Below are 288,358 nucleotides of genomic sequence, written 5' to 3'. Positions count from 1 at the left end.
AGAGAAAATAGCTGTAAGAGGCAGTAGAAGTATTGTTGTCCGTTAGTTTACTCCAATCAGGGGAAGGATGAGAGGGTTGGGAAAACAATCAAATAAAAAATTTGAAAAGATGCAAACAATGAATTGGATAGAACCCAACCCCCCCAGCCCTGCCTCGCCCCCACCCCAAAAACACTATCTAAAATGGTTGTATATAAAATCTATAAATGTTTTAAATTGTTGATTTTTACCGTAATGTTAAATGATTGTGGTGAACGTCTTTGTTGCAGTTTTATCCTTATAAATGATTTTTTATTATAATTTTGGGTAAAAGACGTAACTTAAGTGCTCAATTGGGTCAAAGAGATTTAAACCCATACACCGGTACATATCTTTCTAGTGCACACATGATTAACATCATGCTGAAAAGGTTTTCATCCCACTCACAGAAGTGACCTAATGGCATATCATGACTGTACTCTACCATCGACGTATTTCATCCTGATATTGAATACAAGCTAATTGAATACCAGTAATGGGGCACGGTCATTGTTAGAAGAAAACAATGGCTTTTAACATTGTAAAAGAAATATCTGTCACATTCATCTCCCCTCAGTTCTAAACCGTCTCAATTATTCATTAATATGAAATTGTGTTTGTCTCAAGTGGAACCGTGTGATTTTCTCCTGTGACACACAAACATAGTTTGGCCCTCTCAGGGGCCCATAGTGACTCCTGCGCCAATTCTCTCTGAAGACCCAAATTGTTTAGGAATCAATTTCCCACAAGGACGTTTTGAAAACCCTGATTTGTCCCTCATCCTAGGACCATTTGTATTACAGAAGACTGGGATGAATAATACATTGTGTATGTTGGAGCTAAAGGAACAAAAACGGGAATACGAACACATGATCTGCTCTGTGTTAGATAGAAACTTCTCATTGCATTATCGAATCATGTTGTATATTCACGGATAATTTGAATAGTATGAATAATTGTAAGAGGAGTCAGAAAAAATACAACCACAGAAATTGTAGAACACATTATTTGGCTATGTAGGCAAAATGATTACGATTCAGCCGTACTGTGAAAATACTTGATTGATTATTAATTAAAATGGTATTATATTATATTTAGTTACATCATATTATTTCAAATATGATACTTAAACCATGAACATTTGCAGAATATTGTCAGAAGTAGCATGATCTTCCTTGTGAAAATATATTTTATTGTGTACATACTGTCAGTGTTAATACCTTAATGATAAAAAAAAATCAGTAAATAGTTCTTTAAAATCAGTAAACGTCATAGTAAGCTCCTCAGATCAATAAAGTACAGGACGTGGCCAGAGGTTACAGGTCCCCTTTTATCCCAAAGTATGGAGGGGACATACTGATCCCTAGATATGCAAAATGTACAAAAGTATAAATCTACCTTGCAGATATCTTCAACATTCATCCCTAATTTTACTTCTAGAATAAAATAAAATGAAAGTAATTATAATATGTGATTGGGTTCATTATTGGCTCTGAATCTTACCAAGGCAGCTATATTGGGATCATAGAAGATAAGGGACAGAACGTGATGTAAAATATATTTCATGCGAGAGCCCAATGAATAAAATAATAGTGGCTTTGCAAATGACCCACAGTGGTTGAAATGTTCAACATCTTTGAACCTTTTCATATTAACTTGGATACTTTGATATCAACTGTACTTATTTAAATTTCAACATTGAAGGTGGTTTGTGGCGAACAAGAGATTTTGATTATTAGTTTAAGAGGCTGAAATTAGTCAAATAAAAAGGGTGAATTTTAGAGATAAGGCAAGAATTTACTGAAACATATATGCCATGATAATGACTTGTTTATAAATGCTTTACTATATTATCTAATAGACTGTGGATGTATGCTACTTGTATGTATATTTACTATACTATATCGACAGTTGGTGAATAAAAGTTCAAATAAATTTCATGACTTCCCCCCCTGCATTTGTAGTCGTTTCACATGTATTTTCCAAGCTATATATTGTTTGTCATCAAATTCATAAGCCAAAAATAGGGTTAACCAAATATGAACCACGAGAATGATGGAATTACATGTATTCATGGGTTGAATAATATGAATATAAATCAGGGGTATTCAACCCGGGGTCCGTTTTTGCTAACGTATGATGGGGGTCCCTGGGTTGCCTGGGAGGGGGGTCCCTGGGGTCCCTGGGCAAGAAAAGGTTGAAGACCCCTGATGTAAATCATTCACTTATGTGCTATACTGCAAAATGTATACTTGTGATATATTTGACTCAGCGCTCTCTGACGATCAATCAATGATATTTGATCTACAAAATTGTTTTACCATTAATACAACACAGTATCATTACTGCAACAAATATGGTAAATGCACCAATCATTGCTGTTAAAGTTTTTTTATTTTATTCTGCCATTTAAATCCAATAGCTTATTTATTTGTTTTTTGTCAGTAATTGCACAAGACTGGGGGAAAATCTATAAAAATAACATTTGAGAGCACAATGAGACAAACCACATATTGTTCCTAGCTTTTTGTTGCTATTGTCAGCTTTTACTTATTAATTGAGAAGAATCAATAAAACGGGCTGAACATTTGTTTCCTTTCACACTCTTTCATTATGAAATTCCTTCCTTCTCTCTTTTTTCCTCTACTGTTTCATGTTTTGGAAGGGATGACATGATGTCAGCTAATGGTTTGACATGGTCAAGTAATCACAGAGATGAAATGTGGGAATGACCTCTCTCAGCAGTTTTTCCCACTAGCCCTGTTTTGTTCTATGAAATGCTGCACTGTGTGAATTCCTACATAATTTGGGGCGGGCTTCTGTCGTGTGATCTTCTGTAAATGTCGTTCATTCGCATTCCAGTAAAAGGCTAGTGGATAACTTTAATGAAAGTCTATGAAATGAGAGAAAAGATTCCCTCGTAAAACAACACTCATCCATTTTAATGTCTACAGAAAATTTCCATTTCTGGTTTCCCTTTTCCCTTTGTAATTGAGATTCATTTTTGCAGAAAACTAAATTAGTTTGAATAGTATAATTTGTAAATATATGTTAATTAACCCCCAATCCTACATCTTCTGCAATGTTCAACAGAGAAATGAACAGAGCCAAATGAAATTCAAACTTACCTGTAAGGCACATAGACATATCTTATTAAGGCTCTAGTCTATGAATTAAGGCAAATAAAAACACTGGCTCATAGTTTACTTTTTTCGCTTACTCAGTTGTTCTGAGGAAGAACAAGAAGGCTGGGGTCTTAATTGCGTTGTCGTTAGTGGGTCTAATAATTGCCAAGGGACATTTGGGCTTCTGTGAACCTACACAGGGGCCGCGTCCCAAATGGAACCCTATTCCATAAATGGTGCCCTACTTCTGAGCAGAGCTGGTCAAAAGTAGTGCACTATATTGGGATTAGAGTGCCATTTGGGACAGAGATGATAAGAATGCCGTATACCCCTGTATGCAAGTGGATATAAAACCTGAAGAAGCAACCCACAGGAAGAGGACGGCCCAACCACTGCTTTCTAATTGAAAGAGAGATTAATCAAGTAGTTGCAGTTTGTTCTCCCTAAGGGTTGTATTTTAATCATCTTGGAGACACTAGAGTTCATGTGTGGACATTTCTGCCCTCGCGGAAAGACCCACAAAACTTAAAAGGCTTGTCTTAAAAGATCCCTGAATTGGTGCAGTTACTCGTCTTCTATAATTTACTGATAATTGTATGCAGATCAAATGTTAAAAGAAAAAGTATGTCGTCACTGTGTGAAATATCACCTATTGGACTCAGACTGCTGCTTAGGGAAATGGGTCCCGAATGAGTGAGGAAGGAAAGAAATGAACATATAAAAGACATGAAGTCCCCAGAGATGGAAAAGACGATGGTGGTGAAGAAGAGGATGTAGGATCATTAGAAATGTAGTTGCTACAGCTCCTGAAACATGATACATGGGTCAAGGTATAGGAAAGTGTGACATCTACGACTACGCAAGCACTCCATACACACTCAACTGCTCTGCTCATCTGGTGCCATTGGTGCCCCATCCTGTTCTCCCAGAGTAATGCTTTCCAGCACTCCCCATGCTGTGAACTAAACTGTGCTATGCTAGGCTAACCCCACAAGTCTCCAAAACACTGGCCACATAAGCCAGTAATACTGACACTTTTCCTGACCTAAAGTCTCCAAAATATCCCTGTTGTTTCCTCACAGTATCAAGGCTTTGAGGCAAACAGAAGTCAAAGGCCTTATGGAGGATGCGGATGCCACTACCTTGGCTCATTATGGAATCCTAGTTGGCAGATACCCTATAGTCTTGTCCCATAGGAACTGCTCATCATTATACCCAAGACTAAATGACCTGGTATGACCGTATAATACTGAACAAAGTCAGCTTTAACTTTTGACAGCTCAAAAAAGTATTTTTCTCTCTTTTCTGGTCTTGCGTCAGCATCAATAGGGGAGAGAAGTGAAGGAAGGGTTTTTGTGGTGAATGTGTAGTTGATGAAATGTGGATCAAAGAGAGGCATAATCGTATTCCAGTGTATTTAAGAAAATACCCTGGACACCTAGCAGCTGGCAATCCAGGTCCCAAACGTTAATCAATTATTACTTATCCATGAGAATTCCATTCCCCGCAATCACCGACGGAGAAAGGGTTCGGAAGTTTTTGGATGCATCACACTTTTTTAAACCATAAGAATGGTCATATGTTGCCTTCCCATCCAATGAAGCATATTCTTCTCGGAAGGGGATTGCTTCTGGTATGAAGCCACGCGGCCCCAACGCGGAGAGCCTGGATACAGCCCTCAGCCGTGGTATATTGGCCATATACCACAAACCCAAGGTGCCTTATTGCTATTATAAACTTGTTACCAATGTAATTAGAGCAGTAAAAATAAATGTTTTGTCATGCCCGTGTGTAATGAAACTCAGGGAGAAAAAGGTGTAGATTCACGCGCAGAGCGCGGCAGGTGTTTATTTCACCTTCGCAGAAGGCAGGAATCGTGGTCACAGGCAGGTAATGGTCATACACAGGCAGGCAAACAGGCAGGTGAATCAGAACTGGGACTGAAGGCTATAACTGGTTCTCACAAACAAGCTAGGAAAAGGCTTAGTAGAGTCGAAACGAACAATACCTCACAAAGGCACAGACAGAATGAACTGAACTAAATAAGGAGCTGATGAGATCAGGTGAGTAACTAACACAGGTGAAATCAATGAACAAAAATGAAAGACAGGGCTACGTTCAAGAACACAACGAAACAGAACATGTTGACTAAGAAAATAAATACAGAACCTTACACCGTGGGAGACGATCTGATATACCATGGCTGTCAGCCAATCAGCATTGGCGGCTCGAACCACCCAGTTTATAACTCTATGTGAATGATAAAACTCAAATTCCCCCAAAACATTATTTTCTGTTAAAAAAATATTTGTAATTGTACCAAAAAATGGGGGAATTCCAAGTAGGCCTATAGTACACCAGACATGTTTTTACATCATTTCAAAAGCACGCCTTCCATTTCTCGATAGATTCCTCGTAAGCAGCCCTCCTTAAAAGCAGTTAACCAGAGCCATTTATCAGTGATTAAGTTTCTCATAAACATTTATCTAATTGTAATTTAATTACACCCACTCCAACACATACATTTTCTGTTGGATACATTTCTCCCTTTCTTTTTCAATTAGAGTAAGAAAAAAAACTAAATGCATATTTGCATAAGTACAAGAGGCATTCATTATTAATTGTAATCAAACCATAGCCTTGCATTGCACTCTTGACCACCTGTTGGGCCCCACGCTAAATATTTCACAGCTTTCTGTTTTTTTTGTTTTTTTCCCCCCCTGTTCTTCTACGCCTCACTTTGATGTTTTTGTTCCACATTCTTCCCTTTTTCCATCCTCTGTGGAATAGCCTCTGAATAATCCTACAGTTTTCGCCTTTCATGCTCTGAAACTTAGCATTTTAACAGTTGTCTGGAGATCCCTTTTTCCTTCTATGTGAAATATCATATTTAATAAAAGTGGAAGGCAGAGAGAAGCAGTAAGTCTGTGCTAACCACACAGCAGCGAGGTCTCTGGGAGACTGATTAGCATCCCACAGTCGGTCGGCGCTAGGCACTGCTTCTCAATAATTAGAGGATGTGCTGGTTTGCAGCCGTGACTGCAACGGTCTTGATGCCGTTTCCCAGGACAGACGGCAATTATTATAGACTATACACTTCTTTATACGTTCTCTTAGCCCTCTCAAAGCCCTCCAGTCACTCAAGATCTTTTCACTTTCAAAGGTCCGTTAATTTCCTGCAATCGGGTCACACAGGAGAGTGGCCAAGGCGGCTAAGATATGGCCCGTCGTGGGCCTGCCTGCATGCCAGTTCAGAGGGTGGCTACTCACTGTGGGGGTGTGTGGCACAATCAGACAGCCACTGAAGAGGACAGTGACCAATCAACCAAAAAGTTATCCCTCAATGGCCACATCTCAGACTCCACTGCAGTTACACAGGGTGTCCCCCAGGGCTTTGTGCTGGGCCCCTTACTCTTAATCATCTACATCCTCCACTTATTATTAAGTTTCAAATTCTGAAACAGTTAAATGATTGGTAATTCAACTATGCAATCATGAGAGAACAGGAAACAGTAAGGACTCTTTGTCCATATTTTCTCTGAAATCAATTGACAGACATATGATTCAACACATACTATAGTTGAATGCGGAAGAAGACTCAACTGCTGGTTCCCAATTGACCATAAAATCGAATCCACATGATTTAAGTTCAACGTAAGAAGGTTTGTTAGGGCACACATTTAAATGTGTATCTACTGCCACCTTGCAGTGAAAGACTAAGTTGGGATAGATCCTTGTGTAATGGACGTCACGTTGCTTGCTTAGCGAGTACCCCTTCTCTCCGATATCGGCTCATATCTGGCAGGAACTCGGGACCTCTGCTTAGCGAACAAACGTGACGCCCTCCTTGACAACATTCCAACTGTTTGAACCCCCCAAAAGGTAACAATTGGATGCCGCCCACAACATTTCAGGCTGGCTTTGGAGTGAGCATACGGTGCATCCTTAACTCCGTTACGCTTGCGTCCTACAACCTTGGAAAGCCAAGGAACTGAGATGTAAAAGATGGGTACTCACTTCCTCCATGTTGTGAAGTGTGTTCAGTAAGGGTTCGATAACGTAGAGCGGTATGTAGCGCTGTAGGCCAATAGCTACTAAGACAGATGAACAGCATAACCAGAGCTACATCCAGCAGCATTCACACTTACAAAGTGGAGTGTCAAGCTTAGGTTTCATAATGCAAGTACATTAGATTTGGCTAAGTGTTTTCGCTTAACTCTGAATGTGTAAACATCATTCTATGGCTTGGTCTTAAATGAACCCTGTCGTTTCCATGATTACGACTGTTTTTGATACAAATTTAGAAATGTACATCTCATTCAAAATAACATCATATTTAATCAACATTAAGGCAATTAAGGCAGTAATAATTAATTACAGCTTCTTATTACCCAAAGGCATTGATCATTACTCGTGCTCCTCAGGCATTCATTTAGTCACGATTATCGTACACAAATTAAAATGATTCCGTTGCTAAGCTAATCATTACGATGGACCACTCAAGACTTATAGATGTTTCATTACTGGACCTGAGTCCATTAGGTCTTCTTCATGGTGCACAGAATTGATATTTCATATCAAGGTCCCTCTTTTTCCTAGCAGGTATAAATAGAAGCCTATATCGATCTCGCTCTAGATGATAGCTTTGATTCTTATTAGTGAGTGTTCTTTCACCTTCAGGCCTGGGAATCAGCTGTGAAATGTCACGGTGACAGTTTCAATTTGCCTCAGGAGCTCACCGTAGCAACCGTGGCAATAGCCAGGCCCCAAGGTCAGCTGGTGAGGTGGCCTGTGACTTCTCTGTGTCGACCGGGTCCTGTCTGACGCCTCTAATGGGACATCACAGGTAAACGAGGTGGCTGTGTCAGTGCCAGACAGCTACGGTACTGCATGTCCTATTCTCAGGTAATTTCCAATAAAACAATACACGGCACAATCAGACCGGTAGACAGACAGACAGAGAAAGAGCACTGTTAGTTGTAGAGACCTTGTGTTATCTTAACACGGCTATACCTGAATAGTATTCTCACATCTTAGAAACAAAATATGATCACAGAATATTCACATTGAGATATAACTTAATCTTTTGCAGTTAGAGATGGTTTTAGTCTAGGAAGCCATATTAAGAGATTACACACATATAACCTGCGGTAATCTGCACCAGGGCTTCATGTAGGCCTACATTCTATTGAAATTTAACCAGCCTACGCTCCTCGTCAATAGACAGGTTTCCACTGACCCAGATTTATTCAACAAAAGCAATGTCGCAAATTATGCGACATGTGGAATGGCAACGGCAGATATAGGAGAAATTATCTAAAGATCGACAACATTTTTATCTGTTCGACAGGGGTGGATTTTTCTTTCATCAAAATGTCTTTATTGCAACACCTGATGGTGGAAACTGTGTTTTTAGAATAAATGATGATTGCCGAATACTTTTGAAGGTATACAGGGCACGTCATGCAATCATGGCACTATAAGCTCCGCTCCACATTTAATAGAAAATGGCTACTGCTTGCAACCATCGTTTTTCTTTTCTTTGCAGGACAGGGATTGTGTCCTGACTTTCAAGAATGCCTGAATTGCTTCACCTTGCTTCTCTGGTAGGCTGGCAAGCTTCACCATCCAATTATTACAGATCTACAGGAGTGTAAGTTTCCCCATGGCACGGACCGTGGCGATACGTTGACACATGATAATTAATCGAATATGGCAAATATGAGTAAATTACTGCGTTCTATCCATGCTGGCTTTGGGCAACCTGAGACATGAAACAGATAAGTGGGAGGGCATACAGGCTGTCGCCAATTTATTAATGTGCAATTTGCCTAAATGGTTCATGGAAAAACTTCAACCACTACATTTTTTGGGGGGTGTGACGTTCCAGCTGTTTTCATCGACACAAGATTGTTCAATGGAAACTCTCCCTAGCAGACAATTGTTGAATCTATGTCCTATTCTAACTTTCTAAATGTCGACAGAAAATCAATGGACAAGTTAATGCCACATAGCTACTGTCTCCTCAGCCAAGCTACATCATACTGGGGACCATTATTAATCATTACAATCATCAATAATGTAGTTAATATTCACTTAATCCTCCATGAACGCCCCACCGAGGTGTCATTGATTGAACAAAATGGCCGCCACCGACCGACTCGGATCAGTCACGGCTTCCAGTTGAAACTCTCCCTCCCTCTCAGCCAATTAGAGTTAGAGACTAGGGAGAATTAGTATAGAATCTGTCAGTCTATCAGATACCCCAAAGCCCCCAAGGGCGGAAAGGAAAAAGAAATGTGAAAACGGCTCCCATTCCAAATAAGACGCATAGATAAGAAGTCTCTGGGTGCGTCCCAAATGGCGCCCTATCCCCCAGATAGTATAGGGCTCTGGTCAAAAGTTGTGCACTAAAAAGGGAATAGGCTGCCATTTAGGAGCCAGACTCTGACTGCGATTAGTTTGGCCCTGTAGCTGATGTTGATCAATCTCAGGGCCGGGGACGGTGTGGAGGTGAGGTCCGTAACGGATGGCTGAATTCCCCTCTGTGTTGGTGGATGATCATGGAGCGTATCAGTGGACTAATGAGGCACACGGCTGTGATGATGGGATGCTCGATAGGGCCTTGGCCCCTCTGTACCTGTTCCATGACACCACAGACCCACTGAGACCTGGCTGATAGTAATATGAACTGTGCAGTGCAACTCCAAAGGTGGAAGATAGAGGAATGGCTGGAATATCTACAGTATGATAATAATTGTGGTGAAGTGTTGTTTAGTATGGGCAGCATGTTGGAAGCCATCTTGTTACTTTTTTGTACTCTGGCTATGTTTGTGTGTTTGTTTCACCTCTTCCATAGACGGCCTATAGTACATATGACCATAAGGCTTGGCTATGTATATAATAACTCTATAAATAAAATAAGTTATTCTGCTAATGTTCTATTTCTTCCACATCTCTTTTTTTGTTCAAATCACTGTGGTATGAAATCGTACTGAAAAATGATGTTTTTTTGGGCCGAAGCTTCTTATCCACACTGTGATAAAAAACAACATCTTAGAGCAGGGGTCATAGCACTAATACAACCTCTGAATGTTAATTACACCAGTACACCTGATTAACAACACAGACATGGTGTTGAGAAGCCATGTGACTTGTGGCTGTCAAACCCGTTGGCCCTGGTGTCAGGTCTGACTTTATCCCCCATTTTCTCCTTTTGTCATATTCCCAGAACCCCCCCCCCCCCCCCCCAAAAAAAGATCTGAACCTTTTCTTTTCGCCCGAATTTACATCTTTCCCTCATTCCCGTGCTTTCTTATCAAGAGAATTGTAATGAAGGGCAGAGCAGGAGGATCTGCAGGGAGAAAACTTGGAGTCAGGAGGAAATGCACTTCATTCATTGATGGAATGAAATTTCCATAAAAGTACAATCAGGTTTGAATTTTAAAAGTGAAATTTTAAGTAGCCTAAGAGATAGTGGTTTGGTTTGCAGTGTGATCAAGCCCAAGACATCTCACTCAGAGAATAATTATTTTTGCTCCCTTAATTTCAACCGGGTTTCTTTCTCATCTCTGAGCTTACAGGTAGTGGCAAAGCCCGGTGGTATTGTTTCCCCCAAGTACTTCAGCAGCCAGGCAGCGCAGTCTTTCTTCTGTGCTAGATTAGAAACAAGGCAAAAAGAATGGCAAATGCAGATATGTGGTCTGTGGAGTCAGTCATTATAGGAATTGTAGGATTGTCGGAACGGGGCCCGAAACCAGCAAATAAATTAATAAATAATGTACTTTAGCAAAAAAAAAAAAACACAGCATGTAAATAAATATGTATATTTCAGAATTGAAAAGTGTAAAGGATTCTTTTTGTGCATATTCACTGTTGAGTCGTTGCATATTAAATGCAGATGTTATGACACATGGAGCAAGAGAGATGGACAGTAATTAAGTTTGAATGTGAGGCGTGCAGCAGCAGACATAGAATTCAACTAAGAAATTCTATTATACATTCTACTATAAAAACAGAGCTTCTTCGTTGATATTTTTAGACGTCGATTTTTTTTAATGAATATGGTTGATTAACAAAGGCAGTTGAACCACATTCTCTAAAATGACAAACATATGCAGATAGAATGACCAAGCAAATCAAACACAGCAAATTGCTAAGAACAATATCAGTTATATTATTCTCATTTTCTTTTGCTTTAGGTGTTAAAAACACCAGTTACACCCAATGAATTTAAGGATTTTGGTTACTGTGTCAACCGAGCTAGTAGACTGCAATTTTTATTAGCCCAGGTCCAAAATCTGTGCCATGCGATATTTGAAAATAAACATTCCACTAGCTGGTGAGCTAGTTGGGCACATTTTCTACTAGTCTGTTTTGAAATGTACTAGCCACGGGCTAGTGGCTAGCTTAATTTCCATCCCTGGTTACACCTCTTCCAGTAGAACACTACGGCAAACTTCTGAAAAGTTACCTTAGTGTTAGTAAAACACATATACATTTTCTGTATCAAATGTGATCTGTCAGACCTGTGCATCTTGCCTGGAAGCTATTAATCTAACATGACCCCTTTTCTGTGAGAGAAGGTGCCTGACCAATTATTTTCAGGCAGATGCAGGGATGCAGAATGACTCCAAGCATCAGTTTATTTTTTTTCCAGATGATGCCTAAGGTAAGGGGAGAATGGCCAGAGGCTACGGCAGGCCCCCAGGGACAAACAGAGCTCATAAACTGTGAAACTGACATCTCTCATCTATTGCCTTTGCTAACTAGACCTTTAAAAACCTTGATAGGGCTCTATGTGCCAAGCTCATCCCGTATGTTTTCCGAACATTATGAATTTGAAGTAATTTCAACGTATTGACCCGTGTATAAAGATGCACATAATCATCACGTATCAAGGATGAGTAAAAGTGATTTAGCTTGATATATCTACACCTCTACTTACTTTCATATATCTTTCACCACTTCGTACAACTAGGAAGTGTTAAAAAATACATACAACTTCTATACAACTTTCCCCAATCAATACACCACTACCCTTGAGGGATGTTTTCTCATATCAAGATACATTTCCTTCACAAGTGTAGCTGGTTTTCTACTACATTCATCGAAGCTGGCTCAGTGTGCGTGTGTGTATGCGTATGGTTGTGCGTGTGTGTCCGAGTGGATGTGGGCTGCCACGGAGGGGTCACACTAAGTTTGTTTTTGGAATGCCAGTGGGTGGCGGCAAACACACACACACACACACAATGGTTGCCACGGTAGCGGTTTCCCCTGGCGACGGGTCCTCGGAATCAGACAAGCCTTGCAGGGTGCCTCCAGGAATGTTCCTTCAATCATAGGGTGGCTCGTCACTCCCGTCACTGTGTGTGTGTGTGTGTGTGTCACCTCCTGTCACCTCCACAACAACCGTACTCCACAATGAAGCCACGACGGACAATCTGACAAGACAGGTCTGGTCTACTCCATATGCATTTTATGTGGGAGGTGCAGAGTGGTATTATAAATATAACACTCATTTCTGTGGTGGCTTTGTATATTCCCTCTTCCTTTTAGGGGAAAAATGCTAATAGGCTCCAAAAGGGCCCAAAAGATCACTTGATATGCATAGCTATGGCGTTGAAATGGTACCAAACTGCAACCCTATTTGTCTGTCGTAGCTCTTGTTTTCCGTATTGATAAAACTCCTCTTGACACAAATGCATTTAGTTGTACAGCTGCCTATCTATGGAGTAGATATCTTTGGGGTTGAGACAACAGGTAGCTGGGTTAAACCTGACCGAATGCTGCGGCTACACTCATTGTTTCACTTGGTGAGTGCAGTGTTCAGTCTGGTTAACCAGGCTACACAGGTGTGCTCTCATAATTTGATCACTCTGTTGTCACAGAGAATTTTCCTGCGCCGCAGGAGGAAATGCAAACTTGTAGAGTATTCAAACTTGATTTGCCCTAATGAAAAATGTACCAACCCCTACAAAAATGTCCATTAATTATAATCCACATAATAATTCACATTTCCTGTTGCAGCAGGATATTGTAATTTTCCTGCTGTGTGAAACTGATCTAAACAAATTTAGATCTTACATCTGTAGAACAGTGTTGTTGGTATAGGAGGAAGTGGCTCACATTGAGACCGGCCTGAGAAAAGCCCTGGTCCTACCTGTGAGGTACTGTAATGAACTGTAACACAACAATAGTCATTGAGGTAAATAGCATACATTCGTGATCCTCAAACCCAGGGGCGAAAATCTGACATCAACCTTGGAGGGGACAATTACATGAAATTTTCTCAGGAGCAATTCCTGAGGGGGACACCAAAAGTAGTGCTGTAACACATAGACTATGTTGTAATATGTTAAATGTATATTGAGGGACCATAATCACTACTACTGGATAATTGTTAGGTACAGTAGTTAACTGAAGGGTTGTCCCAACTTGTTTAAATCATTATAATACTACTACTAATAATAGTTATAGCAATGTTCCTTATCAGTGCAGTGTTCCTCTCTCTTGAAACGTCAACACTCTGTTTGCAAGAGTTTGCGGTTCTATAAATTGTGGGTGTGGCTGATATGGTTTTGTGTCATCACTGAGGTAACTGGACGATGCTGTGCCACTGTCCCCTATACTGGTGCTGCTGGCAACAAGGGTGACACCTGGTCCTGCCGTGGCTGTGACACTGTCCTCTGAAGTCTCTCTCCCTGGCTCTTTCCCTTTCACCACCCTCACTGACTCACAGTCTGTCTCCTAGAAAAGAAATAAGGTGTTTGCTGTACTCCTAACTACCGGTACCCAAAACTACACAATTAATCACAACAGCAATACCATTGCCTTAAACAAATCTTGGTTCAGTCACCAGTTTAAATTGAGAGTGGGGGTATTCATGGCATTTTCCAATTATGTCCCTATTTTACAAATCAAAAAAATTGAGAACCTTTCATAATGTTGCCAAACAAAGACTCAACAAACTTACCTGAGACTCCCTGTCTCTGCCAGTCTGTCCCTGCATATCTGTCCCCAGCTCTGCTGTCTGTGTGCCATCTGTTGCCTGCTCTGCCTAATGACATCATTGTGAAATATTTCCATTAGCATTTCACTTCTTTCTTATGAACATTTTATCAACTGGTCTTTGAGATATTAGGCTACTAGAGTTCTTACTTTGCGTTTTGGTGTACTGAAAAATACTCTGATGTCCGTCTTTTTACTTTTTTCTGACATTTTTCTACCTGGCTGGCTGGCTGACCGGTCTAGCTGCACACACACATTTACACAACACATGCTGCAACGTTTTGAAATTTTAACATAGTTTGTTTCATATTGGCAGGCTTCCAACAATAGCTGAATTTGCAAAGCTAGCGAGCACCAATTCCGTTTCTGTGGTGTTTGCTATAATCTTTGCTACCTGGTTAAAGGTGAAAAAAATAAAAAATTCACTAGCGACAATTTAGCTTTTGCAACGAGACCATTAAATATATTTAAGACAACGGTATAAGAGAGTGTAGTTCTGTTCAGTTTGGACTTCAGTTTATCGCTAACCTTATCACAGGGACTTTGAAGCACTACAGCTGCATGCTAATCTTGGAATAAACTGACGATAGCAAATATTCCATCTTTGACGACGCCACATAAATGGAATAGGTACTAGCTAGCTTGATAGTTAATGTTTGCTTTAGTTTGCGCGCTAGCTCTGCAAATTCAGCTAGTGTGTGAACCCTGCAACATTAAAAAAATATATACATTGCTAAGGCGCGATTGACTGGATTACCTCACGTCAGTTACGTACATTGAGTGCCTTTCGGACAGTAGATACGAGCCCTCTATTACCTTGCAAGCTAAAGAACTGGCAGTGGATCAAATCATTGTGAGGCAAAGGGCGGGGGGGTCGCAATCTTGTGAAATTTAAAAACGCGCTATTAAGTGTCTATAATCAGCACAAGTGCTTTCATTGCGTATTATTAATATTATTGAAATTACATAGTTATGTTTACAGTGATATATTGGGGGGACAAATCATATTTTCCCCAGGATGGGGGGGTCGTGTGTCCCCCGTCCCCCCTGGGATTTCCGCCTATGCTCAAACCACTGGCATGAAATCAATCCATCCGAGTCAAATAATGAAAAACAAAACAGAATAATTGGCTTGCGGTCGATAGCCGTTTGAATATAAGCCTTCCTTTAGCCGTATCAAGAGGCGTCCAAATGAGTTTATTGGGCCGTCTACAGAGATCAATGTCTACAGGGTCACAGTTTTATCTGGGACTTGTGCTGTCATTAAAAGAGTTTCAATAATTCATGGCACCCAGAGGTATACAAACACAGCCAACTGTTCCAACCAAGAATGAAAACACAAAAGCAGGAAAACACCCATTCCCCGGATGGATCAACATTCTAATACACAGGAACAGAAACACACTCCTTTCTCCTACTTAGGATAATAAACTATCGTCAGATAGCGAAATGGACCGATATACCATAGGTTTCCTTGCTTATCAGGTTTTCCTATTGCTGTTTCAGATGTGGCTTGTGTTCTGTTCCTACCCTCGGAGGTATTAAACGTGTTCATTATAATCTGAGCAGAGATAAATAGACTACCGATCCTTTCAATTGGCCTCCAGTACACAGGAGAGGCCAACCGTGACTCTGTCTAGCTAATCAATAGACCAGCAGCCGATGCCGTTGGAGCGCCCGGAGGTTGTTATATAGAGGCATTATTATCATTATTAGAAAAGATTAAACATCACCACTCTGGGACAACAACACATGCAACATGTTAGAATTTCAGAAATACTGTGGCAATTTTGGGGGTTTTGCTATGAGAAAGGGGTTAGATCCTTCCACAAAAAAAAACTATTATAATGTGTATTGAAGACGAGGGAAATGATACATTATACAACATTGATCCTTCAATATGTGATGAAACAAATTCTGCATTTTTAATTAAGAACATTCTGGAGGAAAAATGACAATGACAGCAAATGCTGTGGTGAGAGGAGAAAGCTGATCAATGAGCAGTTCTACTACTTCTATTGGCCTGTATAGAAAGAGTACAATTATGTACTGAGACAGACGTGGAAAGATAGCCGCTTCGAAAGGATCCACATTACAAGGAGAGAGATAATGACATGACTTATAAATAAAGAAATAGGTTATGATTGAACGTAAGGATTTAATTATACAGCAACAGTGAGGTTTATTGATAAAAGAGTGAATTATTTAATAAGAAGGGTCATTTTTACCAAGACAGCGCCAGTGACAAGTGTGCCAGGAAAAAGAGAAGGGCTCACATTCGATATTTATTATCACTCCGACGACATTAACGCTCACTATATGAGAATACTGGATTAAAACATGTAGAGACCATACACTAACCGGGATAGAGACGGAATCGGACACATTCGTCACCTTATAGTTAAAATAGCACAGTATCCGTCAGAATATTTGACTTGCAATGACACTGCCCTGTTATTGGAGGCAAAGTAGACAGCTGTAGCTATAGACACTGAGTTTCAAGTTGCGGAAATGTTCAGTGTATTTTGCTACATTTGATATTTTACAATGGCAGTGGGATCTAGGCCTATAAACAAGTTATATGCAATGCATAGCGTAGTAAGCTAGCCAACAGAGCTAAATGTGGTTATACAGTGCCCTCCGTAATTACTGGGACAGTGACACATTTTTGGTTGTTTTGGCTCTGTACCCCAGCACTTTGGATTTGGAATGATACAATGACTATGAGGTTAAAGTGCAGACTGTCAGCTTTAATTTGAGGGTATTTTCCAGGGGCGCTACTTTGGTTTTAGAAGTGGGGGGGACATCATATATATATTATTTGACCGCTGGGAGGCGTCCTCATGGTCCACACTGTTGCCTCATTTTGTACCATATTCCAATGATAAAACTGGGGGGGGACACAAATGCAATTTCAGAATGTGGGGGCCCCTGGTTTGCGCCCCTGGTATTTGCGCCCCTGGTATTTCAACCATATCAGGTGAACCATTTAGAAATTACAGCACTTTTTGTACATAGTCCCCCCATTTTAGGGGACCAAAAGTACTGGGAGAAATTCACTTATATGTGTATAAAAGTAGTCAAAGGTTAAGTGTTTGGTCCCAAATTCCTAGCACGCAATGATTACATCAAACTTGTGACTACAAACCTGTTGGATGCATTTGCTGTTTTGTAGTTGTGTTTCAGATTATTTTGTGCCCAAAATAAATTAATGGTAAATTATGAATTGTGTCATTTTGGAGTCACTTTTACTGTAAATAAGAATATAATATGTTTCGAAACACTTCAACATTAATGTGGATGCTACCATGATTACGGATAGTCCTGAATCAAATCAAATCAAATATTATTGGTCACATACACATGATTAGCAGATGTTAATGCGAGTGTAGAAAAATGCTTGTGCTTCTAGTTCCGACAGTGCAGTAATATCTAACAAGTAATCTAACAATTCCCCAACAACTACCTAACACACAGACATCTAAAGGGGTGAATGAGAATATGTACATATAAATATACGGATGAGCGATGGCCGAGCGGCATAGGCAAGGTGCAATAGATGGCATAAAATACAGTATATACATATGATATGAGTAATGTAAGATATGTAAAGAGTATTAAAGTGGCATTGTTTAAAGGGGCATTGTTTAAAGAGACTAGTGATTCATTTATTAAAGTGACCAGTGATTGGGTCTCAATATAGGCAGCAGCCTCTCTGAGTTAGTGATTGCTGTTTAGCAGTCTGATGACCTTGAGATAAAAGCTGTTTTTCAGTCTCTATTTCAAGGCCATCAGACTGTTAAACAGCAATCACTAACTCATAGAGGCTCCTGCCTACATTGAGACCCAATCACTGGCCACGAATGAATCGTGAATAATGATGAGTCAGAATTTTACAGACGCAGAAATAGCATTCCCCAAGACATGTTAACCTCTCATGATTACAATAACAGGGGTGGTTAGCACATTTTTTGTTTTTGGGGGGGGGGGGTGATATTTGTGCGTCTGTAACTTTCTCACTCATCATTATTCACGATTAATTCAGGACTATCTGTAATCATGGTAGCATCCACATTAATGTAAAAGTGTAGTCATTGTATAATTTCAAATCCAAAGTGCTGGAGTACAGAGGCAAAATAAGAAAAAATGCTTCACTGTCCCAATAATTACAAAGAGCACCGTATAACATATACATTTAGCAGACACTCTTATCCAGAACGACTTACAGGAGCAGTAAGGGTTAAGTGTTTTTCATCTAGTCGGCTCAGGGATTCGAACCAGTGACCTTGTGGTTCCTGGCCCGACCCTCTTCACCGCTAGGCTACCTGCAGTCCTATTTAGCTCATGTAGCTCTGTTGGCTAGCTTACTACGCTATGCATTGCGTAGAACTTGTGTATTGGCCTAGATCCCACCGCCATTGCACAATATTCAATGTAGAAAAATACACTAAGCATCTCCGCAACTTGAAACTCAGTGTCTATAGCTACAGCTGTCTACTTTGCCTCCAATAACAGGAGAGTGTCATTGCAAGTCAAATATTTGGACGGATACTGTGCTATTTTAACTAATTAGCTAGCTAGCTCTTCAGTCTCACTGGCACTAGAACCCATTAGTACCCTAATGTGTATGTACAGTACAGTGATTACAATCTTTTAGGGGAAAGAGAGGAGGAGACGATAGAGAGATAGAGAGAGGATAGAGGATTACACTGGAGACACTTCAACAGATCCCTGGAGAGATGGCTACGGTTTATACCAGGACTAAAACACTGTGTATAATGCACTGTAATTAGGCCCATGTAAACAGGGTGATATGTGGGAAACTGTTTGTCTCCTGAGTTAGCAACGTAATTAAGATTGGGGATCATCGTGAGACATTGAGAGATCCACTTTGATAAGTAGCAGACTGTGCTTTTAGATGGCAATTCAAACTGCTGATACTGCATATCACCATCAATTACTGTAGACTCAATCTCTACACCAAACTAAATCAATCTAATGGCCTTTGTATTTTAATCATTGGCCTGAACACTACAAGACACAACCATATGCAAATGCAGCATTGGCGCAATCTTCCCTAGTTCTTTGACTTCAGTAAATTCTGCATTCCATTCCGATGTGTCTGCCCCGTCCATTCGGATCAACAGTACACCAACAACAAAAAAGATCCCCACCAGTAACCAGCGCTACAAAGCTCGCTCTGTGTTTGAGCTTCACAGAGGCACGGGCAACTACATCAAATATGTAGCTCTACACCTTCCCCACATATAAAAAGTGAGTTGGGAAGAGTGGGGTAGGGTGGAGCGGCAGAACAAGTACACAAGGAGATACCACTTCCTGTGTTGCTAATTATCCCTGTTTGCTTTGTGGGCCCAGCCGCTACTTCTCATCCAGCCGTTTTGATTGGTTTACTTGACCAAATAAATAAGTGAAGTTTATAAAAGAGTAATGGCTGCCCTTCCTCCTGACCTTTCCTTCATGCTTGTGCTAGAGCAGAGGTTTGGTGGACCATCCTTCAGTTCTGCCTGATCCCTTGGAGAAATAGTGTATGTGTGTGTTTTTTATCATTCCGGCTTCTCCAGCTATATCGCTCTCTCCATGCATACATACTTGCATGAAGGGAGTTACTCTTTGTCTGTAACGATGGTAGAGCGCTTTGGAAATAGCAATGAAGAACTTTCAGCTGCTCTGTTACAGAGTTAAAGGGGACGCATCCTTCAACAAGATTTCAGTAGACGCTCAGCCCTTTTCTTTGGCTTGTGATGTGAAACAGGTGCCTCAGACTGTATAGGAAACCCTCCTCTACATTGGGCCAGTAATGGAAAGGTCGCTGGTCCGAATCCCTGAGCCGACCAGGTAAAACACCTGCCGATGTGCCCTTTGAGCAAGGCACTTAACCCTAATTGCTCCTGTAAGTCGCTCTGGATAAGAGTGTCTGCTAGATGAGTGAACTGTACCACTCCTCTACTGATGGTCAGGTCAGTATCTCCACTTTCCTCCACTCAGAAGGCCTCAGGTGGTAGCGTCAACGCTGTGTGGTTCTTCCATCCGTCTAAAATCCTGGAGGAAGCTTGGAGCTGCCACTGACTGTTAGGGAGTAAGGGGCTGCCTAGCCCTCCAGACTCCCCTCTAGAAGAAGTCTAGCTGTCACACAAACACACACTTCCAGGCTCCCTTTATTGTCCCTGTCAGTTGTGAGGAGCCGGCGGTTAGCCCCAGCTCACCGTCACCCTCTGTCAGTAGCCTGACCGCTAAAGCTAACGTGACGCGTCAATCTCTCCCTCTCCTCCTTCCCGCTTTCTGTTCTGGACTCCGTTCCAACGCTAATTAGCTCACTAGAGACTTCTCCTTGTGGAAGAGGGGAGGAGGGGAATAGGAGGGAGGGATAGAGGGAGGTGGGGGTAGGGGTGTTGGGGGTCGTGCTGGTTGGTTCAGTAGACGTTGAGCTAGTGGTAGTTGTGGTACTGGTACTGTAGAAGACCTGGACTGCAGATGATGAAAAGTTCGAGGGGTTTGGGATTTATTAGAAGGGGGCAGCCAGTCCCTTTTTCACCTGGCTCTGTTTCTAACAAGATGGGGGTTTAATATTGGATCATCAGGTTGGGCAATGTTGGATATGAGAGAGGGGCGATTTGATCAACTCTCCCTCCCTCCCTCTCTCTCTCTCTCTCTCTTTCTCTCTCTCTCCCACCCTTTCTCTCACTCTCTCCAGCCCTCTCTCTCTCTCTCTCTCTCCCTCTCTCTGTCTCTCTTGCTCTCTCTCTCTCTCTGTCTCTGTCTCTCTCTCTCTCTCTGTCTCTCTCTCTCTCTCTGTCTCTCTCTCTCTCTCTCTCTCTCTCTCTCTCTCTCTCTCTCTCTCTCTCATGATGGGAGGCCTTGACCAACGAATGGCCGGCTCTGTCATTTTCCTCCTCGTCTATCCCTCCATCTCTCTGTCCATCCCTCCCTCTCTCCAACATGACCAGGTGATCAGAGGGTCTTCCAGGAGATTAACCAGAGCTCTTCGTCCAGGTCTGAGCTCTCGCATGAAAGATTCACCCTGTCTGTCTTCTGGTGTGTAAATATTGTGCTAGCGGAATATGAAAGTAGTGCAACTATAAGGTACAAAAACATAGGGAGAAGAAGATCAAGAGCGGGTCTTACATCAAGAGGGACCCCGAGGATGTCTTTGTTGTCAACTTCAGAAGAGGAAGAGAGGAGCCGAGGAGGAAACAGACAGAAGGGAAAGATGCCAGAGTCAAGCTCAAAGGATTGGGTCTGGGCAAGGTGATCGGTATTCCTCGGCAGTCTGCCTTCTGGCTCAGATCAGTGGGAATAAGCTGGCAGCCAAGCCAGAGGGCATAGCAGCACAACACACCTTCAGCACTGCACTGCTAGAGGCTCGCCTCGGCCTCGCAATCTGGTGGGGCGGGGGAAGGGGAGGAGAGATCGCAGGAGAAAATAAATACTGCTGTAATTACCTTACCTACCACCGCCACATTGACAGCCATTGTGTGTATGTGTGTGTGTGTGTGTTAGAGAGAGTGCATGCGTGTGTGTGTGTGCCCGCGTGCATGCGTGTGTGTGTGTGTGTGTGTGTGTGTGTGTGTGTGTGTGTGTGTGTGTGTGTGTGTGTGTGTGTGTGTGTGTGTGTGTGTGTGTGTGTGTGTGTGTGTGTGTGTGTGTGTGTGTGTGTGTGTGTGTGTGTGTGAGAGAGAGTGCATGCGTGTGTGGGTGGGGTATGTCTGTGTCTCGAAGTGAGAGACATATTGCACTGGCACTGCACACTCAATCCATTCATTGTACCAGAAAGAGAACAGTTTTTAAATGGGACTGAGCCTTGGGCTTGGTTCATGAGGGTGAAAGGGCAGAATGCAGTGGTCAGACTGAATCCTCCTCAGGCCAGCATACGTCAGGTCCACTTACATCAGCATGAACTCCAAATCACACGGACTGACGGACCCACAGAGAAATCCACCATAGATCCACTATCCTAAAATCCACCATCCTAAAATCCACCATAGATCCACCATCCTAAAATCCACCATAGATCCACCATCCTAAAATCCACCATAGAGCCCCTATCCTAAAATCCACCATAGATCCATCATCCTAAAATCCACCATAGATCCACTATCCTAAAATCCACCATAGATCCACTATCCTAAAATCCACCATAGATCCACTATCCTAAAATCCACCATAGATCCACCATCCTAAAATCCACCATAGAGCCCCTATCCTAAAATCCACCATAGATCCACTATCCTAAAATCCACCATAGATCCACTATCCTATAATCCACCATATAGCCCCTATCCTAAAATCCACCATAGATCCACTATCCTAAAATCCACCATAGAGCCCCTATCCTAAAATCCACCATAGATCCACTATCCTAAAATCCACCATAGAGCCACTATCCTAAAATCCACCATAGATCCTACAGTATATCTTGCGCTACTGCATCCCACCTTGATACCAGAACAGCGGTCTGATTGACTCCCACTTTGTATGAAACACCAGTTTGGCCCCGTAGCTTGTCGAGTCGCTGTGCAGACCAAAGACATAAGCAGGTATCTGATTAGTGGGTGGTTGTGACAAGCCCCAGATGCCCTGGTATAGGCCAGCTGTCTCCACGGTAACCGCCCTACACTTGGCAGATGGCCTGTTGCATGTATGATATTTACACTGGACCTCCGGTGCACCTGTGTTCACTATCACACTCTATCAGAATATCTGGCACTGCATTAGGTGGGGAGGAACACCCACACACTGGTGTCTGTTTCCCACTATAGGGCCTTACCAAACCAAACCACGCCACCAACGTGTAGGAAAGCACTTGTGAAAAGGCCAAATGAGCAAGCACGTTTCGGGTCAGCCCTGTAATGTGAATCAGACTCATGCATTGTATAATTGAGCAAATGATTTAGTCAGTAGAAGAGAGTCAGAACGGGCTTTTATAGTGGAAAGAGATACAATTTGTAAATAATTACACTGTTGCTAATTGATTCCTGCAAATCATTCACTAATCGATTACACATTCAGTTAGACATAGAGTCGATAATGGTGTTATCTTACGCTGCTAAGTTAATAGTTTTCCGCAATCCTCATATCTCATATTCACCTCTGTTTTGAGGAAAGGCAAGGAGTCTAGAATGGATTTTTATCAATTCCCCAAACTTGAAACGTTAACTTGTTTTCCTAGGTAGAAATCATAAGAATACACAGCTAGTTTCTTAGCCTCTTCTCCCTGCAATCACCTCATCTAAAATCATATATTCCTGCCGCAGTGACCTTGGGTTTATGTTAGGGCCGATACGTCGATAACATAAATTAAAGCTACATTTGGCTACATATTTGATGCATTTAATCCAATTCCTGATCTGTTTTAATGATAAATAATTGTATTATTATCCATATCATAGATAATGTAGTTGGGTAATTGATCAATATGAGGAAAGGTTGGCATCCTGGTTTCTCCCAATGAGCTCCACAGAGACCCAACTCAGACAGGAGCCTCGAAGATTTTCAAGGCTGTACCGTCGAAGTTCATCGTAAAATAAAATAAAAATCATTCAATCTTGTCTAATTTGGCCCAAATTGGCATTCTGTTTGTGGTCTCAGAACTCATGAACATAACATAATGACGTTCCTCTCTCAGAGTGAGGCGGAAAAACACACAAAAAAACTAGCTGTTGAATCAGTTTCTTAATGTGTGTTTTCCCCCAGTGTACTTCATCCTCCGTCCTCGTTCCTGGGCTCAAGGTTAACATATTCACATTGGTCTGGAAAGTGAATCAAATAAATAAATCGCTGCAAACAATTAGCGACGCATCGATACTCTCGGATCAATAGCCATGTTGGTAATTATCACTGTTGGGATGAGGGAGATGGCCTTAACCTTGTTGATGCTGTCTAGATCACAGCATGTTACCTGCCGCAGGGCTGGTGTGGACAAATCAAAACACATCAAGATAATGAAATATATTTCCAATTCATTATTATAGAGAACAGGGATAGTACATGTTACATTTTACTCATTTAGCAGACGCTCTTATCCAGAACGACTTACAGGAGCAATTAAGGCCTTGCTCAAGGGCACATCAAAAGATTTTTTCACCTAGTCGGCTCGGGGATTCAAACCAGCGACCTTTCATGCAAGTTGAATGAGTCTAAATAGGTACAGTATAATACTTCCCCAGTTTATGATTTGCTGTTTCAGTTTTGATCATTTGACTTTGACAAGAGTAAAAGCAGGTACTCCTCAAGATGTAAGTATGCTAATAAGTGCTTGGTTGTGGGTTTGAGTGTGATGACTGTGAGAGCATCAATTCACATTGATATGCGTGGTCGTCACAAAATACTTCTTCTTTAAATCCCACAATTTTTTATTGGATTTGGATAGAACGAAAACACTTAATCAAATAAACTCCTCTGAGAGGCTGAAAGTAACTGAGGAAAATATTGAGATCCTATTTTTCATTTATCATGAGAAAGTTTTCAAAGAAAGTTATTTTGTGAATAATTTGATTAGTTTTCATTTGATAGATATTCTTAAGAAGTTTTTAAAACTCAAATACACTACAAGTTTGCATTTCCTGCTTTACAGGAAAATTCTCAGCAACAAAATAGTGACCAAATTAAGATCCTACATCTGTAGTGGTGTTAGAGGTCTATACAACAGCTTGTAATCGGCAGAAGGATTTGGGAAGATTGACTATAAAAACAGTATTTTCCCCACACCCTTTTACATTTAAAATAAATATTTTTTATAAATCATTCTAAAGTTTGTAATTTCCACTTTGACATTTCCAACTTGATTTGCCCTAACAAAAAATGTATAAACCCCTACAAAAATGACCATGAATTATAATTCACATAATAATTCACATTTCCTGTTGCTGCCAGATTATTTTCCTGCTGCAGCTAACTGGCTCAAATTAAGATCCTACATCTGTAATTGAAAAGTAATAGGCATCATAAGAACAGAAATAGCCATGTGCTCAAATCCCTGAACACTTAAACCATTCACTTATTCTGGGCAGTGGTGGAAAATGTACCCAATTGTCATACCTTAAAAGAAAATGACTCAAGTAAAAGTGAAAGTCACCCAGTAAAATACTACTTCAGTAAAAGTCAAAAATGATTTGTTTTTAAATATACTTAAGTATAAAAAGTAAATGTAATCGTTAAAATATACTTAAATATCAAAAGTAAAAGAAAAAGTATAAATAATTTCAAATTCCTTAAATTAAGCAACCCAGATGGAATGATTTTCTTGTTGTTTTATTTACGGATAGCCAAGGGCACAGTTCAACAGTTAGACATAAATACAATCTAAGCATTTGTGTTTAGTGAGTCCGCCAGATCAGAGGCAGTAGGATGACCAGGGATGTTCTCTTGATAAGTGTGTGAATTAGACAATTTTCCTGTCCTGCTAAGTATAAAGTACTTTTGGGTGTCAAGGAAAATGTAAGGAGTAAAAAGTATGTTATTTCTTTAGAAATGTAGTGGAGTAAAAGTAAAAGTTGTCAAAAATATGAAAAGTAAAGTACAGATACCCCAAAAAATGACTGAAGTAGTACTTTAAAGTATTTATACTTACAGTAAGTACTTTACACCACCACTGACTCTGGGCCAAGAATCACTCTAATTTAGCCCACTGCAAAATGCTAAGGTTATTTGGAGATTGTACTTACAGTTGAAGTCGGAAGTTTACATACACTTAGGTTGGAGTCATTGCAACTCGTTTTTCAACCACTCCACAAATGTCTTGTTAACAAACTATAGTTTTGGCAAGTCGGTTAGGACATCTACTTTGTGCATTACACAAGTCGTTTTTCCAACAATTGTTTACAGACAGGTTATTTCACTTATAATTCACTGTATCACAATTCCAGTGGGTCAGAAGTTTACATACACTAAGTTGACTGCCTTTAAACAGCTTGGAAAATTCCAGAAAATGATGTCACGGCTTTAGAAGCTTCTGATAGGCTAATTGATTTTAGTCATTGGAGATGTACCTGTGGATGTATTTCAAGGCCTACCTTCAAACTCGGTGCCTCTTTGCTTGACATCATGGGAAAATCAAAAGAAATCAGTCAAGACCTCCATAAGTCTGGTTCATCCTTGGGAGCAATTTACAAATGCCTCAAGGTACCACGCTCATCTGTACAAACAATAGTACGCAAGTATAAACACCACGGGACCACGCAGCCATCATACAGCTCAGGAAGGAGACGTGTTCTGTCTCCTAGAGATGAACGTACTTTGGTGCGAAAAGTGCAAATCAATCCCAGAACAACAGCAAAGGACCTTGTGAAGATGCTGTAGGAAACAGGTACAAAAGTATCTATATCCACAGTAAAACGAGTCCTATATCAACATAATCTGAAAGGCCACTCGGCAAGGAAGAAGCCACTGCTCCAAAACCGCCATAAAAAAGCCAGACTACGGTTTGCACCTGCACATGGGGACAAAGATCATACTTTTTGGAGAAATGTCCTCTGGTCTGATGAAACAAAAATAGAACTGTTTGGCCATAATGACCATCGTTATGTTTGGAGGAAAAAGGGAGAGGCTTGCAATCCGCAGAACACCATCCCAACTGTGAAGCACGGTGGTGGCAGCATCATGTGTGGGGTGCTTTGCTGCAGGAGGGACTGGTGCACTTCACAAAATAGATGGCATCATGAAGTAGGAAAATTATGTGGATATATTGAAGCAACATCTCAAGACATCAGTCAGGAAGTTGACGCTTGGTCGCAAATGGGTCTTCCAAATGGACAATGACCCCAAGCATACTTCAAAAGTTGTGGTAAAATGGCTTAAGGACAACAACATCAAGGTCTTGGAGTGGCCATCACAAAGCCCTGACCTCAATCCCATAGAAAATCTGTGGGCAGAACTGAAAAGCGTGTGAGAGCAAGGAGGCCTACAAACCTGACTCAGTTACACCAGCTCTGTCAGGAGGAATGGGCCAAAATTCACCCAACTTATTGTGGGAAGCTTGTGGAAGGCTACCCGAAACATTTGACTCAAGCTAAACAATTTAAAGGCAATGCTACCAAATACTAATTGAGTGTATGTAAACTTCTGACCCACTGGGAATGTGATGAAAGAAATAAAATCTGAAATAAATAATTCTCTCTACTATTATTCTGACATTTCACATCCTTAAAATAAAGTGGTGATCCTAACTGACCTAAAATATTTTTACTAGGATTAAATGTCAGGAATTGTGAAACTGAGTTTAAATGTATTTGGCTAAGGTGTATGTAAACTTCTGACTTCAACTGTAAATGGCAAAGGCTATTCTAATATATGATATGAATGATATTAATCAGATTAATTGATAAAAAGTCCTTAGTAAAATATTAAAATATACATTTTGATCATTACTGGCCATTATTCCTAAGAGATGGATGTGCTCCACCCACAGGATATAGGAAAACCAGCTCCTCACATCCCTTACCTTCTGCTCTCTTCTCACCTTCGAGTTTTCCTCTCTCATATTAATTACCATTCATTCATTCCGTTGTGCCTTGTCTCTGTGACAGTGAACAAATGGGAGGGAGGGTCCATGGCTGTCACCCTAAAGAAGTCCTGAAGTGGCCCTCAATTATTAAAGCGTCAATATGTAGTTGCCCTCTCTCTCTCTCTCTGTGTGTGTGTGTGTGTGTGTGTGTGTGTGTTTTGAAGCCTGGACCAGCAGTGTCTTGAAGACCAGCTGCTCCCCCTGTCTCCCCAGAGGGACATCATGCTACCATTCATTTTCAATTTAAGGCCAGGCGTTACTGTTTGTGTTCTGGCCCAAGCTGGCTTGCTAGGCCTGGATGGTTCATACACAGAACCTCGCTCCTCTCCAGAACTTCCCAGACACACAGAGCCACCTAAGCCAGAACACCATTTGAGTCCTGGTTCGACGGGCCTGATTCAGTCCACATTTCCTCCCAGTACCCCCCCCCCCCTCTCTCTCTCTCTCTCTCTCTCTCTCAGGCAGGCAGAGAGACAGACAGACCCATCCCCATCTAAGGAGCCAGGGGCCCTGGAGGCCCCATCAATAATACAGCCCTGGCCACGCTGATTTGAGGAGACAACTGGTATTTAGTAGGCTGCTCGCTAACCCAAAAAAGCGCTTCTTCCTTCGCACCAGTTAGCCTTGTTTTCTGTCAGCGATCAACGCTGATTTAGATGTACAACCAACCGGTAGAGTGATTCAGGAAATCAGATCGTCCCGGTACAATAGTATAGCCGCCGCAGTGGAGCGTCAGCGCACATGGACACTCACAACACACGGGCACACACACACACACAAATACAAGGGCGCCCAGGTGAGGGCTCCAGGATTGACGCATGCTGGTCATGAAACACGGCCCCCATTGATTTTTGAAAGCTTCACTTTTTCTCTTTGCCGTTTTCTTTGATTATTAATTCACGGAGGCAAAAGAGAACTGCCCGATGCTCTTAAATCATGACTGCTCACTGGCTTTATCATGGGTTGGAGAAATGCTATATCATTCATGTACAGCACACTCCATAACTGCTGCCTATCTTTGCAAACAATTTGCATACATGCACTGTAGAGGAAGATCCAAGAAAATGATCTTTCACTGTAGATTATGAATATCTTGGATGTTTCATTTGTGTGCTGAGGCAAAATTATCTTGGCCAAAATTTCTCACAATAATTCTATGTTTCATATCAGAAAACTTTACCTGTTTTAGAGTGAATGTCATCAATGATTAACATTTCCTCATTGGTTTGAGTGTAATGTTCCGATTATATAAGTCCAGCATGATGATGAAACCGACTTGTAGTAAGGCAGATTTCTGCTACTGGGCAATGGACAGACTGATATGTGCTATAGGTCCAATAATAGTGTTCTCTGGCCTCTCAATGTGCTTTGGACTGCAAAGGAGTTATCTTAGTTACAGTATATCTACATACTCTATCCTCCTGCTTTCACGGTAATAGAGTCACATGTACAATATGTATTTCTTGCTAAAATCCTCAGTGAAATTAAGTTACTAAGAGTATGTGACTAATCAGCATTCAGTTATCAAGTTCCTGGGTGTTTTCTTATCTATCCTAATAGCCTCTTTCACTCCTGATGAAGTGTCCAGCTTGTCCATTCCAAAATAATTCACTAGAGGGAGCTAACACTAAAGCTCTAGTCTAAACAAAATGTCTTCCTTCCCCTACTTGGACTATGTACACTGAACTAAAATATAAACGCAACATGCACAATTTCAAAGATTTTACTGAGTTGCAGTTCATATAAGGAAATCAGTAAATTGAAATAAATAAATTAAGCCCTAATCAATGGATTTCACATGACTGGGAATACAGATATGCATCTGTTGGTCACAGATACCTTAAAACAAAAAGTAGGGGCGTGGATCAGAGAACCAGGCAGTACACATCTCCTTCGCATAGAGTTGATCAGTCTGTTGATTGTGGCCTGTGGAATGTAGTCCCAATCCTCTTTAATGGCTGTGCGAAGTTGCTGTGTTGGCGGGAACTGGAAAACACTGTTGTACACTTTGATCCAGAGCATCACAAACATGCTCATTGGGTAACATGTCTGTCATTGGTATCTCTGCATTTAAATTACCATCGATAAAATGCAATTGTGTTCTTTGTTTAGCTTATGCCTGCCCATACCATAACCCCACCGCCACCATGGGGCACTCTGTTCACAACGCTGACATCAGCAAACTGCTCGCCCACATGACATCTGAAGCCCTACCTCTTCAAACAGTATCTTAAATAATCCTCCTCCTCACCTCGACCCCCCCCCCCCCCCAAAAACAGCACTTGCACTTGACCCCCCCCCCCCCCACCCTCTTCTAGCTCTGACTCTACTGATAGCAACGTTATTAAGGAGACATATACTTTCTATGCCTGTGATATGTGGCTGTCCCACCCAGCTATCTTAAGATGAATGCATTAACTGTAAGTATCTCTGGATAAGAGCGTCTGCTAAATGACTCAAATGTACATGTTATGACCCCATACATCATACATACAGTTGAAACCGGGATTCATCCATGAAGAGCACATTTCTCCAGCGTACCAGTGTCCATTGAAGGTGAGCATTTGCCCACTGAAGTCGGTTACGACGCCAAACTGCAGTCAGGTCAAGACCCTGGTGAGGACAACAAGCACGCAGATGAGCTTCCCTGAGATGGTTTCTGACAGTTTGTGCAGAAAATCTTCAATTGTACAAACCCACAGTTTCATCAGTTGTCCGGGTGGCTGGTCTCAGATGATCCCGCAGGTGAAGAAGCTGGATGTGGAGGTCCTTGGCTGGCGTGATTACACGTGGTCAGCGGTTGTGAGGCCAGTTGGATGTACGGCTAAATTATCGAAAACAACGTTAGAGGTGGCATTTGGTAGAGAAATGAACATTAAATTCTATGGCAACAGCTCTCATGGACATTCTTGTAGTCAGCATGCCAATTGCACGCTCCCTCAAAACTTGAGACATCTGTGGCATTGTATTGTGTAACAAAACTGCACACTTTAGAGGGGCCTTTTATTGTCCCCAGTACAAGGTGCACCTGTGAAATGTTCATGCTGTTTAATCTATTTCCAACCTGTCAGATGGATTGATTATATTGGCAAATGTAAAGAAATGCTCACTAACAGCAATGTAAACACATTTGAGCAAAACAATTTAGAGAAATACGTTTTTTGTGCGTATGGAACATTTCTGGGATCTTTTAATTCAGCTCATGAAACATGGGACCAACACTTTACATGTTGCATGATATTTTCGTTCAGTTTATTGTGTCGTAGGCCTATGCATTATTTTCAATTTCTCAAATTGTTGTTCATGTAGTGAGTTCGCAACTCTTTGAAAAGTTCTATTTTGGATGAAGAACATATTTTCAAATGACGAGTGAACATACACCGTTTCCTCCCAAAGACCAGTTCAATATAAAGAATTATTCAAAACATCATCATGTCCATCTGTTTTGATCAGTTGACTATGTCATGTTTGTTTGTCCCATGTTTTGATGCTGTTGAGTAAGGAACCAATAAATGAATCATTCAACCTATTAGTGGTATCATCTCTATGGGACGCCGTCATTCATCTACAGACGTTCACACGAATCAATTTTTCAGTTAAGCATAATTAGCTATGTTTATTAATATTTACAATTAAGTCTTTCAAACATCTTATCTTATCTAACGCCAGCTAAAGACCGGAGACCGCCGCTCTTAGCGGATAAATTCTTGACGATGCTCCTCTCACAAGATCTAAGAAGATCACCCAGAAGGATCTCCACGCCGTTTCCTCCTCCTCCTCCGTGCTTGTTGATCTCTGCTCCCTCATCCCCACCTTCTCCCCATGTTCCCTCTTTTCTCTTTCCCCACTCTATGCTTCCCTCCACTTGTTTGATATATATATGTCCCCCCCACGCCTCCCACCCATCCACCACCACCATATAATAACGCCTTATACAAAATACATGATCCATCTGGTCAAACTGGGTGAACTTAAATATACCTGTCAAGTGGAACAACTTGGAAGTTTTTCCCCGCTACAACCCCTCTCTCTCTACTGGGGTCTGAGGGAGGCGAATCCACACGGGTTTTAATTAAAAAAGAAGAGGAACCCGGGTTCCAGGATGTACAGTGCTTCTTCTAAACGAGGGGAGCTTGTGCTCGCCGGCAGGCGAGAGCAAAGAGCCGAGACCCGAGACCTTGCTGCAGTGGGACCCGGCTTCTTGTGGCTTTCATCACTTCCACTTCGTATATACCTCCTCAGAAGTTTCCGGAGAGAGGTATCTGTCTCTCTGACTTGAGTGTTGAATTGGAAAGATGGCGAGTGGGGGTGGAGAGGTTGGTTTGGAGAGGGGGGGGGGGGGGGGGGGTAGAGAGAAGGGTTAGGAGAAAGAGAGAGAAAAGGTGGGGGAGAGGGAGAGAGAGTGGAAAGTGGAAAGTGAGTGATACTCTCCAATTGTTCTGACTGCACAGAGGGTGACTAAAAATGTAATGGGTTGATTTTGCTATCTTAGTTAATACAGGATATTGGTCGATACACCACTGTAAATGATTGATGATTGTGTATTGCGACAGCGTCCAGAAAGTACAATTAGAAGCAGAAACATCATATGAACCATTCCGTGGCATGTTTAAAATGTTTTACTTATTTGGACCTCTTTGTTTTCTTTCTTGGATCCAGATTGTTCATTGTTTGTGTGTTTGTAAATATGTTTTTAATAATTGAGCTTATTGAGGTTCTGTTTCCAATATTTTCCTTTCTAGTCCAATAGCCCCATAAAACCATCATCATAAAATATCTATGATTATCATCATAACAAATGCAATGATAAAAGACAGATAAACATTTTAACTGTAGATCTTATCCACAGAATATTTACAAAAGGGTACGTGCTATGTGTATGTAAAAGCAACATATTAGAAAAACCATTTATCACCACTGTACACGTTGCATCAGTTTGACCCAAACAGAGATGTTCAAATAAACAGAGATGTTAAAATGACTCTTTAGGTCAGGACATTCTCTAGCAGTCATCTTCCCATCTTTTGCTGCCTACTGTCTCCTTCTTTTAACAAGCAGAAATCTGTAACTTTGGTTGATTTCTCTTGATATATATTAAAGTACATTTTAAAAAACCAAGCAACCATGACATCTAGTGGAGATTTGTCCATCATACAGCATCTACAACCCGAGAATGTGTTGGATGTATGGAAGTGGTGAATGACCATAAAGACCAAAAACATACAAACTAAGATCTAACATCAATATGTTATGTACAATTTCATCTTAAAATGTCAAAACTGTTAAAACAATACAAATACAATTTCTAGGCTACCCCAGAAAATTACAATTTCTTTTGAATCATTGTTTAAAATAATATGATATAACCAAGCCTTTGAGTATGTCGTAGTAACATTTTAAGTGTTTCCTTATCATTTTCAGACTAATAACAGTCCAGGAATTCATTGCGCCCCAAAATGCATTCAGAACGTTGCACATCTAGGCCAGGAGCCAGAGACTAAAGAAACGTCTGAACCTTACAAAAGGTTAAGCTTTTCACATGCTAGTCTCCAGCCACTCTGTCAAGACATCCTTGTAAATCTGAACGGGAATTTAAGAGGTAGCAACACTCACCGTTGGACAATAAAGTAGCTAACTGACAATCAGTCAGTTACTGCATACCACAACAAGACTATAAGGTTAAAGTGTGTGAGATTGGTAAAGAGAAAGGAAACCACAGAAGGTAGGAATTGATATTACTTTAAAAGTTTTCAATGTCTAAAATGTTTGACCATTTCCTCAGTGCTCATTCCATTGTAATAGATATGCCAGTAAGGACAACTCATGTTCCCATGTTGCTTTTGTAAACACTGATGTCAACACAAAGACAACTGTGCTAGATTGTAGTATTCCCTGAAGTGTTCTTATTCTGTACTCCCCATTATGAGGTCATCATATATAGCTGTTCATATTTGATGAGGCTGGAAGAGATGGATAATAACTTAAAATGTGTTCCAACTCAAATCTCAGCTCACCAGTCTTTCATAATAATACATTAATAAATTACAGACACAAGTGAAACACGTAAAGGGGTGATTCATTGCCATCTTCAAAATGGCTGAATTGATAACCTGTTATATTGAGTAATTACTATATATTGCAATGTTAGCATTTTCCATGTGCATTGGATGAGACATACAAGCCCTGTGGCCAATGGCTTATGCTAGCCCTCATGGAGTGGGGACCTCATGGGTAGCCTGCCTACCCTACGTACGTACCCCTCCGAGGGGGTCGGGATGGGAGGCGAGGGGCGAGGGCTTCCACCATCTAGAGATAATGGATTCCAGGTGGTCTCCTCCTTCCACCCTTCCCTCACTCCTTTTTAGAGAGGTATGTGCGTGTTGTAATTATACCGTTTTGATTATTTTACGGATTTAGGGTTTTAGGATGATGTTTTCATGAGCCTAGAGTTCTGGGATTTGTTGAAAACTCCTATACACTGAAATCCTATACACTGGAACCTCCCACTAAGCAAGGTAAATAAGCAACATAAAGCTGAAACTCAATCATCAATGACAGCAGTTAACATATCCTCTGAATATTTGCATGAATCCATACAAATATGGTTTTACTTGAAGCCAATGTTTTGATTAAGGATTCATTAAAGAATATCAGAGAAAGGTCCAATATTATCTTTATAACTCAGTTCAAACCTTTAATGCTCCCTCAGATGTATATTTATATTCACTTACTCCCTTTTAAAGCACGGTTTACTTCCTTGTGCTATTTGATGGTTAGATGTTGTTTCTACAACAGGGGGACTCTTTCTTGCCAAGTTCACACTCCCTGGGAACAGTTTCAACCGTAGTCATCAAGCGTTTTATTCTGTTACCCGATTAAGTGTTAGCATCTGTAGAACGGTAAGGGTACTTTTGAAGCCGGCCCAGGTCACATGTTCGTGATCATACACTATTAAATGAAAAAGAAAACAAAAGGCATCAAGGCATTAAGATAAAAAACGATAAGAGATGAAATGAGTTGTGAAAAATAATAATGATAATAAACCGCCTTTTCGAGCTATATCAGTTTTGGTCTGTTAACAAGCCCTGGAAAGAAAATCACTTCTACCTCTTAAAACATTTCTGCGACGAAATTACATAAACTACTATTTGCACTGTTTAAAAATGATGAATGTGTTCTTAATGCTTGGAAAGGGTAAATTATTGGCACTTCATTCTGTCCATCCAGGACAGCCATTTATAATTATCTTACAGAAAAGCAACATGTCTTCCAAAACATTATTCGCATCATTCTGTATTTTCACTTCTGTGTTCTAGCCAATAGTCTCAAAGACAGAATCGCACACTGCACTCGTTGCACTTTCCAATATTTAATTTATATCTGGATGTCAGAATGTTTTGGTTGTAACTTCATTAATGATGATTAATCCCTGAACAATGTTCCACTTGTTTGTGTTGGATGATATTCAACATGGACGCCAGAACGCTGCTCTTATCCAAATCAACGCTTTCACTTGAGTCCTGACTGTTAGTCAGCCGTACTGCTGTCTAACAGTCTTCTATGTCATCATCTGTCTTGGTTTGTGACCTCTTTGTATATCATGGCAGTCGAATAAATCTGTACGTTTACTATCTTAGCGTCCAAGCATTAGACATTATAATTCACTTAGCTACATCCGGACAACTTTTCTTTCTGTTAATGTTTTGGCGTATAGCTGAATAATTTGGCTGTAAAATTGATGTAAAATGCCCAACTCTTTTTTTTTAACAACAGCCCCCTGTTGCTTGTTTGCAATTACAAGGGTCCCGCCGTGTTTCCTGTTAGAAAGGTTTGGCTTGATGAAAGGAGTAATGGAAGACAAATGTAATTGAGAGAAAACATCAAATACTTAGTAAAAGTTCCCTTTTAGATGTTCATAATGTAGTTGTATGAACTTCATGAGGGTTTAGGATCATGGAAATGGGGGCTATAGGAGCAGTTATCGGGGAGTAGTGAAACAAGATAGATTACACACCCATCAAAGACCCATTATTTATGACTTTATGTCCAAATCTCGTAAACAGAGATGTTAGAGGGAAGCGTTAGCACACAGATAATGTTAAACCACACAGTTTACACACTGACGGCCTCGGTGTAAATTATTCATATTGCTGCCGTAGTTTGTTATCTTGGCTTTAAAGTGGGGATTGACCCTGACTGAGCTCTATATCTCTCTGTACATACCTTTAGCATGACCTCTGTCTTGTCTGGCCAGTGTGTGTGTGTGTGTGTGTGTGTGTGTGTGTGTGTGTGTGTGTGTGTGTGTGTGTGTGTGTGTGTGTGTGTGTGTGTGTGTGTGTGTGTGTGTGTGTGTGTGTGTGTGTGTGTGTGTGTGTGTGTGTGTGTGTGTGTGTGTGTGTGTGTGTGTGTGCTTGTATTACTATCCTTTAAAAAAAAAATCTTACTATCCTTGTGGGTACTGGAAATCCCCCAAAGTCCCAACAAGGATAGTAAAATAGGTCCCCACGAGGACAAAGGCTATTTTGGCTCAAGGGTTAGGTTTAGGGTTAGGGTTAGGGTTAGGTTTAAGGTTAGAAATTAGGGTTAGGTTTAGGGTTAGGAGTTAAGGTTAGGCTTTGAGTTAGGGTTAGGGAAAATAGGAATTTGAATGGAAATACATTTTAGGCTTAAGGGTTAGGGCTAGGGTTAAGGTTAGAAGTTAGGATTAGGTTTAGGGTTAAGTTTATGATTTGTTTACGGGACACGAGTTTTCCAAACGTTAAATGACACTGAGTGCACAAAACCTTAAGAACTCTTTCCATGACAGACTGACCAGGTGAATCCAGGTGAAAGCTATAATCCCTTAGTGATGTCACTTGTTAAATCCACTTCAAATCACTGTAGATGAAGGGGAGGAGACAGGTTATAGAAGGATTTTTAAGCCTTGAGACAATTGAGACATGGATTGTGTATTTGTGCCATTCAGAGGATTAATGGAAAAGACAAAAGATTTAAGTGCCTTTGAACAGGGTAAAAAAATGGGTTATGGCTTTTCAACCTCTGCCATATTATGGATTCAGAGCTATCTATCTAATATAACTCAAAGGGTTTTCCTTAATGGAAGCTTCTCTAATGTCAAACATGTAAAGTGTGTTGTAGCGCAGGGCAGCTCTCTAGGCCCTCTACTCTTTTCTATTTTTACCAATGACCTGCCACTGGCATTAAACAAAGCATGTGTGTCCGTGTATGCTGATGATTCAACCATATACACATCAGCAACCACAGCTAATGAAGTCACTGAAACCCTTAACAAACAGTTGCAGTCTGTTTTGGAATGCGTGGCCAGTAATAAACTGTTTCTGAACATCTCTAAAACTAAGAGCATTGTATTTGGTACAAATTATTCCCTAAATTCTAGACCTCAGCTGAATCTGGTAATGAATGGTGTGGCTGTTGAACAAGTTGAGGATACTAAATGACTTGGCATTACCTTAGATTGTAAACTATGATGATCAAAACATATAGATTCAATGGTTGTAAAGATGGGGAGAGGTCTGTGCGTAATAAAGAGATGCTCTGCTTTTTTGACACCACATTGACACCACCAGTCCTGCAGGATCTAGTTTTGTCTTAACTTGATTATTGTCCAGTCGTGCAGCTGGCCCAGAACAGAGCGGCACGTTTTGCTCTTCATTGTAATCAACGGGCTGATATAGAGTGCATTTGGAAAGTATTCAGACCCCTTGACTTTTTCCACATATTGTTACGTTACAGCCTTATTCTAAAATTGTTTAAATAAATAAAAACCATCATCAATTTGCACACAATAGCCCATAACGACAAAGCAAAAACAGTTTTTATTTTATTTTGCAAATGTATTAAATACAAATAACAGAAATACCTTATTTACATAAATATTCAGAACCTTTGCTATGAGACTTGAAATTTGCTCAGGTGCATCCTGTTTCCATTGATCATCCTTGAGATGTTCCTACAACTTGATTAGAGACAACCTGTGGTAGAATTAAATTGATTGGACATGATTTGGAAAGGCACACACCTGTTTACATAAGGTCCCACAGTTGACAGTGCAGGTCATAGAAAAAAACAAGCCATGAGGTAGAAGGAATTGTCCAAAGAGCGCCGAGACAGGATTGTGTCGAGGCACAGATCTCAGGAAGAGTACCAAACATTTATGCACCATTGAAGGTCCCAAGAACACAGTGGCCTCCATCATTCTTAAATGGAAGAAGTTTGGAACCACCAATACTCTTCCTAGAGCTGGCCGCCCGGCCGAACTGAGCAATCGGGGGAGAAGGGCCTTGGTCAGGGAGGTGACCAAGAACCCGATTGTTACTCTGACAGAGCTCCAGAGTTCCTCTGTGAAGATGGGACGACCTTCCAGAAGGACAACCATCTCTGCAGCACTCCACCAATCAGACCTTTATGGTAGAGTGGCCAGATGGAAGCCAGACCTCAGTAAAAGGCACATGACAGCCCGCTTGGAGTTTGCCAAAAGGCACCTAAAGGACTCTCAGACTATGAGAAACAAGATTCTCTGGTCTGATGAAACCAAGATTGAACTCTTTGGCCTGAATGCCAAGTGTCACGTCTGGAGGAAACCTGGCATCATCCCTACGGTGAGCATGATGGTGGTAGCATCATGCTGTGGGGATGTTTTTCAGCGGCAGGGACTGGGAGACTAGTCAGGATCAAGGGAAAGATTAACGGAGCAAAGTATGGACAGATCCTTGACGAAAACCTGCTCAAGAGTGCTCAGGACCTCAGACTGGGGCAAAGGTTCACCTTCCAACAGCACAACGGCCCTTAGCACTGAGCCAAGACAATGCAGGAGTGGCTTCAGGACAAGTCTCTGAATGTCCTTGAGTGGCCCAGCCAGAGTCCGGACTTGAACCCGATCGAACATCTCTGGAGATGCCTGAAAATAGCTGTGCATCGACGCTCCCCATCCAACCTGACAGAGCTTTAGAGAATCTGCAGAGAAGAATGGGAGAAATTCCCCAAATACAGGTGTACCAAATCAAATCAAATGTATTTATATAGCCCTTCTTACATCAGCTGATATATCAAAGTGCTGTACAGAAACCCAGCCTAAAACCCCAAACAGCAAGCAATGCAGGTGTAGAAGCACGGTGGCTAGGAAAAACTCCCTAGAAAGTCCAAAACCTAGGAAGAATCCTAGAGAGGAACCAGGCTATGAGGGCTGGCCAGTCCTCTTCTGGCTGTGCCGGGTGGAGATTATAACAGAACATGGCCAAGATGTTCAAATGTTCATAAATGACCAGCGTGGTCAAATAATAGTCACAGTAGTTGTCGAGGTAGTTGTCGAGGGTGCAACAAGTCAGCACCTCAGGAGTAAATGTCAGTTGGCTTTTCATAGCCAATCATTGAGAGTATCTCTACCGCTCCTGCTGTCTCTAGAGAGTTGAAAACAGCAGGTCTGGGACAGGTAGCACGTCCGGTGAACAGGTCAGGGTTCCATAGCCGCAGGCAGAACAGTTGAAACTGGAGCAGTAGCACGGCCAGGTGGACTGGGGAGTCATCATGCCAGGTAGTCCTGAAGCATGGTCCTAGGGCTCAGGTCCTCCGAGAGAGAGAAAGAAAGAAAGAGAGAAAGAGAGAATTAGAGAGAGCATACTTAAATTCACACAGGACACCGGATAAGACAGGAGAAATACTCCAGATATAACAGACTGACCCTAGCCCCCCGACACATAAACTACTGCAGCATTAATACTGGAGGCTGAGACAGGAGGGGTCAGGAGACACTGTGGCCCCATCCGATGATACCCCCAGACAGGGCCAAACAGGCAGGATATAACCCCACCCACTTTGCCAAAGCACAGCGCCCACACCACTAGAGGGATATCTTCAACCACCAACTTACCATCCTGAGACAAGGCCAAGTATAGCCCACAAAGATCTCCGCCACGGCACAACCCAAGGGGGGGGGGGGGGGGGCGCCAACCCAGACAGAGGCCACGTCAGCGACTCAACCCCCTCAAGTGACGCACCCCTCCTAGGGACGGCATGGAAGGGCACCAGTAAGCCAGTGACTCAGCCCCTGTAATAGGGTTAGAGGCAGAGAATCCCAGTGGAGAGAGGGGAACCGGCCAGGCAGAGACGGCAAGGGCGGTTCGTTGCTCCAGAGCCTTTCCGTTCACCTTCGCACTCCTGGGCCAGACTACACTCAATCATATGACCTACCATCATACCAAACTTGTAGCGTCCTACCCAAGAAGACTCGAGGCTGTAATTTCTGTCTAAGGTGTTTCAACAAAGTACTGAGTAAAGTCTCTGAATACTTATGTAAATGTAATTTCAGTTTTTGTATTTTTTTTATAAACTTGCAGAAAAATATATAAAAACTTGTTTTTGCTTTGTCATTATGGGGTGTTGTGTGTAGATTGATGAGGGGAAAAAACATTTGAATACATTTTAGAATAAGACTGTTGTTACGGCTGTCTTCCTCCTCCTCAGACGAGGAGTAGTAGGAAGGATCGGAGGACCAATGCGCAGCGTCGTACGTGTTCATGCTCTTTAATAAAACAATCGAACACAGAAACAAAACAATAAACGACACGTGAAATAACCAACCGAAACAGTTCCGTGTGGAACACACAGACACAGAAAATAAACACCCACGAAACACAGGTGGAGAAAGGCTACCTACGTATGATTCTCAATCAGAGACAACTAACGACACCTGCCTCTGATTGAGAATCATACCAGGCCAAACGCAAAAACCAACATAGAAAAACGAACATAGATAACCCACCCAACTCACGCCCTGACCATACTAAAACAAAGAAATAACAAAAGAACTAAGGTCAGAACGTGACAGCTGTAACATAACAAAACGTGGATAAAGTCAAGGGGTCTGAATACTTTCCGAATGCACTATAAATGCTATGCATGCCAGTCTCTCTGGCTAAGAGTTGAGGAGAGACTAACTGCATCACTTCTTTTTATAAGAAACATTAATATGTTGAAAATCCCAAATTGTTTGCATTGTCAAGTTACACACAGCTCTGACACACACTCTTATCCCACCAGACATGCCACCAGGGGTCTTTTCACAGTCCCCAAATTCAAGACAGTGAACAGTATTATATAGAGCCATTATTGCATGGAACTCCCTTCCATCTCATATTGCTCAAATGAACAGCAAACCTGGTTTCAAAAAACAGATAAAGCAACACCTCACAGCACAACGCCTCTCCCCTATTTGACCTAGAAAGTTAGTGTGTATGATTTGGTATTGATATGTAGGCATTTATTTTTTATTGATGTAGTTCTGTCCTTGAGCTGTTCTTGTCTATTAATGTTCTGTATTATGTCATGTTTCATGTTTTGTGAGGACTCCAGGAAGAGTTACTGCTGCTTTGCAACAGCTAATGGGGATCCTAACAAAATACCAAATGCCAAATGGTAGGAGCACCGGTTTGTGTCAAGAACTGCAACGCTGCTGTGGTTTTCACACTCTACAGTTTCCCCGTGTGTATCAAGAATGGTTCACCACCTAAAGGACATCCAGACAGCTTGACACAACCGTGACACAATATTAGGAAGGTGATCTTAATGTTTTGTACAATCGCTGTATGTTAAGTTCCCAGAAGCTCCTACTTGGGTAATACTTTTGGTTTCTGAACCAGAATATTGCTCAACATTGGAATAATACAAGATGAAATGCATGAGGGTTAAATATGTGATGTCATAGCTAAAGGATTACATTTGAAACATATCCCATGAAGCCGACAAAGGCTCTTACTCATAAGATGAAGGGTGAGCTTGTTGGTTGATCTCAGACACATTGTCATCGACTCTTCACATACATAGGAACTGAAGCCACATTTGCCTCTGAGCTATGGGTGCTCAGAGCTGAGGGAACACAGGCCTCGTGAAGAGAGGAGCTTTTATCCAGATCAAAATCAGCTCTGATCTCATCTGGACCCTTCTGTTCCTGGAAAACAACACCGTGTCCTGTAAACACACACCAGTGGGATGGGTGGACGTCCACATGAGACACACACACACACAAAGGCATGGACACACACACAAAAACATACACTCTCTCTTTGTCCAAGTCCATTCCTCCTGCAATTCCCGTCTTTCCCTCCCCTGGTGCAGCACACCCCTTCAGTACTGTAATTAGGGGACAGATGAAAGCAATACCGTCATGTGTGTCAATGTAGCTGGTTACATCGAGCCAATCAACCCAGGCCATGGGGCCAGGTAAGCAAAGTATGGGTACATCAGCTGTGAACATTCACCCCCTCTCCCCCGGCCCTCTAGCCCCATAAAGGCGACTGCCCGTAACCCCTGGTGACACGTGATGTTGTCTTTGTGTAATTAAATCATCCTGGCTCTCGGGTCCATCCCATGAGATCTCCTCTGAGGATTTGGAAACCTAGCTGGGGCAATCCCCACAGGTCAGGGTCCGCTGTTTTTCTTGGATGTGTTTCATGGGACCGCATGTTCTCATTGAGACCTCGGAAAAATCAACCCCTTGGAAAAACAAAGCAGAGAAATTGGGATTTGGGCCTCGGTCGGACATTGGGTACACAGTAATTTAGGTCCTGTGCCTCGCCCCAGAGGCCCGAGTAGCCAAGGCTATGCATGGAAAGGTTCCTCCGGGCTCCTCCATAGGTGGTCTCCCATTTCAAAGAGGCTGGAGGTCTAGGCTTGTTTCCTGAATAACAGGCCCTTTATTTATTATTTAAGGACACACTGACTGGCTGTAGTTCCTATGCTTTGCATCAGACCCGTAACAGGATTTGGTCTGAGAGGTCTTTGTGATGACAGAACTTCTTGTTGTTGTCTACTCCTCATTGTACCATTGTTATGGGGACGGAGGAATACAGTCATACCCGGCATACTACTCCAAAGAGAACGTGATAAGACGCCTCTGAAGAGACCCTCTCCGTCAATTAATTAGGTCGACAAAGAAAGGGGGCCGTCTGAAACACCATAAGGGGTGTGGAGAATAAGCGCAAAATAGATACTAGAGACAAGTCCTCTTGTACTCTTTCCTTTCAAAAGAGCGCAGGCTACTCTTCCTTACCTAAACACTACAGGCCACCTCCTACTCTGGCTACCATGGTGTTCATGCACCTTGGAAGTAGATGGAACATATTATTAGAGTATCAAGTTGCAGTAAGTGGCCATTCTCTGTCTGGTCCTAAAACAACACTTTGTCATTATCATCGGTTCGGACTATGTTACAGTGCAGATTGACAATGTAGGGCTTTTTTAGGAAATGTCATCCGCCAGGAGAAGTACATTTCCCAGAGAGCTCCCTTCTGTATTCAATTCCCTGAGCTAATATTGAGTTCCGAGGTTCCCAGCAGAACCACATTTCTCGGGGTGAAAGATGACGGTGGAGCCCCTTTCAACAACACACACAGGAAGTAGAATAGGCCTGATCGTTCCTCAGTAAAACATCACTCTAAAATCAAATCACATTTTATTCGTCACATGCTTCGTAAACAACAGGTGTGGACTAACAGTGAAATGTTTACTTACAGGGCCCTTCCCAAGAATGCAGAGAGAAAGAACATAGAGAAATAATAGAAAAGTAAAACATGTAATAATAGTAACGATAACCTTGTTCTATACACGGGGTACCAGTACCAGTTGATATGCAGGGGTACGAGGTAATTGAGGTAGACATGTACATATCACTGGAATAGAGTGCAAAAAGGGTTAAGGCAGATTCTTAAATAGTTAACCAATAGCTACACAGACTAACTATTTAGCAGTCTTATGGCTTGGGGATAGAAGCTGTTCAGGGTGCTGTTAGTTCCAGACTTGGTGCATCGGTACCGCTTGTCATGCGGTAGCAGAGAGAACACTCTATGACTTGTCAAATCACACACCGGCAGCCGTCCACTCGTCCAGACAGACTGCCCAAGACAAGGGTGGGTCCAAAATAGCACTGTAGTGCATTACTTTAGACCAGAGCCCTATGGTTCCTCATCAAAAGTAGTGCACAATATTGGGAAATAGGTACCAGACTAAATCACACACCAGCAGCCGTCCACACAGACCGCCCAAGACAAGGCAATTGCATAATTCTGTCATAGAGCCATTTCTCATTGGTTGTTCAGATCAGTGCCCTCTGACACACTCTGACTATAAATACAGGGTATATGAATCCAGTTGACCTCTATGTCTAGCTGTTGATCACTTTATATAGAACTTTATACTGCCTCGCAGACAGATCAACGGTTTCATGTTGAATCAAAACTACCATAGGGACCAGTAAATGTCTACAGAACAGTATATTTTCCTCTTACATGCATATTTGTCGATATTTACGGTGGTTTTACGGTTTGTTGAAATGTCTGTTCAGTTCAGCCACTGGTAAAGCCAGGAGACTTGTACTGGACTGGACAGTGTCCAACCTAAACACTATCCTCTATGCAGCAGTGGGCTGGTATGTAGGCTACTCTGATGCCAATCTGAGTGTAGGCACTTAACTCGTAACACATGGTGGAGTTGACACTAGCATTGAAAAAACTTGAATAATTATAAGCACGCTGTACAGTAGGCTACGTTATTTTAAAGGTGTTGTTTGGCATCAATCAGATTGTTACATTGGGATTTTTGACATCACCCATCAATGAAAGCAAAAAGGTAGATGAGCAAATTGAACCGCACGTACCAAGGGCTTTTTCTACACGGTTGTATAAACTGTTAGAAGAAATGCGTCGACAAGATTTGACAAACAAGGGTCTTAGGCACTAACAGCATCCTGATGTCATGGTGGTTGAGGACTATCCCCCAGGTTATTAGCACTTTTAATGACTCCCCATTTGACCATGGAGCCAGCAAGGGGCTGGATCATTAGCAAGGCTACTGGGGCTATGCTTCCAGGTGGAGGTATGGCTGTGGGGTGATCCTCTATACTGGTGCATGTAATCTACTCTCCTCAGAGGGTCGCTAACAGCAGGACGTCCCCTCTCTCATGCTGTTCCATGGATGATGACCTCAGTGAACCCGAACAGCATGTTGGGTGGTAATGAATGACACTACATTTTCCGTAGCAGCTGAGGAGCGTTGGTAGCAAAAAAAAGCCGTACATATTGTGCTGTTCTATCGTGCATGCAGTGATGTCTGCTGGGGGAAAATGGTGTTTGTTGTTTGCAGTAACTTCTTTGTTGTTGTAATATCCCAAATGGACACGGCTGTTTCACCATTAAAGATTCCAGCTTTAAGCCACGGGTTCATATTCAACAGCTACGGGTTCATATGACACATCGTTTTTTATTTTATTTTATGACGTTTATTTGACAGAGACCATGTACAATTAAAACATACATCTCCCAGACAATGTTATGCGTTGTATTGAATAAGGGTTTGAATTTGGCGACATGCGTCATTTCATATTATTTAACTGTATTATATGAAAGCTTGGAGTGAATATATGAACATTATGAATATAATATAATTAGGTTTAATATTCCTATGTAATAGAAGAGGCTGCCCAGGTTGTATAAATACATCACTTAACCGATGTTACCTGAGTCCTGGCTGGAGATGCTTAACTCAAACTGATGCACAAATCGAAATCATTGATTCACATAAAAAAGTGTGTTATGCAGAAATATTTCACAGTCACAATCATAGTTTTTCTTCCCTTTACACAATAGCATGTTCTCAGCCACTCTCTTGTGCTTTAACACTGAACATTAGAAGCCACCTACCAATCCACATTAACATAAGAGTCATTTTCTGTAACGCTTCTCATGATGTATTTCTTTTCAGATGACCCCAGTGGGAAATGTTATAACGTGAGGAACAGTAGTTCAATGGCTAAATAGACAAGTTTTATAACATGTATATTTTGATTTCCAGCAATATATACATTTTAATCTCTCATCTAAACTGTGTTGCATATCTTCACAAGTTCCCACACAGTTTTTGTCTTCGTTTGGCATGTCGTGCTTAGAAAGCTGACATAACTGCTGGGGCTAGTATGCTCTGTGGTTAAAGGAGCTATCCTGGATTCAAAAAAACAACACAGCTATGGATGCAAGGACTGACGCAAAGACTGATCCAAAGACTGACCCAAAGACTGACCCAAGGACTGACCCAAAGACTGACCCAAAGACTGACCCAAAGACTGACCCAAGGACTGACCCAAGGACTGACCATCCATCCAAAAATGGATGACTTCCGCTGTAAAGGGAGTGTCATTTAGGCTCTCTTTAGACTCTAGTATATACTGTATATTTCACTTTCCCAAGCCACAGTTCACTAGTTCCCTGGGGGACCATTTACTCAGTCACGTAGCCCTGTAGAAATAGTTAGGTTGCATCCCAAATGGCACCCTATTCCCTATATAATGTACTAGGTTTTGAACATGGCCCTTTTCCTTAGTCACGTAGACTGTAGAAGTAGTGTACAACATATGGAATAGGGTGCCATTTGGGATGCTGAAACCTTAGTCGATCCATCACAACTTCACTAAAGTAAGCCTCTATCTTCTTTTCACGATGTCATGTGATCAAAACACGTTTGGATAGCTAAAACATAATATTTGTCCTCGCTTGCATAGCAGACGTGCTCTGTTCCGTCAGGACATGTAAACAACCACAGGAAACGATGAGGACTTCCTCAACACATGGTTCTGCGAGGAAGACAGTTTCTGTGCTCTCTCTATCTCTCTCTTTCTCCGCCTTTCTCTGCCTTTCTTTCTCTAGCTCTGTCTCTCTGTCTCCGTCTCCGTCTCTCTCACTCTCTTTCTCTCTCTCGCTCTCTGTATGTCTGGAGTTTGTTCCATGTGAACCAACCATCGTCAGATGATCTAAACCATCCGCCAGGAGACATCTGGTTGTCTGAGTCATTACTGACTGAACCAGACTGTATATTATTGAGTCATGACACTGTGTGGATATACATAAATGCTATTTACACAACTAAAAAGCTCAATCGTCAAGCCTGCTCTTGCTATATCCAATTGGAAACTAGGAGAGGAGCATAGCCTCCAGGATCGTGTGTGTGTGTGTTGGCATGCGTGTGTGTGAAGGATCGCCTCCAGGGCTGAACAAGTTGAATGTCATACGTACATATCTTTGTGAGATTTACACAAGCATGAGTCATGACATGATGCAGCATGCTGCAAAATGGCAACTAACCCCGTTATCATAGCCCAGAACTCCCCCATATGTAATTGAGGTCACAAAGCTGTTTAAGTTAATGTGAACTAGGTTTCCTCGTGCCAGTTTGAGCTTGCTATGTGAGTACAGTGGTGAGACTGCGGCTCTGTTTTGTTCTCATAAATCCAGGAAATGGTCTGATGATCTTATAATATCTGTTCTTCATCTCTTTGCTTCTTCTTTTGTCTTGCCAAATGGCACTGTCCTTAACTTCCTCTCAGGATGTGGGGAAAACTGAGGTTTTTGAATGTGTTTAAATGTGCGTGTTTCCACAGTTCTCTCTCTTCCCCACATGACATACTGTGTTTTCCTCCACGGTGTCACACAAATTCCTATAAACAACAAAAACTGGCCTCAACATTTCAACATTCTTCAAGTCTTGAATTGTCTTGAAATACTAGAGTGGGACAGGTCAAGTTCAATGCACTTCTCCATCAATCTGAAACAACCAGGCGACCCCAACAGACCACTGGCAGGCTTCTGGAAGGAAACACCCAACAATAAGAACACAACGATTAAAACAGCAGCACGAAATCTATGGTCAACATCCCACATCTGCATGACTGTGGTACTGTGTAGCAGACCTGGGTTCAAATACTATTTCGAATCTTTCAAATAGTTTCAGCATTTGTTTTAGCCTTCCTAGAGTGCCAGGTGGGCAGGGTGTGCATGCACAATTAGTTCCATTGCAACAGGTAAGCTCAATCGAGCTTAGCTAAAGTATTTGAAAGATTTCAAATAATATTTGAACCCAGGTCAGCTGTGTAGCTCTGCCCGTTGTAGGATTGGCTGTGCACGCCATGCCCATTTCCTACCCTTTGATCCCTTAACACAGGAAACCACTGGATATAACAGGGTTTAGTCTGCATTACTCCCTCCAACCCAGAGACTGATGGACTCAGATGGTAAGACTGGGTACTGGCACAGTCTATACGGCAGATTACTCATATCCTAAAGGCAACCACCAAACTGTTGAGGAGATACTGGCATCCGACCAGCAAATGGGCAGTACTGTTCTGTCACAACACTTAACTGTCACTCAATCCTTCACAAACTTAAACAATGGAGAATGCAATTCATTGTGTGTTAGAATAGATTAATCTGCCAGGGTTTATACAACGGGTGGTTCTAATCCTGGACGCTGTAACGCTTGTCGTGGTTGGAAGAAGAGGAGGACCAATGCGCAGCATGGTAAGTGTCCATATTGTTTTAATACGAAATAATGAACACTGAACAAAAACAATAAAACGACAAACGTACACTCCTGTACGGTGAAACAAAAACACAGAACAGAAAATAATCACACACAAAACACAATGAAAAACAGGCTACCTAAATATGGCTCCCAATCAGAGACAACGACTGACACCTGCCTCTGATTGAGAACCATACTAGGCCAAACACATAGAAATAGAACAACAGAACAAAACATAGAAAAAACAACATAGAATGCCCACCCCAACTCACGGCCTGACCAAACTAAAATAAAGACATAACAAAGGAACTAAGGTCAGAACGTGACAGACGCTGATTGGTTAAAACCGCATTCCAGCCGGTGTCTATTCCACAAGTTAAAGCTATGATTTATTTTTGACTAGCAATTGGTTTTAAATAGTCCCCAGATTTGTAAAAACCTTGCTGTCTATCTAATATTGTTTCAATATTGAAATTTACATTTAACATTTACATTTACATTTAAGTCATTTAGCAGACGCTCTTATCCAGAGCGACTTACAAATTGGTGCATTCACCTTATGATATCCAGTGGAACAACCACTTTACAATAGTGCATCTAACTCTTTTAAGGGGGGGGGGGGGGGGGGGGGGGTTAGAAGGATTACTTTATCCTATCCTAGGTATTCCTTTTGATATCCATCTGAAATTTGATATCCATCTGTCCCATATTAATGAACGTGTATGAGTCGGGTGTCGGAACTATTCTTAGCCAGTTGAAATCATGAATCGGCATCATTTTTCATTATAAACTCAGCAAAACTCAGTCCTTTTTCAGGACCCTGTCTTTCAAGGTCAGTATAGATCAGTATAGGTGCATCAAAGTGGGGACCGAGAGACTGAAAAACAGCTTCTATCTCAAGGCCATCAGACTGTTAAACAGCCATCACTAACATTGAGTGGCTGCTGCCAACATACTGACTCATCTCTAGCCACTTTAGTAATGAAACATTTATGTAATACATGTATCACTAGCCACTTTAAACAATGTCACTTTATATCATGTTTACATACCCTACATTACTCATCTCATATGTATATACTGTACTCTATACCATCTACTGCATCTTGCCTATGCCGTTCGGCCATCGCTCATCCATATATTTATATGTACATATTCTTATTCATTCCTTTACACTTGTGTGTATAAGGTAGTTGTTGTGAAATTGTTAGGTTAGATTACATGTTAGATATTACTGCATGATCGGAACTAGAAGCACAAGCATTTCGCTACACTCGCATTAACATCTGCTAACCATGTGTAGGTGAGAAATAAAATTTGATTTGATTTGTTCAATGAATCATAAACAATTAATGAACATGCACCTGTGGAACGGTCGTTAAGACACTAACTAGCTTACAGACGGTAGGCAATTAAGGTCACAGTTATGAAAACTTAGGACCCTAAAGAGGCCATTCTACTGACTACAAAAAACACCAAAAGAAAGATGCCCAGGGTCCCTGCTCATCTGCGTGAACGTGCCTTAGGCATGCTGCAAGGAGGCATGAGGACTGCAGATGTGGCCAGGGCAATAAATTGCGATGTCCGTACTGTGAGACGCCTGCATGTGTCACAACACCTGCACAGGATCGGTACATCCGAACATCACACCTGCGGGACAGGTACAGGATGGCAACAACAACTGCCCGAGTTACACCAGGAACACACAATCCCTCCATCAGTGCTCAGACTGTCCGCAATAGGCTGAGAGAGGCTGGACTAAGGGCTTGTAGGCCTGTTGTAAGGCAGGTCCTCACCAGACATGACCGGCAACAACGTCGCCTATGGGCACAAACCCACCGTCGCTGGACCAGACAGGACTGGCAAAAAGTGCTCTGACAAGTCGTGGTTTTGTCTCACCAGGGGTGATGGTCGGATTCGCATTTATCGTCAAAGGAATGAGCGTTACACCGAGGACTGTACTCTAGGCGATATGTCACAGCATCATCGGACTGAGCTTGTTGTCATTGCAGGCAATTTCAGTGTCTTGCGTTACAGGGAAGACATCCTCCTCCTTCATGTGGTACCGTTCCTGCAGGCTCATCCTGACATGGCCCTCCAGCATGACAATGCCACCAGCCATACTACTCGTTCTGTGCGTGATTTCCTGCAAGACAGGAATGTCAGTGTTCTGCCATGGCCAGCGAAGAGCACGGATCTCAATCCCATTGAGCACGTCTGGGACCTGTTGGATCGGAAGGTGGGGGCTAGGGCCATTCCCCCCCAGAAATGTCCGGGAACTTGCAGGTGCCTTGGTGGAAGAGTGGGGTAACATCTCACAGCAAGAACTGGCAAATCTGGTGCAGTCCATGAGGAGGAGATGCACTGCAGTACTTTATGCAGCTGGTGGCCACACCAGATACTGACTGTTACTTTTGATTTTGATCCCCCCCCCTTTGTTCAGGGACACATTATTCCATTTCTGTTAGTCACATGTCTGTGGAACTTATTCAGTTTATGTCTCAGTTGTTGAATCTTGTTATGTTCATACAAATCTTTACACATGATAAGTTTGCTGAAAATAAACGCAGTTGACAGTGAGAGGACATTTCTTTTTTTGCTGAGTTTACAAAGAAATGTCAATAGAAAACAGGTAAAACGAAATTAAATGCAGGTAGTTTGCAGTCTTTCCAGCTTCAGTATGAAGTGACTGTGTTAGCTGTGTTGTTGGCTAGCTCCTCTGAACAACAGTGTCCTGACAAGAGAGCACATTTTCTATGCCAGGTGAAATCGCACATTATTAGCTCATTGTTATGGATGTATGCAAATAAACGTCACTAGACCACAGCTTAAACAAATGCAAATTCAGCTACTTTGTTGTTATTCTGGCTGCACTGTTTGACGTGACTGAAAGTTAGCTGTAGTTGGCTAGCTGGCAAGCAAGGGATAAGGACGTTGCCAGCCAGTATGGCAATAGAACATTTTGAATGAATGACTGAGTCACGTCCATAGACACAGAACAAAGCCGAACTGATAGAACGAATGACCAGCCGGCTTGAGTAGGAACCCTAGATTTGTGTCGGGACTATATCTCGTGGAAGGATGAAATAGTATGAGCATTTTCTTTTATGAAAATACAATATGTAAATAATTATTTAAATATGTTGGTAACCCATTGTGAAACAAAGTGATGATGCCCTTGAAGCCAGTGTTTGGAGGATGTACTCTTCTTCGTCTCAGGCCTGACAACACCCTGCCAATATATCCTCCAAACACCGGCTTCTCTGGCATTATCACTTAAATAGACACATAAGCGCATCTTTATGACCATACAAAATTAGGGTCATACCCTTTATAATTTTAAATCAGTTTCATTTATTTATTTTTTTCACCTTTATTTAACCAGGTAGGCTAGTTGAGAACAAGTTCTCATTTGCAACTGTGACCTGGCCAAGATAAAGCATAGCAATTCGACACATACAACAACACAGAGTTACACATGGAATAAACAAAACATACAGTCAATAATACAGTAGAAAAATAAGTCTATATACAATGTGAGCAAATGAGGTGAGATAAGGGAGGTAAAGGCAAAAAAAAGGCCATGGTGGCGAGGTAAAAACAATTTAGCAAGTACAACACTGGACTGGTAGATTTGCAGTGGAAGAATGTTGTCACGGCCGTCGAATGAAGAGGACCAAGGTGCAGCGTGGTGAGCGTACATATTCCTTTATTTATATGACGCCGACAAAAACAATAAACAATCCAAAACAACCGTGAAGCTAAAGGGCTATGTGCCACAAACAAAGTTAACCTCCCACAAAGACAGGTGGGAAAAGGGCTACCTAAGTATGGTTCTCAATCAGAGACAACGATAGACAGCTGTCCCTGATTGAGAACCCTACCCGGCCAAAACATAGAAATACAAATAATAGAACTAAAGAACATAGAATACCCACACCAAATCACACCCTGACCAAACCAAATAGAGACATAAAAAGGCTCTCTAAGGTCAGGACGTGACAAATGTGCAAAGTAGAAAGTATTAGGGGGATAATATCAAAACAGTCATTTAGCTAGTGAGCTTGTCGGGAAAATATTATATTTTTGATTAATGAAGTACTTTCAACTGCCATGGCTTATTCCCACTAAAACTTTAAACCACAGCTGTGTCAGTACCCTGGGTTGCGTGTTGATGTTGTGGCGGTCAGAGTACTGAAGTCTTAAGTGTACAGGCAGTGTTAAGGCAGGTGGGCCCTTAAGCATGCTGTGACCCTCAGGACTACTCAGGACCACAATTATGAAGGTCAAAGGTCAGTTTAATGCCGGGGGCTAATCGGCCTTAGATATGCATATCCCCTTGAACCAAGGCAATCAGTGCTGATCAGCCAGATGTTACGGTATTGGGAGAACTGTGCAAGTCTGTGAGAAAGTAATGAGAATGTACTGGAATATAAGTTACGAGAAATAAATATTTTCCATGAAGCCAATTTGAATTACAGAAAATTCATAGGCTTTTTTAAATTGTGTTTTTCAGTTAATTACCCCAATAAAATATTCTAACATTATTTTGGTTTCCTTTTATTTATCTATAAAGTATAGGAAGTGACATTCCATCCTGGCATCGTGTATAAAATGTCAAATGTGTTGCACTAACCATCTACATGTAAATCATTACATAACCCTGTCTCAATTCACACTTACCTCAGAGCTTTTCTTACTAACATGCTCTAATTCACATTTATGTGGCATTTAAAATGATCTAGCCATCACAGTCCCCATATAACTCTCATTTAACTGTTACCTCAGAGTACCTCTCAGAGTACACCTCAGAACACAGTTGGGTGTCTTAATAAAGTCACAGCTTGTCCACATCACATCCACACAGGTCTAGCTGTAACACACACCGTGATCTCTCTCTCAGCCTCTAATCACTGCCAGATAATGTGCGTCCTCTCCCCTCTGACCTCTCACCTATGGCCTCCTCCTCTCTCTCTCACACTGGCTGTGGCGATTCTGGGAAGGATTACACCCTGGAGGTTACTACCCCACTACCCCAGCACGCTGGAGGATCCAACCCCAGGAAGAGGTCACATGTTGGGGCAGGGGAGGCAGGGGGGCTGGAGGGGATTCCCTGTGGTCCAGTAATCACAGAGCAGGATAAACACAGCTGTAGCAGGAAAGGGTGATTGATCATACATAGAGATTCTGTAGGAGACAAGAGGCATGCCGAAATCATACTAGTGCTATAGCATGCCCTCCGTTTCACAACGTGACGTCTCTGTCTCTCTTACAGGTGAATCAACATGGAGGTGAATGATTATCATAATATAGCTAAATATAACATTGTTATTTTGGTGGTCTGGCCTGTATTCAAATGTGTTGGTCATTTCTTGTGTGTTTAGATTAGGATCGGACAATTCCTGGAACGTTCAATAAATTCCCTGGTTTTCCAGAAATCGTGTTTGGATTATGATGTATCCTGGTTTTTCTGGTAAATTTACATGATTTATTCCTGCTATTTTGAACATCTTTATTATCTCCAAAAGAAACTTAGTAGACTTTGCCACAGACATAGTCATTCAAATAAAACAACCCAACAGTTACCGTGTTCATAAAGCAAGACGTGGAAGCGAGCTGAACCATCGTGTTATCTGGAGCAGGATGACAGACTTGTTATGCAGCTTCTCCAGTTAATGAATCAGGTCAAGTAGAGTTTCTCTCAGTGTGAAATATAGTCAAGCATTCTCGCTCTTGCCTTATAAGTAGACAGTTCAGTACTTTCTGTCCTACATTACATTCTTTTATGGAGCGTTTCAGTACAGAGGCACCGGTGACTTTTCCGGTAACTTTTCAGTGTATCAAATAGCTTGTGTAACATCTAATATGGAGTAATGTCCACTATTTATTGATTTTAGTACTGTAGCATTTTTGAGTCAAGATACTTCATCAGACAAAATAATGATCAATAAGTGCTAGGCCTACCTACGTTTCTTGTTATTTATTTATGTGACAGATGTTTGTGCAACTTTGAACTTTACCCAATACAGAAATCAGTTGGGATGCCCGTATTATGTATAGCCATAGTATTTTGTCGGTACAGGCAGGTGTTTCCACCTTCGCAGCATGTGAATATGTGTTTAGGTGTGTTTAGATCGCAGAAACAATAGACTGGATGTGCAGCCATTGAACGTCATTCGGAAGACAGGAAGGGCCTTATAATTACAATGTTTTAACTGTATTGGGTTCTCACCACTGTTGTCCTAAATGACTTTTTAACCTCCAAGACATAAATATTTATTTTACCTTCAATCGCTTCTGTCTTGGTTCATGTTTCAGTCAAAAAGCCTTTGGGCCTGGCATGAAGCAACACTGTCATAAATGACAGAGGCTACATCAATTCCCATCCCAAAGTTCAGTAACCTGATACATAATTGTGTTTATTTGGAGCCAAGAATTTCCTTACAACAATACGCCCGTGCTGCCATGCATTCATAAAATAATAATACAATTCTAGTTTTGAATGAGCGAGGAGAGGCTTAGCTACATTTGGCCTGCGTTTTCAGCTTTCAGCTTTCAGCTGTCGCCTCACTCCAATAGCCTGACTAGGGTTTGTAGCCGAGCCAAGGGAACCAACCGCAAGACCCAAAGCTTATGTTTTACCCTAACCCCCATACAACAGAGAGGAACGTTAATCAACTCATATAAATGTCAAGGGGCTCAAATAAAATGCAAAAGTTGCAGATAAAGTCATCTCTAAAGGGTTTCATAACACGCTCCAATGAATGAGCGTTAATGGCCCATGTGCTACACATCAAAGCGGAACTCAACACTGTTTGCAATCTGGAATGATTAAAAACAAGGGGAATGAAATGTTCTGGATTGATAAACAAAGCAGAAGGACTGGCTCAGATGAAATACCAGCTTGCGGGATTGCCTTTTAGGCTAGGAAGGATACAGTTTATGTCAGAATTGACCAGAATGGACTTTTTGTAGCAGGTTAGGAGATCTTACGCAGCAGGTTAGAAGGATTAACAAAGCAGGTTAAGATAATTAGGTTAAGGTTAGGAAAGGGTTAGGGTTAGCAAAAATGCAAAACGTTTTTTCTTTTGACTTGAATTTGATATAAACTGTATCCCATCTAGCCATTAGTTTAGAGAGGGACGGGTGGGCCCCATTGACTGATTACCATCATTAGCTACTAGCATGATGTCGTTGCTGCGGTAGCCACAGAAGAACAAGGGGGCGTTTTGTATCGGCTTCTCTGGGGCACCTGTACTTGGCTAGATAAGCCACACAACCACCAACCAACTGTTCTCATATGATCAGTACAGAGTTTATCTGCTGTTTCCTATAGCCATATTATTACATATCATGATACATCCATATCTAGCAGGCTTTTAGCCTTTCATCTACTACACAGGCCTCCGACAGACAGATTCTCGGAGTTCGCTCCACAAAGGCTGCTTTGTTTACCAAGCAGATGGATGCAATTGAAGGGAAAAATACATTCAAAGACTTCCCCCTACCAATTGATAACAGATCTTTATTCAACCTCTCAAACAACAAACCCAGCATGTGGCGTTCATTTTACCTGTGAAATCTCTTTTCTCCTCTATCTTCATCCAACCGTCTGTTTCTCTTGGAGTTGCCATACTTGTGATCTCTCTGCGTTGGCCGGTGCCGTGGTTTGCGGGTGCGACTCAGCTCTGTTTATAACTAGCACGACATGCCCCGATCGTCCCCAGATGTTTCCAGAAGACCCAAACCTGCCCTGAGGTGAAGGTTTCTGACCAAAGGAGCAGTTCCTGGATCTTGGATCACAGCCCCAAATCCTGTTTGTTTTTTCCCCATTGATGTCATATGGGATTGGATTTCTGAATGGAGGCTTTCTCTGAAACCTTCTCTGTTGTGTTGGTTCAATTTATCTGTGTTTGTATCGCCCGTAACATTGAGCAAGGAATGAGGGCTTTCTCTTGGGATGGTCAGCGACTAGCGGTGTTGTGTTGATTCAACGCAGGGATGGACAACGTTGATGGGGGTTACAAAAAATCTGAAGTCATCATGAGTGGCCGCAGTTTGTCGCGGGTCTGCATACCCACGTATATACACATTGTGATCAAAACATTTTAGTGGCCCCCCTCTTGACAGTAGAGGGCTGTAGAGAAAATGTTGCCGTTTTAAAGCAAGTTTGCTGCAGTTCTGCACATTTTGCAATGGGGCGGAGAGACAAGATTTAGCAATTGTAAACTAATTTCATACAATTCTACAAATTTTGCCATAGGGTAGAGAGAAATCTTTGCAGTTTTTAATATGATATCTGAGCGAGACTGACTTACAAAATCAATGGGGGACCCCCGGCCGGTAATTTGTGTAGATAGCTAGCCACTAAATAAACAATTTAAAAAATAGCAATACAAAATAACTGAGCTGACATGGGCTAAATGAGTGACTGTCAGTGACTGACATAAGAGAAAAATGGCTCATGCACAACCAAATGTCGAAATTGCACCTTGTGCACCTTGTGTATTCTACTATTCTTACTCTCAACAGGAAGTTGAGACCCCGACTGAGTTCCCCTCCCCAAAAAATAAAATCTAAATATTATATACGGTACACACACACACACACACACACACACACACACACACACACACACACACACACACACACACACACACACACACACACACACACACACACACACACACACACACACACACACACACACAAAAAAAAAAAAATTGGGGGGGGGGTTGCTAACAATAAGCAACGGAGAAAGATGGTATTGTGTTAGACTGCTGGAGATAGCAAGGGAGGTGCTGGACTCTAATGCAGGGAAATAGTGCTGGACTGCGAGAAGATATGGCTTGAGAAGATATACCTTCTACTTTGAGAAGACAGTCAGTCAGTGAGCACCTTGTCACGATAAGTCATGATAAGATCCATTGGCATTGGCTGGAGGTGGTTGGTGAAGACTGATGTCTGGGGAGAGGATTCATCATGGGGTTGATGCATCACTGGCTTGTCTGTCTGTAGGGGCCCTCTCATTTCCTCTACACAGTCTTCAAAGAGACAATGCGGCGGCACATACATTTAGATTATAGTCATTTAGCAGACGCTCTTATCCAGAGCAATTTACAGTTAGTGCATTCATCTTATGATACAGTTGAAGTTGGAAGTTTACATACACTTAGGTTGGAGTCATTAAAACTCATTTTTCAACCACTCCACAAATGTCTTGTTGACAAACTATAGTTTTGGCAAGTCGGTTAGGACATCTACTTGGTGCATGACACAAGTAATTTTTCCAAGAATTTTACACAGACAGATTATTCCACTTATAATTCACTGTATCACAATTCCAGTGGGTCAGAAGTTTACATACACTAAGTTGACTGTGCCTTTAAACAGCTTGGAAAATTACAGAAAATGATGTCATGGCTTCAGAAGCTTCTGATAGGCCAATTGACATAATTTGAGTCAATTGGAGGTGTACCTGTGGATGTATTTCAAGGCCTACCTTCAAACTCAGTTCCTCTTTGCTTGACATCATGGGAAAATCAAAAGAAATTAGCATAAAACCTCAGAAAAAAATTGGAGACCTCCACCTCCACTGAGAGAAGAAAACAAAAAGTGCTCCATTGTTTCAGTGCTACATTTACTATGGAGCACTTTTTGTTTTCTTCACCTCAGTGATCCCAATCTTTTCACTTTTAATGTGTGACATGAGTTAATCTGATACATAGTTGGAGAGTAGCTCCATGTTATGCTCACTTCATATTTGTTTTGGAACCAGACGTTGGACAAGTGAAAAAGCCTGAAAGCGTCTCCCAGCTACCTACAGCAGTTACAATGCTATACGCATATTTCAATCAATGCATGGAGAGAAGTGAACAGACAATATTAAGCTATGCTCATAATTCTTTCTGGCTATACATACGGTAGTGTGTTTTGGTAGCAGACTGAGACTGGGGACTGATAGTGTTGTCTTGGACATGGACATGCCGGGAGCCGGCATGCTTGTCATAGCTGACAAGGTTCAGCATATTTCGGTGTGTGGGGGGGGGGGGGGACTGTTCTAGGGATGTGCTGTCCTCTTTCCGGGAACTGAAATGAATAATCTATTTTTTTTCGAGTTGTGAGACAGCGAGGAGCCACCCTTCTCATGGCATTTGACCCTGCTCTGTCCCTAAGAAGACAGTCAAAACACAAAACTTCCTGTTCAAGACAGAATTGAAAGTCTCATCTTAGTCCGAGTACGTATTTCAGCCAAAATTAGCCACGTCAGATTCAGAGGACATGAGGATTTTGGGATCCTCTGCAAAAGTCTGACATACGTATTTCACAACAGTACGTGTTTCTTCACAGGCTTGATGAGTAATTTCCCATCATTCCTTATTGACTCAACCTCAGCCATTCTGATCTTAATCCAATCTGAATTGGATAACGGTCCGATGGCATATCGTAATGAAATAAATTGAACTCATATGCTTACATGAATTACTCGATCACAATTGTGATAATACTTCCATCATTGAGTTATCCTGCATTCCCTTTTCCAAGTATATCTGTTTTCACAGTAATCCCTCTCTCCAATAAACCAACAAATTCAGTCAAAGTAGAAAAAGTCACTACAGTTTGTCACTGATTGTCACAATAAAATTGGCCTCTAACTTCTTTCCCATTTCTCTCTCTCTTTTCCCTTTTTGTCATTTGGAGCAAGTGCCCCAGATAAGAAATTGCTTACATCCCACTCAGTGTGGGACTGGGTGGATTGCTTCCCACAGGGTATGTACCAATGTGCAGAGAGCACACTTCGACAGATGCCATCAGAGAACAAGCATATGAATTACCAGGCAGCCTGCCATCTAGCGAGTTCACACAGAATGCCATTAATACCTGATGAACAGTCAGACAACAACACAACAACAACATGAAAGCCGTGGCAACTGGGACCCAGGTAAAGGTTCCATCATTTATATATTAATGGTTTTATTAACAAAGACTTCCAACTAGCAGCTAGCGAAACCCCTCAAAAGTTACAATGATGGAGGCGTCGAAGCTTGATGCCAGGCTGCAGCAACCAGGGGACCCGTCAGCGAATCACGTCCCGATGAATAAAAGATAACGGCACTGTTGACCAATAACTAATTCAGAAGCCATGAGATATTTATGGATACAATTAAAGAAAACACAATCCTTTTAAATTTAAATTGCGGTAGATATTAGCATTACCCAATGAAGTCACAATTCATATTAAGTAGGTAAAGTACCTTTACAAGTGTACTATAATTGGATGAGATCAGTGAATCTGTTATTGGGGCTTAATTAAAAAAGCATAAAGGAAAGGCTTTGTTAAGTCTTTAAATGTTCATTACTAAAATAGGGCACACGATGTTATGATCTACGTGATATTTCTCATTATTATTATACAATTAATAGTCAACCAATGATTAAATGCATAAAATATCTGAAACAATTAATACTAAGTGATGTATTTACACTATATATAAAAAGTATATTTTCTCTCATATTCCATCTCTTCCTGGTACAGGGCATGACATGGCACGCAAAACATAATTACTTGATTATCATAAATATTTCCACTTTTACAAGGTAATATTTTCCACAGGAGACTCTGATAACGTCAGACACACTGTTTTCATTAAAATGACGATGTGATCCAAAGTGTTGTTTAATGAGAGGATTGCTACAGCCTGACCTTAATGGAAAGAAGCCTACCCTTAGGCCAGGAGAATGTACCAGCGAAGGGCACGGGGGAGGGAAGGGAATATTGGAGTGCTGCTGATACAGAAAACACTACTTTGCCCTCTCGGAGGATGTTCAATCAGCTTTTAGGAATGGCCCTTGACTTCGACAAGGCCTGGGGGCCCACAAGTAATCAAGCGGTGTGTGTGTGTGTGTGAGTTTGTGTGTGTGTGTACCTTATCTGTTTGCACATTATCTTATCTTCCTCGTGATATGGAACTCCATTGTCCAGGTTCTTTATTTAGCTAAACAGTTGCTGTGTCAGCTCGTTGGGAGAGAGAAGGGCCGACCTTGGCCTGCTTGGATAGCCTCTCTTCCTGCTTTTAGACAATGTATTGATAAAGGGCCCATTTGCTAAGTGTATAGTTATGGAACGAGTAATGGACACCGATGGAGAGGCACTCACATTCCTCATCATTATTGACATGCCTCACTCTTCTTTGTTACCTAGCACAACTCACAACATCTATCTGTCTGGACATGATGTACTTTGTGCCGTACATGTCTATGGGACAATATATCAAACATTCCTTTCTTTAGTTTCAAACTAGTTTATTTACTGTTTGGTGAATATGACAGCTGACAAACCTAATTAAGTGGAATAATCATGCATATGACCCTATTTAAGGCAAGCTACAAGAGATTGATACACTTGCAGCTTGTGTGGCTCGTACAGATGTGGTGATTTAACTGGCCTCTGCTTTGGCCACCCACAGAGTTGTGATTGTAAACAGTAATGCTTCAAAGAAATTTTGGTTCCGCTCTCTTTACTACCCTTCCCTTTCCATCTCAACATGTTCAAATCAACACCACTGGGACATGCACATTTAGTTCCGACTGCCCTCCTCACATTTCCTTACCATGTTGATCTCGGTTTCCTTTAGTGGGAAGAAACAGTTGAGCCGTATACAGGGCTAGAATCTGATCTGGGATCTGAGGAAAGGAGAGAGAGGAGCATACTGACTGGGGACTGTGTGGTTCCCAGATACCCGGTGTGTGAGTGTGGGAGTGTGTGTGTGTTTGTGTATATCGGAGTGCGTTGTGCCCCTGAGATGATTTTCGGCAGGCGGTGCAGAGATGAGAGAGAGACGAGAGGAGGAGTGAGAGAAGGAGGGAGAGAGGAGAGAGAGAGAGAAAGAGAGAGAGAGAGAAAGAGAGAGAGAGAGAGAGAAAGAGAAAGAGAGAGAGAGAGAGAGAGAGAGAGGAGAAAGGAGAGAGAGAGAGAGAGAGAGAGGAGAAAGGAGAGAGAGAAAGATAGCGAGACAAAGAGGAGAAAGAGGGAGAGCGAAAAAGATAGAGAGAAAGAGTGAGAGAGAAAGAGGGGCTGCTGTTGCTGTTTCCAATGGGGGGCCTGTTACCGAGGGGAGGTGGAGATTTACACTCCCTCTCAGTCAAAGTGCTCCCTCCACTCCTGCTGCGCTCTGAGACACACACAGACACACACACACACACACACACGCTCCCAACTCTCCACAGGAAAACCCAGAGCCTAATGCGCAGCACCTCACAGGCAGCACACTGCCACGTACGTTGGGCAAACCAAACCAAGTGGGACACTAACTCCGACTCTGCGACTTTGATAGTTGGTTAATTACTCATGTGATGTGATTCAGATGTCTAGGGGCTTCAGCAGAAAGTTCGCCTGACGGTTCCAACAGGGGAGGCAGGAGCAGACATTTTAGGAGAGCAGAGCGGTAGGTGAAAACCAAAGCTATTTATTATTTATCAATATATCAGTTTACGTGCCGTCACACAGGGTCCCAGTAGTGTGGTGCCTGATGCTAAACGGTGATGCTACATGAAGTGCTGGATGCTAAATAGGTTTCTGTGTACTAACTAGGTGACATCTGGGACTTTGAACAGGATGAAACACTCTTCATGGCTAGCTGGAGAGCCACTGTGTTCTGTTGTGATGAAAAAGTATTCAAATGTAGATCTCAGTTTTCTTTACCTCCTTGGTCTGAATTCAGTGAGTCTAAATTGTACATTCATAGAAAGGGTTTTTAACTACTCTGTAAAGTTTTACCTGAAAAACACTATGATATTACTTTGAATATAACCTGGTAATTATATAAATGTAAGTATTTGATTTACATATTGATAGTAGGGTTAATTTCCAACTGGTTAAAAAATATATTTTAACATTTTGAGAGAACTTAAGATTTGTTCATGTAACATCTTCACTTAACTCTCAAACAATACAAAAGCTGTATTGTGTAATATAACACTGACTAGACATGGGGCTGATCTGATTCTTTCATGTTAAAATGTCTCATTGTTTTCTAACCGCTAGTCTGAGTCTTTAAATTAAAACCAGAAGGGAGAATGCAGGGCAGAGGAAACCACACTGAAGAAGCCACACAAGGGGCGCATTGTCAAAACAATATGAAGCCCTGCCTGGCTCTCTCTCTCTCTCTCTGTGTGTGTGTGTGTGTGTGTGTGTGTGTGTGTGTGTGTGTGTGTGTGTGTGTGTGTGTGTGTGTGTGTGTGTGTGTGTGTGTGTGTGTGTGTGTGTGTGTGTGTGTGTGTGTGTGTGTGTGTGTGTGTGTGTGTGTGTGTGTGTGTGTGTGTGTGTGTGTGTGAGAGCTTGCGTGAGTGTGTGTAATATGTGCTTGTAGCCCACACACTCCTATTAGCACAAAGGCTGTGCTGATTATTACTTCCAGAAATGACAGAGAAGAGACTCTTCATAAACTCACCCATCATATTGTTTGACTGTAACCAGTCGTGGCATCTTCCCATCTGTGCCCCCTTGGTAAAACCTGTTTGAAGTCTGAAGGAGGTTGTTTTACTTCCTCTAGCAGTTGGAGAGGATGGGAGAGGACCCACTGTGATGTGTAACTTTTGACTGACACATTATGGTTTTGGCTCCATTTCTGAGGAGATGTTCCTGGATTGACATTTCAGTTGTGGCGGGGGAAATTAAAAGATTCGGACAAAAGTTTACAGTGGTTACACAGTCAATTCAATTGAGGAAGTTTTGTTTTGTTGCTTGCAAAGTTTGCTGGCTGAAATAACCCATATACTTTTTTCCCTGTTTCCCTTCATCTCTCTCTTTCTGTGTCTCTCTTCTCTCACTCTCTCTCGCTCTCCCCCCCTCTCTCTAACTTGCTCTCCCCCCCTCTCTATCTCTCTCCCCTCCCTTGTCTCTCTCGCTCACCAGCTCTCACCACCAGTAGTATATGGGGAACCCCTACACTATCTGTCCATCTCCTGAGACAAAGCGTGGAATGTGTTCTATAATGGGCGCCCCAATCGTACATGTGTTGGTGCTAATGGCCGTCATGGCCGCCCTGCCTGGCCCTGGAATGTGTCAGATAAACAGCACCACAGACGAGGGAGAGAAGAACTCCCTACCAGACCAGGGCCTGGTCCTCCACAACACCCACATCACCCTCCAACCCCTGGGCTTCCACAGCACCAGTAGCCCCTTCCTGGAGCATGGGAGCCCCATCTCCACCAGGGGCCACCAGGGGCCGCAATGGCCCAGGGTCGGAGCTGGATCTGGGGCCACAAACATCACCAGGATAAGGGCCCCTCCACCATGCACCATCGCCACTTCCATTCAAGGCTATTTCAAATACATCAACACAGTGATTTCTATCATAGTGTTTGTGGTGGGCATAGTGGGCAATGCCACCCTGTTGAGAATTATCTACCTGAATAAGTGCATGAGGAACGGGCCCAATGCCCTCATTGCCAGCCTGGCGCTGGGAGACCTCATCTACATCACCATAGATATACCCATCAACGTCTACAAGGTAAGAGACACATATCCATCCTGTACACTGGACATCACAGTGAATTGTGCATGGATATATTGAAGCATAATTGCATCTCAGAGAGAACGAGAGATTATTTCACCTGTTTTGGCAATGTAAACATATGTTTCCCATGCCAATAAAGCCGCTTGAATTGAATTGAGAGAGAGAGAGAGAGAGAGAGAGAGAGAGAGAGAGAGAGAGAGAGAGAGAGAGAGAGAGAGAGAGAGAGAGAGAGAGCGAGAGAGAGCGAGAGAGAGAGAGAGAGAGAGAGAGAGAGAGCGAGAGAGAGCGGGTGAGAGAGGGAGAGCGAGAGAGTGCGCGCAAGAGAGAGAGAGCGAGAGAGAGCGAGAGAGAGCGAGAGAGAGCGAGGGAGAGAGAGAGAGAGAGAGAGAGAGAGTCATTATTTGCCAGCCTAAGGGATGTGGTCGCAACACGGGCCAGATGGTATACCAACAACAGACTGAAAAAGGCCAACCTATTAGAATCCTCTAAGAGAGTAGCGGAGAAAAGAAAGGGGAGAACAAATAAATAAAGTATTCATTAGAATGCTCCCCAAAGATCATGTTGCTCTCCAAAGTTGATTTCAGTAGTAGTAGTACTACTTTATCTTCATTGGGTGGCTCTTTGTGATGAAGGAAGCAGGGAGAGGCCCAGACTTAAATAAACAATGGAATCAGACCAATCAGACTGCGGTCACACATATCAGTGGCCCTGCTCTGACCCGTGGTTTGTCACAGGACCAGCTCTCCTCTCCAGCCCTCTTATCTGCGATCACACTTGAACCTAGCTACACTCAGAATAAATGGGTCTGGTTAAATGATGAATCACGTGTCCAGTGTGAGTCATTTAAACCCATTAGACTGTACTCCATTTACCCCCATGTGGGCTCACTTTAACATTACCTAGATAGATCTCACAGATGATTTACGGCGTTATCTTACCTGCTGTGGTATTATTGCTTGAGAGTAATGAGCATATTTTTTCATTGGGTCCACATACATTGGTTGAACAGGTCAAGGTTCTTAATAGGATGTAGTACAGTACATTGGGAATGCTCAGTTCATTGTGAAGAGAAATGGTGAGGCCACCTGTTTAGTATTACCGGTATATAGTTTCATCACACTGTGTCAGCACATATGGAAGTGCTCGGGTCCCGGGACAGATGATTCTCTACATGTACAAAGGGGGAAAAGTCTTTCCTGTATTAGGCGCTTCAGTTACACACATGCAGGATAAATCACAATGTCCCTTTGTACTGGTGAGGAAAAGTAGTGCCGTAGGTACAACTCTGGATTCAGTCCAAACACTCCCTGTGAATATGTCTGCACTACAGGGCCATGTGCTTTCGGGAGGCCCAGCTCACTTCCTACGGGGTTTGTTTGACGCAGTTTCCAAATTGAATCATATACACACTGCATACACACACACAATACTACACACACACACACAGACACAGGCTACACACACACACCCACAGTGACGTAGCCCCTTTTCCCTTCCAACTCCCATGTTCCCGAGACTTTTTGATTAGATGGAACCGCCTAGCGCTCCAAGTGAACAATAGGGGGACAAGGATGCACCCGTGAAGTGTTTCCTTTGACCCGGCACCTCAACGACTCTGGGTTAATCCCCTCTTTCTCTCTTTGTTCGGCCCATGTTGATTCCTGTTCAACGACAGCTGCCAAGACTACTTCATAATGACAAAGGGTGGTTTTAGCAGTCTGTTCTACAGGGAGAGCTGTGAGTTGTTTTCTTAAAGGAGCTCTTCTTTCAAGAGGCTATGGGAAGTGGTGCTTATAGATGCCTGGAAGTCCAATTAAAGAAAAGATGTCACTTTCAAAGATAGTTCCAGGGTTGGCTTGCTAGGGTTTTATTGTAGGACCTGACTCAATGATGTACTGTATCAAGATGATGAGGCGCATATGGGCCTGCTGTCGGACTGTACTCAGATTCAGAATGAAGTCAGGACGTACCATGAAATCCCTCTGATGTGATTGTGACTAACCTGCCTGTTGTGAAGGGCCTGCTACAGTACAGTGGTTAAAGATAGTCCGGACCCTAAGGGCAATGGGAATTGAGCTAAGAGGAGATAAACATGTGATTCCCTAACCTCAATCCCCTATAATTTATCCCTTACTAGTTAGTAAAGAAAGCGATATAAGGGCTAGTCCATTATTTTTATTATTATTGTTGTTGTTATTATTATTATTATTTTATTACTCTTCACAGCAGGTATTGTTTTTTCACAATTCTATTTATTTTTTACATGCTTTTTCTGTCTTCTCAGTTACCATACTGGCTAATAATGACCATTATGGATCTTATGAAAGGGTTTGTAATACAGGGAAGTGCCAACTGGCTCAATGCCATCTAAGGTGTGTGGTTATTTCCTGACGATGCAAAGCCTGTTGTGAGTTGAAGCGTACAGACTGTCTTCTACGATGTGCTGACGGTCTCTCTCTCTCTCTCTCTCTCTCTCTCTCTCTCTCTCTCTCTCTCTCTCTCTCTCTCTCTCTCTCTCTCTCTCTCTCTCTCTCTCTCTCTCTCTCTCTCTCTCGCTCTCTCTCTCTCTCTCTCTCTGTCTGTCTCCCTTTAGCTCCTTGCCACCAGGTTCCCCTTCGATGACAATTCCTTTGGGCTGTGTCTGTGTAAGCTGGTGCCATTCTTACAGAAGGCCTCTGTGGGCATCACCGTCCTCAACCTCTGTGCCCTAAGCGTCGACAGGTCAGTCACCTGTACCACTGCTGAATTCCAAATCAACCAATGGTAGCTGATCTAACAGGATCAAAGCAAAAAGCCTAAGAAATATTTGCATATTCATGTTTATAGAATTAATAAACAATATAAGCAATAAGCAATATGGTGTTTCTTTCCATCTGCTTCATGATAGCCTATTGCCTACACCTATCCAATTCTTTCAGATCTACGAGAGTGTCTTGGGAGTAAGGGAGAAGGCTTCTGAAGCATTATACACATTACTCATTTACTATCAAATGCATTGTCTGGCAGGCATACACTTACCAAGGTTAACATACGAGCTGTAGCTGAATCTGACCTAGTACTCAGACACTATAAGTGGGTCTTTATGCAATTTATTTCATAGAGACATATTCTGCTCCCTGGAATAGGATTCTATTATCTTGTAAAAACATGTGTTTGAAATTGGTTCCAGACTCATGGAATGTTTGCACTGTAGAATTCTGTTCTGTTCTGGCCCTTCAGTTCTGTGAATCTTTATATGTAGGTTACGGGAAACTCCAAATGAAAATCAGTCTAATGATGCTTTTTTTCTGTGAAATATAGTCTACTAAAAAACTCCTCTCTAAACTTTTTTTCTATGAAAAAAAGTCACCCTCAGACCCTCAACCTTTGCCAGTAACTCACCAACACCATGATAAAACACATTGCCGTGGTTTGAATTCAAACTAAAAGTGTTTGTTGAACAGTAAAGCCTTTATGAGATAGCCCACTCTATGTATGGGAGTGGCTGAGACAAATTGGCCAGGAAAGATGAATGACTTCCCTAATTTGATTTAAAGGAAACCACAGGATGGGAGTTAGTTTAACTCCTTAGTGGAGGTGGTACGGTAAAGTCAGTTTATTCCGGAAGTTTGTAATGTCAGTAATAATGGAGCTCTCCCATTACCAACATAGTTACTCTCCCTCCTAGTTTTCTATTGGCTACATCTGTTAAGGACTAGGCCAGCTGGGGCCATATCCACAAAGCCTCTCAGAGTAGGAGTGCTGATCTAGGATCTGCCCATACAATCTTTTTCATGGCGATCCATAAGTCAAATCTGATGCTAGATCAGCACTCCTACTCTGAGAGGCTTTGTGATCTTAGTTGTTTCTCTCCCTGAGGAGGGTCAGCTTTGCCATCAAGGAGCAAATCTAAAAATGTTTATTCTCACATTTTTAACTGATTGTTTTGTGTCTGTTGCTACACTACTAGACTTGTATTCCCGTCTCACTTCCTTCGGTTCTTGTAACACTTAACACTGTCGCTCCTGTTTATCAGCAGAGTGAAAGTGAGTGGCTGACGTCCGGCTTCATTGGTCTGTGAGTTAGCAGACATAAGAGATAAGAGCATAAGGAGGCCTCTTCTGGGTCTAAAGGGATGGAAGCCAGTTTAACATACCAGCTATGCTGAATGACTCCCATCATAGAGAGAGAGAGAGAGAGAGACGTTAGTGATAGAGACGAGTTCAATAGCAGATGGTCCCAGAAAACGCGCAGCATATCTCGTCTGGTTTGTGTCTCGTCCTCTCTGTTTGAGAGAGAGAGAGAATGTGGATGCATTACCAGCTGGGTAAAATATAAATGACACTATGTTGTTTGCCAAGGGTATTCAAGTGCGTCATGAAAAATATATTGTTCAGGCCATAAAATGTTGATGCAGCGTTTACTAAAACAAGCGGTGCCTATTAATGAAACAAACAAGCAAACATGATTTGGAGCACAGGAAACAAGCGTCAACAAACAGACTATAGCTCCTGCCAACGCTTGTTTGGAGGCTTCACAAAAGAATGAATATTAGATTCTGAGGATAAACAATTGATTATTATCTGTTGTTCATTAAATCTTAACTTGGATCATTTTTCTCACTATGCGGTACAGTGTGTGTCTGGTCTACTGCCATGCAGTCAGTTCATAGAGCATATACTACAATGTACAGCTGAGTTGACCCAACATAATGGTTCTGTGATAAGATGAACAAGTAGTCCAGTAGTTTTCTCTCCATAACTCTGTGGTTCTCACAATCATGTTCCCATGCAGGGTTAAACGTTTGAAGTAAGTCTATTATTCAAGTACTGGAAGTGTCTCTAAAACAGGTTCACTTTTCACAGTCACTTGAACCTTCTAGCAGGCAAAGCTGGTTGAAAAGACTTCATTACAACCATTAAAAGCTGGTTGAAATGACTTCATTACAACCATTAAAAGCTGGTTTGAAATGACTTCATTACAACCATTAAAAGCTGGTTGAAATGACTTCATTACAACTAGTTTCGCCGCTGGGCTGTTTATTAGTTCCAACTCCCAACTCATCAGTTGTTGCTGAAAAGTCCACAGCCCTGGCCCTGCTCTAACCCCTACCTTACCCCACCATGTTCACCCTTTCATTCTTTGTGTCCCTCCATGCCCCAGGTACCGTGCAGTGGCGTCATGGAGCAGGGTCCAGGGAGTAGGGATTCCTCTTCGGACGGCCATGGAGATTGTGTCCATCTGGGTGCTGTCCATGGTCCTGGCTGTCCCAGAGGCCATCGGCTTCGACATGGTTGAATTCAACTACAGGAACGAGACCATACGGACATGCATGCTCAACCCCAGGACTGAGTTCATGATGGTACGACCCATTTTCTTGTTGACGCTTCTGCACTTGAAATAATCCTATTACCTGTATACAAACAAATCTGGCCCACAACGTGTCTGAGTAAGAGTGCTGATCTAGGATCAGGTCCCCCCTCTTATTCATTATGATTTAAAAGACAAAAGTGATTCACGTAGGGTTACAGTACAGTACATGTGTGTTAAGTTAGTAAATCTGAGAGTCCATGATTTCATGTGGTGGTGTATCCTTGCACTGACCTATCAAAAACAATTCCATCTGTCCAAATACTTGGCATGAAAAGTAATTGTTATAAATACAGTGGTGGATTTATCGTACTGACGTTCATTTCTCTGACATTCTTGGTGGAACCACGGAAAGAACTAGAAGTATGGTGAAAGGAAGCATACAGAGGCCAGACCTGGGTTCAAATATCATTTCAAATACTTTAGCTGTGCTTGACTGAGCTTGTCTGGCTTAAAGGACGAATAGAATCGTCCCAAAACATCCGGCACTCCAGGTAGGCTAGAGCAAACACAAAGTATTTGAAAGATTTCAAATAGTACTTAAACCCAAATAGCATTTGAACTCTGACAGAGGTCTCCATACGTTTTTTCCCTCGGAGAGAAAATCTCTGAGGTGATCACTTTCTTTGTTCACAAGCCTGGAGAACATAATTGATCGCAGGCCACAACAGCAATTACAGCTCAACTGATGTATGGTTCCTTCAAGCTGAGCCATGTGTGTGTCTAGTTCACATCATGCAACACAAAAGATACTAAATCCCATATCATGACCAAACCATGCTGAGGTTTAGGTCGTTTCATTAAAATCCTCCTGGAGTGAGGAATTTAGTAATGTCGTATAAAGGTTATAGATGAACATTTATTCTGTGGCCCAAAAATTCCTCAAATGGCACCTGCTCCTCCTTAAAACTTGTACGATAATATGTGGATTTAGTAGATTAGAATATGTCACTGCCATCACATAGACGTATTGGTAAAGTCAACTTGCTTTGTTACCAAACCTAGCAGGTGAAACTGGTTGAAATGACCTCATTACGACATCAATACAACCAGTTTTCCTGCTGGACAGTCTTCTGGAGTATTGGCATGTTAAGACGTGTGGTTCTCCTGCATAGAACCTGTGTACTAACGTTCCCCTGTTGTGGTTCTCCTGCAGTACTATAAGGACATCAAGGACTGGTGGTTGTTTGGGTTCTACTTCTGCGTTCCTCTGATGTGTACGGCCGTGTTCTACACTCTGATGACCTGTGAGATGCTCAACCACAGGAACGGCAGCCTCCGCATCGTCCTCAGTGAACACCTCAAACAGGTACACACACAAGGTACTGAGGCCAGACTGCCTCATGTTTAGTGTCTCTTAAGGAGAAGCCCATTCCCTCTCTCAGGCCTTTCAAGCTGACGTTGCATAACCCACCCTGACTGCCTTCTACATTCATAGTACTACTTCTTAGTATCAGATCTCTCTTCTCTTCGGTTGTTATGTCCTGTAACCAGAGCCTCTAGGTTGGGCTGCGTATAGGCAGAGGCACCTCTACCGTAACAGTACACTACTGCAGAATGACTCACGTTTAGTCTCTTTAAAGGTTTGTCCTTTTCCTCTCTCAGGCCTATCCGGTTTACATTACATAACCCTACATCTCCCTAACAACCTAGCGTCTCCCGAACCTAACATTTTGTCTGTTTACATCCCCAGAGTTGTTACCATACAGTACTCAGGATGACTCAGCGTTTTTTAAATACATTTTCCACCCTCAGTATCTTGTCTTCATCACCCTTCATCGTCATCGTCCAACCTTTTCCTAATCTGTTGTTTATTGTTATCCCCAGAGACGGGAAGTGGCCAAAGCAGTGTTCTGCCTGGTCCTGATCTTCGCTCTGTGCTGGTTCCCCCTGCACCTCAGCAGGATCCTCAAGAAGATGGTCTACAACCCCAGAGACATCGGACGCTGTGACCTGCTCAAGTGAGTGCAGCCATGTTTGTTTGCTGTTGTCATCTTATTATTAGAAATGACTGATTCAGTACGGTGTGTTGGAAAATGGAAAGGTGGAAATACGTGGGGAATCACTCGACTGGATCTAGAGCCACAACAGACTAAACACAGACGGACATGATTTGAGTTGCTGCAATTTAACGATTCGAAATGTTTGAAAGGAGATGAAACTCAAATGGAAGTTCGGCCAAAAAACATGGGTGTCGTTTCTTTCAGCTTCCTGTTGGTCTTGGATTACCTGAGTATCAACCTAGCCACAGTAAACTCCTGCATAAACCCCATCATCCTCTACTTTGTCAGCAAGAAGTTCAAAAACTGTTTCAAGGTACAGTAGATCCCTAAACATACACACACACCCAACTCTCCTTTTCTCTCTTGCTCTATATCTCTCTCAATCCTTTTCACTCTCTCTCTTGCTTTCTTTTTCTTTCGCTCTCTCTTTCCCCCCATATAATCAGTATCTCCACTAACCCCCCCAGCCCTCCCCAAACCCTTTGTCTTGTCTCGCCAGTAAAACAAACAGAGAACCTCTCCCTCTCCCCACGACCGAGGGGCCGTGGCTCTGCGCTGGTGATGACATTATTTAAAGAAAATGTAAAGCAAAGCAGTGATTTATGAACTCATTTACTGGGTGAGGTCACATAACTGTACACATCTGTTAGAGACCTGAGCTGAAGATAAGCCATGCCCTAGCTCTAGCTGTCCTCAGAGAGCGAGAGAGACTGAGACTAACTCATAACAGCAATTCCCAGACCCTGAACGTGCCTCTTCCTCTCTGCAGAAGTGGGGCTAAGAGTTTGGGAAGGATAGAAAGTGTTCTACTTCTCACGCTGTGAGCAGATGTAGTTTTATGTAGTATACTGTTCAAAGAAGCATTCCCAGCCCTCATTACACAAGCCCTCATTATTGTAAGCTGTAGAAAAGTGCCTACTTGGACCTCGTCTATCGTAGCAGCAATAGAATAAACGCTATCAACACAGAATGACCAGAGCAGTATGAATAGTGCCTCTAATCTTGTAAACGTGCACCCTTGTTCAAGTGTCTAACCTTGTCCCCTTCCAGTCCTGCCTGTGTTGTTGGTGCCACTCGGATGCCACAGTGACCAGCACGGGACAAAACGGGAACGGGACCAGTATCCAGTGCAAGAGCCCAGAGCCCGCCAACCTTCACACGGACCGCAGCCTACGCAAAGACAGTGACTGACCACCACAGGAGGTGACGCCCCCTATGGACGAGGAGGTCTCACTACAACTACAGCCAGTCTGCACTAAACACAATGGACTCTCAACTCAATAGGACCCCCATGCTAAACCGCTATGGCGTGACAAACAGAGAGAGAGTCACACGTTTCAAACACCATCACACGTTTCTTTTACAGAACACTGCTGGGCAGCTCTGGAGCCTGACGTAGAACGACGGGGGAAATTAGTGGAGTTTATATATAGACACAAACATACAATGGGCATGATGGACGCTGCAGTATTTCCAGTGTCTCTATGGACTATACCGTTCCCTTTGCCAGGGGGAGACGAGGAGGGAGCGATGCTTTACAGTACCGTGAGAGAAGAGGAAGAGGGATGGAGGCAGGGGAGGGGACGGGAGGGGGAAGGTAGCTAACAGGATGCAGCTGAACTCAGGCTATAAATGACCGGCCAGTCAGTAGCGGAGCGAGTAGCGTGTTGTTCTGTTCACAAAATGGTCAGCACTGCTGGGATGAACCAGGAAGCAGCGGAAACCCCGGGAAGGAAGGCCAGAGCGCTCCCTGTTAGAGGGGACGAGAGGAGAAGGAGAGAATGGTCCCCCATGAGTCCTAATGAACTGCTACTCAGTGATGGTGGAGAGAAGGGGAGCTCTCACTATTGAGTTGACTGTCCTTTTTTAGTGTCGCTATAGCTTCTTCCATCATAGGCACTATACGCTGGTCGTTGTATACACAGTAGTACACTTTCATAGAGTAAGCTAATGTCCTGTGTTCGGTATGGTGAATTTGTTTTAATATAGATGAAAGTGATTTTGCCATGTAAACGTGTGTGTTCCAGTACTGTTTAATATTCTGTTTTATAAAACGTACCAGGAAGTGTTAATTCACTGTGTTTAGGTTTCATGTGCTGGGAAGAAGGAAAAACTGATTTTAACGAAAAGGTGCCTTGTGTCACCTTGAATTCCCCCGTATAGCCTTATACAGTATACAGACTCTGTACAACGGCCATTGGAATATCACTTAGGGTGTAGAGTTACTCCAGTGTAGAGTAACCACCAGAGTGCATCCCAAATGGACCCCTATTCCCTACATAGTCCTATGCGCCCTGGTCAAAAGCTGTGCACTATAGGAGGGAAGGGGGTGCCATTTGGGAAGCAGACCCAGTCTCTTGACTTGTTATCCAAAGACTTACTGAAGTCCCTAGTGTAAAGAACATGTCCAGATGCAACAAGCACCACAGGACCATAAAGTACAACGTTATGATTATGTCTCAGTTCAAGGCTCGTTGAAAAGGGGGTCTCTATGTTCTCACCCCAAAAATAAAGGGATAAAAACGGTATCCCTACTTCACTGTGAATTTTACAAGACACAGAAAATGTTGGTATTTACAGCTAAGCTGTTTGTGAAACATGCTCGTATATATCAAGTTTTTATATGGTGTTATATTTTGCTATGTTCTTTATCATATATACAGAATGTGGTTATTATTTGTCCTTTGCCTGAGGCAGGATTTTTTATTCGTTTTTTTTTTTTGTGATGATAAATATACCAGTTGGTGTTTAAATCATATCAGCTACCTAGGTGACTATACTGCTTTATACATTTGATATGTGAATACATGTATTATGAATACAATTAATGTGCTGTGTGTGTGTGTGTGTGTGTGTGTGTGTGTGTGTGTGTGTGTGTGTGTGTGTGTGTGTGTGTGTGTGTGTGTGTGTGTGTGTGTGTGTGTGTGTGTGTGTGTGTGTGTGTGTGTGTGTGTGTGTGTGTGTGTGTGTGTGTGTGTGTGTGTGTGTGTGTGATTCTTTGCACTTTTTCCGTTTGAGTGTTTGTGGCACTATCTACAGCATATCAGACAGTGTCAAAGATAAAGGCTTTTCAGTTTAACCACTCATATCAATACATGGTATTTTACCACTATAATGTTCATTCAGAGGCATCATACCCCTCTATAGAAAATTGTATTATTGTTTGACACATTTGTTTCTCATGTTTCATACAGAAATGCTGCTGCTTATCCTAATAAAAATCATTTAAGTGTATACCGTTTGCCTTGCATTACTAATGAGAGATTAACGTTATATTGATATGCATAACGTAAATACTTCGAAATGTGTAAGCATAAGAACATTAAACATGGCATTACTAAGGAGTTATACATTTGACATTGATATGCATTACATATAATTACTTTGGAATTTGTAAGCGTATGACCTCTCGCATTGCTTTACTGAGGAGTTATGAACTTTATACTGACATGTCATAGAAATACTCTTCTCTTTCTGAGAGGATAAGGGGCCTCTTTTTTTATTTTCTTAGTGTCTGTGGGAAGGAAACACAAGCTGGTCTGGGAGTGATTTGAAGTGCACTGTGACCTGCTTGCTTGTTGCTTGGCAACACCACCCTCAGGGTTACCATGTCAACTGAGAGGATGTGAACTGAATTGCTTGGAGAGAGGGAATGTAATCAAGCCAGCCCATATGAGTGACTGTTATCAGAGCTCCCAAATAGAGGAGCTGTTAAACATAACTTGTTTTGTTAGCTTAAAGACGTCCACCAGCGATTTCAGAATTTTTACTGTTGAAAAGCTATATATATAAATACAGTAAAGTACACTGGTGTAATACATTGAGAAATATAGTGTTTTTTAGACAAAACTGAAAACTTCAAGGAGTTGGTCTGATGGGGAGATGTGATGTCATCGGCCTCTCCCCTTTCTTGAGGAGCCATAGAGAACAAAAGAGGATACCTGGACCACCTATTGAGATGTGCCTTTTGTTAAGTAAATCAGGTGAAAAATTAGGTGAAAAGAAGAATGGAGAACGACTTTGATCAAATCTGCAGGATCTCAACTCTTTGCTTGAGATCAGTGCAATGGCTTTAGTTACATGGTTGTGTTGGACATTTAAAGTGAACACCATGAAATCTTCTTAGACAACCTAAACATTGTGAACGATATCGTTTTTAATCAAGATGATCATTTTAGCATTTTAGTCATTTAGCAGACGATCTTATCCAGAGCGACTTACAGTTGTTGCATTCATCTTAAGATCTCCGTCATGTCTAGGTTGAGCTTGAAGTGGTGGGCCGACATCCAAGCTGAGATATCTGCCAGGCACGCCGAGATGCGTGTCGCCACCTGGTTGTCAGAATGGGGGAAGAAGAAAAGTAGTTGAGTGTCATGAGCACAGCAATGATAGGAGAGACCATGTGAGGATATGATGGAGCTGAATGACTTAGTGTATAGATAGAAGGGGAGGGGGCCTAGAACCGAGCCTAGGGGGACACCAGTAGTGAGAGTGCGTGGTGCAGACACAGATCCTCTCCACGTCACCTGGTAGGAGCGGCCTGCCAGGTAGGATGTAATCCAAGAGTGTGTAGAGCCTGAGATGCCCAGCCCTGAGAGGGTGGAGAGGAGGATCTGATGGTTCACAGTGTCGAAGGCAGCAGATAGATCTAGGAGGATGAGAACAGAGGAGAGAGAATCAGCTTTGCCAGTGCGGAGAGCCACCGTGACACAGAGAAAAGCAGTCTTGGTTGAGTGACCCGTCTTTGAAGCCTGACTGGATAGGTTCAAGAAGATCGTCAGAGATGAGTTGATGAGGGAAGTGAGGAATGGGAGAAGATCTCCAGAGATGGTCTGGAGAAGGGAGGAGGGGATGGGGTCGAGTGGGCAGGTTGTCGGGCGGCCAGACTTCACTAGTCGCATGATTTCATCTGGAGAGGGAGGGGAGAAAGAAGTCAGTGGATACAGAGGAAGAGAAGGTAGAGAGGAGGGAGTGAAAGGATGATAGGTCCTCCAAAAGTTTTCCTCCATTTTCCTCCACGGAGCAGGAGGGGAGGGCCGAGTCGGCCGGGAGGAAAGGAGAAAGCGTAAGTCATAGGATGCAGAAAAGGGAGGAGAATAGTGTCGAAGAGGCAGAATCAGGAGACAGGAGGGAGAAGGATTTAGCAGAAGGGAGAGATGATAGGTTAGAAGAGGAGAGAGTAGTGGGAGAGAAAGCAAAGATTGTGATGCCGCTTGACCATCTGGGTAGGGCCTGAGTGGCTAGGGTTGGAGGAGAGGGAGACAAAAAAGGAAACAAAGTTTTTTAAATATTTATATTCTTGATTTCAGACCAAAATAAGCTGAGCCAAAATAATTTCTGCCTCAAAACCAATAGTAATGTCAGTGTCATAGATGTGTTGAGAGCTAATTTGTTACTTGTTATATTCATTGCAAAACATTTTTTTTGTCTCTTTCCAGTAAGCTTGAAAACACTGAATTCCTCTCACAACTGTGGTTGAAGAATATAAAAATGTCTGGCTTTAATGAAATGGATGACAAAAAAATAACATGAGACTCAAAAGGCATGACCATGAGAGAGAGAGAGAGAGAGAGAGACAGAGAGAGAGAGAGAGAGAGTGCAAGAAAGAAAGTGAGAGTGCAATAGAGAACAAGCGAGAGAGGATGGTTTTAGGTCTGTGGAATTTGGTGGGAAACTTGGTTGTTGCCAGCAGTGAAATGAATAAAGCTCAAAGGCAAAAAACAGAGGACCTCAAAAGGGCCAAAGAGGCTCCTCTATATAGAACATGGTGAACAGAGCCAAGTCCTTAATGTTGAAGGCCAAACACTGTTCACGAATGACAAGGCATTGGAGGGTTAAGTTGTGTGTGTGTGTGTGTGTGTGTGTGTGTGTGTGTGTGTGTGTGTGTGTGTGTGTGTGTGTGTGTGTGTGTGTGTGTGTGTGTGTGTGTGTGTGTGTGTGTGTGTGTGTGTGTGTGTGTGTGTGTGTGTGTGTGTGTGTGTGTGTGTGTGTGTGTGTGTGTGTGTGTGTGTGTGTGTGTGTGTGTGTGTGTGTGTGTGTGTGTGTGTGTGTGTGTGTGCGTGTGTGTGGAGAGGCATCAGAGGGTTATTATACAGTGCAGGCTGTTCTCTGCTGAAGAACGATGTCTGATGGATGTCTCTCTTTATTCAGCAGAGTTCAAACCCATGCTCTCAGCTGCCACTCAGACTTAAGATGCATACAACACAATAACAGTGAGGACTAGATGGACTACATATACCGAACTATGGTGGGTCGATAATGAGAAAGTCTATGAGTTTTGAAAGGGAGCTGAGAAAATTGAGAAGAGATACTTTGGGAAGATGCACTATAGTTTGAAACTAGGATAAATGTTATATAAAGTCAATCTTAATTGAATAGTTTATAATGGGTTGTACGTTGTTTATTCTTAATTAGGCCATTATATTCGCTACATACTGTGTACACAGAGTAAGGAATTAAGATAAAACGTGATACAACTGTGTTGAAATCCTTATACTAGCTAGATTTCACAACATTAACAACTCAATCACCAACTGAGTTCTAAGTAAACATCAATGGCTACAGACAGATGCAAGAAGAGAATAGCTATTCTGAAACATACCACCATAGACTTTAATAATAGCCTGTGCCCTTTGTCAGGCTTCTCTACTTGTCTCTCAGCATTACACAGATGCACTGACAGACCTGGGTTCAAATAGTATTTGAAACAATTCCATTTGGTTTCGTTGTGCCAGGCCAGTTCAATCAAGCCCAGCGAAATTATTTGAAACCAAATGGAGTAGTCCCAAAGGTGCCAACCCCTGCCTTCTGGCTTTTTAGGCTGACTAAAGCCAACGCAAAAAGTATTTGAAATGATTTCAAATACTATTTGAACCCAGGTCTGTCTGTATAAATGGAATAGTCCCAAAAGTGCCAACCCCTGCCTTCCGGCTTTTTAGGTCAACCCTACCTCATGCCACAAGAGTCGACATCGACTTAGCTCTGCATTTCCTCTCAAGAATCCCCCCTCAATCACAGAATAATATCAATAACACATTTCTAATACCTCGTGGAGTTCTGCCATACAGAGTAACCTGGAACCAGTAGAAACTGTACCAAATTGGATTGATGATTGGATAATGATATGGTCTGGGAGATATTATTGGTTCATCATGTCAGAGGCCTACTCTTCCAGCCAATCAGATTGTCACGCATAGGGCTACTCTTTCAGCCAATCAGATTGTAAGGCTATTTTGGGCTATTTCAGGAGGTGTATGGGTGACCTCATCTTTCATGCAAGTGATCTCAGAAACACACAGCATCCAGAAATATCAGTCTACAGGGACCGGATCCAGAAAATTGACAGAAAACAGGATGAATGATGACGCATTTTCGTGATTAGAAATATGAATGTCTGTTTCTTATAATGATATAACTTTGCTTTGTTTTCATATAGGCCAATACATATGATCTGAATGCATATCATTCTAATCTAGAACACTTTTGTAGGTCAAGCTAAAAATCTATTCTATTCCAGTCTGTTAGTTATTGTTCAGGAGAAGAAACAGCACAGCTGAAGTAAGTTCCCTGGGTGAATTTGAACACTTCCTAACACACAGACCTTAGGCAGATGTATTAAGATAAATAAGTAATCTCTGAATAATTGCAGACTTGTGTATTCCCCTGATGAGGGCGGTGCACTTTGGCTGATACTGTATCACTTGGTGCCAGTCAACAATCAGACAGTATGGCTCCACCTCTGCATACATTGATTTTCATACAGTAACTTCGCAGGGCCCATATTCATAAAGCGTCTCGGAGTAAGACTGCTGATCTGGGATCAGTGTTCATTTTCAGATCATAATGAATAGGATTAGATGGGCAAAGGAGACCTGGTCCTAGATCAGCTCTCCTACTCAGATGTTTTGTAACTAAGTAACAACACTGTTCAGTTCATTCAAAAATATACAGTGGCAAGATAAAGTATGTGAACCCTTTTGAATTATCTGGATTTCTGCATAAATTGATCAAAAAATTTGATCTGATCTTCATCTAAGTCACAACAACAGACAAACACAGTCTGCTTAAACTAATAAGAAAAATACAATAATTTCTGTGTTGTCTATATTGAATACATCATTTACACATTCACAGTGTAGGTTGGAAAAAGTGTGTGAACCCCTAGGCTAATGACTTCTCCAAAAGCTTAATTGGAGTCAGGAGTCAGCTAACCTGGAGTACAATCATTGAGACGAGATTGGAGATGTTGGTTAGAGCTGCCCTGCCCTATAAAAAACACTCACTTCTTGCTATTCACAAGAAGCATTGCCTGATGTGAACCATGCCTCGAACAAAAGAGATCTCAGAAGACACAAGATTAAGACTGGTTGACTTGCATAAAGCTGGAAAGGGTTACAAAAGTATCTCTAAAAGCCTTGATGTTCATCAGTCCACAGTAAGACAAATTATCTATAAATGGGGAAAGTTCAGCACTGTTGCTACTCTCCCTAGGAGTTGTCATCCTGCAAAGATGACTGACTGCTGTAAAGATGACAGTGCAGAATGCTCAATGAGGTTAAAAATAATCTTAGAGTGTCAGCTAAGACTTAAAGAAATCTCTGGAACATGCTAACATCTCTGTTGACGAGTCTACGATACGTGAAACACTAAACAAGAATGGTGTTCATGGGAGGACACCAGGAAAAAGCCAATGCTGTCCAAAAAAAACATTGCTGAACGTCTGAAGTTAGCAAAAGAGCATCTGGATGTTCCACAGCGCTACTGGCAAAATATTCTGTGAACAGATTAAACTAAAGTTGAGTTGTTTGGAAGGAAGGAACACAAAACACTATGTGTGGAGAAAAAAAGTCACAGCACACCAACATCAAAACCTTCTTCCCAACTGTAAAGTATGGTGGAGGGAGCGTCATGGTTTGGGACTGCTTTGCTGCCTCAGTGCCTGGACAGCTTGCTATCATCAACAGAAAAATGAATTCCCAAGTTTATCAAGACATTTTGCAGGAGAATGTAAGGCTATCTGTCCACCAATTGAACCTCAACAAAAGTTGGGTGATGCAACAGGACAACGACCCAAAACCCAGAAGCAACAGAGTGGCTTCAACAGAACAAAATATGCCTTCTGGAGTGGATCAGTCAGAGTCCTGACCTCAACCCGATTGAGATGCTGTGGCATGACCTCAAAAGAGCGGTTCACACCAGACATCCCAATAATATTTCTGATCTGAAACAGTTTTGTAAAGAGGAATGGTCCAAAATTCCTCCTGACCATTGTGCAGGTCTGATCCTCAACTACAGAAAACTTTGGTTGAGGTTATTACTGCCAAAGGAGGTTATTATATCCAAGGGTTCACATACTTTTCCCACCCTGCACTGTGAATGTTTATACGGTGTGTTCAATAAAGACATGAAAACGTATAATTGTTTGTGTGTTATTAATTTAAGCACACTGTGTTTGTCTATTGTTGTGACTTAGATGAAGATCAGATCAAATTTATGCAGAAATCCAGGTATTACCAAAGGGTTCACATACTTTTTCTTGCCACTGTATATATTTTGTACCCCCTTTGCGATCTTGTCTCATTGCTGCAACTCCCCAATGGGCTCGAGAGGCGAAGGTCGAGTCATGCGTCCCCCGAAACATGACCCACCGAACCACGCTTATTAACACCCGCCTGCTTAACCTGGAAGCCAGCCGCACCAATGTGTCCGAGATAACACTGTTCAACTTACTACCGAGGTCAGCCTGCAGGCACCCGGCCCGCCACAAGGAGTCGCTAGAGCGCGATGAGCCAACCAAAGCCCCCCTGGCCAAACCCGGACGACGCTGGGTCAATTGTGCACCGTCCTATGGGACTCCTGATCACGGCCGGTTGTGATTCAGCCCGGGATCGAACCAGCGTCTGTAGTGACGCCTCTAGCACTGCGATGCAGTGCATTAAACCGCTGCGCCACTCGGGAGGCCCTTAAATACAGTGCCGAGACAGCCAGGGGTCGAACCTAGAATCTTCTAATCCGTCGTCAGACACATTTTCCATTGTGCCACTGTCCTCGATCATTCACATTTCTTAACAAATCCTCCTACAGTTCTATGTGCCATCCAAATAACCTTATTGTGCACTGTAAAATGATGCTTCAGTGGGATCTTATCGACGTCACATTGTCTATGCTCAAATATGTTTTCAGTTTGATCAAACACAGCACATGTTTATCCTACCCGGCCCTAACATGGCTGTGTTCCTAATGCCATTTTGCATAGCAATCCCTCCAAGCTATAACCCACCAAGGCGCCAGCTCGCTCGCATGACTATGGTGGCAAAGACCATTTCTAATTTATAAAAGCCAAAAGGATAAATTCAAAATTCATGAACAATCTGTCTGGTAACAACCAGTGATTTCTGTGACTGTGGGGCAGTAGCTAGTGAAACGATGGGGACGGATGGTGCAACACAAAGGAAAGTTCTGCCTCCACTCATTAAACAGGGAAACACACTCTGAACGAAAGAGAGGAGAGAGAGATTCATAGTCAGACTTCTCCTCCCTAGGCTCTTTCTATAACTTTCTTCATACTCAATGCTGTTTGAGTATAAAATCCTTTAGAAAAATGTCAGAACAGCTTTAGTGAAACAAATTGCTAGCAACAAGAGGCCTAAAACTCCTTGAAATCTTGTAATTCATTCCCAGAACTAAACAAACAATGAGTGAACAATGAGGTAGAATGATTACTATTTTGTTTTACAAGCCTAGTCATTTCAACCCACCATCTGCCCTCATCATGGAAAAGTTTGTGCCGACAACCTTCTCTGCGTAAAACATTATTTCACTCCTCGTCACCGTTGCGAGAGTAATTAAAGCAGACCGCCGAGGGGTTATAAAGCTTGTCTGTTTCACATTCTCCATGATTCTTGGTTTCGTGACTGAGAGAGGTTGTTTGTTAAAAGAGCAGGTCTCCAATGATACATAGCAGATCAGGCCAACACATTAAAACTGTTCCTAGTTCCCAGCACTGGCTTCAAGTCATGAAATAAGTATAGTGACCTTCACTTCAACCCCACTGCATTTTGAGGTATAAGTAGATTGTCACTCCAATAAATATATTTAAATTGAGAAGTTTCCCTGATATCTGCACTCTGTGGTAAGAAATGCAGTCCTTGTCTTCACTGCTGTAAATGCACATACATTCGTTAAAAAAATAACAAGCACATTCCTTAAACAATTTGTTAACAAGTATCTCTAATAAACATAAGCTCAAATCCCACATCCTTGACTTTCTCTGCTTCCCTGCACCGAGCTAGACCCAGATCACATTCTCTGTTGTGGTATTCAATGTGGAGCTTAATGTTCAACTAAACAAGTTTCAACTGGAATAAATAAATTGAAAACCTTCAATTGGACAAAGAAAAGAGAGCCTAATTGACTATGGCCTATTTACTCCACTCTAATTAACGGAGCAACGGATGCTTCTCTGAAATGATTTAACAATTTAAATTGTTTAAAGGATAACAGATCTGTATTGAAATAGTTATCCTAGGACTATACACAGATGGTCGTTGTGTTTTTCAAATGATGGCCTTGTGATAGCTTGTAGTAGAGATTTTTTTCAAGAAACTTCAGCCAAATACATTCCTACTGTCATTCATCTTCCTTGTGTTATCTTTCTTTGGACAAATGGTTTCACTTGACTTAATATTTAGTGCTGACTTGCACCTTTATGAAAGCTTTTGTAGGAATTAGTGGAGCTTTTGGACTTAATCCTCTCACACCATTTCTCACTTCTTAAGAATCTTAATTAGAACCATTTATTCACAGGCCACATGTTTTACAGCAAGGAAAGAGAGAAAGAAATATATATAAATAAGAGATAGAGAGAGAGGAGCCAACTCCAGTATGAAAAAATGAGAGAAGTTAAGCTAGCTGAATGTGGAGCATGATGATGAAAATGAGTTTCCACAGCGGACATCACATTTATACTTTGTCATTATTTTACACTGTTGAGTTATTCTTAACAACTTTTGGTCATTTAAATGAACCATCCTTTTCCACTTGTGTGAAATACTGAGAATGATTGATTTGCATTGCCATCTAGTGGAGCATACATGAGTACTCAGATTGCAGATCAACCGAACTACATCTGTGCCCAAGTCATCCATTGTGATGGAGTAAAAAGGTGAGCAATGAAAAGTATAGAGACCTTTTCCATATCCAATCAGATTGAAGCATGGGCGGCATTTGTCAAGAACGTCAACAAGAAGTAACCATCAGTTACGTTGTAAAACTTATTTTTGATGTTTAGGAAGTTTTAGAAATTAATGTATCGTTATTAATACAAGAACGGCGTTGTTTTTGACCAGTTGGATTTTATTAGATTATTAATATATGTTTTGAATTTTATCAAGAGCTTTCGTTTGGAATGGATGCAGCGTGGATTCATTGTTTGTTTATAGTGAATCATGAGATCAGCTGACTAACGTTAGCTAGCTAGCTACCAATTTCTGGTTTAGCAAAGCAGCTAACGTTACAATGTGTTTGGAAATTGTCGTTCAGTATTCATGCTTCCCAAATGACATTTGAAACGAACTCTTATACCAAGCTATAACTGGCAGCGGTAATAGCTAGTTGTTACCTAGCTAGCTTGCTTGCTAGTTAGCATTAGCTTTGTTTTCACCTATTGACCCAGTGAGTGTAGGACGCTTGACAACTTGCTGTGGCTAACTAGTTTACCATTACAAATATGCCTTGTACTTGTGGCAACTGGAGGAGATGGATTCGGCCTCTGGTCGTTCTTCTATACTTTCTGGTTGTGCTTGTCGTCCTACTACCCCTGTGCATCTGGGAACTACAGAAATCAGAGGTCAGTTGATATCATTGCAGCCCAATCATATCGTTACTTGACACTGAATAGCCTAGTCCATGCTTTGTTGTTTGGATGTTGATTATATACGTAATTTATACCTTTCAGGTTGGTACCCATAACAAAGCATGGTTCATAGCTGGGATATTCGTGTTCATGACCATACCCATATCACTATGGGGGATCCTGCAGCATCTTGTAAACTATACTCAACCAGAGCTACAGAAGCCAATTATCAGGTAAGTGAAAGGCTACTCTGTCACAGCTGTAGGATAGTATTACTTCATTACCATCATGGGTTTGTGTCATTATCTTGAATGATGTACAATATAACCTAACTGATTGTGAATGATCTCGTCTCCTTTTTTTTTTACAGAATATTATGGATGGTCCCCATTTACAGTTTGGACAGTGTAAGTAATGCCTTCAATTCTTGATCATGTAGCTAGAAGTTCTTAAAAGTCCACATTGGTTTATTGTTAAGTTACAAATATTTGACAAAAGAAGTTAACAGAAGAAGTCACTGTAGCTTTGACAGTAGTAAAACTGAAAAGCGCCTGACATGAGCGTGGCACTTAAATTCGTTTCGTTATGCTAATTAGCATCTGCTACGCTCAGCATTCCCCCTATCACACAATTTCCATTATCCTACTTCCCAAAGAATGAGAACAGAGTTCCGTTAGAAAAACAAAACAGAGAAACAAAAAAATGCCTCACTCCCTGACTGACTTTTCAGAGTAAATGTTTTCAATAGTTTCAAGTGTTCACTATTATCATGCAACATATCATTGAGATAATGTAATGGCCCATCTATGATCCCATTCCTCTTCTTGTCTTCCTTTCCCACCCTCTCCCTTTCTCTGTCACACAGTGGATTGCGTTGAAGTACCCCAGCATTGCCATCTATGTGGACACGTGCAGGGAGTGCTACGAGGCATACGTCATCTACAACTTCATGATCTTCCTGCTCAACTACCTAGGAAACCAGGTACACATTCTTGTCATGACCTGACTGAGAATGATCCCAGACCTGTTTGTTCTAACATTCCAATCATGGCCACTCTTTGGCCTATGCCAAACATAAGTCTAGCACAAACACATCTGGATCCCAGGCTAGACGGAGTAGCCTACATTTATTTCAATATCCTCACACTGTAATTCCTCTCTTCTCTTTATTTCTCTCTCACTCTCTCAACCATGGGTAACCAGTACCCCAGCCTGGTACTGATGCTGGAGGTGCAGGAGCAGCAGAAACACCTTCCTCCCCTCTGCTGCTGCCCGGCATGGCCCATGGGAGAGTGAGTTTGTTGCTTTTATAGTTTTTGTAGTTCTTTAAGTGTATGTGTGCTATAATGAACAGGCCCCTGTGCCAGATCTGTTAGGTCTGTGCATTTGGCATGAGAACAAACATAGGGGTTGGCTTTACTCATAGAGATAGAGCACGCAACATTGTATCTGTCCCATTAGGGTGTCTGGGAGCATGGGCAGGGCATTGATGCTATCCATTTTGAAGTAGTGAATTTTCTTCTACTACTTTTATAAGTTGGTATACAAAATTAAATGGTCATACTGCCACCTGGAATGTGTTGTTTGAACAGATATATAAAGTCAAGATTGGCAAATTTTCTGCCACCTGTGGTTATGGAATGTTCACTTATAATTCATTGGCTGAAGCCTCCTTATGACCTGGATGGATTTATGTGATCCTTCCTTAAACCATAGGAAGTCCCACTCAATTGACTACTTCAAAATTGTGAAAGTCCTTAAAGGCACTGTCCATACTAAAACAGGCTTTTGGCCGTTAGAGACCTCTATCAATATCTATGGCATTACTGCGCAATCAGCCAGGCTAATAAGGAGCTATAATATTATCCATACCATGTGTTATAAGTTTACATTTTAGGATGAAGGTCTATGTTTTTGTGCAGCAATAAACTACCACTTGTTTTACGTGTTATGAATGGATATTTTAGGATTAATAACATGTTTTTATATCACATTGATGTGTTTTAAGTATACATTTATATTTCATGCTCATAATCAAAACAGGAAGTTGGGTGTTAAAGTGGCTCCAGTCTGTGTGGCCTCCATTTTGAGTCTCTTTCTAGAAAGTTCACCTTCAAGGTGTTTGTTTGGCTGCTTGAAGTCTCTCCAAGTCTCCATTGCTACTCGCCAGCTCCAAACGAGCCCCAGTCAGGCAACAATAGTAATATGTAGCATGTCTGCCTGTAGTTGATTAAGAACAGAACCAGAAGTGTTTGCAAGTGGAACAACGTGTTCTCATTTTAGGAAAAATGCACCAGCCTAAAGAACAGAAAGACCGCATTAGGCTCATCTGTTTTGTTTACTCTGCATTTGAACTAATGCTGTGCATCTGCGGTTTTAGCCACAGGTATTGCAACATTTTTCTTCATAGGATGTTTTTGATTTTAAGAAATGGAAGAGATTCATGAAAAACAAAGCTGGTGATTAGTAAGATGTTAGTGCTATTTTATAGTGGGAAAAAGCTAACATTTTGTGTGAATGTCTTTCCTTAATAATGTGTACCGTGTTTTCTTATCGCAGGGTATTGCTATTGAGATGCAAGCTGGGAGTGTTGCAGTACACGGTTGTCAGACCAGTCACAACAGTTATTGCCTTGTAAGTGTTTTTCACAGGATCTGTTTTCCATTCAGGATGGACTTATGTTATATGCCTAAGTGTTGAATGTACATGTGCCCTGAGAGACAGCAACCTTACCTTGGTCCAGGGCCAGCTCTGTCTCTCTTGACTTCTGGGTCGGCCAGTCCAAGCAGATTATCATTTGTTCAGATGGTGACGAAACATAAATATGTCCAAAAAGGAAAAATACCAAAGGCATGCCCAAACCTAAAGATTTTAAAATAAATAAAGTATCATGGCCACCAAATCAACCAGCAGCCTTGCGGCTCTCCAAGCTGCCACCCCTTGGGGGACTGGGGTGTGGAAGTGAGCTGTAGTGTGCGGTCTAAACTACCTAACCTATTCCCTAACACTCACCACATATAAATTGACTTTTTGTATCAAGTCATATCACATGTCTCCATTCACTATCCTGTAGGATATGTCAGCTCTGTGGTGTGTATGATGAAGGTAACTTCAGCTCAACCAATGCATGGACGTACCTGGTGATATTCAACAATATGTCCCAGCTGGTAGGTTCCGTATTTTTCACACTTGTCTCCACATTGCTGTAAACTTCCTGTCACCATACCACCACCACAAAGATAACATTATTAAATATTTAGCATTCAGTAAGTGATCTCTTTCTCTTATCATTCTCTCTCCTCTCTCTCCCAGTTTGCCATGTACTGCTTGGTGCTGTTCTACAAGGCCCTAAGAGAGGAACTGGCCCCCATCAGACCAGTGGGGAAGTTCCTGTGTGTCAAAATGGTGGTGTTCGTCTCCTTCTGGTGAGTGCTTTTTTTGGGGCTGCCATTTTGGATCACCTGCATCTACCTCCTAGCCTGGTTCCAGATCTGTTTGTGCTGTCTTGCCAACCCCTGTGGTCAATGTCAAGCCATTGACATAGCACAAACAGATCTGGGACCAGGTTATCGACCTCCATGATTAATAACATATTTGTTTACCAGTCAATGTGTCTGCAATTCATGGATCAAGCATTTTTATCCATTAAAGTAACACAGTTTTGGATGCCCATTTGTATTTCTTATACAACTTTTTTTCAGAATTGCATGTGTAGGACTTGTTAACAAAGTATGTTTTAAAGCTGTGTGGATTATAGTCAGTAATTGGGTTAATGCGTTCCCTGTGTTGGCTGCAGTGTATAGGATTGATTATTTCCACTCTGTTGTCTGGAATCTATCTTAGGCAAGCTGCGTTCATCGCTCTCCTGGTCAAGGTTGGAGTGATCTCAGAGAGACACACGTGGGACTGGGACAGTGTGGAGGCTGTAGCTACAGGCCTACAGGTAATGCAAGACAATACCAACACTGTATAATGCCATAGTAACACTTTTACTACAATGCTACATAATGCTGTAGTAATGCAGTTGTAAAATTACTTGTTTGGTATAAGGTAATATCTGTTGAGGCTTGTGGTCTCATGCCCCTAGAAAACGACATGATTCATCTCCAAGGACTTCTATCCTGTGCAAGATTTCTAAATAGCTTAAATAGATATGATGGTTTGTTACATACTAAGTACATGAAACAGGTGTGAGAATAGACTTGCTTTGCTATACAGTCAAGCTTTCATCCATACTTCATCCAGGACTTCATCATCTGTGTGGAGATGTTCCTGGCGGCCATCGCCCACCACTTCAGCTTCACCTACAAGCCCTACATACAGGAGGCTGAGGAGGGATCCTGCTTCGACTCCTTCCTGGCCATGTGGGACATCTCTGACGTCAGGGCTGACATCTCTGAGCAAGTCCGCAACGTCGGTTAGTTCTCATCCCATTTGGCTTGACTCAATAGCAGTCATGCATGGATGGAATCGAATAAGCCGCTGTTAAGAACTTTGTTTGAAAAGGATTCATCTCAGAACCAAATGCATTGGCTAGCTACTCGATTTATGTTAATAGAATGTCATGAGAGAATAAAAAATGTCTACCCTCAATCGTCAAGACTTTGATAGATTTCCCTATTATGTGAGTGTATTGCCATTCTCATATCTTCAAACACATTCTTTCTTTCCTGATACAGGGAGAACGGTTATGGGCCGACCTAGGAAGACCTACTTCGGTGAGGCGGAGGACGACGGCGAGCGCTCAGGCTTGCTTTCTCCAGGATCCCTGGACGCCATCAGTCCCACGGAGGCCTTGTCCAACCCGGCGTCCCCCAAGGGTCGGTACCAGGGCCTGGGCCAAACCCAAACGCCCCACTCCCTGTCGGCCCCCGCCGGGCTCAGCAATGCTCAGTGGATTGGAGAGGGGGATGGAGAGGAGAGGGAAGACGACGGTAGACAAGCTCCAGAGCCCAGAAACACCACCAACGAGCCAACAGACTCGGTTACAGACGACCTTGTCGTTATCACCTAACTTAGCGTCATCGCTAAAATCCTCCAATGGGAACTCTGAATGCACGTTATACCAAACACAATTGGGCAGGAACCAAGTATGGCCTCGGCTATGTTTCCCCTACAGACGATATTTGGCTAACCCGCACATGACCAAATTTAAAGCAAGTGTTGAAAAAGCACACGTTAATCAAGCAACATTGTAGCGAGTCATTCGTCCACCAGGGCTGATGCAGATGGACCTCTGTCAATGACAGCTCGAAGAATGTTCATAAGCTTTCGTAAGGGTCTCATGACACTTAAGATATTTTTTCTTGTATCTGTATTGTACTACTGAGTCATAATGGTAAATAATACCTTATTTTAGTATAACCCCTCTTCATTTTAATGGGTCTGGACTTCAAGTTCAAAAGCCGGTGAGAGATTTTACCAGTATACTTGTTCTTTAATAGCACCGGGGTGATATCACTACAAACTCCTTCATCATTTACCAAGGCTTTTAGTTGTTGCTACGGAAACATTCAAAGTATTATATATGTAGCTTTTAAACTGAAACTTATACAAAATACTGGTTTGCACCAATGATTGGTTTATATACAGTACCACTCATTCTAGGGTTTTTCTTTTTTTTTTACTATTTTCTACATTGTAGATTAATAGTGAAGACATCAAAACTATGAAATAACACACACGGAATCATGTAGGAACCCCAAAATGTTTTTATTTGGGATTCTTCAAAGTAGCCACCCTTTGCCTTGATAGCTTTGCACACTTTTGGCATAAAGAAAAACCCTTGAATAAGTAGGTGTCCATACTTTTGACTGGTACTGAACATCATTGGTTTGCACATGCTTGAATACGGTCTTTAAACCTATGGTACAGATTTAAGCATGAAGCTGTGTCTCACTTTGGCATTAACGCTAACAGTCTCTAATCTTCTCAGATGCCTTGTTCTTCTATGTGCCGTACATGGTCCTAGTGTATCCACACTATATCAAGTAATTCACACATTTCACGTCTGCCTCTCATTTGTAAATATAAACTGATGCGTACACAGTCATGGTTATAGATTTTGTTGGACCAATGTAGCTGACATTTTTCTTACCATTCTAATTACTGTTTTAAGCTTTTCAGGGATATTAGTTGTAATTTACCGTACTGAAAGGGATTGATTTCAGTCTTTTACTAGTTTCATTGTCATCCATTAGTAGAACGTCTTCCTATCAGGAAAGTGTGTCGTGTGTTAACCTTGAAGGAAGTACTACATCAAAACAGGTCAGCACCTTTGTCTTTTGAAAGTTCAACTCAAGGTTCCAAACATTCACCCTCCAATAAATTAAATTCAATGTGACTGTCAGTTTTTGCTAGTGTCTATAAGAAATTGACACAATGTTGAGATGACAAGTCCCTTGTTTGTTCATTATGATTTTCTTTGATTTCTAAATTATTCTTTTGGAGATAAAATGCAAGTGCTGATACGAAACATTTTAATTCGGACTGCAACCATAATCAAGAGACGTCATTCCAAAACAAGATTATGAACACACTGAAGACCAAAACGTCTCAAGATAAGCACATCATAAAACATGTAAATGTCTGTGAAAGTCCTGAGAGAAGGCATATTGAGATGGTAGCTATTGTAGACCTTGTGGGGTCATTTTAGAGCTGGTGCTTCCGGAGCATCCATAGTCCAATCCCTTCCTCGACTTGTATGCAGTTCACACTCATAATATAGAATCCAGAGTGATACCTTGACCTCTCTCCCAGTAAGACTGAGTGGACTTGATGCTCTTGTAGAATCAAAAGCACCACAACTCCCTCCTTTAAAACACTTATGAAGTTGACTCTTGTACTGTTCATATCACAGACAGTCACTGAGCGGACTCTCTAACAGAATCCACAGTCCCGGTCTCCCCAGCCTCATCCTCTATACTGGCTGATATGGAGATGGAGCTCTTCTGCAGGGTGACGGCCAGTCGTACCCAGTCTCCCTCCCTCACTGCCAGGGGCTGGTGCAGCACCACGGCAGCCTGCTTCCAATGGGAGTCCTGGTTGAAGGTGCTCACGCTGATCTCCTCGTTCAGGTGGATCTGGTACCAGAAGGGCACAGCAGTCACCCTGCCTGAGGCACTAGCCTGGACCTGGGAGAAAAACACAGTCAGGGCCATAGAAAGACTATTGTAATCAATAAAATAGTAATTGTAAACTCAGCAAAAAAAGATGTCCTCAACTGCATTTATTTTCAGCAAAACTTAACGTGTAAATATTTGTATGAACATGAGATTCAACAACTGAGACAAATTGAACAAGCTCCACAGACATGTGACTATTCAATTTCTGTTAATGTGTCCCTGAACAAAGGGGGGTCAAAATCAAAAGTAACAGTCATTATCTGGTGTGGCCACCAGCTGCATGAAGTACTGCAGTGCATCTCCTCGTGGACTGCACCAGATTTGCCAGTTCTTGTTGTGAGATGTTACCGTACTCTTCCACCAAGACACCTGCAAGTTCCCGGACATTTCTGCGGGGAATGGCCCTAGCCCTCATCCTCCAACAGGTCCCAGACGTGCTCAATGGGATTGAGATCTGGGCTCTTCGCTGGCCATGGCAGAACACTGACATTCCTGTCTTGCAAGAAATCACGCACAGAACGAGCAGTATGGCTGGTGGCATTGTCATGCTGGAGGGTCATGTCAGGATGAGCCTGCAGGAAGGTACCACATGAGAGAGGAGGATGTCTTTCCTGTAACGCACAGCGTTGAGATTGTCTGCAATGAGAACAAGCTCAGTCCGATGATGCTGTGACACACCGCCCCGTGCCATGACGGACCCTCCACCTCCAAATCGATCCCGCTCCAGAGTACAGGCATCGGTGTAACGCTCATTCCTTTGACGATAAATGCGAATCCGACCATCACCCCTGGTGAGACAAAGCCGCGACTCGTCAGTGAAGAGCATTTTTTGCCAGTCCTGTCTGGTCCAGCGACGGTGGGTTTGTGCCCATAGGCAACGTTGTTGCCGGGTCATGTCTGGTGAGGACCTGCCTTACAACAGGCCTACAAGCCCTCAGTCCAGCCTCTCAGCCTTTTGCAGACAGTCTGAGCACTGATGGGGGGATTGTGCGTACCCTGGTGTAACTCGGGCAGTTGTTGTTGCCATCCTGTACCTGTCCCTCAGGTGTGATGTTCGGATGTACCGATCCTGTGCAGGTGTTGTGACACGTGGTCTGCCACTGCGAGGACGATCAGCTATCCGTCCTGTCTCGCTGTCTTAGGGGTCTCACAGTACAGACATTGCAATTTATTGCCCTGGCCACATTTGCAGTCCTCATGCCTCCTTGCAGCATGCCTAAGGCATGTTCACACAGATGAGCAGGGACCCTGGGCATCTTTCTTTAGGTGTTTTTCCAGAGTCAGTAGAAAGGCCTCTTTGATGTCCTAAATTTTTATAACTGTGACCTTAATTGCCTACCGTCTGTAAGCTGTTAGTGTCTTAACGAGCGTTCCACAGGTGCATGTTCATTAATTGTGGGAAAATGTTTAAACACTTTACAATGAAGATCTGTGAAGTTATTTGGATTTTTACGAATTATCTTTGAAAGACAGGGTCCTGAAAAAGGGACATTTCTTTTTTTGCTGAGTTTATTTCTATGGTCAGGGCCACAGCTCAGTGGAAGTACTGACACTGCCAAGGAATCTAGCAATAATGTATCTATAACTAAATGAATCTGTCGAGTTGGGTCTTTACCTTGACTTCTCTGTTGGTATAGTTGGCGTTGGTGTTCATGAGGTCCAGGATAAAGAGTTCTACAGAGTCACTGAGATGTCTACACTGCAGAGTGGACAAGTCCAGAAACACATGGACTGGAACCTAGGAAGGAGAGAGATCATATCATTGTTACATATTAGATGTCCATTTAGCGGACATCTATACAACCCTACATCTGAAACTAATTCAACCCCTTTAAACAGAATGACAAGGCAGTCCATGTAGTCTAGTTCAGTATTTCCTAAACTCTCCAGCTAGTTTCACTAGTTGTCAGGTGTTTTTAACAAAAAAATGTAACTCTTAGAACTCCTTTAGAGTCATGCGCATCATGTGACCTGCTGCAACGCACCGCACCGCTCTAGAAAGCAGGAGGAGAGTTCTCATCGAGCGACAGTGTCACTGTCACAGAGAACAAACGAATGCCGCTGCCTCCTCCTCCCTGTCACAGCTCCCGGTGTCTCCGCCGCTCTCCGTTTGATGTCATTGATGTAATGCTTAGTGATGGATCCAGGTAGGGATGCCCTTACGTGAAGCCGTGTGAATGCCTTCCCCTGTGTGACAGTCGTGCCCTTGTCTGAGCTCTTCAGAGACAACATCTGTTTAAACAAACTGCCGTCCCGCCGGAGCCAACGCCGTAAATTAGAGCGCCAACAAGACACCGGAAAAGACAGACAACTTAAAAGGATTTCTCAGCTCTCCGTAATACCGACGGAAAGCCAGATAAAAGAAAACAGAAGTCTCAACGTAGAAGGTTGCATTGCAAGAGAAATGGGTTTTTAAAACCCAGTTTGACTTAAAAAAGCACAGTAAAAGGACAGTTTAAATGTATTGTGCCCTTTCAAATTGGTTCACTTGAGCTCAACTGCAATACGGCAGACCAAGAACCACTAACAGTACTGCGAAAGAAACTATAAGAAAACAATGTTTAGCTTTCGTCCAGAATATTTGGGGGGGGGGGGTTGGCATTATATGTCAGCAGCCATCTTGAGTCAAGATGTTACAACCCTCAGGCAACATGTTGGTGTGTCTCAGGAGCCTGTCCTTTGAATCAGAAGAATGATGCAAGGTACAAAGAACATTGAGGCAGCTGTCAATAGTATGACTATTGCATCAGTGACATGAGAGGGAATACCAGATATGAGAGGAGAGGAGACATGTTGAGCGAGAAAGGTTTGGGAGTTGTGTCACGTAGAATGAATTTGAGTTGACCATACTTTTCCCCCTAACCATGCAGTAAATGTACTATACGACTTTGTTAGATATCAGAGTATAGTGCATGCAGATTTAGAGCTGGGGAGCGTGACTAGAGCCAGGAGATTTTCCTGACAATGTGAGCGGACTCGGTCCTCTGTAGCTCAGTTGGTAGAGCATGGCGCTTGCCCTCAGAACAGCCTCAATTCGTCGGGGCATGGACTGGCCCATGTTGACTCCAATGCTTTCCACAGCTGTGTCAAGTTGGCTGGATGTCCTTTGGGTGGTGGACCATTCTTGATACACACGGGAAACAATTCAGTGTGAAAAACCCAGCAGCGTTGCAGTTCTTGACACACTCAAACCAGTGCGCCTGGCACCTACTACCATACCCCGTTTAAAGGCACTTAAATCTTTTGTCTTGCCCATTCACCCTGTGAATGACACACATACACAATCCATGTCTCAATTGTCTCAAGGCTTAAAAATCCTTCTTTAACCTTTCTCCTCCCCTTCATCTACACTGATTGGATTTAACAAGTGACATCAATACGGAATCATGGCTTTCAACTGGATTCACCTGGTCAGTGTCATGGAAAGAGCTGGTGTTGCTATTGTTTTGTACACGGTGTAAAGAGATATATATTATATATAAACGGTGTGGTTTGAGGCCTGAATGCTGATTCACTGAAAGCTGTGGTATATCAGACTGTATACCACAGGTATGACAAAACATTTATATTTACTGCTTTAATAACCAGTTTACAATAAGGCTCCTCGGGGGTTTGTGGTATCTGGCAAACATACCACAGCTAAGGGCTGTATCCAGGCACTTTGTGTTGCATCGTGCATAAGAACAGCCCTTGGCCACATACCACAACCCCTCTGGCCTTATTGCTTAACTATATCATTAAAACCTCAGGCCCTAGTGACGACATATGCAAGGCAGGTGGGGAGATACAGTATGCATGCAGCGGATCTGGGGAGGTGTGTCAGTAACTCACAGTGAACTGGTTGATGAACGGGGCGATGTTGAAGCCCAGTGTAGGCTCCTGGCCCTGGACAGCACTCTCCAGCAGCAGGGTGTCAGACTCCACCAGCATCCCGTACAACACTATTCTCTCTGGGAAGATCTGACCGCCGTCCTCCAACAGGCACCTGCCATGGATGGACCCCACCAAAACAATCAAACATTTGTACAAAAAAAAGGGACAGATTCTTCCAAACCCAAATAGTATATTTTTCCCAATGTCACAACACTGAAGATTCAATATCAACATTTGAGATGCTGCAATATGATCCACAATCCCACCTCATTCCTAAAACACTATCAAATTCCACCAGCACTTCATACATACTACCAGTTACTACCAAAACTACCTTTCCCAGCAGTGCTTGCTCCATCTTCCTACCTGGCTAGTGTGGCTTTCTCCATCAGCTTCTGCCTCACTAAGCCACAGGTCTCCACACAGTCTAATATAATGGCGCTCCACAGCTTCTCCCTGGAGGGTCTCTGGAGCACCGCCTGCTCGTCCTCCACCTGGTTCAGCCAGAACTCGAGAGCCTCCTCTGGGACACCGTTGGCCCTGGCCAGCCTCCTGAGCACCGCCTGGTGCTGGGTCTTCTCTACCGAACTATAGGCCTTCACCTGGCCCTGACTGGCTGCCATGAGGGAGAGAACAGAGAAGCCCTCAGACACGTCCAGCACATAGAAGGGGTCTGGACCAGGGTCCATAGGGCCACTGGGGGGGTCAGTGAGAGGCATGACCTCTAACCCTTGACCCTGGCTGGGACCCTGGACCGAACGAGCGTCCTTCAGGTTGGTGATGAGTTTAGCCAGTGCCCTGCGGAAACTATCGTGGTAGGGCTGGTTGTTGAGGAGGGCCATTTCAGCACACTCCAGCATGGTGTAGTCTCGAGGTCCACTGCTCTGCTCTGTCCCGAGGCAAGCTAGGGCGCTGCACAGTTCTGCCTCGGCGTTAAGGCTTGGGTTGGGATTGCTGCTCGGGCCTGGGTTGTTTCTAGGTTTGTCTGGATCCAGACAGTCGTCTAGACGGAACTCTCGTCCGTCTCTCGCTACGGCGACGCTGCAGAGTCTCAGGTAGGCATCCCGGCAGGAGATCTCCACGATGAGCTCGTCACCAGGCCTCAGGGGAAAATCTGACGAGACATTTCATTTCATGGTTCATTTGAATAAGGACAGATGCAAACCTATCGACATTGAATAAACAACCATCCAATGCGTTGCACCATCACTTAAATGTTTAGCCCATTCACCCTCTGAATGGCACACATACACAATCCATGTCTCAATTCTTAAACCTGTCTCCTCCCCTTCATCTACACTTATTTAAGTGGATTTTACAAGTGACATCAATAAGGGATCAAAGCTTTCACCTGGTCAGTCTATGTCAGGGAAAGAGCAGGTGTTCATAATGTTTTATACACTCACTGTATGTACATTTGTTTTGAAGTGTGTGACCCTTTTCTAAGTCTAATAAATAAAGCACGTGAAATTGCAAATGACGTACAAATTCTTGGCATATCATAAGTAACAAGTTGATTCCTTTCTTTTTTATAAGGCCTTGTTGCACACATTACTGTTTATTCATGAACCACAACAACAAGTAAACAGAACTGGCATGGAACAAGATGCTTTGCCACTGCACAAAAAGAAAGAGGGAGAGGAAGAGAGGGGTAGGAGCAGGGGAGCGAGGGAAATGAGATTCAGGAGGGAGGCACACAGACAGAGTGTCATCACGGCAGCGTGTGGCTTGTCGTTGTCAGGGGGCGTTTGGGGAAAATACATATGTATAACCTATAAGAGATTCATGAACACTAAAGAGTGTCACAGGCGGTCCCGGTGCACCCGTCTGTCTCGCCACGGCAGCCGGGAAACGGATGTCGATGATCATCGGGAATAATAGCGGGGATGGTGTCTGGTGGGTCCCTAGACGCTGCCCCTGTCAATTAGCAACACTGCTGTACAGAAACACTGAGCTCAGCAGCTGAATGATGGTGCATCTCAATGACACCACCACGGTACAACTTCACTTTGTTGTTCTACGTCTGACAAGATAAAGGAGTACAGAATTGTTTGCAGACAAAGGTCAAGCCTATTTGCGTAGAATTCATTCAATCCATTTGAATGTTCATGGTTGTGAAATCCAGCTAGACAAACCAAAGACAGCCAATAACAGCCTTGAGGTTACAGTGTAAGTTGACTTCAGTCATTGCCTACTGTCTTCAATGGAATAGGTTTCTTCTATATGTAGCCTACTGCCCCCGTTTGATGGAATGGGGAATTGCATTGCAAACATCAGAAGGGGACAAATATTACGGCGGAATATGCAAGAACACTATTTGTATATATTATGTACAGTATGTAATATATGTGTAATTTATTACTGCAATAGTTGTTCTGAGTGGATGTCAGGAGAATCTGTGTAGAACTTGATCAGTCTCTACAGTGCATTCTGTGCATCTCTACTGTATGATTAGAAGGGATCTATGTAGAGATGTTTATGCACACTGCTCCCTACGCACTGCTCCCTACACACTGCAACACTACATCATACACCTACAGTGGAGTAGTGTGCAGTTGTCTAAATATACTACCTCACTGCATGTGTATAGGCACTGAGTGTACAAAACATTATGAACACCTGCTCTTTCAATGAAATAGACCAGGGGTACTCAACTCTTACCCTACAAGGTCCGGAGCCTGCTGGTTTTCTGTTCTACCTGATAATTCATTGCACATGCCTGGTGTCCCAGGTCTAAATCCATCTAATTAGAGGAGAACAGTGAAAAAGCAGTGGAACTGGCTTCAAGGTCCAGAGTTGAGTTTGATGAACATAGACAGACCAGGTGAATGCTTTGATCCCTTATTGATGTCACTTGTTAAATCCACTTCAAATCGGTGTTGATGAAGTGCAGGAGGATATTTAAACATTGAGACATGGATTGTGTATGTGTGCCATTCAGAGGGTGAAAGGGCAAGACAAAAGATTTAAGTTCCTTTCAATGGGGTATGGTAGTAGGTGCCAGGAGCACCGGTTTGAGCGTGTCAAGAACTGCATCACTGATGGGTTTTTCACACTCAACAGTTTCCTGTGTGTATAAAGAATGGTCCACCACCCAAAGGACATCTAGCCAACTTGACAACTGTGGGAAGCATTAGAGTCAACATGGGCAGCATCCCTGTGGAACACTTTCGACATCTTACAGAGTCCATGCCCCGACGAATTGAGGCTGTTCTGAGGGCAAAAAAGGAAGGTGTTCCTAATGTTTTGTACACTCAGTGTACATTCATGTCTTATATAAATGATCCTACTGTGTGGTGTCTGAACGGGGTAGATGGCCTGCTCCCAGCAGGTGTCCTCCTTAGGGCCGGTGGACAGGCTACTCTCCTGGTCCAGGTGGAGCTGGAACCACACGGCCAGGGCGTCCAGCAGACCCTCCCCAGTTACAGGCAGACGCACCCGGCTCACCTCCCTGGAGCACAGACCCTCCAGCTCCTGGGGTACAGTTAGCATAGCATAATACAATCACTGCTCTTGTATTCTTGGAACCTATAGCCAAATATCACGCAAACTAGCTTGTTCGATTTTGAAAAGCTTGAGAGAGTATGAGGCTTTTGACATACGAGATATTGTTTTGTTATCAATATACAGAATCTACAGACAGCAATGCCACTGTGAGGCTGTAAGTCGTAGTTGTTGATGATAACTAACAGTTCCCCATAGAGATGTAATTCTGGTTTATATGTTATCCATGTACACATAAAGACGCTCTACTGCCGCTGACCTGCACGTTGTTGAAGTCTATGTCCAGGGCATTGAAGGGTTCAGTGAGAGGCGTGTAGCCTCCAGGCAGTCTGCTCAGTCTCTCTGTGGTGTAGGGCTCTGTGGAGTCATCCTCTGAGCTGCAGCTTACTGGGCTGTGGAGCTCTCCGGCTGCAGCCGTGGCCAGGCCTCCCACCTCAGACACACACAGCCTGCAGGCACATGGTTATAAATAGATGGTATGACATGAATATTAACACCGGTGTCTGTTTACACACACACACACACTACCTCCAGGGACATATGGCCTTCAGCTGTTGTTCCATGTCGACAATGAAATATTCCAACAGATAAGGACACGAAAGGTGAATAACATGTTGAACTTGTTTATGTTTGGTCTACTGTTCTAAAAGCTGAGGCATTGAAACGTGCAAAAGAAATTATAACACTAAATCCATCATTGAAGAACAAAGTCTGACTGACTTAAGTTAGCCTTTATTAACAACAGAGGGACAGGTCACCTGTGATGGCGGCGGATCTCCAGGCACTGGACAGCCATCCCAAACACAGTGGCTCCGGCAGGGATGACCCGGCCTGTTTGGGAGGGAGGCCTGGATGGGTCCTGGGTGCTCTGCAGAAAGTGAGTCTTCACGTCTTCATACATCAGGCCTCATGCCATTAACTTTGCTATAATAGGATTTTGGTTGTTGTTGCAATTTATAATATATGCTTACTAAATGCACTTGTCTGTATTTATGATTTTCATCTATCCTTTTTTTTTATACCTCAAATGTATTATCGCATTGAGACCATAGATGGCACTGTTGACTTATATTGGCTGCAGCATTATGATATTGAGGAAGGTGGTTGATTGGTACTGTAGCCTCCTACTGTAACCTTAAAAATGATTTTGGATTCATCTCTTTGCCAATAAACAAAGGATTTGGCTGGATAAAGGATATTTAATATAAAAGATGTGTACTTTTTTTACTTTTGATGCTCCATAATCATGTTTTACAATTGTGATACAAAAATATAGGTAAAGCCTCTTTTGAAGATTACTTTGCGATCACTTGTGTTGAATTGAGAGACAGACAATCCTGTTAAATGAATGAAAAACATTAACACGACTGGCATCTAAATCCACGGTTGTAATGAAACTGAAAATGTTATGAGAAAGTGTTGGGAAATAAATAATCAATACTAAAACCAATTGATGTTACTTACTAATCATGGTAATGCTTTCAGACTTGCACTAAAGGGTGGCTTGTATTCACTACAGTGTTGGAACTCAGTATGAACACAAAAGTAATCCTCAAAATGGCTGCCTATACTAGTTAATTACCTGTGGAGGCAAAAGCAGATGATTCCAGGCGTGTATAAGGCTCTCTATAATACCTTCACCAAATAGGCCGGCATCCACAGTCTCGGTGACAACCAGCGATACCCTACCACAGAAAACACATCACACAAATGGTACATACACATTAGAGGAGGACGCATAGGGACAGTTTCCAGGCCACAGACTACATTTTAGTCATTTAGCAGAAGCTCTTATCCAGAGCGACTTACATTAGTGCATTCATCTTAAAGTAAGCTAGGTGAGACAACACATCACAATCGTAGCAAGTACATTTTCCCTCAACAAAGTAGTTATCAGCATAGTCAGTTCTAGTAGGAAAAGACAAGCGCATTATTTGTATTTTATTTTGTGAGAGGACATGGAATTTATTCAAGATGCTCTTTAAAGAGGTACGGTTTCAGACGTTTTTGGAAGATGGGCAGCGACTCTGCCGTCTTGACATTGTATGGGGTTAAATTAAGTCTTGGACTGATGCCCATGCTCAATGGAGTCTCCATGTCTTTTTATTACAGGACTAGGCTTAATCTATGTCCAGGAAACTGGCCCATACAGATGTCAGAGTAAGAGGGAAGGTGAAAGGTCACCTCTTAGGGATGTCTTTAGGTACTTCCATCTCTAGCGACTTCATATGGAGGATCTTGATGCGTCCGTTCATTCCGTTAGCGGTGACCACCTCACAGGCCAGTTCGTACATGGTCTTGGACAGCTCACAGGCGTACACCTCAGCCGCCCCTGCCTTCTTAGCACACATTCTGTCCATAGAGAGACCGGAGAGGAACAAGGATTACAAGCAGTAACAAACAAATAGAAATAGACAGACCACAGCCATGACAGTTAGTGTTTTTAACACAAACGTAGTCAATCCCAGAGCTGTGTAGATTTCTCTGGGATAGATACTAACCATTAAGATTGTACAACTTTAACCTAATTCTTCATACAGCGTAGCCACTGTAATAAAACAACAGATGCACTTAAAAGGATAGCTCACCCAAATTACAAAATTACATTTGTTTCCTTAACTTAACCGAGGTAGGTAGGGTTTCCTGGCAGTGGCTGGCACTGTTTCCAAATGCTACCCTGTTAGCATTTGCGGCACAAATGTCCAAAGACCTCTTGCAGGTTAAGGAAAGCAGTATGTAATTTATTCATTTGATGAACTATCCCTTTAACTGTAATAGGCAGAAAGAAATCTCACCCGAGGATACCGGTCCCTGTGCCTATATCTAACACAGTGTTGCATCCTCCTTCAACAGCCTTCTGGATGGCCTGCTGGTACTTGTGGTTCCTCCTGCGATCGTTGAGCATCAGGAAGTGCCAGCGCTCCACCAGCCAGTTGGCCACGCGGTAGAAATTCTCCTTGGCCTCAGGGTAGTCCGGCTTCAGTTTTAGGGCCTTGTGGAAATGACCAGCGGCCTCATCCCGGAATCCCATTCTGGAGCGTGCATGGAAGATTGGAATGGAACAATTGTGAGCAATCTAAGAATACTGTGATACATTTACTAGGACACAGCGCTGTCTGGCTAGTTCAATCACTTTACACCACTGCATGCAAACAAACAATTCACTGGCAAGACATGAAAGAAAAGATAACTATAGTCTTGATCCGGTATTGAGCACAACATAAGGTACAATATTACCCCACCATAACTCTGACTAGTAAAGTCAACCTAGTAAGCCTGACTAGTAAAGTCTTCCCAGTTCCCAAGCCTACAGACAAGACACCGGTCAGACTGTTGAGTGAGGGCTACCTGAACAGGTGTTCACCCATGCTGTTGATGATGACCTCATCAGTAGGGAAGAGCTCCAGAGCCTGTTCATAGCAGTCAAACAGGTCCTGGATGCGCCCCAGAGAGTCGAGTTCATCTGCCCATTTGAACAGAGTGAACCTAAAGGACTCCTGAAAACACACATTATAAAAAATGTATTGGTGATGTATTGGACTAATCTACAAATGACATCACTTGTCTTTTTCCTTCAGTGGTAAACATTAATATTATAACGTGCAGAGAGAATACACACTTCAACTTCAAAACGAAAGGTAGCCTAGCGGTTAGAGCGTTGGGCCAGTAACCGAAGAGTCGTTGGTTTGAATACCCAAGCCAACAAGGTTAGAAAATCTGATGTGCCATTGAGCAAGGCACTTAACCCTAATTTGCTAAAGGGGTGCCATACTACTATGGCTGACCCTGTAAAATAACACATTTCACTGCACCTATCTGGTGTATGTGAAAACAAATACAAATCTAATAAAAAAGAATCTGAATGTTCAAAGGGAATGTCAATTGTCAGACAGGCTGAATGGTGTATAGCCTACAGCATGGCTCTCCAACCCTGTTCCTGGAGAGATACCGTCCTGTAAGTTTTCGCTCCATCCCTAATATAGCGCACCTGATTCTAATAATTAGCTGATTGATACATTAAATCAGGTTAGTTACAACCTACAGGAGGGTAGCACTCCAGGAACAGGGTTGGAGGGCCCTGGCCTACAGGGGTTCCTTTGCTACCCACACTGGCAAAGTCCTTCAGCACAGGAGCCAGGTTGAGGACGAGAAGGTAGTGGACAAAGGCGGTCCCATAGTCTTGGTTGAACAGACACTGCTGGGCACTCTCCAGTGACCTGGACACCAGCTCATTCCTGGCAGGGTCCTCCCTGGGCACCCGACGGTTCCGTCTGCCACGTTTAGGCCTGGTGCTGGTGTTGGGCATTCCTATCACACAGGGAGTTAGGAGATCACATATGTTAGGAACACACAGAAACATAAACGCATAGCCACACAACGTTCATCACACTGATGAGCAGTTTAGTTTGATAATTACATAACTAGCTACATTGTCATTATCAATAGGTGTTGTGTTTCTGTGGTTGTAAAAGTGTGCAGAAGATATTTTGGTTGTAACCACAATACACGAGCTAGCAAGCTAACGTTGTAATTATACAAGTCTAGACTATCGGTGCAAAATGCCACACCAAATGATACAAGAGTGTAACTAACTAGCTGTGTTGTGTACATCATGCAATATCACTAGCTAACTAGTGGGTATTATTTCTAAAACTAGTCGCTAACTTAGCTAACGTTACTACTGTATGTTAACTAGCTAACTATAGCCAGCAGATTATGTGTAACACTTCATTTTCAGTGATGTTGATGACTTACTATATATGTATCACACAATCATGCATTTAAATATAACAGTAACGCTATAAACGATGATGACATTAACAGTATAAAATGTAGAGCTAGCAACATCTGATGGCGCGGTTAGCTGAAGACCACTGACAGTGAAGTATAATAAGAGTTTCTAAATCCAGAGACGCAATATCGCCAGACTTCCGGGAACGCTTGCGAAGCAGACCAACAGACCAGGCCGGGGTTTGGGTTTTGAGAAATCATCAAGAGAAGTGAAAAATGATTCCTTAGCTGTTAATCTTCTCGAAATCTAAAGGCACAACCTAGATGGAAGACAATGTCTCAAGTAGTTGAACATGTTTACTCTAACCTCGTGAACGTGACAAACTGACACGTCTTCATTTTTGTCAAAAACAACTTTATATCGAAGAAGTCCCTTTGATTTGACGGCCTGAACATGCGCAGTTTGGCGCGAAACGACCGTTATACCCGATGACGCGTTCTACTCATGAGTTTAGCTGGCCTACAAAGCGTGATCGGGCATTTATATTGATGTTGCAGTTTCTGCCTATCTTTATACTGTACTGTCTAGGTATAATAAGAACTACGGCACATGTCCGCTGAGTAAATAAGTACGGGTAGGAACAAAGATATCTTCCATGTTTCCATTGTGTAAAGTTGTGGATGTTCTGAGTGAAGAAAATCAAATTAGAGCGTCTGAAATATTATAATAAAAAACAGTCACCGGCTAGATGTATTATAAGTATGTATTTTGTAGAAAATGTAAATATTTTACATTGTTGGCAAATGTATGAATTGATCAGAAGGTGGGTGGAAGCCAATTGGATAAACGCCCTATCCCGCGTCAGCGGAGGAGGGCTTGAGCTCAACGCCTACTTGTCAAATAGGAGTTTCTCCTTTCGACTGTCAATTGAATGTCTATATTGGACGACGTGGACTACAACTTAGATTGACACAAGAATATACAGAGTTTTTCTGACCTAAATAATGGTTTGCTGTTACTCTTGAACAAGCTCTAACAAAATAGTTGCTAATTTAGGAATGCCATGCTCCTTTTCAACTACTAGTAACGTGCTAGCCAAGTTACTTCTTGAAATAGCTGTAGTTAGCAAGTCAGCCAACACGTTATGATTTGGGAACACTAGCTAGCAAAACGTAGCTAACGTTTGCTAGCTAACGAGTTAGAGGACAGCACAACCTAAAATCAGTTTTTAGTTGGTTAAAGATACTTTTTTCCCGCTTGACACCAAGCAACTGGTTGTTGGTGGCTAACTAGTTAGCGCGTCGTTTTTATAAAGCAGTTTTACAGCTTCTTATGCTAGCTGGCTGACCTAGCCAACTAGCTAACGTTAAAGACATGGGATTACACCCGTTGGAGTTTAGCGAATGCTACCTGGACAGTCCCGTTTTCAGGGAGAAAATAAAGGCACACGAGGCAGAGTTGGACAAAACCAACAGATTTATCAAGGAACTCTACAAGGATGGAAAGAATCTCATCAATGCCACAAAACGTGAGTTTCTGCAGTTGAGTTTATTGCCCTGGAATGGTTAAATTGAGTTGCTGACTATCTGGCTAGTTGACAGGTCTCTCCCTATGCAGTCTCAAGTTTGCCTCTTGGACTGTGCAAGCTATATGGTTAAGGTTATAACGTCATGGCTCACTCTTTGCTTGCAACCAGCTGTATCCAATCGCCCTAAACTTTGTTTATAGCTACCAAAAGTTTGTTTCTCTAAACAGCTGTGTTCAACATTTTGTACATGGACCAGTAGTCAGTTCTGGAAACAATGCCTTCATTATTCAATAAACTGGAACACATTGCTGACAGGTGAGGTCTGTCAACCCAATTTGTTGTGCATGAACTTGCAAAATCCCCAGATGTTAACATTCACCCATTGTCTAGAGGCCAGAACACGATTCATGTGGAGTACTTTGCAAAAATGAAAAGGGTTTTCATTGAAAGAATTGAGGCAATAACCTATCCAAATAACTTATAGGTGTGTGACAAGGTTTGAAACATAAGTCGCCGTCATCATGGATTGATTTGTGAGCACACCTTCACCTGGGCAAATATCATAATCTCATGCACTCTAGCCCAGTGGGTTGGGTCTGTCAAATTGGTCAGGTGCCTTGTAAACTCTGGTGTTATTTGTCACATCCACCGAATACAACAGGTGTAGACCTTACCGTAAAATGCTTATTTACAAGCCCTTAACCAACAATGCAGTTCAAGAAATATAGTTATATTTATTAAATAAACTTAAGTAACACAATAAAATAAGGCTATATACAGGGGGTACCGGTACAGAGTCAACGTGCAGGGGTACAGGTTAGTTGAGGCAATCAGCTACTTGTTCATTGCTGGAACAAAGCCCTGAAGACACCACTATCTGTCATGCAAACCGGTTAACTTAATTTAGTCACTGATGTTAGCTGATTTAACTATATTGCTTTAGAGTGCAACTGTTGCAGTGCTATAGGAGGGTACTGCTTTTAGCCCACTGCAAGCCTCTGAGGTTTCCTTGTCATTCATAAGTCAAAGATTTCTAGCAAGGCATGCCAATGCGTTTTTCATTACACAAAACACTGGTGTACTTTCATCTCTCCTTTTTCTAGGTGCAAAGAGATTGCATGTTCCATTTGGAAAAGCAAGAGAAGAAACAGAATATTTCTAAAAATAAAGAGTAACGTGACTTTCAGACGGGCCTCTGTTTTGCAGGCCATTTTGGGAGTTATCAGGGACCAACATGTGCAGCGGAACTCTCTGGGGCAGCCTCAGACGGACTGTTTGGAATAGAACCACCTCTGTTATTCACATTGAATTGTATTAAAGCTCACATGCAGAGTAGTGTAGCTGTAGGTAGCCCACACAATTAGTAGTTCAGTCCAGGAGAGATTGCTTGCTTGCTTTGACAATTGATTGTCCCTTCCTAGTGTAACTGGTACTCTACTGGTCTGTCTCATTAGAAGCCAGTGATGAGCTTGTTAAGAGTTTATCGGTTCACTACAATCGGTGATGCAGCCCAGAATGGCTCAGGTCAACCTCTTAACCTTCAGTGCAGCGGACTAAAAATAGTGTTTCCGATGTTAATTTGCAGTAGGCCACACTCCCACTGTAAGAAAATAAACATTGAGTTGTCTGTTTAGGCAGTAAGGATGCCATCGGAGAGCCCTGCTGCTGCACTGCATAACTGTAACAATAACATATATTTGATGTACCCTAGGTCTATTGTTATTCCAAAGAATTGAAGGTTCTAGAATGGAAAGGTGAGCTTGTTTTCATAATGCAGGCAGCACACACCCTCTGCCTCCACATGGAGCATCACCCTGCTAGGCTCGCTCTCTGCAGGTGTCTCTGTGGATGCATGTGTGGCAGGCATTGTGTTGAAGTGGGCCTATCTTTTGCTAGGAACATCGAGCTCTAAAATCTTATTTTTCTCAGTTTTGTTTCTCCAGGTTTCCACTTTCCTAGTTTTCGCTCTAAAAATAACACCTAAGTAAATACATTTTTATTGGAAAAACAATTGGATGTTGTAAGTCCTCAACAATGCTTAAACCACACCAAGAGACTACTTTTGAGATCTGTGAAAAAATATAAGTAATTGATTATTTTTGGTGAAGTTACCTTCTATTGCAGGTGCGCACCAGCCAGATAATGTTTTTTTTTATCAATGTTTCTGTAGCCCTTATGTTATTTCAGAATTTGCTAAACAAATGTCCACTGGATTGATGCAAATAATCATATCATTCTGCCAGAAAGGCATATGCTATGTTTTTAGTTAACATTTAATTGAAAAGGTTTTTGAGTCTTTCCATCTCTACCAGAAGACAGTTATCATTAGCCTCATTGCCAATGGCTACACAGTATACTGTAGGCATACGTGTGCAAAAAAGACCACAAGCAGAGCAGATTTAATATCCTACTTGATGAAAGGGGGATAGATACCTAGTTGTACAATTGAATGCCTTCAACTGAAATGTGTCTAACGCATTTAACCCAACCCCTCTGAACCCGAGGGGTGCGGGGGGCTGCCTTAATCGACATCTGTCTTCAGCGTGTGACAACCCCTTTAGAATGTCAAATCAGTGAATAGGCTGTTTCATTTCATGGAAATGAACAGAAATAGGCTAGGTTATTAGTGTTGTAGAAGTCTACCAAATCATGACATTACTCAACTGCCAAGAGGCAGAGCAAAACGGCAGCAGGTAGCCTAGAGGTTATTAAAGGTGTTGGGCCAGTAACAAAGGTTGCTGGCTTGAATCCCCGAGCTGACTCATTGAAACATCTGTAGATGTCCTGTTGAGCAAAGCGTTTAACCCTAATTGCTCCTATAATTCAACCAGGATAAGGGCGTCTGCTAAATGACAAACGATTTATAAAAAATAAAAACTCATGTGGCAGGCAGTTGGCTGTGCATCAACTTTGACTTGTAGGCCTAGCCTATTTCTTAATGTGCTTACTGTATATGGCTGCTCTACACTATAGCCTTAGCCTAGTTAGCTAGCTAGACACGTGATTGTAGTTAGTGTGGAATTGTTAGGTTAGATTACTGTTGGTTATTACTGCATTGTCGGAACTAGAAGCACAAGCATTTCGCTACACTCGCATTAACATCTGCTAACCATGTGTATGTGACTAATAAAATTTGATTTGATTTTGATTTGATTTGATTTAGTTGATACAAAGTGGGTTGAACAGAGGGTCAAGATCATCTTTGTCTGAGATCAAGAACAGCGTTTATTTTAGGTAGCAGTGTGTACCTGGTTTTATGTCCTTATTAAGCGATAAATAAGATGGGATTGGCGGAGTCTGTGCCCGTGTAAAGTGGCATGTGGTGTCTTTACTAGTCTCTTACACCTCTAAGCTGCTCCAGTATATACACTGTCAGCTTTGTGCACTCACTCACTTCTCTGCGTGAAGTCACAGCCATGAGCCAGCGCCAAGTTCTCATTACATTAACTTCGAACAACTGTGTTTAAGACACAGCAGAGCATCTACTGACAGCTGCTAGGTCTCGTGAGACAAATACATCATTGTAGTTGTTGGTTAGCAAGCTAGCATTTTTTTTATTGTTGCCATGTTAGCATTGATATGAAATATGTCTATTCTTGACGATTTGACACAACTAGCTGAAATGAGTCACTTACGATTCACCACATGGCAGTTTCTCGTCATTGTTGGTAGCTATTTGGCCATCCAGAATCGCAACAACTCAAACTTCTGCCCCATTGAAGAGTGTGCATCGTTTTTGTGACGTTGTCAGCTAACCCATCTATAGTCCCTCACTAGCGATGTTTCCATTAACTTTTCCAGTTTCCATTTAATTTTTGTTTGTTGATGACATTTAAAAAGTTTGCATAGAAAATAGATGTGACAATTGCCTGCTAGGGTGAGATTCCATTTAACTCTTGTCTGTTGAGTTAAAAACAGCTGGACGTAATGACGTCACACCTTTAAAAAAAAAAAATCTCTCAAGAACCAATTTTCAAATAAATGCACTGGTTGAAGGGTTTCCATTACACATTTAGGCAAATTGCGCATTAATAAGTTCTCATATCTGCCGTTTTTAGTTTGACATTTTTTTTTGTTGCGACATTGCTTTTGTCGAATATACCATGGTCAATGGAAACCTGCCAACAGTCTGAGATCAGAGTAAAATGTCTCAGCAATTGGCTGTACTTGTTTGACCTTTTTTTTATCTGCCTTTTAGCCTCTGCTTTTTTGGTTGACAAGAAAAAAGGCTTGGCTGGGATTCAGTGAGATCGTCATTTATCGCTATTGAAATCAGACCATGTTGTTGACCGGAGGAATTGAATCGGGCTCTCTAATATGGCATATAATCCTCACGGCATGTGAACCTCCCATCGGCTTCATGGCAACATTAAAAGCTAAGCTATTTTGTGAAAGGGCAGATTCAGCATTATGCTAATCTTCAGTAAACATCCAGAGATTTGGTGTCACTGCCTGTAAATATCATGTGATGAACTGTAGCCTGGTCCCAGATCTGTAGGAGTTGGCTATACAGCACAAACAGATCTGAAACCAGGCTAGATGAAGGCTGAGGTTTGAATAAGGTAGGGACTAGGGATGAGGAATGTTGCGCTGTCTCTTGGGCCAGTCACTGCTGTAGGATCTTCAAGAGCAAGACCCAGGGAATTCCACAAGTTCCAAGTTACTCTGGTCCAGCTTTGGCCCTAGGCCACTCTTTTCAGTCCCGCAACGGAAAGTCTTAGATTTTTTTGGGGGGGAGGAAACGTGCAAACGGGGCCTTTGGCCAGGGAGCTAGCCTGTGACATGGAAATGCCCACTAGAGGAGGGACAGGCCAGAGGATGTGCTCCTGTTTCAAGAGTGGTTTCCATAGGAAGTCTGCCTGCTCCTTACCCCCTGTTACCCAACCCCAACTCAACATGTCAGTCACTTTAAAAAAAAAAAATTTTTTTACCCTTCATTATGTTAGGGTTTAGTCTCTCATTGGTCATAATTGAGAATGTCTGCTTTTCAAAGAACCTCCTGAAATCTTCATGGGAGCTTTGTCTTGTGAGAAGTATTACCCACTAAAACTCAGTCTTGATTTCTGATAATGGTTTCTTCTATTAGGGCTGGATGATATCTAATTAATGTTTTAGCACAATGTTCCAAATGCCTGTATGGCAAGAATCAAGGTTATTTGTTTGAATTTTTATGGGGGTTTGTCTTTTTGGTCTCTTTCGCTCCTTCACTGCTGTGTGCACTGTGTACCTTCCCACTCACACACCAAGCACCTCCCCTGCCACACAACAATGAAAGAGCATATTCTTCCTCTCTGACAACAAGCAGTTTCAACTCTCTATTTGCATTTCAGATTTGGTCCAACATAATCAGTCATATGGAAACTGAAACACAAGACATTATTTTACTGTAATAGAGGAGAACTTAAACTAAGGCCCTTATGTCTCAACTCCCAAAATGTTGAGCAGACACTACTAAAATATGGTGTGTCAATGAACATGATTTTGGAAAATGATGCTCAGTTTGTCGCACGCAGCATTGTGGTACCGCTAGCAGCATTTTAGACAGACTTATGCCTTCTAGATAAGCGTAGAAAGACACATTACATTGGCAACTCGTTCTCATTCAGCGAAATGAGCATCTTATCCAGGTAAGCCTGTTCACTTTGTTTAGATCAAGTGGCTATGTTAGGAGGGTGTATTCATAACAGTTATACCTTGTTAGCAAACAAATAGATCCAAGTTGGCAAGACTTTAAATATAAAGATTAGCTGGCTACTCACTAGCACAGGGGTAGGCAACCCTGGTCCTGGAGTGCTGCAGACACTTCATGTTTTTGATTTAACTAACCTGGAAGACCAGGTGGGTTGAATTTAGACAATCGCTGAACTGATCAATTTGGTCAGGTGCAGTGGTGTAAAGTACTTAAGTAAAAATTATTTTAAGTACTACTTAAGACGTTTTTGGGGGTATTTTATATTTTTGACTACATTCCTAAAGAAAATGATTCACTTTTTACACCATACATTTTCCCGACACAAAAGTACTAGTTACAATTTGAATGCTTAGCAGGACAGGGAAAAAGGTCCAATTCACACACTTATCAAGAGAACGTCTCTGGTCATCCCTACTTCCTCTAATCTGGTGGACTCATTTAAACAATTTACAAAGGAAGCATTTATGTTGGCGTGTGCCCCTGGCTGTAAAAATAAAATTATAAAGGAAATTGTATCAAAAGCTATACATTTGATGTATAGCTGTTTTCACTTTCACTCAACTATGACAATTGAGCACTTTTCCACCTCTGGTCAGGTGTGGTGCCTAGTTGGAACAAAATCTGTCAGTACCTGTGGCACTCCAGGAACAGGGTTGCCTACCCCTGCACTAGCAGGTGGGCTTATGTTTTGAGATGTGTTCATATTTTATAATGGCTGCTACCAGAAGTTGGTCATTGGTGGTTGTGTATGGTTCTGGTAAATTTAGTAACAAAGGGCATTTTCATAGAAACTTGAGAACCAGAGCAGTGATTATTGCAAAAAGCACTTTAAACTATTTTTATAAAATAATGTAATTATTAGTGGGTCTTAAGGTTGAAGGCTTATAATTTGCCTAAGTATAATTTAACAAACCCTAAATGCATAGATTATCCCAGGCTGTTTGAAATGCAGTGCATTGAGCATTAATTGTGCATCAAAGCTTACTTGGAGTTCAAAAAAAATAATATATATATTGTGAATCGCCCATAACTTTGAAAATATCAAGATCTACACTGAGTGTCATGGAAAATAGACTTTATTTTATTGATGTCACTTGTTAAATCCACTTCAATCAGTGTAAATGAACGGGAGGATACCTGTTTAAATAAGGATTTTTGAGGCATGGATTGTGTATGTGTGCCATTCAGCGGGTGAATGGGCAAGACAAATATAAGTGCCTTTTGAAAGGGGTATGGTAGTAGGTGCCAGGCGCACCGGTTTGAGTGTCAAGAACTGCAACTCTGCTGGGTTTTTCATGCTCAACAGTTTCCCGTGTGTCAATGGTCCCCCACCCAAAGGACATCCAGCCAACTTGACAACTGTGGGAAGCATTGGCGTCAACATGGGCCAGCATCCCTGTGGAATGCATTTTGAGGCTGTTCTGAGGGCAAAAGGGGGTACAACTCAATATTAGGAAGGTGTTCCTAATGTTTTGTACACTTAGTGCAGGGGTGCCCAACCCTCTTCCTGGAGATCTACTGTCCTGTAGGTTCAGTCCAACCCTAATTTAGCATAACTGATTCGGCTAGTTAAGATCTTGTTGAGCAGCTAATTAGTAGAATCAGGTGTGTTAAATTAAGGTTGGACTGAACCCACAGGACGGTAGATATCCAGGAAGAGGGTTGGGCAGGCCTTACTGTATATCATGAATCGCCCATTAGTTATGATTTTTACACCATATCGCCCAGCCCTACCTCATATTCCTCTTTTTTTTTTTTAAGATGAGGACATTGAGGAAGGAAGTATCAAGCTGTCATGTGACACTAAACCAGGCAATCAGTTTGTGGTGATGTGATGGGCGGGCTGTGTTCAGTCCACCATGGCAACAGCTTGACTTCCTCTGGTCAACTGATGACCACTCACAAATTAAGATGTTTTGTCTTTTCCTTCCCCCACATAATTTCCCCTGTAAAAATCAACAAGCCAAGAGGTTTTGCAGCTTTTGCTGGGTGTTGGCAGGCAGGCCAGAGTGAGTGTACGGCCATGATTCGGTCTGGCAAGCTGCTCAGGCTCGCTCCCCTATAATCGTATTACTGATTCCGCCAAAGAGCCACATCACAATCTTTCATTAAAATCACATTAACACAGACGTGATGTCATGCAGGAGGAACTTTTTCCATCCGTCTAGTGCCGTTCTAAACGAAACACGAGGTTCTTTTATGAAACTGATACCAGAGTACTTTACCTGGGTTTGATACTCAGGAGTCCTTTCATTTTGCAGGTGTTTCAGTTTGCTGAAGGCTCCACCCTCCTTCCCTTGGGGGGCTCTGAACTCCTCTACCTTTTTTTAATGAATTGATTAAAACCAGTGTTTCAAATGCCTGACTCTGAAGGTTACCTTCAGGGTAAAACCAGATGGGCCATATCCGCTTGAAGCCTCTCGCATAAAAAAAAAAGCAGAGGTCTAGAATTGTGGACACAAGGACAGGGAATTCTCACTCAGCCGATGCAACTAGTTTGACCAGTCAGAGTGAAAGCTAGAGTTCTCAGATGAAGATCCTGTCGTAGTTGTCTATTGGATGTACAGGGGCTGGGAGACAAAAGTAACTCCCAAGGAGCTCCTGGAATTTCTAGATAAATTACTCTACTGACTTTTTTTGTTGTTTTTTTGACATGTTTTGATGTTGAAGAACCCTGAGGGTAGAAATGGGGTAATGCTGCTGTTGTCATGAAGGGTAATACCATGGAAGATTGACGGGGGGGGGGACTGAACTCTAAACAAACTAGAGAGGGGGAACGAGGGTGGCCTCCAGAGAGGAAAAGGGTTGTGCCTGTGAGTGGAACGGAGTGGAGTAGAGCAGAGTGTGGCTTCTGACTGGAAAGATGGGCGAGTGGAACAGGAAGGTTTGGGAAAGGCATGGCCGTGTAAACAGTTCATTGGCCCGTGAGGCCCTGGGCCCAGCCGCTCTCTAGCTCTGCCTGCTGAGAACGGCAGACCCAAGTGGCACATCAGATAAGCTGGTTAACTCCTCGATCCTGTTTGTAGTATACCCCTCTGTAGTAATCATAACAAAGTGCTCACAATGAACACAGCGTGCACTTTGTTGATAATTTACAACTAAATGTCAATGACTCTTCTACAGAAAAACATCTGATCCAAACAGGTATTTTAATGTATCAGTGAAGTAAGATTTGTGTTTGCTTTGGCTGTTCTAGTTGCTATTGTTTTGATACTTTCTACCCAAAAGGGTAAAGGAGTTGGGCTTTACTCTGTCTACTACAAGGACTAGACTAGTGGATAGTTATTTTTAAGTTGGTAGAGTTTAGAAAGTACAGTAGTTTGATTAGGCTGCAGCTACACAGTGGGCCAACCATTACAGTATCCAAAAGCTAGCTTACTTGGGAATACTGTCTCAGGAAATTCAGCTTTGCAAAATATCATGAATACATCTACTATGTCTGTGAGGCAAATGTATTAATGATTCACCCGCCCTGCTACAGTCTGAGGTTAGGTCACTTAAACACTTAAGATGCACTGAGCTATTTTTCAGCTTCGCCACCACCCTCCCCAGTTTCACTAGGCTGCTTATGTTTGCCACTCCTCCTTCAGAACAGCTGTGCATGGAGTGAGTCGCATTAGCAATCCAGGAAACTTTCAAAGGATGCGTAAAAACGCATATTAGTCCTACTAGCTTGTAGCTTGTCATGGCTTCATTGAATTCACTATGGGACTTTACAGGGTGTTTGTGTCCGGACTGGAACTGGATTGGTTGGTGTGGTTATATTAACTCTGCTGCTCTGAGGGAAAACCATCACGTCATGAGCAACATGTTGTACACTAGTGTGGTACTGAAGGTCCAGCACAAACATGTGTAACCGGTTTCAGTGCGCTGTGGGGTTGAATGAAGCATGAATACGCAGTCGGGATTATGCTGCTGAATGTTTATTAAGTGTAGGGCTGGGTGATATGGCCGGAATATTACATCACGTTATTTTTAGTTGTTGAATAATACAAGTTATACATTTGCTTCATGAGTAGTGAGTGATCCTAGGGTGGCATCGCATACATTCAGTCTTTCTCCATTCTGATTTGTTTTATACTGTTCAATTCAACTTCAACCAAAACAAATTTATTTTATAATTTCCTGCACTCCATTGTAGTGGTAGAAAAAGTACCCAATTGTCATACTTGAGTAAATGTATGTTAATAGAAAATGACTCAAGTGAAAGTCAGAGTAAAATACTACTTGAGTAAAAGTCAAAGTATTTGTTTTTAAATATATTTAATTATCAAAAGTAAATGTAATTGATCAAATGTACTTTAGTGTGTACTTAAATGTACTTTAATTTTAAATGTCAAATTCCTTATATTAAGCAAACCAGATGGCACCATTCTTTCTTTTTTTAAATTTATGGATAGCCAGGGGCACACTCCAACAGTGACATAATTTACAAACAAAGCATTTGTGTTTAGTGAGTCCTCCAGACCAGAGGCAGCAGATGACCAGCGATGTTCTCTTGATAAGTGTGTGAATTGGACAATTTTCTTGTCCTGCTAAGCATTCAAAATGTAACAAGTACTTTTAGGCGTCAGGGGAAATGTATGGCGTAAACAGTACATTATTTTCTTTAGACATGTAGTGAAGTAAAAGTTGTTAAATGGTAAAGTACAGATGCCAAAAAAAATGACAAGTACTTTACACCACTGCTCAATTGAGAGAATTTCCACACTGCCACGTAGGGCTGCACGATATGTGCAGATCTAGGACTTATTTTTCACCAAATGTTGCAATTGCGATTTGACTTGAGAATTAGATAAACTGTTGGAATCACTGAAATAGAATGACTATTCTATAGTTAGAATGTAATAGTGGGCACTTTGAATACAGTGTTTGAGATGACAACGAATTCAAATGCTAGGAAGGAGTGACAGGGTAGGAACTTAATAAGTGTTTCCTGTAAGCTTTGGCTACATTGTATGTTTTCTCTTACTTCATGTAGCTAACATATTCTTGTTTTGCATATTCCTCTTTGATTTAGAAGATACTGTTGCACAAACATGCTGATTTAGGTCTATGCCATCACTGGTATTATCAGGCTATATAGCCAATTACATTTGCTCTGACTCAGTAGCCAGCTAACTAGCGATTTAGCATTAGTGACGAACACAATTTAGGCCTAATTTGCTAAGAATAGACAACCTAGCTGTTTGCAGATGTAAGAAACTAATAGTGTAATTTTATAGAACGCTTGTGAAAACGGTATCGCTATCAACATTGCATGTGCTGCATTGACCATACAGACTGAACACAAGTGTCTCGTGGTCAAGGAACAACATGCGCTCCTTGAGTGACGGCAGGGCTAGGTCTGTGGGAAGTGGCATAGAGGGAGTGGAGGGGGATGACTCGAGTAGCAAAGTGAACAATAAAAATGTATGTTACACATGGCGTATCACATTTAACAGACCTAACATTCAAATACCGTTTATAGAAGGTAAAGTAAAAACTCAAATCGGTCCGTGCATCAATACTGGTAGATCGTAAAATACGGTATACTGCCCAGCTCTGTGTGAACACAAACATGCATCCATAGCACTTTGTTATATTCCACAGCACTTAAGCTACAGTAGAGCCTCTTTGAACATATCTCTTCCACTTTGTAGAGTCGGGTCTAGTCCTTATAAAGTGTAGGGCAATTTCTGTGTTCTCTTGACGACTACACCTAGATTTGAACAGCGCAGCCTTTAAAGAGTACCCGGCCTTTGATCTTCTAGACTAGGCTGTATCTGACCGAGGCCAGCAACAAACATTTAAAATGTCCCACCATTTGTACTTCAGTTGTCTTTCGCTCCAGGCTGGATGCTGATAGGTCAGTTCTGCTGTACTGTAGACTAGAGCACCTCCTGGTTTTAATGTAAACAAAGAGGGAACCCTGGCTAGGAGGTGACGCAATACACTCCCAGAGCTGTAGCACTCCATTGTCCCCACCTGGCTTAATAGACACACACGGCAACAAGTGTTTGTCACATCGCTTGGCCCCTTCATGTTTTTCCTGTTAGAACTTGGCTCACAATATCAGATTTAATGGAAGGTCGTGGCATCATGACTCACACAGCCAAGCAGGGTCTCTGGTTTTTACACGGACAAGTGGTGGGGCTGGAAGTCGACAGTTCCCAGTTTAACTGAAATTATTTGCTAGTTTTTCTGAAACGGCTTGCCTTTTTAAAAGGCAGCATGGCTAGGACCAGGGACAAGATGTATTTTCCTTAGGTGGAAGTTCGGGTGTTTTGGTATTTGTTCTGTCACTGTAGGATAAGTTATCTCTGGGATCGAATAAATACAGACCTCTTGCCTGTCACATTTGTTGTTGCTCCGCTGATGATATCTCATTGATGTGTGCCGGCAGCTGCTCTGTGCAATTGTCTTGAAGTTATACACCCCGTGATACCACCAAACATATGCGGTTGCCAGGTTTGTTTTTCCACCATTTCGAGTACTACAAATGATGTAAGAATGCTATGGTGAAGGGTGTTATGTAATGGTTGAGCTAGCTGCTTTCTTCCTGTCTCTGCTAGTACCCACACCCTTCTGGGAGGGAAAGAGGAATATGAACGGAGGGAATGATTCAGTCAGTGACACCACTGTAGCTGTAACCAGAGTAAGAATCAATGGGACGGAGTCAAGGTGAGGACACACCACACATGGGGCTAATCAAGCCAATGTCAACTGAACTGTTGAATTCCAATGACATCACCCTCCCATGTGCATTCTCTTACTGTCAACTGTGTACCATGTCCTTGAACCCTCCCCCGTCACCAGAGAAAGCGGAGAGGAAACGGGACTTTCATGGAACAGTCCGCATGGAACAGTCCACATGGAATGGAAAGGAACAGGTCTGAAAAGTGTGAGAAACCAGTTGGCTGACCAAGTGGCCATTTTTAAGCCCAGGGATATCTGAAGTACATCCATCCACACTACGCCCTTTGTGCCATACTATACTTTATGTCATGATAGTAGAACTTGATCATTATCATATCTAGAATTCAGTGTGGCCCACTTGGCTCATGTCTAGCTCCCTCCACAGTGTCTTCCTCTGCTCAGCTGAGTACTTATCTGTTAAAGAATGCATCATTTTTTTACGGCTGTCCTTTGAACCTTTTTTAAAGGAATGCTTGCATGGGGAAGCATACACTTCTTTGGGATGTCATATCACATTATCCTATAGCCTATAATGGCCAAGGGCTGTCTTCCCCCACCAAACCATGTATTCTGTTAGTTAGCCTTCAGTGTCAGAGCGGCAGAAAGAAGACAAAGTTTAAAGGAATGTGTTCAATGCTTGGGCATCATATTACGTTAGCCTATTCTGTCATAACCATGAGCTGTCTTCCCAACCACAAATTCAGATTTCTCCCAGTGACGTCAATAAATGAATTTAACACTGAATCAAGTGATTTCTCACTGCTGCTGTGACACTGCTGTAACAAAATGGCGCCCTGACTTCTCCAGATAGTGTAAGCTGTGGAGACATTAACTTACGTTGTCGTGGCATGTTGTCAACATGTTTTCCTACATTAGTTAAAGGTGTTGGGGAGGAAAGGTTCAACTGTATCCAGAATGCAGTTTTTACACAATAGAGGGAAACCTCCAGATTTGTAGGAGAGACTCCGCCGCTGTTTACGCCTAGGCCTGTTATCTGGTAAGGGCTGCCACATACAGATGGGAGGCTTCACATGGTGTCCTAGTGTTTGATTTGCTTCAGGTTGCACAAATGAAGCGCTCGTTTAAAACCGCATCACCATGGCGTTGACATTTAGCCTAAGCCAGTTGAGCTAGCCAACCGGAGCTAAAGTACCTCGAGGAGCACATAATGTTGGCTAACAAAACAGATATACTGTAGCAATACCATGTTAATGAGGTGTGTCTATTGCATATGTCAAAAGGTAATTGGACACTGGCTCTGTTAGGTAGAATATCTCTTCATATATCCCTGGGGCTGAGACAAACACTGGCTCTGTTGCTTGTTGTGAATCTGGATCATCCTGTGCAACAGACAGCCACAGCACTGATGCCCGCTGTGGCACTGGCAGACTGGTCTAGCAACAGGTTAGTTAGGCTATCTGGATGGAATGCCCTCGGTGGGAGCTGGGAGTGACTAAGGATGAAAACTGGTCAAACTAATCAGTGGGAACCTGATTACAAGGTGGTAATTCTGCTCAATGAGAGAGAGGAAGGACTGGCCATATTCAGAGGTCTGGATCCTTCTAAGTGGTTTGGACTCACTCCAGAGTTCCACAGTTGCTAGAAAGCTAATTGCTATGTTCAGCAGGGTATGTTTGCTAACAAAATAATGACCTGTCTGACTTGTTGGCCTGGCCATACCTCTGTTTTGACAACACTGCATCGAGGCTATTAACCCATACTTTACTAGCACAGTTCATATGTACATCACTGGGTCTACTGGATGATCGACTTGTTAGTCTGTGTAGAAGGCGATGTTCACTGTGTACAGGAGACAAACAAGGAGCCTCCAGATAAAATCGGCTGCTGAACCTGTTATTTAGCTTATTTGTTTATTTAATCTTAACGAATTGTAACTTTTGAGATTTGATCCTCTCAGTGTTGAAGTGTCTTTCTTGGTTGGTGGGTTTTGTCTGCAGCAGATGCTCAACCTGTGCCCTGGTGTGTTAGTAGTTAGGCACAAACAAGGCTGCAAAAATCTGTGGTCAGAGCTCTCGTTGAGCCTATCAGTCAGCCCATCTGAGGAAGGAAGCACACTGCTGCGGCTTTACATGCAATCATGTGTTTGTGTGCGAAGTGGTCTCTCCCCCTCCCTGTGTAATTTAGCCTAGTTGTAGTCACCCACCCCAAGATGGGCTGTGATTGATTATTACTCCATCATAGAGGCAGTATTTTGGGATGTCTGTCACATTCCTCCTGACCCCACATCAGTGGTTAAACACTGGCATGAACACCACCAGTAAGGGAATTAGAGGACCATTTTTGGCATAGCAGGCTTGTGTCTAGGTGCTTATGAGTAGGCCTAACCATCCCATTATGTTTCTCTACTTAAGTGTCTGTTGTCCAAAGCAAGGCATGGATTGGGTCCAACTTGAGACGACTCTAAGGATTTTAATTACGTCAGTCTAGGTGAGATAATTGACTTGGGCTTTTTTTCCCTGAGATTTTTCACTTTAAAATTTGTCAAACAAAAACCAGTAATTGCAAAATTAACTGTACAACTCTGCACAAGGATTACTTGTCAATTTCCACTGAAACTCTTTAAAAAATGCATGTAGTTGCAAACTTTGCATCTGCACTGTTAAAGTAAATGCGTTTTTTTGTAATGTTCAGTGGAAATTAGGGTTCGGCCATATCAAGAATTTCATATCGAAAAGCTACAGAAGCATATGAGATCTAATCTTAAATGTCATTCATACACTCCAATATTGTCTAATAAAGAAAATGTATAACATGCATTGAATGTTAATATTGCAAAACTATCAAAATATATGATCATACACAGGGAATGTGACCAATATTTACAGTAATATACAAACACAATAATAAATTAGGATAAAATAAAACACAATTTAGACATTGACACTTAAAAACGGTTTCAAGTCAAGCTCCTCGTTAAGGCCATGAGACCGTGTTGGTACTGTGGATCCAGAAAGATTCCCTTTGAAGAAGTTTCTTCTCAATGTCCCCTCCCCAGCATGACATCTTGACCATTTCTATTCAATGTATTTCAGAGAACTAATAGGATGTCCAGCTTGTACAAAATGAGCAGCAACCAGAATTTTTTTTAATTTAGCCTCACTGTCCGTATATTGCTGCGGTGCTCACTGAGCCGTGTCTTAAGGCTTCTATAGGCTTTCCCTATGTAAGTCAGACCACATATTTAAAAATGGGTTTCAGTTGTGGGTCAGTATCAATGTACCAGTGCTTCCTGATGTCCTTTCTGTTTTCCATGCGTTTGCCTACAACTCCAGCACCTGCAGTAAGTACCTGGATGTGCCTATGTTCTTCAGCTTTTGTAGCTGTACAAATAATCCATCCAAAGGGCTTTGACTTCTCAAACATGTCAGAAAGCCAACACTGATGCCCTGTCACCTTATTAATTGAGCCACTTACAAAGATGAACTAGCGAGTAAAATTTTGTGGCCGCGTTTATGCAGAATTCTGTGTTTTTATGCCAGAAAAAAAATGAGAACGCATAAGTATCTTGCTGCGTTTTGTAAACACGTATGTTAAATGCTTTTTATTGGGTTCCCGAGTGGCACAGCGGTCTACGGCACTGCATCTCAGTGCTAGAAGTGTCACTACAGACCCTGGTTCGATTCCAGGCTATATCACAACCGGCCGTGACTAGGAGTCCCGTTGTGCGCTGCCCTATTGGCCCAGCGTTGTTAGGGTTTGGCCGTCATTGTAAATAAGATATCTTTTTTTATTTACCAAGTTACATAGTTAAAATAAAATATATTTCTGCTCGGCATCAGACTCATTTCATGCTCCAGTTGTACTTTCCACTCGGATAAGAATTCACAAACGGACATTCTATCAGCAGATGGCGCTCTGACTGTGTAGCTACTTTTCTCCTGTACTTTTCTCGATGTAGCCAGCCTACTTTTCTCTGGTAAAATGAAAGAAATTTAAGCAAAACATCAGGAAATGTAGCTGGCTACATTCTTTCTATGATAAACATTAGAAATATAATACCCATGCATAGTTGAACTAAATACCTTCATTATAAGCTCATTTACTTGTGGCTGCCAGCCAAATAGCTTTGCACAACTGTCATCTGATGAAAATAGCTTTTTTTTTTTTTCTGCCGAATGTGTTCCGCTAATGTATTTTCTGCGAAGGAAAACTATAGTTCCGTGTCCCTATTCAACCGGGGGTACTGCAGGGGTCTGTTAATATAAGTGGCATTTTTTTTATTTCAATATCTTTTGAGTGTAGCTAGCAACAACATAATGTATTGTTTTATTATATACCTGTGGTACAGAAGAGGAGAATATCATCTTTCTAATGTCAACTTTATTTCTCAACTCCTAATATTGAGGAAATTACACTTGCTGGAGTATGACATAGGCTTTGAATAAGCACCCGCAGATTGGCTACCAGTGTGGCAAGTGCCACTGGCTGCTGGTAAGCTTTCCTAAATTGGACATACATTTTTGCCAACACATGGCTAGCCTTTGTTTAAACAGCAGCTCTTAGCAAAAATGTGTTTGGAGTTACCCTTCTAGCTATTAGGCTGTTAACTCTTCTAGTTATAATGGAGGCACGTCAAAATAATGAAACTATCTACTAAAATGTTAATTACTTCTCCTTGCCATTATCATTCACCTGATATTGATAAGATGACATGATAAAAAAAAATTGCTAACAAATAATGTGGGTCGCTGGTTTGCCCGGAGGGGGTCCGTGGGCAAGAATTTTGAAGATCCCTGGCCTATTGCTAATCTGTCATGGTTTGATAACAGCTCAGGAGTGCATTGGCTTGTACTTTACTTTCTGCATATATTAATGGGCCGTCAGCACTGAACTTTTCTAAGAACGACCATTACATAACCTCACCAGTTTTAGTTTTTTTGTTTTTTAAAGGAAAGAAGCTAGCTTCCTGCAGGTGCTATTTTAAAGCAGGCCAAACTCAAAGAGCAAGCGCTCGTAAACAATGCTGCTGCAGAGTGCAGAAAGCAACCGTGTTTCCTGTAGTAACTTGGACAACAAACGTACCAAGGTCTTAGCACTACATAAATGGTTTCCAAATGTGTAAAAATGTATTTACACATGTCAAAACTGAGTAGGTGGGGTTTCAGAATGTGGCTGTGTTCAAGAGTATCAAATCCATGCTGCATTGTGGGTAAATTGACTACCTGACTGATCTACATATGTGTATGCTAGTTATGATGCAAAATTTGTTGGTCAGTCAGCAGTTTAAATTTTTTTTTTGAACAAGCCCAATCATACAGTGGGTTAGCCAGCCTACATCAATTTCCTTGTCTAAGGTCCACACAGCTCTGAGATCAGTTTGGGGAGTTTACTTCCCTATTGATTGATACAAATACAGGCTTGGGGTCAGTCAGGCAGAGGTTAGGGCTAGGCACTTTATGCCAGTCATTGTGCTGAAGTCACATGATTAAGCTTTGGGTCTCGTTGTTATTATCCGCATGTATGAGTGTTGACAATGTTATATTTTCTTGGGGTGGTTGTGGGTGTTAGCGAGCCGCTTAATTGGCAGGTTTATGGCTGTAGAGGAATTTGTTGACATGGCCCACGTTTTGTAAAAGATATAAGAGAAAGCCAGGGGAGCAAACTGTTATGAGGGTGATAGGCTGTGACTTGTTTAATGTGGCAATTCTCAACTTCTGTTCAAAGATTGACTTACAATCATTTGTAGATGTTAACGTAATCAATAGGCCCCAGTATTGAGTGAATACTGTGTTTGCGGAAGATACTCCAGACACTGACTCATGGCAATATGCAGGTTGACTTTAAAAAAAAAAATGTTAGTGTCAAGAGTCTTGTCCTGGAGGCAGAACTGAGCGATTTCCACTTAGGCCAGCTGCAAAGTCCAAATTTGCTAATGTAAAAGGGCCCTCTCTAGTGGCGCAGCAGTCGAAGGCACTACATCGCTGTGCTGAGGTGCCACTACAGCCTGGGGTTCGCTCTAGTGACTCCTTGTAGCCAACGGGGCGCTTGCGAGCTCACTTCGGTCGTCAGTTGTGGCTGACTTCCGGGTCATGACAAAAAATGCTAACCTGCTGGTAATATAACTGTTAGAATATAAACACAGGCTTCCTACCTCCATTGTCAGTGTGAATCTGAGAGCCCCTGTATTCAAATCTCCCAGCTGATCCTCCCCAAAGAGCCCCAGCCAGCTGCCAAAGCTAATGATACTGCTCCTCTGGATACCAGTCATAGCTCCAGTCTTAAAATTACCCTGCTGCATTCTCCCATGCTGTCCTTATGGGACTGTCATCAGTCCGAGATCCACACCGCTGGGAATATCTGTCTACACTGTTTAGAAAACAGAGCGGGCTCAACATGCCTGGAAAACGAACGCCCCGAAGTTCACTATGGTGCACTGTGTGGGTTCCAGGCTAGGCTACATCCGAATGTGGTTCAGTTGTTGTTTAGCCCATCTCCTCTAGCGTATGGCCTAAACTATTATCCTAAAAAATAAATATTATTACGGTTTTCTTACACAACAAGCAGGTCAAGCGTAAAGGTTAGCCTATGTAGGCTAATATGTATGTTTGTAAATCAGTTGGCTCATTATAAACCCTTGGGCCAATACCCACCACACCCCCATAGTTAAACCAGGCCTATATAGGCTAATTTCTATAGGGACATATGCTTAATGTATTGCTCAAATGTATACACCTGTCACCATCAATGGACCAGTAGGCATCGTCTCTTTATAACCTATACAGGGACAGGATGCTTCAGTCTGACAGCAGAGGCAACAGGATGTATGCAGAGTGGGTTAACCACTAGGTTACAGTAGGTGCCTTACTGCCTGCATGTCAGCCAGGCCTTGAATAAATGACTTCTGTTTTTTTATTTCAGTCTTGACATATTTGTGCTTTGGTCCAACTCAAATGTGATTAATATCTATCAAGCTAGTATATCCACTAATTAAAAAAAGAACGTATTGATACAAGCCTGTAAATAGGAAGCACATGTGACAGCAGTGCATTTGATGTCGAAATATGGTCGTCAAGTGATTACGGATGTGGCCTTCCCATCAATCCATAGGGTTGTTTTTGAAATGATTTGATTTTTGTTTTCAGAGCTTGTGTTGGCCCAGCGCAAGTTTGCCCAGTCCTTGGGAGAATTCCAGTTTGAGTACATCGGCGATGCGAAGACCGACGATGAGAGGTGTATTGGTGAGTGTGGTGCTGTTACGACCTACAGCTGGGTGGTTCTGCCAGCGTAATCAGACGGAACCTTTGTTTTTGGTTCTGTGTCTACCACCAAATGAAGTGCTTGCATGTGTAATTTCCCAAACCCGTGGCATCTTTAGAGATGGAAACACCAGTACTTATGTCTCTCTTTCTGTGTGTGGTCTTATGTTTGTGTCCTGTCTCTTGTCTCGCCTCCTGTTTGTGGGGGTGTGTGTCAAATGTTGTTGGTTACATACACATATTTAGCAGATGTTATGTCAGGTGTAGCGAAATGCTTGTGTTCCTAGCTCCAACAGTGCAGTAGTATCTAAAAACAATACACGCATCTAAAAGTAGAAGAATGGAATTAAGAAATAAATATTAGAACGAACAATGTCTGAGTGGCATTGACTAGAATACAGTATATACATGAGATGAGTGAAGCTGTATGTAAACATTATTAAAGTGTGTGTTCTGTGTCTTGCAGATGAATCCTTGCAGGAGTTCTCCAACTTCCTTAAGAACCTGGAAGACCAAAGAGAGCTGATGGTAAGCACTAACCAGTCGAGACCTGCTTTAAAAGCAAGGGGAAATACCTCTAACTAAAGTCTGCTCTGCGTGTGTGAGTAAATTACAGTTCCTCGTGGGTGGAAGGTTGAGCGATGCCGCTGTGTTGTAACCAGGGTCATATTCATTAGGGGACACCATAGCAAAACTTATTGGAATAGAAAATGTGTTTCTTATTAGACAAGCCTGGGTAGTCCCTGCTGTCTGTTTTCTTCTGATTGGTGTTTAATGAACATGACCCAGAGGAGAGGAGGCAGAGCCACCTTCACTGCACCTGTCCAAGGGTCACTGTCTGTGCCATCCCCACCTCTCTGGAGGCGGTGGGACAGAACCATTAAACACAACCTCAGAAGACATGACATACCAGAGTCAATGGAGTCATTCAACACTCACTGTTGTGTAGTGCTATACTAGTACACTACAGTGACACATGTTAAAGTTCAGTTACATCTGCTATACTGTATAGAGGAAGTTACAGCTGAACTGAGTGTTGTAAATGTAGCCTGTTAGTGTTTTCTACCCATGCAGAAAAGACTGGTCTGTGTCCTAAATGGCACCCTATTCCTTCTCTGGTCAACAGTAGTGCACTACATAGGGAATAGAGTGCCATTTGGGATGCCGCCTAGGGTAACCCTGCAGTTTGCAACCAACCCAGCCTCTCTCGTTGAGTCACGGTGTTCGTGTGTCAGCAGATGGGTGTCTCCGTTTCACAGAATAATATCCCTCAAGGCTCCTGGCTCTATTATCCCTATTCCTCCATACCTCTATTTACTGTAGGTGTTGCTGAATCAATGTTTTAAGCTATAGCTTGTCTCTTGGTGACTCATAACAACATAGATAATGTGTTATTTATATTCTCCTGTAATGCAGCCTATGGCTTGTTCTAAGAGCTCGGCCAATAGTGTTTGCCTGCCGTGAGTACTTGCGAACCTAGTGCAAACTGATTTTACATGGAGTCGCGCAACAGCACGCTGAACAATCGGTAGACGAATGGGAGATCAATCTTCGGTGCAATGTGTGCGACCCTTAAAATATGGTAGCTAGCTACAGATACTGTATGGCATTTTGAAAAAAACACTCAATACTATTGTTTTACTTCCCTGACCCCTTGCAATCAGAATAGGGTATGTTCTGAATGTTTACAATGTATGTTATGTACTGTGTTTGCGCTAGAGATGGGGTCTATCGTTGCCATGTAACCGTTTCTACCAGGGCCTGGTTCAGCCCCAGCATCGCATAGCAGTATGGGATGACATCGCAGAGGACTGTGGGGTGGGCAGGCAGGCTCAGACATGTCCTGGAATCAACCCAGGGCAATTCCACGGTAACGGAATTGCGCTGAGACTCCGATTATTCACAAAAAATGTATGCTAAACTTGATTTCAAAGTTTAACAAACCATACAACTCTATTCACAAGAACTACTTTTAACAATTTACATTTTACAAAAACACATTTACTGGAAAAACTGTGCAGATGGCAAAGTTTGGGTCCACGTTTTCCCAAAACTCTTAAATAGCTGCTCTGAATTAAGATTCAATGATGTTTGCAAAAAAAAAATGTCAGCTATGACATATTGACTTTGAGAATCTCTTGTGGTTAGTGAACTACCTTAAGTGAAGTGGAATTGCGGGAACGGAATTTAATCATGGCTCCCTGATCTGTACTACCCAGAAATGCATAATTGTGGATATAAATGTCATTCTCTTCATGGTGATGTATCCTAACTAGGTACACAAAGGTAGAAATATGCAATATCCTCCTTTTCATTTTGGGGTATTATTCTACATCCTGGCTATTTTAATGAGCTCTGCCCCAAACAAGACCAAATATGAACCGATCATAGACGTCTATGGCTGCATTTAGAGAGGCATCCCAATTCTGACATTTTCTTCATTAATTGGTCTTTTTGACCAATCAGATCAGCTCTGACGCAAAACCATCTAATGTGATTGGTCAAAAGACCAATTAGTGTAGATAAAGGGGAGGAGATGGATTAAAGAAGGATTTTTAAGCCTTGAGACATGGATTGTGTGTGTGCCATTCAGAGGGTGAATGGACAAGACAAAATATTTAAGTGCCTTTAAACTGGAAATGGCAGTAGGTGACAGGCGCACCAGTTTGTGTCAAGAATGGCAACGCTGCTGGGTTTTTGACGCTCAACAGTTTCTTGTGTATCAAGAATGGTCCACCACCCAAAGGACATCCAGCCAACTTGATACAACTGTAGCAGCATTGGAGTCAATATAGGCCAGCAGCCCTCTGGACTGCTTTCGACACCTTGTAGAGTCCATACCCCAATGAATTGAGGCTGTTCTGAGTGATAAAAGGGTGCAACTCAATATTAGGAACGTGTTCCTAGTGTGTTTTACCCTCAGTATAGTACAGTTCTGTGAGTAGTGTACATTATAGTGTGTTCTCTGCTGTGTACTGTGCTGTCAACTTCTGAACCCAACTCTTTGTGACTACTGTGTTTTCCCATTTGAGACAATTCAATTGCAAAAACTCTGTTACCGATTTGGTAATGGATTTTCAAGTTTTAATCACTTCATATTTCATAAACAATTGATAGGTCTACCTTGTGACTTCTGTGAACTTTCATTATCCTCCCTGATGAGGGAGAGAAATTTGAAAATATCTTAAAGATATGTGCGTTTCTGGTAATGGAATTAAGTCAAGGCAAAGTTTCTTAAACTTACAGAAGGCAGAGTTCTTTCTCCAAAATATAAGTGTTAATATTAGTTGCCAGGGGTCTTTAATTCAACATTATACTGTTTTGATGTATATCTAAGTTAAGAAAATCAAAACCTTTGCTTAATCAACATTTTTAGGATGGAAAATGGTTGACAAAAGTATATGCCTTGATTTCAACAACAACAAAATATGGAACTCTAGCTTTGATTTGACACCAAATTTGACATGCTCCTTTGAGCGTCACATGTTGGTGCTCATGGTTCCTTTTACATGGACATGACCCCCAGCAGCAGGACCTTTAGCAGAGACGGAGGAAGGTAGGATTCAGAGGGAGATTTGGCAGGGCGAGTGATCAATAGGACAGGGCCGTTGATTTCCAGCTGTCATGTGACTGGGACTAGTGTACTTGAATGTGTTGTGGATGCTTGTAAAAAGTTATACAACAGGCAATTTTCACTGACTTTATGCTGTCATTAACCCACTGCAAGTATTGTGACCTTTGGCTTTCCATTGGAATGTTATGTCAACGGTCAAATCGGAGGGTGCTTATTTGTCCTTTTTCGCTTGGCTACCTGCCGCCTCTTAGGCTGGGTTTACACTCGAGCGGTCCTCTTGACAATACGTCACTGATGCTTCCGTAAAGTTAGACATTTTGGCATGCACTGAAATCTCCATGCTGAGCTTGTGGCGCCTCTACAGAGAATGCCTAGTGGAGTGTAAGTCCAGCCTAACACTGTACCTGTGAAATAAATGAAACACTTTTGTGGAATATGTCCTAATATGGTCATGTCTTATCTCTTGCTCTCTTAGATGAAGAATATTACAGAAACGCTAATGAAACCGCTGGAGAAGTTCCGAAAAGAGCAACTGGGCTCAGCGAAGGTACTCTTATCATATGCCATGACACTGCTTAATTCAGTCTGCTTGTTAATGATCTCATACACGCAAAATCCTGTGTGCTCTGAACACAGCTATAAAGTAATACCCTTTTCACAACCCTGAGCCGAACCAAGCTGTACTGCCCTGGCCTGGTTGTGCATGCACCATAATTGCAGAAACCATGCTGGAAAGAGGAATGTGAAATGAAAATATCAGAGCCAGATAAGTACGTTTTTGGTCGGCACGATAATGTGAAAAGGGTATTAGACAGTATCTTTTATCAAAATGCCTGTCTAGAGAGTTCCAACTCCCTTAATTGAAATTGTAATGTGTACCTCTTTATATCATGTTCTGAACATTCCTTTGGTCAGTGAAACTAATGCAATATTACGATGTTTGTCCTGCTCACTTCTCTTATCTCGCTCTCTTACCATGCTCTTTCTCGTTCTGTTCCTCTATACTATGCCCTTTTAAGGCGGAAAGGAAGAAGTATGAGAAGGAAACTGAGAAGTACTACAGCTCCTTGGAAAAGCTTTTGAACATGTCAGCAAAGAAGAAGGAACCGCAGCTACAGGAGGTACGTTGTTGAATACTTTTACCCTCGCTCTCGTGCGTATATTTATGGAAAACAGGCCGAAAAGACGGGCCCCAACATCTTCCCAACCCCAAAATGGCTGGAAAGGATATTTGCTTAGGGAGAAGTTCCTGACCCATAGGATGGCACCCTATTCCCTGTATAGGGCACCACTTTTGACCAGAGCCCTGTACACTGTAGGGGATAGGGTGACTTTTGGGATGCACACAGACTTCTTGGCTCATCTCTGTAGTGCTGAAGTGTGTGGAGTGGTATGAGTGTCCACAGGCCTAGGGTTAGAGTATGGCGCGAGTTTCTCTTTCCTGTGCTCGGAAAGGAAAGTCATGTTCAGTGTTTCTGTACCAGCCACCAAGGTCGTACCTCTGAGGCAGTAGCTTTTGGAGCGCCTCAAGACATCCTGAGATTTCAGATACATTATCAAGCTTTACAGACCCAGTGTGGATTATATTGGGGTTGGTAATGGGAAAATAAACCCTTTTAGGTTATCAACAAAGTTTATGTATTTCACTGTGAAGGCTTGTGGAGCGATCCTTTGTATAAGGATATACTAAACTTACCATAGTACCTTAGACATGCAGTCTGGTATTAGATTGTGTATGTAATATAACCTAAACTCCCCCTCACTTAACAATTTATTTTGTATCCTATAGATTGCCCTTGTGGGAACTGTTCTGTTCTTCCCTCACTGACTCTTGTGGTGTATTCAGTGAGATTAAACTTCCTGAATATTTCAGGTGGAAATGTAAAGAATAGAGCTAACAATTCCAAGTTATACGCGAGGCAATCATATCTGTTCTATGCATTACATTTCTGTATTGTGATACCCTCCTGAACAGACCCCAGGGTTCTGTGTTTGGAACAGAGATTGTAATCGGGGCACAGTAGTGTGTGTGTGTGTATATATGTGTGTGGTGTTCACAGCCTCGTAGCCGCGAGGCACCGTCTGAACTCCCTCAACTAATCTGATGTCATACTGTACACGTCATGTGACAGGCCCGACCTATGGCACTAATGGAAAAACTACCAGCCGCTAATGGAAAAACTGATGCACTGGATTGAACACAATAACATATTGAACACGCTATACAGTAAAGTGGCAAATAACATTGAATACTGGGATGTTGTGAAGATCCAGTCAAGCAAACCATGTAGCCTAATCAATTAGCATATTAGTCAACCAAACGATGAACTCGCCAGTTGATTGGTCACTTTTTGGGGGGGGGCTGTCATACACCATGTCATCAGTGTCTTAGCCCTTCAAAGTCTTTACCAAAGTTATCAAAAAAGCGTAATACTTTCTCAGCTCATCCTTTCTGTCTGGGCCTCTGTCTGAATCCAGTACGACTAAAGCTAGGCTGTGATCTCCATCTATCTGTGTAGAGACCTGACTGTACTGTATAACAACGCTGACATTTTCTCTCTCTGTCCTCTGTTGTGCAGGCGGACAGCCAGGTGGAGACCATTAGACAGCACTTCCAGGAGGAGTCTCTGGACTACGTGTGTAAACTGCAGGAGATCCAGGAAAGGAAGAAGTTTGACTGTGTGGAGCCAGTGAGTGTTACAAAATACATTATCACACACACACTACACTGGGTGGACAAAACATTAACTCCTTCCTAATATTGTTTGCGACAGTTGTCAAGTTGGCTGGATGTCCTTTGGGTGGTGGACCATTGTTGATACACACAAACTGTTGAGCGTGAAATCCGTCAGCGTTGCAGTTCGACACACTGCAGCCATACCCCGTTCAAAGGCACTTCAATCTTTTGTCTTGTCCATTCACCCTCTGAATTGCACACACACAATCCATGTCTCGAGCCTTAAAAATCCTTCTTTAATCCATGTCCGCCCCTTCATCTGCTCTGATTTAAAGTGGATTTAACATGTGACATCAATAAGGGATCATAGCGTTCACCTGGTCAGTCTGTCATGTTCTTCATGTTTTGTACGCTGTCTATATTGTACTCCCAATGGGCCTTAAAGGAAATATTCCCCCTTTTTTTTTTTTTTTTTTTTACATTGTATTTGTACATCTGAGTGATGTTCTATCGATTTGTGGGGGGGGTTAATTTTAATGTTTATTTGTATCTGTGCTGTTCTGCGTTCAAGCAGGCAGAAACACAGCCAGTATGACGAGTTTTGCATCATATGACATTTGGAGCCAGTGAGTGAATGAACTGCTGGCGAATGCACCTTTAGTACTTGTCGAGCCTGGTCAGCAGTTCTCCTTTACAGTGCTCATTAACTTAGTGCTCATAAAGTAGTGTACACTACAGTTAGTGTTTTTATATAGGTTCCCTAGCAGTCAAATTAATTTATTTTTATTTTTTATAAACCAGCTCAAAGTGAGTTCTTCAACTGATTTTTCACAATGACTTCATTCCACGTAAACCCCTGAGAAATCAATGTGAGAAGTGTAGACAGCCTCGGGTTACAATGCATTAAAATGTCATTGCACTCTTCATTGTATCCCATGTTTTCTTTCTCTCCCCAGATGCTGGCTTTCTTTCAGACAGTGTTCACCTTCTACCACCAGGGATTTGAGCTGGCCAATGACTTTAACCACTACAAGAAAGCCTTACAGATCAATATACAAAATGTGAGATATTAGTCGTGTCTTATTAGATTTCTATTTTTAAGATGGAATCGGCATTAGGGGAAACAGCACCACTGTCCCTCCCTCCCCAGCACCTTTTGTTGTTTTTGTTCAACATTTTTGCAGTGCAGATTCTGCTATTCTATCGAGATGCAATGACGTCCGAGGGGGGGGGGGGGGGGGTTGTGATTTGCAGTAACTTCTTTTGTTGTAATAGCCCAAACTGACATGTTTTTTTCACCATTAAGGATTCCAGTTTTAACCACATAGTACAAGGATGTCAGTATACTGTATGAAACAAAGTGGTGTAAATGTAGGTAGGTGGCAGGTGTCTGAGCAAGGCACGTCACCTTAATTGCTCCTGTAAATCGCTCTGGATAAAAGTGTCTGCTAAATGACAAACATTTAAATGAGGTGGTCATTTCATTCAATTTTAGGATGATATATTACGTTTCTGTCCTAGAGGGACATGTCTTGTACACACAGTATTGCTCTAAATACTATAGATTACACACATCACAAAAACTGTACATACACCATGTTATACATATTCTACATTTGAATGTTGGCTCATAATATATCTAAAGTTGATCTGCTTCTAGTGGGACTTTCCCTAGGTACTTGAGGTGCTTTCTTTTTGACTCACTCACTCTATTGTTAATTGTCTTAGTGTTTTGATTCTTTTCTTTGACCCCCAAGCTTTTACTTTCACTCACTCTGGGATGTCAGGGGAGTTTCCAAAGGGAGCTCTGCAGATTTTATTTTCCAGTGGGTTTGCATTGTGTGATTGACCCCTGCATGACCATTTTAGCTAGGGTCACAAGGGGTGTCTTCCTTCCTTGGGTGTGTCTCCCGGTAGTCAAAATGTACTACATTGTGAAACTTGACCAAAAAAACAATTAACCATCATTTAAGGTTAGGGTTAAGTATACGATTAGGGGAATAGACCAGGTTGGGTTTCATTTTTAAATCAGATTGGAGAGGAGTTACTTTACCCCTGGCTTTGCAGCTTGGCCCGATTAGTAACAAGACACCTCCCCCATATAGACACGGAGTCGGTTTGAGGGCACGCGGGTGGAGGTGTTTGAGCTGATGAAGAGGATAAGGGAGGTTCCCCAGGAGTACAGACAGACCAGCCCCATCAGCAGCGAAGGATACCTCTACGTCCAGGAGAAACGTAAGGATAGAGGAACGATGTGTGTGTCCAAGAGGGGTGGGCAGTTTAAACTGTGTTCCAATGAAATGTGTGTTCTCGTCCCCAGGGCCCCCTCCTTTTGGTTCCAGTTGGGTGAAGCGTTACTGCACGTTCGTGAAGGAACAGAAAATCCTACACATGGTCACCTTTGACCACAGGTCAGGAGGAAAGATGGTGAGTCGTGACCCATACAATCAAAGACAGGTTGTGGAATCTATACAGAGTATGGTCCAAGTAGCACATCAAATGATTGATTATTCAATGTGTGTATCCATCCCTATTCAAATACAACTATGAAGTCATAATTTGTCAAATCGACAATTACTATTGAAACCCGCATTAAAAAGTGCAGTCTGTAGTCATTTTATAAGGAATGACTTTCTTGCCTTCAGAACAGGCTCTCTGAACAGTGATTCTCTCCCTCAGGGCGAGACTGAGTCGGTCACCCTCAAGTCTTGTGTCCGCAAAACCACAGACATGCTGGACAGGCGGTTCTGTCTCGATATAGAAATCACAGACCGGTATGTCGTCGCGTCGCACTACACCCATTACATTTCTCAATCACTTTAGTCATCATGTGTTCTCTGTGGTAAGACAAACTTTCCACAACCACCTGTTAAAGTATCTCGTCTCATCTAGGAAATAAGGGGGATTTTTAGATGGATTCCCCTCAAAGATCACCAGACGTCAATGACTCATACATTTAGTACATAAACCAAGGGGGTCGGCCAGTACCATCTGGGGTGGGGGTGAGGTCTGTGCCATTAGACCTGTAAAATGTGATTGCCACACTTGTAGCTTATTCATGCACTGTTGGCAGCCTTCCCAAATACAGTAACACTCCCCATTTAACAGGCTTGAAGCCTTCGCTCCACACAGGTCCTGTGTACAGTAGAGCTGAGAGCTGCTCTCCCTAGCCTAACACAGCGTTGGGTTGGAGAGGATTTGTCATGAACGATGGCCCCTCCACATAGCTGAGAGGATTCTCTATGCTCCTCCACTACACTTGGTTGCAATAGATATGGCTCGTTATGTCACTCTGCTGGACCAAACTGCTATTCTGTCTAGGGTATTAATAGCAACAGCAACCCCCAAGCTTAGAGGGTTTGAAATGTGTTGCACCCCCGGTGCCTGCTTGTCAGCCTGCAGATGTAAGGTATTTGGTATCTGAGTGCAACAGGTTAGGGTTAGCCTGATGTGGTAGCCTATTATTAAAAACTAGGGTAAATGAAGCTCAGGTATTCCTGTCATTTTGCTATTTAAGAGGCCAGCCCCTCTGGCACATTTTAGGACTGACTCTAGATCAGTCTTAGACACATGAATTGACGTAGTAGTTTGTTGGAACCCCAGGCCCAGTCTGACTGAGACAAAATTAGATGAGATTGACTGTACTTTACAATCCCCAAGGGTGAAATGAGTTTGTCATACAGCAGCCATAATTAAAAATGGAACAAACCCTCACGCCATTTTAAAGAAAAACAATCACGGCTATTACAATAAATAATTGTGCGGTGTGTTCTGTTCCCAGACCGGGAACGGTCCTCACGGTCCAGTCGCTGTCGGAAGAAGACCACAAGTTCTGGATTCACGCCATGGGTGGGAAAGAACCAGTGAGTAACCACATCATCCTGACAGCTCTACTGTAGTTTCTATTGTCTATTGAACACTACTGAAATTCTATGAAAGTGGTACATTAATGCCAGCAGAAGTGTTTTTTTGGTTTGTGGTAACCTCTTGGATATCAAATGATCTGTGGAAAGCTACATATTATTTTTTTTTCAGGCTGGGCAGTACTTGGGTAAAACTTATTCAAAAGAACGTGGAAGTAAGTATACAAAGATTAGAAGCTCCTGATCTCAATCATTTCAATGTAGTCTCTGTGATAATTCAAATGACATGGGGATAATTAAAATAACTGTTCATGACTCTGCAGTCGACGCACAGCTAGATGACGTAGGATTGTCGTTTGTGAAGAATGCCATCAACGCCATTGAGACGCGAGGTAAGACGATGCATGTTGACAATAGAAGGCCTAGGCAATATAAAGCCTACAAGTGTACTTTGAGGTTAGCTGACTGGCCTGAGCAGGGGTGGGCATTAATTTTGTCTCGGTGGGCGGGATCGGGGTTTCAAATTTCAGGGGATGGTCGCACATTTTTTCCCCCCGGACTGATTTGGCTGCCAAAAGCAATTTATGGGCCAGAAAAAGGGCAGGTATTTGAAAGTATAAATCCGTTATGTATATGTACATTCTATCAAGTTTTAGCGGTTCAAGAGTGGCCAATGGTTGTGTTAGTTTAGTTTTTTTACTCAAACCTCCCTCGTGCTGAAGTTTGCCCACCCCTGGGCTAGAGGGTAGAGCGGTAAAGAGGGTTTTGTGAAGTGTTGTGATGTCTCCCTTTTAACACATGAGGGCAGACTTGGACCAATATCCACTGTTCATAGTTTCCAGATAGTAGTGCACATGTTGCACCACTGAGTGTACAAAACATTAAGAACATCTTACTAATATTGAGTTGCACCCCCTTTTGCCCTCAGAAAAGCCTCAATTCGTTGAGACATGGACTCTGCAAGGTGTCGAAAGCATTCCACAGGGATGCTGACCCATGTTGGCTGGTGGACCATTCTTGTAAAAGAGGAAACTGTTGAATGTGAAAAACCCAGCAGTGTTGCAGTTCTTGACACTCAAACCGGTGCGCATGGCACCTACTACCATACGTTCAAAGGCACTATTTTGTCTTACCCATTCACCCTCTGAATGGCACACATACACAATCCATGTCTCAATTGTCTCCAGGCTTAAAAATCCTTTAACCTGTCTCCTCCCTTTCATCTACACTGATTGAAGTGGATTTAACAAGTGCCATCAATAAGGGACCATAGCTTTCACCTGGTCAGTCTCTCATGGAAAGAGCAGGTGTCCTTAATATTTTGTACACTCAGTGAAGAAGCCCTCCTTTTGATTTGAGAGAAGCTGTATTTTCAAAGTTTATCCATTCATCCTCTTATGATTGTTTGTGCTATTAAGGACCATGTAAACTGTCTGTTGTCAGGTATCAATGACCAGGGCCTGTACAGAGTGGTGGGGGTCAGCTCCAAAGTCCAGAAGCTCCTTAGCCTAATGATCGGTAAGACATGCTCATTTATCACCCTTTAAAATAACTGTCCAGTGAAAATCACTCATGCCCAAATAATGCTGTTGACTCATCCTATACTCATATTTGAGGCTAAAGCATAAATTGGAGGAAACATTAAAATCCCTCAAACTTGTATCTCCAACAAAAAAGGCCTGCTATTGTCAGAATGTCATCCTGTGTAAGATTAGCTGGCCAATCGGTGGTCTGCTCGCATGAATGTTTTTAACGACCGGTATAACGCCCACACCATTCTGTTGGGGTATGACCACACCATTCCAACACACAAAAGCTGCTTTTTTTAACATGCTTTATTACATATATGGTGGAGGAAAACGATTTCACTCATATTGTACTTAATTATAGGTCATATTTCATAAAAAATTGAACCACTGGACAGTTAAATTGATACAGTAGGCATTGTGCACCCGGTCTGATCTACTTAGTAGTATTCAGAGTAATGGTTTCCTGTGACTTAGACGACGATGTAAGGCTCAGAGTGGAACACGTGCTGCTGGTACTGCATTGGCATTCAGATAGCCGGGGGGTGCCTGAGGCCCCCTTCCTGCCTGTACCGGCCGTCCTTGCAGGGACTTCACTTGAGTCGCTCAGCGGGAGCTGGACATTTGATTTCCTCGCCATTCTCCCCCGGCTCTCCTCTAAACGCTCTCTCTCCTACTCTTTCTACCCCGCAATCCTCTCGTTCTTTTATCCCCCTTTATCCTCCACCCCCCTTTTTCTTACCTTTCCCCCTCTCGACGACTGCCCTTTAGTAGACACCATCTGTGTCTAGTCAGCTGTGTTCTGAATCTGAATGGCAACAAACCCAGTCTGCCACCAGGCTGTCCCAGAGCCCACTCCAAACTTCCCACCTGAACCTGCCGACTCATACTTCACAGCCCATTAGCACACTGTCTGCTGGTGTAGACTGGGTTCAATTAGTATCGGTTTTCTTTCAAATACCATATGGACGCAGGTAACTCAGTTGATTTCGGTCACCAGTCATTTATTTGAGATACTTTCATATCTCACCCACTAACATGGGCGGAGTCCAATCAGAGGTGATGGATGCGGGGGGGAGGGGTGCAGTTAGTAATGACCAGATAGCCACCCTGTGCATAGTTGACAATTCACTGGAACAGACGTAGGGGAAAAACTCCAGTTCAATGGAGGGGTTAGAACGAGGCCAAAGCAGCAGAAGTGGATCACATTATTTTCCCACTGTGCTCACAAATCTGTGATAACAGTGGATTGGCAGAACTCATAAGGCTTAGCATAGAGAATGGATATTTTACAGCTGGGAATTTCACTGCTGGGAATAAAGAGGTAAAAGGACTTGTATACTACTAGTGTAGTCAGCCATGTCCCAATACATCTGTAACAGAGTACTATGTGGGTTAGTTCATATTGATGTGCGCATTACAGTAGCTAAAAGACACGCACACCACTCTCCCACCATCTGTAGCTTTGTACACACACATTTGGCTGTTGGCCTTCTAGGAAAACATTTGGTCCAGCCTGTTGATGTTGGACAGGACACTGTTCTGTCGGTAAATAAACACAGCCCTTCTGGTTTTAGTACTGAAGGGAATACAGTCAAATGAAGTAAATAAATGGCCCAGAGCAGCAACCTACCTCCCACCAAGTCTAACCCCTTGGAGACCTCCTGGTGACCTGAGGCTTGGCCTTGCACCAACCTCTGACTCAAACACACAACTATGGTGGATTATTCATCAGGTCAGCCCAGTATAGGTAAGCCTGGCTCGGTCCAGTTTGACTCAGTAGTGTGAGAAGGGTGTACTTTAATCCAGCCAGCAATCGCCACGGGGCAGAACTGCTCCTCAAGACTACTGCAATGCTTTTATCCACATAAGACACATTTCACGTTATTTATAGTTTAGCTTCTTTGCAGCCATTCACTTCACCATAGGGTTTTTGTTACAATAGACTAGGTGACAGAACAACTTTAGGCTCAGGGTATCATGGGAATTGGAGTGTACTCTACTAAAGTATAAAAATGTATTGGTGCTTTGTATAATTTGTTGATTATGTGTTGGAGTTTAGAACCTTTTGGAATGTTTCATTACAGATGAGAAGAGTAACGATGTGGATCTGTCTACGTGTGAGGACTGGGATGTGAAAACGATCACCAGCACACTAAAGCTGTATTTGAGGTAGGAATCCTTTGTCTATCAATCACTCAGTCTGCTACATAATCGCTAGGTTATGTATTCATGTAGGCTATTATGTCTTATTAGCAAGCTGTGGAGACTTTATTCTAACTGTTCGTCATTGTCTGAGTTTGAAGTTATTCTACTCCGGGGGTAGAATCATAATCATTTCCTGGAGCACAACTCCTGCAATGCAACAGGACATTCACATTGCCGCATAGACATCCATGCATTTAAATTCAGACACATAATCAATCCACTTCATCAACCGACCCCGTCTCTGACTTCATTATTCCCAGTCGCTGTGTGTTCTAGGAAATCCGTTGTTGACCTGAGACGCACTTGGTAATTGGTAGGGAGTCTTGGCCACTTTCTAGGAAGAAGAGCTGCATCCCTGGCTTCACATAGTTTATCATCCATCTTTGAATGTATTGATTAGGTGACCAGGTGAAAAACAAAATGGTGGCCTGTGGCAGGTATTTTAACTACAATTTACCGCCACACAACCAAGCAGTGATATGAATACATTAGCATGATAGGGATTTATTATCATTGTTTCTCTGATCAAATCAATCACTCAAATTAGGTTGGATGCCACATATTAAAGGAATCCTGTTTTTTAGTTCAATGGGGCAATCGATTATATAGATTAAGTTATTGTTGCTTTTTCAAATGGCAATTCATTTAACTGATAGTCCTAGATTTGTTATAAAAACACTTTGCAAGGTAACAAGTTAAATGTACCCTAAAAGCTAAGCCAAAGTTTTCTGTTAGCTAACTGAAACAAACTCGCACTGCATATTCTGACGCCAATGCAATTATGGTATCCAACGGAAACTAATGAGTAACATCCCTTCAGTTTATGCAGCACTACAGTAAATGCAAATGTCAGAGGTTTGGCTCGTTATGGAGCGATTTACTGAATAAAATTATAGCCAACTTATCGTTAACCCCAGGCCAGTCTGTTCACTTTCTTCTGCACTTGTTTTGGAATTAGTTTATTACGCTTGTTCAGTACTCCATGTGCTGTAAAAGGTTTAGTTATCAAAATTAAATTATAAAAGATTGACAAGTTCACCAGTGCAATTGCCATATAGCCTATTAAATAATAAACTTGGAGTGAGCCAAGACCATTTTTCCATCAATTGAACAATAAATAAAGAGGATTTTAGCTCAGTGGTCAATGTAAAAGCATGGGAACTGGAATGGTATCAGTCTGATAGGCTAACAGGACAGGAGCAGGTCAGAAGTCACAGCACTGTTGTGACTGGCCAGGTTTTGCTGCCCGCCCGCGACCCTTACAGGAAGTAGTTTGATGTTGCTTGCTGTGGGTCATGGGACTGACACTCTCCCAGGCTGGTCCCAGATCTGTTTGTGAGCTCTTGCCAACTCCTATGCTCGTTGGCCTCCCGAGTTGCGCAGTGGTCTAAGGCACCGGGTTGGATCACAACCGGCCCTGATCGGGAGTCCCATAGGGCGGCGCACAATTGGCCCAGCGTCGTCCGGGTTTGGCTGGGGTAGGCCGTCATTGTAAATAAAAATTTGTTCTTAACTGACTTGCCTAGTTTTAAATAAAGGTTCAATAAAAAATTGCCGTAAATTGGCATGACTGCAGAAATAGCTCTGATCCCAGGCAGCGAACTACCTTTCTGGTTTATGTCAAGGAGTTTTTCCTCTTTCATAATGCAACCTGACAGTCAGCCAGTGGGATTAGAGTGTTGGACAAGTAACCGAAAGGTCGCTAGTTTGTCCATCCTGTCGGCTCGGGAATTCAATCTGTCTGCCCTTGAGCGATGCACCTAACCCTAATTTCTCCAGGGTCTCTGGTTATGGCAGACCCTGCCCCATTCTCCAATGGTGTCTCAGGGAGAGTTGGGATATGCCAAAAACACATTTCCAACTCACCCATTCATATTAATACACTTTTATAAGCACTCGCTAAATTATAATTAAGATGACATTTAGATTGCTACTGAGATATTGCAGATGTCAGTTACACATTGCACACATCATATGATGTTTTTGTTTTTTTACACAAGCAATCTAACAATCTAGAAAACCTTCCAATCATATGATGAAATTAAACTCATCCATTGAGTCAACTGAAACCTTATTACAGGCTTAAGTCTGCAGTAGAGACAGTAGATTTACTGTAAATCGTCCTGCAGCTCCATCCTCCATCTGTCTTCCTCTGGCCTGCTGCAGAGCCAGAGGGTCAGCCTCTCTTCTCCTTCCCTGCTCCTCTGGTTCCTCAGGGGAGGCTAAGTAGCCTTGGCACAGGGCCTGGTGCAGCACCGTGAAAGGACCTTCAGAACTTGGTTATCTCACTGTGGCATGGTGCGCCATCTAATTCCATCCCCGACACAGCCACATTAATCATTGTTGTGTGCAGACCCTATAAAACAGTGCTGCATCTATTTCTGTCCACCCCCCCCCCCCCCCCATTCTTCTGCGCTCTCTTTTGCTCTCCACCTCTTCTCCTCTCACTTTTGCTCTATGCATTCTCTTTCCTGTCTCTCTAGGAGTCTTCCTGAGCCACTGATGACCTATGGACTCTACAAAGACTTTATCGCCCCTGCAAGTAAGTTTGGGCTGTCCTCTTCACTCGCAATACAGCTCTTCTCAAAACAGATGTAAAACCACTCACAGGAGTGTAGGCGCAGGGCAAAGGAACACTTCTGTTTTATTGCACGTTATCAATGAGTGCAATGCTGTGTGCATGACTAGCAAGTGTTTGTCTGTGAGACAATTCATCGTCTAAGTGTCCCAGCGCAGTTAGATTGGTTATTAATCATTTTCATTGTCTCAGTAGTTCTATGGAAAACGGATGCCAGCGTAACTGTTTTGAATGTTCCACATCTTGTAGAGTCTAAACAAATGCTTGTTTTCATGGTTTTCCTCTGTAAAAGTGCCTTAACATGTACCCTTAAAGCCTTTCATGTGACCCAGAGAGATGTCTTCATCGCTCTCACACACACTTTAATTCAACCTTCATCTGCCATTAAAGTAACCTTTGGTTCTTTGCATTTAAGGTAACTTAAAAAGGAAATGTTACCACCTGTTAAACACTATAAATCCTAGTATCTTACACTAATGTCCTCAAATGGCCCAGTGACTTTGAACAGAGAGAAACATGACATTTCTCTCCCTATATAATCTTACTCCAATAGCCTGCCTGACATGTCCTGAGTGATCCTCCTAACATGAATTACCCTCAAGTCCCATAATTGGATCACGATGGAGTGTTTTTATCAGCTGTTTGCAATGCCCTCATAATGCAGGTACAGAAAAATGCATTAGCAATAAATATTTTCTGAAAGATGACAGCATCCATAAGCAGCTTTATTCCCTCATTCAGATTTGTGTCGTTCCCATAGTAATGGGGGGGGGGGGTGCATGCCAGCTGTTTCTGTGTGTGTGTGGGCAGTAGCCATCAGATGCCTGTGTGGGTGTGAGGAAATGTTTAAGGGATGATCTTGTGGGTTTTATCACAACCCTTTTACACGGTAGCTTCTGTAGTATAAAGCTATCTCTCTATAGCCAGCAACAGTAGCCTACATATCCTCTGGCAAAATTCACTCATGTCTAATATCAGCGTCAAACAGGAACTTTGCTGTTCATCGCCATTCTCTTTTTTTTTTTGTTAACCCTTTACTGCTTTCTTTTAAATATAAAACAACCCGTTGTAGCCTACACTAGCTGATAAAGCCAATGTAAACGGCATCCATTGTTTTCTTGTGTGGTAGCTTGTACTGGGCTAAACAGTGACTGTTTTGTGCTGTCATTCTGTTACCAAACTTTGCATCTGCACTGTTCTTCAACTAGATGCGTTTTTGGAACTTTTTCAGTGAACAATTTCGAAAGTCGTCCTTGTGCATTGAGTTGTGTGGTACTTTAACTTAGCAATCATTGGTTTTTGTTTGGCGTACATTTTTAAAGTGGAAAAAAATGCGAGTCTCCGCATTCTGTTACCGTGGAATTGCCTTACTGTAACTGCACCAATATTGACTAGAGCTGCCGACAAATTTTAAACGGACGACCCTGTGTCTCCAGTGAATAGATCCGGAGTCGGTGGTTCCACATCTCCTACTGTGACTGCTCCTTCCAGAGTGAGATCTGACTGCACCAGAGCGCTCGCTGCTCAATCCAAAATGTCTATGGTTGGATTACCACGGGGCAATCCGAATCCTTCTCGTTCTATGCTGTGCAGTTTCTCCGTTGTGGAGTCTTTCCACCTAAGGAATGGATAGTACAGCACTGTAATAACACAAATGTTTTTGGATGATTCCAATTGTATTTATTTAAAAATATATATCTTTTTTTTTGTTGACATGGAGTCAGGCTGAGACCAGTCTCTTTAGCAGATGAGCCCTGCATACACATCAATCAACAATGACACTATACATATACGCATCCATTACACTATAAATGAAAAGCGCAAACAAAACATGAAAAGCAAAACACAATCATATGAAATGCATTCATTTAAAAAGCCTTCTAACATCCATCTGAATTGCCCTAAAGGCACCAACTCCACCAGCTTTAAGGAGTTTTGCATATCTGTCATGAGAATTATGTTCTCATGTTCATTAACCAATTAAACTACTCAGTCTGCTATCAGGATTTGTAGGATACTGATAAATGAAATCAGACAGGCCAGTCTACAATAGTCATGAATGTTTATTTACGAGAGCTCTGCTTATCATTTCCTGTACATTGGTCTATATACCTCACATTTTGTCAAATGTCCCTCTCAGAAACAATGACAATATACACTGCTCAAAAAAATAAAGGGAACACTTAAACAACACAATGTAACTCCAAGTCAATCACACTTCTGTGAAATCAAACTGTCCACTTAGGAAGCAACACTGATTAACAATACATTTCACACGCTGTTGTGCAAATGGAATAGACAAAAGGTGGAAATTATAGGCAATTAGCAAGACACCCCCAATAAAGGAGTGGTTCTGCAGGTGGTGACCACAGACCACTTCTCAGTTCCTATGCTTCCTGGCTGATGTTTTGGTCACTTTTGAATGCTGGCGGTGCTTTCAGTCTAGTGGTAGCATGAGACGGAGTCTACAACCCACACAAGTGGCTCAGGTAGTGTAGCTCATCCAGGATGGCACATCAATGCGAGCTGTGGCAAGAAGGTTTGCTGTCAGTGTAGTGTCCAGAGCATGGAGGCGCTACCAGGAGACAGGCCAGTACATCAGGAGACGTGGAGGAGGCCGTAGGAGGGCAACAACCCAGTAGCAGGACCGCTACCTCCGCCTTTGTGCAAGGAGGAGCAGGTGGAGCACTGCCAGAGCCCTGCAAAATGACCTCCAGCAGGCCACAAATGTGCATGTGTCTGCTCAAACGGTCAGAAACAGACTCCATGAGGGTGGTATGAGGGCCCGACGTCCACAGGTGGGGGTTGTGCTTACAGCCTAACACCGTGCAGGACGTTTGGCATTTGCCAGAGAACACCAAGATTGGCAAATTCGCCACTGGCGCCCTGTGCTCTTCACAGATGAAAGCAGGTTCACACTGAGCATGTGACAGACGTGACAGAGTCTGGAGACGCCGTGGAGAACGTTCTGCTGCCTGCAACATCCTCCAGCATGACCGGTTTGGCGGTGGGTCAGTCATGGTGTGGGGTGGCATTTCTTTGGGGGGCCGCACAGCTCTCCATGTGCTCGCCAGAGGTAGCCTGACTGCCATTAGGTACTGAGATGAGATCCTCAGACCCCTTGTGAGACCATATGCTGGTGCGGTTGGCCCTGGGTTCCTCCTAATGCAAGACAATGCTAGACCTCATGTGGCTGGAGTGTGTCAGCAGTTCCTGCAAGAGGAAGGCATTGATGCTATGGACTGGCCCGCCCGTTCCCCAGACCTGAATCCAATTGAGCACATCTGGGACATCATGTCTCGCTCCATCCTCCAATGCCACGTTGCACCACAGACTGTCCAGGAGTTGGTGGATGCTTTAGTCCAGGTCTGGGAGGATATCCCTCAGGAGACCATCCGCCACCTCATCAGGAGCATGCCCAGGCGTTGTAGGGAGGTCATACAGGCACGTGGAGGCCACACACACTACTGAGCCTCATTTTGACTTGTTTTAAGGACATTACATCAAAGTTGGATCAGCCTGTAGTGTGGTTTTCCACTTTAATTTTGAGTGTGACTCCAAATCCAGACCTCCATGGGTTGATAAATTTGATTTCCATTGATCATTTTTGTGTGATTTTTGTTGTCAGCACATTCAACTATGTAAAGAAAAAAGTATTTAATAAGAATATTTCATTCATTCAGATCTAGGATGTGTTATTTTAGTGTTCCCTTTATTTTTTTGAGCAGTGTAGTTCACAAGTCTTCTCCTTCTCATACATTGTCTGCCACTTGTTATACAATCTACTACAAGCCCAAGGTCTCTCCCCTCCCTGGGTGGGGACAATGTCCTGTAAGGAACACAGTAGTAGAGCTTGTCTGTCGATAGCGCCTCTTATCATTTGTTTCACACTTGCACCCTGCTTACATACTAAAAAGTCCTAAAACTACACTTTAGATTTATGATTCTAATGAATTTCATACAGTGACAGGTAGAATTCTGTTAGTTTTAGTTCTGTTAAATGTATACATCATTTAGTCATTATTCATAAAAATCATAACATCATTCCAAATGAGGTGCAAAAACTAAGTGGATTTTCCTGACTCTGTGGAGATTGAAGGGATCGCCAGGGTTAGCCATCCCGGAGTCTAGTAACATATGTCTAAAGGTTAACAGTGAGGTGTGGTGGAAGTTTATGCAAGAGGGCTTTATAGACGAGTGCAATGTACTGTGATAAACTGCGTCAATACAGTGGCAGCTGCATTCATAGACGGTAGTCAATAACCAGAATGAATGTTGACGTACTCATTGGTTTTCTGCTATTAAACAAAAGGCAGGACCTGATCCTATAAACCTTTTAAATTCTCAATTCCTTAACTAACTCTTTAACATACTTTTAGAACAATAGCTTTTCATCAATCCAGTTGCGCAGATATTTATAAGCGGGGACACGGTCAATGTGGGCTCCATCCAAAGTACATACAGTGGGGAGAACAAGTATTTGATACACTGCCGATTTTGCAGGTTTTCCTACTTACAAAGCATGTAGAGGTCTGTAATTTTTATCATAGGTACACTTCAACTGTGAGAGACGGAATCTAAAACAAAAATCCAGAAAATCACATTGTCTGATTTTTAAGTAAATAATTTGCATTTTATTGCATGACATAAGTATTTGATCACCTACCAACCAGTAAGAATTCCGGCTCTCACAGACCTGTTAGTTTTTCTTTAAGAAGCCCTCCTGTTCTTCACTCATTACCTGTATTAACTGCACCTGTTTGAACTCGTTACCTGTATAAAAGACACCTGTCCACACACTCAATCAAACAGACTCCAACCTCTCCACAATGGCCAAGACCAGAGAGCTGTGTAAGGACATCAGGGATACAATTGTAGACCTGCACAAGGCTGGGATGGGCTACAGGACAATAGGCAAGCAGCTTGGTGAGAAGGCAACAACTGTTGGCGCAATTATTAGAAAATGGAAGAAGTTCAAGATGACGATCAATCACCCTCGGTCTGGGGCTCCATGCAAGATCTCACCTCGTGGGGCATCAATGATCATGAGCAAGGTGAGGGATCAGCCCAGAACTACACGGCAGGACCTGGTCAATGACCTGAAGAGAGCTGGGACCACAGTCTCAAAGAAAACCATTAGTAACACACCATGCCGTCATGGATTAAAATCCTGCAGCGCACGCAAGGTCCCCCTGCTCAAGCCAGCGCATGTCCAGGCCCGTCTGAAGTTTGCCAATGACCATCTGGATGATCCAGAGGAGGAATGGGAGAAGGTCATGTGGTCTGATGAGACAAAAATAGAGCTTTTTGGTCTAAACTCCACTCGCCGTGTTTGGAGGAAGAAGAAGGATGAGTACAACCCTAAGAACACCATCCCAACCGTGAAGCATGGAGGTGGAAACATAATTCTTTGGGGATGCTTTTCTGCAAAGGGGACAGGACGACTGCACCGTATTGAGGGGAGGATGGATGGGGCCATGTATCGCGAGATCTTGGCCAACAACCTCCTTCCCTCAGTAAGAGCATTGAAGATGGGTCGTGGCTGGTTCTTCCAGCATGACAACGACCCGAAACACACAGCCAGGGCAACTAAGGAGTGGCTCCGTAAGAAGCATCTCAAGGTCCTGGAGTGGCCTAGCCAGTCTCCAGACCTGAACCCAATAGAAAATCTTTGGAGGGAGCTGAAAGTCCGTATTGCCCAGCGACAGCCCCGAAACCTGAAGGATCTGGAGAAGGTCTGTATGGAGGAGTGGGCCAAAATCCCTGCTGCAGTGTGTGCAAACCTGGTCAAGAACTACAGGAAACGTATGATCTCTGTAATTGCACACAAAGGTTTCTGTACCAAATATTCAGTTCTGCTTTTCTGATGTATCAAATACTTTTGTCATGCAATAAAATGCAAATTATTTACTTAAAAATCATACAATGTGATTTTCTGGATTTTTGTTTTAGATTCCGTCTCTCACAGTTGAAGTGTACCTATGATAAAAATTACAGACCTCTACATGCTTTGTAAGTAGGAAAACTTGCAAAATCGGCAGTGTATCAAATACTTGTTCTCCCCACTGTATGCGTAAATCATAACTTATGTGATTTTGAAAAATAACAGTTTTACCTTCAATTAATTTTGGTTCAACAAAGTATTTCTGCAGAGCAATAAAGTTGACGCCTACAGCATGGTGCTAGCAACACCTGGGTTGTGGGTTTGATTCCCGCATGGTCCACACAGAAGGATGGCACTTCTGTAAGCGGCTGTCAAATAATCTTGTTTGTCCTGTTTTTAAACAGAGGGTGGTAGTCCAGAGTCTCGTAGCCAAGCCATCCACTGCCTGGTCCACAAGCTGCCTGAGATGAACTGCCTGGTCCTGGGGCTACTGATGAAACACCTGGCTACGTGAGTTAGCAGCCTTACTCTCATCCTTGGTCTCATGCTCTTTTTTTTTGTACTCTTTCTCCACTGTCCTTGATCGATTCCCTCCCCCCATCTTTCTCTCTCCGGTCTCTTCTGTGTGTCTATCTCTCCCCATCAATCTTTCCTTCTCACATCTTCTGTTCCAACTAAGTGCAGGCAGAGAACTCCCTCCCCACCCTGTCTTAAAACAGCCCAGCACCCTCCACAATAGTAGTCAGAAGTTTTGAACTGCTTCACCAGTTCTCTATGCCTTTAATGAAATGGACTGCTCCCTCCATTTCCCACCCGCTCCTCTGGGTTTACCCCTCTCTCCAAACTGGACCGTTAGCTGTTACACAACTTGCCCTTTCAGAGATAGGATCTGAGATGTCAAAATAATCTTTGCTAACATTACAAGGTTTTACCTCAGCAACTCGCTTTATATTTTTTACGACAAACTAAATAGTAGCGAATTGAAGATGAGTACATGATCCTCGTTCCCTGAGGCAAAGTCTGGAGGATCTTATTTCTTAGAGAACCTGCCCCAGGGTTCTCAGAGTAGAAGTAAAAAGGCATTTAAGTGCAGCAATTGAAATTGAATTTGGATTATCCAGCATGAAATTCTTCCGACTGGAGTTTTTTTTATAGACATTTTAAATTGGCTGCGTGTGTGGGGGGTGTGTTTTGACTATGTGTGTGAGCTTGTCCTGCAGGGAGAGAGGCAAAGCCGAAATTTCACACCGCTGTCTGAAATGGTTTGAGAGATGTGATAAAGGAAGGTTGTCACTAGGTGACATATTTAGGTCTGCAAAGGCTCCCTTTCATGCATTTCAACCATCACTCTGCTGAATGACAATTTGTCATTTTATACATTTTAAGGAGAATATCTTAACTGGTCTAATATGACTTTGATTTTAATTTGTCTTAAATGTATGTTCTTATTATCCAAAATTGTAACTTAGAATCATTAAAACAACGGTTGATTCACTTGATTCGTCGTAACTCAAAATTCGAGATTTCTCTGTTAAAAACAACAAATACAGCAACACCTCACAATGCCTCTCCCACGTGACCTACTTGTTGTGTGTATGTACTGACGTATATGGAACTGAGATGCGCCCGCACACACTATTGTTTTTAAATGTATGTTAATTGTCTTATCTAATGTCTTTTTCGTTGTGTGCAGGAACCCAGTAAGACTAGCTTTGGCAAATGGCTAATGGGAATCCCAAAAAATCTACTCTCTGCAGTTTTTGGCAACTCTTCAGTCATTCTAAAGTCAAGCAAGAATTCCTCCCCTAGAAAAAACAACCCAATTTAGCGTCCTCTTACTGTGAATCGGCTGAAAGGCAACTGGAAAAAGTTCTGTTTGTAGTGAGGAAAAGTTTAGGAGAGGTCGTCAATGTTCAAGAACAATCTATGGAGTGGTGATGAACTGGGTAATGTCAGTCAGAACTCTAGCTAACACCTATGAGGCCAAGCCAGAGATGCTGTTCTAGACACCTCTGACTGACGTAACAAGGTGGTAGCAACACCTTCCTTCCTTGGCAAACTGTCAGACAGATGTTAGTAAGCTAACAGACATGGAGTAATCAGATCTTCAAAGCGAATTAGAATTTTCTAGCTGAATTCTTTATAGTATAGAGGCCTTCTGAAGTGTATGTATCCCCCTATGTAAAACATTTAAACGTCAGGGAAAAGCACTCAATCAATTGTCTATGAATTCATGAATTGTAATCCTCCCTGGTCTCCCCATGAAGTGTCGCGGCCCACAGTAAGTTGAACCTGATGACGGTGGCCAACCTGGGTGTGGTGTTTGGTCCCACCCTGATGAGGCCCCAGGAGGATACTGTGGCTGCCATCATGGACCTCAAGTTCCAGAACATTGTGGTGGAGATCCTCGTCGAGCAACACGAGAAGGTAACCGCTGGATTCTTCTCTTGAACGAAACAGACGTCCGAAAGCACTCCTGAGCAGTGGTGTAATGTACTTACAACAAACTACTTAAGTACTTTTACTTATCTGTACTTTACTATTTATATTTTGGACACCTTTTACTTCACTACATTCCTTAAGAAAATAATGTACTTTTTTACTCCATACATTTCCCTGACACACAAAAGTACTCGTTACATTTTGAAAGCTTAGCAGGACAGAAATTGTCCAATTCACGCACTTATCAAGAACATCTTTAGGTCATCCATACTGCCTCTGCCAGATCAGACTCACCAAACACATGTTTCATTTGTAAATTGTCTGTTGGAGTGTGCTCCTGCATATCCATAATTTGAAAAAAGAAAAGAGAATTTAAAAGAAAATGATGCTGTCTGATTTGCTTAATATAAGGAATTTGAATACTTAAGTTACTTTTGATACTTAAGTATATTTAATACCAAAATACTTTTACGTAAGTAGTATTTTACAGGGTGACTGTTACTTGATTTAAAAAATAATAATAATTTAAGGTTCGTTACTTTTACTCAAGTATGACAATTGAGTACTTTTTCCACCACTGCTCCTGAGCTTGTCCCCCTGACCACAGTAACATCTATAGACCCATCCTCTAATATTGTTCCTCAAACCTGCAACCAGAGGAAAGCTTGTCTAAAACCCACCGCTAAACCCACTGCTGAGACTTTTCTCCAGTGGGATGTTGAGGACATTGCTCTGAGTGACATTTTAGGCAATATATAAGCATTTTCTCATTTGCGATATTCTTCACATTTTATGAGTACAGTAAAGCTTATTGGAATCCCTGTTTGTCTTGGGCTTGGGCTCTAAGACAAATGAAACTGTGAAGCATTATAGTTTTTATCTATGTGTTTTACATAATGTAGAGATCACTTTGAGCTGACTACAGTACCTGGCTGACATCATTCCATCTGCCCAGCGGTTGACTTACAAAGCAGGGATTCTCACTTTGCTCCTTTTTGTGCTTAAAAACAATATCCAGTATGTCATGGTACTCTTGATAAGGTCCTTTGCCTAACCTACAGGGTTTAAGTCCCATTTTGGGCCATGCTACGACAGAACTGTAATCTGCTTTTAATGTAAATAGTCATCTGCCTACATCTGTAGAGGGGCTCAATTCCCAGAGCCAAAACAGAACGGGTTAAGATCCGTATGTGCTAAGTATTCTGGCCAGCTATAAGATGCCAAGAGTACCCCTGAACTCTGAAACATGAATTGCCCGTGGATTGCTCGTCAATTTCGAGCTCTATTTCTAATAGTCCAAATAATTAGAAAGCGCTCAACCACCAAGCAATTAAAGTTTTGGTGAGGAGACACTTCCATATAGATAATGTTCCAGAACTTCACCATACACGCCACAAGGTGATGGAAGACTTGGTGTCAGAGCCAGAATGTAATACCATTGGAAGCTTTAAGAAAAGTAAAGTGCTGAGCTGCGAGACGAGAGGTGAGGGAGTTTTGCAGCCAGACAGACAGACATTAGCTTTCCTCTCAGGCCCAGCGGCTCCCTCCCCTTCTCTATCCCTCCCCTCTCTCCTTCTCGCCAGACTGTTGATACCCCCAGATGCTAGCAGACAGTGTTTTACATTCACATCCATCTGCAGAGATGGGAGGGGGAGAGATTGCTGAAACTCTGCTGCTCTCAACCATATCAGATTTCTCTCACTGTATCGTACTTTTTTCTCCCAACTTTCTCTTACTTACTTTTTCTCTCGCTCTCTCCCCTCCCTCCTCCTCTGTGATCCTCTCTGCCTAATTTCTTTCAACTCCACATCTGAAGTTAGCGGATTTGTTTACATACAGACTATGCAAACAAGCTGTACAGTGAGCCGCCTCCAGTCCAGACCTACTGCCCGTCAGTGGGTCAGCAGCTCCTAGCCACCTTTGGCTCCTGTTCATTAGGTACTAAACGGAGCTAAAACCGAGTTTGTCCAATGAAAACAGTCATATTTGTTTTTTATTGCAAAATGTGGGTGCCCTAATAAACATGCTGCTTTCAGCAGATTCCATAGACTGGATTTGGTCTTCTTAGTGTTTCGGGTCTGAGTTTATATTAACCCTGATGTAAGTTGCAAAGGAAGATCCAATGTGTTTTCTTAGTACGCAATACGTGAGCAAAGAGCATCTCAACTGTCCCTTGAGATAGCAAAGCACAGCAGCATGGGTATCTGATTTGAGTCAAATATGTGAGCTCTTCAAAACACACATTTTACTAAGGTCAAATGAGGACATGCCTCTGCTCAATATGCTCCATCTTTGCTTTGAGGGAGTAGTTAACCAAAATGTGTTTATGGGCACACAGTATCCCCCGCCACTCACACACACGCTTACTCTTCTTGTTTCAGATCTTTGGAGATGTCCCAGGTGCGTCTTCCCCAGGGCTCTCCACCCCCACCAGGCAGTCCAAGAAACTGTCTGTTCGACAGAACCGACCCCTTGCCGTCTATAACCCAAAGACAGTGGACCTGAAGACAGGTAAGAGACAGAGCCCTAACGTTACATCCTTAGCCAGGCTTGCTGAAAGGTTGAGTTGGAATGAGGGACCCCTACTCTCATGACAAGTATTTGACTCAACGATCCCAGTGACGGTTCCTGTACTATATAAAGCAGTCATGAAGCTAGTGTTGCGCCTTTGTAAACCTGCACAATAGCTTTATAGATCATCACTAATATCAAGGGGACAGCTGTTCCACTACTGTACCAGTCCTCTCCTCCCACACTGCTCTACCAGGAGAGCCTGGTGAGTTGACCTGCTGCCCTACTGTAAACCCCAGATCCCCAGCCCCCATTAGATCCTCCTCCTGGAACACGACCTAAAGGAGGCCTAATCTGTTTATCAGACTGACTCCACTCCCTTCATATTGCTCCAGGCTTTTACCATTGGGGTGTTTTTAATATCTGGGATGAAATATATATAATCCTCTCTTTAACCATATTGTGTTCTGAGTTTGTGGATGATGTATTTAAAGTGTTGTCTAACTACCTGGCGGAGAACGTTTAATTCTTAAATGTATGTGTGGGCAAATATACCCAGTAGATATGGACGACTACGTTGACGGCTGCGTCCGCACCTAGATTTTGTATCCATGGAAAACTGATAAGCCACGGCCTTTTTTTCTATTGGGCTGATAATGTTAAAGGACAACAGAACTGATAGACAAATCTATGGATGCCATAATTTTTACATATGCAACTCGTGTGTTAAGTTGAAATTAGTTAAACATTTGACGGTCTACAATGGACAGTGAGGAAGATATGTTTCTCATCCATTTTCACCCGTCTTTGTGTGGCTTCAGCCCCTTGAAAGGGAAGTGTGTTAACACACTTGCAATGGGGCAACTGTCCAACGGGTGTTGGATTTCTGAGGACACTGCAGTTTGGAGTGCCAGGAATATCATATTTTCCTGGATCAAATCATTCACGAACAAGTTTTGTTTTATACCTTACACTATTTTCTCTCTGTGATTAAAATCTTACATTTTCCCAAAACTCAGGTGAAGCGAAACAAATACTTTAACAATATGTTGACATGTTATTAAGAGATGACTGCCAGGGTTTGGTAGAAAATCCTGTCTCATTTGCAAGACAATGAACCAGGTACTTTGATATTTTTCATGTGTCAGTTCAAACCTGTGTTTAGCTTTTAGCATTAGCCATGGTTGTATTTGTTAGTCATCAAATGGAAGACTACTTGAACTTGTCCAATACGAAACGCTTGTTTGCGCTTTCTGTATTAAAAAAGGTTTTGCTACAGAAGCTAGGTTTCCATCCAATTGGTGACATTATCATGCGAATATTGTCAAATCTGTAAAACAATATGCACATTTTCCCACCCGATGTTTCTATCAAACTGACTCATTGTGCAGATTATTATGGATAAGAACAAGGTTGTTTTTCTTTGTCAAACAGCATTGATCATGTCAGCAGAATATTATTTTTTTATTGGAAAGAGCATCAATCTCATCACCGTGCACTTTCACCACCCTGTGAAGTTCATCGTAGCTTATTTCATCTGTAGCCTGAAACTGCATGCTTTCCCATGCCAACGTATCATCGTCTGACTCCAAGTTTACTGTGATATGATAGTTATATCAATATTTGCGCATAAAGGCATTTCCACCTTCCATTCTTGCATAATTAAATTTACCGACACAAAAAGATATCACCGTGTCGAATGAACAAATTGTCTGCCAGCATTTCTACAATAGTACCAGCATTTCCTTTTTCCATCAACCCGGTTGTGACTATTTTTTATGCGTAAGGTAATTAATCCACATAATGGCACAAGCATTGTGTACAAAGCAGATGTTACATTTTACAAGACGTCTCTGGTTTTGATTATTTGGGCTGTGTTTTCTAGTAAAAGTAATGAAGTAAATCTGAATAGCTCATTTGGATCGTGTAAACATGGAAAATGAGTTTTGTTTTTTTACTGCAATATCCTCTTGATGCTTCTTCTTAACTCTATACAGCTGACGGTAGTGAACGTTTTTCATAATGGTTGAAGAAAACGGGTTTAACTGATTCCAGAGGCTCTTAAACCCAGACAGTCATCCATCTTGTGCTCAGTGCAACCAACAAAGCAACAGTTGCTTTTCTCCGAAAGCTAAACGGCTTCTTGTAGTTGTGTGGACTGTTTCGATATAATCGAGGCTAAATGTCATATAATCATGATATATGGCTTTTTCATATGATCAATGTCATCTGATCTATAAGACCTAATGTATACGGGCCAAAAAGCTACAGTATTTTATGAACGTCCCTTTTATGATCATGATTGTCTTCGACAGAATCTGCAAACACTTTCTTCCACAGTGCAGCACAGCACTGTCAGCCATTAGCTTTTAGTGGAGTCCAGGGGGACTCTGCCTGAACATCACTCATAATCCAGAATGGCCACCCTGTTGCTTTGATCGGTGTGGTGGGAAAGGAAACGACACTTCCAAATTTAAACAAGCAACTTCCTTTAACTTTTCATTGCTGCTTAGGATCGTCTGTCCCTCTGTTTTAAAAACAGGAACTAAGAGTTGTACTGGACAGTAAACTTGGCCTTGAACCTCCTAGCGTCCCTTAGTCATGGTGATCTCCTGGTTGTCCACTGCCCCATTTATTCAGCTGCGGTCTTGGACATTCAGCTGCTGTAGTGGCACAGGGTCATCCAGAGCCGCGTTTAGCCTTGCTCCCCTAAATAAAGGACAAAGACCTTCTCGTCCAACAGTTTGCTCTCAATGACTAACAGCCCGTACTTCTCCTCTCAGTGTCACCTGATGTCGGTTCCAACTCGGATGAGGCGTCGCTAGGCAGCAACGAGTCGATGTCGTCCCAGTCGACTGCCTCGGGGACGCCTCCGGAGAAGGCCAACCATGCTCCCCTTCTCGCCAGCCTCAGCACAGGAGACAGCCCAGGGTAAGTGGGTCTACATGGAGAAATGCCTGCGGTTAACCTCAGCATCATTCTTTTCAGATATTCTGGCAACTTCAGTTGCAAGTAATGTATCCTGATTGGCAGTGTCACTATAGGATCAGCCATTACATCTCTCCATGGCTAAAGAGAAGCCTACTATTTTACCCTAACCTCTTTACAATGCTGTATCTAATACAGGTTACCAACTCTCCTGAAATAGTCATTAACTTAATCACTCTAGCTAAACTTCTTCTGAATACCTAACTTTCCCCCGAGTCACCCCCCCCACTACCATCCACATTAAGATCTGTAGCCGTCTGGCTTCACCCTCTCAAACTCAGACAGTCTGGAAGAGCTGACGTGTTGCAGTGGGATTTAATGTTTTCTCTATTCACACCACTTAGTCACTGACGGGGACATTTTGGTGTTGCTGGCTCCATTCATACAGCAAACCTTCATATCTCTTTAATTGAAACTCTATCTTTGTCTCGAAACTCTTTGAACTGAATATATCGTTAGTGTCATAACCTGCCCAAGAAAATATGCGTTTTATTAGTTTTTTTTATTATGTGGCACAAAGTAAATTGATGCCTTCCTTCCCAGCCTCCACGTACATATGAATATCTTTCAATTTCCTTGCTTTCTCTCTCCTGGCGCTCCTCCCCCTCGCGCTCGCTCTCCTCGTGATCGCTCTCTTCCCCCCCTCCCCCCTCTTTCCAACCCTTCTCTGAAGTCCTTGGTTTCTTTTAGTTGTCTCCAGCCCACAGCTTGCCTTGAATGCTGATGCGAGAGCTAATAATAATATTGGGTTAGACTGCAGATGTTGGGCTGCTCTTTGTCTCTGCACTTTCACATGTCTGCAGATTCACCTTGTGAAAAAGGTTGTTTCTCTGACTCCCTATACCCCTCGCCCACTTTCCCTCCCTTCCTCTCAGATGCTCAGAGTGCAATGAGTTCTTCTCAAGACACACGAGCTGTAAAACAACAAAATTAGCACATACTTAACTGAGGAGAAATTATTTCTCTTTGGTTTTCAACGTGTCTCTCTCGTTCTCTCTCTCTCTGTGTGTGCTCGTCTGTGTCGCACCTCTAGCCTTGGCTCCTAATCGCCATGGTAGACAGACGGAGCTACAGTGGGTTACATAACCAAGACTAGTTTTTTCCATGTTTTCCCACTTCGTGGCTTCGCCTCTCCTCCAGTGGAATGGAAGGAGTGACCGGGAGGGGGTCGTGAATATCGCCATTATTTGTTTGGGAGACAGGTGGCGGTGCGTCAGCCGTGTAAATTGTGTTGACTTTGGGAGATATTCTAGTTCACTCTTATAGCTCAGCTCTGACCTTTTATGAAGACTGCCGTGTGAGAGCATGGCAGGGAGCACCTTCCTGGCAGAGGTCACGGCACTGTCACTCCACCAAAAAAGGAGTGGGAGGTGGAATGATTGTGTACAGTAGGTAGCCTGTTTTCAGATCAATTTATGCTGCCTTGGCAATTCCTGTTTAGCTTGACAGTGACATTGACCATAGGAGTTGCCAAAACAGCACAAACAGATCTGGGACCAGGCTAGAATGACTCTACCAGCCTCAACACTGGAACGTGAAATTACTGCTCAATATCTGGAATTGTACCTAATTAGTACATCTGTTAAGCTTTAACCTGGAAAAAATGACATTATACACAAGTTCAACTACAACTCTCTACATCAGACACTATTTTCTGTAGATAGTGATGTTGGCAGAGATTATAAATCTATCTCATTTCCCCCCCCCCAATTCACTATCTGGATATCCCCGTGGCAGTCATTTCCAGACCTGGAGAGTGAGACTAATTCTGCCTCTTCTCCTCATCTTCTTCCCCCATCCCTCTGTCTTGGCGGACAGCTGTGGATCATGGAACAGGGTTTCCTGCCCACCCAGATTGAAGGCAGAGTTGTTTGTTGGTGCTTACCAGCTCAAATCAAATGTATTTGTCACATGCGCGTGTTTAGCAGATGTTATTGTGGGTGTAGCGAAATGCTTGTGTTTCTAGCGCCGACAGTGCAGTAGTATCTAACAGTTTCACAACATGTACCCAAAATACACATATCTAAGTAAGGAATGGATTAAGAATATATACATATGTCAGAGCGGCAGCATTGGACTAAAAGTTATATGGAACACAGTATATACATATGAGATGGGCGATGCAATATTTACACAATTATACTATTCTAAGGTATCTTAGTCACTTTAGAGTACAGTTTATACATATGAGACCCTGCCCACCACTCCTCCAGTGATGTGGAAAGTCTCTCTTAGCTCAGAAAGAGGAGCAGTAGAAAGTCCCCCATTGGCAGACCCTACCAGGCCTGGAGGCTGTGGGGTTGAATTCCTTTCCTGCCATACGGTAATGGGAACCAGCAGTGCACCTCTTTTGTACAGTGACTGCCCCCATATCCACACGATTATTAAACTAGTGGGAGCTGAACTGGTGACCGGAGGGCTGCTAGTGTCTGATCCCAGGTATCATCTCCTGTCCGGCTGCTGTGCCCTTGGGCAAAGGCTCTTAACGCCAAAGCTGCTCTTGATCCAGGGGCACTGCTCTGCTCTCAATCCAAAGGCACTGCGCTGGCTTACCCTGTGCTTCTCAACGTGTGTGTTTTATTTGTGAGCGGTTTAGATGGGCAGTTGGATGCATTTCAGTTTCACAAAATGGACACAACCTAGTTATTCTATTATACTATAGGTTTATTTTAAGTATGTTTCCACTGAAAATCTAACTTCAGACATACACCGTACAAAACATTAGGAACACCTTCCTAATATTGAGTTGGGACATGAACTCTACAAGGTGTCTAAAGCATTCCACAGGGATGCTGGCCCATGTTTACTCCAATTCTTCCCACAGTTGTATCAAGTTGGCTGGATGTCCTTTGGGTGGTGGGTCATTATTGATACACACGGGAAACTGTTGAGCATGAAAAACCCAGTAGCATTGCAGTTCTTGACACACTCAAACTGGTGGTCCAGGCACCTACTACCATACCCTGTTCGTGTCCCCCTCGGGACGGTTGAGTTAACATATGCTAATTGCATTAGCCTGAGGTTGTAAGTAACAACATTTTTTCCCAGGACGTAGACATATCTGATATGGGCAGAAAGCTGCACTGTTCAATTTACAGTAGCTATTAGTGAAATAATACCATGCTATTGTTGAGGACAGTGCACAATTATGAACTTAAAGTTATTAATAAACCAATTAGGCACATTTGGGCAGTCTTGGTACAACATTTTTAAGATAAATACAATGGTTCATTGGATCAGTCTACAACTTTGCACATGCAAAGCTGCCATCTTGTGGCCAAAACCAAAACAATTTGTATTGGCTGGAACAATACATTATGGCCTTTCTCTTGCATTTCAAAGATGATGGTACAAAAGACTCATGTTTTGTATTTTTTATTTGTATTATCTTTTACCAGATCGAATGTGTTATTCTCCTACATACATTTCCACAACCTTCAAAGTGTTTCCTTTCAAATGGTATGAAGAATATTCATATCCTTGCTTCAGGTCCTTAGCTACAGGCAGTTAGATTTGGGTATGTCATTTTTAGGCGAAAATTTAATAAAGGGGTCCGATCCGTTAAGGGGTTAAATCTTATCTTGCCCATTCACCCTCTGAATGGCATACACATTCCTTGTCTCAGTTGTCTCAAGGCTTAAAAATCTTTCTTTAACCCGTCTCCTCCCCTTCATCTACACTGATTTTATTTTATTGTAGATTTAACAAGTGACATCAATATGGAATCATAGCTTCCAACTGGATTCACCTGGTCAGTCTGTCATGGAAAGAGCAGGTATTCCTAATGTATTGGAAGTTAAGTGTATGTAATCATATTTCAATAGGAAACGCATTTTGTAAATGATTACAAAAAACGCTGTGTAATTTGAGGCTCTGATATTTTGGTTAACAAGACACCAAAACATTTATTTTCCTGTGTCTGGCTTAGTTGTAATTTGTTTTTGGATAAATCCATTTTCCACTCCGTTCATTTGACAGGTTTCTAGGGCAACCATGTTGAATACTTTCCCAACCATTTATCCTGTAATCATTTCAGTATCTATTTACTTGACAGGTCTTTTCCAGATCTTCATAATTGCCATTTCATTAATAGCCTTCCCTTGTGTAGTAAAGTCAACTTTTGACTGAATATTTCGATTTGAGTGTGATTTGAATCTGTTTAGTTTTTGCGTGTGTGGTGAGAAGAGTGAGTGTACCCTCGTGTACACACTAACATGCATTTGTGTGAGTTTGCCTGTTTTAGTGCCCATATACTATGTGTGGACACACCCACCTACACACATCCACTCTGCCCCCTTTCCCCCTCCATCCCCCTACCTTAGCAGTAAAGAGTGCATCTCAGCACCTACCCTCAGGTGGGTAAAGTGACAGTGCTCCTGTTCTGCTGTTGGCCCAGGCAGAGCACCAGGCAGACAGTGTGCTGTGTGGACAGAGACTGAGGTTAATGAGTGGATTTGCTGCACTGCAGCGCTCCGTACCCCATCTCCTCCCCCCCCCAATGCTGATGTGGAGCAGCTGAGACACCAGTGGCCCCTCTCCACACACACACACTGTCTGCAGAGCTATAAATCACCCACACCATCCGGCATCCACTGCACAGACTGAACCTGACTAGAACCTGATGGAGGGAGAGGTTGGAGGGGGGACAGATAGATGGAGGAGAGAGGCCATGTCTACACTTGAGTTAATGCAGTTTTCGTGTTCTGATCGTGGAATTTCGAACACGTCATGCATCTACACCTACATTTTAAATGTGTCTACCATGTCCAGATTCCATTTTCCCGCTATATTAAAATGCCAGTATGCATTCTACAAACCTTGGAATACTAGCCAGCTAACCTCTGTAGCAAGCAAAGCTAAATGGATTGCAAACGGGTTAGACTAACCCTAGCCAAACAATTTTTTTTTTCTCAATGTAAGCTAGCTGGCTAGCATTTGAGTCCAGCAAACACGTTCCTCACACGCTAGGAACGTATTTCCGCCGACTTTATAATGAAAGGTTGACTCTGTCCCAAAACACACGTTTTCTGGAGACTTGTGGGAGGAGTGCTGATGACGTGATTGCGTCCAGACTGAGGAGAAATCCACACACAATGCAGCCCTGACCACCTCCTGAAGTGGTCAGACAGATCTGAACACAATCACACCACAATTAGACTTTTGTGCATCGAGACCCGTCTATTCAATGCGGTCTTCGTATTCTGATAGCAGAAGTCATGGCCAGAGAGCGGTAGGGACAATGTATCCTCATTCCCACCTGTAACCCCTGCCCCCCAGGCCCTCCCAAGCTGCTCCCTGTAATTGTATTTTAGTGTCTCTATGGGAGCAGCGGCTAGAAGCAATTTACTCATTACGCTGTATTAGCATGGGCCCCGGGCAGGCAGGGAAGGAGGGAGGCTTGACGCTGGCTGTCCCCCTCAGCCCCACTGTGCCCTGGCTGGCCCTGCTCCGTCTCTGGAGGTTAAAGTAGACGCAGAGAGCATAAAAGAGTGCAGAGACACACTCTCTGCCCCCTCCGTCCCCCTACTTTAGCAGTAAAGAGAGTATGGCACAATACGACATCTTTACTAGTAATGGTTAATAGGATTGGTATAACTGTTTTAGGGTGAATGGTCATGTCTATAGGGTGTCTCTTCTCTTATATCCCTTTAGTGAACAGATGTTGTTATGGGCTGTGACCTCCCAGGAGGTTTATAGAGGACAGTTGAATTAGTGGGGAAGTGGAGGCTTTACTGTTAAGGGAATTGTTTTCCCCTCCAGTTACACTGTGTTCAGGCTAAAGGACCTCTAGTAATGGCTCTCTAGAACATTCTCTAACTTTCTAAGTTGGTGATAGTGTTTTTTAAATATTTTTTTTAGTGTCTGTCCTGAGAACAGTGGAAGTTGTTCCTAGTGGAAAAAGAGAATTTATGGCTCTAAAGAATGGGTCAATCGCATGTACTTTGTTCTTTTATACCATTGGACTAATCATACGTCAAATATCAGTAAAATAAGTGGTTAAAATGTAGGACAATGATTTTCAAAAATATTCAAACAGTTCATCATAAAGTGAGGACAGCTGTGAACTATCCCAGATTTGAATAATTATGCACCTGCTCTCAATGTTTTATTCATAGGTTGTGTTCCTCTCTCTGTGTGTGTGTTTTCCTGTCTAAATCTGCTCTTCCCAGCATTCTGCAATCAGCATGTTAAAGGCTGTTGAATTGTCCTGAGATGGTGTGGTAGTCAGACAGGGGGGGGTCAAGGGCATTATCAAAGAAACAGCCAGTGTTAATTCAACCCCAATATGAGACTAATGTTTTTTTAGATGATCTGATGAATTGTCAATTGTTTTTGTGATGACCCTTGATTCTGTTTCCTGCTGTTCTTCACAAAGGGCCAAAATGTCTCTGCTTTTGTTTTGCTCTTTCCTTTTTGAAACACCACTGATTTTGTCCTTTTTTTTTTAAATGATCTCACATGAATAAACTTGTGTAGAATTTTCTAAATGTGCCCTTCACTACAGAATTGTTTTTACAAAAACGGTACAAACAAAGGTAATTAGAACAAAACCTGAGTTTCTGTAAGCTTTGCCAAGGCTCTGTGGAATATTAATTGGCTGCGTGCGAAAGTAGCTAGCTGTTAAGTGTGGTGCTCTTCCCAGCCTCTACTCTCTGCCACACACTGTCCCCTGCTGAAATCCCCTCTGGCTTTACCCCCACAGCTCAAGGGCACTAGCCATCAAAACCTCACACTCTACCTCTCACTCCTGACAATTGCTAATGATTTCAGTGTAAATTATAGCAGTCATTTTGAGATGACTGTACTTTTTAAATTTTTTATTATGTTGGTGACTACAGGGAATTAAGCATGTTTAACTTCAACTTGAAATATGCGTTTGAGAAGGGAATTAACTTTTCAACTTAACGATGGCGGTCACCTAGACCTTCTCACTGCAGTAAAATAGATGGGAGGACATTAACCATTCAGTTAAACATGACGCAACAATCTGAGTGCATAGGCTTCACACAGGCCAGGGAAAAGACTAAGACCCACTACTGGGTGGATGCAGTGGTCACTGACATTGTGTTGGCAGTCCACTGTCTGGTGTCATTGGGATGCAACTGTAGGTATCTGGTTGTAGATGTTTGTTTGACCCTCTGTTCCCTCTGTTTGACTGCAGGGCCTGCATCTCTGTAGCAGCCTCGTGGCTCAACTCTGGAGCCCTGACCAAAGCCAGTTCTGATTGGGACAAGACAGTGGACGGGTAAGCGCGCGCGCGCACACAGGTATTTGAATGGACTCTGTAGACATGTAGCCCATAACTGGTATCCATAGCTGGGCTACCTACCAGACAAAAATATGAATTCAAGCTTTCAAATTATGCTGAGGAAATTGTACGTGGGCAATCCATTATGTTATTTAATATATACAAAAGGCCTGTTCCTCCAGATGCAGTCCCGTAAGAATACCCTCTATTCAAAAGAACAAATCCCAAAGTGCAGGTGAAGATTGTTGTGACAACTCGGCATCCGCAAAAGATTTTCAGTTTGAATAGATGTTATGTTTTGGTCTCCAGCGCTCTCCAACATTGTTGTTGTAGCAGAGTGTAGGTATATGAAATATTTATCAGGGTATGAGGTATTGAAGGCTGAGTTTTCTACATAGTTCTCAACTGGCAGCAGGCATTACTATTTGCAAAGGGGGCAAAACGACAACAAAAACCTTGCCGAATAAACACGTTGTTTTGTCAAGGCCAGAAAAGCATCTTCTCTAACCTTTGCAGGGCTATGCATGCATATAGTTTCGTAGACAACCCTTTTACCTCACATTCACTTTAAGAATGTAGCCTCAGTGTCTGTCTGTAACCACTACGGGTAGAATTTTTCATAAAACCGTGCCAGGAGAGGAACTCAGGACTTCCATTCGGCTGTTCTGTTTGTGTAGAAACCTGCTTTAGAATTGCCCCGCTCTTAATCTCAGTAGAACCATAGTGGTTGTCTATCGCTGTGGCCTGACGCATGTCTGCAGTCTGAGATGCATCCACACGGACCCTGTGTCTCAGAGGGGGACGGTGGTGTGTGGACTCGCTCGCCAGGTTCAGATAGCGGCCAGACAACAGTCCTCTTGGTTCGCGCCAGCCCCTGAGATGCCCGTAGTCCTTTTGCTCATTTTCTCCCTGCTGTTTCAGTACTGATCACCTAGCCCAGATTGGACCGTGAAGTAATCCTCTGATCTCCCTCTCTCCCAAAGCCCCGCCAGCTCACTGATTGTCTTCATTTTTCAGTGTCACCGGTGGCGGCGGCAAGAGAGCCATGGCGGTGTACCCGTGCGAGGCCGAGCACGAATCTGAGTTATCCTTCCAGGTCGGAGCAATATTCAGCGCCGGTAAGTGTTATCGCTCCAACGGTCGCTCACTCCGAAATCTCAAAGAACCGTGAGGGAACCGGTAACAGGACAGCCCAATCTGATCTTGAATCAGACTGAGGGGAGAGAGGAGGGGTAGAGATTGACTCTCCAGTCCATCTGAAAGGGGACTTGACAGAACTCTAGTCAGTCAAGGGAAATGGACTTCACACGAGTCTTTACAACAAGAGGATATGTAATTATGTCCTTGATAAGATACAATGCGTCCGTGGCTGGGTATTACCAGCCAATTATCATTGAGGGCTTACTCAACTATGCATATGGGCTGGGGTTCCTGAAGATGCAAGACACTTGCCTAGCTACCCATCCATATGCCTCTTGCCAAACTGATGTTTCTTCTCCACGATGAGTCTGGATTTGCCCTATGATTTCTAGAATGCGAACACATTCTGACCGTTCTGATTGGTCCCAGTAACCAATGGGTTGGGCCAGAGCCAGCCTCCATGATGACTTTATCAATTTTGATTTGTTAGAGATTGAATCGCTGATTTAGTTTGTTTTGTACAACTCCCCTCAATGACTTCTAGGATGTCAGATTCAGACTGAATGTATATAGCAATTTAATAGAGCAGAGAAATTCAATTCAGGGTGAGTGGTCAGGCAAGAGAGACACTACTAATAAAATACTATCTGGTATGGGGTTGTTTTCCAATTGAGTTTAACTGAGGTGTTTGTAACTCAGATGGAAAATATAAAATGTACGCCCTTGTGCCAATTTTTTTTGAAAAATATGATTCACTGTCTCGTATTGAGAATACAACAATCTCAAAGGCACACAGTCAGTTGGCAGTACATGGGTCGACAAATGAAAGAACCCTTGTCAAAAGAAGTGTTACAGTATGAGGGAAAATATGGCCAATCTCTTGACTAGAGACCTATATTGACTTGCGCATACCTAACCAAACATGGTCGAAACCTATTTTATCAATAATAGTTAATGGCACAGCTTAATTTAATATCATCTTGTTTTTTCCATCTCATAAGAAATCGTATCACATGAAATAATATACACCACAAGCAAGGGAGCCAAATATCACGTAGTATAAACATTTTAGAGAGATGGGTTAGAAAATACTAAAATTATGAATCAACATCTCAGCCCATTTCACTTTAGTCAAATATACAGAGTTTGGGTAGGAATCCATTGGTGCTGTATTTTGCTGCCAATTTACCTCCGACTATCATCTCGTATTCAGTGTGAAGATGGTCCGGCACCATGGGAAGACCAACTTAAACGTTTTCAAACATTTTGCAATACAGAACTAAAATGAAGAATTCTGATTGGAGAAGTCCATCCCTGTATGTCTGTTTTTAATCCATTTAGTGCCTAATTAACATGTCCCTGTTCTCTGAAAAGCTTCTCTGTGCCAAATATGTTTTATACAGCCTACAATGATACCCTCTTGAGTCATTCTCCCAGCAAATTGGGTACATTACCTGAACGGACAAAATGAGGATGACATGGCACAGGGACATTGCCATCACTTTCTGTATTTCCAGAGCACAAAGTTTATTTATTTCCACCACAATTTCATTGTTTGCAGAGATGATGGTTGTGTTTATATACTCTATCTATGCCAACTATAAAATGTCAACTATAAAGCTCTGAGCAAAACTTTCTCTCACTGACACAGCCATCTGTTTTCTAACACTGATGAAATGCAGTGTGTTTACGCCTATCTCACCCTGTCCCCTGGTACCTTCTGTTCCCATCTGCAGTGGCACCTTCCAGGGAACCTGGCTGGCTGGAAGGAGAGCTGGAGGGGAAGAAAGGCCTCATCCCTGAAAACTATGTGGAGATGCTATAGTCCAGAACCTTAGACCTTAGCCTGTACACTCTCAGTGGAAGACTAGCCTTGTCCCAGAGCTGTTTGTGCTGTATACTTTTATATGGTCATAGTCATTACCAAACATACCGAACCGTGGAAGTTTGCTATACAGCAAAACATTGTTGGGAAGACCGCACAAACAGATTTTGGATCAGGCTAGTGGAAGAGGGGGCTCGTCATCCCTGACAATCTACGTCTAGATGCTGTATGCCAAACCAAAGGGTCGCCTGGCCTGCCACCATCTATGGCTGTATCTTGCCCAACTCACCTTATACATGGTATCCATGAAGTCGATGTTGACACTCCCATTCTCAAATTCATACTTTTTCTTATGCCTTCAACTCTCACGTTCCCTGCCCGGCGACTACTATGCGTTTATCAACTTTAATGCAGAATAATAATAAATACCCCCCAGCAATGATGTACAATCATTATCTTGGATATAGGAAAGAAAGTAACATTTTAAGGTGCCTTACAACACCAAGACATAGTTGACATGTATTTACTGAACAGGTATGTTTGGAAAATGCTAAAGAGTTGTGTTCCGTGAAGAATGTCTGGAATACTCTTCAAGAGGTGCTTTGGTATATTATGATTTATTTAATTGGCACATTGCTAGCATTTTATTTTTTTACCACAATTAGCTTTTTTCTTCTTTTTTTTAAGTATGGTATCCACTGTTGTGACTGATTGTACAATTACATGCCATCGAGGCAGTCGTATTGGAATGGTTCTCCTTCGATCAAACCATAGAAATATAATTACTAGAACGGTTCTTGTATGTCTAGGGTACAGACACTTCCTCTGCATACTTGTTGACCTAGACATTCAATGATGTCCGAACTTAGACTAGTTATCGGGTCGTTTCCACTTCAAAAAGCACAAGGAGGAGTTCGACAGCACAATCTGAGATGGTGGGTGAAATCGTTTGTTGCTACAAACATGATAAGACTATTGTTTCTGAAATATTTTGTTGAAATATATAATTTGACCTAAGAATTTAAGATAATTGATTGCACCCAAATTGGCCATTTAAAAATAATAGGATTTAAATCATCTTCCTTAAATATAGTAACATCATTTGACCATAATTCTTCCTACCAATGAGTAAGACATGAGGAATCCAATAGCCACCCACATACCCCTCACACTCCTCCCCAATTGCACCCCAACAACCAGTATCAGTTCTGTCTAGCAAGTAGTATGGAGCTGCGGCCTTGGAGTATTGCAACTTCATCCTATGTAATGTGTTTCCTGTGAATCTGGTTAATTAACATGTATGGCAATTTTGTGACCCAATTTACTTTTGCAACTTAAGGGTAGAAAAACCAATAGCTTTTGCTCAAGATGAAACTAAATTGTGGTCATCCTCATTCAAACCAGTCCTCCATGAAAGCAATTCAGGTTCTTCTCTTAGGCTAATCTGTGTCCAGGAAACAGCCCCTCTGTGGTTTATTCCCTTTAAAAAAGGTCTGGATTAGTTTGACCATTCCTGGTGAATAAACATACCATTAGGCTACAGCAGTTCTAATGGTTTCAATGTTATGCTCTTCAATGGGAGAAGTCCCAAACACATACTAAAGTATTTTGCAAAGGTGTTGGGTTCAATGGTACTAGTTGCTAATCACACAACATATATGTTTTCAAATAATTGTATTAAGAAACATACCACTGCCATGCAATAGTTTTTATAATTTTGTTAGGGTTTTTGTCACATTTTAGTCACTAACCCATTCCTTCAAAGTTTTGGGCTTGTAGGAAAAGTTTATGAGAATTGCACCATAGGTGTTGCCCACTCAGAGCTGTCATTTGTTGGGTTTAATCATTAGGCTGCTAAGACAAAGATAAACTGAATTGCTTTCATGGACTGTCTTGACATGTGAGGATGACCACACAATTTGTTTTCATCATGAGGAAAAGCTATTGATTTTCTACCCAAAGTTGCAAAGAAAATGTGATTCGTTTAATAAACACGAGACCAGCAACATTTACAAAGGGGTGTGTCAGTAGTAGGAACATCAAGTTGACAACCTGGTACTTTCAGACTAATATTTGGTAAATAATACAAGTGATTTCAAATGGCAAATTTCTCTGAACGGGGGGGGGGAAAAACTGATTCAGAGGGAATACATTACATAGAATGAAGAAGCAATGCTCCATACTACTTGATAGACAGAAATGCTACTGTATAATTACCATTGGTATGGGTGGCTTTGGATCATTTTATTGGATTCCTCATGTCTTGCTCAATGATAGGAAAACCTTTGGTCCAAATCGGATGTTGGGTACTGTATTGATTGACTAAGTGAATCTTGTAAATTAGAAGGGCCAATTTGGGTGCGATCAATTAGCCTAATTTCTCAGATCAAATAAAATGTCAACAAAATTGCAGGAATGCTAATGCTAATCTTATGTTTCAAAATACAGAAATGGCTTGCTGAAAGGACATGGAATGAGTATCTAAAGTTCTAAAATTCTTTAGGTGTGACGATGTTCAACTCAATGCAGCAATGATGTATGGGAATGTGCAAAACAAAGTGGGGTTTTATTGAAAACCGGTTTTATAGATCCATATTCGACGTTGTTCAAAATCTTTCTGAACAGTTTACGAAAATTAGATAACTATCACATTTTGTATTATTCTGTACCAAATTGACTGACGAGACAATATTTTATTCTTACCATGACCACAAATGCAGTATTTTCCTAATCTTATTGTCTATGGCTGTGTATATAGTTATTTTAAAAGGCCACACAAAATGCCAAGTATATTCTAAAGCCCTTTTTTTAGTGGTCAATGGAATTAAAGTTTTTAGTGTTTCATCTGGAGTGGTTTTTACAATTGTAAGTGTACTAAACACATCACAATACTTTTATTCTATTGCCGTTCAACAAAGCCGGTTTCATTTTTCTAAGAGCTTTTGTTCTCTCATTTTGCATTGCAATTGAAGTAATTTAAGACAGTGATTCATGACATTTCTAAAGGTCTTGGCATCCATTTCAATTTTGTAACATTGGATGTCCTCTTGATCAATGTTAAATAAATAAAGACCTTTTTATTCTTTACCTCATTATGTATTCTTCTGATAACTGGAGAGTAGACGGACACCGCAGACTGAAATGGTCGTCCCAAAAGAATATTTGATATAAAAAAAGTGAAAGGCAACTCTACTGAATCGTTTCAATGAAATTTGTTGGACTGTCAGTACTTTCTGTGGAAGAACAATGGAATAGAATATATCAAAGGTTATAATTTTGGGGGCCTAAAAATAATGAAGGAATCGACGTCTTTGTCTACTGCAGTTTACTGAATCAACCTCTACCTGCTTGTTCTAGTGGTACAAATGAACAGTATCTGTTTTTTAAGTAAATTGAAATTATTTGAAGTCTTACTGAATGTTTCCTTTCACTTGAGTCATAGGCATCATAGGATATTCAGAAGACCATTTCTCTACAGACACTGCAGAGATTTTTCATCACTGATTCAGTCTGCTACAGCCCTGCTGTCTTTAGTAGAGTTGGTCTTCCACTTTATAATGGAGGCCTACTTAAGTCTGCATTATACATTAGGATAGACCGACTGAAAGCTCTAGTCGCAGTCTATTGCAGCTGTACGACTACAGTATTTTTTGATATTTCTTTTCCTATAAGGTTCATAGGTTATATCAACAGGCCACGTGATGTCTATCAATCCGCCACTCACATGTGAAAATCCTTGGGATTTCATCTGGTGTAATTAATGTACAAACTGCTTCCAGCAGGCCACTGGGGTGTGATGCAGTTTTAGATAATAATTATCACGCTTCGTTTGCCTCCAAGTCTTGCCGAGTTCAAAACAACAGGGAACTCAGAAAGCTGACTTCAGTGCATTCAAGACGGCTTGGAACAAGATGGGAGGGGTGGGGACTAGCTCCGACTAGGAAACATTGTTTTGAATGGCCAGCCAAGTCGAAAACATGGGCCTCTTTCTAGAGCTCTGACTTTCCGACCTGAAGATCACTGACGTCATGATTTTACCTAGTGTTATTTTTTTTAATCCCCCCCCCCCAGAGTTCCCAGTTGTCTTGAAAGCACCTTAAGACATCCACTCTTACGTAGTCTGTACTGGAGAGCAGGGCATGCCGACTGGCTGGGTCGAATGTTTAGGCTAAAAATACAGGGTGGTCTTTGTCCAGGGGGAGGGTAGTGTGGGTGGGGGGGGGGTAATGGCGAAGGAGGAGTCATGGCTCAACGTGCCCTCAATGACGATGGCAAAAGAGGAGGCTGTGACAGCAGTGGTTACATAATCAAACAAGGCTGAGCTATTGATCTGGTCAAATTATTCTCACTATCAGACTGCCTCGATACAGCCACTCTGTGTCCCTCTCGCTCTGTCTTTACTATCTCGGGCTCTGTCTTTACTATGTCTCTCTTTACCTTGCTCTCTTTCTCTTTTCGTCTGTCATCTCTCTTTTTTGCGTCTGTCCATCTTACTGCCTCACATGCTGACCAGACCGCTCGCTCGCATGTTGAATTTTGTCCCCCCACACCAGATGTGATCAGGACATGCAGATTGAAATATCAAAACAAACTCTGAACCAACTATATTAATATCGGGACCGGTCGATAAGCAAACATTTATGGCAATTTAGCTAGCTTGCTGTTGCTAGTTAATTTGTCCTGGGATATAAACATTTGTTTATTTTACCTGAACCAATGAGGAGTTGTCATGTGGGTATATGCTCCTAAAAACCAATGATGAGTTGGCATGTGGGTATATGCTCCCAAAAACCAATGATGGGAGAGGAAGGACTTGCAGCACATCAAGCGTCACAAATAGAACCAAGTTCTATTTTAGCACCTGGCTACTCAGATGCTCGTGAGCAGTGTGGGTGCAATGATTGAATGACATGCATGTGTACATTTATTTTGCAACGCGAGCGGTGTGGGTCAGCCTCTGTCTGCCCCGTTCTCGCTCTCTCTGTCTCACTCAGTGTCTGTTTGCTCCACTTCTTTCGCTCTCCCTGCAGATTTTGATGTAATTTGTTAAGAAAATCATTGATACTACTGTAGTCACTCCTGTTGCGGATCTTCCCCAATATTACTTATATTAGGACTTGAAGGAGCTGGGATGTAAATGAGCCTGTATTGCTGCTCACTTAGAACAAGTTCGCTGTCTGTCTCTGCCCATCCGTCTATTCGTGAGATTCATTTACAGTATAGCCCCAATCATCCATGTCGTCACTTATAGTTGTGTACTTTGATACAGTAAAAATCTAGCTGGATATTTTTAAATTCCTCGGACAGCAGTCTTTGGCCATGATTCAGCTGTCCTCCACCTCCTGCGGCGCAGAGTTTTTAAGCACCTGAAAGTAGACCTTGTCTTTTATTTCATGGCCCCAGTCAGACCACTTAGCCTAGTGACAGCGTTCAGCTTATGACATAACAATGTTACAGAAGTCTCAACACTTTCCTTTTCAGAAAGAAATATCTGGGTGACCAGCTGGCAAGTGTCTACACTGACATGTTCAACTTTTCCCTGACCCAGTCTGTAATACCTTACAGAGGTTCGTGCTTAGTTCCCCTCCTGTTCACCCACAACTGCGTGGCCACGCACGACTCCAACACCAAGTTTGCTGACAACATGACGGTGTTAGGCCCGATCACTGACGACAATGAGACAGCCAATAGGGAGGAGGTCAAAGACGACCTCTCCCTCAATGTCAGCAAGGCAAAGGTGCTGAACGTGGAATACAGGAAATGGAGGGTGCCTTACTGATTGGTAGGGCAACTGCTTGGCATCCGACCTGCAAGGCGCTACAGAGTAGTGCGTACGGCCCAGTACACCACTAAGGCCAAGCTCCCCGCCATCCAGGGCCTCTGTACCAGGCGGTGTCAGAGGAAGGCCCTAAAAATTGTCAGACTCAACCCCCTAAGTCATAGACTGTTCTCTTTGCTACCACACGGCAAGCAGTACCGATGCACCAAGTCTGGAACCAACAGGACTCTAAACCATAAGACTGCTAAGTAGTTAGTCCGTGTAGCTATTTGGGTAACTATAAACTCAACACGTAAAGTGGTGTTCCCATGTTTCATGAGCTGAAATAAGATCCCCAGAAAATTGACATATGCACAAAAAGCTTATTTCTGTTAGTGAGAATTTCTCCTTTGCCAAGATAATCCATCCACCTGACAGGTGTGGCATACCAAGAAGCTGATTAAACAGCATTATCATTTCACTTTGTGCTGGGGACAATAAAAGGCCATTCTAAAATGTGCAGTTTTGTCAACACAATGCCACAGAAGTTGAGGGATCATGCCATTGGCATGCTCACTGCAGGAATGTCTACCAGAGCTGTTGCCAGAGAATTTAATGTTAATTTCTCTACCATAAGCCACCTCACGACCACGTGTAACCACGCCAGCCCAGGACCTCCACATCCGGCTTCTTCACCTGCAGGATCGTCTGAGATCAGCAAGGTCTTGAGCTGACTGCAGTTCGGCATCGTAACCAACTTCAGTGTGCAAATGCTCACCTTCGATGGCCACTGGCACGCTGAAGTGTACTTTTCATGGATGAATCCTGTTTTCAACTGTACCGGGCAGATGGCAGACAGCATGTACTGTATGGCGTTGTGTGGGCGAACGGTTTTCTGATGTCAAAGTTGTGAACAGAGTGCCCCATGGTGGCGGTGGGCATTCCACAGGTCACAATCAACAGATCAACTCTATGCAAAGGATTTGATTTGGTGTATTAGGATAACAGTCTCAATTCCCTTGAATCAGAATATCTGAATATTAGCCTATCTTGGTGGGAAAAGTTTTTCCAGAGTGCGATTAGGCAACAACAAAAAATTAAAGCGATAAGAACCAATGCAGGGTGAAAAGAACAGATGAAGAAACATAAATAAATGTGAAGCAGAGTGTGTAGAATGTTGGGAGAGGAAAGGGGTAGCTGAGAGAGAGAGGGGGCCACAGAAGCCGCCATGTGCGCCGGGTGCAGCCGTGAAATGGGACTGATCCAATAGATTCTGTTTATCTGGCACGACTACACAGTGAAAGCTATTGGAAATCTGGGGGAGATTTGGAAGTGGGCTGTGGATTTTTCGAGAGCGAAATGAGCAAAAGTAATACTGTCTGGTCGGGTTCTGTTGCTGCAGTCTGGCATCCGGGAGTATTTTCAGATCAGCTTTTAATGAGGTTAATGGTGATTCTGTCTACAAGGGTGGCTGGCGGAGGAGGGTTATATTATAAATGTCTCTTTATTCTCCTTCTCTGTTTTTGTCTGCTGTTTTCCATCTCCATCCCTCTTTCATTATCTATTGAATTCTTAAGTCTGTATGAGCTATAAAAAAAAATTGATCATTCATATTAGCAAAACAAATAAACATGCATTTGGATAACATGCTAAATTCTCTCCCTCTGTCTCTCAACTCTCATTTTCTGCTCTTCCTGGCACATCTTAATTAGTCATCTGGCTCTCTATCCCTCTTGCCATCCTCCTACTCCAATTTCCCCAGTCCTGGATCTATATATACAGATTGGATAAGCCAGTGGCCCGAGCTGTGTGCATTCCCTCTGGTTTTCCTCTTTCAGACAATCTCATTGGGGTCTTCTGATGCATGCACACACTAGATGTTACTTACAAACTGCAAATCAAAAAATTACATTTTGTTAACGGTTTTATTGGAATCTCTTGATAGTTTTGCAAACACAGTTATGGCAAATATCTGCTTCAAGATATACAGTTTGTAGCAGGAACTAGTTGTTTTTATTCACGCTGAAGGATATTCATGTACTGTGGATAGTTGCTGACAAATATTGTACAAAGCATTGGATTAAAAATGTATTTTGGGATAACCAACCAGGTGCTATTAATAGGAAATGCTGCTCTGAGCTCCAACGTGGCTTTGGGGATATGGCTTAGTCTCAATATACTGGGTTAATGTTTGTTAAAAAAAATGTGAATGCTGTGGCTCCATTACAACTGTAACGGTCAAATAATCGGTAAAGTAGGCCAGAAATTGATGGTAAGCTACATAGTGAGCTCAAAGTATTAGGACAGTGACACATTGTTGGTGGTTTTGGCTCTGTACTCGAGCACTTTGGATTTGATATGATACAATGACTGGAGGTTAAAGAGCAGACTGTCCGCTTTAATTTGAGGGTATTTTCATCCTTATCGTGTGAACCGTTTAGAAAGTACAGCACTTTTTGTACAAAGTCCCCCTATTTTAGGGGACCAAAAGTAATAGGACAAATTCACTTGTGTAATAAAGTAGTCTAAAGTTCAGTATTTGGTCCCATATCCTAGCATAACGATACACTTCAACCTCTCATAGTCATTGCATCATTTCAAATCCGAAGTACTGAGCCAAAACGACAACAAATGTGTCACTGTCCCAATACTTTTGGAGTGTACTGTACATCCATGTCCTTGCACAGAGAGAAATGAATGCTGTAAAGGTTGAGTAATAAGCTTTGTTTCGAATATATCGGAATTGAAAGTCCTCATTTGTTGTACAGTATATGCATACTGTAAATGAGATGGTGGTGGGAAATCCCTTTGTACAAATGCATGGTGTTGTACTGTAGAAGGATGAGCAGATAACCACCAACTTATTTCTGAGCAAGGCAGTAAGCCATATACAGTAGAACTTCCATTAGGAGCACTGCAAAACCTGAGACCAAGCCAACTAAACCTGTGAACAGTCATGATGCATCCATAGCTCAATGATACAAATGGTTGTTTCTAGAAATCCCAGGGTAGCATGGTTTGGGTTCTATATTACCAGTATTGGAGTCAAATTAATTTAGGTGTCAGACGTTCAGTCAATCCAAGAGTTATACCCCAATGAGCCTTTTCCTCCAATTCAAATGGTATGTCCAGATTATTTCCTTAATTGTTTGGAAGTGTAGTAAAATGAATCCCAAGTGTGGTGACCACATCAACCGGTCTTTCAATGTATCTGAGTTGGAACCTTAATAGCTGAACAAACTGAACAGGCAAGAGTATTTTCAACCTACAGTATTTCAGCTTTAATCTTTTTTTTTGAATACTTGATTTTAGTGTGGTGCTATTAAATCACATATCGCCAAGGGGTTTGGGAGATAATCATGTCAACAGCAAGAACTCATTGATCCATAGTTTGGTACTGTCTACTCTCTGTAACAAAGAAATGACATATGTTTGCCTCCTTTTTTTTAAAGTCACATTGACATAAAATGCAAAATAAAAGTACAAAACAAAGCCAAATCAGATAAAGTTAACATTAGTTGTAAAGGAAGAAGAAAAAAAGATGACATTTCTGTTCTTTCTCTAACATTCAGGTAGTAAAGTTATGTCACAATGTTTGGTACTTTCATAACTCACTCTAACCCGTTGGCTTTTTTGTAGCCTGGTCCCAGATCTGTTTGTGCTGTCTTGCCAACTCCTGCCAATCGTTATCATGTTTGGCATCACAATGACTGGCAAGATTTGACAATACTGCACAAACAGATCTGGAAGCAGGCTAGCTTTTTTGTGTGAACCTTGTGCCATTTCTTTCTATGACCCAAAACGACAACATAACAAGTGGGAGCTGCATGAACTGCACATATTCCAACAAGATGTAAGTTAAAGGAATAATCCACTCAAACTATATATTTAATTTGTTTCATTAGTCCCCTGTTGACAGTCTCAATGTTTTGCATGTCAGCAGTCAAGTTTTGAAGATAAGTTTTTCAATAAGCAAAGTGTAACTTTGGTGCTTTCAAGACAAAAAACGGGGTAAAATCATGTCTGTGATCTTCAGGGTTAGGAAGTCGGCGCTCTGGAAATATCCCAGAGTTTCCGACTTGGAATTCCGAGTCGAAAGAATGTTCAAATCCTACATCTTGACTATTTTTTTTTAATGATTAACAGTGGACTAATGAAACCAATACCAAAATAGTTTTTTACACTACTCAAACATAATGACTTTCTGTATTATTTACAATATATACTGTAAAATGTTAAATCAGGTGAGATAAAAAGGCACAATTTTCCCTTCTTAAATACAATGTAAACATCTCATCAAAAAAAGCATGCATAAACATTTCACTTTACAAAAAAAGTTATGTTTTTAATTTTTAGACAAAGTACTTAAATATTGTTTCCAGCAAAATATAATTCTTTCAAAAATACTTTTCCCATTCGTCCTATGAACCTTTTTTGACACTATTTTTAAAAAATAAAAAGGAGAGGGTAAAGAGGAGCAAAACAAGAAGAAAAAGAATAGCAGTTCTTTACAGCGTGTCTTTAGGGTCCTTCAGTTCACAACTTCAACACAGCAATGTACAAAAGGGAGATGGAGGGAGAGACTGCAAAATGAGACCGTTTAAGCATAGGGACTGGCTTTTTCTTTAATCGTGATCCTCCTGCCGTTGTCTGTTCTATACGTCCAACTCTGGACAGCTTCCTACAAAGTAGAACCTATAGTGAAACACCAACAGCACCTTAAAGGGGGAGTTCACATTTTGAAGTGAACTATCCCTTTAAACTATAGGCCTTCATGCAGGGTCTCCCTGTATATATTCACATTTAGTTATTATCAACCAGACACACAACGTTCTAGCTGGGTTAATGCCTCAATTGTCACATCTCTTCTGTACAAATCTAATTCAGGCAATTAGGATATTCCGCATAATCCTATAGAACGTAGGAAAACTAACAATGCCCTCAAAAAAAGCAGATCAACTTTGCTTGTGCTTGCCAGGAAAACAAAACAAAACAACCACACACACTCACAAACGAGGTGAAAAGATGGAACCAAACGCCCCCTCTGTTTTTCCTCTCGAACGACTCTATCTCTCTCGCTATTCAGTAGCATCATAGTGTTCCACAATGGTTAAGCAGTCAGTCAATCTGGTGTGAAACTAGTAAGAATAAGACCTGGGTTCAAGTACTATTTGAAATTGTTTCAAATTCTTTAGATGTACTTAGTTGAGCTTGACTTATGCAATGGAACCAATTAATGTCCCAAAAAATGCAAAACCCACCCACCTGACAGTCCCGGCAGACTAAAGCAAACGCTCTAAGTAGTTTGAAAGGTTTCAAATCATGTTTGAACCCAGGTCTGGTAAGAATGGTCCAGATGACTGGCCATAAATCTAGTTGGCCCAAAGACAAGATGGACAACACAAAATCAGGACAGGTGGCCAATGCAATGAGTCAATCATTTATCAGCAGTATCAACATGTACTTCCAAAACAGTTTCTGTACAACAGTGGGGGAAATGTGACTGTAACCTAAGCAAGTGCCATTGCATTTACTGTATGTATTTGCTGCTTGCCAGGTAAATTTGAATACATTATGCATTTACTGAAAGCACTGACTGTAGAGTAACGGCATTTTCCAACGTCAAGTTCCAATATCAACATCATACAGTATGTTTGAAGGTTGTTATTGTATCTAATCAGGGTTGGGGAGTTACATGTAATCTGATTACAAAAAAATGCAACTAATCAGTTACTTTACCCGCACAAATATTGTTATGCGATTACGGATGCCTACTTTTAAAAACCTAGATTACTTTTTGGATTACTTTTAAATTTATAATGGATGTTTGTGAGAAAAAAAAACATTGCGACACCTTTCTGTTTTCTTAATGAGAAAGGCGCATGTTTAAGTTTGTTCCACCTGAGCAGGTCTGATCACAAGTCGGAGACCACTGATGACACACACAATGCGTTTGATGGATTATTTTTGTCGTCTTCTAATGTCTCTTAAGGGGAAAGTAATCCAAAAGTACCTGAAAGTAATCAGATTGCGTTACTGAGTTTGGGTAATACCAAAATATGTTACTGATGAACATTTTGGACAGGTAGCTAGTAACTGTAACAGATTACATTTAGAAAGTAACCTACCCAACCCTGTATCTAATGCTGATAATTGTACATGTGTTAGTTACCAGAAAAGTGTTATTTCATCTTTGCCTTTACAAAAAGAAGCACCTTAGGTGTAAAATGTCTGGTTTATGAAACCGAAAACCTTTGCAACAACACTCTTACAAAATGCTTCATTATTATTTCTGGAAACGGTAGATAAGTGTCGGTTGACTTCACAAAGGGTGCTGGTTTGGATGCACTGTAAGTATGTAGAAATAGACCAAGAAATGGGTGCTCTGATGTTTTCACTATACTGTATAACTCAGGGGTTCTCAAAGTGGGCTCCACATCTCAAAATATATATTTATTTTTATTATTACAAACAGATTAAACATCTGGGCCAAGGGATCTTTGGAATAATACTATAAAAAGGGTGTAATACAATATTATTAATCTACTGTACAATTTATGTTCTTAACCCTGGGGAACATGGGCCTGGGAGGCTCACAGGGATATTGGTATCCACAGTACTCAACCAATTATCAATATTCCAAATTAATTATTCTTGTATTCCCCCCAAATTTAAATGCACTAATTCAAGCTTTAAACAGCTAAGTTTTCTCTCTTCATCATGGCAAAATGTGTAGAATTTTTGGATATTAGCTTTAAAGCTATAATAACGAAAAATCAGCCCCATGACAAAATGTGTAGAATTGCAGGAAATGACCTTGAAAATGGCAACGTTTTCTCTCCGATGCCAAGGGCCTCTTAAAATGGTCTTTCCCAGGGCCCAAGACTTGGTTCGTCCAGCCATGCACTGCCAAAAGTCCCAGTAAAAATAATTTTATGTTATTTTTAGTCATTGGAGTTGTTCTGATTATGAATGGGTTCCTGATGAATTTGCTATGAAGAGAGGACGCGGCCCCAAAAAGTTGAGAACCCCTGGATCACTAACTGGGTGTACCGCCGTCAAACGCATTACGATGCGAGGGAAAGTCGTCATTGTGAATCCATCAGGTTTTTCCATACTCCCGCACCTATTTTGGATGGAATTCATCTATTGACAAATGTTGCGTAGTTAATAATCTATATATCAGAAAGCCTTCACGTATGACATGGCAGATTCACTTAACTGTTACTCAACTTTTTTCACACAAAACACCATACTTTGAAAATTCTTCATTTTGAAGTTTTTGCATATTAATAAGAGTTACGTTTTTGATCGTTATACAACGTTAAAACAATTTTAGTTGTGGGCATTTGGATGTTGTAATGCACACCCCTGCAGAACAAAAGTGGAATTGGTTAGCTTTTTATGCAACTTCAGTTTATTGTTAAGCTTGTATAGCCCTTGGAGTATGTTCAAATAGACCTTGATCCTCTCACAGAAACCCTACATTTATTCTTTGTCATGAAAAAAGTATATGTTGCCATGTAACCTAATGACAATACACTGCATAGCAACATCTAAGCATTGTTTTCCATATTGTCAGAGTAGTAGTACTAGTATCCATGAATCAATGCAAAAGCACAGTTATCATCTGACATTTTTCAGGATGGTTTGATGGTGTATGTTACTGTCTACCTGTGTGCGTGCTGCATTACTGTACACGTGGGTCTGTGTGAATGTATGGACTGTAGCGCAACCAAAAAAATGTATGGCTTCATATCCATAGAAAAACATTATCATCGTCTTTGGGGGGGTGGGGGCTCTAAGGGTCGGGATGCTTCTTTGTCACATTTTAAAAAGTCCTCCTCAGTGCGTTTTCCTTGGCTCTGAGATGTCACTCACTCAGCGCCACCTCTCTAACCGGCGGACGGAGACTGTAGTGTGGGGGACTCAACTCCCTCCACCTCACTTCCTGCCCCTCAAGTGTCACTTCCTGTCCCATTTGAGAAAGGAGAGGGGGCAGCAGATCGACTGGCTGGCATAGTAGTTAGGCCACTCCTGAGGCTAGGGTCCTTCCTTGGCCTTCCTCCTCTCCCACTCCTCCCCCTCTCGTTATTTCATTCTCTCCTCTCTTCCTCCCAAGGACTCAGTACAGTCACTTCTTGTGGAAGTAGAGGGTGTGTGTGTTGCCCGACTCCACCTTTGGTATCTGGTCACTGATTATCTCCACCAGCATCTCTGGAAACTCCACCTTCAGAGCCTGAGACTCACGGAACGTGTAGAAACAGAAGTCTAGCAGGTTCCCCACCAGCTAGAGGACAGAAAGAGGGAGGGATCAATCAATAACATGTTATTTGTCACACATGGACTAACAGTGAAATGGGTCCTTCCCAACAATGCAGAGAGGTAAATGTAGAAAAAAGAACACAAGGAATAAATACACATGGAGCGGGGGAGGGAGAGCGGGAAGGAGAGTTGTAGTTTGATAGAATCCAGCTGTGTTTGCATAGGGATTTCATTGGCTTAACATGAAGTGTGAATAATACACAGTACAATCAAAGCCTCGTTCTTGGAAGTTGGGGTGAACTTTGTGCCCTGGGAAACCTTGAATTGGCATTCCCCTTTTCTGACGTGTGTTCGGTTACCTTACCGTACCTTATTCAGAGTGATGCCACCTACCATTGCCAGATCCTTAGGTTAACTTTGTCATGGCATTGATATGACTGTAATTGTTTATCGTTTAGGGGTCACGGCTCATGAGTCTGACATACCACTAGGGGGTGCTACTGATTCTCAATAGACTATACCTCCTCTTCTATATAGGGCATCGTTTCCCAAACTAGGGGTTGCAAGATTTGAAAATGGGATCACAAGGGAAACTCTGGGGGGGGGAAAAATAAGTACAATAATTGCTTGGTTCATAGAACCAGGGTTACGTCAGTAACCTCCGGTAGCCGCTAGATGTGGTTGTAATAAACAGAGCGGTTCCTGTTTTCTTCCTACAAATGCGTCTCTCTTTTGAACGGTTTAAGCTACAAAATATTATGACCCAATCACTGAAGGATAAGACTCTCATGAACACGTATGTGTCTACAATGCCCACAAACAGTGCAGGACTCATTAGAACAGAGTGGACAAGACCAGGCACTAAATCAGACTGGGGGGAAAAAAAGAACATCAATGAAGATATATGATCTTCAGTGTAGAAAAGAACAAGATTATTGCCTGATGATCTTCTGAACTTCCCAATACCTTTCTGATGCATGTCAATCACTTCAAATCCTACTTCCTTCAAAAGTATGGTTTGACAGACTGATTTTAGACTGTCATAGCCCCAATATCAGGGACTTCTCCCAGCATTTGTGAGATGTGAGTATTTTTCCTAATGCTTCTAGCTCCTAATGTTTCACCACATGCTAAGTTGTCCTTGCATAACCCCTACAGTCAGTGTGTTCAGTGCATTTAGTTAGGGGGACAGTTGTATTGACCCACCAGGCCACCACTCTGAGCCTGGACATTGATTCCTCCATGTTCCATTCATTCACCAATACAGGGCAATCTCTGCCCATTCCAAAATAAACACACTTTAGGGCTAGTCATTGGAATGCAATATGTTATTTCAGAGATACTACCTTACATTGTTAACCTCCAGTCAGTGATGGGGACCTGCTATTTGAACTTGCTCTGTCTATCCATAGCATAGAGAAGGCTTGTTGATGGTACTTGGCATGGTGATGTGGCGCTGGGTACAGTGCCTGATGTTATGGATACAGTGATGTGGGTCCAATGCCTGATGTTATGGATACAGTGATGTGGGTCCAGTGCCTGATGTTATGGATACAGTGATGTGGGTCCAGTGCCTGATGTTATGGATACAGTGATGTGGGTCCAGTGCCTGATGTTATGGATACAGTGATGTGGGTCCAGTGCCTGATGTTATGGATACAGTGATGTGGGTCCAGTGCTTACATCATGCATGGCGTCCAGTAGCTTGGTGAGCTGGAAGAAGCGTTGCCAGGTCTGTCCAGAGTTGTTGGTGGCCTTGCCCACAGACCTCCTCAGCTCCTTGATATAGTTCACTCTCATCTCCTCAAACGCTGCCTGGTTCTTTAGACCCTCTTTGGGAACTGAGAGGAGAGAGGAAGCCAAAAGATAAGTATTAATGGGAGGTGTAAACAACTAGCCTACATAACACAAGACGCATGTATTGTATAAGCACATGGCAATTTGACCTAAACTTGACCTAACTGGGAACATTTCATTTGAACACCCTACGGTTCATACACCCTACAGTTCTAACCATGACATAAGGTGTCATAAGCAGTCATAACAGGTATTTTAATCAATTACCTTTTAAAAAAAAAAAAATCCATTATTGTTGACCAACCACATCAACCCTTTGTCACTTCACCCATTTAATTCAGTAAATGGTAGTTGTCCTCTTGACTTGCAGCGTAAGTCAAATAACTATCAAAGAGTGTGATGAACATATTGAAATAGGATGTATAGACAGAGTATTTTAAGTGAGAAATTAGATAAGTGTGTCTTCTCAGGATGGATACAGGTATCCTCTCCATTTCTCCCTTTCTAAATCACTCTTTCCCTTTAGATCTCTCTCCTCTCTCCCTCGCTCATATCTCCGTAGAGGACAAACTAACGGCAATATGGCTGCCTGCCAACCTCTTAAATGAGATTCCGCGTCTGGCTGGCTAACTAATTAAGAAACACCTCGTCTCTCAGAATGTCTGTCTCCCAACACAGTCTCTCTTAGATCTTTCTTCTAGTGTAGGCCTACAGGAACACTTCTGATATACACTGTGGTGTAATGAACAAAGTGCTGCAGGTACGGTAATCAAACTAACCAGCACTGTGCCTTTATCACTAGTAGCATGCAACTCTGCCACTGTTATTCCACTGTTGCACTGGAGGTTGGTGGCACCTTAATTGGGGAGGGGTGATGGCTGGAGCGGAATCAGTGGAATTGTATCAGCATGGTTTTTGTTGACTTTTAGTGAGCCGTCCTCCCCTCAGCAGCCTCCTGTGCACTGTTGATTATCATAGCTGCTACTACTACAGTATATTATCATAGTATACAGTAACCTACATTATTATGGCCATAGAGACATAACATGTTATTCAGACATATATTGAAAACAGGTCTATAGGTCAAAACAATTGTTTAGTTTTATTAAGTGCGATGTCACGGGACAGTGTTAGTTAGGTACTCTACACACACATCCTGTTTCATAGGGAGAAGGCTGACACACCATAGCCCATGTTAGTAGGCTACCTGCCGGGCTGGTCCCAAATCTGTTGGTGCTGTATAGCCAACTCCTATGGTCAGGCATGGCGTGGTGTTAGCTGGTCACAGTTCTGTATGTGCTGTATAGCCAACTCCTATGTCTGATCCAAACATTACATGACAGTGACCATAGCAGTTGGCAAGACAGCCAAAACCGATCTGGGATCAGTCTAGAAGCCTAGGCTACTTGCCTGGTCCAAGATCTGTTTTTTGCCCACATGATGACAATAACTCTCGGAGATAAAACAAACAGATCTAGGACCAGTCTAGGAGGATAGGCTACCTGCCTGGCTAGATCCTTCTGGTGTCAGTGTGGCTCGACCTGCCTCACAGCGGTACCCTAATGACAAGCTGCTCTCCTTGTACTGTTTCTATGGTCAGTTTTGAGACCTTTTAAAAATGTAAATTAAAAATGCTATTTTTTTGGGTTGCCTATGGCTGAGTTGAAGCACTGTTTTGACCCTTGAGGCCTGCATTTTTGATATACAGATGTAGGATCTTAATTTGATCACCCTGTTACAGGAGACCTTTCCTGCTATGCAGGCCATTTGAAATGTGTAGTGTATTTGAGGTTTAAAGCTGCTTATGAAGTTTGTTAATACCACTTTGAAATTCCAGACTTGATTTCCCCTTATATGTATCAACCACTACAACAATGCAGGGCCGGCGTTATGGGCGAGTCTTATGGGGTCTGGCCCGCCCTACCGCACCTACTTGCCCATCCAAATAAAATATTGAAATATTGAACTGACTGAGATGCACGCCGACAGACTCAATCTCAGATAAAGTATCAGCGCGAGCGAAACAGCACCCCTCTGTCTCCGTATGTGCAGACCATGTATCTGATAGTCTGGACAAAAGGAGTATGGCATGTCATACTTAAATCTGTGGATTGTTTCAAATCACATGCAGAGGCCTATGCCTATTTGGGAAGCCAGCAATCTGGGCAGCGCGCTTGGCAATAGGCCTAGTTGATTATTTAGTTGCGGGTGTCAGTGAAAATGATCTTAAATGTGTGAAGATAATGTGTCTTGAGTATCATTTTAAAGTGTTGAGACAAGAAGGGGAGTGGTGTGTGTGGCGACGATATGGGCGTCTTTCTCCAGAATACATGCACTCAGCTCTCCGGAATGTGCTCCGCTGTCTGCTGCACATTCATTGTGTGAATTGTTTGCCATTTGATTAGATTTTTTAAAAATCAATTCACCATTACATATGTAACCAGTAGGTCTACTAAATGTACCGTTCATCCCTGTCATCTGGCTACATTAATTTCTGTTAATGCATGTATTACAGACATTTACTATTCTCATTCTAAGAGTGGAAACGTTGTTTGCAGAGAAATCCGTTCAAGTGAATTTTATATCCATAATTTAGGAGTTTTGACAAATGTATTTTGTTTGGAGGGCTCCATGTGAGCAATGAGGATGTGGGTGGTTGAGGGAGCACGCACGCCAACCTACTGAGTTGATACAATATTGCACTTTACTAGCGATCGCTCAAGTCAAGACAGGTAGAAAGGGAGGCAGACAGGCGGAGTATAGAGATTAATACGATTGACAGAACCTGAATTTTCATCAGGCTTATTTATTAGTCGGCTTTAGGCCTATGTATTTTACTTAGTTGACGATGGAAGTTATAGGCCTACTGCTGCATTGGCCTATAGGCTATCTGAGTAACATGCACTCATTTCTTTAGCTGCCAAAGGATCACGGTGTATCAATGTGTTCATATGGCAAAGGCTGGTGCTCTTGCATTAGTTGAATTTAAACTTTTAGATTTTATCGTTTTGATTCAGATTTTTATGATTTACCACGTGACAATAATTTTGAGAAACAAAAACGTTATTGAAATGAAACTGTTCCACAAACATTTTTATATAAAATATAATCCATAACTGGAATCTAGAAATGGTAGGATAAATTGTAAACTTCCCCAAACTTGAAACTATGAGCTGCCTTTGGTCTTTACTATAACACCCAATAACACAATTCCTGAATAAAAACAGCCCGTTTTTAGAATCAAATATCCGTCCAACTGATTCGCTCTGTTACCGGCCCTGCAACAATGTCCATTTATTATAATCCACGTAATAATTCACACTTCGTGTTGCTGCAGATTTATTTTTCCTGCTGTAGCAAACTGGCTCAAATTAAGAACCTACATCTGTACTATACTCCATCTGTAGTAAATTATGGTTTACCTGCAAGTAAACATTTACTTGTACTGTGTACACCATGTGTCATGTACATATGACAAATACACTTGATTTGATTTTGTTAGCCTAGTTTGAAGCTTTGCATTTGAAGATTTTACCCAAACCAACATGTGGCAGACAAACACACACCTGTTGATGCTGAGAGCCATGTGAGAAAATACAGTTGACAGGGCTTTTTGTTTCTTAGAACACACAGCCACAGGCAAGAGTAGGACTAGAGCCTGTCAGTTAGCATTGCATCTTGGAGGAAATTGCTCAGTGAATGGCAATGCTCAGTCGTATGTACGCAGGCACGACACACACACACACACACACACACACACACACACACAGAGGCATAGACACCGTGAGCGATGCAAGCGCACACACACAAACCTAGCCTTGAACGTAGCAGAGACACAGAACAAAAGAAAGACAAAGCAATAACGAGAGCTCTCTGGAAAAGCATCAAGGCGAGAGAGAGGGATTCTTCTCTTTGTTTTGCGGCTTGTTTTGTGGCCCTTATTAACAGGAACATGCTAAAACCAGTGCCACATTTGGGCCTTTTGTTTTTGCCCCACTGACTCAGTCCCTAATTTAATTCAGCTCCAGTTGGCATTTAGGGGCGTGGCCGGAAGAACGGGTAATTTAGGGGAGTGGCCGGCAGAACGGGTGTCGTTTGGGGGCGTGGCCGGCAAAACGGGTGTCGTTTGGGGGCGTGGCTGGCAAAACGGGTGTCGTTTGGGGGCGTGGCCGGCAAAACGGGTGTCGTTTGGGGGCGTGGCCGGCAGAAAGTGGGGGCAATTACTCAACGCAGGTACCCAACCTAGATGTGTCAACCAGGCCGTATTTCACACTCACGCACGCACATCCATATTTCTTAAGCAGCCCGGGTTTAACAAATAATATGCACCAAATGGAAGAAAACTGACAAATAGGGAGGGACTATCTATACCTGAACTTGTCCAATAAGAAATGCTTGTTTTCATTTTCCATTGCAAAACCTTTTGCTACGGTGCTCCCTAATGAATATGACCCAGGATTTTCTATGAATTGCAACCTGTTGAACACTTTTTTTTTACACAACCTAGAAATACTTGCATTGCTTCTGCCTCCTGATATGTTCTGTACATATGATATTTTCACAATTACACCCAATATAATATATAGGCTATCGTTAAACACACATGACATGTAGCTTCCTGCGTTAGTCTTACCAGCTCATACCTCACTGACTGTCTTGGCCTTGATTCAAGCCATGATGTACCGGCTTACAAAGGGAAATGCAGGGTATTTCAATAAATAAAGACTGCCGTACAAATATGCCTGTAGACTGTTATCCTCCTAGATAAAACCTAATCCAGAAAGATATAGCATCCTGTCGCACCGGAAACCTTTAATAAAACAATGTCAAAAACAGCCCCCCTAAGATAATAATCCTGTGAGTGTTATTCATATCTGACAAATAAATCAGATTATAATAATGGATTGTGGTTTATATAATGATTATAGTGCTTTTTTTAAACTAGTTTTAGAACACTACTTCATGTGGGGTAACTCACGTTATCTACCATTAGTGTAGCACCCAGCTAATGCATGTCAAGTTTAGAAACCATTTTATGACAATCATCCACCACAATATGTATTAGGTGGCGTTCTATTACGGAGTATTGTTTAAAGGATAATGTTTCCATACATTATCACTGTGGAGCCGAAGAGTTCATCTGTTTTCATCAGATCACACCCATTCTACAGGGTCTCATGAGACACTGCAGGGCATGTGAACCCTTAACCAAGGTCAAAGACAAAAAACAGCTCCAAACACAACTACTTCTCGGTAAACACCTTTCCACAATAACTCATCACACACACACACACACACATTATCCTTATCTCTCTTCATTAGTTGGTGACAGTCTGTGCTCAAGAATATGGATGGAGTTGGTAGCTGGAAATGTTTTCTCTGTCTCGAAAGTATCAGATCTAATTTCACTGTTCGTCACAAATATTAAAAGAGGATGAAATAGCCTTTTACAAACCTAAAAAGTAAACAACATATAATTCATAGTCACTTCAGTATAGAAGGATTGCGATGCTGAAATGAGAACCTCAATATCATCATCCACAAGAAGACCTACAGTAGGATGCAATCTCTGACAGACACTACTAAAACACTATTCTGACAGATTCATGCAGCCACATAAGATCAGTCAGATACCACAGCGCTCTCTCTCTCTCTCTCTCTCTCCCTCCATTTGGGCCATGTTTGAAGGAAGTAGGAGAAAAACAGCAGGTTTTGGAGTGCTGCCCAGTGCTTGACTGGGCTTTATTAAGTACAGCAGGGCTCTTTGGAGGCTCTAGAGGATGAGGAGGGAAGAGGCAGCAACAACAGACGGACCAGAGAGCTCTCTCGTTCTTTCTGGGCTGTTTCTCTCTCGCTCTTTCTACCTCTTCCTCCATCTTACTCTCTCTCTCTCCCTGCTCTCTCGTGCTGTCAGTTTTTCTATCCCCCTCTCTCGCTCTCTCTCTCTCATTCCATCCATCCTCTCCCCACCGTCCCACTTCCACTCCAACAGCACTCCTGCTTTCAGAATAATTTACTGACACTCGGGTTATGTCAGGCCAGTGTCAATGCACTTTGGGAATGCTTAGAATTTAGGGACTAAAATCCAATTTAATTAAAATTACACAAGTGTGTTATGTCATTGATTGATCTCATTTAAGATACATATTATAGTCAAACATTTTTTTTAATGCATATCCCCTGAGTGGGGTCATGGCCAGTGTCGCTGGAGAACCCCTGGCGCAATTAGGGTTAAGTGCCTTGCTCAAGCGCACATCAACAGATTATTTTAAAATGTTTGACCTTGTCGGCTCCAATATTCAAACCAGCAACATTTGGGCTACTGACCCAACGCTCTAACCTCGAGGCTACCTGCCGCCCCTTGCAGGTAGATAAAGCAATATGCAACTAAATTAGGTGTCGATAACGTAATTTTGTATTAAAGGGGTCATAGCTGCGGGAAGTAGTTTGGGGGTGGAGGTGCTGCAATTTTGTTGTAATGAAGCCCTGTATTTACTTCCCCAAAGCCAGATGAACTCGTGGATACAATGTTTGTCTCTCCGTGCAGTTTGAAGGGAGTTGCTAACTAGAATTGGCACAATTGCTAACGCTAGTTAGCACTGGCTCGCGAAACTACCTCTAATAACTTCCTCTGGATGCAGAGACGTACAAATGTAAATCCATGAGTTTATCCGACTCTGCAGAAGTAGATAAATGGCTTCATTGTCAAAATCCCAAAGCATCCCTTTAATAGTTTGTCATTTTCCGCTCTGTTTGCTCTAACAACACTCCTAGCCAGGCTTCCATTATCAATCAGGCAGAAATCCATGGAAAGCTGAGTAGTGCTGCCTCTGGCTCCACGTGAGACTACCCAGCATCCTCCAAACGGAGGCCCTGCCTGCCTGACAAGTCTAATAAACATTCCTACAAATCCGCACGGCGGCAGTTCAAAGCAGAGTAGAGGGCTGAAGCCTGGCCTCCCAAAATAGCTCCCATAACTGGCCTATGTAGCCTTGCCCTCCTGTAGCTCTGCCTGCCTGCTCTGTCCCGACTGCATTTACTGCTGGATGCCAACAAGAACCTTGTCCTCAGTTGCCATATGGTGAAACAATATGGGGGTCTCTCTTTATGTCCCGTGTGGCTCAGTTGTTAGAGCATGGCACTTGCGATGACAGGGTTGTGGGTTCAATTCCCGCGGGGGACCAGTACAAAAATGTGTACACTCCCTACTGTAAATCGCTCTGGATAAGAGCGTCTGCTAAACGCCTAACATGTAAATCCCTCTCTCACACTGAGATTCTTCTCTCTGTGTACTTTCTCACTATTTTACCTCTCGCTCTCTCTCTCCATCGATTGCCCTCTTTCTCTCTGGCACATTCGTGTCATGACAGGTTGCGTGCCAGAGGTATAGCATAATCGTTGCATACCTAGAATGTGTACTACTCCAGCTTATTATAGACATGACCCTGTATGTATACCTGTTATTATTGTTATTCCCTGGTTCATGTTTGTGTTTCAACTCCAAGCTCAGCAAACAAATGACAAGTGATGTACCTGTTATTTACTCTGTCAACCTGCTTGTATACTGACATGTGGCTGATACACACTACCTCACTGCAGCTAGCTGTTGATTGGTGCAACACACACACCATATAGACTCTCTTTCTCTCCCTCACACACACACACAACACACTCACTTAGAGTTGGATGTTTTTCTGGCAAAGGAACTCACACCCCCCCCCCCCTTCCACACACCTTCAGCTGACTTACCTGTGCTGAGCAGCAGCAACACTTTCATGGAGAGGAACTCTTGGTAGGTGAGCTGCAGCCTGACAAACTCCTGGCTCACCTGCCTCATGCCCAGACACAGGTCGTACATGGCTGACTGCTGCATGCGGTCCCTGTGGGAAAGAGGGGGGGAAACGTTGGTTGGTCAGTGCCTGAGGCATATTGCTTCTTGCTCTCACTATACAGTGCTGTAAGTTTACCTCCTAAAAACAACTGTTTGAGTGCATTCCCACTGGGAACACACTGGTTGAATCAATGTTGTTTCCACGTCAGTTCGATGAAATTCCATTGAACCAATGTGAAATAGAAGTTGAATTGACGTCTGTGCCAAGTGGGATGGCTCCGTAAGCTCCCATTAGCATTGACTGTATTGTGTCCAGCCAAACTAATCTCAGATGTCCATGAAATACAGCCAACATCCCCAAAACACTGTGAATCATCCATGCAAACTCTATGTACATTTCCCACCATCCACCACATGATAACATACAACATATTGTATCCTCCCCCCTACACACACACACACACACACACACACACACTACTGCGCCTCAACCCTTTGGAACATCTTTCCACATGGTTATTCTACTTGCTGAGATAGGATGAGTTGAGAGCCAAATTCCTCTAGAGTGCAGAGCACTGCACACACAGTAACACAATGCAGATGACTTAGCTGTTCAGTACGCTGTGTAAAGGCTGGGAAAGACTTACTGCATCACCCCAGTCATGGTACATGAAAAGACACACACTAGCATACACACTCTGTCCTAAACATAGTCACTCACACACCATATCAGAGAAGTTGATCTCAATCCTGTCAACGTGCAGAAACAGCAACCAACAACAACAGGGCTGAGGGACGGTAGAGTAGGTTGGGTCGGATGGAGAGGGAGAGCCAATGAGCTATGTGTTATGCAGATGCCGCAAATCTCAGGGGAATTATGGGTTTTGGAAGCCACTTTCTCCACTTTAAATCCCCCATCATGTCAAGACTCGAATAATCAAATGCAAGCGGTGTGGCTCCACTTGAAAGGGAGTTCACCATAGGGCTGCATAGCAAATGGCACTCCGTGCCCTATTTAGTGCACTACTTCTGACCAGAGCCCTATGGGGCTAGGGTGCGATTTGGGATGCAGCTCATGTGATACTACTGCAGAAACCGCATCGTAACACTAGGACAGAGGAGGGAGATTCTGCTCTGTGGATAGAACCAGTCTTAACATTCTGAAACGGGTTTGCAGCAACAAGGGAGAATTGGTGCATATGTTCTCATAAGCATAAAGCAGGTTTAAAATACTAATTAGTCCAATTAGTTTACTGTATACGATGTACATCTGGCTGCATGAGGCTTGGTTTAGCTGAGTGTCTCGTTCTCTTTCTGTCTGTCTGACTTTGTCTATCTGACTAACTTTTAAGAACATATGAAAAATGTATGGGTTTTAGGAGTAGCATTGTGTTGGAGTTCTGCAAACTGCATTTCATTATTTGGAGAACCTTGGGTCTGAGTATAAAAAGTCTCTACGTATTTTGTCTGAAATCAATTTTGCTGAATCATTGCCCAAAATTAGAAGAAACCCACTGCCCCTGGTTTCTCTCTCTCCGGCACTCACCGTTGCCATGGAGAGAGATTCAGGAAGCAAGAGCGAGGACTTAAAAAATGTAAAAAGTCAGGCTCACTTCACTTCTGTGAATATCCCTGATAGACAGAGCAACTACAACTGTATAACCCCCACTTAAAATACACTAGTTTGTATTGGGAGTTGTTTTTCTTGGTCACTGGATATTATTGGCAAACGTCTTTCAGAGTCTTGTTCATACCTCGTTATCTTCTGTCCTCTTGGGTCGAGACGAAACTTTGCATGACCTTCTTGACCCTCCTCTGTCAATCGCTACAGTTTAGGTCTAGATGCACCCACTACGGGCCCAAAAGTTGGAACAATTGTTTTAATAGAGCTATTGCAAGCTATTATCAAACATTAATGCATAAATTAAGTTTAAAGAGCCACTGAACACAGATTGGCACGTGTTTTTTCTGTTGCTCATTAGAAAGATGAGATTTCAGTCTTGGAGGTGTGTTCAGAAGCCTATTTCACTTCCTCATAATCCCCAGAATAAATCTAAGAACTCAAGAAATCTTTCATTAATTTTGATGTTTGTCAACGATGTTTTAGTAGTGCAATTTTACATCTAAGGTATTTGGTGCAGTATTTCTCAAGTAAAGAATGTGTGATGCGTTACGTAAACAAAGTCGGAGTTGCTGGGTAGGTCTGTCTCACTGTCTATGCTATTGGATAGACAGCAATCACTGCAGCTGTTCAACCCATGTTAATGGACAAATCGACAAATCAAACCCCAACCTTCATTTACATGTGACACACAGATGTTCCAAACTCCATTTTAGACAAGACTGACTTTATGACAAATTATCCTATTTACACGTTGTAGTCAATTTAGACACTAGAATAACCGTTTGACTCATATCGATGCCACATCGTTTTCAAAGGGATTCGTTGCTTTTTGAAGGCAGTCGCTCTTTAATTTAGATGTCTTTCACATCGAGCACATTTGTCTTTTTGTTCTCTCGCAATCAGTAGACCTAACTAAATTAGGACGAAAAATCCAAGTGGGCGGACTATCCAGCTCCAGCCAATCAATTCATTAACTTCTTATGGCTGCAATTCCGCTACCGGGATCGATATGACAACAGCCAGTGAAAGTGCAGAACGCCAAATTCAAACATCTCATAATTAAAATTCCTCAAACATACATGTGTCTTATATAATTTTTAAGGTAATCTTGTTGTTAATCCCACCAAAGTGTCCGATTTCAAATATGCTTTTCAGCGAAAGCACTACAAACGATTGTTAGGTCACCACCAAACCACAATAAGCACAGCCATTTTTCCAGCGAAATATAGCAGTCACAAAAAGCAGAAATAGAGAGAAAATGAATCACTAACCTTTGATTATCTTCATCAGATGACACTCATAGGACTTCATGTTACACAATACATGCATGTTTTGTTTGATAAAGTTTATATTTATATAAAAAAATCGGAGTTTACATTGGCGCGTTACATTCACTAGTTCCAAAAACATCAAGTGATTTTGCATAGCCACATCATTTCAACAGAAATACTCATTATAAATGTAGATGATAATACAAGTTATACACATGGAATTATAGATATACCTCTTCTTAATGCAACCGCTGTGTCAGATTTCAAAAAACATTACGGAAAAAGCAACCCATGCAATAATCTGAGACGGCGCTCAGAAATATAATAAAATTAGCCGCCATTTTGGAGTCAACAGAAACCAGAAAATACATGATAAATGTTTCCTTACCTTTGCTGAACTTCATCAGAATGCAGTCCTAGGAATCCCAGGTCCACAATAAATGCTTGATTTGTTCAATAATGTCCGTTATTTATGTCCAATTAGCTACTTTGGTTAGCACGTTTGGTAAACAATTCCAAAGTCACAAAGTGCGAAATGTCCAAAAGTTCCATAACAGTCAGTAGAAACATGTCAAACGATGTACTGAATCAATCTTTAGAATGTTAACATACATCTTGAATAACGTTCCAACCGGAGAATTACATTGACTTCAGTTGAGAGATGGAACAGAGATGCCTATCACGTGAATACGCATGCTCAAAGCATGGTCAGCTCGTGGCAGTGGTGACTAATTCCTGTCTCCTTCGGCCCCCTTCACATTAGTCATCAGACAAAGTTCTATTGACTGTTGACATCTATTAGAAGCCGTAGGAAGTGAAAACTCATCCATATCTCGCTGTAAGTTCAATGAGAGCTTGGTTGAAAATCTGCCACCCCCAGAAATCCAAACAGGAAGTGAAACTTCAAGTTTTTGCCTGCCATATGAGTTCTGTTATACTCACAGCCATAATTCAAACAGTTTTAGAAACTTTAGAGTGTTTTCTATCCAATACTAATAATAATATGCAAATATTAGCAACTATGACTGAGGAGTAGGCCGTTTACTCTGGGCACCTCTGTGCACGTTTTATCCAAGCTACTCAATACTGCCCCTGCAGCCATAAGTTAAACAATGTCAAGACAAGGAAGTCACCAAGGAGCCATAGAAATCATACAGTTAACAAAGTGCCTCCTCGAGGACTAGAGATGAACAAACTTCTTCCTCCTCGAGGACTAGAGCTGAACAAACTTCTTCCTCCTCGGGGACTAGAGCTGAACAAACTTCTTCCTCCTCGAGGACTAGAGATGAACAAACTTCTTCCTCCTCGAGGACTAGAGATGAACAAGCTGCTTCCTCCTCGAGGACTAGAGATGAACAAGCTGCTTCCTCAGGGACTAGAGATGAACAAGCTGCTTCCTCCTCGAGGACTAGAGATGAACAAGCTGCTTCCTCCTCGAAGACTAGAGATGAACAAGCTGCTTCCTCCTCGAGGACTAGAGATGAACAAGCTGCTTCCTCCTCGAGGACTAGAGATGAAGAAGCTGCTTCCTCCTCGAGGACTAGAGATGAAGAAGCTGCTTCCTCCTCGAGGACTAGAGATGAAGAAGCTGCTTCCTCCTCGAGGACTGGAGATGAAGAAGCTGCTTCCTCCTCGAGGACTGGAGATGAAGAAGCTGCTTCCTCCTCGAGGACTGGAGATGAAGAAGCTGCTTCCTCCTCGAGGACTGGAGATGAAGAAGCTGCTTCCTCCTCGAGGACTGGAGATGAACAAGCTGCTTCCTCCTCGAGGACTGGAGATGAACAAGCTGCTTCCTCCTCGAGGACTGGAGATGAACAAGCTGCTTCCTCCTCGAGGACTGGAGATGAACAAGCTGCTTCCTCCTCGAGGACTGGAGATGAACAAGCTGCTTCCTCCTCGAGGACTGGAGATGAAGAAGCTGCTTCCTCCTCGAGGACTGGAGATGAACAAGCTGCTTCCTCCTCGAGGACTGGAGATGAACAAGCTGCTTCCTCCTCGAGGACTGGAGATGAACAAGCTGCTTCCTCCTCGAGGACTGGAGATGAACAAGCTGCTTCCTCCTCGAGGACTGGAGATGAACAAGCTGCTTCCTCCTCGAGGACTGGAGATGAACAAGCTGCTTCCTCCTCGAGGACTGGAGATGAACAAGCTGCTTCCTCCTCGAGGACTGGAGATGAACAAGCTGCTTCCTCCTCGAGGACTGGAGATGAACAAGCTGCTTCCTCCTCGAGGACTGGAGATGAACAAGCTGCTTCCTCCTCGAGGACTGGAGATGAACAAGCTGCTTCCTCCTCGAGGACTGGAGATGAACAAGCTGCTTCCTCCTCGAGGACTGGAGATGAACAAGCTGCTTCCTCCTCGAGGACTGGAGATGAACAAGCTGCTTCCTCCTCGAGGACTGGAGATGAACAAGCTGCTTCCTCCTCGAGGACTGGAGATGAACAAGCTGCTTCCTCCTCGAGGACTGGAGATGAACAAGCTGCTTCCTCCTCGAGGACTGGAGATGAACAAGCTGCTTCCTCCTCGAGGACTGGAGATGAACAAGCTGCTTCCTCCTCGAGGACTGGAGATGAACAAGCTGCTTCCTCCTCGAGGACTGGAGATGAACAAGCTGCTTCCTCCTCGAGGACTGGAGATGAACAAGCTGCTTCCTCCTCGAGGACTGGAGATGAACAAGCTGCTTCCTCCTCGAGGACTGGAGATGAACAAGCTGCTTCCTCCTCGAGGACTGGAGATGAACAAGCTGCTTCCTCCTCGAGGACTGGAGATGAACAAGCTGCTTCCTCCTCGAGGACTGGAGATGAACAACAACAACGTCTCTATAGAGCGGCAGACGGGTTAGTTTCTCTACTCGTCGATATAGAGCGACAGACGGGTTAGTTTCTCTACTCGTCGATATAGAGCGACAGACGGGTTAGTTTCTCTACACGTCTCTATAGAGCGACAGACGGGTTAGTTTCTCTACTCGTCTCTATAGAGCGACAGACGGGTTAGTTTCTCTACTCGTCTCTATAGAGCGACAGACGGGTTAGCTTCTCTACTCGTCTCTATAGAGCGACAGACGGGTTAGTTTCTCTACACGTCTCTATAGAGCGACAGACGGGTTAGTTTCTCTACACGTCTCTATAGAGCGACAGACGGGTTAGTTTCTCTACACGTCTCTATAGAGCGACAGACGGGTTAGTTTCTCTACTCGTCTCTATAGAGCGACAGACGGGTTAGTTTCTCTACTCGTCTCTATAGAGCGACAGACGGGTTAGTTTCTCTACTCGTCTCTATAGAGCGGCAGACGGGTTAGTTTCTCTACACGTCTCTATAGAGCGGCAGACGGGTTAGTTTCTCTACACGTCTCTATAGAGCGGCAGACGGGTTAGTTTCTCTACACGTCTCTATAGAGCGGCAGACGGGTTAGCTTCTCTGCTCTACACGTCTCTATAGAGCGACAGACGGGTTAGCTTCTCTGCTCTACACGTCTCTATAGAGCGACAGACGGGTTAGCTTCTCTTTTCTACACGTCTCTATAGAGCGACAGACGGGTTAGTTTCTCTACACGTCTCTATAGAGCGACAGACATGTTAGCTTCTCTGCTCTACACGTCTCTATAGCGCGACAGACAGGTTCGTTTCTCTACACGTCTCTATAGAGCGACAGACAGGTTAGCTTCTCTGCTCTACACGTCTCTATAGAGCGACAGACAGGTTAGTTTCTCTACACGTCTCTATAGAGCGACAGACAGGTTAGCTTCTCTGCTCTCCACGTCTCTATCTCTACAGGGACATGCTATAGCCTTCCTCCTAACTGGGGACCTTGGCCTGATACCATGGTCAGTCACTGACACACTGGGGATAGTGGGGACACTAGGGTGACATGCAGGTTTTCGTGACAGAGCACTGTGGACATTCCAGCCAACATCCAGGCCATGCAGTAAATCAAGTTGGTGTAGGATACGTCTCATGGGGATCGTCACCCAGAATACCTGGACCATCTGTCATATAGACAGGCAGTTCCACTGCAACTGCGTCACACACAGGCGTTTCAGAAGTTCTTAGAATATGTATCAGCAGCACATGCTTAGGAAGACATCTACTGTAGTTAACTTCATGATCATAGATGGAATTAGTTCAATGATAGAATGTAACTTTCTCATTTTACTTTACATGTAATGACATTGTATCCAAACATACTTGGTCTCTGCAATGACTTCATTATTGTCTGTCTTTTGTTTGTGTGTGCCGGGAAACATTGCATTGAAGTCCTTCTTTTACAAAATCAAATAAGCCAACTATCAATTCCACTCCATCTGGGCGTGATGCACTTTCCCTATCCACCTGTAGGGGCCAGTATTCTCCCTCTGCCCTGGCCCTGTCCAGGTCCCATACCATTACCCTCCACTTCAATGCACCAGTCATGCACTACAGCTCCAATACGCAGCTGCCCCATATACATTTCCTCTTCCTGTTCAAATATATTAGAGCGTATCACATGCCCCATTGACTCCCCGCTCCGCTCTGATCAACTGTGCTCTGGGGATCGAGGAGACGTTTAGAGGTACAAAAGCCTTTGCTTTAGGGAGCAGGGTTATCCGACTATCAGTCAGAAGACACTGAGCAGTTTTTTTCAAGCCCGTCGTCACTCTGAGAGAAGTAGGAGGAACTATGGAATTGCCGTTTGGCTTTGTTTGGGACTCTAACTTTTTTTTCTGAATACTGCATATCTGTAAAGTGTGGCGTGCGAGACGACTAGGTCGGTGGTCGACAGACTTACTCGTTGAAGACGAGGTCGGGGGCGAAGTAGAGCATCTGTCCGTTGGTGTGTTTGTAGGACCTCCAGCTGAGACTGAAGGAGGACAGACACATCCAAGAGTACTGGATCAGGGTGATTTGGTCCTCTATGGGCAGGCCCCGGAAACCTGGGAGAGAGAGAGAGGACCATTATTGATGTGATATGAGGACAATGTTTGATTTGGCAATGAAAGTCCCTGAAGTCCACTGTTAATGAAGGCTATTGAATCGAGGGGGCTGATGGGAAGGGAAACGGTGAGAGGTAGTGAGTCTTAAATTGAGTACAGTAGTGAATGCAGGACCAGTGACATACCTAGAGAGACACAGGTACAACAACCCATGAGGCATCCACCCAGTCTTTCTCTCTCTCTCTCTGTCATGTGTGTGTGTGTGTGTGTATACACATATGGCAAGGTGCCTAGCAGCACCAATATTTGTTCAGACATGAACAAACCGCTGCAGAGTATTCGCCCGGTGTTTTACACAAAATCCCCCAAGGCTTCTAATTATTGGCCTGTTGTCTATGTGGGCCCTTAAATAGACTAACGGGAAAGTTGCCAATCTCTCACTCCAACTTTATACAGAACATTACATGTAAACTCTTCCTCATTCTATAATGCATAGTCCCAACGAGGTTGCGGATGCTGCAACTGAAAGTGACTTATCAGAGCTTAGGTACTATTCCAGGCTTTGCATGTCAGTCGTCAGCCATGCAACCGCTGCCAAGCCCGCGATGTGTCACGGTATCAATTCATTGTTGAATTAGTGTGTGGGTTGTATTGCTGGCTACGCCTGTGGCGTTTTTTTTTAAAGGACTCCAAGCTCTTGATTCAAATAACTGGCTTACTGTACATCAATGGTGCTCCCTGGAAGAATCTATAGCTGGGTCTAAGATGCTTATTAAAAGATTAACTTTTCGGTCGCCCATCAAAGTGCTTGAAGACTGAAGACACTCAACAAGTCAATAGTGTTTACAGTGACTACAGTACAGGATGCTGCACACAGCATATACTAGGCTTCCTGTGTACTGTGGCACTGTACTGTCCAGTACAAGGCTTGTTTATAGTCTACAGCAGCCATGTAGCGCAAAGCAATCTGCCTTATTAGTGCGAGTCTTCTGGAGTTGAGCTTCTGAGCTTTATTAGCAGAGCTAAGTCCAAATGTAAACTGAATGCAGTGGAACTTTCAAAGTCAGAGAGAGACTCGGAGAGAGGGACAGGGGAGAGAGAGGGGCTGGTTTCCACCTACTGTGTCTTTCTATTTATACGTCCGGATACGGCAAGCAGACACCCTGGAAGAGGTATCAAATATTTGCAATACAGCAAATTAAACAGCATCAAAGAGGTACCTGTGACTGTGGCATCTTTTGAATATTTCACCAACTGACAGTTTTTAGGAACTTACCTCTTTAAAAAACAAATGGTATATTAAAGTAAAATTTTGCGTAAACGAGTTCAATTTACATTTTTTTTATAAAAGGCTGATGAATGTAAATTAGCTCTGTTACCAAATCTTAAATCTTGATTACATTTTGGCTTTAAATAGGATGCTATCGCTAATCTCATTAAAGCATTGCGGAATAATTTCCTAACGAGATCGGGAAAATTACTGCCGAATATATTCAGAAGACGCAAATGTTAATAATACCACACCATGTCAAAATATCCCTTGAGTATAAAATACATGATAGTGATTTCTCCTAACAGCCAATACGCCCACTCGAGAGATTTACCCATGTCTCTGCCCCCAAGCATTTAGAACGGAATAGGATCGGAATAAGTTGACTCTAGACATTTATCTGTTTCAGATGTCCCCATCAAAGATATTACTGTATAGGAAAGGAAGCCACTCTTCCTTACATCTGTACCGCCCAATCCCATCTAGAACCCCCATATCTGTCTAACCTGGAAGTAGTTTGGCCTCCTTCACCAAAGCCATCAAAAATATTAGGGAAAAAAAGGAAGATACTGTATCTCACTCTAACCTGGAAGTACTTTGGCCCACTTGACCACGCGGATCATCTGTTTCCCAGCCAGCTGGTTGAGGCTGGACAGCAGGTGGTCGGTGGTGTCAGGCTGGGTGTTGTCGTAGCCCGCAAACACCACCTCTGGCTCAATCAGCTCCAACACGCTGCAGATGGACGGGGGCAGGTATGGGGTCACCAGCCCACCTCCAGGGCCGTGGGGCACCAGGGCGTTAGTGGGGCTGGTGCTCAGCTCCTTCTCTCCCGAGGATAAGTACCCCCCTCCACCTCCAGATCCAGGGCACGTCTGCCCCCCCTCCTTGGTGGGGGTTGAGTCTTCGTTCACACCCTTCAGCTTGCCTAGCTTCTTAGACTTCCGCGCTGTAGGGAGGAAGAGAGAATGATGCTCCAACTTAAAGTAGAACTTATCATGATGTTTCTGCATTGTGGTGTTTCAAAATGTTCTGTTGACAGAGAGCAGGTAAAGTAGTGTACGTACTGAAGTAGCTACAAATATTCAAGCTGAATTTGAGCATAACTTTGTTTGACAATTGTTGGACTTTTGGAAGCTAAGTGTCATTTTGACCATTCCATAAGGTGGTGCACAATTGGCCCAGCATCGTCAGGGTTAGGGGAGTGTGTGGCTAGGGGAGTGTGTGGCTGGGGTAGGCCGTCATTGTAAAATAAGAATTTGTTCTTAACTGACTTGCCTAGTTAAATCAAAAATTCAAATAAAATATTCTATCGGCACTTTGATTTCTGTTTGTCAGATGTAGTAGTGCTCAAGATATCCTAACAGAACTGTTTTCTGCCTCTCTCCAGGGACATTGTAACTTTGGGGGAAAGTATGTTAGGAAGTGAATCAGGATTTGGAGACTGTCCACCTTTGACAAAGTACAGTAAGGAAAACATTTGTTCTGTATATTGCAATAGCGGTAAAACGGAAAACCTTCTTTGCTGTATAAGCAAGTCTATTTTGGTTCCCTGGCAGTATCCAAACTCTGTATCACACGTTAATACTGGCCTGCAAACTGTACTTGGCTGTGTATTCTGTAATGATACAGAAAGTCTCAAAGTAGCACCAATTCGACGACAATTTTACGACTAGTCGGGTACCGACATATTTCACAGGTTCCTGCCATTGAACCTGCCTATGATCAGACTAGGAATCTGATTGGCCGCTCAGCAATAATAGCCCTTAGTCCTAGAAAGCACACATTCCCTTGGAATAGGGTGTTATTTTAGATGTATAGGTTCAGATTTAGGATGTCTGGCATTTATGATTCCGTACCTCCGAGATTCATCCCGGCTTGGAGACACTTCCGTACTCGACAGGCCGGACAGTTTTTCCTCCGGATCTTATCGATGATACAGTCATTCCTTCCGGCACACAGGTAGTTGTGCTGGCCTTAACACACACAGACAGGAAGACAGGAAGTTTAATAGTGAAACAAACGCTGAGAAACAAGACAGAAGGAAGCTGAAACATATGGAGGACAATAGGATAACTTACAGATGTAGGATCTTAATTTGATCACCCTATTGCAGGAAAACGTTGTGTACTTAATGTTTAAAAATGCTTCTGAAGTCATTTACACTTTGATACTTCAGATTTGATTTTCCCTAACGAACAACTTATCAACCCCAACAAAAATGTCCATTAATTATAATCAACATGAAATTCTGTTGGCGGGATTATTTTCCTGCTGTAAACAACTGTCTCAAATTAAGATCCTGCATCTGTACTCAAATGCATTGGAGACTTTCCATAACATACTGTAACAACCTAAAATACCAAGAAATATTGATACCTTAAGCCATTCTTGCACATAGACATATACAGTACATATACTGAGGACTTCCTCAACTGGCCAGTATGGTCTCATGATATGAATACTACATCCATAGAAACGTAGGCTTTACAATTGACTGCACATAACATCAAATGGGATTATTCCACTAGAACTATAAATAGTCACTAATGGTGTCTCTGTATGGTACATGGGTACTATATCTAAACACGAGTGTGGTTGGCTGAGGCATTGGTTGTGTGTGTGTCCGTGTGTCTCTCTCTCTCTCTCTCTCTGACTAGTGCCTGGGCTTATCCAGTCTCTGACAGTGACGCTAACAGGCCGAGAATCCTCCTCTGCCTCCCTGCCTCCCTGCCTAGCCCACAGCTAAACCAAATGATCTCCTGTTTCAGAGAGCCAGCTTCCGCTCCACTGGACCAGCACTGTACGTCTCCTCCTCCTCCTCTTCCTCTCCTCTATTCACCCACCCCTCTCTTCTTTTCCTCTCTACACGTCCGCCAGCCTCAGTGCCACACGCGCCCACACACACACACATTCGTTCCCCAGGCCAGGGACGGCCAGCTCAGCACGCCTGCGCCGCACCACGGAAGCAATACATACACAAACACTGTGACTGACATACACACACACTGACCCGAGCTATGGCCCGAAAACCTTCACTATGGTATGTCACAGCCACAGGGAGTGGCCAAGCGAGATGCACTGAGTACAGCCAGAAAACAGGATGCAGTGACATTAGTTCACTACATTTCATCTGATGATGACAAAGTCTGTGTGTCTACGTAAGTGGGGGTGTGCGTACGTGCCACAGGAGGTTGGTGGGACCTTAATTGGGGAGGACGGGCTCCATTTGCTCCAGTTCAGCCATTATGAGCTGTCCTCCCCTCAGCAGCCTCCACTGGTACATGCATGTGTGTTTTTGTGTGAGTGCCTACTGTACGTGCGTACCTGCATGCATACTCGTTTCTGAGCATGTGTGTGGGAGTGTTGGCATGCAAGCATATTGCTGCATTGGCCTTCTGTGTGCATGCATGCATGACTGTGCGTCAATGTACAGTACGTGTGACCATACTGTGTGTGTGAAGCTCCCCAGTGTGTGTGTAGTCTGATCTCTGCCAGGGGAAAGTGGAGGGGGGAGAGGAGAGAATGGAGGAGAGGAGAGGCAGCAGCTGTAGCTAGGTCTAGCTCCCTCCAGTCCTCCACTATTTCTGTCTAAATCACATGACTCTTACATAAGCCCATTTTTCTTGCTCTAAAAAACAGTAAACTGCGACACAGGAAATGCACAACGCTAACCCCACCCCCCCTCCTGCCCTCTTCCCGCCCCCTCACTGGATGGTTCAGACTCTGAAAAAAGGAAAACTTGTCTTGGAGCCCTTCTATCCAGTGTCCAGCTCATTCCCATGAATCCTGTTCATCATTGTCAGAAAGTTACACACTCCAAATTGTGTGTGTGTGTGCATGTACAGTTCCTGTATGTATTGGTGGGTGAGTGTGGATTTTGTGTTTCTCAACATTTACAAAAGGTGTTTGCTGATAAGTGATAAAACCCTTTTCCAGGGATTTAGCCCCGTACACTTTATATGAACTGGACAAATATTGTTTATCCTCATCGGCTCTACAGAGAATCTATTCGTTCACATACTTAGAAACTCAACTTACTCCAACAGATTTCCCCATTTCCAGATTCATCACTTAGTCCTCCACTATAATAAATATGAAGATGGCTGCCATCTACTAGGCTCTTAACCAACCATGCTTGTTTTGTACATAATGTTGCTGCTACCATCTCTTAAGACCGAAAAGAGCTTTTGGACATCAGAACGGCGATTACTCACCTCAGATTAGACGAAGAGTTTTTCTTCATTGAGTCGGACGGGAGTGAGACTACAGACACCCGACCAGGCCCAGATCCCCAGCTGACGCTGGAGAAGGAAACTGAGATTTCGCGGAAAAAGATCAGAGTGCCTTATGAAGATCAGGCAAGGAGTGGCTAATCTGCCTTTGCCTTCCGTCCTGCTAGCTAACGTTCAATCGCTGGAAAATAAATGGGACGAACTGAAAGCACGTATATCCTACCGACGGGACATTAAAAACTGTACTATCTTATGTTTCACCGAGTCGTGGCTGAACGACGACATTAAGAACATACAGCTAACGGGTTATACACTCAATCAGCAGGACAGAACAGCAGCCTCTGGTAAGACATGGGCCGGGAGCCTATGCATATATGTAAACAACAGCTGGTGCACGATATCTAAGGAAGTCTCAAGGTTTTGCTCGCCTAAGGTAGAGCATCTCATGATAACCTGTAGACCACATTATCTACCTACAGAGTTTTCATCTGTATTTGTTGTAGCTGTCTACATACCAACACAGACCGATGCTGGCACTAAAACCGCACTCGATGAGCTGTATACCGCCATAAGCAAACAGGAAAACTTTCATCCGGAGGCGGAGCTCCTAGTGGCCTGGGACTTTAATGCAGGGAAACTTAAATCAGTTTTACCTCATTTCTAGCAGCATGATAAATGTGCAACCAGAGGGGGGGGGGGGGGGGGGGGATTCTAGACCCCCTTCACTCCACACACAGAGACGTGTACAAAGCTCTCCCTCGCCCTCCATTTGGCAAGTCTGAACATAATTCTATCCTCCTGATTCCTGCTTACAAGCAAAATTAAAGCAGGAAGCACCAGTGATTCGGTCTATAAAAAAAGTGGTCAGATGAAGAAGATGCTAAACTACAGGACTGTTTTGCTATCACAGACTGGAACATGTTCCGGGACTCTTCCGATTGCATTGAGGAGTACACCACATCAGTCACTGGCTTTATCAATAAGTGCATCAAGGACGTCATCCCCACAGTGCCTGTATGTACATACCCCAACCAGAAGCCATGGATTACATGCAACATTCGCACAGAGCTAAAGGGTAGAGCTGCCGTTTTCAAGGAGCGGGACTCTAACTCTGAAGCTTATAAGAAATCCCGCTATGCCCTCTGACGAACCATCAAACAGGCAAAGCGTCAATACAGGACTAAAATCGAATCGTACTACACCGGCTCCGACACTTGTCGGATGTGGCAGGGCTTGCAAACTATTACAGACTACAAAGGGAAGCTCAGCTGAGAGCTGCCCAGTGACATGAGCCTATCAGATGAGCTAAATAACTTCTATGCTCGCTTCGAGGCAAGTAACACTGAAACATGCATGAGAGCACCAGCTGTAACGAACGACTGTGTGATCATGCTCTCAGTAGCCAATGTGAGTAAGACCTTTCAACAGGTCAACATTCACAAGGCTGCAGGGCCAGACGGATTACCAGGAGGTGTACTCCGAGCATGCGCTGACCAACTGGCAACTGTCTTCACTGACATTTTCAACCATAGTCCCTGTGCTCAAGAACACTAAGGTAACCTGCCTAAATGACTACCGACCCGTAGCACTCACTTCTGTAGCCATGAAATGCTTTGAAAGGCTGGTCATGGCTCACATAAACACCATTATCCCAGAAACCCTAGACCCACTCCAATTTGCATACCGCACCAACAGATCCACAGATGATGCAATCTCTATTCCACTCCACACTGCCCTTTCGCACCTGGACAAAAGGAACACCTGTGTGAGAATGCTATTCATTGACTACAGCTCAGCGTTCAACACCACAGTGCCCTAAAAGCTCATCACTAAGCTAAGAACCCTGGAACTAAACACCTCCCTCTGCACCTGGATCCTGGACATCCTGATGGGCCGCCCCCAGGTGGTAAGGGTAGATAACAACACATCCTCCACGCTGATCCTCAACACGGGGGCCCCTCACAGGTGCGTGCTCAGTCCCCTCCTGTACTCCCTGTTCACTCATGACTGCCATGCCAGGCACGACTCCAACACCATTACGTTTGCTGATGACACAACAGTGGTAGGCCTGATCACCGACAATGATGAGACAGCCTATAGGGAAGAGGTCACAGACCTGACCGTGTGGTGCAAGGACAACAACCTCTCCCTCAACGTGATCAAGACAAAGGAGATGATTGTGGACTACAGGAAAAGGAGGACCGAGAACACCCCCATTCTCATCGACGGGGCTGTAGTGGAGTGGGTCGAGAGTTTCAAGATCCTTGGTGTCCACATCACCAACAAACTAACATAGTCCAAGCACACCAAGACAGTCGTGAAGAGGGCACGACAAAACCTATTCCCCCTCAGGAGACTGAAAAGATTTGGCATGGGTCCTCAGATCCTCAAAAGGTTCTACAGCTGCACCATCAAGAGTATCCAGACTGGTTGCATCACTGCCTGGTATGGCAACTGCTCGGCCTCCGACCGCAAGGCAGAGGGTAGTGCGCACGGCCCAGTACATCACCTGGGCCAAGCTTCCTGCCATCCAGGACCTCTATACCAGGTGGTGTCAGAGGAAGACCCTAAAAATTGTCAGACTCCAGCCACCCTAGTCATAGACTGTTCTTTCTGCTACCGCACGACAAGTGGTACTGGAGCACCAAGTCTAGGTCCAAGAGCCTTCTAAACAACTTCTACCCCCAAGCCATAAGACTCCTGAACAGCTAATCAAATGGCTACCCAGACTATTTGCATTGCTCCCCCCCCCCCTTCTACGCTGCTGCTACTCTCTGTTATTATCTATGCATAGTCACTTTACTAACTCTACCTACATGTACATATTACCTCAATTGCCTCTATACCGGTGCCCCCGCACATACCCCCAGTATGTAGCCCCGCTATTGTTATTTACTGCTGCTCTTTATTTGTTATTCTTATCGCTTACTTTTTGGGGGGTATTTTTTTTTTAAACTGCATTGTTGGTTTAAGGGCTCGTAAGTAAGCATTTCACTAAGGTCTACACCTGTTGTATTTGGCGCATGTGACAAATAAAAATGTATTTGATTTAATCCAAGAAACCATTGACTCTATTTGTACTCCATAAAAGCATTCCTAGAATGTGAATGTGCACTGATGGACACGGTGGGCCATTATGACATCATAATGTTTTCATATACCATGGAACAGATCAAATCAACATTATACTTTTTATAATGATACCAAAAACACATTTTGTACATAGTTTCCTTTCTATAATACTATACTTAAATGCAATATAAAATCTCCTGCAATCATCTTAAAAGGGCTACGGCTACATTACTACTGTAAGTGCTCAAGCAGCTCCAGGAGCGAGAACTCCATTACATGGCAACCAAGGGAGTTCCTGGACGACTCCATTGATGTCTCCTTTATGCTGCATTTGTGACATCAAAATCTGGCAACCGGCCTATGAGCGGACCCTGCCTGTCAACTGGAGCATAAAACGGCTATGGGGATATTACTATGTGGGGAATACTTTGAACAACTCTTTTTTTGGGGGGGGCCCGGGTTGCCAGATACTGAGAACGTCCTTGAAAGAAGAGTCTGAGAGGCCCATGTCCTCCACAGGTTTAGGTCATACAGTACTGCAGCCTTTAAGCACTTCCTATTTAAATAGTCTGAACTTGAGACCGTGGCTCGTGTTTCGTGGTCATAGGTTGTCCGATATCTGTCCCGCATTGAGTGAAGAGGCGTTGTATAAGACACTTGTGTCATTAGGCTAGGCTATATTTAGTGTTTACCAAGCATCACCCTCACACACAACGACAACAGAAATCCTGCCAGTGGTATGTCTATTCTAGCCAGGCAATTTATTTAACCACACATCCAACACATTAGACGCAGCCTTGGCTGCATACAGCTGTGTAACGACTGTTGTTGTTGGATTAAGGCAGTCAGCTCCTAAATGGCTTTCACCAGATAAGAAAATGTTGGAGAATTTGACACAGGCTCAAAAGCACTCATTTGTTTTCAATGACGACGTCTGTCAGTGTTATTTTTCAAAAGAAGTTCTCAACACGTTCCTATTAGATTCATGGTACACCTTGAAGTCATTCAAACACACACACTCTATACATTTTGTACTCAAAGAGAGGGAATAGGCACCCACCAACCAAGTTGATCTGGGTTTCCCATCTACTCCCCATTATCTCAAACTTCTGTTATTTTACCCCAGGCTCACAGCCTTACATATCTCCATGGTCATTATTCTCTCACCGGGACATTCTAATGAGGCCTTATTTCAACATGAAGGTATAGTCTATATCCTTGAAGGTATAGTCTATATCAGACGGCATTCCCAGCCGCGTCCTCAGAGCATGCGCAGACCAGCTGGCTGGTGTGTTTACGGACATATTCAATCAATCCTTATCCCAGTCTGCTGTTCCCACATGCTTCAAGAGGGCCACCATTGTTCCTGTTCCCAAGAAAGCTAAGGTAACTGAGCTAAACGACTACCGCCCCGTAGCACTCACTTCCGTCATCATGAAGTGCTTTGAGAGACTAGTCAAGGACCATATCACCTCCACCCTACCGGACACCCTAGACCCACTCCAATTTGCTTACCGACCCAATAGGTCCACAGACGACGCAATCGCAACCACACTGCACACTGCCCTAACCCATCTGGACAAGAGGAATACCCATGTGAGAATGCTGTTCATCGATTACAGCTCAGCATTTAACACCATAGTACCCTCCAAACTCGTCATCAAGCTCGAGACCCTGGGTCTCGACCCCGCCCTGTGCAACTGGGTCCTGGACTTCCTGCCGGGCCGCCCCCAGGTGGTGAGGGTAGGTAACAACATCTCCACCCCGCTGATCCTCAACACTGGGGCCCCACAAGGGTGCGTTCTGAGCCCTCTCCTGTACTCCCTGTTCACCCACGACTGCGTGGCCATGCACGCCTCCAACTCAATCATCAAGTTTGCGGATGACACTACAGTGGTAGGCTTGATTACCAACAACGACGAGACGGCCTACAGGGAGGAGGTGAGGGCCCTCGGATTGTGGTGTCAGGAAAATAACCTCACACTCAACGTCAACAAAACAAAGGAGATGATTGTGGACTTCAGGAAACAGCAGAGGGAGCACCCCCCTATCCACATTGACGGGTCAGTAGTGGAGAAGGTGGAAAGTTTTAAGTTCCTCGGTGTACACATCACGGACAAACTGAATTGGTCCACCCACACAGACAGCGTTGTGAAGAAGGCGCAGCAGCGCCTCTTCAACCTCAGGAGGCTGAAGAAATTCGGCTTGTCACCAAAAGCACTCACAAACTTCTACAGATGCACAATCGAGAGCATCCTGTCGGGCTGTATCACCGCCTGGTACGGCAACTGCTCCGCCCACAACCGTAAGGCTCTCCAGAGGGTAGTGAGGTCTGCAGAACGCACCACCGGGGGCAAACTACCTGCCCTCCAGGACACCTACACCACCCGATGTCATAGGAAGGCCATAAAGATCATCAAGGACAACAACCACCCAAGCCACTGCCTGTTCACCCCGCTTTCATCCAGAAGGCGAGGTCAGTACAGGTGCATCAAAGCCGGGACCGAGAGACTGAAAAACAGCTTCTATCTCAAGGCCATCAGACTGTTAAACAGCCACCACTAACATTTAGCGGCCGCTGCCAACATACTGACTCAACTCCAGCCACTTTAAAAATGGGAATTGATGGAAATTATGTAAAAATGTACCACTAGCCACTTTAAACAATGCCACTTAATATAATGTTTACATACCCTACATTACCCATCTCATATGTATATACTGTACTCTATATCATCTACTGCATCTTGCCATCTTTATGTAATACATGTACCACTAGCCACTTTAAACTATGCCACTTTATGTTTACATACCCTACAGTACTCATCTCATATGTATATACCGTACTCTATACCATCTACTGCATCTTGCCATGCCGTTCTGTACCACCACTCATTCATATATCTTTATGTACATATTCTTTATCCCTTTACACTTGTGTGTGTGTATAAGGTAGTAGTTGTGGAATTGTTAGGTTAGATTACTTGTTGGTTATTACTGCATTGTCGGAACTAGAAGCACAAGCATTTCGCTACACTCGCATTAACATCTGCTAACCATGTGTATGTGACTAATAAAATTTGATTTGATTTGATTTATCAAGTCCCTATTCTAATGTGGTTTTATTTCAACATGAAGGTATAGTCTATATCAAGTCCCCATTCTAATGAGGCTTTATTTCAACATGAAGGTATAGTCTATATCAAGTCCCCATTCTAATGTGGTTTTATTTCAACATGAAGGTATAGTCTATATCAAGTCCCCATTCTAATGAGGCTTTATTTCAACATGAAGGTATAGTCTATATCAAGTCCCCATTCTAATGTGGTTTTATTTCAACATGAAGGTATAGTCTATATCAAGTCCCTATTCTAATGTGGTTTTATTTCAACATGAAGGTATAGTCTATATCCATGAAGGTATAGTCTATATCAAGTCCCCATTCTAATGTGGTTTTATTTCAACATGAAGGTATAGTCCATATCAAGTCCCTATTCTAATGTGGTTTTATTTCAACATGAAGGTATAGTCTATATCAAGTCCCCATTCTAATGTGGTTTTATTTCAACATGAAGGTATAGTCTATATCAAGTCCCCATTCTAATGTGGTTTTATTTCAACATGAAGGTATAGTCTATATCAAGTCCCTATTCTAATGTGGTTTTATTTCAACATGAAGGTATAGTCTATATCAAGTCCCCATTCTAATGTGGTTTTATTTCAACATGAAGGTATAGTCTATATCAAGTCCCTATTCTAATGTGGTTTTATTTCAACATGAAGGTATAGTCTATATCAAGTCCCCATTCTAATGTGGTTTTATTTCAACATGAAGGTATAGTCTATATCAAGTCCCCATTCTAATGTGGTTTTATTTCAACATGAAGGTATAGTCCATATCAAGTCCCTATTCTAATGTGGTTTTATTTCAACATGAAGGTATAGTCTATATCAAGTCCCCATTCTAATGTGGTTTTATTTCAACATGAAGGTATAGTCTATATCAAGTCCCTATTCTAATGTGGTTTTATTTCAACATGAAGGTATAGTCTATATCAAGTCCCCATTCTAATGTGGTTTTATTTCAACATGAAGGTATAGTCCATATCAAGTCCCTATTCTAATGTGGTTTTATTTCAACATGAAGGTATAGTCTATATCAAGTCCCCATTCTAATGTGGTTTTATTTCAACATGAAGGTATAGTCTATATCCATGAAGGTATAGTCTATATCAAGTCCCCATTCTAATGTGGTTTTATTTCAACATGAAGGTATAGTCTATATCAAGTCCCTATTCTAATGTGGTTTTATTTCAACATGAAGGTATAGTCTATATCCATGAAGGTATAGTCTATATCAAGTCCCTATTCTAATGTGGTTCTATTTCAACATGAAGGTATAGTCTATATCAAGTCCCCATTCTAATGTGGTTTTATTTCAACATAAAGGTATAGTCTATATCAAGTCCCCATTCTAATGTGGCTTTATCTCAACATGAAGGTATAGTCTATATCAAGTCCCCATTCTAATGTGGTTTTATTTCAACATGAAGGTATAGTCTATATCAAGTCCCCATTCTAATGTGGTTTTATTTCAACATGAAGGTATAGTCTATATCAAGTCCCCATTCTAATGTGGTTTTATTTCAACATGAAGGTATAGTCCATATCAAGTCCCTATTCTAATGTGGTTTTATTTCAACATGAAGGTATAGTCTATATCCATGAAGGTATAGTCCCCATTCTTTAACCTACCTCTCCATCCTCCCCTCTCACACACGCCTCATCTAGTGGTCGATGTTCTCTTGGACCTCCATCATTTGATTTATTAGGATCCCCATTAGTCAACGCCAATGGTGACAGCTAGTCTTACTGGGGTCCAACACATAGCGAAAAAGGCATCACAGACAAAATACTTTACAGTTGACATACATTTAATAACATGAACATGAAAGACAATATAACTGATTTCTATTTGGAAGGAAGGAGCAGCGTTCTTTTATAGAGCGGTTTTGAAAATGAACATTTCCGGCAGCGGGCCAAAACAAACGTGACTTCTCTTCCAACCAAATCAGAAAGTGCTTCAGAACCTGTTTCTGGGGCTAATAGTTACACATATACAACCCTCTTGGATTTCCCAACTGCCCTGTCTGTCACAACGGTGTACGCATGATTTGCTGTTTTTATAGTCACCTGACTGACCGCCTATCCTAAAGGTTAACCCAGTAACCACGGCAACCACATCCGCCCCTACAGGTTGAACTTCCCGCTTTACCATGACAACCACAGTGCTTAGTCCCTCTATTGGAATTCTACTATTTGTGATGCAATAATTCAACAGTCTATGTAATGACATGCATACTGTAGGTGTAGGATAATTGGCACACTTGCATATTTAGCATAATATAGACGTACGCAATTTAATCTGGCTTGGTGTTGTAGGTACAGTCACACAACTTTAATTTCAGATACATATCAGTCATAACACAAAAAAAAATATTTTCTTCAAAAACGTTCTGCAAAGCATAGTCACAACACCAATACACACATCAACAGTACACACACACACCCCACACCACAACTGTATCAACACTGTCCCTATCAACCACAAACCAATGGGCCAGTGATAACATTGATAAAGCTCATCTGATTGGCCTGGCGGTGTTATTTGGTTAAACACTTAAGGTGTATCCTACCCAGCGACCCAGCGCTCGGAACACTCTTTGCATTGATGTCAAAGAACAAAGGTATCAGCCTGGAAGAGGAAGTAGATGGGTGGTGATTGAGGCCTTTAGTGCCACGGGGCAACGAGGGCATGAGTGGCTCCACACACACACACATCTATGTGGGTCATCTCAGGTCAGGTTGAGTTAAGGACACAGAGGAAACACGGAGGGACCGGTCCGTCTGTTGGCTAGATATTAACTGGCACTCACAGTTACGATACATCCGCATAGCACTGCCATAGATCTATTATACAATGGACTAGGACTGCTTCTAAGACTGCTACCTACCATTCATCTAAGCTGCACAATACTAGAATGAACCAATTAATAATAACTGGCAACCACTGATACAGTAGGCTCATTTGGGTCTGGAGCTGGACAAGTTGAAGAAGGCCTGCCGTAGGCCTACATCCACATAGCACTGTTTAAAAGGCCTTTACAATAAACCAGGACTGCTACTAAGGTGACTAGCATTCAGAGGATAGACAATAGTTGAATGAACCTTGGGTAACCCTAGTACTTGGCCTACTTACTCATGTTGCTAAACCAATTACTATAATCTGCAAAAAAATATATAGTATTCAGGCCTAGTGTTTTATCACTGCATCATCCACAGCTGTTGTTGCCTGCAACATTTAATTAATACAACTGTGGTGTGAAAAGGTTCGGCTTCCATTAATGACACAATTACTTTTAATTATCTAGCATAATTACTAGGCTTAAGGAAATTCTGCACCCTCAGTCAGTCACTGTCTGGCCTCGTTCACTAATTACGTTGACAGTCGTTAATGGGGTCAAGGGGAGGGCACTGTCGTCATGGATTATATAGGTGTCTATAGGCTCTAATACAGGTGCCTGATCAAAAACTGCTTTCACTGGGTGTCTTGGTAACTTGCATTTCTCGTGGACAGACAGGTAAATATAAATGTTACGAGCATCTGACCTACAGTAATTAGGCAAGATTTTAGTTCTGGGTTTACCGAGATTAAGGTAACCTTAACGAAGTGGGTCAAACACAACCTAAGAGGTGGTCTTAATGACTTACTGTTAGTTTATGTAACGTTGTTAGTATGGATTAGATTGCTATAATGCCTGCTTTGATATAATCCATGATTGCTTACTTCACCTTACCTTACGTTAAAGGGACAAGTGGTGTTCATTGTATGGTACAACTTGGATAAATATACCATTTTGGAACACCATGCTTATTGTTATGATGGGTATTAACCGGTTATTCTGCATATAGCATGACTAATTCATATAAAATATATCAGAGTAGTCAAAGGACATCACATCCCTATAAAATGTGAAAATGCATATAGCATGACTGTAATAAATATACATTACATCAATGTATGTTTACTGTAAGTCTGATGGAAGGACATGTATGCCATTCGTCTGAGAAGGACTGAGACGGGGACTGAGTCTAATAAATGGCTGGGTTTCAGATACTGTTATATGAGACAACCTGAAGGCACCCAGTCCAGCTAGAGTAGGTGGGAGGAGGCATCACATCTGATTGGAGCACAGCCCTGTCTGTAAAAATATAAAACATCTGATTGGAGCCCAGACCTGTCAGTCAAAATATAAACCATCTAATTGGAGCACGGACCTGCCAGTCAAAATATAAACCATCTGATTGGAGCACGGACTTGCCAGTCAACTCATAAACAGTACCATTCGTGTCCTCAGATGAACTTTTCCACTGATGCCCGAAGAGAGAGAGACAGAGAGAGAGAGAGAATGAGAGGGAGCGTTAGAGAGAGAGAGAGCTTTACATCCGTGTAATGCTAACCATCCCCATGCCACATACTGCAATACTATACACGGCTAGCCTGTAACACGGTTGAACAGTTTCACAGTAGACCTTTGAGTTCAATAAAGTAAAAGCCAGTAAAATAATAAGTGATGGAATAAAGGAACTGTACTGAATATTATTAAACAGAACGGTATGCCAAACCACTGATGACATGTGAATAATAAGCTAGTAGCACTCAACAGTTAGTCTTCCAGACCAGAAAGGGGATGTGTCCCAAATGGCACCCTATTTATTATACTGCACTAGTTTTGACCAGAGCCCTATGCACTGTTTAGGAAATAAGGTGCCGTTTGAGACGCAGCCCAGAGCAGCAGTCCACATGGAGTGGTTTACAGAGCCCAGCTGTCTTGTATCAACACACTGTCTCAGGGATGACTTCAGGGATAGGGGAGGGGTAGGGATAAGGGAGGGGAGGAATAGGGGAGGGGTAGTGGAGGGGAGGCTTTAGGGGAGGGGGTAGTAGAGACTAGTTCAATATGTGAAGATGCTTGGTTTGGAAACGTACTGTATCCACACTTTTCTAACCACTTTTATATACATTGTCTGCTATGCTAACTCAATTCAAGTCACGTACAAACCCAATTCCTACGTGAGGTAACAGAGACTACAGTAAGCCTGAAAAGTTAGTTTTGTAGGTACTGTATGAGGTGAAACAACGACCAACAAGGCTCAGAAATGAATGATAATTTGTCTATAACTTTATAGGAGATAATGATTCTACAGCAATACCTCTGGGTGTTATTCATAAGCCACCGTAACCCTTTTCATTTAGCAACAGCTGCTAAGCTCAATAAATGATGCCTTGTGTTCAACTACACAGAGAAGGCTATTTGTCATATCAACTAAATGTATATAAAAAGACAAACGAATTAGTATTAAAATGCATACACCGTTATTCTCTAAATTACTATGGAATATTTATTAATTGAAATGAGAGATCTTTACTTTAAGGGAACAGTTAGTGGGCGAACATTTCCGTAATGAATTAAACATCATCTGGTTTCAGTCTGGTGGGAGGCAGCATGGAGTGGAAAGGGAAAGGGAGATACCTAGTCAGTTGTACAACTGAATGCATTCAAAGAGAGGTGGGGGGCGGGTGGGGGGCCTTAATTGACATCCACGTCATCAGCGCCTGGGGAACAGTGGGTTAACGGCCTTGCTCAGGGGCAGAACGACAGATTTTGACCTTGTCAGCTCGGTGATTCGATCCAGCAACCTTTCGGTTACTGGCCCAATAGGTGTATATACTGTATATGAGAAGTTCCATTGAGATCAGAGTGGTATACTGTTCAGCCGACCACAGTTTAATGCTACACTTACCAAACCACCAAAAACTACCATTCACACAAACCCAGTCCATACCTAGCTTATGTCTAACCCAAAATTATAACCTGAATTATAGATTATATTCCAGTTCCTTCCACTACTCACACACTCCGTAGCATGGTCCCAGACCTGTTTGTACAGTATCGCCTAATCCTGTGGTTATTGCCAATGCCACACAAAGAGATCTGAGACCAGCCTATAGACTCCTCGACTTTGTCATTGAGAGGAAGTGGCCCCTCCCTAGTACACAGGATTTTAATGTGAGCTGACGATGAGTAAAGAATACTAACTAGCTGTGGGTTGTAAATGGGTCTGAGACTCTGGGTCTGTAACTGGGTCTAATGGGCGGAGGCAGTCGGAAGCCGTCGTGCCTGTGAGGCAGCTGGGGGGCGCCTTGACAGAAATTAAACATGGATTATTTCTCCCGTTGTATTGACGTTGTTCTGCAGTCTCCTCTCATAGCTCATTATCAGACTCACAGAGGCCAGGTTTTTCACATTGAGGAAGAGGAGGAGAAGGGACGAGGGGAAGGAGGAGAAGTAGAACGTCTCCTCACGTCCTACTTACACCTCTCCGGAGCTCGGTGCTGACACATCACTTTAGTTTTCTTTCTCTCGCTCTTGGTCCCTCTCTCTCGCTTACTTTCTCTCTCAGCCCCTCCTCTCTGTGTCTGTCTGTGTCCCCCTCTCGCTCTCTCTCATTCTTTCTGTCTGCTTCATTCTCTCACTCTCCCTCCCTTCTATGTCTATTTCTCTGCCCTCTGTCTCTCTCTTTGTAATTCCCCTGTCTTTTTCTCCTACTCTCATTCTATACCCTACCTCTCTTTCCCTCCCCCTTTCTTTCCCACCCCCTCTACCTTTCTTTCCCTCCCCCTCTACCTCTCATCCTCTCTCCCCCACCCTTCCCCTCTTAGCAGCTATGCTGATGTCAGGTAAGGTAAGCGCTAGCTGGGCTCACTACACACATCACAAAGGACACACATACTACAGTGCAAGCAACCTTGATGGCATCAGCCCACTAGTTCACATAGTTTGACCAGGCAGCAGCTGCACCAGAACAGACCCCAGAGTAGTCAGTTCAAACATAATATAGAATACACTACATTACCCACAATTCCTATAGCTTGTAACTAGGCTATTCCACATCTAAGAGAGAGAGTGATGGCCTACAATACCTGACAGTATCAGTTTAGATGTGACACAATCTTCTCCTTAAGTCATTTTAAGGAGTAGGATACTTGTCCGGATGCTTATAAGAAATCTCGCTACACCCTCTGACGAACCATTAAACAGGCAACGCTTCAATAAAGGACTAAGATCGAATCCTACTACACCTCTCTGATGCTTGTCAGATGTGGCAGGTCTTGCAAACTATCACGGATTACAAAGAGAAACCCAGCCGCGAGCCTACGCGCTAAATGCCTTCTATGTTCGCTTCGAGGCTAGCAACACTGAACCATGCATGAGAGCACCAGCTGTTCCGGATGACTGTGTGATCCTGCTCTCCGTAGCCTATGTGAGTAAGACCTTTAAACAGTTTAACATTCACAGACGGATTACCAGGACGCGTACTCAGACCATGCGCTGACCAGCTGGCAAGTGTCTTCCCTTACATTTTCAACCTCTCCCTGACCCAGTCTGTAATACCTACATGTTTCAAGAAGTCCACCATAGTCCCTGTGCCCAAGAAGGCCAAGGTAACCTGTCTAAATTACTATCACCCCGTAGCACTCACATCTGTAGCCATGAAATGCTTTGAAAGGCTGGTCATGGCTCACATCAACACCATCATCCCAGACCCCCTGGACCCTCTCCAATTCTCATACTTCCCCGACAGATCCCCAGATGACGCAATCTCTATTGCACTCCATACTGCCCTTTCCCACCTGGACAAAAGGAACACCTACGTGAGTATGCTGTTCATTGACTACAGGAAACAGAGGGCCGAGAACGCCCCCATTCACATCAACTACCTCGTACCCCTGCACATTGACTTGGTACCGGTATTTCTTGTATATTGTCTCGTTATTTTATTGTTTCCTTTTACATTTTTATTATGATTTCCTTTTACATGTTTTATTCATTTGTCTTACTTTTTAACTCTGCATTGTTAGGAAAGGGCTCGTAAGTAAGCATTTCACGGTCAAGTGTACACCTGTTGTTTTTGGCGCATGTGACAAATACAATTTGATTTGATCATTTGACATGGCTATCTAACACACAGAAAGAGGACATGTTTAGGGGCTAATTGAGCAAGTAAACAAAGCAGCAGTTGTTCCACAGAAATCGCAGCAGTTTCCCATGAGGTAAACAGTCTACAGATTCCTACTGTGTATCCCATTTGGAATTGAATGAGCCTAAAATAAGACTGAATAGGCTTGGGTGATAACACTCTTAACCAACCTCATGTGGCCAACTCTGCTGCCTGCTTTCTGCACAAACAGCTGCGCACACACACACACACACACGCACACGCACACGCACACACACACACACACACACACACACACACACACACACACACACACACACACACACACACACACACACACACACACACACGCACACACACACACACACACACACACACACACACACACACACACACACAAACACACAGATCTTCAGCTGTTATATGTTAACTCTTCCCAGCCCTCCCGGGCACACTCAGAGTGGAATGATATCATTTCTGATCCGATAACCCAGGAGACCTATTCCGGTTTCATAGGGATACATATATTGACTGTTTGTAAATATCATCAAATGAAGATAATTCAATAGGAGTTGACTGTAGTTCCTCAGTTGACTGCTGAAAAAACACCTACCGACTGCCTTGTTGGTGCTTGCCTGCCTCCTCGGAGAGTGTGTGTGTGTGTGTGTGTGTGTGCCCGTGCATGTTTGTGTGTGTGTGAGATTTAGCCCAGCGCCTCACGCTACACACAGAAATGAAAAGCGCATTATGAGTTTTTGTTGATTTTCCCCAGCTAAAACACAGCATAAAGGGCTGTTATGGGAGAAGTATGTAGTTTGTGAGGTTTTTATTACGTTTTCAGTCATCTTAAGCCACAAACTGTACATGCTGAGCAATTTAACCTTATTTGTTTCTGACTGAATCATACATTTATGTTTAAAACTATAAATATTTGACAGGTAATTATCTAAAAGCTCCAAAAATGGAGTCATTCGTAAACACCAGTTTACGACTTTCTTTTAAACTTTACTGGTGTTTTTTTAGACTGACTGGTCTGGTGTCACCTCTCTCTGGGTGAGTATGTTTTGGGTTTGGGCTACTTTGTTGCTAGCTCAGCATTTTCTCCTGGAGGTTATTCCTCTGAGACTATATGGAGACTGGTGTGAGTTAGCCTAGCGCCAGGGCGCTAACTTAACTTAGCATTGAGGTTTCAACCCGCTAATGGAGGGGTTGTGTTTCGCACACAACCAAAATGGCCGACAATTATCTTTAAAGGCCATATCTTCTGACCAGGCATACTTCTGTCACAAACAACTGTACTACTATAGACAGAAAAGCAGATTATAAACAGAAGCTCTTTAAAATGCATGTCACACTTTCTTTAAGACTTTACTTTACACTGTGTCCCATTTGGAGTCTGAGGCCATAGAAGGGAGGGTTCCTCAGACTTCAACAGGAGGCACGTTAGTAAGCACCCAAACCCAGACCCAAACGGAAAGGCATATCATACTTTTCCTACCTTCTACGGCTCTCTTGAAGAAGACCTTGCAGCTGCCGCATGTAACAACCCCGTAGTGACATCCCGATGCCTCGTCCCCGCAAACCAGACACACTTTGGCTGTGGACGACGGGTGTCTCAGCGACGCGCTGAAACAAAAGCACCGAGACGACACAGTTTAGCCTTTAAAGCTGACAAAGTAATTGTTATCCAACAACATCAGAAATGGAGGCCTCTGAGATACTGTGAAACGTTCACATTTTTTACTACGTAAACAGTACATTAGCCGCACAATGTGGCTAACCATGAAGGATCCCTGCCAACTGACAGAAAAGAGAAAGGACTTTGCACTTTTCAAATTTACTGCAGCGAGTTGGAAATGACGCTGACAGAAACACAGAGGAGATGTCTTTAGCTAAGAAAAACATAGGACAGACAAGAGGCTGTGAGGAGGGGTGTGTGTGTTTTTGTCTGTTTGTGTCTGTGTGTGTGTGTGTGTGTGTGTGTGTGTGTGTGTGTGTGTGTGTGTGTGTGTGTGTGTGTGTGTGTGTGTGTGTGTGTGTGTGTGTGTGTGTGTGTGTGTGTGTGTGTGTGTGTGTGTGTGTGCCTGCGTGTGCGTATTTGTGCAAAATAACAGCAAGACTGTGGAGTTGATTTGGCCCAGATGACAGAGTACAGGTTAAAGTCAGAAACACTACAGTCGAAAGGTAGAAACTGTTAGCAGATGTTACACTAGGCTGACCTAACAATATCTCCCCTTCAACTACCTATCGCTGATGTCTAAGGTCAACTTTGAAACAACTGTTTCCTAAATAATGGATTCTAAGATATGTAGGCTATAGGTCTGACCTACGCCGTTGTCCACATGTGGAGAGATATGTCAAACCAATGTAGATAGACTATCAGCCAAGTTGATAATGGGACAGCTCCCACTATGGACTGACCTGGCTGCAGAGTTTACATCCTGTTATGTCACTGAGTCTTGCTCCATAGTTCATGATTCTCCAGGTGCTAATCAGGGGCGAGGACTTAACTTGTTATTGATGACACGGATAGGTCGAACACTTAGTCACACACACACACACACACACACACACACACACACACACACACACACACACACACACACACACACACACACACACACACACACACACACACACAGGTATATAGGTGGATCGCTTAGTCACTGGGCTCAGGGTATTGTAGGCCACTTATGTACGGGTTGATGTGATGACACATCACACACGTTTGCTCAATCATGTTGTTCTCCATTTCTATGTTGTGAGTCATGCTATGGCTTATGGGGTCACTATGGCTTCCGGGGTCACTATGGCTTCCGGGGTCACTATGGCTTCCGGGGTCACTATGGCTTACGGGGACGTTTTCTAATAATATGCCAGACGAGTTCACCTATGCCTTAGGTCAACTTAACCAGAGCGTACTGGGGTTATGCAAGAAATACTGAGTGACGACTCAATATTGTACTGTGTAGCCAGTGTCATTGGTCAATTGGCCTGCTGTACTTAGGCAAGGTCGAAAATGAGGCTTTGATAAGATATGGCTATGCCGTTACGGTAGATAAGTTCAAATCTATACTGTAAGTTACACGCACCATAAAATAAATCTCTCTGAGCACTGAGAGATAGAGAGAGGAAGGGAAGGAGAGAAGTATACATTTTTCCCAAACATTTACAAAACGGACCAGGCCTGGGTGCTCCAAATAGTTTCGCTGAATCAGCAGAGATCAGATTAAATCGTTGGGTGAAACCTGACATAGTTTTCGGGGCAGGAACTCGGCAGCAGCACAGTGATGTCCTGTGGAAAGGTTTGAAAGTGACCCTTTCAAATGATGCACATGGCATCAGCCTAAATTGCGGGAGTAAACTCTGGAGCAGTTGTGAATACACTGTGTACAGTGGGTAACATATTGAAGGCTTGTTTCTCAGGGCGTGCCATTCATTAATGCCAGTTATTAATGTCTACTCCAGATATTGAGTCAGCCATTATCAAAAGCAGTCTATGTAGAGAGAGACGAAATAACCAGACAGAGCACAGCGCTGTTATTGACAAGAAGGCTTATTATTCCCGGGGTATTTGAAGTGTTTAATGTAGGCTACAGTACTGTGGAGTAAAAGTTGTACATGGTAAAAAATATATGTTTAGTCTATAATACAAATCTTTGCTGATTTACACAAAAATAACCTATGCACACAAATAAACACACATGCATAGAAACACACACACACGCCCTACCCCCCACCGAAACAACAAAAACAAGGAGATAGGTACAAAAACAGGACACGTCGTATCAAGACATTAAAAACGACCTCCCTCCAGCCCCCCTCCTTCCATCTAATTACCTCTCTCATCTCAATCAATAACACACAAGGTGATTGTCTGGTTAGCATTCTACCGACATCCTTCATCAAACGAGCTGTCTTCTCTCACAGACACACACTCAGGCACACACACTGGCTCTACCACACACACTTCCTGCCAGGGCTTGCTGGAGGGGGTAAACCAACAGCGGCAAGCAGAAACGATCCGGAGCGCTGATCTAATTCAACCTTGACCATCTACACACACATTCAATTTCTTAGCGCGCTCTATCGAGATGCGTGTGTGTGAGTGGATCTGTCTGGCACTGGGCCTGTGTGTGTGTGTGTGTGTGTGGGGGGGGGGGGTTCTATTTATGATCAGCCTGCTAAGCAGACCTAATTTCCCACAAACCCAGTCATCTTTCCCGCACCAAAATGCATTGACTGGACTCTGTAATATCAGCAAAACGATGCAGAGATGCGTGGTGAATACAGGGCCAGTAAGCCAGTTGCCTTGCCACGTCACAATAAACTCATCCACCCACCCCCCTCCCCCCCACCCTGCGCCCCTGCCTCGCTGCCGGCCGGTCCCCGACAAGGTGACTTCCCCTCCCTGGGAGGAGTTATGTAGGTCACCCCGGCTCCTGCTTATGAAACAAGCAGACAGACAGCGGGCCAAGGCTGGCTGCAGTGACTGTGCACACACACAGCTCCAACAGAACTGTAGTATAGTGAAGGAAGACAACACCCAGCCCAGTCAGGATAGAGAACTTACATAGGCTACATACAGACATGGGTGCATATGAAATGGCACCCTATTCCCTATGGGCTATCTCTGCATACCTGTTGCTGGAATGTTTGTTGAATGTTTTTACATGAACCTACCAACAACAAACATTCTGGAATCTAATACTTGTTAGTTGGTATGTCTTTATTTCAATAGCATATTTCTACTGTACAGTTAAACTGTTAAACCTCTATGGCAGTGGTATTCAACGTTTTTCAGCTGGGACCCAATTTTTTTGCCAGAATTTCTGGGGACCTTATTTTTCCCCAATAATTTCTTGTGACCCCACCATACCTCAAATCTAATGACACAACCTTAAAATCGGTAATTTCATTGCATTTCTTAATCTTATCAAAATGAAAAGAAACCAATAAATAGATTTGCTCAATAATATTTTTTTTTTCAAATGAGCTTTCTCAAAAAACGTTAATTTGTATAACATTTTGGCGACCCCACTGCAGTTCCCCCGCGACCCCGACTTTGCACGGCACTGCTCTATGGAGAAACAGAGACAGTTGTCCATTTGTATGAAGAGCTCTATTGTACTTTCACCAGAATCAACGTAACCACAGCTCTCTCCAGTAATGTCTGTTTATTGCAATGAGCTCAACCTCTTTTAATACTACAGCCAGATATTAGTGTCATCCTTCCATCTGTTCCTGGCCCAAACCGTGCCAACACCCAAATGTGCTTTATAAGGCTGCAGCAACAAACGAACACTAATAATCAGCCATTTTATATGTTTCGCAGAGTACGAGTTGATGAACAGAATCACTTGTTTGGTCTGTGAAAATGATATTCGGGTGTTGTTGGTGTTGTTTTGAACATGAAGTATGCTATCAACCCTTGCAGTTAGCATAAGTATATAACGCAACATTCAACCAGCACTCTGCGATGAATCAGAATCAACAATGTCAATATCTACCAATTTTTCAGTTTTTCAACTCTTTATGCATGGAGTATACCAAACATTAGGAACACCTTCCTAATATTGAGTTTCACCCCCCCCCCCCCCCCCCCCCATTTGCACCCCGGAACAGCTTCAACTCTTCGGGGCATGGACTCTGCAAGGTGTCAAAATCGTTCCACAGGGATGCTGGCCCATTTTGACTCCAATGCTTCCCACAGTTGTATCAAGTTGGCTGAATGTCCTTTGGGTGGTAGGTCATTCTTGACACACACGGGAAACTGTTGAGCATGAAAAACCCAGCAGTGTTGCCATTCTTGACACAAACCGGTGCGCCTGGCACCTATTACCATACCCCATTCATAGGCACTTAAATATTTTGTCTTACCCATTTACCCTTCCCCACACATACACAATCCATGTCTCAATTGTCTCAAAGCTTAAAAATCATTCTTTAAACTGTTTCCTCCCCTTCATCTACACTGATTGAAGTGGATTTAACAAGTGACATCAATAAGGGATCATAGCTTTCAACTGGATTTACCTGGTCAATTTATGTCATGAAAAGAGCTGGTGTCCTTAACGTTTTGTATACTCAGTGTATATGACGTACTTAGTTTATAATGAATTAATCCTAAATGATATAACTACTTTTTAAAGGGTTAGTTCGGGATTCAGATGTCAGATGAAATCGTGGATACCATTTTTGTCTCTGCATCCAGTATGAAGGAAGTTAGAGGTGGTTTCGCGTCCCATTAGCAAAATGATTAAGTCCACTAAGTCCACAGCTAGCATGCTAGCTGTTCCAATAGGCGACTCCCTAAAAAAACACACCACTTCAATACAGCTATGACAGGAACTTATTTTTCATGGCAGGTTAGGAGAGCATTTTCCCTAACCTTAATCCTAATCCTTTTCTTAACTTTAACTTAATTCTCCTAACCTGCTACCTAAATTCTCCTAATCTGCTATGGTGTGTTTTAAGGGAATCTGATTCCCATAGACGTCCAGTCATTGCACTAAAGCTAGTTAGCAATTGCGCTAAAGCTAGTGAACAATTGCGCTAAAGCTAGTTGGCATCTTCAAACTGCAAGCAGATACATAAAAACAGTATCCACGAGTTCATCTGACTCTGGGGAAGTAGATAAAGGGCCTCATTGCCAAAATCCCGAACTATCCCTTTAAGAGCCCAATGTTCTACCACCACCAGACACATGCAAAAGCAGGTGATATATCTAGCCTCAAGATACATGTCTAAAAAGGAGCTCTTATTCTTTTCAATCTTGACCCCAGTCTCTTTTACGTTAGACATGTACCTTTGGAGACTAACTCAAGGGGACTTCCAATGCTACCAGAAGATCAAAGCCCACCACCCCCCAGTCTTTTTTTATTATACACTGCTCAAAAAAATAAAGGGAACACTTAAACAACACAATGTAACTCCAAGTCAATCACACTTCTGTGAAATCAAACTGTCCACTTAGGAAGCAACACTGATTGACAATAAATTTCACATGCTGTTGTGCAAATGGAATAGACAAAAGGTGGAAATTATAGGCAATTAGCAAGACACCCCCAATAAAGTAGTGATTCTGCAGGTGGTGACCACAGACCACTTCTCAGTTCCTATGCTTCCTGGCTGATGTTTTGGTCACTTTTGAATGCTGGCGGTGCTCTCACTCAAGTGGTAGCATGAGGCGGAGTCTACAACCCACACAAGTGGCTCAGGTAGTGCAGCTCATCCAGGATGGCACATCAATGCGAGCTGTGGCAAGAAGGTTTGCTGTGTCTGTCAGCGTAGTGTCCAGAGCATGGAGGCGCTACCAGGAGACAGGCCAGTACATCAGGAGACGTGGAGGAGGCCGTAGGAGGGCAACAACCCAGCAGCAGGACCGCTACCTCCGCCTTTGAGCAGGAGGAGCACTGCCAGAGCCCTGCAAAATGACCTCCAGCAGGCCACAAATGTGCATGTGTCAGCATATGGTCTCACAAGGGCTCTGAGGATCTCATCTCGGTACCTAATGGCAGTGTATTTCTTTACAAAAAGTCCCAGGGAAGCATTTTCATTGTTTGGTGTCTACCTTTAATCTTCAAACAATAACACAGGCGATACAATAGCAGTTTATTTCATCGCACAAATCTCTCGTCAGAAAGGCTTGAGCGAACAACCTTTATTTCTCGCTCCATATGAATCCCTGACATATCTATGGGATTGATTCCCCCAGCAATATCTCACTAGAGACTCTATTTTGTCTCAGGGGACTATGTGATAATGGGAAAACTAGATAAGGCCCGGCGATGTGATTGTGGGTGTGAAGCCAGAAAAGAGCCACTCACTGACTGTGCGGCGAATGCGTTATTGGGCAACAACAGGACAGATGTTGGAGCTCAAACTAGACACCGGGCTAATTTGGATGTCACACTGGGATAACACTGCGAATACTCAGAATGCTTCAAATATCTGGACACTTTCTCAGCTGTGTAAGGAATGCTTTGTCAGAATGAGTTAAGTTAGTGAAGATTGGTGATTTAGCTAAAGTTAATGGTGGTGGTATTAGGGGGAAAGGCAGGGATGCACCCACATAGTATCTTTCTATTGGAGATAGTTTATCTCTACGGATGATAAACAGCCTATTGGATATCCTACAATAATTGTCTGTCGATACAGATGTTTTTTTTAACATGTATTTTATTTCTTCACTACAAATCTGTCTTAGTGTGTCAGTTGCCTCTGTATTTTGCCCGGCTAGAGAGAGAAAGGGTTAGTTTGTTTTTAGCTCAACACTGTCAGTTAGCCTCCAAGACCAGAACACAGGTCAGGAAAGGAGAGTGCCCTTGGGGTCAGATGAACGCTGAAATGAGGTTGGATGTCGGATAGTTACCGTGGAAACTGAACAGAAAATAACAAGGTATCTGCCGTCATTGACAAAGTAACGGGAGGCATTCTCAGAGGGTTACTTGTGTAAACGCATTACGTGGGTGATTTTAGATGTCATCGCTGTGACCATGAAGGCAGAATCCATGTGAGGGAATCAAACCCGTTGACCCCGATAAGTACATTAACATTACATATCACGTAAACAACCTGGATAACCTCACAAGGGCTCTGTTGGATAGAAGACAAAGATGTCATCAGGCATGCACTATACTGCTCTCTTTCTATCTCTCCGGCTGTCACTCACATCTGCACTACACACACAGTGCACATAAAGGATGGGGGTCATGGAAGTGTGTTTGTGTGTGTGTGTGTTTCAAGTTTTAATGTCACGTGCACAAGTACAGTGAAATGTCTTTCTTGCAAGCTCCAAACCTAACAATGCAGGAATCAATAGCAATGTAGCACTACAAATAACAAGGTAGAACAAAAACACACACAATAGAAGAACAAGAAATAAGAAACTACATACAGAGTCAGTTCCAATACCATATTTACAATGTGCAGGGATACTGAAGTACAGTAGATATGTATATGGGTAAAGTGACTAGGCGCGTGTGTGTGTTTGTGTAGGCTTACCTTGGGTACATAGACAGCGATTTAGTCACTGAGTCATTCCACTTAGCTATACTGTATTACAGGGGTCAGACAAGAGCCATAGCCTCACTGAACCCACAGTCTTGAAAGAGAAGTACCCTTGACTTGTGCAAACAATAGCGCTACAGTACAGTAACCTGCTATGGTCTAGAGTACACTATTTATATAATCCACACCTCAAAATGTAGAAAAAGATTATGTAAAACAAACAGAGAGAGGGATAGAGAACGGATAAAACGAGTTATGCAACTTGTAGTCAGACAGCCTAAACATTAGGACACCCACTCACCACCTCCCAACGAGACACAGAGGTCTATTGAGGTGGAATTAGAGACTGTTGTTAGGGAGCTACTTTACTTCAGCCTCTGTGAAGGTGACCCTAGCATAAGGCCTGTTTGGAGAGTACCTGAGCACACAGAAATCTGATATGTGTATCCCTACGCCAGACTTCTGTTACGGTGATACTATGGTTACAGTACTGTACACTGGCCACTGTGGTTACACGGGTGGTAAAAGGTTAACTGTGGCCAAAGCTGCTTTCTATGGGTTCTGATGCTTCTAGCCTTGAGTTGCATTTTTGACAACATATCTCTCTGATTCAGAGGAGTTGGGATAAATGCGGAAGACACATTTCAGTTGAATACATTCAGTTGGACAACTGACTAGGTCTCCCCCCTTTCCCTTTCCTTTTTTTTTTGTATTGCTTACTGGATATTGTCCAATGAATTCTGTAACCACTCCCTCTTCAAATCATGGCCTTTGATGGACTGTCGTTTCTCTTTGCTTAATTGAGCTGTCTACCAAATAGGGCTATCTTCTGTATACCACCCCTACCTTGTCACAACACAACTGATTGGCTCAAATGCATTAAGAAGGAAAGAAATTCCACAAATTAACATTTAAGAAGGCACACCTGTTAATTGAAATACATTCCAATCTAAAATATAAATATTTGTTTAACACTTTTTTGGTTGCTACATGATTCCATATGTGTTATTTCATAGTTCTGATGTCTTCACTATTATTCTACAATGTAGAAAATAGTAAAAATAAATAAAAACCCTTGAATGAGTAGGTGTTCTAAAACTTTTGACCGGTAGTGTACAATGTGGGGCATATCTGGGATTCTGGGTATTTCATCCCAATTTTTTTTTCTTGCGCAACAGAACATGAATTGACTGTCCGATTGTATCTGGGCTGTGATTGCATTCCTTATTGTATCTTATCTGTTTTTGTGCTGTCTCTGACCCTAAACTGTCCCTGACCCTCCTGATAACAACAACAGATCTACTCAGAATTCTGCAAAACTATCCTCTGTGTACAACGTAAAACACCAAATAATGCATGCAGAGCAGAATTAGGCCCGATACCCGCTAATTATCAAAATCCAGAAAAGAGACGTTAAATTCCACAACCATCTAAAAGGAAGCAATTCCCAAACCTTCCATAACAAAGCCATCACCTACAGAGAAATAAACCTGGAGAAGAGCCCCCTAAGCAAGCTGGTCCTGGGGCTCTGTTCACAAACACAAACAGACCCCACAGAGCCCCAGGACAGCAACACAATTAGACCCAACCAAATCATGGGAAAACAAAAAGATAATTACTTGACACATTGGAAAGAATTTACCAAAGAAACTGAGCAAACTAGAATGCTATTTGGCCCTAAACAGAGAGTACACAGTGGCAGAATACCTGAGCACTATGACTGACCCAAAATGAAGGAAATCTTAAACTATGTACAGACTCAGTGAGCATAGCCTTGCTATTGAGAAAGGCCGCCGAAGGCAGACATGGCTCTCAAGAGAAGACAGGCTATGTGCACACTGCCCACAAAATGAGGTGGAAAATGATCTGCACTTCCTAACCTCCTGCCAAATGTATGACCATATTAGAGACATACATTTCCCTCAGATTACACAGATCCACAAAGAATTCGAAAACAAATCCAATTTTGATAAACTCTCATATCTACGGGGTGAAATACCAGTGTGCCATCACAGCAGCAAGATTTGTGAGGTGTTGCCACAAGAAAAGGGCAACCAGTGAAGAACAAACACCATTGTAAATACAACTTATATTTATGTTTATTTATTTTCCCTTTCGTACTTTAACTATTTGCACATCATTACAACACTGTATATATACATCATATGACATTTGAAATGTCTTTATTCTTTTGGAACTTTTGTAAGTGTAATGTTTACTGTACATTTTTTATTGTTTATTTCACTTTTGTTTATCTATTTCACTTGCTTTGGCAATGTAAACATACGTTTCGCATGCCAATAAAGCCCTTAAATAAAAAATGTTTTTTAAATATTTGAATTGAAAGAGAGAGAGAGACTGCCATTGAGGCAGCCTAAATTATACGGGCTTCCTCTGTACTGTAGGTGAAAGATGCATGCTATCATGCAGATCTATGTACATACATACTGTACGTTATATATCTCTCCTCACCCCCGCCCTAATGGCTAGCAAAACAGCCCAACCATATCCACAGGCCATATATATGTCTCCTGACATATAGCTGAGAATAGTCCGTTTTATGGCAAGTTAAAGGGATACTTGGGGATGTTGGCAATGACGCCGTTATCTACTTTCCCAGAGTCAGACGAAGTAGTGGATACCCTTTTTATGTCTCTGTGTCCATAGCGTTAACGCAATGAATGCAAGTCTATGGGTATCTGCTAGCATGCTAGTATGCTAGTATTTCACAACACAGTATCCCATTCCCGACCGAGAACTTTGACCTTACCTTAAATAACCTAGAATACCAGCTGAAAGGTTAGTAGAGACATAGAGCTGACCTGGTATAACTCTCCTTTAAGCTAGAACCTTGACATCTAGTGATTAAAACTAAGCCTGAGGACAAAGTAATCCATTATGGAACTTAAATTTAGCCTCCATCACTCACTGTCACACCTATAGGCCTTGGTCAAATGTAGTGCACTATATATGGTATAATATGGGGTGCCTTTCAGATGCAGCACTGACTGTAACTAATTGCCTGAGATAATGAAACCATCTAAGAATGTTCGCGTGAATCTCCACGGCGATGTGAGTGACAGGCTGTTATTATCTCAGTGGGAAGGAACTAACTCCTGGCTGGTAACTCCCATAATTCCCGGTTGTCAACATCAGAGAGTCTAGAGAGACAGAAGTAGTATTCAAATCCATAGGCCTCAGTCATGTGATACGGCTTTGAATGAGCTGCTGTCTAGCCTAGCGCACAAACTATGTCTCTGTACTACACTCGTAGAAATAAAGGTGCCAAGTAGAATAATATAGGGATCTTTGGTTTGTCCCCATATGGGAACCATTTTTGGCGCCAGGTAGAACCCTTTGCAGAGGGGTTTTCATAAAACCACCTGTAAATGGTTCTACTATTTTACCGGTGACTACCTCATTTTTACATGAGGTGACTGACTACCTCATGAAGCTGGTTGAGAGAATGCCAAGAGTGTGCAAAGCTGTCATCAAGGCAAAGGGCTACTTTGAAGAATCTCAAATATGAAATATATTTTGATTTTCAGTGGTGTAAAGTACTTAAGTAAAAATACTTTAAAGTACTACTTAAGTAGTTTTTGGGGTATCTGTACTTTACTATTTATATTTTGGCCAACTTTTACTTTTACTTCACTACATTCCTAAATAAAATAATGTACTTTTTACTCTATACATTTTCCCTGACACCCAAAAGTACTTGTTACATTTTGACAGGAAAATGGTCCAATTCCTGCACTTATCAACAGAACATCCCTGGTCATCTCTACTGCCTCTGATCTGGCGGACTCACTAAACACACATGCTTTGTTTGTAAATTCATGTCAGAGTGTTGTAGTGTGCCCCTGGCTATCCGTAAGTTAAAAAAAACTATTAAAAACCAAGAAATGTGCTGTCTGGTTTGCATAATATAAGGAATTAGAATACTTTTACTTTTACTTTTCCTTTTGATACTTAAGTACATTTTAGCAATTGCATTTACTTTTGATACTTAAGTATATTTAAAACCAAATACTTTTAGACTTTTACACAAGTAGTATTTTACTAGGTGACTTTCACTTTTATTTGAGTCGCTTTCTATTAAGGTATCTTTACTTTTACTCAAGTATGACAATTGAGTACTTTTCCAGCACTGTTGAGTTGTTTAACACTTTTTTTGGGTTACTACATGATTCCATATGTTATTTCATAGTTTTGATGTCTTCACTATTATTCTACAATTTTTGGGGGGTAAAAATAAAGAAAAGACCTGGAATGAGTAGGAGTGTCCAAACTTTTGACTGGTACTGTATATCATAAAGCCTAGTTATAACCTAACACAGTGGTGTTACGGAACTCCTGGTTTACAGGCCACATCAGGCCTGAAAGTCACATTATACTGTCTTGCAAAGTGATGTGTAATCCTATTGGAATCCAGATATGCAACAATTGGAACTTTTAATCACCTGCTACCTGCATTCAGAATGACTGCCAGGATAGGCAAGACTGAGTAATGAGACTACCTAAATCATTTAAACTGGAACAACCATCTCAGTAACGGGTGCAATAAGTCCAACTACTAACAGATTGGATTAGTTTAAGAAAATGAATGTAATTTATCTTTGGGTAGCATAAGATTAATCAAACAATCAATGTACATGCAAAAACACAAATATTGAAACAAAGATTTCTGAAAATCAAGCTCCAATACAGAATGCTGGGAAATATGATAATGATGGGTGTGGTTTTGAGTGTATTACTTGACACATAGTAAAAATGATACAATCACACTCAACTCTGGTTATTAACACCAACACTGTGATTATTTTACATCACTGATTGTTAAGTTAATTTAACTTCTGAATCAACACTAGAAATGTTACACTTAAAAATCAACATATGGTAATATTGGCCAATTGGCTATGTACCATACAATACAGGTTCAATTTAAATAAAACATTTTAAAAGTAAATACAATACACTGCTAGTTCACTCATACTCCCTTCTATTCTCCTACTCTCTGCTCAATAAAATCACAGAAAATACTACTTTTAAAGAAAGAAATCATGGCAAAGATATATGTCAGTACTGTATGTAAAATGATTAAAGAAATACCAGATACATGCACAAATATTCTCATATAGGTACATACATTTTTAAATTCTCACATATCTTTTTAAATTGATCAGATCACTCAAACTCCTGATCTTAAAGTGTTAACACTGAGGTAAACACTAATGCTCAGGCACTATTAAAAAAAAGAGAATAAAATACAATACAAAAGCTTATTCAGATTCAGAAGAGTAAACCTTTCATGCCTTCCAAAGAATCATCAAAGAACACTTTCTTTCAAAAACGATTCTTAGTATGTTAAAGGTTTTAGGTAGGACCTTTCGTCTTACAAAGAACCCCCGTCTTCCAAATAGGGTTCATCAGATTAAAATAGTTCTTGGTAGACATCTTTGCTGTTGTTTTGCAACTGAATTATCTACTAGGCCGATAATGAGTAATGACTGATTCCGGTTGTGCCAGCTCTGTATCTGACCAGAGAAAACCTCTTGATCAACAGTCCAAGGATGCCTCCCAAATTGCACCATTACCCAATTCCCTACATTGCACTACTTTTGACCAAAGCTCTATCAGCCCTGCTGTTTGGGACGCAACCCAAGTCTGAACCACTTTGATCTGGAGCTGAGACAATATCTGTATTGACTCGAAGAATCAAGGCCTCACAAGTCCAGTACAGCTCTCTGATCAGTTAATGAACCTCATTGTTTCTGTTTTTAGCTGCAAACTCCCAGGAACGTTGTGCTGAAAGCAGCCAGAAAATTCCCAGTAATAGGCCTACTTAACACAGTCGGCAACCAGCTGGCAAGACAACTTGTTGAGAAATAAACTTACTGGGCATAGGATTGATTTCCAGGCCATGGGAAATTGTGAGATACCCCAAACAAGAAGCCTTGTCATAAACACAATGAGCTTTAAAAACAGAACAGAACATGAAATAAATACCACCATGCAATGACTTTGATCGTATTTTCCCCCCTCAAAATAAAACCTGTACAATAGCAAGGAAAACAAGCGAACGAGTTGGCGTTAGGCGTTAAATCTAATCAAACCGAAGAAAAGGCCATGTTTTCAGCACCTTTGGGGTAACCCGGCACACTATTTACACTAATCTAGCTTAGTGGCATAGCCCATAGACATAAACAGAACCTGCTGCGTCAAAGCTGCACTGCTAAAGCCTGTTTCTCTAAGGCAACAAATCCTCTGCTTTCGGTGACACAGGTGAACTTGTGACCCTTGCCACCCTTAGCGTTTAACCTCCTACCTCCCCACCGCCCTCCTACCCCCTCCTACGCCACCCCCACCCTCCTTTGTTCGCCCTACCCCCTACCATGGTTCTCTACAGCTCCAATACCAGGCCTTGTCTGTTCGGCCCCAACAGGCCATCCAGGGTATGGACCAAAACACAGTCAGTTTAGAGTAGCTATGACAAACATGAAAAGCAAATCTCTAATGTGCAAGATTTTCTTTTGAGGATCAGGCCCTAGCACTGACCTGAGCCATGCACCTCGACCCAGGCTAACAGCTCTCTCTCTCTCCCTCCTCCCTCTCTATTGTACTTTGCAGCAACAGTTATTTCACACTTTAACGGGCTTTGTGTCGCATCACCGAGTACAGTAGTATTGGGCCAGTAAGATGGATTGTGCACATGTAGGGAGAAAGTGTAGAGACTCAAGTGTGTGGAGAGGTCATGACCTGAGCATGCATAAATGTAAAGAGTAGGACTCTAGAAGTGCAGCTAAAAACAGATGTTGATCTAGGGCATGCAAGTAAACTATGTACCATTATTTATTTAACCTTTATTTAACTGGGCAAGTCAGTTAAGAACAAATTCTTATTTATAATGACGGCCTACCCTGGACAACGCTGAGCCAATTGTGCGCCGCCCCATGAGACTCCCAATCACAGCTGGTTGTGATACAGCCTGGAATCAAACCAGGATCTGTGGTGACACCTCTAGCACTGAGATGCAGTGCCTTAGACCGCTGCATCACTTAGGAGTCCCCTAAAGAAATTATGTTGTAATACTATACGGCGTGTCCCATTTTTCCACTGCTTCATGTCGTAGTCACGTGACTACAGTAAAAAGACCTTTGGCCAAGTGGGAAACCCAGCAGCCAGCCTCCCTTATAAATTCCATCTGTACAATGACCCCTAACCTCCTCTTGAGCTTTGAAGATTGCATCTAGACTGTGTGTTTACTCTACAGCACAATAAACAATGAGCGGCCAAACTCAGGCCCAGACTGCTCCTCCTCCTGCTTGTCAGACAGCCAACTTGACCAATCACTGTATCTTAATGAATTAAATGTGAGAGTATGAGAGTCCCTGCAGTTCAATATAAACATTATAGCTACAGTAGCCAGATGTCAGCATACAAGTGAAAATCACTCAGCATTGATACAAAGACAAACACAGTGTTTCCCCTATATTCATTTAACTTGAACAACTAAACCAGATATAAAGTATGTAGAAAAGATAATGGCGCTATTATGAGATCATCTTTGAGAACTAACAACCACCAAAATAAAAACTACACATTCAGGGAGAATGTAAAATGTAAAAAATGTCATGGCATGGGGCCGCCATTGTTATTATGTTTGAGTTTTCTCTCAGCCCCATGGAAAAATTTGTAGATTGTAGGAAATTAGCTTTAAATCTGTTTTTTTTTTCTCTCAGCCCCATGATAAAAACGAGCCTTAAGGAGGAGGCCGTTCCCATTACCCCCCCCCCCCCCCCCCCCACACACACACACGCTACGATAAAATCTGTGAGTAGGCTTCAGTCTTGCTGTTGATACACTACTATAATTGAATTTAGTACGTTAATGGTTAAAACACATAGTCATGCTTGGCATAACATTGTAATCGGCAGATACGTATTAAAAGAATGACCTTCATCGTAACATGAGGATATTTAGATCTATCTAAATCTATGGGTGTTAGCTGGGCACAAAAAGCAGTAATGTAGGTAGGCTATCAATCAATCAATCAATCAAATGTATTTATAAAGCCCTTTTTACATCAGCAGATGTCACAAAGTGCTTATACAGAAACCCAGCCTAAAACCCCAAAGAGCAAGCAATGCAGATGGAGAAGCTCGGCTACACTGGCAGTGACGTGTTGCCATCAACCATAGACATTAGCACAGCTGTCACATGCAATATCCATCACCCACCACCAGTCAGTGAATTCTAAATAAAAGATTGAATAGGTTTTGGAAGGAGACTGGTTGAGAGATGTCTTATGGATTGGGGATATAGCTTACTTCTAATGTACTGTATAGGTACACAATATACAGTACATATATACTGTATGTATACTCCTACAGTATAGTGCTATGCTTCAAAATATTCAGTGTGTGGGGATGTAGGTCTGTAGCCTAATTTTCTAACCTACTGTATATACATCAGAGGAGGATGGTGGGAGGACAAACTCATTGTAATGGCTGGACCACATGTTTAACTCTGTTCCATTAATTCCATTCCTGTCATTACAATGAGCATATCCTCCTATAGCTCCCCCCACCAGCCTCCAGTGATATACGTCAATATATATTCAGAGTGTGTCTGGTACAGTATAGCTGCCAAGCCAGCAGATCTGCCAGTAGGGTTTATTGTATGTACAGTTACAGATGTAGGATCTTAATGTTATCATTATTTTGTTGCTGAGAATTTTCCTTTAAAAAAAAAATGCTTCTGAAGTTTGTCATTTCCACTTTGATATGTCAGACTTGATTTGCTCTAATGAAAAATGTATCAACACCTACAAAAAAATCCCATTAATTATACTCCACATAATAATTCACATTTCCTGTTGCTGCAGGATTATTTTCCTGCTGTAGCAAACTGGCTCAAATTAAGATCCTACATCTGTAAGGGTTGAGCATCTCAGTAGAGTATGAAACCGCAACCACAAGAAACTACAAGGCAGGCAGGCACTGCACAGGACTGCTTGCCAGCCAAGGTCCTCGTTAGCTGGCACACTGCCAGGTGGTTAGCACTAGGCCAGCACATTCTGCATAGGACTGGGAGCGCTAGCTAGACTGCCTAGCACTGTTAAAGCTTTCCAGTCAGGCTTTATGTAGTATTTGACTACGACTGAATTCTAAAATGGCACCCTATTCCCTACGTAGTGCACTACGTTTGACCAGGGCCCTTGGCACTACATAGGAAATAGGGTGCTGTTTTGGATACTTTGACATGCTGAGCTATGGAATAGCTGCATTCTGGAGCCCAGCAAGAAGCCCTATCCACAGACACTTATTCCCTCATCTAGGGTCAGGCAAAACTCTGTAAGCTGCTTGCACCCGTCACAACAAGGTGTCATGTGAGGCCAACCTCCACTTCAATACATGCCACTTAGCAGACGCTTTTATCCCAAGCAGTTCAACAGAAGGCCTACAGAGAGGATTCCCTGCAGGAATTGATGCTTTGATGCATTGTTTACTGTGTTAAACAAATCTCCCCAATATACATTTTGCTTATGCAGTTATCACAACTTTAGCATATTTAAAGTCATGTCCAACTTCAGGTACAACTATGTCTATGTCTTGGGGCTGCAGGTGGCCTAGAGGTTAAAGTGTTGGATTAATAACTGGAAGGATGCAAGATCGAATCCCTGAGCTGACAAGGTAAAATGATGTCGTTCTGCCCCTGAGCAGAGCAGTTAACCCACTGTTCCTAGGCCGTCATTGAAAATAAAATAAAAATCTTAACTGACTTGCCTAGTTAATTAAAAATGTATATTGGGCAAAGGGGGGGGGGGATATTTCAAGTATAGACAGAGTGGCAAACAAATTGCATGTATTATGTTTATTTTCAAGAATGCACAAATTACCATTTGACTATAAAGAATAAACATTATCTGTAGTAATCTCACAATGTATTTCTAAGATGATTCTGAGTTTGTACTTTGTCTCCACGTCCACTAATTTCTAAAATGGACTAGTCCGGGCACAACTATCCCTCAGAGTTTGTTGACAGGTAAGCTGTGTTGAATATTACTCCCTCAAAAAAGAACAACACATCAACTGACTGGGTGTAATGTCAGGTATGAATATGTAAAAATATATCATTTTAAAAGGTTTTATTTTTTTAGCTAGCTCACCAGGCTAACATTAAGCTAGCTGCTTGCTAGCTGGACCACCAACTGAGATGTAGGTTTCTGCAGGAATTTTGGGTCAATTTAGTTACAGACTACTATGCTATTGGCTACTCTACCTGTCCTTGCCTGAACCTGTACCTTTTCTTTAGGCCTGTACCATATACCATATGTCCTGATGATGCATGAAACTCTCCTGCCTCCCATCAAATGTGCAGGTCTTTTATAAATGAGAAACATAGCTATATGATACCTCGATATGATAACTTTGTTATGTTCGTTGTACAACTCTGTGTTTGTTGGGAGAGAATAGTGCGTGACGACGTCTTCACTCTCATCACATTTTGCTACAATCCTAACAACTGACCTGACCTGTGTAGCTGCACAGCCCCTGTTATTACATGAACAACGTCCAATCAGCCATATGAGGCTGGTAGAGTACAGTATAAGGGAGGTAACATCTATAATACTCAAATGTAATATAATACTCTCTAATCCTGGTTCAACTGAGGATAATGGATATAGTTGTAGACTGCCCCCCCCCCCCCCCCCACCAATTTTGTATTTATTTTTACACCTGAGTCAATAAAATAATACAAGGCTTTCGGTGTTTCCTCTACATGCATTTAGCAGCGGCGAACCTAAATCGTGGCCGCCACTGCCCAAATGTTTTTATATATATAATATAGATGTATGCATCAAGGAAGACCACATCCGCTAACTTTGCCACCACAGATGAAAAAAATCCTAGGGGAAACACTGATTTTAAATTGCAATTGACTGGCTTAACCCAGGGCAACACTCATTACAAAGAACCGTTTTTTTTGTCTTCTGAAAGGTCAACTTTGAGATTCTGACCCACCACAGTAGTACAAAGGATCCTACACAGACGTGCTACAAAATGTTAAGGAACAAGAGCATTAGGACCATACACAAACACACACACATACCCGGTTCTGCTTAAACTAAATGTGTCCTTACCCGATGACCTTTATCGAATTTGTGCACGTCACCGGATTACTGGCACATATGGCCATTGGACGAACAATGCCACACCTGTTCTAGGACGCGCTGCAATCACGTCCCATTGAAAAACAAAACCGTAATAAAGAAAAGCCTCAAACAGACAATAATAGACTATCCAGGGAACGTAATGCATTTGATGACGCTTTTTCTACAATCCCAGCAGTGCTATATGTTGTTTAAAATCCTCAAATTCTGATGATATCACAGGTGGCTGGTGGCATCTTAATTGGGAAGGACAGGGTCATAGTAATGGCTCGAATGGAATGGTATTAAATACATGAAAACCATAAGTTCGCTACCATTCCATCCACTCCATTCCAGCCATTATTATGAGCCGTCCTCCCCTCAGCAGCCTCCTGTGGATGATATTAATGTTCTTGTGAAACGTCTGATTCTAATCAGAACAATAATAATGCGATCAGTCAGTCGCATGAGAAGAAGAAGCTGTGTCACATTAAAGTTGTAAGATGCTTTCTCGTTTAAACCAGTTCTACACACAATTTGGACTGTGTTATTCAAAAATACAAAGAGAAAGGTCACGGGCGGTTGTGCAACAAGGAGCATTGAAGACAGAGACACCGTCATGGGAGGGAGACTATTCAAATGCACAGAGAGTCGATTTGGACTGTAACAGTGTGGAATACAGTGATTCACCATCAAAGTCTCTGGATTGACTCTGATCCCAGTTCCAATCACACAGTGGGTTCAGCACCCCAAACCAGGCACTGCCAGGCAGTCATGCCATGCCCGGCTGTACACCACAGACTCTCTCTGCCCCAATCATTTGGTTGGGTTTACATGAGAGAGAGACATTGTTACAACACTGTATATAGACATAATATGACATTTGAAATGTCTTTATTCTTTTGGAACTTTTGTGAGTGTAATGTTTACTGTTCATTCACTTTTGTTTATTATCTATTTCACTTGCTTTGGCAATGTAGACATATGTTTCGAGAGAGAGAGAGAGAGAGAGAACCATGTGCAGTTAGCCAGTCAGAGATGCTTCAAAGATCAGGATGCTTTCTAAGAACACACTCCCTACCCTCTACCCCCCCCCCCCCCCCCCTCAAAAACACACACCCCTTTCTGCATCCCTCTCTCCCCCTGCTGTCCTTCCACACAGACGACCGTTCCACGGGAGGGCAAAGCCCTAAAACTAAAACCCAGCCGGCCGTTCAAAACAAGAGGTTAGAAATAACATCAATCACAGTAACCTTGGCTCAGGTGAGAGATAGCTACCTCAGATATGGCCCCGGACCCGTCTACTGATGTATATTTAATAAGGTGAAAAATATTTGCAGTGGCGAGAGAAGCTGTGCCCTTTCAGCCGGGCGCCCATGTCACCTTGGACCACCATTTTCTGGTGATGTCAGCAGGCAGGCGGTACAGTACAGTTGAGAGGGAGGGAGGGGGAGGGAGAGAGAGAGAGCACTTCTCTATGGGATTTACAGGTTCATTTAGGGGCTGGAGAGATAGCCATGACCAAGGTGAAGTTAGCTACAGTACATCTACCAGCAGACAGTGTTGTGGTGGTGCTTGCACCAGTATGTACACTATGCTTGAAATCCTGCGTCTGTCTGTCTGTCTGTCTGTCTGTCTGTCTGTCTGTCTGTCTGTCTGTCTGTCTGTCTGTCTGTCTGTCTGTCTGTCTCTCTCTCTCTCTCTCTCTCTCTCTCTCTCTCTCTCTCTCTCTCTCTCTCTCTCTCTCTCTCTCTCTCTCTCTCTCTCTCTCTCTCTCTACCTCTACCTCTACCTCTCTCTCTACCTCCATCTCTCTCTACCTCTCTCTCTACCTCCATCTCTCTCTACCTCCATCTCTGTCCCTTTCTCCTCCTTCTCTGTCCCTTTCTCCTCCTTCTCCAGGCTCCCTCCTCTCCTCTCACCTCATCTGACCCCTTCCCTCTCTCCTCTCTGTCTCTCTCCCCAGCTGATACAAAGCAGCCCCATCATAATTCCTATCACGTCGCACTTTTAATGAATCATCACACCGACCAGGCTTTGCAGCTCAGACGCCCCAGTTCAAATAGAACGCTGCCCAACTCAAATATTCTTGGGGCCTCCGGGAATATCTCCTTCTATTTTCCATCCCAAGGAAATACTGTCAATTCATCCCCCTCTTTTTCGCTTGCCGTCTTCTGCAAACAGTACGTCTCATTGTTGGAGGTGTATAAAACTCTAAAGATTAGGACAAATACATGACATCTCTCCGAGTTCACTCATAAATATTTAGGAATGATGGGAGACGGCTAGGTCTCAGGCAAGGAGGGAGGGGGAATATATATAGTGCTTTATTTGGAAGCTGTGTGTGGGAGTTTGCTTTGTTTAAAGTGGGAAGTGAAAATAATGTATAATTTTTTACAGGAGCTGGAGACAGGCCAGGGTTCTAGATCGGTGGAGATGGATCTCTTCCTAAAAGTCCTAACAGCGCTTCACTACTGCAGTCAGTCAGTCAGTCAGTTAGTGTGGATTTCTGGCCTCTTTAATTACTCTTTGTGGGCTGGAGTTTAGTCTCAAGTGAGATTCGTTTTCAGGAGTGCTTAAATGGGAGACCGTGGGGATTTGTACGGCGAACAAAGGATTTCCTATTGAAAAGACAGGGCTTTGTACGCATGGCGGAAAAGCTGCTTGTAGCCGTGGCATTTATATACAGTATTCACAATTCTGATTCATCTTGTGAAACCCTGTTTCGCTGTTGTTAATGGAAAATAAAGCATAATTGGTTGATTGAGAGCTAGAAATGCAATACTAAGACGGGGGGAGTACAACAAGGGATATGCAATCTCCCATCTGCTCTAGTACTGATCTAGGATCCGTTTGGCCTTTAAGATCATAATGATTAGGATTATATCGACAGGGGGGACCTGATCTTAGATCAGCACTACTAAGAGGCTTTTTGAATATGGGCCCTGTGCTCTATACTACATAGTGCTGTTTTGACACCAGGTATAGCACACTGGCAGCCTTTGAGGTTCGACTATACGCCCCTCTCTCTCTCTGTGTATTTTGCCCTTGGGGTCTGCCTGTCCTTAGCGACTTTTACAAGAAAGCTTGTCAAAACACCGTGTTATAGTGTAAGTAGTGCCCTGTGCTGGGATGATCCCGGGCCAAAACACACACACACACTCTCGGGTTACAGTTTAACCCCAGAGGAGGAGACACACACACACTCCTTTGAACTGGTTTACCGCTGCTAGTCTTTAGAGAACCAATAGGCCATATTTTCCGTTTAGCACCTCCGGTCTCTACACACACACATTAGCGTCACAGTCTACTTCTACTAGATAAACTGCCCAGCAATGGTATATATAATCTGTTATCTTTGGGCAACCACTACCGTCGTACGGGTTGTCACACAGGCATACATTAGTCACTCCGGACTCAGAGCTAGGCTATGCTACCCCACAAGCATCAATACCGCATAGCCTTTAACTAAATAGGTGCCAGATGTGCATTCAGGGCCATATTCATAGTGTCTGAGAGTGCTGATCTAGGCTGATCTGTCCATATAATATTATTCATTATGATCTATGAGGCAAAACTACTCCTAGATTAGCGCTCATACTCTGAGACGTTTTGTGAATACAGGCGCAGGACTCTGATTGCGATGTAGTTAGACATCTTCTGAAGTGTATCTGAAAGATTCACTGCAGCACCCGTTCTAAATAAATCAGCAACTGACTAGACCGGTCAGATGATGAAAAAACATTATGCTTGCTTTGCTTCCATTTTTTGGGGTCTATCTTCCACTTCTTTGCCCGGTCGATGCTTTCTGTTCTGCACAGCAAGAACCAGGCAGTTAGGATACAAGGAGAAAGGACATCCTATAACTCAAATAGGTTTTTGATGTATATATTTTGAACTATATCCCCACTCATCAAACTGCCAAGGTTGTTTCCAAAACCACTTTTCCCTCTGCTAACACATCTTATCCCAACACAAAAGCCCCCAAAATATATAAATGCTTTTCATGGTTAGGGTCTATTCCATTTAAATTCAAGAAATATACTGGAATTCCAATTTGCTTTACTTTCTGAATTGACCCCTACCCAGATTTGTATACAATGTAAAACATACAGTAAATCTAACCTCCATGACCTCTGACCTTTGCTTTGAATTCCCTCTCATGTCCTGGTATAACAGACATCACACTGCCTGCTTAGCGAGTACCGCTTCCTCCTGCTTCAGCTCACACTGAGACTCGAACCCAGGACTTCTGCTTTGCTAGCACACGTCACCGCCCTCCTGAAACGCCTGACCAAGGCTAGCTATTCGTAGGTGCAAGTGGCGACACTTCAGGCTGAGGAGTAAGATTCACATTTCCCTATGTGCTACACTGGCTGTAGTAAATCCACTCTTCTGGCCAGTCCTTGCCCCCTGGTTCTCCTTTGTTCTCTGTGGGGCTGCATCCAAATGGCACCCTATTCACTACAAAGTGCACTATATAGGAAATAGGATGCCATTTTGGACGCACCAGGGACTGTCTTTTTGTAGCGCCACAGGGCCTGTGCCTGCCACCACTTCTGTACTCTACAAGGTCTTGTAAACACCACATCTTTCTTCAGCCGTTTCCTCCTCCTCCTCGTCTCTTAGTTCCTTCTGTTTGTCAAACATACACACAGTACTGTATAGAGATTTTTTTTTCTTCTGGTGGCCAGACAATTCAACTCTTAATATATGGACAAATCCCTCTTCCTGTGTTCTGGTTTTGGGTAAATATGCTATAGGTTTTTGGCAATGCCATTTAAAAAAATTATTTTTAATTCAGCAAAATACCAGTATACTCTATGCACTGAAGGTAATTCACATGAAGATGCATACTAGTTTCTCCTGAAAGCCAGTTTCCCCTTCGGAGTCAGGATGTTGTGCAGAGCTCCATTTTGAATCCTGTTTGTTTTATTGTGATACCATCAGTTGTTATTAACGGCAAACAGGAAACGGAGGATAAATTAATCCGTCTGTCTGAGACGCCTGCCGTCGGCCATCAATCAGTAACAATACAGTCACTGCTGATTTAATTGGTTGGGAATGCCGGCTTGGCTACAGTTTGTACTGAAACATCACCTCCTCTACCATGGCAATAACGACTAGCTAGCCTGAATCCCAATTCTCTAGGAAAGTGTACACTAGTGCACTCCTCCCCATGCATCTAAACGCAATGAGGGGAAGTGAACACGTGCACACTTAGAGCAGAAGAGTAGTGAATTTAGATGCAGAGTTAGTACCATGTCAATCATTAGGGTTAGGGTTAGAACCATGTCAATCATTAGGGTTTGGGTTAAAACCATGTCAATCATTAGGGTTAGGGTTAAAACCATGTCAATCATTAGGGTTAGGGTTAGTACCATGTCAATCATTAGGGTTAGGGTTAGTACCATGTCAATCATTAGGGTTAGGGTTAGTACCATGTCAAATCAAATCAAATCAAATCAAATCAAATCAAATTTATTAGTCACATACACATGGTTAGCAGATGTTAATGCGAGTGTAGCGAAATGCTTGTGCTTCTAGTTCCGACAATGCAGTAATAACCAACAAGTAATCTAACCTAACAATTCCACAACTACTACCTTATACACACACACAAGTGTAAAGGGATAAAGAATATGTACATAAAGATATATGAATGAGTGGTGGTACAGAACGGCATGGCAAGATGCAGTAGATGGTATAGAGTACGGTATATACATATGAGATGAGTACTGTAGGGTATGTAAACATAAAGTGGCATAGTTTAAAGTGGCTAGTGGTACATGTATTACATAAAGATGGCAAGATGCAGTAGATGATATAGAGTACAGTATATACATATGAGATGGGTAATGTAGGGTATGTAAACATTATATTAAGTGGCATTGTTTAAAGTGGCTAGTGGTACATTTTTACATAATTTCCATCAATTCCCATTTTTAAAGTGGCTGGAGTTGAGTCAGTATGTTGGCAGCGGCCGCTAAATGTTAGTGGTGGCTGTTTAACAGTCTGATGGCCTTGAGATAGAAGCTGTTTTTCAGTCTCTCGGTCCCGGCTTTGATGCACCTGTACTGACCTCGCCTTCTGGATGAAAGCGGGGTGAACAGGCAGTGGCTTGGGTGGTTGTTGTCCTTGATGATCTTTATGGCCTTCCTGTGACATCGGGTGGTGTAGGTGTCCTGAAGGGCAGGTAGTTTGCCCCTGGTGGTGCGTTCTGCAGACCTCACTACCCTCTGGAGAGCCTTACGGTTGTGGGCGGAGCAGTTGCCGTACCAGGCGGTGATACAGCCCGACAGGATGCTCTCGATTGTGCATCTGTAGAAGTTTGTGAGTGCTTTTGGTGACAAGCCGAATTTCTTCAGCCTCCTGAGGTTGAAGAGGCGCTGCTGCGCCTTCTTCACAACGCTGTCTGTGTGGGTGGACCAATTCAGTTTGTCCGTGATGTGTACACCGAGGAACTTAAAACTTTCCACCTTCTCCACTACTGACCCGTCGATGTGGATAGGGGGGTGCTCCCTCTGCTGTTTCCTGAAGTCCACAATCATCTCCTTTGTTTTGTTGACGTTGAGTGTGAGGTTATTTTCCTGACACCACACTCCGAGGGCCCTCACCTCCTCCCTGTAGGCCGTCTCGTCGTTGTTGGTAATCAAGCCTACCACTGTAGTGTCATCCGCAAACTTGATGATTGAGTTGGAGGCGTGCATGGCCACGCAGTCGTGGGTGAACAGGGAGTACAGGAGAGGGCTCAGAACGCACCCTTGTGGGGCCCCAGTGTTGAGGATCAGCGGGGTGGAGATGTTGTTACCTACCCTCACCACCTGGGGGCGGCCCGTCAGGAAGTCCAGGACCCAGTTGCACAGGGCGGGGTCGAGACCCAGGGTCTCGAGCTTGATGACGAGTTTGGAGGGTACTATGGTGTTAAATGCTGAGCTGTAATCGATGAACAGCATTCTCACATGGGTATTCCTCTTGTCCAGATGGGTTAGGGCAGTGTGCAGTGTGGTTGCGATTGCGTCGTCTGTGGACCTATTGGGTCGGTAAGCAAATTGGAGTGGGTCTAGGGTGTCCGGTAGGGTGGAGGTGATATGGTCCTTGACTAGTCTCTCAAAGCACTTCATGATGACGGAAGTGAGTGCTACGGGGCGGTAGTCGTTTAGCTCAGTTACCTTAGCTTTCTTGGGAACAGGAACAATGGTGGCCCTCTTGAAGCATGCAATCATTAGGGTTAGGGTTAGAACCATGTCAATCATTAGGGTTAGGGTTAAAACCATGTCAATCATTAGGGTTAGGGTTAAAACCATGTCAATCATTAGGGTTAGGGTTAGTACCATGTCAATCATTAGGGTTAGGGTTAGAACCATGTCAATCATTAGGGTTAGGGTTAGAACCATGTCAATCATTAGGGTTAGTACCATGTCAATCATTAGGGTTAAAACCATGTCAATCATTATCTGTGAGAGAGAGCGACCCGGCTCTACAGCCCAAGAGTTAACATACACAGGAACTTTATTTAAACACACTGAGGAAGATGAACATGGGGATGAGTTAAATAAAGGTTGAATAAAAATAAATAAAAAATAAACATGGGAATGAAAAGTGGGAATGGTAGTAGAATGGTAGTAGAATGGTAGTAGAATGGTAGTGGAATGGTAGTGGAATGGTAGTGGAATGGTAGTAGAATGGTAGTAGAATGGTAGTGGAATGGTAGTGGAATGGTAGTGGAATGGTAGTAGAATGGTAGTAGAATGGTAGTGGAATGGTAGTGGAATGGTAGTAGAATGGTAGTGGAATGGTAGTGGAATGGTAGTAGAATGGTAGTAGAATGGTAGTGGAATGGTAGTGGAATGGTAGTAGAATGGTAGTAGAATGGTAGTAGAATGGTAGTGGAATGGTAGTGGAATGGTAGTAGAATGGTAGTAGAATGGTAGTAGAATGGTAGTAGAATGGTAGTGGAATGGTAGTGGAATGGTAGTAGAATGGTAGTGGAATGGTAGTGGAATGGTAGTAGAATGGTAGTAGAATGGTAGTGGAATGGTAGTGGAATGGTAGTAGAATGGTAGTAGAATGGTAGTAGAATGGTAGTGGAATGGTAGTGGAATGGTAGTAGAATGGTAGTAGAATGGTAGTAGAATGGTAGTGGAATGGTAGTGGAATGGTAGTGGAATGGTAGTAGAATGGTAGTAGAATGGTAGTGGAATGGTAGTAGAATGGTAGTAGAATGGTCAGTGGAATGGTAGTAGAATGGTAGTAGAATGGTAGTGGAATGGTAGTGGAATGGTAGAGGAATGGTAGTAGAATGGTAGTGGAATGGTAGTAGAATGGTAGTGGTTTTTGAAACAGAGGTAATTAATTCACTGTACACAATACTACAACTGATAGCAGATGTATAACAACAAGCTTATTAACAAGGGAAGGATGACAATGTATATTCTGCCTATACATATTACAATCCAGCTATACACAAAGGCAGTGTACAACCATAGTAACAACTAACTGTGAACAACAATATACAAATGTCACACAACTCACTTTGTGCACGCACAGCATCCCACCAGTCCAGAAAGTGTTATTGAGTGCAGTTGTTGATGGACAGAGATGTTGCACTCTGCCACTGCTTGAGAGAAACTGATGGTATTGTGTGACCCAGTCAAGAGGATGGGCAGATGTCCAGCCCCCTAGTAACATCTCTAGCAACCTATCAGGGCACAGGTCCCACAGGTCAGGGAGAGTTTGAGAGGCAGGTTTATGGTACCCCCTAGACTTTCAGACTCCGGTCAGTCATGGGGGATAGAGAGGGGAGTGTGCAGCTCAGGGTTGTGAGGTGCTGATAACAGTAACCGGCAGGGAATTTGTAACAGTGGACTCCTCACCTGTGGACAAACACTGTTGGGCCCTACACTGTTGGGCCCTAGACACTATTATACTGGGCCAACGTTTAGTGTCAGTACCAATGTAGAACCCCAAAACAATACCAACAGTACTTCCTTTAGGGCCTTTCTTTGTCCCTGGTAGAAAGCAATTCAACACAATCTAACTCTGGGCCACGTACAGAAATCAATTGGAGTGCTTAGCCGACAGCGGCTATCACTTTCTCTCTCTCAGCCCCTCCTATCACTTTCTCTCTCTCAGCCCCTCCTATCACTTTCTCTCTCTCAGCCCCTCCTATCACTTTCTCTCTCTCAGCCCCTTCTATCACTTTCTCTCTCTCAGCCCCTCCTATCACTTTCTCTCTCTCAGCCCCTCCTATCACTTTCTCTCTCTCAGCCCCTCCTATCAAGTTCTCTCTCTCAGCCCCTTCTATCACTTTCGCTCTCTCAGCCCCTCCTATCACTTTCTCTCTCTCAGCCCCTCCTATCACTTTCTCTCTCTCAGCCCCTCCTATCACGTTCTCTCCCTCAGCCCCTCCTATCACTTTCTCTCTCTCAGCCCCTCCTATCACTTTCTCTCCCTCAGCCCCTCCTATCACTTTCTCTCTCTCAGCCCCTCCTATCACTTTCTCTCTCTCAGCCCCTCCTATCACGTTCTCTCCCTCAGCCCCTCCTATCACTTTCTCTCCCTCAGCCCCTCCTATCACTTTCTCTCTCTCAGCCCCTCCTATCACGTTCTCTCCCTCAGCCCCTCCTATCACTTTCTCTCTCTCAGCCCCTCCTATCACTTTCTCTCTCTCAGCCCCTCCTATCACTTTCTCTCTCTCAGCCCCTCCTATCACTTTCTCTCTCTCAGCCCCTCCTATCACTTTCTCTCTCTCAGCCCCTCCTATCACGTTCTCTCCCTCAGCCCCTCCTATCACGTTCTCTCCCTCAGCCCCTCCTATCACGTTCTCTCCCTCAGCCCCTCCTATCACTTTCTCTCTCTCAGCCCCTCCTATCACGTTCTCTCCCTCAGCCCCTCCTATCACTTTCTCTCTCTCAGCCCCTCCTATCACTTTCTCTCTCTCAGCCCCTCCTATCACTTTCTCTCTCTCAGCCCCTCCTATCACTTTCTCTCTCTCAGCCCCTCCTATCACTTTCTCTCCCTCAGCCCCTCCTATCACTTTCTCTCCCTCAGCCCCTCCTATCACTTTCTCTCTCTCAGCCCCTCCTATCACTTTCTCTCCCTCAGCCCCTCCTATCACTTTCTCTCTCTCAGCCCCTCCTATCACTTTCTCTCTCTCAGCCCCTCCTATCACTTTCTCTCTCTCAGCCCCTCCTATCACTTTCTCTCTCTCAGCCCCTCCTATCACTTTCTCTCTCTCAGCCCCTCCTATCACTTTCTCTCTCTCAGCCCCTCCTATCACTTTCTCTCTCTCAGCCCCTCCTATCACTTTCTCTCTCTCAGCCCCACCTATCACTTTCTCTCTCTCAGCCCCTCCTATCACTTTCGCTCTCTCAGCCCCTCCTATCACTTTCGCTCTCTCAGCCCCTCCTATCACTTTCTCTCTCTCAGCCCCTCCTATCACTCTCTCTCTCAGCCCCTCCTATCACTTTCGCTCTCTCAGCCCCTCCTATCACTTTCTCTCTCTCAGCCCCTCCTATCACTTTCTCTCTCTCAGCCCCTCCTATCACTTTCTCTCTCTCAGCCCCTCCTATCACTTTCGCTCTCTCAGCCCCTCCTATCACTTTCTCTCTCTCAGCCCCTCCTATCACTTCTCTCTCTCAGCCCCTTCTATCACTTTCGCTCTCAGCCCCTCCTATCACTTTCTCTCTCTCAGCCCCTCCTATCACTTTCTCTCTTTCAGCCCCTTCTATCACTTTCTCTCTCTCAGCCCCTCCTATCACTTTCTCTCTCTCAGCCCCTCCTATCACTTTCTCTCTCTCAGCCCCTCCTATCACTTTCTCTCTCTCAGCCCCTCCTATCACTTTCTCTCTCTCAGCCCCTCCTATCACTTTCTCTCTCTCAGCCCCTCCTATCACTTTCTCTCTCTCAGCCCCTCCTATCACTTTCTCTCTCTCAGCCCCACCTATCACTTTCTCTCTCTCAGCCCCTCCTATCACTTTCGCTCTCTCAGCCCCTCCTATCACTTTCGCTCTCTCAGCCCCTCCTATCACTTTCTCTCTCTCAGCCCCTCCTATCACTCTCTCTCTCAGCCCCTCCTATCACTTTCGCTCTCTCAGCCCCTCCTATCACGTTCTCTCTCTCAGCCCCTCCTATCACTTTCTCTCTCTCAGCCCCTCCTATCACTTTCTCTCTCTCAGCCCCTCCTATCACTTTCGCTCTCTCAGCCCCTCCTATCACTTTCTCTCTCTCAGCCCCTCCTATCACTTCTCTCTCTCAGCCCCTTCTATCACTTTCGCTCTCAGCCCCTCCTATCACTTTCTCTCTCTCAGCCCCTCCTATCACTTTCTCTCTTTCAGCCCCTTCTATCACTTTCTCTCTCTCAGCCCCTCCTATCACTTTCTCTCTCTCAGCCCCTCCTATCACTTTCTCTCTCTCAGCCCCTCCTATCACTTTCTCTCTCTCAGCCCCTCCTTCTCTCTTAATTCTCTCTCTCCCTCCCTCTCTCTTGGATTCTCAGTGATAATTGTCTTATTGAGTAATCTGTAAGCAAACTAAGAGTAAGACGCAGCGGATCAATATGGAATGTTTGTATTATTCTCCAGGAAGTAAGAAGTCATCAAAGAGGGCCACGCAGCAGTAAGCCAATAAGTCATTAACTGGTTAAATCAACATGTCGTCCAGGGTTAATTGCTCTTATTTAATACCAAATCAAGGTGACTTCAAAAGTAAATGATTGTCTCTTTAATAGTCTCATCATGGAAATCCAACTAGCCGCCTCTTTCAAAGGCGTCCGAAGATCAATCAGTTAACGATGCACTTGTATGAATGAATGGATGCTTAGGGATAACTTGGAGTATAGCACATTACGAAACCTGTTTGCTATTAGCTAAATGGATTTTGGATCTCTCTCAATGCATGTTAATGGCCAGATGGGCGGCATACAGGGGTCGTAATCTGACTTCCTGTTTACAGAAAGGCATTGTACAAACACGGTAGTAAACAATGTCTTGTAAAGAGTTTGTTTTGTAATGGTCAAGTTCAAAGACCCTGATCCATTGTTGCCATGATATCTTCTCAGTAAACGTGTTAACTTGACTCACGTCTCTCTGCCTCATCCATGGAAATGTAATGTACATGCTTTTTCAACTTTTTTACATGCTAGCTTTTTCAAGCAGAAATTTGCTTCCTGCAACACAAATTCAAAAAAGTTCTGGGACACCGTAAAGTCCATGGAGAATAAGAACACCTCCTCCCAGCTTCCAACCGCTCTGAAGATAGGAAACACTGTCACCACCGACAAATCCACTATAATTGAGAATTTCAATAAGCATTTTTCTACGGCTGGCCATGCTTTCCACCTGGCTACCCCCACCCCGGACAACAGCACTGCCCTCCCCTCTGCTACTCGCCCAAGCCTTCCCCATTTCTCTTTCTCCCAAATACAGTCAGCTGATGTTCTAAATGAGCTGCAAAATCTGGACCCTTACAAATCAGCCGGGCTAGATAATCTGGACCCTTTCTTTCTAAAACTATCTGCTGAAATTGTTGCCACCCCTATTACTAGCCTCTTCAACCTCTCTTTCGTGTCGTCTGAGATCCCCAAAGATTGGAAAGCAGCTGCGGTTATCCCCCTCTTCAAAGGGGGGGGGACCCTTGACCCTAACTGCTACAGACCTATATCTATCCTACCCTGCCTTTCTAAGGTCTTCGAAAGCCAAGTCAACAAACAGATTACCGACCATTTCGAATCCCACCACACCTTCTCCGCAATGCAATCTGGTTTCAGAGCTGGTCATGGGTGCACCTCAGCCACGCTCAAGGTCATAAACGATATCGTAACCGCCATCGATAGGAAACAATACTGTGCAGCCGTATTCATTGACCTGGCCAAGGCCTTTGACTCTGTCAATCACCACATCCTCATTGGCAGACTCGACAGCCTTGGTTTCTCTAATGATTGCCTCGCCTGGTTCACCAACTACTTCTCTGATCGAGTTCAGTGTGTCAAATCGGAGGGTCTGTTGTCCGGGCCTCTGGCAGTCTCTATGGGGGTGCCACAGGGTTCAATTCTTGGACCGACTCTCTTCTCTGTTTACATCAATGATGTCGCTCTTGCTGCTGGTGATTCTCTGATCCACCTCTACGCAGACGACACTATTCTGTATACTTCTGGCCCTTCTTTTGACACTGTGTTAACAACCCTCCAGGCGAGCTTCAATGCCATACAACTCTCCTTCCGTGGCCTCCAACTGCTCTTAAATACAAGTAAAACCAAATGCATGCTCTTCAACCGATCGCTGCCTGCTCCTGCCCGCCTGTCCAACATCACTACTTTGGACGGCTCTGACTTAGAATATGTGGACACCTACAAATACCTAGGTGTCTGGTTAGACTGTAAACTCTCCTTCCAGACTCACATCAAACATCTCCAATCCAAAGTCAAATCTAGAATTGGCTTCCTATTCCGCAACAAAGCATCCTTTACTCATGCTGCCAAACATACCCTTGTAAAACTGACCATCCTACCAATCCTCGACTTCGGTGATGTCATTTACAAAATAGCCTCCAAAACCCTACTCAATAAATTGGATGCAGTCTATCACAGTGCCATCCGTTTTGTCACCAAAGCCCCATATACTACCCACCACTGCGACCTGTACACTCTCGTTGGCTGGCCCTCGCTTCATACTCGTCGCCAAACCCACTGGTTCCAGGTCATCTACAAGACCCTGCTAGGTAAAGTCCCCCCTTATCTCAGCTCGCTGGTCACCATAGCAGCACCTACCTGTAGCACGCGCTCCAGCAGGTATATCTCTCTAGTCACCCCCAAAACCAATTCTTCCTTTGGACGCCTCTCCTTCCAGTTCTCTGCTGCCAATGACTGGAACGAACTACAAAAATCTCTGAAACTGGAAACACCTATCTCCCTCACTAGCTTTAAGCACCAGCTGTCAGAGCAGCTCATAGATTACTGCACCTGTATATAACCCATCTACAATTTAGCCCAAACAACTACCTCTTTACCTACTGTATTTATTTATTAATTTATTTTGCTCCTTTGCACCCCATTATTTCTGTCTCTACTTTGCACTTTCTTCCACTGCAAACCAACCATTCCATTGTTTTTTTAGTTTTTATTTTACTTGCTGTGTTGTACTCACTTCGCCTCCATGGCCTTTTATATTTTTATTTATTTATACATATATTTGTTTGCCTTCACCTCCCTTATCTCACCTCACTTGCTCACATTGTATATAGACTTATTTTTTTTTCACTGTATTATTGACTATATGTTTGTTTTACTCCATGTGTAACTATGTGTTGTTGTATGTGTCGAACTGCTTTGCTTTATCTTGGCCAGGTCGCAATTGTAAATGAGAACGTGTTCTCAATTTGCCTACCTGGTTAAATAAAGGTTAAATAAAAAAATAAATTAAATAAAAAAATTTGAGCATAACGACAAGCCTACTGACTGCCTATATGGCAGATAGCATGCTATACGTTCATGCTATATGTTAAGCCATGCAATTAACCTGTTTAGGCCGGTGTCTTGAAGAATGGGCTCTCGAGGGTTAAGAGTCTGTACCATGCTCTTACCTGACGTCAACTGCTCATACCCTCAAGACTGTGGGTCATTAGATCTCTGTTATTCCCTTCATTGCAGATTATAGACCCATAGTCATTTGAATGTGCTTCCTAATCTACAACCTTCATCTCTGAAAGTATGTCAATCTCTGAGCAAACAGAATAACTCATTTTTCTTTTTGTTCTTCATTTCATCAGAGGACTTGTTTACTTAGCCTGATAACCTTTTACTTACCCTGATAGCACGTTTACTTAGCCTGATAACTTTTTACTTACCCTGATAAAACGTTTACTTAGCCTGATAACTTTCGGGACTGAACTTGCAAGGGAGACGTAGCACAGGCAGTGAGTGAGGAAATCATATATGACTGCTATGAACACTGGGTATGTACCGATGCAGTGTGTGTGCCAGCCAAGGACTGTAGCGATGTGGACTTTCTAGGTCAAGTGAATAAACATTGGTAGTACTTAGCATACTTTCTCTCCTCGCTCGAGTCGAGCAGCGTGTATTAGCAAAGAAACGTTCCTCCGAAATTTGCAGAAGAACCTCTTTTAGTTTCAGCACCCTGAGCTTTCTCAGACGGAACGCAAGACGCCGTTGCCGCTCGAGTGCGAGCTCCAGCCGCCGTGTTCATTCCGCGACGTCAGTAAAAATGACACATTGAAATTGACACGTCATCGGAGCTTTCTAACAAAAGCGGCTGCAATGTCGTTTCTCTTCTATTCTGTTCTGGGTATAGCTTATTTTTCCCGTCCCCTCCCTCTCGTCCAAAGACCTCATAACAGCCCTACGGATAGAGAAGCTTTAATGTCAGTCCCATCAGATCAGTGTCATTGGCATTAAGCACCTTAAGTACAATATAAATACGTATGTAGGCCAATGAGGTGGCCCCATTCAATCCAATTACCCAGAATTCAATTCAGCCAGTCTCAAGGAAGGAACCTCAGGAGCCATTTCTAATGATTTATCCATTGACTATCTGGCAGTAACAGACAGTCTATGAAGATAGAAGCTATTTGTGTGGCCCAAATGATCGCAGCAGCTGGAACGTAGCCCAGTAGCATCTGTCTATGCGTTTGCGCTGGCATTGTGAAACAGCACGGCGGAAGAGTATACCTCCACTCTGTTCTGTTGAGGCATGTAAGTGACTACAGGTGGACCAGCACAAACAGACCTCCCTCTTCCCGTTCTGCTTTGTCTGGCTTTCATTACACATGTTTACCCTCTGCACTGATTAAATCTGATTCTATACCCATGTGTGTGGTATCTGCTTATCCAAATGTTATGCATTGAAATTAGTTGGGGCTGTGTGGAACGAGGTTACAGACAGTAGTAGTAGTACTTGTGTAATGTATAGGCTGAGGTCAGTCCAAGCCAGGTTCCCATATGTTTTGAGCCGTTCCCCCTGCTCGTGGCTATTGCATTAACCTGTGTTGGGTCTGTTACCTAAGTGTGCTCGGGTTTACTTCAAGGGATTTGGTTCCAGGGGGGATGTCATGTGTAGGTGATGTGAGGATAGGGGACTGGGATCACACACAAGGCCAGAATATTGATTAGGGAGTGATAGGGTCATAACAGACCTGAGGTGAGATTTGCTCTCCCGCTGATTCCAGGTCAGTCAGGTTACCTTGTCCTCAGCATTGGGGCTAACACCCTGTCTAGGGCTTTTAACACTACTGAACCGAACAGAACCAAAACAAGTACTTAGCTGGCCTGGTTATGCATCCAGCAGCATTGCTGGAACCATGCTGATAGGGACAATGTGAAAAGGCCCGGTATCAGTAGATATGAACTTTGCTTTCATAGACAACATACACTGAGTGTACAAAACATTAGGATCACCTGCTCTTTCCATGAGGCAGACTGACCAGATCAATCCAGGTGAAAGCTATGATCCCTTATTGATGTCACTTGATAAATCCATTTCAATCAGTGTAGATGATGAGAAGATGGTGTGGAGACAGGTTAATTAAGAATTTTAAAGTCTTGAGACATGGATTGTGTATGTGTGCCATTCTGAGGGTGAATGGGTAAGACAAAATAGTGAAGTGCCTTTGAACGGGGTATGGTGGTAGGTGCCAGGTGCACCTGGTTGAGTGTGCTATACTGCTGGGTTTTTCACACTCAACAGTTTCCCGTGTGTATCAAGAATGACCCACCACCCAAAGGACATCCAGCCAACTTGATACAACAGTGGGAAGCATTGGAGTTAACATGGGCCAGCATCCCTGTGGAACGCTTTTGACACCTTGTAGAGTCCATGCCCCGAAGAGTTGAGGCTGTTCTGAGGGCGAAAGGAGGGGTGCAACTCAATATTAGGAATGTGTTCCTAATGTTTTGTATACTCCGTGTAGAATCTCTGTTTATAAGAGTGGGTTGAATGTACAGCACACAGATAAAGCTGGAGCTTTAACACGTACAACACAGTCTACCAAGCCACTGGACATCAGACAGTGTTAGGTTAAGACAGACGTATGTTAGGTTAAGAAATTGTTAGGTTAAGACATTGCTGCTTACATTACATAATGTAACCTTCTACTACTGTATACTTCAAAAGGGTCTGCCTTGAGGCTATACAGGTCACTACCCCTGCCTGTTTGTATAAAGTAAATGATTACGTGTTAAACAAAATCTATTTCCATTAGCAACTGAATTAGTATAAAATAATACAAGACAACAAACTATTGGCGCATACAATTTAGCTCAGTATTTGTATTATTTATTGTATAGTTTTTTTTGCTCACCTTTATCAAGGGTGCCAGTCATTTTGGACCTTAATATATATATACAGTGTATACAGCCCATAATATCCTATGTATTTACACAAACAGCTGATGATTTGCCCCCTTAGCGACTGTTTAATGTCCTGTTACCGTATGCTATTCCCCTTAGCGACTGTTCAATGTCCTGTTACTGTTTGCTATTCCCCTTAGCAACTGTTCAATGTCCTGTTACTAAATGCTATTCCCCTTAGCGACTGTTCATTGTCCTGTTACTGTATGCTAGTCCCCTTAGCAGCTGTTCAATGTCCTGTTACCGTATGCTATTCCCCTTAGCGACTGTTCAATGTCCTGTTACTGTTTGCTATTCCCCTTAGCGACTGTTCAATGTCATGTTACTGTGTGCTATTCCCCTTAGCAACTGTTCAATGTCCTGTTACTAAATGCTATTCCCCTTAGCGACTGTTCATTGTCCTGTTACTGTATGCTATTCCCCTTAGCAGCTGTTCAATGTCCTGTTACTGTATGCTATTCCCCTTAGCGACTGTTCAATGTCCTGTTACTAAATGCTATTCCCCTTAGCGACTGTTCAATGTACTGTTACTGTATGCTATTCCCCTTAGCGACTGTTCAATGTCCTGTTACTAAATGCTATTCCCCTTAGCGACTGTTCAATGTACTGTTACTGTATGCTATTCCCCTTAGCGACTGTTCAATGTCCTGTTACTAAATGATATTCCCCTTAGCGACTGTTCAATGTTCTGTTACTGTATGCTATTCCCCTTAGCAGCTGTTCAATGTCCTGTTACTGTATGCTATTCCCCTTAGCGACTGTTCAATGTCCTGTTACTAAATGCTATTCCCCTTAGCGACCGTTCAATGTCCTGTTACTGTGTGCTATTCCCCTTAGCAACTGTTCAATGTCCTGTTACTGTATGCTATTCCCCTTAGCAACTGTTCAATGTCCTGTTACTGTATGCCCTTAGCGACTTTTCAATGTCCTGTTACTGTGTGCTATTCCCCTTAGCGACTGTTCAATGTCCTGTTACTGTGTGTATTTGCCTCCTACTTAAGGGTATACTGTATAATACGACAGATCGGCGGAACATTTGCATTGAGCCTTAATCTTATTATACCTAAATTCAATCAATTGTATGCACAGATGGAGGCAGGGGGAAATTACAATGTTCTGATTTTGTACACATAAGGCATAGATCACCAAGAATAGTACTATTAATTTCCTGGGTAAACCTATTTTTCTATCTATTAATAGATTCAGGGGATGGAGGATAAGTCCAATGAGATGTCCAATGATACAGGGTCGTTTTAGTTGTGCTAATGTAGGGGCTATATTAAAGGCCAAGTGCAGTAAAAAAACGTGAATTATATATATTTCCACACTATTAGGTTGAAATAATACTGTGAAATTGTGAAAATTATGACAATGCCCTTTTAGTATAAGAGCTGTTTGAAAAGACCACCTGAAATTTCAGCCTGTTTTGGTGGGATGGAGTTTTGGCCTGCCAATAAGAAAGAGAGTTCCAAGCCTCTCTGCCAATAACAGCTAATTTTCAGTTTTCCCCTCCCCACTCAGACCCACTCCCAGACAGTCCTAGCAAAATTCTTGAGAAATTGCTCTTCGCTAAGAAGCTATTTTTTTGGTTATTTTTGACCATTTTAATTGAAAACAATTACAGTAAGGGACTAAGAAAAAAGAAATGATTTGATATTGAGATAAAAATGGCGGCATTGGACCTTTAAGGTTTTTGTGATCTATACTCTTAGAAAAAAATGTGCTATCTAGAACCTAAAATGGTTTTTCAGTTGTTCCCATAGGAGAGCCCTTTGAAGAACCCTTTTTGGTTCTAGGTAGAACCCTTTTGGATCCAGCTATAACCATTTTGAGTTCCATGTAGAACCCTTTACAGAGAGGGTTCTAGATGGAACCCAAAAGAGTTCTCCTATGGGGACAGCTGAAGAACCATTTAGGAACCCTTTTTTCTAAGAGTGTATAAGCCAGGTTTTTTTTATAGTGGGAAATTATATAAAGAGTCATAGGAGACCTAGGGTTGTCATCTTGCCCTCAACGGATTTTGCTCTCTCATCCTTTCTCTTCGTTTCCCTCATCCTTTCTCGCATTCTACCACTTGCTTTCCTTCCCCACACTGTGATGAGAGCTGAATAGAGAGTAGAGAGGTGTATTGTACAGTTCAGATATGTAATTAAATAATGAAATGTTTGAAGGGGGAAATAGAATTCAGTTGTGAAATAGGAAAAATGTTAGCTAAAATGATTCTCTATCCAATAGTTCACTGTCTGTTGCCAAAGATTTTGTGTCGAAATGTGATATGTCCTGCAGTTAAATACTTCTGAGGCAAAGTTACAAAATTAATTTTGAATTGCATGAATATAAATATTCAATGATATGCATCTACAGTATTATGTTACTTAACAATGAATCCTTGAATCTCTCAATCAATCAGAGACGATTACTGCTGGCAGGCAGCACTGCAGCAAAAAAGGCTCTTAGATGGCAACCACCTCACTCTCTCCCAATTCACCAGTGGATACAGTTACTGTTAGAAGTTATAACATTAGAATTATTGACAGCGAGAATGAATGGTGCTAGTCAAGGAACAATTGAGGCCTGGACAAAATACTTGACTCTGTAAAGAATAATATTAGTTAAAGCCCAACACATACAAATAAACAATATATTTATACCTATTTTCCTATTTTCTTTGCTTTCAGGCGCATGGGGAAGGAGTGGTATGGGGATGTTTTCTCTGGTCGCTGGGAGGGTGGGGGTGTTGTGGATGACTGACGTGGTGGTGGAGACATGTTGGCTGGGTGGGGTTGGGGGAATGAGATGGGAGGTTGGGGGTAGAGGCATGTTGGCTGGGTGGGGTTGGGGGAATGAGATGGGAGGTTGGGGGTAGAGACATGTTGGCTGGGTGGGGTTGGGGGAATGAGATGGGAGGTTGGGGGTAGAGGCATGTTGGCTGGGTGGGGTTGGGGGAATGAGATGGGAGGTTGGGGGTAGAGGCATGTTGGCTGGGTGGTGTTGGAGGAATGGGATGGGAGGTTGGGGGTAGAGGCATGTTGGCTGGGTGGGGTTGGGGGAATGAGATGGGAGGTTGGGGGTAGAGGCATGTTGGCTGGGTGGGGTTGGGGGAATGAGATGGGAGGTTGGGGGTAGAGGCATGTTGGCTGGGTGGGGTTGGAGGAATGGGATGGGAGGTTGGGGGTGGAGGCATGTTGGCTGGGTGGGGTTGGGGGAATGAGATGGGAGGTTGGGGTAGAGACATGTTGGCAGGGTGGGGTTGGGGGAATGAGATGGGAGGTTGGGGGTGGAGGCATGCTGGCTGGGTGGGGTTGGGGGAATGGGATGGGATGGGAGGTTGGGGGTAGAGGCATGTTGGCTGGGTGGGGTTGTGGGGATGGGATGGGAGGTTGGGGGTAGAGGCATGTTGGATGGGTAGGGTTGGGGGAATGGGATGGGTGGTTGGGGGTGGAGACATGTTGGCTGGCTGGGGTTGGGGGGATGGGATGAGAGTTTGGGGGTGGAGGCATGTTGGCTGGCTGGGGTTGGGGGAATAGGATGGGATGGTATGGGAGGTTGGGGGTGGAGACATGTTGGCTGGGTAGGGTTGGGGGAATGGGATGGAATGGGAGGTTGGGGGTGGAGACATGTTGGCTGGCTGGGGTTGGGGGAATAGGATGGGATGGGTGGTTGGGGGTGGAGACATGTTGGCTGGCTGGGGTTGGGGGAATGGGATGGGAGGTTGGGGGTGGAGACATATTGGCTGGGTAGGGTTGGGGGAATGGGGTGGGATGGGAGGTTGGGGGTGGAGGCATGTTGGCTGGCTGGGGTTGGGGGAATGGGATGGGATGGGAGGTTGGGGGTGGAGACATGTTGGCTGGGTGGGGTTGGGGGAATGGGATGGGATGGGAGGTTGAGGGTGGAGACATGTTGGCTGGGTGGGGTTGGGGGAATGGGATGGGATGGGAGGTTGGGGGTGGAGACATGTTGGCTGGGTGGGGTTGTGGGGATGGGATGGGAGGTTGGGGGTAGAGGCATGTTGGATGGGTAGGGTTGGGGGGATGGGATGGGAGGTTGGGGGTGGAGGCATGTTGGCTGGGTGGGGTTGGGGGAATGGGATGGGATGGGAGGTTGGGGGTGGAGGCATGTTGGCTGGGTGGGGTTGGGGGAATGAGATGGGAGGTTGGGGGTGGAGGCATGTTGGCTGGGTGGGGTTGTGGGGATGGGGTGGGAGGTTGGGGGTGGAGGCATGTTGGCTGGGTGGGGTTGGGGGATGGGATGGGAGGTTGGGGTGAAGGCATGTTGGCTGGGTGGGGTTGGGGGAATGGGATGGGAGGTTGGGGGTAGAGGCATGTTGGCTGGGTGGGGTTGGGGGAATGAGATGGGAGGTTGGGGGTAGAGGCATGTTGGCTGGGTGGGGTTGGAGGAATGGGATGGGAGGTTGGGGGTGGAGGCATGTTGGCTGGGTGGGGTTGGGGGAATGAGATGGGAGGTTGGGGGTAGAGGCATGTTGGCTGGGTGGGGTTGGAGGAATGGGATGGGAGGTTGGGGGTAGAGGCATGTTGGCTGGGTGGGGTTGGGGGAATGAGATGGGAGGTTGGGGGTGGAGGCATGCTGGCTGGGTGGGGTTGGGGGAATGGGATGGGATGGGAGGTTGGGGGTGGAGGCATGTTGGCTGGGTGGGGTTGTGGGGATGGGATGGGAGGTTGGGGGTAGAGGCATGTTGGATGGGTAGGGTTGGGGGAATGGGATGGGTGGTTGGGGGTGGAGACATGTTGGCTGGCTGGGGTTGGGGGGATGGGATGAGAGTTTGGGGGTGGAGGCATGTTGGATGGGTAGGGTTGGGGGAATGGGATGGGTGGTTGGGGGTGGAGACATGTTGGCTGGCTGGGGTTGGGGGGATGGGATGAGAGTTTGGGGGTGGAGGCATGTTGGCTGGCTGGGGTTGGGGGAATAGGATGGGATGGTATGGGAGGTTGGGGGTGGAGACATGTTGGCTGGGTAGGGTTGGGGGAATGGGATGGAATGGGAGGTTGGGGGTGGAGACATGTTGGCTGGCTGGGGTTGGGGGAATAGGATGGGATGGGATGGGTGGTTGGGGGTGGAGACATGTTGGCTGGCTGGGGTTGGGGGAATGGGATGGGAGGTTGGGGGTGGAGACATATTGGCTGGGTAGGGTTGGGGGAATGGGATGGGATGGGAGGTTGGAGGTGGAGGCATGTTGGCTGGCTGGGGTTGGGGGAATGGGATGGGATGGGAGGTTGGGGGTGGAGACATGTTGGCTGGGTGGGGTTGGGGGAATGGGATGGGGTGGGAGGTTGGGGGTGGAGACATGTTGGCTGGGTGGGGTTGGGGGAATGGGATGGGATGGGAGGTTGGGGGTGGAGACATGTTGGCTGGGTGGGGTTGTGGGGATGGGATGGGAGGTTGGGGGTAGAGGCATGTTGGATGGGTAGGGTTGGGGGGATGGGATGGGAGGTTGGGGGTGGAGGCATGTTGGCTGGGTGGGGTTGGGGGAATGGGATGGGATGGGAGGTTGGGGGTGGAGGCATGTTGGCTGGGTGGGGTTGGGGGAATGAGATGGGAGGTTGGGGGTGGAGGCATGTTGGCTGGGTGGGGTTGTGGGGATGGGGTGGGATGGGAGGTTGGGGGTGGAGGCATGTTGGCTGGGTGGGGTTGGGGGAATGGGATGGGATGGGAGGTTGGGGGTAGAGGCATGTTGGCTGGGTGGGGTTGTGGGGATGGGATGGGAGGTTGGGGGTGGAGGCATGTTGGCTGGGTGGGGTTGGAGGAATGGGATGGGAGGTTGGGGGTAGAGGCATGTTGGCTGGATGGGGTTGGGGGGATGGGATGGGAGGTTGGGGGTGGAGGCATGTTGGCTGGGTTGGGTTGGGGGAATGGGATGGGAGGTTGGGGGTGGAGGCATGTTGGCTGGGTGGGGTTGGGGGGATGGGATGGGAGGTTGGGGTGAAGGCATGTTGGCTGGGTGGGGTTGGGGGAATGGGATGGGAGGGTATGGTATGGGAGGTTGGGAGTGGAGGCATGTTGGCTGGGTGGGTTTGGGGGAATGGGATGGGAGGTTGGGGGTGGAGACATGTTGGCTGGGTAGGGTTGGGGGGATGGGATGAGAGTTTGGGGGTGGAGGCATGTTGGCTGGCTGGGGTTGGGGGAATAGGATGGGATGGGTGGTTGGGGGTGGAGACATGTTGGCTGGCTGGGGTTGGGGGAATGGGATGGGAGGTTGGGGGTGGAGACATGTTGGCTGGGTAGGGTTGGGGGAATGGGATGGGAGGTTGGGGGTGGAGACATGTTGGCTGGGTAGGGTTGGGGGAATGGGATGGAATGGGAGGTTGGGGGTGGAGACATGTTGGCTGGCTGGGGTTGGGGGAATAGGATGGGATGGGTGGTTGGGGGTGGAGACATGTTGGCTGGCTGAGGTTGGGGGAATGGGATGGGAGGTTGGGGGTGGAGACATATTGGCTGGGTAGGGTTGGGGGAATGGGATGGGATGGGAGGTTGGGGGTGGAGACATGTTGGCTGGCTGGGGTTGGGGGAATGGGATGGGATGGGTGGTTGGGGGTGGAGACATGTTGGCTGGCTGGGGTTGGGGGAATGGGATGGGATGGGATGGGAGGTTGGGGGTGGAGGCCCACTTATTTTTAGTTTCTTTTTTCTGTTTATTAACTACATTACTGTAGAAATACAGTAACCACAAGAGATTAACTACATTACTGTAGAAATACAGTAACCACAAGAGATTAACTACATTACTGTAGAAATACAGTAACCACAAGAGATTAACTACATTACTGTAGAAATACAGTAACCACAAGAGATTAACTACATTACTGTAGAAATACAGTAACCACAAGAGATTAACTACATTACTGTAGAAATACAGTAACCACAAGAGATTAACTACATTACTGTAGAAATACAGTAACCACAAGAGACTAACTACATTACTGTAGAAATACAGTAACCACAAGAGATTAACTACATTACTGTAGAAATACAGTAACCACAAGAGACTAACTACATTACTGTAGAAATACAGTAACCACAAGAGACTAACTACATTACTGTAGAAATACAGTAACCACAAGAGACTAACTACATTACTGTAGAAATACAGTAACCACAAGAGACTAACTACATTACTGTAGAAATACAGTAACCACAAGAGACTAACTACATTACTGTAGAAATACAGTAACCACAAGAGATTAACTACGTTACTGTAGAAATACAGTAACCACAAGAGATTAACTACGTTACTGTAGAAATACAGTAACCACAAGAGACTAACTACATTACTGTAGAAATACAGTAACCACAAGAGACTAACTACATTACTGTAGAAATACAGTAACCACAAGAGACTAACTACATTACTGTAGAAATACAGTAACCACAAGAGACTAACTACATTACTGTAGAAATACAGTAACCACAAGAGATTAACTACGTTACTGTAGAAATACAGTAACCACAAGAGATTAACTACGTTACTGTAGAAATACAGTAACCACAAGAGACTAACTACATTACTGTAGAAATACAGTAACCACAAGAGACTAACTACATTACTGTAGAAATACAGTAACCACAAGAGACTAACTACATTACTGTAGAAATACAGTAACCACAAGAGACTAACTACATTACTGTAGAAATACAGTAACCACAAGAGACTAACTACATTACTGTAGAAATACAGTAACCACAAGAGATTAACTACATTACTGTAGAAATACAGTAACCACAAGAGATTAACTACATTACTGTAGAAATACAGTAACCACAAGAGATTAACTACGTTACTGTAGAAATACAGTAACCACAAGAGATTAACTACATTACTGTAGAAATACAGTAACCACAAGAGACTAACTACATTACTGTAGAAATACAGTAACCACAAGAGATTAACTACATTACTGTAGAAATACAGTAACCACAAGAGATTAACTACGTTACTGTAGAAATACAGTAACCACAAGAGATTAACTACGTTACTGTAGAAATACAGTAACCACAAGAGATTAACTACATTACTGTAGAAATACAGTAACCACAAGAGACTAACTACATTACTGTAGAAATACAGTAACCACAAGAGACTAACTACATTACTGTAGAAATACAGTAACCACAAGAGACTAACTACATTACTGTAGAAATACAGTAACCACAAGAGACTAACTACATTACTGTAGAAATACAGTAACCACAAGAGATTAACTACATTACTGTAGAAATACTGAGCAATGTAGCTAAGCCAGTGATGTTTCTAATTTAAGAACATACAATGTTATTTGATTCAGGTACAAAATGTTTCATTGGATAAAAATAGTAGCCAATAAACAAAACATCCACTGGCCTTGAGTAGCATGCATAGACTCATGCAGCAGGAAATGTATTGTAAGTGTATGTCCTAGCTTACTGACAGTAATTTGAATATAGTATTAACTAATTGTGGATGGTTGATTGAACTCATGGCAGTATATTTGACCTTCTTGGCTGGCCTCTGCAATAACGGGCTATGTGACATTCGTGAAACATAAAACACATATTATAGACTTAGGCCTATATAATACAATTCTATATAGGTTTCGATGTTAACTAGGGTCCTTTAAGGCCAAGTCACAAAGTATTAAGTAGTAGAATGACAAAGCAAATCACTCATTAAAACCCAACCAATCAGAGTATGTCCCTAACACACCCACTAAATATATTCTTAATTCATTGGATAACGAGATTTTCATCAATGCCTTCCCCAGTCCTAAGCAATGTAGCGTGCAGTAAAAGAGTATGTCTGACACATTTCCCTGTCCTTCAGTATCTGCCCTGTATCGTTACCCTTTTGCTAAATATAGATTGGTGTCGTCCCAAAAAAGAAATGCCCAGTCATACATTCACTCTCCTTGTAAGTGACTCTAGTCCTCCGTGTCACATTGCTCCTGTGTACACTTCCCTCATTTTTTAAAGGCCCAATCCTTAATTAGAAAAACAACAAAATGGCAACCCATTGGCCGCCACTTGGTTTGCTATAAAGTTGAGGGTATTTATAGCTGTAAATATCACAGATTGGGGCATTTAAGTTTAGCAAAGAGCCCACACCTGATCTTGATTCAAACTGCCTAGTCTTTGCCACAGACAGATTTCCACTAGACTTTGGCGGTAATATGATGATTATGGGGTAGAAGTCCGTAAGGAAAGCATTTAGCCAATTCAGACGCAAAGGCCTATTGATTTCTAATGGGCTAGCCTCAAGGTCGGACCTCCGGCAAAGAATTCTCGTCTTTCCAATAAGGATGTAATTTGTAATCCAACGCCACACCACAGCGCCCGCTCATTCTCATCCAAGAATCAATCACAACTGGCCAAGAAATATAGGCTCCCAAAACCCAAAGATAGTTGTTTGGTCTTTTCAAAGCTCATCATCTCACCATGACCTTCATTCGGGCAGATTTGCGATGAAGACTTAATATTCTAGGTCTGCAATTATAACACAATTGAACATTGTACAATGAAACAAGACATACTGTACATGCTGACTTTGTGTATTGCTACCAGTGCCCCAAATCAGCAGCCACATCATCAACCCACAGCCCATCATACAGTCAATACAGCCACGTGTGAGTCTATAGACTAGAGGACCACAGAGGAAGCCAAACCACACTAAACCACAGAGGGAATGACTGGCATAGTACAGCCCTGCAGATCTTTACTGACTACCACAATTGGGAAAGAAAACGATGGAACCAGCACACCCTGTGGCCAAAACCAATGTAATGTAGGTCTATGCTTCAGGGTGGCGCTGGCTCAACTAAGACAATGGAAGATTGGCTACATATTGTTCAGTAAATGTGTGAGGATCTGATGATCCTGTGAGTAGAATCCATTTCTATGATCTTTCGTCGTTAGAGATTTTGTAAACAGTGAAACGGAGGGTTTAGCCATAGGCGAACAAGTGTGTGTGTGTGTGTCGTAGCATCACAGACAGCAGTCATCTGCAGCAGCTGTTGAGTGTCAAGAGTACTGAGGAGTCTATACTTTAGGATAATGTAAAGTAAAGATCTCCTAGGGCTATAGATTTTAGTGTCTATGAGGGGGTGGAACATTAAACTCTCACCCTGAGGTGAAACGAAAGGCAGTATTCTGTAAACTTGACTCAGCATTTTTGTGTGTTCATGCTTATCTGTGCGTGTTCGGCAGACATGCTCACCTTGTTGGCAGAGACACACACACACACACACACTGTTTTCGTCTTGTGATGAGGGACAAAGCTTACCCCACTGCTCAATTCTCAGTTCCCATTGAGGCAGTGCAGCATTGCTGCGGTGGTCTAGTCGTCTGGTTGTCTGGCTCCTGTACCAGGATGTGGCTGTCATTAAAAACAATAACCTTAGGTACCTGAATGGTGACTCGCTGTAATTGTTTTCTAATTTTATCTACTTTCTGCCCTCCCGCTCGCCTTGCCGGCAGACAGGAATAAGTGTTTCACCTCCTCCTCTCCTCCTCTCTCAACCTTTTCAAAATCAAATCAGTCCAGTACCATAATCAACAACTTTAGAATATGCCGGGCGAGAATATGACGGGTGAGATAAGAAGTAAAATCTTTATGACCCATGCACCGCTCTGCCAGGTCCAACCTCCATCACACACATGCGCACGCACGCACGCACGCACACACACACACACACACACACACACACACACACACACACACACACACCACACTCATGCACGCACACACTGCATTGTGGGTGCACAGTTCTTATTAACAGGTTTTCATCCTCTGCCGTATGGAAATGTTCTCTTGTTGAGTTTTGGCTCTTTCCAGTGTAATCACATGGAGAAATCACCCCTCACACTGTGAGTGTTTGGACTTTTTTCATTGTATGTGAGTGTATGTGTGTATGTGCGTGTGCACACACGTTTGTATGTGTGTCTTTGTGTGCCTGCGTTCAGTGTTAATGTGTGTGCGGTTGTGTGTGTGCACGCCTGTGTGTGTGTGCATTTGTGGTTGTGTGTGTTTTCATATTTTATGTAATGAGATGTAGCTTTGTTCGGATGTTGAAAATGCCACGCCAGCACTGGAGCATGTCTAATACAACCACAAAGGGGATTCTAATAAACATTATAGCACAGCCGGGAGAGAACAGGACACAACTGCCCTCGTTGATAGTGTTGTGGTTTGACCAGTTGCAGTTTGACCCGTTTTTACGGTAGATGGCTTAGAGTCTTATATTGTAGTTTGGCCAATTTTTATAGTAGATTATTTTGATTTGAATCGGTGCTCTTCTGACTTTATAAGAAGTGTCGGCAAACTTCAGTCACAGAGATGGAAAGAGCCTCTATTTGCCATGTACAGCAGGGACAAACTGACAGTCACTCTGGTATGACTTGTCAGTTTTTATTGGCTTTCAACATCTGGTTCTAGAATGTCCATGACCCTGTTCTTAGCACAGAGGACACCAGCCCAGCAACATCAACAGAATCTTACTGTACATAGATTTGTCCGCTCCATGGCATCTGTTAGTGACTGCCTCGGACATGGGCTGTTAGTAGCAGCACTGTACTGTAGGAAACTGGTGTGGCCTGAAGTATAACAAGCAATGGCAAAACACAACGTACATTTCCAGACTGAGCCTATGAACCGGACATTGTGGTGATTGGGCTATTCATCCTCCCACACCTCGGTATAATGTACACTGATGTTTTATTCCTCTCATTCAGAGAGTCAGAAGTAGAAAATATCCATAGTAAAATCTATTTATGAGCGTGTGAAGGGTAAAGGAGCTCTATTAACAGTGCTTTGTTAGTATAACTCAGGGCCGAGGGGTCAAGGTTTAGGGGAGTGCATCTGTCATGTGAGCAGGGACTGACGTGTTGGAGTTCTGGTTGTGATGAATAGGATCGGAGGGAGGGCGTTGGCCCAGGAGTGTCAGGTTAACATTGCGTGGGAAGCTCTACTGGCAAGAATAATAACCAAGGCTATGCATTATACCACACCACCTATTCCATTGTAGGTATAGGCTGTTAAACTGTAAGACCATATGTAGGCCACACACTCTTTCTTTCTGTCCCCTGGTTTACTTGATGATTGTGGAAACGCCTCTAGTCTCTATTGTGAGTGACTTGGATCCTTCCCTGGGCTGGTCTCAAACAGGTCTGCTCAACACTTTTCACACGACCTGTCAAACAAGCTATCCCGCAGGCCTGATGGAATGGTGTCAGCCGAACGGTAGACACCGAACGGTAGACACACCTGAACGTCTATGCATACACACACCTGAACGTCTATGCTCTTGAAACAGATGATCTTACGATTATAGAAGAATTACTGTGCACATGTTGCCGGGGTGTAAGTACGTACACTGGAATGGAAGAATGAACTCCAGGCATCTCAAACTTGTCAAAAACAACCCAAGAAAACATCCTCCTCCTCCAAAAACAAACCGTCTGCAGAAGCTTTTGCACGTGTTCCTTGTCAATAAACTGGGAAAGACATCATAGGAGAAGTTTAGAGAATGAACTGACAATAGACTACTCTGTTCAAAGAAACTACAGTATGTGGAAGTCGAGGTACATTTGACTGTGTGGATGGATATAGAGAAAACAATCGGCTTTCAATGGCAAATGTAAGGGCAGTAAAGTGACACAGTCATTTACCATGGAAACGTTTGTCGTCTACAAGCTCTTTAGTCAGGTTACTCAGCTAGTTTTTCAGAGAGGCCCTAATGAACACTCCTGGATGTAGCTTGACAGACACTCAGCCCTGTTAGCCCTGGGGTGTGTCTCAAAAGGCACCCTATTCCCTATGTAGTGTGCTATTTTTGACTAGAGCCCTATGGGCCCTGGTCAAATGTAGTGCACTAAAGAAAAGGGGTGCCATTTGGAATGCAATCCTGGTCTACCCAAGGCCAAATATAACAACTGTTGCCTGGGCTGATACAAAGTGAAGCTGAAGCACACTGCTAGCTAATGCATTGAGCATAAATAGGTCAGACTCCCCCTCTGAATAATGGGGAGAAAAGTGGACTGGCTCTACCAGAGAGGGCACCACATAAACAACATGTCACAGCCATATCTAGATGGGCTACAGTGCAGTGTTGTTGCAAGAGTTGTTGTTTGGCGTTGTTTACTGAAGATGTGCCATAGTGTTAGCTATTAGCTGAAGCTGTGTCATAGTGTTAGCTGAAGCTTTGTCATAGTGTTAGCTATTAGCTGAAGCTGTGTCATAGTGTTAGCTATTAGCTGAAGCTGTTTCATAGTGTTAGCTGTGTCTTAGTGTTAGCTGAAGCTGTGTCATAGTGTTAGCTGTGTCTTAGTGTTAGCTGAAGCTGTGTCATAGTGTTAGCTGAAGCTGTGTCATAATGTTAGCTGTGTCTTAGGGTTAGCTGTGTCTTAGTGTTAGCTGAAGCTGTGCCATAGTGTTAGCTGTGTCTTAGTGTTAGCTGAAGCTGTGTCATAGTGTTAGCTGTGTCTTAGTGTTAGCTGAAGCTGTGTCATAGTGTTAGCTGTCAGCTGACGCTTCTGCTAAAGGAGCTAGTTTCATTCCACAAAAACAATGTGCCATGCCACAGCCATCTAGAGGGCCTCAATTTTGTTGTTTTGAGTTGTTTACTGAAGCTGGGTTATTGTGTTAGCTAAAGCTGGGTTGAAGGAGCAAGCTAGCTAGCTGCATTACTACCTGTGTTTTAAGTGCCGACTGGCTGGATGGCTGGCTAGCTGTCCCAAGCCTCTAAGTATGTGAGTGAGCCATCCATTCAGACCGTAAAACTGCTAATTATCACTCCAGATGTGTGCTCCAGTTATGCCTTAAGCGCCGGATTAAATGCTAATTTGCATTAGTAAGATTTACTCTGCAACGGGTATTACTTGAATTTGCATCGAGAGGAAAAAACACTGTTTATTTTCTCTGTTTGTTTTTTTAGACAAGACGGTGCTCTTGCAAGACAGATATCTTTTGTGTTCTAAATGAGGTCAATCTCCTAGAAATCAGGAGTAGCACAAGAGGAATCATATGCGTGGACACCTGAAGCATGCAGCATGCTACCCTCTCAATTACCTTGCCAATAAATACATTACTCAAAGAAGAAGATAACAAGTATTGTGTTGAGAATAATGTATAGTAACTATTCAAAAGTAAAACTAACATAACTTCATAGGTGTCTTTTGTGGCTGGAGCCATAATCTCACAGTATGGGCCACTGTAACTAACAACACAACCACCCTAACCCCTTCTGGCTTTCTAACCCAGGGCAAGTTTGTATATAAAACATTGCTCCTATTGAAGCCGGGACAGAAACCCACCTGCTTAACAGGGCTAAATCCAAATAAAAGCTCCCTGTCTCCCTAACCGATTAGACTGAACCAAGCAGCTGACACCAAGTGGCTGGTGGCAGCCGAAACAACAGCAGACAGTAAACAGGGAATGTCTGGCCTGTGCCAGGTACAGTGCAGTAAAACCAGGGCCAGGGGGTTGCCAGTCCTTGGGCAGTGCACTGTAGAGAAACATTGTGGGTCCACGGAGCCAATTGACAGGGAACACAATGGTTCTAGTGTATCCTGATCTGCCATTTTGGATCTAGGTTGGTCCAGGTTGCCCTATGACCAGATCTTCTCCTAAAAAGACACCAGGCTATTTGGACATGGCAGCCAGGCACACTCGTAAACAAGACATGGGAACAAATATCTCTCACCCTTGCTGTATGAAAATATCACTGTCAAGTCAACATTTTCAGGATGCACAACATGGCTTTCTTGCAAACAATACAACAGCCTGTAAGAGACACAAGTGTTCTAGGGCGCCAGAGCCACCCCAACACATACCTTCACACAACCTGTACACAATACCTGTGGATCTGTTCTGCATAACAGGGGGCATTGTGGGCCAATGCCATTGTCATTAACACAAAAGCCCTGGCAATTACAGGATGATTCTCTAACCCTACCCTCCATCCCTTCCTGCAATAGGCAGCCATTTTGATTCCTGCTAAACCAGTGTACCCCTTTTTAAGTCTTGGTCACCCAATTGCGTCCGCGTCAGCTCTGCGTGCAATGTGATACAGTGTCTTTTCTATGGACTGTCATCAGACCCCTGGAAGTCTCCTTTTACCTTGGCTGGGTCACTGTATCAGAGCTTGTCCCAAAGGTGCTACATTATCAGAGCTTGTCCCCGGGGTGCTACATTATCAGAGCCTGTCCCCAGGGTGCTACATTATCAGAGCCTGTCCCCAGGGTGCTACATTATCAGAGCCTGTCCCCATGGTGATACATTATCAGAGCCTGTCCCCAGGGTGCTACATTATCAGAGCCTGTCCCCGGGGTGCTACATTATCAGAGCCTGTCCCCAGGGTGATACATTATCAGAGCTTGTCCCCGGGGTGCTACATTATCAGAGCCTGTCCCCGGGGTGCTACATTATCAGAGCCTGTCCCCGGGTGATACATTATCAGAGCCTGTCCCCAGGGTTATACATTATCAGAGCCTGTCCCCAGGGTGCTACATTATCAGAGCCTGTCCCCGGGGTGCTACATTATCAGAGCCTGTCCCCAGGGTGATACATTATCAGAGCCTGTCCCCAGGGTGCTACATTATCAGAGCCTGTCCCCAGGGTGCTATATTATCAGAGCCTGTCCCCAGGGTGATACATTATCAGAGCCTGTCCCCAGAGTGATACATTATCAGAGCCTGTCCCCGGGGTGCTACATTATCAGAGATTGTCCCCAGGGTGCTACATTATCAGAGCCTGTCCCCAGGGCGCTACATACATGATTTTTGTGACAAAAGCCGAGCTCCCAATAGCCTGAGTCATAACAATCTACCAGGGATTCTATGGGGTGGGTTTTTATGGGTGCAACTCAAGACCCGACAAAGCAAAGAGCACACTGACTGACACAGCCGTTGTTGTTTCTCATAGACCGGGTTAGAATATAAAGAGAGGCTCTGTGTGAGACTATGCTACTACTACTGTAGGTCGATGCCATCAATTAGCCAAAGTGCTAGCCATTTCTTCAGTTGTATTAGACATATTCCTATGAGAACAGCGCGTATGTGTACGTGGGTGTGTGTTGACCTAGTTAACGGGCTGCTGAAGCAGAACAATTAACATTTTTTGGAAGTGTTTTCCTTAATGACATCCATTTCCGCCTATGTCAGTGAGTCGAGTCCCGTCATGTCCAGCGATGAGCTAGCTGCTAGCTAGACTAAGTAAACACAGCAGTTCAGAACTTGAATACAAACTCCAATTAAACATGAATGATGAATCGAGCCATGCCCTTATTTGGTCAGTAGAGCAGATCAGAATGCAGGGTGGAAGACAATGACAATGATGCGTATGTAGTATGGATCTCACTCAAAAGTAACTAAACTAAAATGTAGTATGGATCTCACTCAAAGAACTAAACTAAATGTAGTATGGATCTCACTCAAAGGTAACTAAACTAAATGTAGTATGGATCTCACTCAAAGAACTAAACTAAAATGTACTATCACTCAAAGAACTAAACCAAAATGTAGTATGGATCTCACTCAAAGAACTAAACTAAAATGTACTATGGATCTCACTCAAAGAACTAAACTAAAATGTAGTATGGATCTCACTCAAAGAACTAAACTAAAATGTAGTATGGATCTCACTCAAAGAAAACTAAACTAAAATGTAGTATGGATCTCACTCAAAGAAAACTAAACTAAAATGTAGTATGGATCTCACTCAAAGAACTAAACTAAAATGTAGTGTGGATCTCACTCAAAGAAAACTAAACTAAAATGTAGTATGGATCTCACTCAAAGAACTAAACTAAAATGTAGTATGGATCTCACTCAAAGAACTAAACTAAAATGTAGTATGGATCTCACTCGAAGAAAACTAAACTAAAATGTAGTATGGATCTCACTCAAAGAAAACTAAACTAAAATGTAGTATGGATCTCACTCAAAGAACTAAACTAAAATGTAGTATGGATCTCACTCAAAGAAAACTAAACTAAAATGTAGTATGGATCTCACTCAAAGAACTAAACTAAAATGTACTATGGATCTCACTCAAAGAACTAAACTAAAATGTAGTATGGATCTCACTCAAAGAACTAAACTAAAATGTAGTATGGATCTCACTCAAAGAAAACTAAACTAAAATGTAGTATGGATCTCACTCAAAGAAAACTAAACTAAAATGTAGTATGGATCTCACTCAAAGAACTAAACTAAAATGTAGTGTGGATCTCACTCAAAGAAAACTAAACTAAAATGTAGTATGGATCTCACTCAAAGAACTAAACTAAATGTAGTATGGATCTCACTCAAAGAACTAAACTAAATGTAGTATGGATCTCACTCAAAAGTAACTAAACTAAAATGTAGTATGGATCTCACTCAAAGAACTAAACTAAATGTAGTATGGATCTCACTCAAAGAACTAAACTAAAATGTAGTATGGATCTCACTCGAAGAACTAAACTAAATGTAGTATGGATCTCACTCAAAGAACTAAACTAAATGTAGTATGGATCTCACTCAAAAGTAACTAAACTAAAATGTAGTATGGATCTCACTCAAAGAACTAAACTAAAATTTAGTATGGATCTCACTCAAAGAAAACTAAACTAAAATGTAGTATGGATCACATTGCTTTTTATAGCTCGGATGAATGTGAATTATGTCCTTGTCCATCAAACCGATAGAAATCAAACATTTGCTCCCTTAAAATCCATCTGGACACAATTAAGTTACCGTAATATCAACATCGTACAATTGAATTCTGCTGTTATGAATCGTAGCCTACACCAACAATGAAGAACAAACTAAAAGGGGCATTGTGGAAGCTCATAAACAGTCGTCTATATAAATGATAGGAGCCTCAGTGTCTTTATAACTATTTCATCAACTAGGCCTGACACTATTCTCATCCATTTCACACAGCTTTTATTGATAGAAACCAGGGCAGTCGTCACAATAATCTCATGCTTAGTGTTGCAGTGGTAGAAGTATACAGTTACATTCTCTTCATACAGTATGTAAAAGAGCTCAATGACGGACAGGGACAAGCCTCTGTATGTCTGCGATAGGTAATAAAGTCTGAGCACACACAGACACACACACAGACACACACATAGACACACACACACACACACACACACACACACACACACACACACACACACACACACACACACACACACACACACACACACACACACACACACACACACACACACACACACACACACACACACACACACACACACTGTGCCTACTGCCTACAGTACGACCCACTCTGGGAATTTGGGCAAGTTTCATCAAACCCTGAAGAGGTTGAAATGAGGACAGGCATTCTGATCCCAGCAGGGAGGGAGAAGGAGAAAGGTACAGTCAGAGAGAGAGAGGGGAAAGGAGGGAGGGAAGGAGGAAGGTACAGGGAGGGAGGGAGGTACAGTAAGAGAGAGAGGGGAAAGGAGGAAGGGAGGGAGGTACAGTAAGAGAGAGAGGGGAAAGGAGGGAGGGAGGAAGGTACAATAAGAGAGAGGGAGAGAGAGAGGAGAACGGAGGGAGAGAGAGGGGAGAAAGGAGGGAGGGAGGGAGGGAGGTACAGGGAGGGAGGGAGGTACAGTAAGAGAGAGAGGGGAAAGGAGGGAGGGAGGAAGGTACAATAAGAGAGAGGGAGAGAGAGAGGAGAAAGGAGAGAGGCAGGGAGGTACAGTCAGAGAGTGAACGAGAGAGAAAAGGGGGGGAAGGGAGAGAGGAATGTACAGTCAGAGAGTGAGAGAGAGGGGAGATGCCGCAACAGAGAAAGACGGGGAGGTAGGAAACTAGTAGTTACCGCTGTAAGAGTATCAATTAATTAGGTCATATCCTTCCTTTCTCCTCTCATCTTTTTATGAAGAGAATCATGTTCCGTGTTTTTAACTAAGGCAGTCTTTGAATGTCATAATACAAAATGTATTTCATAAGACAACTGTAATAATTATTTTATTTTAGTCCATAGCTTCAAGTAATTCTTTTTGAGCACATTTCTCTCACAATCCTTGTAGTGACAATAATGACTGTTGTTTTTATATATCACCCCTGTGATATCTCCAGTCTATGACTAACTTCCCATCTGTTAGCTCTGTCGTTTAATAAGTCCTCTTTTATCCAGCATTATACCGCACTCAACATAAAACAGTGTGTGTGTAAGTCCCACACAAACACAAAGGTGAGGACCCGACATACAGTAGTTCTCATGTGACCACGTGGAATTAGCAACGACCCAGACTTCAATGTCTTTATCTCCTCAAGGAACACCTTCCTTGCTAGGGCAGGTAAAGACACCTTGGACATGACCCCCAACACCCCTGTCTCACATTCACATCCCAAACAAGCAACTAACGTCCCTCACAGCCTCACAACCCACAATGCACCGGGGCCAGTCGTACCGAGGCACACCACGAGGACGTGGATTTAATTCGATATTAGTATCCAGCCGCGTCTGAATTAATCAAATCAATGCTACTCATTAATTTAGTAGAAGAACATACAATTAAAGGGCTATTAGCGTTCTCTCAGGAGTCTGCCCTTTCATCCTGCCAGTAGAACATTGGGACTTGGCCCAGGTCCAGAGGCAAAGCGTTCTCTTTTCCTTTTTAACCGGCACTTCCTCCCATCCGCCTGACTCGATTCTACTCCTCTTCTCCAGGCTGGTGCCATAGAAGTACAATGACTAGATGTAGTATGTGCAAAAAATAAACGTCGGCGTAACTTTAAATCAATACTCTCTTTTATCCATAAGCATAACATTTAGTGGGAGGATGATAGAGAAATATGTTTTCTTTTTGTATTTGCATGTTTGTGGTACTGATTTAGACCCAGCCACCTACTATGTACCTACAAGTGTACTGGGCATTTTAGGTTGTATCTTAATTTTGTCCCTGGCCACATTGATTTAAATACTATGTCACGCCCTGACCTTAGTTATCTATGTTTTCTTTATTATTTTGGTTAGGTCAGGGTGTGACTAGGGTGGGTATGCTAGTTTTGTCTTGTCTAGGGTTTTTGTATATCTAGGGGTTTTGTAGGTCTAGGTATATATATGTCTATGGTGGCCTGATATGGTTCCCAATCAGAGGCAGCTGTTTATCGTTGTCTCTGATTGGGGACCATATTTAGGTAGCCATTTCCCTGGGGTATTTGTGGGTTCTTGTCTATGTGTAGTTGCCTGTCAGCACTCATTTGTATAGCTTCACGGTTTGTTTGTTTTGTTCGGTGTTCATTCTTGTATTAAAGAAGAATGTATGCATACGACGCTGCGCCTTGGTCTCCTCCTTTTGACGGCCGTGACACACTAACACCATTTCCATGACTTAATGGTGCTTGACAGCATTTATCCTGTAAGTAGCTCGTCATTTAGGATGGCGCCTCAAGAGTTTGAAACAAAACTCTATAAATGTCAACACACTGTAGCATAGTCCCAGTCAATGCTTAACAGGAAACTCTCTAAATAGGGTGACAAGAGATTTAGGGAATGAGCACACAAATAATCCAGCACCCAAAACTAGGTCATTTCATTATAATATATTTTGTTCAGATAATTTATCATTTGATCATGGCTGTGTATATCTCAATTGAGGAGGTAAGGAAACTAGACTGAAAATAATATTTTAAGCTTTTACATAGACTTTGAGGTGGTACTGTATTGTACATGGGACTATAGGGTGCCCTACAAGCTTTAAACAGTAAATACTTCTATCGGATTCCCTACAAACATACAGTCAAATATAATCTTATTTAAATACAGCAGGGGAAATCCTCTGCGTTCAAAATGTCAATCTCTACACCGCATACAGCTGGCCACCTGTTTCTCCCAAAGCACTGAAGCAAACCAGGCTCTGACGGAAAATAATTCTGGGCCAAGGAGATTCTTTTTCTCTCTCTCTTTTTTTTTTGCTCTTGTGAATTAAAGTTAAAACGCTTTCGCTCTGAGTAATCCAGACTCCTCCGACAAACAGTCATTTTTTATTAAAAACATTACCCCATTTACAGAGGAAACCAAAGTGAAGCCTGAAAAAAATACTAACTGCACAGGGATTTCTCTCTCTACTTCGACCTAGCAGTCTCTTGATTTTCTCTCTCTCTCGATTTTCTCTCCCTCTCTGTCTCTGTTTCAATCTTTCTTTCTCTTTCCCTCCTTCTCTCCCTCCCTGCCATCCAAGGCTTCAGTTGATCAAAGGAAGTTCCAGTTTCTTGCTGGTTTTTAATGGTTATGTAACTTTCTCCTGGTGAAATACTGGCCTGTGCACAATACTAACCCATCCAGTGCTGAACTGGACCATAGAATTCCTGCAATTGGACTTTTTAGGGTTATGTGAACCCAACTCACACTGCGGCAACGCTTGGCTACTTGGAACTATTAAAATGTAATTATTAGGTACCATATACATTGTTTACTGATTAAAACTGAGTCCCAAAAACTTTGATTAATCACATAAAAACAAGCAATCTCAGCACAGGAATATAACTAAATAAAGCAATATTTCTTAACCACAGGCATATGGGTCTTCTGCAGTGCAGTTTTGATTGAACCCCTCTTGTGATGAGCTATGTGTAGTTGGAATGAAGTGTTTCTCTGAGAGCAGCAGGACTCTGGCTAGTCTTCCCCAGTGCGTGTTGGATTGAACCTCTCCTGTGAGGAGCTAAGTGTATAGTTTTATAGAGAAGGGTAGTTCCAGAGCTGTGTCTGTATCTGGGTCTCTGCCATACGGCCAGGCCAGGCCCCACCTTTGACTGTCATCCTGCCTGACATTAGGGGGCTAAGCTGTATCTCATTAGGCCTAGGGTGGTAGTGATCCCGTCAACATCACTTGAAGCTCTGGCTCCCACCATAGGGGAAGAGACAGGTTGTCTCCAAGGTAACGGCCAGATCATTTGGCAGGAACTGCATGCCTTGTTATCCCACAGAAACCCACAGATACTGTAGGCAGGCGCAGCTGGGACACACACACACACACACACACACACACACACACACACACACACACACACACACACACACACACACACACACACACACACACACACACGTGTGTAAAGACAAACACACGTATAGTCACTCCACTGCACATAGACATCAGCTCCCTCTCTGCCAATCAAACATCCGGCTATTCCTCTGTGTCCAGTATTGATTTAAAACACAATGAAGCCAGGGGCGGGCCAACCGTTTAGGAAAAACCATTGAGTTCATTTGCTGCTCGTACCCTAGGGATAATCATTCTCACTGTTGAAAGAGAAATTGATTTCTGTTAATCATGAGCCAGCATTATTCAAATCAGTGGGGGGTCAAACCAGGCCAGATATCTTGAAAGTGGGGGTTAGAGAGGGTTATACAAGCAGAGTCAAGTATTTAGGTCATAAAGGGCAGTAGAACATTGTTTTTTTGGGGGTGGTTGTTACAGTAAATTACATGAGTTTGCATATAACCATAGAAATTGAACTGACAGAATGGCATGTAAATCTAACTCATTCCCACCTGATCTCAACTATGTCTCTGGACCCATATTCACAAAGAGTCTTTAGATTAGGAGTGCCGATCTAGGATCAGTTACATTTTATAACCTGACCCTAGATCAGCACTCGTACTCTAAAAACACTTTTTGAATACATGCCCTAACCCCCTGTCACATACTCTACTGTACATCCTGAATGCCAAAAGTGGACTGACCATTCCATAGCCAAGTATGACAAGAATAGCCCTGATCAGACAGCCAGAACAACTGGATGAATTGTAGCATGGTCTATCGATAGGAGGTCAATGGGACAGGGACTGACCTCCTGGACCAACATAACAGCCTCAGGACAAAGGCTGACATGATCATTGCCCCATTTTTAACCAGCCTGATGGTGCTATTGGTGCTATTTTGAGCGAGACTGAATAATTGTTGTAGATCTGTTTGTGAGTGCGTTCAAATAAAGTGGTTGGGGAGAGAGAGAAATTATTAGTTACGACCAATGATGTATATAAACCCTAGATGGCTGATGCTATGTATTGGCCGTTGAGAGGCTTTGAAGGAACCGGTCGGCCATATTGGCACTTCCCCCAGTAGGAGCAGTCCTCCATAGGAATGAATGGAATTCTACAATATTTCAATTAAATGTTTTAAGGACAAAATTACATGTATTGAAGTATATTTTGCTATAGCGGGGTAAGTAACATTAGTAGCTACAAAATATATACTAAAGGAAAATATACTATATATTCTTTCATTTTTTTTTTTTATGTTTAGCTCACATAATATAATTTAAGATTATGCATTAATGTGTCTGTAATATAATACATGTGGCAAAATTAATGTAGACATTAATAAATGCACTTCTAAAGCTTCCAAAATATGTTTTACAACGTAAGGGAATGCTAAAATGGAGGCATGGTGGTTTCAACACAGCGCCCCCTATCAGTCAACTAGTGTATATATAAATCATTGGTTGCAACCAAATTGGAAGACGTTGACCCATTCTGCTAGCCTAGTTCCTAGCAGTAGTAGGCCTAATCTTCTCTGCTTGTCTCTGGGGAAAACCAACAAACACAAACATACCAAGCCAGGCCCCATTGCCACAAATAATCACATGTATTTCTCTTAGGGAAACATCTGACTATCAAGGTTTTGTAAGTCAGGAGGGGATACCGTTTGCAGCTTTGTTTAGTGCTTCCTGCACTGACTCGAGCTGGTAAAAATGCAATAATAAGCAGGGCATTTACAGCGTGCCATGTCGTGCATACTTTTACGACTTCGGTGATCAGCTCAGATTTTATACCACCATTAATATACATCCCCTCTGTGAAATGAAAAAATGAAGAAATATATCACACGCAAAACTCTCCAAATACCAGAGCCATAATCATATCTTCATATCTTTAAATTAACTGTAAACAAATAAACAAACTCCTTCTGCAAGGAAGGAATTCCTTATGTAACTCCTTCACATACTGAAATTGCAACAAAGTTGGGGAAAAAAATCAAATTTCCTGGTTGGTTTCATAGCTGTGATACTTTAGTTTTATTCATTCTGGATCTTAATATCATAATGCTGTATTTCGCTTCACACTCAACTGGGACATCAGACAAACTGTCCGGACAACAACTGTGTCAAAGTTAGACGTTGCCATATTTGCCTGTGCAAAACAAACCGTTTTTCTGCATGTTTGGTTTTGTTTGGTGGCCGGGGCTCTGCCCTGCAAGGCAACTGTTTGTTTCCTACATTTGGCAACAAGCATGTGATCAATCATTCATAATAATTTATGACGTCGCCACATAACGGCCAGCCCAAGCTCGTAAAAATATATTTGCATTACACAAGGTCCCTTCAGGACCTCTCAATAAGAGTACAATAAATTTTGTTTTTGTCCATACACATAGCTCTGATAAGAGAGCAAACTTTAACCTCTGTTAGATACAGTAGAGAATAGGGCCAGGGCAGCAGTGTATGTTGCGATGTTGCTATCCCATGCTGGATCTCATCCCTTAGTTCCTGTTCTCCCAGCCAAGCCAACATCCCACTGCTTTTCCCTTTCCCACGCCTTGTTGTTATTAGTATTTTGGTAGTCCCCGACTCGGAGCAAACGCCCTTCTTTAACCCCTCGGGTCCTGAGCAACATGGTCTTTAAGTCAGATACCCTGTCCCCTTCATTCATCCTGTCACACTGTAGTAAACAGACTCAGTTCCACCCAAAAGCTACATAGCAGGGAGCATCTCTCTGCACATGAGAGCCCTTGGATTATACCACTGGGTGTGCTTTGTGCAGATGCTGTGGACAATCCATCACGTCTTATGACAAGTCTAAAGTAACATAACAGTTTGTGAGCCAGCACTCTTACTGTACTGGAGTTGTGCAGCAGCACTACAGTACCCACAATGCAGTTTGTTTTCTCTTTAAACTTTTCTATTTTGAAAGTAACAAACATTTCTGAGCCAGCCAGCCGCTCTTACTGTGCTGGAGTTGTGCAGCAGCACTAGAGTACCCACAATGCTGTTTGTTTTTGTCCATACATCGATTTCTTTCTTACCTTGACATGCTGTCTGGCATGCAGCCGTGACCTGGATAGCCTTCTCCTCTTGGACCCTGCGACATGCCAGGCCGAGATTTCCACGACTCCATTAACGCGGTAACAGGCGAAATTAGATTCAACAAGGGGTTCGTCCCGTGATCCCTTGAGTCGTGCCGTGAGAAAGACATTGTCCCCTGCGCTCCGATCTGGTAGTGAAACGAGTGTCCGCCTGAATTAACACCCACAATGGCCGAGGTGGGCACAACGTTGTTGTTGTTCTCTTGGTAGTAGCTGCCATCGTTGTTCTCTTGTTTAACTTTAGACAGGAGGTTGTGGGGGAACACGCCGGCTTCGTAACTGCCATTCATCTCCGTGCCCGGAGGTCCCAAGATCCCAGAGAGACTGTATTCGTCAATGTTGTCCCTCAGAGACAAGTAGGTAATCTCGGACGGACCTGACTGGAAGAGACCCATAGAGTGTTGCTGCTGCTGCTCAGTGTAGCACTGAGGATTCATGCATCCGCCGCCATCTTTGTTTGGCTCACTCTTTATCTGTGTGATGAAAGGTGAGCCATTGCCGGGGCAGCCGGTGGCCTGGTTACACTTTGTATTGTTGCTACCATTACCCAGACACATGCTCCTATAGTCCGTGTCGGGTTCATTCTTGATGAACTTCACCATACCCATGTGGTCCAGGCCTACGTTGAACATTTCCCCGTCCACGCTCTCCACCTTGGGGAACTCAAACTCCTTGAAATCCTGCTGGTCTCTTCGTCCCTCGGGACTGTTGGAGTCATTCTGGACCAGGCCCAGTTCACTAGCAGGGCTGGACACAGCAAACCCACCCCCGCCGCCAGAGGAGTTCCTGGGGCTCGAGGACATTGCCATGGGGCCCCCCGTGGTCGGACTGGAGATAGATGATGAAGCCCTCATGTTGTTGGTGCTGCCAGTGGGGCTGGAGACAGACGATGACCTCATGTTGGTAGAGGTGCTGCATGACGGTGGGGAGCGCACGCTGCTCATGCTCTGGGGGCTGGAGATGGGCGAGCGCATCACGTTGAGTGGGCTGGTGAGTGGAGGCGACCCCACCGTGCTGGAGCCTGCCGGGCTGCAGGTGGCCGAGTTCCTCCTGTGGACGTGGTTGTGGGCCAGAGCTGGTCCGGCAGCGTTATGCTGGTTGACGGGGTTACTGATGGTCGAACAGGCGAACGGCCCCCCAAAGCAGGTGGGGCTGGTGGTGGACGAAACTAGGTTGTTGCTGCCCCCGGGGCTGGAGATGGAGCTGGGCGTCTGGGGGCTGCAGGACAGAGACAAGCCCAAGACGGCTGACCCTGCTGTGGTTCCAGATGAACAGCAATCCCCTGGGGTGGAGCTTGGCTGCTTCGGGAACCCCGTAGAAGGGGACTTCACCTTGGGGCTCCCCGCGGACGCAGCACACTGGCTGTTCTCGAGACAGGGGCGCCCGCAAACTCCCGCTGGGTACATCTTCCCCGGACTACAATGACCCCCCTGTTGGCCGAAGCCGCCAAAGTCTGTGGCCTCCCTGGCCGCATTCATATACAAGCCCATGGACTCAGCCACAGTTTTGGACAGCTCCTTGGAGTCCATCATCTCTGGCTTCCTCCCATGGAGGGAACTGTTAAAGAGGGGGAGAACAAAAGGCTGGTGTTGGTTCTGGGTCAGTTTGAGAGTAGGCTGCTGCTCTGGCTTCTTCTTCTCTTCGTTGTTATTGTTACTCTCCTTGCTGTCGGCCGTGTTGCTGCTGGGGGAGCAGCTGACATTGACTATGTCCATCAGGACATCACTGTTGCTGTTCAGGTTCAGGCTGTCGGCCTCCTCGGCTCCGCTGCAGCAGTAGTCCAGAGCACTGCTGGGGACATGGGACCATCTGTTCTTCTCTGTGTCCGTGGATCCTTCAAAGAAACTTGGGTATCTTTTGGTCTCCATCGCTGGGTCATTGATTTACCTGCAGGTTGAAGGAATACATTAATTTGATGAATGCTGTTTAAATATGAATTCAAAGTGGTAGGGTATTTTGTATGCATTATTAACATAGCATGCAAAAGTCACTGGAATCTCACATTGCCGAAGCTGAGAGCATACTACTGAATATAAAAACTGTAATTTAACACGAATATTTATTAAATCATGAACAGTGTAAAGTATTTATTTAATGGATGACGATTTCATTAAGATTGACTTAAGTGTGTTTTATAGCGGGAAAATTATGCCAAACATCTACAGTATCCAAGTTAAGTATCCTTTTAAATCAGCAAGCATTTTCTCTGTCAATCAAGTCATATTCATTTCTGGAAAATCATTTAGACATTCCTCCTCACTTAGTTAACTGTTTATTTGCTTTGGTTTTTAAACTAAGAATCCCTGAAATGGTTATATAGTGGAACTATGTCTAAGGCATGATGTCCCAAATGGCACCATATTCCCTTTAAAGTGCACTACTTTTGACCAGCGCCTTATGGGGGAATAGGGTGTCATTTGGGACAGCCTAAGTCATGTTTGGAGACCTGAGAATGTCTCTGGGGGGGGGGGTCAGAAAACGATTATTAAATTATCATTATAGATTGTGTCTTGTCATGTCTGAGTAATAATAGTTCTATGACTCAATTCCCCATCACACCTTACCATACATAACAAGTTCCTTCTTATAATGCATTACTTTAGATGTATGTATGACATGATAACTTCTGGTTTTCAGGATTAATTGCACTAACTGTACTATTAAATCGCCAAGTCAGTACAGTTGGATTAAAAAAAAATACATGACGTAGTTTTATAGTGTTCATTTCCTCCTCTTGGGCACTTCCATTGGATAGAGACAGACACAGCGTCACATAAACTTTCATCACGCCATTCACGGATTGGTCCGACTACTCTGTCAATCCCCTGTTGTTTTTTCAGACACAGCGTAGCTGCGACATAACTTGAAAATGGTATCTATCTTTGAGCGTCTTCTGGAAAACATATAACAACTTTCGAGAATAATTCAATGCGCAACATTGACCCATGCTGTCACATTTAGCCCTTTATATTATGCATAATGTAATGTTGTTGTTCCTAAACTTATGCCCTGGTAAACTTATGCCCTGGTAGCCTACTGTCAAAGAGAAGGACTAAAGAAAAACGCTGATATTTTGATTGACGTGACCTAATTACGGGTTAGACTATAATAAATGAGAACGCTTAGGAGATAGGATAGTTGTCGACGCACAAACTACAAAAACAGGTAGGCTACATGCCAGGTTGTAACGACAGATGAAGGCTATGCAATATTTTTGGGGGCAATCTGATCTACCAAAATGCACATCACAGTTTTGACATTGATGGCAACTGATCGAAGAGTGTGCAAAACTATTTCCAAAGTGCATTAATAGTTAGAATGCAGATCATTTCAGACATCGCAGTTCTGCAATGACAGCAGAGCAAGCCGTACTCTTATCCATTATTTATTTTTGTAAAGAATGATTATCTACTGGAAATGTCGCTGGAGACAAAGTTCAAATTGTTATTAACTGATCTTTGAAAAGTCATGAACAACTGATTTTAAGTTTAGATTCCATAATAAATAAATGCGCCCAATAGCCTGCTGGGCGGAAATAAGTCAAATTATTATTATTATTATTATTAGGCTATTTTTATTGTTTAGAGAGAAAGAGAAAGAGAGCAGCCTTTAATTGTATTTATAGCCTATACCGTAGGTCACAATCTGTCCGAGCGGTCCCCAGGATATAGTTGAAAGTTAAAGATTTCCTGGGGATAATTCAGGTGACAATTAAAGTGATGTACATTTCGTTTAGGGAGTTGACATAATAATCTAAATATTATAATAACCACACGTCGTTTACCTACCTCGAGCTATATCATTCTGCGCCCTTACCTTAATTACGACATTCAGATGTGTCAAGTGGCTGTGTTGCTGGGCGGCAATAATCCAGAAGAGAGAATGAAGACACGAAACCAAGCCTGTACCTTATTTCTTCTTCTTTACAATATCCCCCACTTCAGCTATTCTGCATTTTCTCTTGCCATACATCCACTAGTTTCAGTTCTGACAGCTCAACGCACAGAACAGTAGGCTAGAACTCTGCTGAGCTGCGTAGCCTGTATCACTCGTAATCCTCAACATCAAGACGCTGCTTTGACACACCGATCGAGAGCGACATATAGATCGGACGCATCAGATATTCTCATATTCGGACTATAATTCCGCAGATTTATGATTTTCTAGCCCTTCGATTGAATGACTGATAAAAACAGCGAAGGAGTCAGACAGACTTGCAGTGCGACGTCATTCTGTGCACATGAACCCTCCTTCTGTAACGAGTGCAATACAAACTCTGAAGGAGTGGCGGGGACGAGAGAGGGAGAGTGGAGTGGAGGGGAGGGAGGGGAGTGCGTTCGGTCGCAGGCTCCTGAGCACAGGTACGCTATTGCGCTGGAAATAGGGCACCTTTACATTTGAAGTATGGTTGAGTTCCTCCGTTTTAATACTTAATACTCAAAATGCTTTTTGGATAGGAGACCGTCTCAAGAGCAAAAACATTTTTTTTTTATATAGTGTAGAACAGAATAATACATTGCAGTAGGTTATAAATATGACATTTACTAATAGGCCTGAATAAAATACACAGTAGGCCTATTGATGTTGCAGAAAAACAGGTATATTATGCATATTGTGCATCATTTACCACTTTGAAATCTCAGTATTGCTCTTTGACAATGGCACTGTGCTTTGCAAGGCTGACATTATGCACATTTATCTGTAATAATGTGCTGGTGTGAGGTCATACTAACTGTATGGCAACTTGTTGTTTGAGTACTAGACAAAAACACCCACAGACCCTGAAGTGGATATATGTTAAAAACTGTCTGACATATAGGGCATAGGCCTAATGAGACTGTTACATCTTCCCCCTTGGCAGGAACTGGCTGCATAATCTAGCAATCTTTCTTAGTCAGAGATAGGTTATGAAGATAAAACCATCAACAACAGTAAGTATTTAGTGCCTATGAATCATAAATAAGCATCAAATTAGCCTTAATGATGATATGTAGTGGGAATAATACATGATAATACACAAGTCTTGTTCAGATGATAAAAAACCATTCTGCTGTGTAGTGTTAGCAGAGTGAAATCAAAACAGGATGTTGGTGCTTTTCCTCTGACTACATCCTTTGATCTTAGATAGGAGTGACTAATAACCCATAATATATAAATACCAGCACACTGGACACGTCACTAAGTCATAGAGGTGAATTCAGTGATTTCTCTCGGCTTTATAGCCTATATACATACAGTGGAGAGATACAGTGGAGCTCAGTTTTAGTACAGTATTGCAACATGACTGGAGAAATTGTGTCCACAGGATGGCGCTATATTTCAGTTTCTGTTCTGACACTCCAAATCGTATCAAATCAAATTGTATTTGTCACATGCGCGGAATACAAGAAGTGTAGACCTTACAGTGAAATGCTTACTTACAAGCCCTTAACCAACAATACAGTTAAGAGGGTGCAATGCAAATAGTTTGGGTAGCCATTTGATTAGCTGTTCAGGAGTCTTATGGCTTGGAGGTAGAAGCTGTTAAGATGTCTTTTGGACCTAGACTTGGCGCTTCGGTACCGCTTTGCCCTTGCGGTAGCAGAGAGAACAGTCTATGACTAGGGTGGCAAGAGTCCTTTACATTTTTTAAGCCTTCCTCTGACACCGCCTGGTATAGAGGTCCTGGATGGCAGGAAGCTTGGCCCCAGTGATGTACTGGGCCGTACGCACTACCCTCTGTAGTGCCTTGCGGTCGGAGGCCGAGCAGTTGCCATACCAGGCAGTGATGCAACCAGTCAGGATGCTCTCGATGGTGCAGCTGTAGAACCTTTTGAGGATCTGAGGACCCATGCCAAATCTTTTCAGTCTCCTGAATGGGAATAGTCTTTGTCGTGCCCTCTTCACAACTGTCTTGGTGTGCTTGGACCTTGATAGTTTGTTGGTGATGTGGACAACAAGGAACTTGAAGCTCTCAACCTGCTCCACTACAGCCCCGTCGATGAGAATGGGGGTGTGCTCGGTCCTCCTTTTCCTGTAGTCCACAATCATCTCCTTTGTCTTGATCACCTTGAGGGAGAGGTTGTTGTCCTGGCACCACACGGTCAGGTCTGTGACCTCCTCCCTATAGGCTGTCTCATCGTTGTCGGTGATCAGGCCTACCACTGTTGTGTCATCGGCAAACTTAATGATGGTGTTGGAGTCATGCCTGGCCTGCAGTCATGAGTGAACAGGGAGTACAGGAGGGGACTGAGCACGCACCTGTGAGGGGCCCCCGTGTTGAGGATCAGCGTGGAGGATGTGTTGTTATCTACCCTTACCACCTGGGGGCGGCTCATCAGGATGTCCAGGATCCAGGTGCAGAGGGAGGTGTTTAGTCCCAGGGTCCTTAGCTTAGTGATGAGCTTTTAGGACACTATGGTGTTGACCGCTGAGCTGTAGTCAATGAACAGCATTCTCACATAGGTGTTCCTTTTGTCCAGGGAGGAAAAGGCAGTGTGGAGTGGAATAGAGATTGCATCATCTGTGGATCTGTTAGTGCGGTATGCAAATTGGAGTGGGTCTAGGGTTTTTGGGATTTAAAAAAATGTTATTTTACTCTTAAATTGACTGAGAACACGTTCTCATTTACAGCAACGACCTGGGGAATGGTTACAGAGGAGAGGAGAGGAGGGGGGGGTAATGGTGTTTATGTGAGCCATGACCAGCCTTTCAAAGCACTTCATGGCTACAGACGTGAGTGCTACTGGTCGGTAGTTATTTAGGCAGGTTACCTTAGTGTTCTTGGGCACAGGCACTATGGTGGTCTGCTTGAAACATGTTGGTATTACAGACTCAGTCAGGGACAGGTTGAAAATGTCAGTGAAAACACTTGCCAGTTGGTCAGCGCATGCTCGGAGTACACGTCCTGGTAATCCGTCTGGCCCTACGGCCTTGTGAATGTTGACCTGTTTAAAGGTCTTACTCACATCGGCTACTGAGAGCGTGATCACACAGTCGTCTGGAACAGCTGATGCTCTCATGCATGTTTCAGTGTTACTTGCCTCGAAGTGAACATAAAAGTAATTTATCTCGTCTGGTAGGCTTGTGGCACTGGGCAGCTCGCGGCTGTTTTTCCCTTTGTAGTCTGTTATAGTTTGCAAGTCCTGCCACATCCGATGAGCGTCAGAGCCGGTGTAGTACGATTCAGTCTTAGTGCTGTATTGATGCTTTGCCTGTTTGGGATAGCGAGATTTCATATAAGCTTCCGGGTTAGAGTCCCGCTCCTTGAAAGCGGCAGCTCTAACCTTTAGCTTAGTGCGGATGTTGCCTGTAATCTATGGCTTCTGGTTGGGGTATGTACAGTACGTACAGTCAAGTTAAAGTTGTCATGATGGTGTGACATGTTTGCATCTTTGAGATAACATTCTCACTTTTGTATATTACAAAAGTTGGGAGTCAGTGGAGAGCAGTGGAGGCTGGTGGGAGGAGCTATAGGAGGACAGACTCATTGTAATGGCTGGAATGGAATAAATGGACCTGAGTCAAACGTGGTTTCCATATGTGTTATGTGTTTGATACCGTTCCATTCATTCCATGCCAGCCATTACAATGAGCCGTCCTCATATATAGCTCCTCCTACCAGCCTTCACACAGAGAGAGAGAGAGAGAGAGAGAGAGAGAGAGAGAGAGAGAGAGAGAGAGAGAGAGAGAGAGAGAGAGAGAGAGAGAGAGAGAGAGAGAGAGAGAGAGAGAGAGAGAGAGAGAGAGAGAGAGAGAGAGAGAGAGAACTTCTCTATGGTATCTACAGGTTCATTTGAGGGCCATGACCAAAGTGAAGCTAGCTACAGTACATCTACCAGCAGACAGTGTTGACAGACAGACAGAGCCCAACCTGCAGCCTTGCCCTGGTCTGCTCTGCTGGCTGTTAATCCTGCATGGTTGGGAACCTGCTTAAAAGAGCAGGAAATTTGTTCCCAAGGAGGAGATAACCACCACAGTTTCCCGCCTCCGCTCTGGCAGCCAGGCAGCTCTTCCTCATTTATCTCACAAAATGGCCGCCAATCAATCCCTGCCTGCTATAGGTACAGACCAGATCATAAACATGTCTGTTTCGTGATGGGTTAAATTATTTACCTTGGCTTGACTTCTCTCTAGGGTATGGATCTTTAAAGGCCAGGTTGCAATTTTTTTTTTGCCTCCAAAAATGGAATATACACCACTTGTAGATGGCAATACCCCCCCCCCCCCCCCAAAAGGTATGTTTCTTATTATAGTTTTTAAAATTTTTATTATGATACATGACCTTTAAAGTCTTTGGCGAACTTTCACTATAAGGACTTTACTGGTATAAATCAATGCATTTAGTGTATATAATTTCTGATTATCAAGATTTTATGTAGTTTCTGGGATCTCACTTGCTTCAGGCACTAAAAGTGATGTATTTTCGAAACAGGATTCAAACTAGCTGTGTCTAAATCTGCTCTAAGATTAAGGTCTGTTTACTACAGCAGGAAAAGAATCCTGCAGAAAGAGGAAATGTTTATTATTATGTGGATTATAATTGATGGACATTTTTGTAGGGGTTGATACATTTTTCGTAAGGGAAAATTATGTCTGAAATTTGGAAATTATAAACTTCAGAAATGTTTTTAAAGCTCAAATACACTACACGTTTAAATGTTCCTGCATTGCAGGAAAGTTCTCCAGCAACAGGGTGATCAAATGAACATCCAACATCTGTAGTGACAGTTAGTCCTCTTGGTTGAATGATAACTATGATTAGAGGCATCATCCGCTCCAGTGATCGGAGTCAGGCGGTACGGGAGACGGTACGGCAGATTACTCTAGCAGCAGCGACGTGATCATGAGAGGGAGAGGTACAGGGTGCCTCATGGGGACAGGTGAATTGGAGCATGTTAACTCCAAAACAAAACACTTCCGCAACAGCAGAAGTTACTGTCCCCACTGTATGTAGTAATTATGGTGTTAGTTCTAATCAGCCGACTGCCAACCCGACATCCCCCGCTTTGTTAATGTCCCACTCTCGAATGTCGGCAGTGTCATTTTTCTTCTCAGCCATTGACTGGCTAATGTTCAATTCCAGCAATAGTAAAGAGTTTTTTCGGGAGACTACCAGTCACCAGTTGTATTCAGTACAATTCGTTTTTTTCCCACAACTTTAAGCCATTTCCTCCCTATATTATTGTGTCTTTAATTTGTCTAATGACACAGTTTGTTTTGTCTAATGACACAGTTCCTCAACCTCATCTTCTTTATTTAGCTCAGTGAATATATTTAGCTGTCAAGCGGTTGGATTGCGATAAACCCACGCTACTGGTCAAGTGTACAGGCCACTACCCACTTTCACCAATTTAAGCAGTGTTCTTCGACAGCCTTGCCCGTGTGTGGCACCTTTTGTATCCGTCGTCCATGCTATGTGTGTCTTACGTTTCAGTGGGCTAACAGGCCCATGGGTGTAGGTTTCAACAAGGTTGTTTGTTTGGACACAGTGACTCATTTGGGGAACACACAAGACACAACTCTAATGACAGCCTCTGTCCGATTGCCACCGTAAACAATTTATTTAGTAAATGAGTTGGATCCTCGGCCGTGCCAGGAGCATATTGGATGAGCAACCTGGTCTCACTGTGTGTGTCCGATTTTAGTTAACACGTCCATGATGCATTGCGCCGTCACACCATGATGCATACGGGGCGTAGTACACACACACACACACATATACAGCACACACAGTATTGTCTTCACAGTGGGGTTCTAACTCTCTAGCTAGTCCATTAAGGTCAGCTAAAGGGTATGTGTTGTTAGCATGGCTTAACTCATCTCTTTTGAAACCGGAGCTAGCCAGAGTCTTAATGTGCACTATATAGGTCAGGGAATGGTGCTAAGGTACTCAACCGTAATTACATTTTGTCAAAATAAGACATATGACTCATGTTAAGACTGTTAGGTGTCATATGGTTATTGGGTCAGTGGAGTTAGTTGAACATGAATGTGATGTGCCTAGTTGATATCAAATATATAATGCCAGTTATTGTGAAATAACATAACCAAAGCCTACTTGGAAACTACAGCCTACAGCCAGTCAGATTCTT

General features: G+C 42.9%; 5 protein-coding genes and 1 long non-coding RNA gene across 17 annotated transcripts; 3 read left to right on the top strand and 3 right to left on the bottom strand.

Annotated features, from left to right (window-relative positions):
• Nucleotides 1–13,117: 13,117 nt before the first annotated feature.
• On the bottom strand, nucleotides 13,118–14,903 carry LOC139579145 (uncharacterized). Its single transcript, XR_011675682.1, has 3 exons — nucleotides 14,304–14,903; nucleotides 14,119–14,202; nucleotides 13,118–13,892 (listed from the first exon to the last, which is right to left on the bottom strand). It is a non-coding gene; the product is annotated as an uncharacterized lncRNA (long non-coding RNA).
• Nucleotides 14,904–61,001: 46,098 nt separating this feature from the next.
• On the top strand, nucleotides 61,002–74,134 carry ednraa (endothelin receptor type Aa). Of its 2 annotated transcripts, none has more exons than XM_071407473.1 (8): nucleotides 61,002–61,479; nucleotides 62,945–63,542; nucleotides 66,142–66,269; nucleotides 68,691–68,889; nucleotides 70,054–70,206; nucleotides 70,725–70,858; nucleotides 71,105–71,213; nucleotides 71,951–74,134. In XM_071407473.1, exons 2-8 carry the CDS (start codon nucleotides 62,964–62,966, stop codon nucleotides 72,089–72,091), a joined length of 1,443 nt encoding a protein of 480 aa, XP_071263574.1. In that variant the 5' UTR covers nucleotides 61,002–61,479; nucleotides 62,945–62,963; the 3' UTR covers nucleotides 72,092–74,134. The 2 variants fall into 2 exon arrangements, with proteins under 2 accessions (XP_071263574.1, XP_071263573.1); XM_071407472.1 differs by having other exon boundaries at nucleotides 61,012–61,475.
• An 8,919-nt stretch (nucleotides 74,135–83,053) lies between these two features.
• On the top strand, nucleotides 83,054–90,096 carry tmem184c (transmembrane protein 184C). Its single transcript, XM_071407470.1, has 11 exons — nucleotides 83,054–83,747; nucleotides 83,856–83,986; nucleotides 84,124–84,160; nucleotides 84,619–84,735; nucleotides 84,957–85,045; nucleotides 86,313–86,387; nucleotides 86,827–86,920; nucleotides 87,066–87,178; nucleotides 87,597–87,696; nucleotides 87,999–88,170; nucleotides 88,433–90,096. The coding sequence occupies exons 1-11, from the start codon at nucleotides 83,628–83,630 to the stop codon at nucleotides 88,765–88,767; spliced, it is 1,383 nt and encodes a 460-aa protein (XP_071263571.1). The 5' UTR covers nucleotides 83,054–83,627; the 3' UTR covers nucleotides 88,768–90,096.
• On the bottom strand, nucleotides 89,449–108,253 carry prmt9 (protein arginine methyltransferase 9). Of its 9 annotated transcripts, none has more exons than XM_071407458.1 (13): nucleotides 108,150–108,253; nucleotides 102,363–102,562; nucleotides 101,603–101,751; nucleotides 101,050–101,286; nucleotides 100,439–100,606; nucleotides 99,837–99,939; nucleotides 99,013–99,137; nucleotides 98,514–98,703; nucleotides 98,041–98,224; nucleotides 95,117–95,864; nucleotides 94,709–94,862; nucleotides 92,493–92,615; nucleotides 89,449–90,886 (listed from the first exon to the last, which is right to left on the bottom strand). In XM_071407458.1, exons 1-13 carry the CDS (start codon nucleotides 108,175–108,177, stop codon nucleotides 90,617–90,619), a joined length of 2,679 nt encoding a protein of 892 aa, XP_071263559.1. In that variant the 5' UTR covers nucleotides 108,178–108,253; the 3' UTR covers nucleotides 89,449–90,616. The 9 variants fall into 9 exon arrangements, with proteins under 9 accessions (XP_071263559.1, XP_071263560.1, XP_071263563.1 ...); XM_071407459.1 differs by having other exon boundaries at nucleotides 99,013–99,122; XM_071407462.1 differs by lacking the exon at nucleotides 108,150–108,253 and adding an exon at nucleotides 103,353–103,538.
• On the top strand, nucleotides 103,866–167,653 carry arhgap10 (Rho GTPase activating protein 10). 2 transcript variants are annotated; one of them, XM_071407468.1, is made up of 23 exons: nucleotides 103,867–104,514; nucleotides 123,988–124,083; nucleotides 124,568–124,629; nucleotides 128,151–128,222; nucleotides 128,695–128,796; nucleotides 130,255–130,365; nucleotides 131,309–131,413; nucleotides 132,458–132,587; nucleotides 132,673–132,779; nucleotides 133,032–133,126; nucleotides 134,134–134,215; nucleotides 134,388–134,430; nucleotides 134,539–134,607; nucleotides 135,659–135,733; nucleotides 137,829–137,913; nucleotides 140,433–140,491; nucleotides 146,816–146,921; nucleotides 148,679–148,838; nucleotides 151,235–151,364; nucleotides 154,148–154,295; nucleotides 161,515–161,598; nucleotides 162,619–162,719; nucleotides 164,478–167,653. In XM_071407468.1, the coding sequence occupies exons 1-23, from the start codon at nucleotides 104,361–104,363 to the stop codon at nucleotides 164,564–164,566; spliced, it is 2,265 nt and encodes a 754-aa protein (XP_071263569.1). In that variant the 5' UTR covers nucleotides 103,867–104,360; the 3' UTR covers nucleotides 164,567–167,653. The 2 variants fall into 2 exon arrangements, with proteins under 2 accessions (XP_071263570.1, XP_071263569.1); XM_071407469.1 differs by lacking the exon at nucleotides 161,515–161,598 and having other exon boundaries at nucleotides 103,866–104,514.
• A 4,582-nt stretch (nucleotides 167,654–172,235) lies between these two features.
• nr3c2 (nuclear receptor subfamily 3, group C, member 2) lies at nucleotides 172,236–282,563 on the bottom strand. Of its 2 annotated transcripts, none has more exons than XM_071407456.1 (9): nucleotides 282,102–282,563; nucleotides 278,226–280,172; nucleotides 217,167–217,303; nucleotides 199,148–199,264; nucleotides 197,878–198,237; nucleotides 195,877–196,021; nucleotides 188,136–188,266; nucleotides 180,273–180,430; nucleotides 172,236–178,614 (listed from the first exon to the last, which is right to left on the bottom strand). In XM_071407456.1, the coding sequence occupies exons 2-9, from the start codon at nucleotides 280,151–280,153 to the stop codon at nucleotides 178,459–178,461; spliced, it is 3,132 nt and encodes a 1,043-aa protein (XP_071263557.1). In that variant the 5' UTR covers nucleotides 280,154–280,172; nucleotides 282,102–282,563; the 3' UTR covers nucleotides 172,236–178,458. The 2 variants fall into 2 exon arrangements, with proteins under 2 accessions (XP_071263557.1, XP_071263558.1); XM_071407457.1 differs by having other exon boundaries at nucleotides 217,176–217,303.
• Between the last annotated feature and the right edge of the window lie 5,795 nt (nucleotides 282,564–288,358).

This window comes from Salvelinus alpinus, chromosome 6 (assembly GCF_045679555.1).
Source record: "Salvelinus alpinus chromosome 6, SLU_Salpinus.1, whole genome shotgun sequence".
Taxonomy (NCBI): domain Eukaryota; kingdom Metazoa; phylum Chordata; class Actinopteri; order Salmoniformes; family Salmonidae; genus Salvelinus; species Salvelinus alpinus.
This window is presented reverse-complemented; position numbering and strand designations above follow the sequence as displayed.

Coding starts and splice junctions, on each gene's coding strand:
- ednraa (XM_071407473.1), top strand. CDS start 62,964: ATGGGGAACCCCTACACTATCTGTCCATCTCCTGAGACAAAGCGTGGA. Junction 70,207..70,724: donor TCAGTGAACACCTCAAACAG/GTACACACACAA, acceptor TGTTATCCCCAG/AGACGGGAAGTGGCCAAAGC. Junction 70,859..71,104: donor GGACGCTGTGACCTGCTCAA/GTGAGTGCAGCC, acceptor CGTTTCTTTCAG/CTTCCTGTTGGTCTTGGATT.
- tmem184c (XM_071407470.1), top strand. CDS start 83,628: ATGCCTTGTACTTGTGGCAACTGGAGGAGATGGATTCGGCCTCTGGTC. Junction 83,748..83,855: donor GGGAACTACAGAAATCAGAG/GTCAGTTGATAT, acceptor TATACCTTTCAG/GTTGGTACCCATAACAAAGC. Junction 88,171..88,432: donor TGAGCAAGTCCGCAACGTCG/GTTAGTTCTCAT, acceptor TTCCTGATACAG/GGAGAACGGTTATGGGCCGA.
- arhgap10 (XM_071407468.1), top strand. CDS start 104,361: ATGGGATTACACCCGTTGGAGTTTAGCGAATGCTACCTGGACAGTCCC. Junction 137,914..140,432: donor ACACTAAAGCTGTATTTGAG/GTAGGAATCCTT, acceptor CTGTCTCTCTAG/GAGTCTTCCTGAGCCACTGA. Junction 161,599..162,618: donor TGGGACAAGACAGTGGACGG/GTAAGCGCGCGC, acceptor TTCATTTTTCAG/TGTCACCGGTGGCGGCGGCA.
- prmt9 (XM_071407458.1), bottom strand. CDS start 108,177: ATGACGAGAAACTGCCATGTGGTGAATC. Junction 99,138..99,836: donor ATCTGCTTTTGCCTCCACAG/GTAATTAACTAG, acceptor GAAGACGTGAAG/ACTCACTTTCTGCAGAGCAC. Junction 95,865..98,040: donor CCCCGTTCAGACACCACACA/GTAGGATCATTT, acceptor ATGTCTCGTCAG/ATTTTCCCCTGAGGCCTGGT.
- nr3c2 (XM_071407456.1), bottom strand. CDS start 280,153: ATGGAGACCAAAAGATACCCAAGTTTCTTTGAAGGATCCACGGACACA. Junction 180,431..188,135: donor GTTGCTGCTGCTCAGCACAG/GTAAGTCAGCTG, acceptor CTCTCCTCTCAG/TTCCCAAAGAGGGTCTAAAG. Junction 178,615..180,272: donor TACTGGACGCCATGCATGAT/GTAAGCACTGGA, acceptor TCTGTCCTCTAG/CTGGTGGGGAACCTGCTAGA.